At 44.3% G+C, this 288358-nt stretch overlaps 1 protein-coding gene across 1 annotated transcript; it reads left to right on the top strand.

Moving 5' to 3' along the window:
* Nucleotides 1-136635: 136635 nt before the first annotated feature.
* Nucleotides 136636-273903, top strand: pipox (pipecolic acid oxidase; the record flags this gene model as incomplete). The annotated part of the gene is made up of 8 exons (XM_084315137.1): nt 136636-136746; nt 140546-140694; nt 158302-158515; nt 203760-203942; nt 238446-238598; nt 242031-242180; nt 255539-255614; nt 273773-273903. The coding sequence occupies 8 exons, from the start codon at nt 136636-136638 to the stop codon at nt 273901-273903; spliced, it is 1167 nt and encodes a 388-aa protein (XP_084171263.1).
* Nucleotides 273904-288358: the final 14455 nt, after the last annotated feature.

Here is a 288358-nt window from a genome sequence, read left to right as displayed (position 1 = left end):
GAGTAATCAGTATTCAGATTATTTTTACAATTAATCTGTGGCATCACTGACTATACTCTACTCTTTGGTCTATTGATGTTTATTACTGTTTATCACTCTTACAATACAAATAAAACAGGGGGAGAAGCAACACATTTTGACTCTGAAGCTGGAGGTTCTCCCTTCTCTTACTGCATTTAAAGGTATGATCCCCCGACCACCGTGTGTCGACTCTGCCTTAGCTGATTCTTTCTTTTTGTTTATTGTTATTTATTGTGTCTACAGTATATGCAAAATTTTGCTGATGAAGCGTGTCTTGTTTTGTAAGCCCTGTAAACGAGGATATAACCTCAGTGTCTCACGAGTTGAAAAAGGTCTGAAATGGGGGTGACAGTGGTTCAGAAGGTATACAGTTGTCTGGTAACCGGGAGGTTCCGGTTCGATTCCCGCTCCACCCGAGCAACGCGTCAAAGTGTCCTTGAGCGAGACACTTAACCCCTAACTGCTCCCGATGAGCAGGTTGGCACCTTGCATGGTCGCCTCTGCCGTCGGTGTGTGAACATGTGTGAGTGAACGGGTACAAATGTGAGGAACAAATTGTAAAAACGCTTTGGATAAAAGCTGTTATATAATTGCTCTATATAAATGCACTATTTACCATTATTTATTTATTTTAATTAAATTAATGAGACAGGAGCCAAAACTGTACATCTGTATAATAAACCTGTTGAGTCTGACTGAGCCTGACTGCTGAGTGGCACAGCCTGTACAGCTGCAACGTGCTTTTTAACCATAAAAAACATGCAGATATTTGTAAATAGAGCACGAACATGTAAATATTAAACTGGGAATTGGCCATAATATGGGCTCTTTAATGTTCACCATTGTCCATTGAAATACATATTCAGGAAAGGTTACCTCTTTTGATCCACATGTTCCCTGAGAGGAGCCTCCGGGAATCAGCTCTCTGGCCCCAGTTTACAACATGGAAAAGCCATAGTAGCTAAACCTATTGTCGGTGATATATACCTATGCATTAAAACATTAATTCATTCATTCATTAATCATTGTCCATTGAAATAAGTCCCGCCTCCTTTCATATCTCAGGAACCATTTGTCGTAGAGACTTATGGGAGATGCACTTCAAGTTTTAAAGGTTTATTCCACACAAATAGTTTTAAAGGTTTATTCCACCCAAATAGTTGTAAAGGTTTATTCCACCCAAATAGTTGTAAAGGTTTATTTCACCCAAATAGTTCTAAAGGTTTATTTCACCCAAATAGCTTTAAAGGTGTATTCCACCCAATAGTGTACTAGTGTGTACTAGTCTAATAGTGTGAAATACTATCATAGTGTGTAATAGTGTAATAGCGTGTAATAGTGCCATAGTGTGTCATAGTGCAACAATAGTGTCATAAGCCCCTTTCGCACATGCACTGGACTCCTGACCTTAACTGCACATTAACCAGAGAGGCTATATGGGTGAATGCAAATGTTCAAATTATTCCACACACAGTTTCCCCTTCCAGCATCCAAGTCTGCATAATGTCAAACTGAGCCCATGTCAGAACACAAGCAGATCCTTGTTCGCAGAATTCACACTAACCATGTTCCATACACAATGATGTTGCGTACAGATGGCCTTTTCTTCTATTTCATTCCGGACCAAGGACAAGACACACAAGGTGTTTGTCTCGTCAAGATTTCAGCTAGTTTGTGAGGTGTGCCCAATATGTTCCAAAGGTGACAGTGTGGAGGCGCACACCTTGGAGACTGAAGCAATGTCATATATTTATATGAAACGTGTGCTTCTCACAGTGCTTTAGCCTGTATGAAAGGTCATAGTTTGTTATACAGTTTTCAGCTATTGCTCAATAATGCTTTGAAACAGGATGTTTTTGAAATATCAAGTCAAGATGATGCTGGCCAGTTTGCTCCGCTGTCTGACTGAGGATGAGATATATGAAATGCTGTTTGCTCATCATCCAAAGATGTTTACACAGATGAACAGTTTACGAGTAATACAAACATTTTGGATTGATTGGAAACTATTTATATACAGTTTCACGGCGTAAACTCCTGTTTCGTTTGTTTACACTGTACGGAACACCATTGGTCACTTATTTAATTAATTTCAAACCTTCATCGAAGATGTTGAGTTGAAATGATGACCTTCTGTACACGGTTGGAGGAGGTAGGCTACTTTTCCCCTTCTGCGTCATTCCCGCGTTCTACCTAGATGCCAAGGGCAGTGTTTCCATGTGCAAACACGTGTAGGACTGCACCCGATTCCCTGCGCACTGATTCCCTGCGCACTGATTCCCTGTGCACTGATTCCCTGCACACTGATTCCCTGTGCACTGATTCCCTGCGCACTGATTCCCTGCACACTGATTCTCTGCGCACTGATTCCCTGCACACTGATTCTCTGGGCACTGATTCCCTGTGCACTGATTCCCTGCACACTGATTCTCTGGGCACTGATTCCCTGCACACTGATTCTCTGTGCACTGATTCCCTGCACAGTGATTCCCTGCACACTGATTCCCTGCACACTGATTCTCTGGGCACTGATTCTTTGGGCATTGATTCTCTGGGCACTGTACTAATGTGCTAGTGTAATAGTGTGCAATAGTATAATAGTGTAATATTGTCATAGTGTAATAGTTGCAATAGTATAATAGTGTAATAGTGTGCAATAGTATACTAGTGTAATAGTGTACAATAGTATTATAGTGTACTACTGTAATAATATACTAGTGTAATAGTGTAGTAATGTACTAGTGTGATATTGTCAAAGTGTAATAGTGTAATAGTGAAATAGTGAAATAGTGTCAGTGTCATAGTGAAATAGTGTAATAATGTAATAGTGAAATAGTGTAATAGTGAAATAGTGTAATAGTGTAATAGTGAGATAGTGTAATAGTGTCATAGTGTAATAGTGAAATAGTGTAATAGTGTCATAGTGTACTAGTGTCATAGTGTAATAGTGTCATAGTGTAATAGTGGCGTAGTGTAATAGTGTACTAGTGTCATAGTGGCATTAGTGTAATAGTGTCATAGTGCCCTAGTGTGTCATAGTGTCATAGTGTAATAGTGAAATAGTGTAATAGTGAAATAGTGTCATAGTGTAACTAGTGTCATAGTGTAATAGTGTCATAGTGTAATAGTGAAATAGTGTAATAGTGTACTAGTGTCATAGTGTAATAGTGTCATAGTGTACTAGTGTCATAGTGTCATAGTGTCATAGTGTACTAGTGTCATAGTGTCATAGTGTAATAGTGTCATAGTGCCCTAGTGTCATAGTGAAATAGTGTAATAGTGTCATAGTGTAATAATGTGTACTAGTAATAGTGTAATAGTTCAGCTACATGAGGCTATGGAGATGCTGTAGCTTTCTTGTAAAGTCATGGTCTTATCAAGATCCAAAAACATAGCCTACGATAACTACACATCACTATAATAACAAACACATGTCTAGGACTAGGATGTGTATCTGGACATGCCAAACAAGCACGGGGTAAGATGAGGGCCCCATACTGGATGCTGAAACGGGCCTTAGGGTCAGCCTATACGTCCACGGGACGTCCGTCAACATAGTGTGACTTGACTGTAAAATCTTGCACCAGATTAACTTCAAATTCAGCATGAGAGTCAGAACCATTATTGTAAGGATATGGACCACACATGGAATAGAAAACATGGCACTAATTGCCCTATAGGGGGCACTATAATAATAAAAAAAAAGTGCAGAACTTGGTCCAGGTATGTCTCTTATCAAAGCAAACACATCTTTTACAGCCACAGAATGCAGCAAGTAGAATGAAAAACTCATAGTCATCGTATCGAGAGCTCATATAGAAGGTGAAAACACCTCTCAGTTCCTGTTTCTTAGTGTTAATACTCTTGTATTTGGATAACAGATTGGGACTCATTCCTGCTTCACATTGAATTTGTTGAAGACTTTTGTTGAAGACTGCATTTGTGTGCGTGCATGCGTGTGTGTGTATACGTGTGTGTGTGTGTGCGTGTGTGTGCGCACATGTGTGTGCATGTCTGTGTGCGTGCGTGTGTGTGTGCATGTGTATGTGTGTGTGCGTGCGTGTGTGTGTGTGTGTGCGTGTGTGTGTGTGCGTGTGTGCATGTGTGTGTGTGCGTGCATGCGTGTGTGCGTGTGCGTATGTGTGTGTGTGCGTGTGTGTGTGCATGTGTGCGTGCATGCATGCGTGTGTGTGCGTGTGCGTATGTGTGTGTGTGTGTGCGTATGTGTGTGTGTGCGTGTGCGTGTGTGTGTAGGTGTGTGTGTGTGTGTGCATGTGTGTGTGTGTGCATGTGTGTGTGTGTGTGCGTGTGTATGTGTGTGTGTGTGTGTGTGTGTGTGTGCGTGTGCATGTGTGTGTGTGTGCGTGTGTGTGTGTGTGCGTGTGCATGTGTATGTGTGTGTGTGTGTGTGTGTGTGTGTGTGTGTGTGTGTGTGTGTGTGTGCGTGTGCATGTGTATGTGTGTGTGTGTGTGTGCGTGTGCATGTGTATGTGCGTGTGTGTGTGTGCGTGTGCATGTGTATGTGTGTGCATGTGTATGTGTGTGTGTGTGTGTGTGTGCGTGTGCATGTGTATGTGTGTGTGTGTGTGTGTGTGTGCGTGTGCATGTGTATGTGCGTGTGTGTGTGCGTGTGCATGTGTGTGCGTGTGTATGTGTGTGTGTGTGTGTGTGTGTGTGTGTGTGTGTGTGTGTGTGTGTGCGTGTGCATGTGTGTGTGTGTGTGTGTGTGTGCGTGTGCATGTGTATGTGTGTGTGTGTGAGCTCGCTGCTCTCTCCTCACTGAGCACTGAGGCCGGTGAGGTAGAGGCGTCTCCCTGGGTGACTGATCTCACTTGGTCTTAATTTGCAGCCAAGATGCCCCTCATCCCTCCAGCATGTGTCCAACCTTACAGCCATCGATTGTCTTCTGTCACTGAAAGATGACACCCAGCATCGGTGAGGGGCGGGGGGTCTTTCCAAGGCAGTGTGCAATCCATCTCTGAATCCCCCTCTAAACACATGGTGCTCCTCCATTTATGTACCTTTGCCTCAGGCAGTAAGACATATATATATATAGTGTGCGTGTGTGTGCATGCGTGTGTGTGTGTGTGTGTGTGTGTGTGTGTGTGTGTGTGTGTGTGTGTGTGTGTGTGTGTGTGTGTGTGTGTGTGTGTGTGTGCGTGCGTGCGTGCATGCGTGCGTGCGTGCGTGTGTGTGTGTGTGTGTGTGTGTGTAGAGGGAGGGCCCATACATTACTAAGTCATGACGTTCCTCGTCAGATTTGGATTATGAAGCTGCCAGGCTACGATGTGGGTCCAGGATCCATTGTCAACTACAGTAATTCCTGATGCCGAAAGATCAAATGACTGTTGTTTGTATTTCATGATCGAACGTCTTATAATTCAAAGAAATTATGCAGTGTGTTCAGAGACAGACGCGTTTTGGGGGCTTCATTTGGTAAGACTGTACTCAGTGTATCGCGTATGTGCCTTGGTCTCCCTCTATCTCTCTCTCCCTCTCTCTCCCTCTCTCTGCCTCCCTCTCTCTCTCTCTCCCTATCCCTCTTTCTCGCTCCCTCCCCCTCCCTCCCACTCTCTCTCCCTCTCTCTCCCTCTCTCTGCCTCCCTCCCCCTCTATCCCCCTCTCTCTCCCTCTCTCTCTCTCTCTCCCTCTCTCTGCCTCCTCTCTCTCTCTCTCCCTCTCTCTCGCTCCCTCCCCCTCTATCCCCCTCTCTCTCCCTCTCTCCCCATCTCTATCTCCCTCTCTCTCTCTCCCTCTCTCTCTCTCTCTCTCTCTCCCTCTCTATCTCTCTCCCTATCCCTCTCTATCTCCCTCCGCCGCTCTCTCTCTCTCTCTCTCTCTCTCTCTCTCTCTCTCTCTCTCTCTCTCTCCTCCTAGAAAAACAGCTCTGCATTAAGGCGCTCTGCATTAAGGCATCTCTGCACCTCCGCTCAGCCATTGGGGCTTTATTTGTCTTAATAAGCAGAAGTGTCCTTTGCCGGCTCTATTAGACATCTGGACCGCCTGAATACATTTCCCCTCAGAACCAAGGATAGATCACCCCCCCGCCGGTCCCTCATGTAGGTATTCCGGCTGCACCGCCCGGCTGCCAGGACCAGGGAATAAGGAAGGGGGGCAGGAAGGGGGGGAGAGGGTGGTAAAAACAACAGCATCTAATCAAGGTCTTATTTTGCACAGTGCACAGTATAAATAACCACAGCGACGGTAGTTTGCTTTTCTTTCAGCCCCAGTAGACCTGGCCATTTTGTTAAATGGAAAACAAGGGTTTGTGTGCATGTGAGACAACAGACGGCGGTATGACAGAGGGAATCGTAATGCGTCTGGAGATAATCGATGTTGCCGCTCGCGGCTTGTGACACCTAGCGTTTCCTCGCGGTTGTGAACTTACCGCTTCCCAGCCGCATTCCTCATCCGTCTAACGGTAAAACCCGGGAACGGCACATGGAATTATTTCCTCCTTATATGTGTGAGTGGTTTTAAATGTACTTTAATAACTTATTAGAAACACGTCCGCTCAAGGGCGAAACTTTAGTTTTAGAAGTGGGGGGGGGGGGGGGGGACACAGTTATTATGGATGGGAAATATTATGTGCGTGCGATTGATTTTTCATGCATGTGAGGAACGCACACGCGTGAAGCTCAAATCATACCCACGGCGATACCATTTAACCATACTATTGTCCATTAGCCATACATGTCATTGCACAAACACACACATCACAGAAAAAGTCTTGCATGTTAATTACTTACTTACTTACACCTTTACCCCGTTTGGGGCATAGGCGGTCAACAAGGTTCTCCAAGCATCCCAATCCTGAGCCAACCTCTCCAGCTGACCCAGGTGTGTCCCATCTTCTTGGCATCATCTTCCAAGTCTCGGCGCCAGGTGTTTCTTGGTCGGCCTCTCTTTCTTTTCCCCTTGGGGGTTCCACCTGAGAGATTGTCTTGTGATGCTCAGGATGGTTTACGGAGTGTATGGCCAATCCATCTCCAACGCAGTTGGAGAATCTCTTTCTCTGCTGGCTGTTGTTGTGTTGCCACAGGTCTTTGTTGCTGATGGTGTTAGGCCAGCGGATCCTGAGGATTCGGCGCAGACAGGTGTTTAGGAAAACTTGTAGTTTATTGGTTGTGGTGACAGTGGTCCTCCAGATCTCAGCGCATAGAGTAGGACTGACTTCACGTTGGTGTTAAAGATCCTGATCTTGGTTGTGATGGAAAGGTCTCTGAGCTCCAGATGTGTTTTAGTTGGAGAAAGGGCTCCTCTGGCCTTGCCAATCCTGGCTCTTACATCAGCATCTGTTCACCTTGCTTGTTAACCATGCTGCCCAGGTAGATGAAGTTGTCTACCTCTTCCAACGCTTCTCCTTCCAGAATGCATGTTAATTTATATATAATGTTATTTCACGGACTGTAAAAAATGAGAGGGACAAAAACACGACTTTGGGAAAGTGAGGGGGACATGTCCCCCCCCCCCCACCCTTGTCCCTGGTGGAAATTTCACCCCAGCGTCCGCTGCACAGTGACGTCCGCTCCCACCGTAACCGCGCCCGCTGTCGCTGCTACTGAACACGTGCTTTTTACTCAGCGAAGAGTGCTCTAATAATGTCTCCCCCTCTCTCAGCGCGAGGCAGACAGCACCTTGACCAGGTGTGACCTGATACTCAAGGCTCTCCACACGCCACGCCATTAGTCAAGAGAACGGCCTTGCAAGAGAGAGAAAGAGAGAGAGGAGTGGACCTATTCGGAGATGGCAAGGCCAGAGCGAGCTATAAGGCTTCAAATGCAGATCCCCCTCCTCATCTGATCCCCCTACCTCCAGGGACACATTTGTCACCCGCGACCGGATATTTGTTCTGCCGACATGTGCGCGCTCGGCCCCCAGATAGACGCGAGGGGGAGCAGGAAACGTTTAGCTGGAGGCGGGATGGAGAGCTGTGCACCGTGGCGACACCTGTCCCAGAGAATAATCATTTCACACGACCCCCTTGTGTTTCTGGACGGTCCGGCCGGGATAGAAACCACTGAAGCTACAACCTCTCATTTGTTTCACCCAAATACAGTTTTGTAGTGTTTATTTATTCATGTTGCAGGGCCAGCGGCTTGCCAAAGTCTACTCAGCTGCTTCGTGAGTCAAACTGTTAAACTGACCATACTTTCCTTTTCCTCTGTTGACGCTTCTCTGTTCTATTCTGTGATTCAGATTCAGTAGTAGTTGGTTATCTAAATTAATCTGTGCCGAGTATCATGCTTAGGCCTGGTCCAGTATGGGCAGGGTATGATGGGAGTGAGATTTCCTTCATATAGTAGAAGAAAACCATATCTATTAGCTCCAGACTAATGCACAGCTTGGAGTGTAATGACATAGAGCTATTTTTATCTGACATCTGTCACACTAGCTACGCTTCGCACATTCATCAAGGAGCGGTCCGAGGACGACGACGTCATCACTGTGTCACACTGAGAGCCGGTGTGGACGACGGACGATCTCACAAGGTGCGCTTCGAGATATATCTCAAATATAGATGGTTTACTTGTACACCGAGAAACCTGGAGGCAGAATAAACACAGCGTGAAGGACCATGGTCTTCCTCACAAACACAACATCAAACAAAAAGGCCCAAAAGCTGCATGAGGCTGAGCAAATAAACACAGTGGGTCTGTTATTGTTGCCGCTATGTCAGAACAGGGGAAAAGGAAGTGACATCGAAGTGAATCTTAAACACAAATGCATCACTGTCCCAACATCCAAACTCTCGCACTGCACCCCGACTCTGGAACTCCCTCCCTCAGTCCATCAGAGACTCCCCGACACTCTCCACCTTCAAAGCTCGCCTCAAAACCCACCTGTTCTCCCTTGCCTTCAACCCCCCCCCACCCATAACCCCCCCCCTCCAACCTGATTGATGTCTGTCTCCTGCCGCTCTATCTTTTTGTGCTATCTCATGCTGTCTTCCCTGTTCCCCCCATGGTCTCATGTTCCTTTTGTTTTTGTTTCTTTGATGTTTCTTTGTTTTTGTTTCTTTGTTTTTACTTTGCTCCCGACTACTGTCAGCGACTTCGGGTCATTGAGAAGCGCTATATAAATTAAATGAATTATTATTATTATTATTATTATTATTAAGACTACGAGGGGGGGAGGGGGGGGGGTCCTTATTTCTTTTGACAATCAGATTAAGGAGTATCATTAAATGTGTTAAAGGAACACGCCAACATTTTGGGAAATTAGCTTACCGTCTTCTCCAGAGAGAGACAAGAAGATAGATACCAGTTTCCTCTCTGTGCGTTCAGTAGAAAGCTATCTGGCTGCACGTTAGCCTAGCTTAGCAAAATGAATGGAAGCGGACAGCGCCGGTATCTATCTTCTTGTCGCTCTCTGGAGAAGACGGTAAGCTAATTTCCCAAAATGTTGGCGTATTCCTTTAAATGTGTTAAGAATTGCTTTAATGCACAGCATTATGTACAATACTGGCTGTGGCGAAGATGTAGGGAGACTGGTGGTACCAGCCAAGGGGCGGAACAGGTTTATAAAGAGTCCAAGGTCTCTAATTCATTATCAGTGGAACAGCTCCAAGTTGTCTCGACGTGACCGTGAATACCGACTGATCAGTTCAAACCCACAGGAACAATACCATGCAGGTCAATTCTGGGTAAGGGCTCGCGTCCACCTGCCTCATATTTATGACCGCACGCGTCTTTTTTCAATGTATTCCAATGGGGAGGGGGCCGTATGCGGCCGCCTATAGGAAGTGCGCTGCAGTCGGCTTCTTTTTTCAGCGCCTTTCAGCTTTATTGTGCGGCTGCACCAGCGTTTAAAGTTTAAACTTGCTGAACTTTTTTTCTCACCGCATGCGCCCGCCCCAGTACTACCGGGCGCACTGCCAGCGTTTTTCAGGTGAAAATGTGAGATAGGTGGACCCGGGCCCTAACACTTACTTTAGGGGTCCTCGAAGGGATGATCAAGTACCCATGAACTAATGAGGAACTATGTAGCCTACGTATATTACGGTGTAGGAAGAAATATTATTTCATCAATGGCTTACTTTTAGAATTAGAGGTAAGCAGGTAAACAGGGATTTGAGAATCAAATGGAGAAGTTTTTTACTGACTGTGTCTTTTGGGAAGCGTGGTGGTGTTGTTGTGTAGTAGGGAGCACTCCTCTCTCTGGACTTGGCAGGGCTGTGTGCTGAGCCCCTTACTGTAGTCATGATGCACCTATGACTGTACTGCTCTCTACGTCTGTAACCAGGGCCGCCTCAGGGGGTGTGCGAGCAGTGCGGTCGCACAGGGCCTCGCGGAAAGGGGGGCCTCGCAAAAAAAAAAAAAAAAAAAAAAAAAATTGCGAGGCCCCCCTTCCCGCGAGGCCCTTTTTCATCACAGACCGAAAATCTAGTTTTGCTTATATGCTTATATATTTCACATTAGACACGTTTGTAGAATGTGTCTGACTTGTTCCTGCCTCTGCGGCTCTGCAGACTGCAGTTTTCCGGTTTCTGCGGCTTTGCTGCTCTACAGATTTTAGGATAGTGTTTCCGGTCTCTTATCCCGTCCGCCGTAATAGAAGAAGAAGAAGAAGAAGACACACGACACGAGGTAGAGGGATGATCTAATTCAGCGCGGAGGAGCCAGACAGTGGATGTCTTTTCAAAAGCAGCATGGATCAGAAGAAATTACACCGTGGGCCAAGAAAGTCTCCTTCCAACTTTACCATTGGCGCCGCATTGATACTGCGTTATGGTGAGTCAACCTATGATTATATTCCCGCCGTGGACCTATCTCTCTTTCTCTCTCTCTGGAGCCAAACTGGTCGACTAGCTAGTAGCTAACGGTGTGTCACGTGTGCCTGGTCAGAGCACCTGGCTGTATGTAGCCGCATAGCTTGCTTCTGCGTTAGCTAATGGTTAGCACAAGCATCAAACGAACGTTCCCAGCTGAAGCTAAACAGCTAACTGGCTAACAGTTAGCTCAATCAAGTTCAAGTTCAAGTTCAAGTTCTTTAATAGTTGTCATACAGAAGTACAGAATACTATTACTAATAATACTATTATTAGCTGTTAGCTAATTAGCTGTTAGCTTGTGCTAACCATTAGCTAACGCAGAAGCAAGCTATGCGGCTACATACAGCCAGGTGCCTGATTGAGCTAACTGTTAGCCAGTTAGCTGTTTAGCGTCAGCTGGGAACGTTCGTTTGATGCTATCAGTTAGCCTTGAGAATAGCAGGGGGTTCTGGCACTCTGACTACGACATCATCTTTGACAGAAGATGTAGTCGGGCCTGCACCATGACAAGGCTCTGGCCATAGCTTATTTGTCCCGACAGCGAGAGGCCTTTCGTCAACGTGGAGACCTGTGTTTCGCCCTGCGTTCCTTTTGTGCAGGTAAGATTAATGAAAATGTCATGACATTACCCCACTCTTCCTTCCTTCCCCTCCCGAATGTTTTGTTAATAACGATGTTTTTTTCCAGGCAAAACATATGCTACTTCACAACATTTGGAGATACGACATGTGCTGTGTGTGAATGTCTTGGTCGTTTGTGTAGCTTGGGTAGCGTTGGGCCGTTGGCCAAAGCTGTGTGTGGCCTGGTGTCACAGTACCTGGCTAGCCTATTTAGCTGATGTCGGCCATTGGCTCCTTGCTGCTTTGGTTTCTCTGGTATAGACCCTCTTCTTGTTGGATTTAAGTGTTGATCTTTGTCCTTTTGGATCTCTCATACATGCTCTAGTCTCTCTCTAACACACACACACATGACAAACACACATGTTCTCTCTCTCTCTCTCTCTCTTTCTAACACACACAGTCTGCCTATGGCGGCCTTTCTCGATGGCTAGGCTGTGCTCAAGGATCTTCAGTCAGAGTGCTCAGGTATTCTGCCACTGTGTACTCTCTGTTTAGGGCCAAATAGCATTTCAATTTCTTTCCAATGTGTCTCTCTCTCTCTCTCTCTCTCTCTCTCTCTCTCTCTTGGATTTAAGTGTTGATCTTTGTCCTTTTGAATCTCTCATACATGCTCTAGTCTCTCTCTAACACACACACACATGACAAACACACATGTTCTCTCTCTCTCTCTCTCTCTTTCTAACACACACAGTCTGCCTATGGCGGCCTTTCTCGATGGCTAGGCTGTGCTCAAGGATCTTCAGTCACAGTGCTCAGGTATTCTGCCACTGTGTACTCTCTGTTTAGGGCCAAATAGCATTTCAATTTCTTTCCAATGTGTCTCTCTCTCTCTCTCTCTGTACACTGTATATTGACTGTAGAACGGGAGCTCTCTCTCGCTCTCTCTTTTGCTATATGTTGACTGTATCATGCCCCACCTCGGGCAGCGCTATTATTTAAGAATATGTTGACTGTATAAAAAAAAAAAAAAAAAAAATATATATATATATTTTTTTTTAACCTTTTGGGGGGGGGGGGGGGGGGGCTCGCGTTAAATCTCGCACAGGGCCTCGCATTTCTCCCAGGCGGCCCTGTCTGTAACCATATTGTTATTAGTCTAATAACAGGAAATTATGAGACGTGTTACAGACTGCAAATTAATCATTTAGTGCAAAACAACTTAGAGCTGAACCTAAGCAAAACAGAATTGCTCCACCTGCCGGCCAAATCCTCCCCCCTGACCGACCTTTCCATCACAGTCGAGAATGCAGCTGTGACCGCGTCCCCGACCGCCAAGAACCTTGGTGTTGTCCTCGACGACCAGTTGAACTTCTCCGCTCACATCGCAGCGACAACCAGAACCTGCAGATTCCTCCTGAGCAACGTCAGAAGGATCCACCCCTTGCTGACAAAAGAAGCCACCCAACTCCTCGTCCAATCAACAGTCATCTCCCGCCTCGACTACTGCAACACACTGCTTGCTGGCCTCCCGGCCACTTCCACGAAGCCTCTTCAACTCATTCAGAACGCAGCGGCCCGCCTGATCTCAAACCTACCAAAGTCGGCCCATGTCACCCCACTTCTTAGGGACTGCATTGCTGCATACCGTGCGGCAAAGGGAACCGCTCTGGTCAATGGGTCTCATTCCTGAAAATTTTCCAAAGATATATTCTGGAAGACTTATCTTGGAACCACTGAGACATAATCTATGACAAGTACACTCTGAGTCCTGAACGTGCTGGAGATATGTCCTAAGTGGCTGAAACGGTCGCAGAAATGATATGATCTGATATCTGCTTGGAGAATGGCATTCTGTCGTAAACTCCAAAGCGCGTTCCCGTTCAGCTCATTTGCATACAAAACACCGCCTCCATAGTTCCTTATAAGGCAACTAGTGACGCAGCTGTGTGAAATGGAATGGCGGAAGTGCTTTGCGAGCCGCGTGATTACGAAACCTAGCGTCAGTCAGTGCCAATCAGAGAGCGTCTCCGAGAAATGCGGCTAGGTTTCGTAATCACGCTTGCGCCCGTCAAAACTATATTAGATTAATGTATTGGCATCATATACAGCTCGCGGTACACACCTGCCGCAGCGCGCGCGCACACACAGACACACGCGCGCGCGCAGTACTGTATATGAATGAATGAATGAATGACATATAATATAGCCTACGGCGGGCGTAATGAATGCAGTATGGCTTATTATTCCATAAGCCTATAGGCTACTGTTCATTCGTAGGCGCACACAAGACTTGTTATGGAATATTAATGCAGTCTATTTCCACCGATTAGCTTTAGTTCTTATTTATTTATCCACTGTCATTTCAGTGTTGGTGTGTATAGGCTATATAGTGTATTTCAATATAAGTTTAATTGATTAATGATATATTCGAAGGAATGCAGGTTTATAGCTATATCAACCCCCTCCAATGTACAGTAAATGACCAAGTATGGTTTTGTCAATATTCCAATGTACAGTTTTGCTTGTACAGTGTAAGTCTATCCCCCACCCATCCCTACCCAACCTCCTCCAACAGTTTCTACGTCAAATGTACTCTCTTTTCTGGACTCTTTTTGTATCACAAACAGTACTGTATTTACAAATCTGGTATGTCATAAATGTATAGATGTAGCAGTACTGTCTATCTGTGTCATGTGTGTCATATATGTTACGATGAATTGAAAATGGGGGACCCTGATGTAAACAAGACGAAATTCTTTCTCTGGTCTGCATCCCCTTATGTAATTGAGCTGTACTGTACTGTACCCATTCTGCAATCTGTTAATAAAGTTTTCAATCAATCAATCAAACAAAGGTCTGTCCCATTGTATACCAATCAATGGGATACATTGCATGTTGACCTGCATTCTTTCAAATGTATATAATTAATCATTAAAACAGATGTGTAACAAATAAGAAATACAAATTCCACAGAAGGCATTAAATTATTATTATTTTCAATCATTTCACAATAATTGCATAATTGTGTTTGAATATCTGAGTAATTATTTGTCCAAAATAGCTGGTTCAGATATGGTTAATCCAGCTGCCCTGTGATCAGATGAATCCATATTATTTATTTTTCCGACATCAAATTAGTAATTTCTTATCGTACAAATATTGTCATATTTATTTTAATTATGATTAAGTAATTAATTCCAAGGAGGCCTGTAGCGTTGACATGAAGGAATCACTATGAGAACACAGTCTGTCAAGTTATAATAACATTTTAAATTAGTCAATCAATCATGAGATTTGATCGTGGGCTGAGAGCATATTTAAGTGTGCTCCTCAGCACTCTTAGATCTGCTCTCAAATAAGATCTCAGGAAAATTTGAAGACTCCCACTCCCAGCCCTAATATGTCTTAAATAGGCCGAAATCTGGCTAAGACAAAATATTTTGTCGTAACTTCGTTCAAGAATGAGACCCAATGGTCTCTAACTACACACCCTCAAGACCCCTACGCTCTGCATCTTCTGGCCGTCTCAGACCTACTCCTATCCGAGCTCCGGGAGGATCATCAAGGAGAACCTGCCTTTTCTCAGTCCTTGCCCCACAATGGTGGAATTAACTGCCCACCCCAGTTAGGACAGCCGAGACCCGTCCAATCTTTCGCCGTCGACTAAAGACGCACTTCTTCAACCATTATGTGAAAAAAAAAAAAAAATCTAACCCTAATTAACCTTACTGTCATGCACTTGTCCTAATAAACTAACCTAGACTGTAGCACGCAACACTTTGATGAACATTGTTACTCAGCTGATAGAGTTGTGCCCTTCCTGATGACTTGTCGTACAGAACTTGTAAGTCGCTTTGGATAAAAGCATCAGCTAAATGACTAAATGTAAATGTAAGAAAACGAAGGAAATTATTATTAATTTCAGAAAGCAGAACGACACCTTGCCCCGGTTTTTAGCCATGACAGGGGTGAGTTGGCACTTTTAGATTTCTTGGAGTCGAATGGATGAGTTCTTTACTGACTGTGTCTTTTGGGAAGCGCTGTGGTGTTGTTGTCTAGTGGGGAGCACTCCGCTCTCTTGGCAGTAGAAACTCGCAAGGTTATACTGTTATGGTGACAAGGACACAGTAAAATTGCGAGTCGATAAACAATCCAGCGCATCTGTCGTAAAGAGTAGGGGGGGGGGGGTTCCCCCGACGTTCCTGGCCAAATTCCTAATCAGGTCTCTGACATCCAGGCCACCTAATTATCCCTCTCCTTAGCCTTCCTTAGCCATTGTGTAGGAACCGTATGCGCCTGATGCCGGTGTGCGGCAGCCATTGATCCGGTGTGGCCCAAGGTTGGGTGCTCCATATCGATGGTGGAGGAGGCCATTTCCACTCTGTGTGGCAACTTTCAGTTCAGCTGACATTGAATTGAATGGGATCAGCTGTCTCCTCGTTTATGACCATTTAAACGGGTTATTACCTCAGATGTCAGAGTCATATGTAATTAACTAGCTAACGTTTGATATATTGGTTGATGTATATTTCCTCAAATAGCTTGTATATTTTGCTTCTCCATAGGCTTCGATACTAGAACTGGCACCAAATTCTGGCACCAAGCAGAGCATAGGTGTTCTGACATAATGACTCTTCCTTCTTTTATAGTTTCCTCGATTGATACCAGGAAATAAACCGGACATGATACATTGAATCCTTTTTTTCTCAGGCTAGCTACTCCATTACAAATGGTAAATGGCTGCATTCATATAGTGCTTTTTGTAACGTTCTGGGTTCCCTCTCCCGGGAACCCAGCTGTCAGTCTGGAATGTTTTCACCTGGTGGTTGGTATTTGCATTTTGGTTGTCACGCCCACATTCCTGTTGTGTCATTGATTGGTACTCTCCACTGGTTGCTGTCACTGTGCTGTCAATTTGCTGTCACTGCTAATTGATTGAAATGTTTGCTTGGTGACTACTTATTCATTCTCTGTTCCCTTGTCTTGTTGTCGAGGCTTCAGAAAACCGTTCGTGTGGGAAGGAGCTGGTCAGAGTTTGCTGAGCCACTCGAGATGCACTTATATTACGTTTGCCTGTTTTCTCTGTTGACGCCCGGCGTCTTTCCTGGATTATCGCTGCTCTGTGTGTTTTAATAAAGACACATCCTTAGAAATAGCTACCTATCTCCGTCTCTCCTTGTCTCCTCCACCATTGGACTCACTACTACTCACCCCCATACGTAACAGAAGCCTCGACCAACGATGAGTACCATGGAGGAGATACGAGAGGAGATGGTTGCGCAGCGGGACCAGCTAAGGATTCTTCTCGACCGCCAGTCGGCCGTCAGCGTCGAGCTGGGCAGGCTAGGAGACCTGTCGGTATCCTCCCGGGAGACGGCTAACTCGGCGCTGGCGGTGGTCAACACCGCCCGTTCCAACACTGCCGAGACGGAGGCAGCCAGGGGACTTGCAGCTGGAGCGCAGCAGGCCAGCAGGGGAGGAGAGCTGGGACTTCCTGACCAGAGAGCAGTGTTCATTTTGTTGACTAAATTGATGACGAAAGATGTTCGTCAACGAAGGTTTTTTTCATGACGACAACAAGACGTGACGTCATGTTATTGAAGACCATGTCACGCTAATGAGACTAAATAGTTTATTAAATATCGTTGACCACAACTGAGGACACAAAAATGTAATTTACGAAAACCAGGACGAAATTTCTCTTCATGTATGTTGATATTGTTGACTAAAACAAGACGAGACAAAATAATTATAACTTTTCTTAATGCCATCGTCCTGACAGAACAGTGTGACGGCTGACGGGGAGCTCTGTTATTAGCATTAGCTGGAGCTATTTGAAAAGTTTTAACTGAACGTTACCTTGGCTAAAGTTGGGACTATTCATAATCCAGCTGCAGACCTGCAAGCAAATAACATCAAGTTGGCAAAGGAGTATTCCAAGGTAAATCACTTATTCACCAGTAACGTTACATTGTTTGTATTTCCATCTAGCTCGCGTTAACTAGTGGCTAACTTAGCTCACGCTAATGTGGCTAACTGATCGACCTCTCACACACAATTAATGACATAATGCAGACAGCCATACCGGTGACAGTGTTTAGCTTTTAGTGCCAAATGATAAGAGTCTGAAGCGGAGTCTCAAAAGAGAATGTTGAATATTTATTTTGCATAAAAAATCACAACAGAGCCTCTGCTAGGAGCTAACCTAAACGGAGCCGACTGGATATAGGAAGTGCGCAACAACGTATAATGTCTGTGCGGAACCAATGTACCAACAACCATTCCGTGGGTGAACTCATTGAGCTTAGTTGGCAATTAATGATACTAATACTGTTATGGATTGTGTTGTCTGAGGACCCAATCGCGGAACAGAACGAGGAGAGAACAGGCAGACGAGCCAGAGGTGAATTATATCAAAACATTTCTTTACTTCAAAAGAGGGCAGCAACAAAGATATTCACAAAAAATACTTCCAAAGGCAGCAGCAAAATACAAAAACAAAGAATAGCACAGCTGAAGACTGGCAGAGGGCAAAATACAAAAACAAATAATAATCTCATAAAGAGAGTCCAAAAACACAAAACAATTGACTGCAGGGAAACTTACTATGAAACAAAGGTGAACAAGGACGTGGACATCAACATGGAACCGAAACATCAAACAAGGATCTCAAAACAAGGAACTCCAATAATGAACCGACACTGAAGGGTAGGGAAGATATAGGGAGACTAATTAAGACATGGGACGCTAATTACCAACGAGGCACACATGGGGAGAACACAAGACCAAACACTCTGGGGAAATAACAGGGAAACAAACAAACTAACCACACAAGAAAAGACTGAACACTAGACAGAGTAAACACCATACAAGGGACAAATAAAACAATTACAAAGGGAACAAGACTAGAGATAACACAAGGTCAAAACACATGGGAGACAATACAAAAACCAAAAGTAAAAGCTTGTCCAAAGGTGAGGAGGAGCAGAACACGGCGTATACCACGGCGTAGACCACGGCGTCGGACTGGACCAGAAGAGGAGTCGGGACCAGATGAAGAGCCGGGACCAGTTGAGGCGCCGGGACCAGACGAGGAGCCGGGACCAGACGAGGAGCCTGGACCAGATGAGGAGCCGGGACCAGACGACGAGCCGGGACCAGATGATGAGCCGGGACCAGATGACGAGCCGGGACCAGACGAGGAGCCGGGACCAGATGACGAGCCGGGACCAGATGACGAGCCGGGACCAGACGAGGAGCCGGGACCAGATGAGGAGCCGGGACCTGATGAGGGGACGGGACCAGATGAGGAGCCGGGACCAGATGAGCCGGGACCAGACGACGAGCCGGGACCAGACGTCAGGACCCCCCCGGGAGCTGGAGGAGGAACAGGGGCAGCAAGAGCCGCTCTAGCAGGGGCTAAACTGGCAGTAGAGACCGGGTTAGCTACCTGGCTAGTGCTAGCAGCAGGGGCTCTAGCAGACGAGACTGAGGTGCTAGTAGCAGGGGTTCTAACAGACAGGACTAAGAGGCTAGCAGCAGGGGCTCTAGCAGACGGGACTGAAACGCTATTAGCAAGAGCTCTAGTGGACAGGACTAAGAGGCTAGCAGCAGGGGGCTCTAGCGGACGAGACTGAGGTGCTAGCAGCAGGGGCTCTAGCAGACGAGACTGAGGTGCTAGCAGCAGGGGCTCTAGCAGACAAGACTAAGAGGCTAGCAGCAGGGGCTCTAGCGGATGAGACTGAGGTGCTAGCAGCAGGGGCTCTAGCAGACGAGACTGAGGTGTTAGTCGGAGTAACACGGAAATAACCCATCCTGATAACTGAAGGGGCAGTTCTAGCAGGATGGTTAACGCTGGCTGGAGGACCAAGGAACCGAGACCAGAGAAACTGGGGCCATAGGGAACGAGCTAGCTGACGGGGCAGTCCTAGCTGTTGAGGCCTGGTTTGCTGCAGAGGCTAAGCTATCAGACGGGGCTGTACTAGCTGTTGAGGCCTGGTTAGCAGCAGGGGCTAAGCTATCAGACGGGGCTGTACTAGCTGTTGATGCCTGGTTAGCTGCAGTAGCTACGCTAACGACTGGGGCCATGCTGGCAGTAGGAGCTAACGGGGTAGCTGTCGCAGCTACAAGGGCTAGGCTAACCACAGGGGCAGGGTTAGCTATAGGGCTAACAGGCAGGGCTGAGGTGCTAGCAGTAGGTACCCTAGCAGGTGAGGCTATGCTGGTGGTAGAGGCCTTACCCGCAGTAGGGGCTTGACTGGAGGCTGGAGGCTGGAATAGGCACTTGATCCAGTGTCTGCCATACTCCTCCAGCTGTGGGGCCAGCTCAGGGTGCCACTCCGTGCACCGGCGGGTCTTCTCTGGCCGCTTCCTATTCCCAAACGCCCCTGGTCGCACATATCCCTGGATTTTATTTCTGGCCTTCCTCTGTCGGATGGGTTCACTGCCATCTTGGTGGTAGTGGACCGATTCTCCAAGGCGGCTCATTTCATTCCCCTTCCCAAGCTCCCCTCGGCTCGGGAGACGGCTGACCTGGTGGTGCAGCACGTCTTTCGGGTCCACAGGCTTCCAGTGGATATTGTGTCCGACCGGGGCCCTCAGTTCACCTCCAGGTTTTGGAAGGCGTTCGCCGCCGGCCTCGGCACCTCCGTCAGCCTGTCATCTGGGTTCCATCCGCAGTTGAACGGGCAGACGGAGCGCGTCAACCAGGATCTGGAGGGTGTCCTGAGGTGCTACGTCGCCGGCGACGTGGAGTAGGAGGTTGGCCTGGGCTGAGTACGCACATAATACCCTTCTCTCCTCCTCTACTGGTATGTCTCCCTTTCAGTGTCAATATGGTTTTCAACCTCCTCTTTTCCCCGAACAGGAGCAGGAGGCTGAGGTGCCATGTGTGCTCAGTATATTGCGGTATGTGATGATGACACGAGGGTAATAATTATTTGTATTTTCAGGCTGTATAGGCGCCTACATCATGCACATGTATTTTATATGTTAATAAAATTGCATTTATTTATAGTCCTAATTCTGTCACTGTTTGATGTCACAAAGAGAAAGCTGTCTACAACATTTGTAACAGGTGATGAAAAAGTTAACAAATAATTAACTGTATTAGACATTTGTGATGAATAGGCTTCACTTCAGATTAGGGCACACAATAGCATCTGCAAATGATTTATAGATGTTTTATGAATATCTTAACAAATCATTTGTTGAACATGAACAAATAAATGGAGATACAGTATAGTAGTTTTTTCATATCCATTTTTCATCTACAAATGTGTTACTACACATTAAGTAAGGGATAATGTATAGCTACGAGGTCATTGCTCTGTCAGCCCAAATAAAGTGATTATTATTATCGCCGGCAGCCGGCAGGTGTGTCTGATTGCACTGATGCAGTGTGTGTCAGTGGGCTTGATTGCTCCAGCTGCGAAAAGCAATAATCACCGGTGATTATTGCGCGTTGCCCATGGCAGCGGTCAGTTATCGAAAAAAAATTCACCGCTGTCAGGGGCTATTGACCAATCACAATCAAGCATTTTGGCGAATGTTAAAACGCCATGTAATAAACAACATTATTTAATGATAAACAAATCAAGTACAAACAATGTTGATAAAGAGTTATAAATAATGTAGAACTAATTTGTATATGTTATGATTTAAATAAATGATTTAATAATAATTTACGAATGTATATAAATGATTTGTTCATGATTAGTTCATTATCTACAAATACCTTATAAAGGTCTTATAACTGAGTGTTATTATAAAGTGTTACCAATATTTCTTTGTCAACAGGCATAGTTCCTGAAAAACAGCTCATGTATCTCCAAACTGTCCCGTCTAGCAAAAGTCCTGGAATCATTTGGTAAATAACTAACTCAAAGCATTTCTCGCAAATCATCTCAACAACCTCACCCATCTGGTCTCAGAGCAAATCATAGCACAATCTCAGCCACTACTTTACTTGTGAATGATACAGTATCCACCCTACATAAAAGAAGACATTGTGCTGCACTATTTGTAGATATGTCAAAAGCATTCGATACAGTCGACCATTCTCTTCTTTTAAATAGACTACATAGCGTTAGTTTTGATGGAAATGCTTACAGTTGCTTTCAGAGCTTAATTACGGGTTGACCCCAGGGCTGTGTGCTGAGCCCTTACTGTACTCATGATGCACCTGTACTGCTCTCTACAACTGTAAACATATTGTTATTGGTCTAATAACAGGAAATGATGAGACATGTCACAGACTGCAAATGAATACTTTAGTGCAGTGGTGCGAACAAGTTATAAGAAAACTAAGATAATTATTGTTATTAATTCTAGAAAGCAGAGCAACAACTTTCCCCTGGTTTTTATCCATGACACAGGGGTGAGTTGGTACTTTTGGAGTCAAATTCTCATCAGACCTTTCCTGGTATAACAACAATAATAGTCTAGTTAAGAAGGCACAACAACGCCTATTCTTTCTAAGAAAGCTCAAGACATTTGGTATGGACAGTAACATCCTGCGCAATTTCTACAGATGCGCAATTGAGAGCGTTCTAACAAATGCCATCGCTGTCTGGTACGGGAATCGCTCTGTCCAGGAAAGCGAAAAAAGCATTAGAGAGGGTAGTGTGCAAAGGGACTGGTGCTGTCTTAAGACACAGGGAACTAAAATACAGGCTGCAATTTGAAACTGGCCCCGGTAAATGTCCAAACCCCCTAGAGCCCACCCACCCAACCCCCTCCTATGTACAGTTTCTTACCCCTCGAATGTATATATTTTCTTTTAGGATATCTGTCTCTTAAACAGTACTGTATATTTGTACAGTAACCGTCTGTAGTGTGATAGTAAAGGGTTAACCTTCTGTAGTGTGGTAGTGAAAGGGTTAAAAATGCTGCTGCCCTGGGGTGGACTGGCCTGGCCCACGCGTTAACAGTAGACTCCACTAGTTACTCCTGGTAGAAAGCAAAAACAACACGGGTGCATCGACGAAGAAATCTCCATCTGGTCGTCTCACAGACGCAATCCAGCTGCTGGAGGAAAACCCTTGATCGGTGGCTCACTGTTCACAGTTCAATATCCAACCATATACATCGAGTTAAGAAGAAGGCAATTAACTGGGGAGTGATGATGGGTTGTCGGCCCCAGTTAGTGGATCTCTGAACCCGCAGCAGTGTAGAGGGTTTGAAGATGGAAGATGGAGGTAGAGGGTGGATACTGGTAGAACAAGCTGTATGTCGTCGTGAGACCTCAGTCTCTGTGTGTCGGGGGCTTCCACCCAGGAGTCGTCTCCCGTCTTAGCACTGGGCTGTCATTATAAATCTCAGGTCTCTCTCCATTTCCTTCTTGCGCGTCTATGACAGACTTAGATAAAGACATAGGGCGGGTCCTTCCACAATCACTCCAAAAATACTCACAGCTGTACGCATTCATTCAGTTAAACCAGCCAATTATCACAGTCAGAGGATTCCACTGGGCAGGTAATCCATGGTGTCCCACTAACAAGGCACAAAATAAAACAACCCGCAGCATTGTCTCCTAATCTGAGTGGATGTCTGGTTCATCTGTATGCGGATGATGCTATTGTCTATTGTATTGCTGCCTTTGAAAAACTGCAGCTCTCATTTAATGCTCTCCAAGATGCGCATATTGGCCTTAAGTTTGTACTTAATGCAAGCAAAATGTTCATGTTAATTTGTGTTCTCTAGGGCTGGAGATATTGTTTACAATGATTTGCATAATATCGACTGTGAATGGATCTGACATCAAAAGAGTTGGGAAGAATACAAATATTGTGGCATCTGGCTCGATGAGAAATTTACATTTAAGTATCATAATAGACAATCCTGCCAGGAAAGAATTGTCTTGTACAGGAACAGAAGCAGCTTCCCAGTGATTACCAGGAAGAGGGTTGTTGAAGCAGTTTCTATCTGTCTTGGATTATGGAGATGTGATTTATAGAAATGCTGTGCCTTCCACTCTGAAACCTCTAGACACGGTCGATCATTCTGCTCTCGATAGATATTTACTGGCGATAGATACTCACCACTACATCCTGTATGATAAAGTGGGTTGGTCTTCTCTGGCAGAGAGGCGAAATAAACATTGTTATCTGTTTATCTTTAAGGCCATTGCTGGGAAATTACTATCTTATATCACGATGTTACTAGATTGGAACTATGGACCCAATCCAACACGCTCAAATGATCCTCAGCTCACACTAACAATCAATACCCCACTCTCCTAAGGACAATTTAAAAATGTCATTACAAATCTCCCTGCTTCAGGTTGTAACTGTTTTTAATTTCAATCTTTCTTTCTTTTCTCATCTGTGTTTTTGTCCTATTCATTCGATGTCTAATTATTTAAACTGATTACCCATTTTAATGTGCCTGAATCTCGACAACGCTGTCTTGTTTTTAGCAAGCTAACCCGAGAGCTAAATAAAGGTTTGAAAAAAGCGCTATATATACAAACGCAACGATTCATTCAATCACGTAGAAGCCACTACGGATGAATTCCCCTGCACCGAGCCACCAGGTCTTCAGACAACTATGTCTGTTGTTCCTCATTAGTTCCTGGACGCTTCATCACCGTCACCAAATAAAATATCACCCTCAACACTGGCAACAGAGATAACCTTTACTTTACGTACAGGTTGATGGGGTGGCAGCCATGTCTATTTCATCAGAGTGTCAGCGAGCTCCGCAGGGAGAAATATTGACAGATGTCTCTCCCTCCCCCTGTGGAGACTGAGCTACTGTATGTTCCTCACAAGGGAATGATTGAGTGTGTGCACTATTCAAACACAAACGCAATATAATATGCAGGTTTGCAGGCAGGTAAACCTTTCAGGTGTGTGTGCGCATCATAACATATACATTTACCAAACGTGTGTGAAAAATCAAGGTCATGATGTTTATGGGATAATGTTACTGCACACATGATATCCAGTTACCTACAAAATCAAAGGCCAAAGACATGTATCTTAATTGGATTGGATCAGTTGGATTCAGAGAGGGAAGAACAAAGAGAACGAGCGGGCAAAAGGGAGAGAGAATAGAGTAGTCTTTCTCATCCAACTGCTCCCTCCGAAAGCAAAAGGTAATCCCGTTCTCCCTCAGTGACTCCACATCTATCCGAGGAGCCAAAGAGCAGCCACTAAAATGCAACAGGAGGGCGTGGAGGGAGAATGAGCCACCATTAGGATCCTCCAGCAGCCCGTGCACAGGAGGACATGGAGGGAGAACGAGCCACCTTTAGGATCCTCCAGCAGCTCATGCACAGGAGGGAGAACGAGCCACCTTTAGGATCCTCCAGCAGCCCGTGCACAGGAGGGAGAACGAGCCACCTTTAGGATCCTCCAGCAGCTCGTGCACAGGAGGGAGAACGAGCCACTGTTAGGATCCTCCAGCAGCTCGTGCACAGGAGGGAGAACGAGCCACCTTTAGGATCCTCCAGCAGCTCATGCACAGGAGGGAGAACGAGCCACCTTTAGGATCCTCCAGCAGCCCGTGCACAGGAGGGAGAACGAGCCACCTTTAGGATCCTCCAGCAGCCCGTGCACAGGAGGGAGAACGAGCCACCTTTAGGATCCTCCAGCAGCTCGTGCACAGGAGGCCGCGGCGGTCCTGCACAGTCATTAACCCACAGCGGAGACAAAGCTGGTGATCCTATAGGTCAAGAGAGCAGCGTGGAGGCGATTCCTCCGCTCGACTCCACCGCCACCGCGCATCATCAAACCAAGCAAAGACAACAACGCTCGCCGGTTACTCCCGTCGGCGCACGGCAGGTCCTCCCGCCCGAACCCCCGAGCGAGGCGGGAGGGGGAGAGAAGCGCAAGCTGTTCATTATTCATGAGGCTTCAGTTATTCATTAGAATGGTCCCGAGCATGCTCTTGCTCTTGTACCGTCGGTAGGAGCAATCATCATGAATATTTACAAGAGGCGCTTGATATTTAAACATGACTCATGCAGGCAGTAAATGCCAGGTTACCTGGCCCAGGTAAATAGCGCTGGAGCGCTGCATGCTTGAGGGTTTTTGTGTGTCTGTGTGTTTGGAGGGTTTTCTCTTCAGAAAACCATAATGATTCAAAAAAGACAGCTGTCACTGAGCATACTTACAGTGACCCATGCACTTAACGTCTGAAAAACAAAGTTGGAGCTTTGTCGAGTTTACAAAGCATTTAAATAAACGGTTTCCTCCATTGTACCTCCGTCGATGAGTGACATTCAAAGCAACCCAACGCAAGGCGTCGAATGCGCTATTTATACATACAGAGTTGCGACACCTTTGAAGCGTCATTCGTTTCCAAAAGTCCCCAGCGTGCCGAGACAGCACCACTGCCCACTGGAAACGCCCTGACGATGCACTTTCATGTGCTGCGCTGCAGAGTAGAGTGGTCTCTCAGGAGGCCAGGAGGCACACCGTTCATCATATTACACAAGGGAGAGGGGGACGAGGATGGCGGCGGTCTCAGCGGTAATCCCTCGCCGTGCGCTCAAAGGGAATAAACTTTCATCGCCAGCGGACGGGGGATTTCAGGTTTCCCAGGAAGGCTCCAGAGTCATAAGCATCAGAGTGATGTCTCATTTTATCTCTGTGGAGTTGAGGCTGGTTGAGTAGCTCGACCTGGGGAGACCTGCACGCGTGCCTGCAATCCCGATCCAAACATGGGGAAAGCTCACTCGCACGCTGCCGATTTGACTATGTCTCGCTCCGCAGACATAACAATGCACAGCGATGTAGCCGATGCTGAATGTGTATTGTCAGTCAAAACAGACAGGTGTGTTGTTGGCACAATTTGGAAATGCACAAACACAAACCGCTGTTTTTATCTTTTAGATAGTGATAAACTTTGCTCCACAGCTTCCAGTTGTTGTCTTCCTGCAACAACTCATGCCTTGCGGGATTTCAGAACGAGATTTCAGAGCGAGATTTCAGAGCGAGATTTCAGAGCGAGATTTCAGAGCGAGATTTCTGTTGGCGAAATGTGACTATAATTTAATCACAAGCTCTAAAAGGTCAAATTAATCACAAGCTCTAAAAGGTCAAATGTATCAAAAGATCTAAAAGGTCAAATTAATCACAAGATCTAAAAGGTTAAATGAATCACAATATCTAAAAGGCTGAAGTGAGTTGGTTAAATAATATATTTAATAAGAACTCTGTGGCAGAATCCACTGGACGGCAAATGCGTAGAAGCTGGTACATGTGGGGAAAAAGGCCTTACATTTTAGACAGTATTTCAGTTCAGGTGAATGGTTAAATAGATGGTCTAATGGTCCTGAATTCATCAGGCCTGCTAGCACTAAATTAGGTGCTTATAGGGAGGTGTAGTGGTTACGTCATTGTAACCATTGTTGTTTCCGGCCGGTCCACCTCGCTTGAAATTGCAATGTATTTCCAATGGACACATTTCTAAATTGTCTCGTTTAAAACAAATAAAGCATGAACATTGGCATGGTGTACCTTTCTGTGTGTATTCATCCACAATCATGAAACATGAAACAATTCACAATTAATCTTAAAATAATTACGTATAATTTTATTTCAACCAAAATGCTTAATGTTAGTGATACAAGGGAACTAATTTTGTGCAAAAATGGAAAGCTTGCCAATGTTCATGAGGCAGAATTATTACAATAGCCGATAATACATTTTCCCAATGATGAATCCCTATACGGGTGGACCGCGCGGGAAACTAAAGTGACATCAGACTACACCTCCCTATTCAGCGCAATTTAATGTGGCATTCCACATGACTGGAATCAACCCAAATTGATAGAACATTCGTTCCCATTAAAATCAACATTCATGAATGGTCATTTGGCCAGTACACCATAAAATGGCTTCCACTTAATGGCACAGTAAATATATTTCTATGACAATATTAAAAAAGTATTGGCAGCCATCTAACTATGTACCAAAGTAAACAGACAAGTATCACAGTACTACAGGAAAAGCTCCTTTCTATCTCAGACCTACTCCTATCCGGGCTCCCGGAGGGTCATCAAAGAGAAGTCGCCTATTCTAGGTTCTTGCCCCACAATGGTGGAACGAACTTCCCACCACAGTTAGAACAGCCGAAACCCATCCAATCTTTCGCCGTCGACTAAAGACGCATTTCTTCAATCATTATCTGAAATGAAAAAAAATTCAAATAAAAAAACCTCTAACCCTAACTAACCTTACTGTCATGCACTTGTCCTAATATACTAACCTACACTATAACACTCAACACTTTGATGAACATTGTTACTCAGCTGATAGAGTTGTACCCTTCCTGATGACTTGTTGTACAAAACGAAGGTTATCTTATAACCCTAGTTATATGAGTAATAGCGAGTGCTTTGCTCTATTGGAACTGTCCCTTTAATCATAACCTAAAATGAAAGCTTTCACCTCGTGTACCCGCCCACCTGCCTGGCCACTCCCACATCCGCACCCATAAAGCGGGGTCATGGCCATACAACAGCTCCTTCCCCAGTCTTTCACCGCCGAAACGGAAGACAGTGGGGTCCTCAGTGAGTCAGAGCAAAGCGCTTGCTATTACTCATATAACTAGGGTTATAAGATAACCTTCATTATATTTCGTTATAGCTTACGCTTTGCTCTATTGGAACACAAGAGCAGAGCGTAAGCCTGACAGATGCACCCGCTGAGGTCCCCTACAACCATCAGAACCGGGGAGGATCCGGGCCCCCCCTAGCGAGGGACGGGAGGGAGATCAGACCCTGACTGTGCGAAGAGGGTTTAGCGCCTCAACTCACAGGGTGAGCAGACCGTGGGACTTACCTTTGTTTAGAAGGGCCCGCGACTACTCAGACGCACATCTCACACGCCACCAGGGAACGGACGTGAGCAAAACCCCCGTCACAGCCCCTAATATCGCGGGGTCGGAGTAAAAAAAAAAAAAAAAAAAAACCTGTGGCAAGGCCGTAGCAGCGGAGCGCAGAGGAGGTCCCAGCCTCAGGCCACCCCGGGGCTAGGACCCCCTGAAAAAAGGGGCCTGGTGAGGTCTATGAGGCCGTGGCATCGAGACCCCACCAGACTGTCACTGGTGACACCACCCCCCACATCGCCAGCGTATCGGACAGGGCCTAAACCAGGTGAAGGCCCTTCCCCCCTTGGCACGCCGCTCCGAAGCGCTCCCAAGGAGGCTCCCCCCCACAATAACATGGGGCCAGCCGGCGCGCTGGGGAGACAACCCTCCAAGGAGGTTGATCCCTCAATCCAGGCCGACAGGTCCTAAGAGTAGAACTCGACCTACGCCCGGAGCACTGCGGACTAGACAGGCGCCTAAGGGGCTTACTGTAAGAACAGTATCCCGGTGGAAAGGGTGTTCCGGTATGCTGTGCACCATGTCACAATCTCCACAAACCCTGACCCCGCCAATTTATTAATCCTGCGGGGTCGAGGTTCAGAGAAAGAGTTTGACACAATTGGCAGACGTCATGAAAGATGCGGGGGCATACTCTTGGGCAGCCGGGGTCAGACCCGGGCTCAACCTGAGAGTCGACTCTGCTACCAACACACCGGGGAGACAACCACCCCCCTATGTTTATTATAACAGGAGGTGGGAGCTCCCTTAACGCACTAAGAAACCCCAGAAACACAACTGCGTGTATATACAGGCTATACAATGCAGTTCAAACGTTTCAGGTTTAAAAAGGGTTAAACCAGGCCAACAGGTTATTGAGGGCAAGGCCCGACCTGGGCCTGGTGGACCGGGACCTACACAGGGATGCATAGAGGAGTTGACAGAAGCAGCCTCCCCGACAGCCCCCTCCCATCCCTGGTTTAACAGGGAGGGAGGGGTGAAACAAATGGAGAAGGACCAACCCCCTAACATCGTGCAAAAAGGTACAACACAGTATGGACCAATGCATGCCTGTGCTGCTATGCGCCCGCAGCTGGGGTGAAGGTAAGGACAGGATGCCACCCTTAAGCAAATGTAGCAGGGTGGATTATCCCTGCTTTATGGGAGTGGTTGTACACGGCCACCTGGTAGCGAGAATGCAGCAGAGCTGGGTCCAGCTGGGTCCCCGACTGTAGGCCAGGAATGTTGAAGTGGAGGTCGAGCAGCAGGAGTGGATGGGGCCTAGGATTCACTGACCTAGGAATGGTATGCTGGTCCTTCTTGCCCTCCATGGCTATCAGCAGTAGCTCCCCACACACCCACACTTACCGCAATACTTCCTGGGCCCTCCCACACCTGATGGCAGTAAAGATGGATGATATATTCGCTCCCCAAGGCAGTACCCTTCCTCAATGATGAGTGGAGACCTTTCACAATGACTATAGGCAGGGGGTGGGAAAAGGGTTAAACTATAATGAGCATTACCCGGAAAGAAAAGGGTTAGACAGAATGCACATTAAAGACACACACAGTGCTCCCATTAACGTGTCCTTTACTGAAATCTGTTTCACGTTACAAATTACCACACACCTATAAAGGCTATTTCCACACTGGGCACCTAGTGCTCTCGCTCTGTACTACAGACTCAAGTTATCCCCACACTGGGCTAGACACAGTAATAACCTCTTCCCTTTAAGGGTTATCTACTGCTCCTGTAACTGAGGGGTACAATTCCCTGACTGTATTATATAAGTATGGTATCATTAAACCACTACTGTCTTATGTACATTACTACTGGCCATACAGTACACAGGTATCTTATGATGAACACTTCCCACAATGACTCGGTTCCACACAAAACTGGGTTTAAGTATTTATTAGCAGCAATGATAGTACATAATATACTTTACGTAAGGTGCGCTTATAAGGCAAAGGAATGTGCGTAGGCAAATCAATAACGTATGTCTATTCTCATATTACGCAGGAGATAATAATACAACCTGAATCTTAGGAATTATATCTATGGTACTCTAGTAAGGTAGCGGGAGATACTGGTAGGGTCCCTCCGGTTGTAAGCCAGCAAGGGGAGAGGATTTGTCGGTAGTAGAGTCTGGGTCAACGATGAATAGAGAGACTCCAAGTACAGGAGACAGTGCAATAATCTCTTGATCCGCAGACGAATACAGCTGTTCTCCGTGGCATGCAGCTCCGCATGGAAGAAAGCTAGCCGGCCTCAGGCTTCTGAGAGGCGGGCTCGACGTTGCTCCTCACAGGGTAAATCCCACACAATTGTGGGTGTAGACGATTCTCCGCTCCATCAATTACAGGACCAAAGCAAAATATAATCCAGCCGAAAAGGGCTATGCAGTCGTCGGTAGGTTATCCAGTGTACATGATCCACACGGTCCTCGTCTAGGGCTCCTCGGGTGAAAGCGCCAGGGTAAGCAGCCCAGCCTGGATAAGCACACTAGCTGGTACGAGGAAACGTTGGTGATGCTGGTCACTGTAGAACGGTAGCCGCACGATACACTATACATAAATAGACTATTACTGACTTAATAGAATAGGTCGAACTCGACGGTACAGCGTTAAACTCTGATACTTCAGTTATTAATTTGCATGCGGTCTCAATGCTCTATTTGGGGCCAAACAGGCCATACTTCACCGCACGTTGTATCGTGGGTGAGGCTTCAACTTATTGGGTAACTCTACTTCTGTATTCACCTGCGCCGTATTTATACGTTAGGTGAACAAACTAGTACCAGCTTTATTCCTGTCTCATATCCTTGCGCAGAGCCGTTCATGTCCAGGCAAGTCTTTGGCGGTGACTTTGAACCAGACCTTGGGGGCATGGCAATGGCGCCTAGGGGACCGCTGTCCAATAGGAGAACGAAATATTATGGTCTGTACTAGGTTAAAGGGATATTCCGTGTATATGTACAAGGAATACACAAGGGATATCAAACGATATACAAATATTATGCAATATATATCAATCAATAAATATATATATTCGGTTTAATCTGATCCTTCGTAACAGCTCCGCTTCTCCGTAGGTGGGGAAGAGGGAAAGGAGTAAAGGAGTTCAATGGGATTTTTTTATAAGAAAACACACATTATTATTACACTCAAACCAGATTGACAGTGGGCCCACGTTATCAAATAAAAGATCCTATCTATAGCCGGCTTTTCCCCAAAATAATAAATGGTCGGGGCGCCCCTAGACACTGCTGCCAGCGTCAGTTCAAAGCACCGCTTATCCTCGCCCTTAGAGAGCCTGCGCCACACAGAGAAAATGTCTACCGATAAAGTTTCAGCACTCGGAGCGCCGCTGTATTTATCCAAATGCTCTCACCACCAACCGTCCGTGTGGTAAGATGGCCGTCGGGAGATCCCGCGATAACAGGCAGCGGGGCTGGGTAGACGCTGGGCAGGTGACTGCTGGGGTAACGGCTCGGAGGGGCTGGAGGAGCGTGCAGTGTAGTGACGTCCGCTGCTGGGCTGAAGGGGTGGGCCGACACGCGGGCTAAACTGTGGTGCTAGCCTAACTGAAGCTAAACTGTGGGTCGTGGTGAACCCCGTGTCATAACGCCTATACACAGCTAACTCAAGGTGGACAATATCTACCACCTGGTCTTCGGCAGTCGCTCGTCTGCTGGTTTATTCACAATGTCTCTTCCGCATTAACCAAACGCTAACCTATCGCATACTCATTCACACACAAGGCTCATTCATCCACAAGGCTCATTCATCCACGATGTCTCTTTTATAACCCGCTTCGTAACAGGGTTTATCGCTCGCGTGGTGAATCTCCGGAGCTCCAGCTCCGAGCGTCCTCCTCTCTCTGTGGAAAACGATGAAGAGGAAGCCCCTCCCTCGGCACCGCGATCTGAGCCCATCCTTCTTCACCTGTGTCTCCCTGCCCAATGTAACCACCAGCTCCCTCTGGCAGCACCTGTATCCTGTCCCACTATGAAGTGTCAATGTTAGGATAGGGACCCGTCAAGAGAGGTAGCAAGTTAAGGTCAAGGTTAGGGTAGGGAGGATCAAGAGCGGTCAGCTGGTAACACAACGTCCTCGCGGACACAGGGAATGCAAAGAATTAGCGTTAGACACATTGAATCATTGTCAGAAATATCCAGGTGTCTACATTTCCCCCTACTTTAAACTTGCAAAGTCCTCATGCAAGTTACACAACCCCCAGTTCAGTGGGGTGACACCAGTTTAATACACACATGTATACGGTCCTTAGACCAACAGTTTCACACAACTATTCAAGATTTGCAAACACTGTTCGACAAACACACTCTTTAGCACGTAGTCATGGCGATACCGGGCGGGTAGCCGACCTCTGGTGCTCCTCTGTGGCCGGATTGGTCCGACTCCTCCCATTTCTGACTCCGTGTCGTACTCGTCTGTTCCCACCGACAGGTCGTCGGCCGCGGCCTCGTCTTCCTGAGCCACAGGGTGGTCGCCCGCATCGGCCTCCTCGCCCCCGTCTTCACCGTCCTCTCCTGATGGGTCCGACTCCACCTCTCCTCCCGCGTCGGGCACGACCTCAGCGACAACCCGAGGGGACCTGGGTGAGTTACACGCCCTGGGACACGGTTCCCGGGGACGATAGACGGCGGGCTCCACGTCTGTCTCGGACGAGCTCCGCGAGCGCGTAGGAGTCCTCCGGGGGACTCGCGCACGCCCTTCCCGGTCGGAATTTGGAAAGGTACAGGGCTTGAGCTGGTCCCGATGGACAGTCCTCTCCGGGCCCCCTTCTTCAGGCCGGACAGTGAAGACAGGCGCCCCTTCGTGGCTCTGTGCAACCACCAGATAGGGCGTAGGTTCCCATTTGTCCTGGATCTTATTACGACTCCTGGGTCGGTGGTTCCTCAACAGAACCCGGTCTCCGGCCCTTACGAGCGCGCCTCTGGATTTGCGGTCGTAGATCCGTTTGTGTCTTACGCCTGGAATTGCCGTAGTTCGTCCCAGCAGTATCCGCTGTTCCCCTTCTGTGCCACTATTTGTCTTGCAACGACTGCCGGGACCCCCGGCAGTCCTCGGGGCCTAGGCAAGCCCGGACTTCTTCCGCCGGGATCATGACGAAGCCTTCGCCGGCCGGCCTTGCGGCTAGAGCGGGGGCCCACGACGAGCACGGACTCCTTCCGCCGGGGCCACCTGGCCCGGTTGTCTCCGGTCGATTGCTGAGACTTCCGGCGGCTCAGTCCGTTCCTCGGGGCCCAGCCGAGTATGAACACCTTCCGCAGTGATCGCTAGAAAGTCTTTTTCGGTGTCCGCTACTTCTGGTTCTTGCCTCATCGGGATGCGTGACAAGGCTTTGGAATTTTGGTTGAGTCGGCCGGGCTTGTAATGCACCACAAAGTCGTATTCTGCCAGCTGGGCGACCCAGCGCTGCTCCACCGGCCCCAAATTGGCCGTGTCCAGGTACCGCAGAGGGTTGTGGTCGGTGACCACAGTGAATTGGGAGTAGAGCCGGAGGTCTCGAAACTTCTCGGTGATCGCCCACTTCAGGGCGAGGAGCTCCAGCTTGAACGCGCTGTAGTTCCGGTCGTTTCTTTCGGACCCTTGTAGGACCCTGCTCGCGAAGGCGATGACGCACTCTACGCCCTCTTGCTTCTGACTCAGCACGGCTCCCAGCCCCAAGTAGCTTCCGTCCGTGGTCACTCCGAAGGGGAGTTGGCGGTCCGGATATGCCAACACCGGTGCCGTAATTAGGCACCCTCGCAGGTGGTCGAAGGCCTCCTGGCACTTTGGAGTCCATTGGAAGGCCTCGGTCCGTCCTTTAGCGAACCCTTTCTTTTCCTTTCCCATGAGGGCATGCAGAGGTTGCGCCACTTGGGCGAAGTGGGGCACGAATCGCCGGTAGTACAACATGAATCCGATCACTTGTCGCACTTCTTTCGCAGAGCGTGGCGCCGGCCAGTCCTCTAGGGCCTTTACTTTGTCGGTGTCGACTTGGACCCCGGCCGCAGATACAATGTGTCCCAGGAATTTTACATCCGCCTTGAGGAGGAAACACTTCCGGGGCTTGAGTTTGAGGCCGTGTTCGCGGAGGCGTCCGAACACCAGGTCCAGCTTCTGGCAGTGGCTCTCGAAGTCCCGTGAGAACACCAACACGTCATCCAGGTAGACCAACAGGACATCGAACGCCAGGTCCCCCAACACCGCGGTCATCAACCGCTGGAACGTCGCCGGCGCATTGCACAGCCCGAAGGGCATACAGGTCCACTGGTAGAGGCCGAAGGGCGTTGTGACGGCCGTCTTTTCTTGATCCTCCTCCTTCACCGCCACCTGAAAGTAGCCAGCCGTGAGGTCGAGGGATGAGAAGATTTTGGCCTGCCTGAGGGCATCTAGGGACTCCTCTATGCGGGGTAGAGGGTACGCATCTCGGTGGGTCACATTGTTTAGTCGACGGTAGTCGCAACAGAATCGTACGGAGCCGTCTTTCTTGATCACTATCACGGCTGGCGACACCCATGGGCTACAGCTCTCCACTAGGACACCCTGAGCGACCAGGTCTTGCACATGTTGTTTCACCTCCTGAAAGATGTGAGGCGGTATCCGGCGGTGCCGTTGTTTGATGGGGTGTGCGCCCCCGGTGGGGATGTAGTGAGTGATCGTGGTGGTGTATCCGTAGTCTCCATCGTCGATGGAGAACACCTTCTTGTGTTTCTCCAATACCTGGTTCAGTCGGTCCACTTGTGCCTGAGTGAGGTCTTGGTGGTTCGCTTGCACGGCCACGGCTAGTTGTCGGGTCCCCCCGTCGGCGGCCGCCGGTGTCGGGTTGTCTCTGGCTTCAATCGCCGTCACCCTCAATCCTCCGGCGACTTCTTCCATGGTCACCCTTTCTTTGAGCAGTATTTGACGGGGGCGGTGGAGTTCTGCCAGTCGGGACCGGGGCCGGGGCACGATGGCTGCGTCGGTCGGGTTTAACAGACCATTTAGGGAAAGTGCCACCACGTTGGCCACCATTAGGCCGGACGGTAGGTTGGCACTCGGAGTGCTCTCGAGCATTACGGGGCGTTGTATCTTCACCGACGTCTCGCAGCGGCCCTGGACGACTACTTCGCTGCGGGGGGGAATGACCACCGGGTCTTGGCCGGCCACTTTCACGTACCCCCTTCTCCCCGGGGCGGTGCACCCCTGTTCCTCGTGAGCAACGGCAGCGACGATGCGGCGCAAGGCGGCGCTCCCGGCGTTGGAGCGATGGCGACCAGTTGGGCGTATCCCCTCCATTCCGGCGAAGAGGTCATACACCCCGCTGAGTATGTTCATCCCCAGGAGGCCCGGGAAGGCATTTCCCGCGGAACTGCAGTGGGGGTCGTCTTTTACTACGAACACACATTTTCCAGGGAACTTCATGCCTAGACACTCTACTTCAGCGAAGAGGCACCCCACCACAGGGATTTCTAAGCCGTTGGCGGCCGTGAGGGTGACCCAGGTGGCGGAGGACAGTCTCTTCATCTTGAATTGCCGTTTGAAATGGGTTTCGGTCATGGTGGTAACCTCGGATCCGGTGTCTAAGAGGCAGCAGGTCTTGACGCCGTCTATCTGTACGTCTAGGGCAGTGATTCCCAACCTGGGGTCCGCGGACCCCCTGGGGGTCTGCCAGGGGGCGCAGGGGGTCCGCCAGACCACAGATGATTTAAGGTCTTTTTTTTTTTTTTTTTTTTTGGGAAATATTTAATTAGCATATTTTTATCATCAGAAGCATGAATAGTCTCTCCACTACAATAAAAAATAAAGATAAATAAATAAACATCTAGACATGATTTTTGAACGTTAACAGTAGGCTACCGGGTAGCCGCTAAAACGCGAATCAGTTGACTGTATCACTTTCTGTAGCTAGCCTAGCACGCTAGTTAACTTTCTCGGCTCGTCTGCAGTCAGCCGCCAGAGGCGAAAATGTGTGACAAACGAAAAGGAGATGACGGCAGCTCATCTGCAAAAAAAGTTAGGACCTACAGCAATCGGGAAAATTACATCACCATGGGCTTCACTGAGGGACCAGACAAACGACCTGAGTGTGTGATTTGTGGAGAAAAGTTGGCAAACTCGAGCCTGAAGCCCAGCAAGCTGAAGAGACATCAGGCGTCTAAGCACCCAGAAACCGTTGGGAAGGATCCGGACTTTTTTCGGAGGAAAGAACAGTCTCTCAAGGCGAACAAGCCTGTTGATGTTAGAGTAGCGTGGAGCAGGGGTGGCAGTGATTTACAGAAGGCTACCGAAGCCTCCTTTGAGTGTTCGCTTTTAATTGCAAAAGCAAAGAAACCGCACAATATTGGCGAGCAGCTCATCAAACCAGCCTGCATCAAAATGGTTTAGAAACTGTGCGGCCCACAGGTGGCGGATAAACTAAAATCAGTACCACTCTCGAACAATGTAGTGAAAGACCGAATTGATAAGATGTCAAGTGATTGCGAGCAGCAGCTGTCAGAAAAGCTTAGAAAGGGTCCATTTGCCATACAACTTGATGAAACTACAACTGTCGCAGACGAGGCTGTGCTCATCGTTTATGTGCAATATATCGAAAATGAGGATCTGAAGCAGGACATTCTCATGTCAGTCAACCTTACTACCACCACTCGAGGTGAGGATATTTTTACTGCAGTGGATTCTTACTTTGTTGTGAAGGATCAGATTAAACCGAATATATATATTTATTTATATATATATATTTAATTGTATTTGTATATCGTTTGATATCCCCTGTATATTCCTTGTACAATATGCACTGAATATCCCTTTAGTCTACTAAACAGCCCATAATAGTTTCATTCTACCATTGGACGAGAACCTGGCGCCAGGTTGCCATACCCCTAGGTCCAAGTTCAATCGTGCCGCCCAACATGTCGTGGCAAGCCCCGGTTCCGCGCAGGAATATGTCGGGCGAAATACGAATGGTACTATTTGTTCATAGCGCATATATATATGGCGCAAGTAAAGTAGAACTTCCTTTTTAGTCCAGTTCTTTACCCTCCAACAGAGTGACAGACGCGAAGCCTCCCCACGACGCACGTGTGGTGTAGTAAGGCCTACTTGGCCCCAGAATAGGCATTGAGATATCGTGTAGATTAATAGTTGAATAGTCATAGTTTGGCACTATACCGTCGAGTTGGACGTATTCTATTAAGCTAATAATAGTCTATTTATGTATGGTGCATCGTTTGGTTAGAGTTATAAAGTTATCAGTACCCCCATCGTTCCTGACGTTATCTGGACGCTTAACCAGGCTGGGCAGACCCCTAGTGGTGCTTGCATCCGAGGAGCTCCGGGCCAGGGCGACTGGACCTGTATATTGGATTACTCTACCCGGACGACGGCGAGCCTTCCACGGCTTGGATTATGCTTTGGGTGCTTTGATTATTCCATGGATAAAGGCCAACACTGCGGAGTGTTGGAACTACCCCCCGGAGAGGACTCCAGGTGAGACGGCGCTCTACACCAGTGAGGTCGCCTCACGTCTCTCCGTTGTGGACCGGCAGCTACCGTCCACAGAGGGTCCAGCTGTATTTGTCTGCGGACCGAGGTTCTGTGGGCACCGTGTTCAAGACTTTGAATTCTCCCAAGAAACCGTCGGCCAGATGGGATACCGCCAGCGGCTTCTCTAACCCCCCCCTCCTACTGTCTTACAACCAGCGGGACCCCCCCCCCCCCTTAGTGTATCCAGCTATAATCATTTAAGTACCATCGCTATCGTTTCCTAAATATTCCAGGTTGTATACTTACTCCCTGCATAACCAGAGATTGGACATTCAATGTTGATTTACCTACGAATACTCATTTGCCATAAAAGTGCATATTTCAAATCATAAGTGTAAACAAGTGAACGTTGTATATACCTTTTGCTATATTAAACCTTCGATTTGTACATTTGTGTGGATTCGTTTCATCAGGTGGGAAAGTGTTCATCATACTTATATCATGTACTGGATGGCCAGAAGTTAAAGTACAAGAGGTAGTGGTATTAAATATCATATCTAACAATACAGTCAGGGAATTGTACCCCTCAGTTACAATTGGTCCTTCGAGCCGGAGGGTAACTAGTGTAATATTAATATAGTGTTATTAATATTGAAATGGCCTATGATGAACACTCCACGAAACGATCCTCCTAACCTAGAACGCCCGCGGCGCAGACGACAGACACCTCAGTACTTAGAGGCTTACACTGTCAGTCAACTACCTAGCCTTCGACAAACGGTAAACGCGGTAAAAGTAGAAAGTAAAATTATGTCTGACCTTAACGACCAGGTTTCCCCGACCACAGAGGCCCTAGTAGGTCCTAATGTAACTGACCAAGCTCACGGTGGGGACCAGGAGGGAGCGGACATGCCTTTACCCCCCGCCACTACCCAAGAAGTAGTCCCCGACCAGCCCCGGGAGGAAGACGACCCTACAGAGAGAGAACTCTGCACGGAAGAAGAGGAGGAGAGCGCCGAGGAAATAGAGCTCCAGGACTCCCCAACGAGTACCCCCAGGAGCGGCTCACGCAGGAGCGGCTCACCTCCACAACCGCCTTCCCCCAGCGAAGCGGAGAGGATGCTACAACAGGCGTTCCTCGTCAGCCTGACAGCCTCTACCGAACGCGATCGACTCCAAGCGCAGACGCTTAGCGAGCGCGAACATTTTACTATTGAAAGAGAACGCCTCCAAGCGCAGCGACGGAGCGAAGAAGAGCGCATACGCCGGGAGATGAGACGCCTTCAGACGGAAATTAATATGGTAAGAGACCGGGCCGCAGCAGAGCGCGCCGCCACCGAAGCCCAGCGCGCCGCTGACGGTGCCCAAAGACAAGCAGAGCGCGCCGCCGCCGAAGCCCAGCGCGTCGCTGACTATGCCCAAAGAGAGGCAGAGCGCGCCGCCGCCGAATCCCAGCGCGCCGCTGACTATGCCCAAAGAGAAGCAGAGCGCAACATCGATCTCATCCAGCGCCAAACCGAGCGCGACAGACTACAAGCCGAGCGCGACAAGTTACATGCACGGCTAATGAAGCGGCTGATCCCCAGGGCAACACCCTCTCCCTCCACCAGGGGTTCAAGGAACTCGTCGAGACAACAGTCCAGGGCAGCGCCTCCTAACCGAGCAAGCGACCCTGAACTTGACCAACAGACCAAGCCTATACCCCCCGCAGACCCCCTTCCCCGACCGGTCCAAGCGAGACCCAGCTACAAGGAAGGAGCGGCATACACTGCGGAGAAGCTAAATAAACGATTACAGGATCTGGAAGATCTGATAGAGGAAGAAGAGGGAGAGGAGGAGAACCAAGCCCGACGACAGCACAGTACTCCACCGGACCAGGAGGTCCAGTGCAGCCCAGGCTATACCCCCGCGGCGCTGCGCTACAGACCCCCGACTCTACTCACGGGTGAGCACGACGCACGACCAGCCCCGAGGAATAGCACCTGGACCAGCGGGCCATGGTACCCTGCCGGTACCAGCCCACAGAGAGGCGTAAGAGGAGACTCGCCTAGGAGGCCTCTCCCCCAACGCTCGCCGATGTATCCGCCATCCACGGCGTCATACATTGCGATACCGAGCACCAGACGGAGTGTGTACAGAACACTCGCCAGACAATATGACCCGTTGGGATGTATTCTACCTTACACCACCAGGGCAAAGATGATTGTACGAGCACTATGGGACAAGGACCAGGGCTGGGACGACCCAATACCCGCACACCTTGCCTCAACATGGAGAGAGTGGGAGACGGAACTCCGCTCACTCCCAGGCGTCAATATACGCCGCAGCTACTTCCCATCCACAGTGAGGCCAGAGACATGCGAGATTGATCTACACGTCTTCAGCGACGCCTCCGAAGTAGCCTACGGATCGGTGGCCTACTTGCGTGCCCAAGAGAAGGGAGGAAAGATACACACTGCTTTCATCCTGGCCCGCTCAAGAATAGCCCCCCGAAAGCAACAATCTATCCCACGTCTAGAGCTCTGCGCAGCCCTCGCAGGAGCGCATCTAGCCACGTTAATCCAACGTGAACTCACCATTCCGGTGCACAGAACAATCTTGTGGTCAGACTCCACGACAGTACTCACATGGATCAAGTCTGATTCATGCAGATACAAAGTCTTCGTGGGAGTCAGAGTCACCGAGATTCAAGAGTTAACAGAAGCAGCGAGCTGGCGGTATGTGGACACCAAACACAACCCAGCTGACGTCATCACCCGGGGAATGTCTCTGGATGACCTAACCCGTCGCAACATCTACAGTGACGGACCAGAATTCCTCAAGCTCCCGGAAGGAGAGTGGCCTACGCCCATCCCGCGGGAAGCAAGTAACGAGGAGGCTGAGAACAAGAAACCTATGTTCTGTGGACTGAGCACTGTCGCCTCCACAGACCCCAACATAGATGACTGCATTACCCTAGAGAGTGCGCAGCAAAGAACATTCCTGCGGCACCACCCAGAGATTCAGTCCACCACTGACATGTCAGCAGCTGACTACGAAGAAGCAGAACTTCTTCTACTACAACGAGCCCAGAGAGACTCGTTCCCCGATGAGCTAGACCGTCTACAGGGAGGAAACCCCGTCCCATCAGACAGCAGACTGATTCACCTGGCACCAGAGAGTGACGCCCATAATCTCATCAGAGTGGGTGGTCGCCTGCGGAGAGCCCCCGATCTACCAGATGACATTAAGTACCCGATCGTCTTGAACAGCCGACACAAGGTCACAGAGCTGATCATAAAGAAATACGACGAGGATGTACACCACGCAGGAGCAGAGAGAGTCTTCGCGGAGATCAGACGTCGTTATTGGATATTGCAAGGGAGAGAAGCAGTACGGCGCTTCCAGCGAACCTGTCTAGACTGCCGTAAGTGGCGCGCACAGCCCAGCATACCACGGATGGCTGACTTACCCCCCTGTCGCCTCCGAATCGGCGACAAGCCATTCCACTCCACAGGCATGGACTGCTTTGGCCCGTTGTATATAAAGAGAGGAAGAGGCACCGAGAAGCGGTGGGGTATTGTATTCAAATGCATGACCACCAGAGCGATACATATCGAGCTCCTTCCGACCATGAGCACAGACTCATTCCTTATGGCCTTCCGAAGATTCACATCACGGAAAGGAAAACCGTCTACATTGTTGTCTGATCACGGGACCAACTTCAAAGGCGGAGAAAGAGAGCTGAGAGAGAGCTTCCAAGCTATGGGCCCAGAACTTAAGACCCACCTCGCTCCATCCCAGATTGACTTCCAGTTTAATCCCCCGAACGCACCCCACTTCGGTGGAACCTGGGAACGAGAAGTACGTTCTATAAAGACAGCCCTGTACGCCGTACTTGGGGCCCAGACTGTGGCGGAGGAAGTCCTAATGACAGTCCTCACGGAGATCGAGGGAGTATTGAACTCAAAGCCCCTCGGTTACGTCTCCAGTGATGTAGCAGATGTCGACCCAGTCACCCCCAACACACTCCTAATGGGGCGGCTGGACCCCGCGCTACCCCAGACAATGTACAGGCCTGAAGAAGCGAACGGCCGAAGAATGTGGAGGTACAGCCAAGTACTAGCTGACAAGTTTTGGAGCAGCTTCCTACTTCACTACCTACCGTCTCTACAGACCCGCCAGAAGTGGGTAAAAGAGAGAGACAATTTGACAGAAGGAACAGTCGTCATGATTATTGACCAGTCACTACCCAGAGCTATGTGGCCGGCTGGCCGCGTAAGCAAAGTGATCACCGGTGCCGATGGCAAGGTCCGAGCAGCTGAAGTACTCGTCCAAGGGCGCACTTACACACGTCCCGTGGCGAGGCTCATAGAACTGCCCCGACTCCCAGATACTATCGATGATGACCATGACCCCATGACTTTGTGAGTTGACTGACCCTTACAGCAGACCTTGAGTGGTGGACAGTGCGGTTAATCTGTCTCTGCTTAGCTAATTAGGTGGGACTAATTAGGGGGCGGCTGTTGTGAAGGATCAGATTAAACCGAATATATATATTTATTTATATATATATATTTAATTGTATTTGTATATCGTTTGATATCCCCTGTATATTCCTTGTACAATATGCACTGAATATCCCTTTAGTCTACTAAACAGCCCATAATAGTTTCATTCTACCATTGGACGAGAACCTGGCGCCAGGTTGCCATACCCCTAGGTCCAAGTTCAATCGTGCCGCCCAACATGTCGTGGCAAGCCCCGGTTCCGCGCAGGAATATGTCGGGCGAAATACGAATGGTACTATTTGTTCATAGCGCATATATATATGGCGCAAGTAAAGTAGAACTTCCTTTTTAGTCCAGTTCTTTACCCTCCAACAGAGTGACAGACGCGAAGCCTCCCCACGACGCACGTGTGGTGTAGTAAGGCCTACTTGGCCCCAGAATAGGCATTGAGATATCGTGTAGATTAATAGTTGAATAGTCATAGTTTGGCACTATACCGTCGAGTTGGACGTATTCGATTAAGCTAATAATAGTCTATTTATGTATGGTGCATCGTTCGGTTAGAGTTATAAAGTTATCAGTACCCCCATCGTTCCTGACGTTATCTGGACGCTTAACCAGGCTGGGCAGACCCCTAGTGGTGCTTGCATCCGAGGAGCTCCGGGCCAGGGCGACTGGACCTGTATATTGGATTACTCTACCCGGACGACGGCGAGCCTTCCACGGCTTGGATTATGCTTTGGGTGCTTTGATTATTCCATGGATAAAGGCCAACACTGCGGAGTGTTGGAACTACCCCCCGGAGAGGACTCCAGGTGAGACGGCGCTCTACACCAGTGAGGTCGCCTCACGTCTCTCCGTTGTGGACCGGCAGCTACCGTCCACAGAGGGTCCAGCTGTATTCGTCTGCGGACCGAGGTTCTGTGGGCACCGTGTTCAAGACTTTGAATTCTCCCAAGAAACCGTCGGCCAGATGGGATACCGCCAGCGGCTTCTCTAACCCCCCCCTCCTACTGTCTTACAACCAGCGGGACCCCCCCCCCTTAGTGTATCCAGCTATAATCATTTAAGTACCATCGCTATCGTTTCCTAAATATTCCAGGTTGTATACTTACTCCCTGCGTAACCAGAGATTGGACATTCAATGTTGATTTACCTACGAATACTCATTTGCCATAAAAGTGCATATTTCAAATCATAAGTGTAAACAAGTGAACGTTGTATATACCTTTTGCTATATTAAACCTTCGATTTGTACATTTGTGTGGATTCGTTTCATCAGGTGGGAAAGTGTTCATCATACTTATATCATGTACTGGATGGCCAGAAGTTAAAGTACAAGAGGTAGTGGTATTAAATATCATATCTAACAATACAGTCAGGGAATTGTACCCCTCAGTTACATACTTCATTCAACATAAATGCAAACCGTTCACCATTAGGGCCTGATTTGAGAGGATGAATACAGGATTTGAATATTGGCCAACATTTTTAAATACATATGGTGCAAGATGAGATTTGTTGATTGAAGGCACAAGTTAAAGAAGCATAGTGGGTCTAATTGTGATGCATATGCCTGTGTATAAGCAGTTTGTTATTAAAATGACAAAAAAAGGTATTAAACCCAGCTAGGACAGATTCTCTCTGCTACTGATTGGAATTTCCTGTCTCATATTTAGTTTAATTTGTTGCATTGATTTGTTCCATAAATGCAAACCATTCACCATTAGGGCCTGATTTGAGAGGATGAATACAGCATTTGAATATTGGCCAAACATTTTGAAATGCATATGGTGCAAGATGCGATTTGTTGATTGAAGGCACAAGTCAAAGAAGCATAGTGGGTCTAATTGTGATGCATATGCCTGTGTATAAGCAGTTTGTTATTAAAAAAAAAAAAAAAACGTATTTTATGGTATCTTATTAGGAGGGGGTCCGCGAATTTCATCAGAGATGTTTGGGGGTCCCTGGGGGGAAAAAGGTTGGGAACCACTGGTCTAGGGCATAGGTGTCAAACTCATGGCCCGCGGGCCAAATGTGGCCCGCCACGTCATTTGATGTGGCCCCCAAGAGCTCTGGTAAAAAAATATATATCTTTTTTTTAAACATTAATCTTGGGTTAAAAAATAGCGGCGTTAAAATAATTGTGGGTTAATGCAGTAATAAAGCTTTAACTTTGACAGCCTTAGTTATTACACATTCTTACACATACATGTATGTTGAACATCTGAGGTATTGATGAAGTAACAAAGGAAAAAAGCCAAAAGTACTTACTCCTCAGACATTCTTTGACAATTTTACAGCCCAAAATACAAAAAAGATCCAGGCGGAATAGGTAACAAAGGGTTGAAGAAATATTGTCTGAACTGTCAGATGCAAACTGGCTGTGTGACATAACCGAGCATCTCGCTCAATTGAATAAGAAGCTGTAGGGACGCAAACAAGTCCCACCCAAAACTTGACCAATATAGTTGTGAACTGAGACAACCCTTATTTTGTTATTTTTTAGTACAGTTACAGTTGTGTGTTCATGCAGACACATAATAGCTATTTCATTACGAATTGAAAATGGTGGACCCTGATGTAAACAAGTCGAAAGTCTTTCTCTGGTCTGCATCCCCTTAACAATTGTGTCTATTGAGCTGTACTGTACTGTACCCATTCTGCAATCTGTTAATTAAAGTTAATTAAACTATCTTCCATTAGTTGGATGTATGGCCTCTGCAAGGTTGTGTGCAGCCATTTGTTTTGTAACATCTGCTACATCTGTCCCACGTGTTCTTTGCAGCTCAGTTGTTAGTTCTGCCGCTCTTGACTGTGACAAAAAGGTTTTGAACAAACTTAATGTCATAGCTTGTATTTGATGATCTTCTTCTTTGTTATTTACTTGAATGGTTTGATCATTGATTAATGGAGTAATATGGGGTTCTGATAAACTAAAATTATTTGTTAAAATAACATAAGCTAACATATATTTTTACATCTATGCAAATGCATATGCAATATGTATAACTTGAATAAGTAATAAATACAGAAACAACATGTTTAACAATATGTAAATGAGTAGCTACATTTATTTTACATTACATTAACATTTATACGGTCTTTGGCCCTTTGAGGGCAACCATAATGCTGATGGTCTAGGGTGTAACAGCCCCTGTACACATCTTGGGTCTCTGGGCCCGTGGCTATCGAGTCGACGGCTCCTGCCGCAACGGCGGCGATTGCCCCTCGTTTTATAGATAGGCGCCCCTGCGAGCCCGAAGCTTCGGGTGCGGGGGAAGGTGCTTGGCGCGGTGCGCCGGCCTGGAGTGGACATTCCCTACTGATATGTCCTGGCTGCTGACAGGCGTAACAGATCAGTCTTCCATCCTCGCTCCGGCGGGGTAGTCTACACGGGGTAGCGGGCACGTCTCCCCGGGGACGGCGTCCAGAGAAGTCTCTTAGGGGCCCGTCTCGCTCGGACTGCAGGGCCCGGAGGAGCAGCTCCTGGCCCGCGACCAGCTGGCGGATGGACTCCTGTAGTGCAGACACGTCAACAGGGGTTTCGTGTCCTTCCGCGGCAGCAGCGTGTATCGTGCCCCGGGCGGGGCTCTTAGCGGTGGACTCCTCCTCTTCGGACCAGTCAATCGCGGCCAGCATTAATTCGAGGAACGTCAGCATCCCTTTCTCTCTTTGATATCGTCTCATCTCCAGTCGCAGTGCGTGGTCTCTTAGGCCTAGAACGAATTGTTCCTGGAGCAGGGTGGCGGTGTTTGGGACCCGCGTGGGTGCCCGCCGCTGTAGACGCCGAAGCATTTCTTGCAAGTCGTACGCAAATTGTCGTACGGTCTCGCCGGCTGTCTGCTTGCGATCGTAGAACTCCCCCAGGCAGACGCTGACAGGGGCTTTGTCCCCGTAAGTCGCTTCTAGTACCTTGAACAGGGCTTCTGGGTCCGGGGAGGGCTCTTCCATCATGAACCGCACGGTTTGTTTAGCCTCGCCTTTCAGGTGGAGTTGTAATACCTCCGCCTGGTCTTCGGCCGGCACCTTGCCCGCTCGGAAGTGCGCCTTCATGGCCCGGATCCAGTCCTCTTGTTATGGTTTGACACCGACCCCAAACGCACGACACAAGAGAGTAGGAATTCAGTGTTGCCAAAAACAAGGGCTTGTTTATTGAGACTAATTAATGAGCACAGAATAGGCAAGTCAAACAAGACAGGTACACAAGCTAGGGGGAAAATGTTCTGCTGCTCTGCAGCTTCTCCCGTGGTGGTAGTAGGGGGTAGCAGATGCTGACGTCTGAGCCGCTCTGCAGACTTCTCTCGGCAGAATCTCCGAAGTGTTGCGGGACCGAGAGAGAGAGAGAGGGAGCGAGTCAACAAGGGTGCAGGTGGAACGAGCAGGAGAACAGGAGAGGTGACTTGTACCCAAATACAAAAGTTATCCAAGTGAACAATCTTCGTGTAAATACACACAGTGAGCAAAGTTCCACAACACAATCCCAAGTGAATATCTTCGTGTAAATACACACAGTGAGCACTGTTCCAAAACACAATCCCAAGTGAATATCTTCGGTGCAAAAATAGACACTGAGAGTGAAGTCCAAAAAACAATCCAATGAGAATAATATCTTCGGTGTGAACAACACACAGTGGGAGATGTAAAGTCCCAAAAATATTATCCCAGTGAGAACAACAAAAAGGCGATCGCTGGGTGAGTGACTGTCTGATAAAAAAGGTGGTAATCTTCAGTGTTATAGAAACACACGAAAACGGAATTTGATCAAGACAGTCAGTAAAAAACTCACCCAGACGAAGTGCGTAATGAGTGCTGGAACAGCAGCGGAGCGAGCGCGTCGCCACGGGGAAAAGGTGTCCAAGAGGAAGGCTTCTTGGAATATCCTGGAGGTAAAGCACAGAGAGCAAACAGCAGCAGCAGCAGGAACGGAGAATGCAAACAGAGAAATATCAAAACGATCCAACAAAACTAGAGTGGGGAAACGGGGTATAAATAATACGGGATTGATTGATTGACAAGCAGTGACAGCTGGGGAATGTGATTGAAAAGCGTGTGGACGGGAGAGAACCAATCAACGACGTCTCTGACGACGTCACTGGGAAGAAGCGTGTGAATAGGGGAATGAAATGATTAACAGAAAACTCAAAGGGACAGAGCGAGTGGGAGAGCAGCGGACCAATCATCACAGTACTTCAAGAAGCCCGTGGTGGGGAAAGAGCCAAACCTTACACCTCTATTGACAGCTCTCCCCCCCCCCCCCCCCGAACTCGCTGCATTTTCGCTCCCGTTGGACGTACACCATCGGGGGGGTCGCTTGGGGTTCACGAGCGTGTCTCTTGAGAACGGCCTTGGCTAAAGCGAGGGTTTCTCGCTGGTCAATCTGGGCCTGCTCCAGGTACTACGCCTGACGGTCCAGGAGGCCTGCCTGGTCGTGGAACCGACCTCTCAGGGCCTCCACTTGTGCGGTCAAGTCTTGCATTGTCTCTGTTTCTTCTTCTTTTACCTCGGGGGAGGCGTGCTGGGCGCCTCGTCGCTCCTTTGGGAGCGCCTCTTCCTTCGCCGCCGTTTTCGGCATGGCGCGGGTCTGTTCTTCGGACATCGTGGGTCTCTCTCTCTCGGTCAATCAAGGAAGTGAGTTAGGATGTTGATCCTGTTCGTGACGCCAAATGTAGCAGGGTGGATTATCCCTGCTTTATGGGAGTGGTTGTACACGGCCACCTGGTAGCGAGAACGCAGCAGAGCTGGGTCCAGCTGGGTCCCCGACTGTAGGCCAGGAATGTTGAAGTGGAGGTCGAGAAGCAGGAGTGGATGGGGCCTAGGATTCACTGACCTAGGAATGGTACGCTGGTCCTTCTTGCCCTCCAGGGCTATCAGCAGTAGCTCCCCACACACCCACACTTCCCCCAATACTTCCTGGGCCCCCCTATATATATCTATGCCTTAACGTAGTAGCAAGCTAACGGTTTAGCCTAACAGCTAACTGGCTAACAGCCAGCTCTTACCGGCTATCGATAGCCACCAGCTAACGCAGTAGCAAGCTAAAGCGGCTACTACTGAAGCTGTATAACGTGAGGAATAGCGATACAGGCCAACACTTCAAACAGCCGACTGTCTCTCCTTCTTTTTATCCAAAAGAAAAAAGGGAAGGCAACACACGTCCCTCTCACAGAACGGTGTTACCAGATACAGTGGCATCGGCAGTAAGCCCCCTTGTACGCGGGCTGCAGCTGTCTTGAGCACGGAGATATTCTCATAATGAAACACCAAGCTCACATCCTCCGTGCTGGGTGCTTTCGTCTTGAAAAGCGGGGCCAGCGCGGTGGCAGAGGGTATCCATTTTCAGAGACCCGGGGACTTGAACCCCAGACTCAGAATCACAGCCCCAGGAAAACAAAGCTACGACCTCTCTGAGGAGGAGCACTGTTTTATTATGGGGCATCAAACTAGAACCCCCTCCACCGCTATGAAGAGGCAACAAAGGGGTTCTCGCTTGGAGCCGACCTTACGCAAGCTGCGCAGTTGCCCCCTCACAACTGACACACCTGAGGCTTGCGTCGCAAAACATCACCCGCCCAGAGAGACCGCCAGCTCTCACACAGCCGACCGCCTCTTGAGGCATAGTATCCAAGAAGCGTCGGTGGAGGTCAGAATGATCATCATCTTCTAGACTCTCTGGTGGTGACGACATTATCCTTTCTTTCTCCCATAAATTAGTGAGAGAGGGAGAAACAAAAGAAAATGCCAACACAGCTCCTATAACTAAACTAACTACTTTAACACTAAACTTAAAGCAGTGCTATGACACAGGCTTTGGCGGTGAAAGTAGGGAAGGAGCTGTTGTATGGCCTTGACCCCGCTTTATAGGAGCGGATGTGGGAGTGGTCAGGCAGGTGGGCGGGTACACGAGGTGAAAGCTTTCATTTTAGGTTATGATTAAAGGGACAGTTCCAATAGAGGAAAGCGTAAGCTATAACGAAATATAACTTGTAAGTCGCTTTGGATAAAAGCGTCAGCTAAATGAGTAAATGTAAAATGTAAATGTAATTAAGTTCTATGAATAAACACATCTCCTCTTTCCTGGCGGTCATTTTAAAATATCACACGGTTTACCAAAAAGGTTGCGTAATTGACCTTTGATTGTCCGAGGGAAGCAACAGTTGTGATTGGAGGATCAAGAAAAGAGGGCGGGTTTGAGATAGGTAAATTCTGCTCACTACTGGTCTACTGCCATAGTAGATATCTTTCAAACAGTATACAGTACAGTTCTGAGGTACTTGTACAGGAGCGGGAGAAGTCCTGGTGGGCCGGTCACTCTGTGCAGAACATTATACAAAAATAAGAGTGAAGAGATTGAGAGTGACCCGTCAGTGCCAGCCCACTTTGATTCTGTGCCAGCCCATAATAGTAGTGATAATCCATTAAAACATAAAGGTTTAACTTCTAATATATAATAGTATAACTTCTTTATCTTTAAACCTGGACCCTACCTTGCACCTGGACTATTTCTCCATTGTGTGGGGTCTAAATTAATAATAGAGACAAAAAAATATTATATTGGTTGAGTATTGAGGGAGAGTATTGATGGTGATCAGCCAGCAGCTACAAAACGGGCTGCAATGTAATCACAATGTAATCACAATATAATCACAATGTAGTCACAATAAAGTCACAATGTAGTCACAATGTAATCACAATGTAAGCAAACGTGCACGTCAAAGTAAGTCCAGCAAAAAAGCAATTATTTTGCCACTTACTGTTATTTTATGATGATGATGATGATGATGATGATGACGATGATGATGATGATGATGATGATGATGATGATGATGATGATGATGATGATGATGATGATGATGATGATGATGATGATGATGATGATTGTTATGCACCCCAGTAAGGGGACGCAACACAAGGCCACAGACAGGGTAGGTGAGGGTGCAGTGACACAAAACCAAGGAAACAATTAGCAAAATAATAGTATTTATTTATAAAACACAGCAACACAGAGATCAAGGAGGACTACCAGTGGCACCAAATGAAATATAAAAGGAAAGGAAATCCCACCATCCCCTTTACAGGCGCGGACGCCCAAAAGTACAGGTGGCGGTGCTCACTCTAAGGCTGGTGTCTTTAACATCAGGTCACCTACGTGATGCAAAAATGTAGACCCCAGGGTATCTTCTTGTCCTCAATGTCCCTGTGTGCGAAACAAAATATTAATACAAAGAAAAGCAATCACCATAGGCTGGGTGACAAGGGAACAAATATAAAGGGATTAATACAGAAATGTACTACAAACACCAAAAGACACAAGGATTCCAATAAAGAACTATTCACCAAAGGTCCTACTGAAAAGCACACAGCTCTACAATTACAATAATGCTCCAAAAGCCACAGTTCTACAATAAGGCTGAACACAAAAGATATCTCCTAAACTAACTAACAGCCCAAAGTGCCAGATCCTTCACCAGCTCTATTACCACACACACAGAGAGAGCTCTACCAAAAAAAGCACAGAGACATAGTTACCACCAACACACAGACAGAGCTCTCTGGCTAACTCTGCACACAATGGGACATACAGATGAAGCCTTTAGTTTTCATGGACACTTTGCCGCGACGCGCGCACGGTTATATCACGTCGTTTTAATTAATTAGGAACCCAGGCTGCTGTTCTGTTTTATGCCGCCAGGAGGCGCAAAGTCGACCGGCGGCGGTCTATTGAGTATTGACTTCCTCATTCATCACTGTGCCTTTGTGTCGATAACACGAGCCACTGTCAACGTTGGGACGGCGCGAGACTGAGAGAGACTTTATTGTGAATTTAAAATACGCTGGTAAAGTGGGGAGGAAGATTGTTCATTCAAGTAAGCTATAATACAGTATTATATGGCCACCAGACATATTCTCTCCATGAAATTGCATTTATCCGTCGCGCAAAAAGCTGTTTTCTTTTACTTTGAAAGATTGTCACTTCCGCCTCAGTACTCAGCTACAGGGAATGAAATACGTTGGTAAGCTAGCGAACATTGCATTCCTTATTAATTTCAGTAACGTTATGTTTTTCATCTGGAATGCAACTGTCTGGATTATGCATTGAAACTCGAAAGACAGTAAATAAACTAATAAAACGTTCAAACTGTTCCAACTTGTGTATTGTTTTCATAAAAGTTGACTAAGATTGTACTCTTGTATTTTGCACTGTACAGTATGTCACAGGTGAGCTTGCTAGCCATTTGATTGTTAACGTGATACTCTGCAGTGCAGGTGAATAAAGTAGAAGCACTTCTTATAGTGTACAATGGGGGAAATAAGTATTGTTCAGTAAATGTATTTCCAATTAGCGTATTCAAGCGAAATTTGCACCAGACGTTTGTATTAACTCAAGAAATCTAAACATTAAAGTCCATATGTAAATAAAGTTATGTGTAATCAAGTGGAATGAAACAGGAAAAAAGTATTGGACACACTAAGAAAAAGCAGTACACCACAGCAAGGAAAGGCAAGGAACTAGCTGAAAACCAAAACGAATTAGGAGGCAACTCTACCTCCTATCTGTGCTAATAATGTCAACTGGGTTAGAATATATTAATGGGCTATAAAATGTTTTTTTGTTTGTTACCAAGGTGCCACACAAGAAACATCAACTGATGGGTAAAAGCAAAGGGCTCGCCTCTCAAGACCTTCACAAACAGATTGTTGCAAATCATGAAAATAGAATTGGCTAAAGACGTATTTCACAACTTCAGAATCTTCCAGTAAGCACCATTGGGGGCATTATCCATAAGTGGAAGCAACATCACTCCATCATCAACCGGCCATGCACTGCTCCTCGCAACATTTCTGATCAGGGAGTCAGAAGGATACTGATGGGCCAAAATCACACCTGAATACTGCGGGTGATCATACAGAAAGCATCCTTGAAGCTGTCATTACAAACAAAGTTTTAGTTTTGAATCACTTCTCTTGTAACTAGGGCTGTCAGTTTATTGCGTTAATTAGATTAATTAATTACACAGCAAATAATCGCGTTATGAAAATTAACTCAAAATTAATTAAATTTTTTTTTTTTTTTTATAATAATCTTTTTTTTGTATCTCATTCATTCCATAAGCATGTAGAATACACATTTACAGATATTTTTTTTAATATGGTCCATTTGCATGTTCTTGGTATCTGATTCTAGGGACATCTATGAATCTCAGGGAATGTATTCCCAATTTCCCAGTGTCAGAAATACTGTGGGCTAGATCCACAAAGAATGGATTGCACGGTGCAAGTTGCACCCTTACTTACAATTCATTATGAATTGAAAATGGGGGACCCTGATGTAAACAAGACGAAAGTCTTACTCTGGTCTGCATTCCCTTAACAATTGTGTGTATTGAGCCGTACTGTATTGTACCCATTCTGCAATCTGTTAATAACATTTTCATTCAATCAATCAATCTGCGCTGTGATTGATTGAATGAACATTTTATTTTGAGTAAATTGTAATGAACCAAATGAGAATATCAATACATTTTTTTTTTTATCTTTGACTGTGAATAACACCATGCTCAAATTGACCAGACCTGAAAAATCTAAGCAAATTAATAGATGGAAGATGATTAAACAGAAGGTTTTGTAGATACAGTACTGAATTCTGCCATCCGGACACATGCAATTTGAAATACGATTATAGAATATAGAATATGAGGCATAAAATGGTAATGCGATTAAAATGCGATTAATTAGATTAATTAATTACAAATCCTGTAATTAATTAGATTAATTTTTTTAATCGCCTGACAGCACTACTTGTAACACAACTCCTGGTCTACAGTTCTCCTGGTACAGTGTGTAAACCCATCTTAGGTCCCGTCATCTATTAACAGTCTATACTGTAGTTGAGGGGAACCTGTGTCAGAATAGTCATTCTTATGGTGAAGGTCAACTATTCCTGATTTTGCTATAGGGACTGTAATGGGAATTATTAAAGGACAAACGATGAGCCGTTTACATTAATCATTCTGAGTCATTATTAATAATAATAAGAAGGTTTATTTAATAAAGAAAGTTCATGACAGCGTGGCCACGCTGCCAGGCCAGTCACCCGCCAGAGACAGACATGTTTACCCCCTAGCGTCTGACAGGGACTGACCCAGAGGCCTGGTCAGACATACAATTGAATACATGAAATGACGTAGAAGAAAACAAAATGGCTGGTTAGAGAAATTAATAATACGACTATGTTATGGCTAAGCCTGGAAGGAAAAACAGCTCCATCTTACAGTTCCCATGACCTTGGGTTATGGCTCTATGGCTGGTAGAAACAGCAACTTCGTTACGACTGAGAGAGAATGATAGAGTAATCTTAAAGAGACATACACACATTAACCAGTAAATCTGGTCAGACTGAAACTCAAGCTGTATGACATGATAAAACAACACAGATCCATAATGACATGATAATATTTCCACGACAGTTCCCTCCTCTTGATAATTATTAATCACAATCATTATCACTTCATAAAGACAACAAAAAATATTATCATCATTAAACTCAGCAAAAAACTATTTTTATTATCTAAAAAACAAAAGGTCCTCTGCATAGACCCTGTGTCACGTGCAAAAGAGAAGTTGTCATAACAGCAACCATCATTTAGCATCTCTTTGCAAATGCCCAGGCGGTGGTTGGAGGACTCAAGGGTACAGTCCAGCCTCTGGTTTTGTCAAGGCCATACTTCTCCCACCACCAAGCTGAAAAATTGAAATCACAAAAGAAAACACAGGGCAGTACCTTGCAAGATAGACTGCGCTCACGAAATATAACATAGCGAAAACAGAATACACGTGACTGCATTCTCCGGGAGATAGCCAAAACAAAACAAAAACAATTAGCAGACTCCTCACAAAGAATGAAAAAAATAACTGGTTACTATTGCAAAGAAAGTTCATTACATCATTACCTAACATCTTTTAGGACAATACTGTAATATCTGCATGTATTGTGGTTCAAACCTAAGCATTGTGGGTAAAACTTGCCTCATCCCGGAAACGGTCTCTTCTCCCTCCCCCGGTCGCTGGTCCAAGCACCCCCCTCTGCAGTCCATGTATGCCGTGGCTCGGTCCTGATGATCCTCCCCTCCGATGCAAGGAGCCTGTCCGGTGAATGGCTTAGACCTGCTGGAAACTGTCTCTAAGATCTTTATCTCAGGACCACTGATCCTATCAGACTGGAGTCAGCTGTCGGTTGATGGTCTTAGCGCCCCATCGTTCACTAGCCGATAGGCCCTCTGCCTCCTAGTTCTGGAGCAGATTGGGACAGCTTACTTTCACAGAAACCAGCTGTAGTCGGTCCCCCCACTCAGGCCCTTGGTTGTGGCCCTGATGGAATAGGCCTGCTAGAAACTGTCTCAGTGTCCATGCTCGGCTGATGGTCACGGAGTACTGTCCATGTGTCACCGCTGTAACTGCAGAAGCCTGGTACAGACAGTGGTCCTCTGCGCGTCCTCCTCTTGGTCAGAGACGGGTGCCGGACCGCAAGGAGAGTGAAGAGACTGTTCAGCAAGACCCCACCACAGAAAAAAGAAAGAAGAAAAAAAAACCATCAGTACATAGCTAAATCTTTTAATAACGAATCATTCTTAGATGATCTTGTTCTGATACTTATTGTTATGGGAGATTTATAATATAATATGAGCAATAACTTGTAATGTTATCAGTACATGGCTCAAACACAACTGAACACAATCACGTGCACTCCTGTGACATACGAATAAGATTAAAGAGAGAGAAAGAAAATAAAGAATTAATAATAAAAAAACTGTATTCTGAAGCTGGACGAAGGTCATTCAATCACACTGTCACTCAGGGGTGACATGTTGTAGTTCTCACCTCCTTACCAGAGGACAGGTCTAAGACTGAACTGAACTTAAAGGGGAGACACTGCAGGTGAACTAATATATATCACAATGAAACTTCCCCAGTTGACTACTTACATTAAGACACTACTTTTTTTTTTTTATCACAATTGTATGTTCAAACATGCAAATGAGGCCTGATCTACTTAAATATGCACTAATTTGCATATAATTCCAGGACAGAAATCTGAACATTGGATAAAGCCATTTTCAAAATTATAGCTCCATTTTTGTCGACATATTAGAGCCAAAGGGGATTTTGGATATCTCTTTTTATCACTCCATAAATCAGAATACACTCCATCCAGTCATTGTTATGGCAAAATTCCATACTATGCCAAATCAGATATGAATAGAACTGGACAAACCAAATAAACAAAAAATAAAAACCCACTCTCGCTGGCAGTGTGCTAAACATCCTGCCTCTGAACCACTCCTTCTATCGCCCTTTGCTACTGTACTTGTCCTGGCTGAAGAAATCTGATTCTGACTCCCCAATAAATCTACTTTAATATTGACTGGTTGAGTGGTGCTGCTTTCCCAGTTCATTACTGAGCCCACCAGACCAAACCTTAAAAATTACTCTAGGTCTAGCCTTATTGATTTGATAGTTTTTTCCCTTTTCAATAAATATGACAGGATCTCAGCTTGTGGGGTTCTCTACCTAGGCATAAGTGACCATTGCCCCACAGTTTTAAGGAGGCATTTTAAATCTTTTATCAACGAATCATTTTTTAGATGACCTTGTTCGTTCTGGAGACCCTCAACATTGGCTTTCTTTCAGGCAAATTATAGGAACAAATGTACTGTTCTGCGGGCAAGGCTGACTACTATGGCTGCTTTACAAGGAAAACAAAACGGATCTATGAGCAATAACTTGTTCTGGGGTCAAAGTTTGAAATAAGGAATAGAAGATCGTTTTAATTCCTCACATTGATCAATTGATAAGGAATGCGCAGTTGGTAATCAGACCATGTAAACAAATGTCCGATCACCAAGTGAGAGCGATCTTTCGTTCGGCAAGACAGTTAATACACACATATGACGTGGAAGGAGCTGGAACATCACCCTGAGGATTGGCTGAAATGACTATTATGGCTGCTTTACAAGGAAAACAGAACGGATCCCATAACAATGTCACTTATGGCCTTATAGCAAGGATCAACATAGATCATAACCAAATTGTTTTGACTGGCTAATGTGTGCCTCTCTTAAAGAGAAACGCACATACTACGCTGATACCTGATGACAGCGCCCTCTCATACAATACCAAAATCTTTAAAGAGGACTGTTGTTCATCGTGCCATCAATCATTGGAATAACTGCCCACTGAACATAAGTAAATTGAATAGTAAAGTGTCTTTCAAATACCACCTAAGAATGCACTACTTAAATATGTGAGCTGATGTTGATAATGATGTCTACATTGTTAATTGTGATTGTCATATGTTGTTATGTTTTGTGTCTTCCAAGCACATTTCCATAGTGAAGCCCCTTCCTTCTGCCCCCCCATTATACCTGTCTCTCCCCCCAATATATATATATATATATACACACATAACATATATATATATATATATATATATATATATATAAATATATATATATATATATATATATATATATATATATATATATATATATATATATATATATATATATATATATATATATATATATATATATATATATATATATATATATATATATATATATATATACAGTGGCTTCCCCTCGCCACTTAGGCGACAGCTAATGGGGATCCTTTTCAACAATAAACAATATGACTTGCTGCAAAATAAAGACCAAAATATACACTATCTCTATTGGAATGGAGACTTCAGCACAGGATAAACTAGGGATGGGCAAAAATAATCCAGATCGATTGATCACATGATGTACTCGAGTACTCGTGGAGGAAAACGCTGTACAAAATAAACGTATTTTCCGGTGTTTTAGACTTTTATTTTGAAGCCCACCGCTCCGTCTTTTCCGGTGTTTCTAGACTTTTATTATGAAGCCCACCGACCGGACCGGAAGTATTGTTGTGTGATTATCACGACAGCCGCTTTGTATTCCCTTGTAAACGATAACGAACCAGAGCCGCGTTGGGAACCCTGTTGGTAAAAGCAATGACGCCTGCCGCGGACGTCAAGTTGATAAAGTTCCTATAATAACTTTACGAAACGTGTGAAGACATTTTGATCGACTTCTTTTTTTTAGTTCATGTTATTAGATTAAGCCCTTATTGTATACACATGAAGCACTAGATAGACTATTTGTTTAGTTCAATAGTTGTTCTTAAAGAAACATTCCCATCAGGCACCTCGCGGAACCCCTGTGTGCCCCGTGGTGTGCAGGCAATCTACCCGTTATGTCAGTCCTTTGACCACCCGCTTATTGTAAACAATCATGCATGCACTTGTTTTAACGTTATTCTGTGTCGTTAGCCACGCTATATGTTGTATTCATTTTGTTAGCTATTTAGCCAATGTTGTTATCACTGAACGAACACCACCAAAACGTTACTGATCTCTAATCCTCATTTAGCAGCCCAATTTCTCACTATAGACCGCTCTCCATAGACTCACTATGTTTGCCACATGTATTGATTACAGACACAAGTGTCAATCTATGTAAATATTGATGAGTATTTTGGTGGCTGATACAATGTGATGATGAACAAAAACAGTCCAGCTCTACTGTCAATAACAAGATACTAACTGACGTAAATTCACCCATGGCAATGTCAACACACACAAACGATGCAGATAAACACAAACGATGCAGATAAAATAGCGAATTGTTTATCCCCTATCACAGCGTGCGTGCATGTAAACGTGTGTGTGTGTGTGCCTACACAGACAGAGGAAAATATTTCTATGTAATATAACAGCGTGCACAGCCTGTGCTACAGTATGCACTTGTTTCTATTCTATCCTGCATTTAATAAAAATAATTACCCATATTTGTGCCTTTATGGCTGCTCTCTTTTTTTTTTTTTTTTATATGTTGATTCAAAACAGGGTATATATTGAAATGTATTTAAATCCCAGTCTCAAAGGTATACCTAAACCCTATACACTTTATGATCACTTTGGAGCTACTAATACAAATTTCAGAAGGCCCATTGTCAGTGACTTGTTCACATGGCCTTAATATATTGCTGTACCCGTATCTCTATCGATCTGTGTGCGTGCATGTGAGTGTGCGCTATACTTTGCCTGAGCTCAGGTCGATGTCTCCCCGCCGTGCGTCCAGCCAATGCGCTGTGGGCCCGTCCCGTCCTGCCCCTCCGCACGCCATTGTGCTTTTTTCCTTATAGGCACAGTCCTTATACCAATGCCCGGCGCACCGGAGTTGATGGTCGCCGGCGAGACCAGCGGATAGGAGACGGGACGGCCGGTGACGGTGACGCACACGGAAAGACACCGAGCCCAAAATCCAGCCCCGGGCACACCGTGGGAGAAAAGACAGAAAAACAGATTCTTAGCTTCTCCCGTCATGACCCCACAGGCCCCCCTTTCTGGCCCCTCTAAACTGTCCACATTTTCCATTTTCTAGGTAAACACAAACCAAACAGAAAATAAAAGACAACAAATAAAAACCCACAATAAAATATGTGGCCGACAAATCGTTTCCTCTGAACACTTTCGAGAAAAAAGCTCTGTGGAGTAGCGTATCACGCCTGTTATTTCGGATACGTATCACGCCTGTTATTTCGGATACAATGCCCCTATCCTATTTCTTTTCAGAAAAAACTGCAGTTTGACCAGATAAGGTAGTGGAAAACTAATCACACGACATAAGCCCTGTCCCCCTATCTTTTGGCATCCCACGCACTTGGTATCCTCACGCACGGACCCTCTTCCCGCCTCTTTGTGATAACCCAAAAACAGTGCAACAACCAAAAAAACCCAGAATCAGTGCCTAAAACCCTTTCCACTATACCCACAGTACTTTGCACACGCCTGTTATTTCGGATACAAATGTAATTCACGCCTAATTATCGGAACATACCTCTTAATTTAAAGTGTCCAGAGGAAAACCATAAAAAGGTACCCAAAAAAAAACAATACTATGTACAAATTATGTGGCCCCCAAAAATTGGTTCCTCCTGAGCACTCGGAGACAAAAAGCTCTGTAAACAGCGTACAGCCCGAACATACCCCTTAAATCCCAGTACTCAAGGAAACACAGGGGGGTTACACACATTATCCTATATTCAATACCCCACTCGCATAATTACTTTATAGATAGAAACAAAAACCGCTTTTAAACAGAATGGCTACTTTATACATAACCGCTTTTAAACAGAATGGCCACTTTATAAATAACCGCTTTTAAACAGAATGGCTACTTTATAAATAACCGCTTCTAAACAGAATCCTCACCGAATATCTCCCCCACGCTCCCATGGATTCTAGCCGTAGTTGGCAGCCAAACGGACGCTAGCAGGCGGTTCCTCACTCCCTTCCCATAATTTATGCGGGGGAGTATTGAGGAGAAGAAAGCGCTTTCCCTGAAACCCAAGATTTCAACCTGCCCGCATAGCGCCTCGGCTCGCGGCCAACTCGACCCCCATCGCTCTAAAATATATATTAACCTAATTAAAGAAAATACCCCATAATTCTTCTCGTCGTCAACATATTTTATTATACTCGTGGTAGGCCCCCGCACCCCGTCTATAAGGCACGAGCCTAATCCCTGCCTAATACATTCGGGACGTACCAAGATTGAGAAACTATAGAAAAACCATCGCCAGTCTACCAAGCACAGTAATACACCAATACAATGAAAAAAAAAAACCACTGCAGAGCACATAGTAATATACATTTAAAAAATAGCTCTGACCGGCACCATGTTCTAGTTTAGACCTCTAATTATAAATTTAAAAACAAAAAATGTTTTAAACAGAAATCAGAATGTCAACAGCTCACCGAGTGTTCCTTATCACGCGTCCCCAAGGTTCATGCCGGAGGTGACAGCCAAGCGGACGGCGCAGCTGGTTCTCTCCCCTCGGTGTCTCGCACGGAGGAGCCTCGAGACAGCGCTCCCCCGGAATTCCAGGATTCACCCTTTCTGCAGAGTCCGTTTGGCGGCCGACCTCGACACCCATCGGTTAAAAAAAAAAACATCTCGTCGCCATCTGTAATGGGAATTATTAAAGGACAAACGATGAGCCGTTTACATTAATCATTCTGAGTCATTATTAATAATAATAAGAAGGTTTATTTAATAAAGAAAGTTCATGACAGCGTGGCCACGCTGCCAGGCCAGTCACCCGCCAGAGACAGACATGTTTACCCCCTAGCATCTGACAGGGACTGACCCAGAGGCCTGGTCAGACATACAATTGAATACATGAAATGACGTAGAAGAAAACAAAATGGCTGGTTAGAGAAATTAATAATACGACTATGTTATGGCTAAGCCTGGAAGGAAAAACAGCTCCATCTTACAGTTCCCATGACCTTGGGTTATGGCTCTATGGCTGGTAGAAACAGCAACTTCGTTACGACTGAGAGAGAATGATAGAGTAATCTTAAAGAGACATACACACATTAACCAGTAAATCTGGTCAGACTGAAACTCAAGCTGTATGACATGATAAAACAACACAGATCCATAATGACATGATAATATTTCCACGACAGGACCCACCGGAACCCTTGCAAGGACCGGCTTTTTATTTAATATTTATTTCAGATATTGATTGAAGTGTGTTTTTAGTCGACGGCGAAAGATTGATCGGGTTTCGACTGTCCTAACTGTGATGAGAAGTACGAATGACCTTGACTGAAACTGACTAAACTCCTGCCTTGATCAAATCCATTAATAGCTAAATAGAACTGTGTTGATTAAAAATTGCACAGTGGTGTTTCTACGGTGCCAGGTGAAATAGGCATGTTGGAATACCACCCACATATTGGCATGAGGACAGTACTTATCGTTTATTAGCACATCTTTTGATGAGTTGGTCCCTCACACTTTAGAAGAACAAGTTACAGATTGAAAAAACCCTCAGCTCAGAACTAGGCAAAATCTGCATATGGCTCGCTGATAACAAACTATCATTACACATGGGCAAAACAGAGTCCATTCTCGTCATCACTGTAAATGAGGGAAACCTCAGTGCTTTCACGAGTATAAATAAAGGTTTGAAATGAAATTCTCTTCGGTTCAAATAACAAACTCAGCAAGACCGACGGCTTCTCAGTTACAGTGGGTGACAATATGGTCACAAGGAAAGAAGATATTACCTACCTGGGTTCCATCCTAGAGGCAAATATTTCCTGTGACAAAATGGCATCCAATGTAATAAAAAAAAGTCAACCAACGAACTAGATTCTTGTACCGGATCTCGTCTCTGGTAAACAAGAATACCCTGAAGACTCTGGCAGGAGCACTCATTCAAGGGTACTACGACTATGCATGCACCTCATGGTACCACAGCACCTCAAAGGCGCTAAAAACAAAATTCCAAACATCTCAAAACAATCTGGTCAGACTACTGCTTGACCTTACTCCTAGAACCCACCTCACCCCTGCCCACTTTGACAACCTAGGATGGCTTAGAGTAGACACAACTTGCAATGGGCCTGGTCTACAAGATACACTACACGACCAAGGTACCCATGTACATGTCAAAATACTTCCCACTTTCAAAAACACTCTCAAAAAACACCTACGGGAGACTGCAATTCTAAACTGGCCCCTGTAAATGTCCTAACACAACCCCCCCCCAATGTACAGTAAATTACCAAGTATAATAATAATAATAATAATAATAACTTCGTTTTATATAGCGCCTTTCAGAGGACCCAAGGTCGCTTTACATAGGGGGGGGGGGAGATGACAAATTAACAAACATAGTGGACAGACACAACATATACATATAAAGTGAGAAAGTTAGGGGTTGAAGGCCAAGTTGAAGAGGTGGGTTTTGAGCAGTTTTTTAAATTAGTCCAGAGTTGGGGCAGTGCGGAGTTCTGCGGGGAGGGAGTCAATATTCCAATGTACAGTTTTGCTTGTTCAGTTGTACAGTGTCCCCCACCCACTCCTCCTACCCAACCTCCCCCCAACCTCCTCCAATGTACAGTTTCTATGTCAAATGTATATACTCTCTTTTCTGGACTCTTTTCGTATCACAAACAGTACTGTATTTGCAAATCAGGTATGTCATAGATGTAGCAGTACTGTCTATCTGTATGTCATGTATGTCATATATGTTATGATGAATTGAAAATGGGGGACCCTGATGTAAACAAGACGAAAGTATTTCTCTGGTCTGCATCCCCTTAACAATTGTATGTATTGAGCTGTACTGTACTGTACCCATTCTGCAATCTGTTAATAAAATGTTCAATCAATCAATCAATCTCCCCGTACTGTGGTTTCTTCTCAACCTTGGGGGGAATGGAATTGAGGTACATGAGTGTAGCAGATAAACATGCTCCTTTAAAAAAGTTCACAGTCAAATCAGCCCCATGGATAGCTTAAGGATTTTAATGAATGAGAGAGACATAGCCAAAAAAGCATCAGTGTGTTCCAGTTCTGCTGCCCCAACCATTAGCATTTCAATGGTGTGTTTGTGTGTGTGGGGGTTTCGCCGCATTCCATGTCACACCTACAGTACATACACAGTATAGTCACTCTACTACCCCCCTGTTGGGATGGAGGGAGAGACGAGACAGACTGAATGAAAACTTGTTTTCAAGTTTAATGTACATTAAGTTGTAAAGCACTTTGGATAAAAGCTCTATATAAATGCTGTACTCTGTCGTCTACTCTAAGCCATCCTAGGTTGTCAAAGTGGACAGGGGTGAGGTGGGTTCTAGAGGTAAGGTCAAGTAGAAGTTTGACCAGTTTGTTTTGTGATGTTTGTAATCTTGTTTTTAGCGCCTTTGAGGTGCTTTGGTACCATGAGGTGCAAGCATAGTCGTAGTACCCTTGAATGAGTGCTCCTGCCAGAGTCTTCAGGGTATTCTTGTTTACCAGAGAGGAGATCCGGTACAAGAATCTAGTTCATTGGTTGACTTTTTTTATTACCTTGGATGCCATTTTGTCACAGGAAAGACGACAAGCACAACACCAGCCTCTGCCACAGCGATGCATGTCAAGCTCTCTCTCGTCTGTTGTGCATTAACGTATTGTGTGTTTATAAGCAAGTATTACACCATATTCAAAACTCTGTGTAAAATATATAAATTAGTACTACTGAGTAATAGTGCTAATTACTACTCAGATGTATGTATAGAGTTGTAGTATAATACAGTGATAAATGCTTATGTCATAAAGGACAGTTATTAATGTGATACTGCATTTGCACACATTTGTTACACCTGATTTTTTAAGTAAGAGGTCTGGACATGGACATGGTTGCAGCCATTTGTTTTATTATTCATTTCAATTTGGAACGTCACACAACTCAAGCAAAGTAATAACATGGGAGCATGTTCTAGTGTGAGGAAGTGTGCTCTTCTGTCCAGCACCTAGTATTTATCGTTTGGATGCGCATGCTTCTGTAAACCTTGTGCGAGACATGGTTTTGGATCCATCAACTTTAGTACTACTGAGTGTAGTGCTAATCAGATGGCACAGTCTCTTACATTTCAAATGCATGGGGAGGAAGAGTTTATACCCGACATTTCATTAATAAAACCTTCTACATTAAAGCTCTTATATAACCGTCAGACAATAATTTTTGCTTTGGCTTTTGGGACCTTCGTCATTCTGGAGACTGCTATGATGTTGTGGTCACTGAAACCTACAGGAACAGAGACTGCCTTTGAGCATTGGCCTGGCACGTTTGTATAAATATGATCAATACATGTAGATGAAATGCCAAATGCAAAACCTGTTTCTATCTTTTCTAAAAAATATTAAAACCTTCTATAGTTACAGCAGAATCAGAGAAGGAATCATCAAGGTGCGTTTCAGAGATGGCAAGGATATTAATCCAGTTAGCTTTGACCATACATTCAATTTCATAGCACTTATTTCTCAGACTACACACATTGATATGAGCTATAACCAAAACCCTTATGCAAGCCTAGCTTAATACAGGAAGTGTCAGTAGGCCTACCCATATATATATATAGAACACTAGATAGCTTGCCCGCGCTGCCGGCCAATGGAGAGCGACGTCACTGAACCGCCGCCATCTTGCTCCAGTTAGCCTTGAGTGAGAGTGAGTGAGCTGCACAGACAAAAATACTCATAACTCGCTGAAATATTGACGGATTTACAAACGGTTTGGTTTATTACAAGCATTATTAACGTGGCTATGATTCAAGCGGTTTGTAAAAAAAAAACATCTTTAAAAAAAAATTTTTTTATAAGTATGCAGTATCATAACTACATCTTTAATGTTTATAGCAAACCAACCCGTTTGTAAATCCGTCAATATTTCAGCGAGTTATGAGTATTTTTGTCTGTGCAGCTCACTCACTCTCACTCAAGGCTAACTGGAGCAAGATGGCGGCGGTTCAGTGACGCTGGTGACTCCGCCTTAAGCTATCTAGTGTTCTATAGATATCTATGGGCCTACCGACCATAAAGCAACCATTGTACACTATAAGAAGTGCTTCTACTTTATTCACCTGCACTGCAGAGTATCACGTTAACAATCAAATGGCTAGCAAGCTCACCTGTGACATACTGTACAGTGCAAAATACAAGAGTACAATCTTAGTCGACTTTTATGAAAACAATACACAAGTTGGAAGTTTGAACGTTTTATTTTTACTTTCGTCTTGTTTACATCAGGGTCCCCCATTTTCAATTCATAATGACATACATGACATACAGGTAGACAGTACTGCTACATCTATACATTTATGACATATCAGTTTTGCAAATACAGTACTGTTTGTGATACAAAGTAGTAGTAGATAGTAGTATAGACATAGCACCATAGTAGGTAGTAGTAAATAAAACGATATGCAAATATACAGTAAGGAACCTGACTAACTCCGCCATCACAACCATTGAACTATTATAACTCTGTTACACCTATACACGGCTGGCCCATAGTAAGTAGTAATAGATAGTAATACATACTGTACTGTAGTCAGAAATAAAACGTTACCAAAAGAATAATATTCTAATGATATTATCTGTCTAACTCGGCCCACTACGGCTGCTGCAGACTCAGCCGAACGTTTAGGCAAATCACAGACGCCGATACTACAACGTCTCTCTGTGGTGCCACGCAATAGGTTGAATCGTAGTGAGCTAAGTTGAAGACAATGGTCGAGGTGTTTCCTGTTTCATAGTACGAATTTCATAATAAAAGCGGCCCGCTTAAAAAATAAATAAGAGCTTGTGCCGTTTCAACGTTGACAGTTATCAATCGCTTGCGCTCAAAGGATATTTTATAAAACGAGGCATACAATATAATACTATGTATTTGAGCCAAAACATGTGGTCAGAACACAGTGCATTTTGGCCATTCGCTCTCATTCTCTCTCAGCCTCTCTCTCCCTTTGTCGATACAATATATCTTCTTCCAGGGAGTCCTGACCAACACGGCACACAACAAGTTTCAACATAAAAAGTTTATTCCCCCTCAAATGTATATACTCTATTATTACTATATGCGCGAGAGCCCCCCCCCCAACAGTGCTGTATATTTGTAGACCTCTTCCAATGTACAGTTTATATGTCCTTGATGCTGCTCTCCAGGGCCCTCATTCATCAACGTGGCGTAGAAAATGTTCTATTTCCATACGTAAGCAAAGAATTTAGAATCAGTGCACGCACAAAAAAAACTGGATTTACCACACGTGCGTACGCAGGTTCTACGCACACCTGTCATGATAAATATCACCTTGGCCCTGCGCCGAGGCTCGTGCACACTTTCACGTATTTGCATACCAAAACCGCCCCGATTAACCATATACGGTAATGGACACCCCCATGAAATGTGGAAGAATGGACTAAACCGAGGGAAGCGTGTTATGAGACAGGCTGACAGACGTGTACACGTACGGTGATGTCGGATATGATATCTATTAACCATTGCTGCATGGGCAGCGCAAACAATAATAAAGACCGTGCTGGAATATGACTGCCTTTTTCCGTTTTGTTTGATTAATACCCAGGGATTAAAGTTCTCCTCAATTTTATTCCAAATCGCGACGGATTTTCCGTCAATTTTCTACCTGCTGCTGATGATTTCTAGAGGCATACAATCTATTTTGATGTCAGTATTGGGTAGCCTATATAAACAATAATACGAGAGCATATACAAGAACAATGAATCTTACTGCCATGTATGATGTAGCAGATACGCCATGTGTAGCCTGCCTATATGTGATCAATACAAACATGAACTTGAATTCCATCATGTCTGTGTGCGGGTCACTGCGGGAACTCACAAGGCTGTTGTCACAATGTAAATAAGAACGTGCACTGAAAAGTTACAGTATGTAGTTGGTTGATTATTTGTATGACAGTCAGTAAACCCTTGCAAAAAGTATCCGTTTTATTTAATGAATTGAAAACATGCAGCATGCCTTTCCTCCCGGCATGCAGCAACAACATGTATCAGGCAAATGCGCATCGCAACATTGACTGAGTGGAATCCCTTTCTATTCACATAACTGCATTTGTGATGGAGCTTTGACAGCTACAGTAACAGTCTATTGCTTGATCCATCTCCAATATCACGATGGACCGTGCCGGTGGCAAAGACCCGAGGGAGGAGAGGACTTGAATGAATTCCATCATCATATTTATATGTTGTGAACTTGTGTCTGTCCACTATGTTTGTTATTGCAAGGGTTTTGTAATACACATACACCCTGGTGTCATTGCAATGCGTTTTTTATTCTTTCTTATACAGTAAAAAGGGGGAAGAACACTATATCGTGGGTGTTCATATGACTTGTATTCTGCTTACAGCTTCGAAATTCCACTTGTTTCGTTTAACGTAAAGCCTTTTAAATATAATCAAAACGTTCCCGTGTTTCTGCGGTCTGCGCATAATAATAACGAGTTGAGCTACGCGGAGCGCAGTCAGTCAGTACACCCCGTATATTCCGATAACGCTATATAAACCATGCTGCATTCATTCTGAGAGAAAGATCTATTATTCAAAATGCTATTTATAGGGTTTTGACCATAATTACACTACTGTTGCTATTTTACAATGAACTATAATGAATTACGGTTCATACAGAACATGCCAGTGTTGAAACTAATGCACAGAAGCTCATTTCCTTGTTGTAATAACATATTCTACCAACGGGCGCCAGGTACGCATGGTCCGAGCTGTGCGTAAATATAAGCACGAAGTCAAGTTCAAGTTGAAATTGATGAATCCCACACTCTGCTTAGAAATGGTCGTACGCACAGCTTAAGCACATATCTGTGCGTAAATCACGTTGATGAATGAGGGCCCAGAACTGAGATCATGGCGTTCTTCTGCTCCAGGTCCAGCAGCAGCTCCGTGTTCTCCAGCACCTCTTGGCAGCCAGATATGGACACATGGAACGTAAACACTATTATTAGTACAATACATATGATAGGAGCTGGCGCATTTCAATAGTAATGTATGAATTAAGAGCTTACCGATTGAGAGCTAAATCCACTGCCAACAGACGAGATGCGATATTTACTTCCTAGTCCACTCTCTCTCTGCCTCTCTCTCACTTTGCCGAGGGCGGAGCTCGTCCAGCACGTTGTCACCAGCTGTATGAGAGCGCCCCCGCTGGTCATTGTTAACATTAACCAAGCAAAACGGCATCAAAACGGCCCCAAAACAGTTGTTCCATGACTATTTATGGCTGTATCTGTATGAAGGGGTGTGGAGCTTGATTGCTGACGAGCCTCAGCTGCTGCTGCTGTTGCTGTTGCTGGAGTGAAATGGTGATTAACCAGCTGCTGCTGGAACTGAGACACCTGAGAATGGGGATATGTAGACACAAGAGGGAGACAAGACAACAACAAACAAAACATGCCTATATATACAACAGATAACATACATAACTCCCTCTATATACATCGTGTGTGTCATATATGTTATGATGAATTGAAAATGGGGGACCCTGATGTACACAAGACGAAAGTCTTTCTCTGGTCTGCATCCCCTTAACAATTGTATGTAATTGAGCTGTACTGTACTGTACCCATTCTGCAATCTGTAAATAAAGTTTTCAATCAATCAATCAAACAAAGGTCTGTCCCATTGTATACCAATCAATGGGATACATTGCATGTTGACCTGCATTCTTTCAAATGTATATAATTAATCATTAAAACAGATGTGTAACAAATAAGAAATACAAATTCCACAGAAGGCATTAAATAATTATTATTTTCAATCATTTCACAATAATTGCATAATTGTGTTTGAATATCTGAGTAATTAAAGTAATTATGCATTTGTCCAAAATAGATGGTTCAGATATGGTTAAGCAGCTGCCCTGTGATCAGATGTATCCATATAATTTATTTTTCCGACATCAAATGCGTAATTTCTTATCGTACAAATATTGTCATATTTATTTTAATCATGATTAAGTAATTAATTCCAAGGAGGCCTGTGGCGTTAACATGAAGGAATCACTATGAGAACACAGTCTATCAAGTTAATAAAATTTTCAATTAGTCAATCAATCATAAGAGTGCTCCTCAGCACTCTTAAATCTGCTCTCAGCCACGACCAAATCTGATCTCAGGAAAATTTGGGGACTTGCGCTACTAATACACAGCCCTAATATGTCTTAAATGGGCAGAAATCTGCCTAAGAGGAAATCTTTGGTCGTAAATTCGTTCGGGAATGAGACCCACGGTCCGTAACAATGATGATGATGATGAAGCGTCCAGGAACTAATGAGGAACAACAGACATAGTCGAAGTCTCAAGACCTGATGACTCATCTACGTGTTTGAATGAATCATTGCATTTGTATATAGCGCTTTTTTCAAACCTTTATTTAGCTCTCGGGTTAGCTTGCCAAAAACAGACAGTGTTGTCAAGATTCAGGCATATTAAAACAGATAATCATCCCATCCCCAACCCCCGGTGACATAACTCCCACTTCTACTGTACATTACAACAATAACTGTGAACCGGACTTGCATTGCTGCACTATAGACTATTCCATCCATTGCAAGCCAACACCCCCCCCCCCATTTGCCGAATTCATCCAACCCTATTGCTATACAATAAACACACATTAATTGAAGCATAATGGAGATTTATTCACAAAACCATCCGCAGAAAAAGTAAGTCCAAAACAAAAAAAAATAGAAGTTGCCTCCGTGTCTAGAAGCAGCTCGGAGGTGCAGTGTTTCAAAGCATGTCATCTAAGAGTGAAGTTAGCGCTTGTTATTGGATTGATTGATTGATTGATTGATTGATTGATTGACCATTTTATTACAGATAGACAGTGCTACATTTTTATTCAATTGCCGAATTCATCCAACCTTATTGCTATACAATAAACACACATTAATTAAAGAATAATGGAGATTTATTCACAAAACCATCCGCAGAAAAAGTAGGTTTGAAAAAAATATATAGAAGTTGCCTCCGTGTCTAGAAGCAGCTCGGAGGTGCGGTGTTTCAAAGCATGCCATCTAAGAGTGAAGTTAGCGGTTGTTATTGGATTGATTGATTGAAAATTGTATTAACAGTGAAATGTACATATATATTCTCTGCTTCGAAGTGGTTATGCTTTGGCCCTCTTTCGAAGTGGGTTATGCTTAGAGTTTGGAATCAGGGCTGGTGGTCCATCGCCCTGCTCTAAAGATAAACTCTAAGCATAACCCACTTCGAAAGAGGGCCAAAGCATAACCACTTCGAAGCAGAGAATATGTAAGGGATAATGTATAGCTACGAGGTCATTGTCGCAAAATAATTGACCGACACAGAGTTTAAAATACCGAGCCGCCTCGGCGAGGTGTTTTAAACGTCAGTGAAGGTCAATTATTTTGCGACAATGATCGAGTATAGCTATACATTATCCCGCTTATTACATGGCTAACTTACTAACAATATACCTAATTCATTTTACATCGACTCGCAACACTGGTTCTGGCTCCGCTCGTTGCTCCGCCCTGTCATCGCTGGCAGCTTCCCCGGCAGCCGGCAGTGTCTGATTGCACTGATGTCAGTTGGCTTGATTGCGAACAGCTGCGCACAGCGGTCATTATTGTTCCACAGCGGTCATTATTGTTCCACAGCGGTCATTATTGTCTGATAACGGACCTCTGATGCGCGCTATTGACCAATCACAAGCAAGCATTTCGGCGAATGTGAAAACGCCATGTAATAATGCATCATAACATATGACATACAGATAGACAGTGCGACATCTATACATAGGTTGCTGTTACAGGATATCACTGCCACCTAGTGGTAGCCTATGTTAATGTATGTACTACGCAGTGGAGGCTGGTGACCAAACTTTTAGGTGAAGCACAAATTATTATATTATATTATATATTAAATTATATTTTTAAAACATCCCCCACTGTGTGTCAGTGGTCAGTGGACACAGATGAAAACATAATATTAATATACACTATATATTAATATTAATACCAACACCAATCAATTAATTAATATTAATATTAATATCAATATACATACTAATATACTATCAATACTACTATTGAATATACATAAACTATTCATTTCATTTACACTATACATTTCATCAAACCAGCATGTCATGTCTCCTTTAACTGTGGGTGAAAGCGGTCCGAGAACTACAATGCCTGGCAATGTTTACTTCTGCATCTCACGCAACACACACAAGCCACCGGTCGTTTCAGACGCAAACCCACACACAACGGACAAGATAGCAGTTCTCATTCATAAGAGCACACCAAAGTTCCACCACATGAATCTCACCATGACAAATCAGCAGAGCCACAGAGGCACTAGATCAGCCGTGCATCAGCAAAGTACGCTAGCCTAGCCACAAGCTAACGGCAACATTCATTTACATTTTTACATTTAGTCATTTAGCTGACGCTTTTATCCAAAGCGACTTACAAGTTCTGTACGACAAGCCATCAGGAAGGGCACAACTCTATCAGCTGAGCAACAATGTTCATCAAAGTGTTGAGTGCTACAGTGTAGGTTAGTTTGCCATCTAAGAGTGAAGTTAGCGGTTGTTATTGGATTGATTGATTGATTGATTGATTTATTGATTGATTGATTGATTGATTGATTGATTGATTGATTGATTGATTGATTGATTGAAAATTGTATTAACCCATTCTCTGCCGGAGCTTATATCCATCGCTGTTTGATCTCTGCCAGCTCTATTTGTCACCTTATTTGCAGGGCTATAACTTTATCAGCTGAGCAACAATGTTCATCAAAGTGTTGAGTGCTACAGTGTAGGTTAGTTTATTAGGACAAGTGCATGACAGTACGGTTAGTTAGGGTTAGATAATTTTTTTTAATAATTCATTCATTCATTCATGCATTCATTCATTCATTCACCACTAACACAGTGCACATGCAAATATTATCTGCAGGCTGCATTAGCAGCCAGCAGCCAACGTGATACATTACATTGTGTTTATATGTGACATAGATTGAAATTTATTTGAAGGATAAACCCCTTGAGATATGCTATCTCGTTTTCGAGGGGGTCCTTAATAGCCAAGTTAACAACATTTCAATCTTTTAATCAAGTCTCTAAACAATTCGGCTGGCTAACGTTAGCTATCCGCAAAGTACGCTAGCCTAGCCACAAGCTAGCGGCAACATTCATTCATTTACACTAACACAGTGCACATGCAAATATGATCTGCAGGCTGCATTAGCAGCCAGCAGCCAACGTGATGCATTACATTGTGTTTATATGTGACATAGCCAAGTTAACAACGTTTCAATCCCTTAATCAAGTCTCTAAACAATTCGGCTGGCTAACGTTAGCCATCCGCAAAGTACGCTAGCCTAGCCACAAGCTAGCTGCAACATTCATTCATTTACACTAACACAGTGCACATGCAAATATTATCTGCAGGCTGCATTAGCAGCCAGCAGCCAACGTGATACATTACATTGTGTTTATATGTGCCAAGTTAACAACGTTTCAATCCCTTAATCAAGTCTACTACAAGTATTGTTCTCTAAACAGTTAGCTAACGTTAGCATCAAGGCTAAGCAGGCTTTCGTTTTACAAACACTACAACTTACTTTTTTCTGATCCAGGTGCATAAGTCCACTTCTTCATGTTGCTCAGTTGCTGGTTTATACTTCGGTCCTAATGTTGGCGCAAAGTTTAATTTAGCCTACTGTGTGTACTGTAAACTACTAGCTTGCTAAGCTAGTAGCTAGCTACAAGTTAGCTTGCCTTCACAGTCCAAGATGGCACGTTCACGTCAACTCAGGGGCGTAGCTGGGGGGGGGGTAGCTTAGGATGATTCCAAGGGCCCAGCACTGGGGGGTGGCCCAAAAAAAAAAATTTTTTTTTTTTTTTTTTACTAGACATCACTCAGGTGTATTATTGATGCTCTCATTGATACTATGTTTGTTTCTGAAGTGTGTGTGTGTGTGTGTGTGTGTGTGTGTGTGTGTGTGTGTGTGTGTGTGTGTGTGTGTGTGTGTGTGTGTGTGTGTGTGTGTGTGTGTGTGTGTGTGTGTGTGTGTGTGTGTGTGTGTGTGTGTGTGTGTGTGTGTGTGTGTGTGTGTGTGTGTGTGTGTGTGTGTGTGTGTGTGTGTGTGAGATATATAGAGAGAGAGGGGGGGCTTTGGTAGACTATTGCATTGGTCCATTCATTGAAGATGAACGCAATGCGACATCCTTTACTAGGCTCACCCACCAAAAGTGCAGGTGCTGAACTGCTGATCCGAATGTAAAGGTAAAAACCATATTATGCGTTTTCATCAATAAAAAATTGCCAAAAAAAATTCAGCTTGCGCGCTTACGCGTGCTCGTATTCACTGGGGGCCTACAAATACATTCTTTCATGGGGCCCAGAATCTGGAGCTACACCCCTGCGTCAACTACAACTACACTAGTCTTCAACTGAGATAAAAAAAAAGATATATCATCCAAGTAAACGATGCAGTGCACAACAATAAGTGGACAAGTGAATAAAGATCTTAAAATATGAATGATTATATTAGGCAAATTAATGTTCTTCAGGCAAATTGCATTCATCCTCCGTGTATTATTGGATTGTCAAGGGCGGCTGTCAATCATTCAATCCTCCATTCAATGGCAAGAGTTTAACTGCACAGACCGTGCTTAGATGAAGTTAATAGCCTATTTTGATTGGCTATTATTTATTATTTATTTAACATTGGGTCAACCTGTGAAGTTATTCTGCACGAATATTACTGCAGTCATTACTGCAGTGCAGGCCTGCTCAGAGCTGGCAATTTTGGCAATTTTTGAAGATTTTTTCTTTACAGAGGAAAACTTTTCTAATAAAAAAATATAATAATAATAATAAAAAAAAAAAAAAAATATATATATATATATATATATATATATATATATATATATATATATATATATATATATATATATTAGCGCTGTCAGGCGATTAAAAAAATTAATCTAATTAATTACAGGATTTGTAATTAATTAATCGCATTTTAATCGCATAACCATTTTATGCCTGATATTCTATAATCATATTTCAAATTCCATGTGTCCGGATGGCAGAATTCAGTACTGTATCTACAAAACCTTCTGTTTAATCATCTTCCATCTATTAATTTGCTTAGATTTTTCAGGTCTGGTCAATTTGAGCATGGTGTTATTCACAGTCAAAGATACAAAAACATTTATTGATATTCTCATTTGGTTCATTACAATTTACTCAAAATACAATTTTCATTCAATCAATCACTGTGCAGATTGCAGAATGGGTACAATACAGTACGGCTCAATACACACAATTGTTAAGGGAATGCAGACCAGAGAAAGACTTTCGTCTTGTTTACACCATTTTCAATTCATAATGAATTGTAAGTAACGGTGCAACTTGCACCGTGCAATCCATTCTTTGTGGATCTAGCCCACAGTATTTCTGACACTGGGAATACATTCCCTGAGATTCATAGATGTCCATAGAATCAGATACCAAGAACATGCAAAAGGACCATATTAAAAAAAAGTCTGTAAATGTGTATTCTACATTCTTATGGAATGAATGAGATACAAAAAAAAATTATAAAAAAAAAGAAAAAAAATTGTAATTAATTTTGAGTTAATTTTCATAATGCGATAATTTACTGTGTAATTAATTAATCTATTTAACGCGATAAACTGACAGCCCTAATATATATATATATATATATATATATATATATATATATATATATATATATATATATATATATATATATATATATATATATATATATATATATATATATATATATATATATATATATATATATGTAAATTAATAATAATTATGAATTATGAGTGAATTTGTGTTTCACATGTTGTCATAGAGAAACCTCCACTGGTACTACGTGGATGTTACGTGGCTGCTTGCTGTCAACATGAATAGTCAATTACACCCGACCAACGTCTTGAAGCAGCGTCTGAAACAGTTGCTTCAAAGCATGCCATCTAACAGTGAAGTGAGCGGTTGTTATTGGATTGTATTTGTATTTGTATTTATTGGTTTAAAATACAGAGACAGTGCATATTAAGGAACATTTGACTGTAAATATGCCAGTTTAGCCAAGTTGGCTAATTTTCAACTGTAGTCCTGGGGCAGGTGACATGAGCACAACAATAATTGATTGATTGATTGATTGAAAATGTTATTAACAGTGAAACGACAGTGTCCTTTTGAAGGAGAGGGAGGTTCTACAACGAATGGCATCTAACAACACACTTCCCGCGGTTTATATTTTCTTTCACAATGAGTCATGACCAACCAATTACATAATCCAACATTGTGTAAGCAACTAACACATTCCACGTGACAGAATCATTTTTGAATGAGTCGTTATGACGCTATCAATACATCCATTCATAAAGATTATTGTCCGCCATCTTGGTTTCATTCCTAAAAACACGAACGGCGGAGTGATTCGGAAAAAACGTAATCCGGTTGTGGGTGGGTTCTGGGATCACGTGGAGTGTGTTATAAGAAATAACAACATCTGAAAGAAGTGTTTCAGCCAATCAGAATCAAGAAATTTGCATGCCATTGTATAATATATTATTATTATTGATATTATTATTTTGCATATGCTATATTCAGTATGTTTGTATGCCAGTGGTGATGCTCTAAACTCAATTTCGTTGTACCAACAATGACAATAAATATTCTATTCTATTCTATTCTATTCTAAATAAGTATACATTGAATACATAGGAAAAGAACACAGATGAAAAAGCAAGAGAAAGAAATATTGGCTCAGACTGTTATAATAAGTGTCTGAAGACTGAAATCCTGCAAGGCGTGAGTTGTTGTCAGGAAGTGTACAGCAGAGACTTGAGTTGGTGAGGAAGATTAATCTTCTTTGAATATAGAAAGTTTTGCGTTACCTAAAAAAATATATATATATATATATATATATATATATATATATATATATATATATATATATATATATATATATATATATATATATATATATATATATATACTCATTCGAATTGTCCTATACAGAAACAAAACCAGCTTTCCTTTGATTAGTAGGAAGAGGGTTGTCAAAGCAGTATTCTTATCAGTCCTCGACTATGGTGATGTAATTTATAGGCATGCTGCGGCCTCAACCGTTAAATCATTGAATTCTGTATATCACTCTGCCCTCAGATTCATCACTAATGATAGATACGACATGCACTCATCACTGTGTCCTTTATGAGACGGATGGTTGCTGATGGAGAGGCGCAACAATTATTCGTTAATTTTTTTGAAGGCCCCTCGTCACTAGAGGCCTTTTGGGGGCCCCTCGTCACAAGAGGCCCCAAATTAGTATTATTATTTTTTTTACTTTAATAAAAAAAATTTGGAGGCCCCTCATCACTAGAGGCCCCAACTATTTGTTTATTTTTTTTAAACTTTTATTTAAAAAAAGATTGGAGGCCCCTCGTCACTAGAGGCCCCACATTTTTTTTTTTTTTTTGTTTTCTTATTTTGGAGATCGATGTTATACTGTGACACTGAAATGAAAACATATTTCATCAACAAAAATATTTAGTCAACAAAAATATTTCATCAACTAAAATATACAGTACGTCACACCCTGCCGTCTGCAAGTGGCTAATCTTGAGTATTTTTTCTCCTCTTCATAAGAGTTTGAGGTTTTCCGTTTGAGGTAAAAACAGCAATAAAAAGTCAAAACTTGCACCTCCACATCCCAGCCCCGACGCCTGAATACTTTTACCAATGGATTTCCAGTTCCGCGTTCTGCGCTCTGATTGGCCACTGACGTTTCTGGTAGCGCCAATCGTGTGACGCCTCTTTCTTTCACCGGTTAAGCTTAGGCACTCTTTCGAAGTTGGTTAAGGTTAGAGTTTGTCTTAGAGCAGGGCGATAGAACACCAGCCCTGATTCCATACTCTTAACCAACTTCGAAAGAGTCGCCTAAGAAACGTCAGTCAATATTTCTATTGTATTTTTTTTTCTTTTATACATACATACATACATACATACATACATACATACATACATACATACATACATACATACATACATACATACATACATACATACATACATACATACATACATACATACATACATACATACATACATACATACATACATACATACATACATACATACATACAGGGCCGCCTGGGAGAAATGCGAGGCCCTGTGCGAGATTTAAACTCATACAGTCAACATATTCTTAAATAATAGCGCTGCCCGAGGCTGGGCATGATACAGTCAACATATAGCAAGAGAGAGAGCGAGAGAGAGCTCCCGTTCTACAGTCAATATACAGTGTACAGAGAGAGAGAGAGAGAGAGAGAGAGAGAGAGAGAGAGAGAGAGAGAGAGAGAGACACATTGGAAAGAAATTGAAATGCTATTTGGCCCTAAACAGAGAGTACACAGTGGCAGAATACCTGAGCACTGTGACTGAAGATCCTTGACTAGGTACAGACTCAGCGAGCACAGCCTAGCCATCGAGAAAGGCCGCCATAGGCAGACTGTGTGTGTTAGAAAGAGAGAGAGAGAGAGAGAGAGAGAGAGAGAGAGAGAGAGAGAGAGCATGTGTGTTTGTGTGTTAGAGAGAGAGAGCATGTCTGTGTGTCGTGTGTGTGTGTGTTAGAGAGAGAGCATGTATGAGAGAGAGATAAGCAAAGATGAGCCCCTAAAGGATATTCAACTTTTAATGGAAGAACAAAACAGAAGGAAAAGATAACTGCACAAAGGCAACATGAATATACATAGATCCAAAAGGACAAAGATCAACACTTAAATCCAAAGAGAAGAGGGTCTATACCAGAGAAAACAAAGTAGCAAGGAGCCAAGGGCCGACATCAGCTAAATAGGCTAACTGCAAATAGAGTAGCCAGGTACTGACACCAGGCCACACACAGCTTTGGCCAACGCTAACCAAGCTACACAAACGACCAAGACAATTCACACACAGCACACGTCGTATCTCCAAATGTTGTGAAGTAACATATGTTTTGCCTGGAAAAAAACATTGTTATTAACAAAACATTCGGGAGGGGAAGGAAGGAAGAGTGGGGTAATGTCCAATGGACATCTTACCTGCACCAAGGAATGCAGGGCGAAAGGCTGCAACACAGGTCTCCACGTTGACGAAAGGCCTCTCGCTGGCGGGACAAAAAGAAGCTATGGCCGGAGCCTTGTCATGGTGCAGGTCCGACTACATCTTCTGTCAAAGATGATGTCGTAGTCAGAGTGCCAGGGCCCCCTGCTATTCTCACGGCTAATGTCAATGGTCGTAGCACAAGCTAACAGCTAACTCTAGGCTAACTGATAGCATCAAACTAACGTTCCCAGCCGAGCGCAGCCGGCAGCTAACGTCGTAGCTAAACAGCTAACTGGCTAACAGTTAGCTCAACCCGGCTATCGCTAACCATTCGCTAACGCAGAAGCAAGCTATGCGGCTACCACTGAAAAACTGTACAACGTGAGAAAAGCAATACAGGCCAACACTTCAGACAGCCGCTGTGTTAATAGCATCCTGGAGAAAAATAGAAGAAAACATAGTAGCCCCACATAGACTGAAGGACATAGCATACACTAAACTACCAATCAAGCACTGTGAACGGAAATTTGGCCCCATAATTACTCATGCGATCCGGATATGGCGTGAATCACAAAAAAAAATCCTAACCCACAAAAATGGCACAATCATACTCCCTTATTCAATAACAATGCTCTCTTAATTGGAAAACGACCTATAAGATTCCCTATATGGGAAGAGCAAGGCATACACTCATTAGGGGATGTTTTTAACAAACAGGGTTTTTGTAGTGATAAAGAAATACGCAAAAAATTTAATCTCACCAAGTCCACATGGCTTTTTCACAAACAGTTAGAGCTATGTTTGAAGTCTCACGGTGTTCCATTAGACAGACCAATTGAACACCACAGATACCACAAATTCTTCTACGCAAGAGAGACATCGAGAGGTTTTGTTTCAGAATTTTATCATCAATTACTAACGTCCTCGTATGAAACCCTCCAACTTGACTCTGTCTGGAGAAGGGATATACCAGACCTGGAAAATGACTTTGATTGGCAAGGAGCCTGGGCAAATGTCCGACTTACATCAAGGAACCCGGATCATCAACAAATCAATCTTAACTATATTCACAGGACATACTTGACTCCTATAAGACTGTGCCGAATGGGGCTTAAACAAGATTCCAAATGCACCCAATGTACAAATGGGGACGAAGGGACATTTATGCACATGTATTGGGACTGCTCACCAGTTAAGGCATTCTGGAAAGATGTGACCCAACAAATATCAAAACTCGTATCTTGGAATATACCTGTACACCCCTCGGTATTATTATTGAATGATGTTTTTGAGTTTGCAGTGAATCCACAGCTAAAGAGATTGGTTTTATCGGGTATCACAGTAGCCAAAAAGCTGATCGCATCACGCTGGTTTCAACCGGAAAAAATGTGCCGTAAAGTTTGGTTTCTTACATATCTCGATGTAATTTACCATGAAATATCTACAGCAAGAATTCTGGGTCTCAATGAATCCAAAATGTCAATGTGGTTAGAAGTGGTGGAGAGAATAAAAGCTAGCTTATAATGGTAGTGTCTGGTTAGGTGCGAGGGATAGTGGAGGTACTTCTCAAGGTGGGGTCCGGGAGGGGGGGGGTTCGAGCTGAGCATATGTGTGTAGGTTTTTTTTTTTAGATAACAGGTATTATGGGTATATCTTATATAAGACAACTAACTAAAAGGTGATCTCATTGGATGTGCCCTGACAATTAATGCTTGTATATCTTATCGTGTGTTGTCATGTTTGTTTATATGTTTGTTTAAAAAATAATAAAAAAATAAAATACAAAAAAAGACAGCCGCTGTGTTTTCCTCTTCTCATACGAAGAGAGAAGGGAAAAAGAAGGCAATACACGTCCCACTACAGAGTGGTGTTTACCATAGCGGTGCCGGCAACAAGTCCAGGCCACACACCGTTAGCTACTAGTACTACAACAGCTAGTCGGCCCGTTTGGCTCCCGAGAGAGAGAGAGAGAGAGAGAGAGAGAGAGAGAGAGAGAGAGAGAGAGAGAGAGAGAGATATCCACGGCGGGAATAGAATAGAGTGCATTAAAAACTCACCAAACGTCCAAGAGGATGGAGACAACCGCGTGGAGTTGACGAAGTTCATCTGCCGAACGACCATCCTCTTCATCTTGGCATAACAATGCTGCACGCGCTGTCTCTAGGTTAGCTAACGCTAGTTAGCCTTTAGCTAAGCTAGCTACTAGCCGACATCATCATGGCTATATCCCGACTGAACCACACGTTAGCACTCAATATTATAACGTAGCTAAAGCTAAGTAGCTGTCCCTGTCTTTAGCCGGGATGGCTAGCCTGACTGAACTGTCTAACATGCAACAACTTTCATCTTCAGTCCATCTGCCGAACGATGTCCTCTTCATCTTGGCTGGCATAACCTCCAATGCTGCACGCGCGAAATAGTCAGACGCACACAGACACACACAATAAACTCAACAGACGCTACCTTACCTGTAACCCCTCCCCTCATTGAAACCAATTCTGCTGCCTGCAGAGCCTCAGAGCTGCCTGCAGAGCCTCAGAGCCAGGAACAAGTCAGACACATTCTACAAACGTGTCTAATGTGAAATATATAAGCATATAAGCAAAACTAGATTTTAAGTCTGTGATGAAAAAGGGCCTCGCGGGAAGGGGGGCCTCGCAAAAAAAAAAAAAAAAAAAACATTTATTTTTATTTAATTTTTTTTTGTGCGAGGCCCCCCTTCCCGCGAGGCCCTGTGCGACCGCACTGCTCGCACACCCCCTGAGGCGGCCCTGCATACATACATACATACATACATACATACATACATACATACATATATACATATATACATATATACATACATACATACATACATACATACATACATACATACATACATACATACATACATACATACATACATACATACATACATACATACATACATACATACATACATACATACATACATACATACATACATACATACATACACATACATACATACATACATACATACATACATACATACATACATACATACATACATACATACATACATACATACATACATACATACATACATACATACATACATACATACATACATACATACATACATACATACATACATACAGCCCCACCCCCACCTAATAGACAGTCCCCTCCCCACCATATGTAATGTATATATTCTCTCCCCACCGTATGTATATTTCTCTCCCACCCACCCACCCCATCCTAATGTACAGTCCCCTCCCCATCATATGTATATACTCTCTGTCAGGATCTATGGGTAACAGTACTGTATATTTGCATATCATATATGTCACAAATGTAACAGTACTATATACCTGTATGTCATGTATGTCCCTATGCCATAAATGTCATGATGTCATATATGTTGTCATACATGTCACTATGAATTGAAAATGGGGGACCCTGATGTAAACAAGACAAACGTCTTTCTCTGGTCTGCATCCCCTTAACAATTGTGTGTATTGAGCCGTACTGTATTATTTGTACCCATTCTGCAATCTGTTAAATACAATTTTCATTAATTCATTAATTCACAGACAGTAACACAGGACAAAAACACATTTCAACCCCCTCCCTTCCCTAATTATAATTTAAATTGACATTCACGTAAAAGTAAGCTTACTATTCTAATATTATATTCTTGTCTCCAAAGTGTGTGCATGTTTTTTTTCTTCCTGAGGATGGCACCATCCCCCCATCTAAACATGATGTGTTTCTTTTCTCTTCTTGATTGATTGATTGAAAACTGTATTAACAGATTGTAGAATGGGTACAGTACAGTACAGTACAGTACAGCTCAATAATTGTTAAGGGGATGCAGACCAGAGAAAGACTTTTGTCTTGTTTACATTAGGGTCCCCCATTTTCAATTCATCATAACATTATATGACATACTGTACATGACTACATCTATACATTTATGACATACCAGATTTGCAAATACAGTACTGTTTGTGATACGAAAAGAGTCCAGAAAAGAGAGTATATACATTTGACGTAGAAACTGTACATTGGAGGAGGTTGGGTAGATGGGGTGGGGTTGGGGGGGTGGGGGGGACTGTACATTGGAGGTGGTTCGGTGGGTGGGAGGGGTGGGTGGGTGGGGAACACTGTACAACTGTACAAGCAAAACTGTACATTGGAATATTGACAAAACCATACTTGGTCATTTACTGTACATTGGAGGGGGTTGTGTTAGGACATTTACAGGGGCCAGTTTCGAATTGCAGTCTCCCGTAGGTGTTCTTTGAGAGTGTTTTTGAAAGTGGGTAGTGATTCACATTCCTTTACAGCTTTTGGTAGGGCGTTCCACATTGATGTGGCATAATTGCGAAATGTGTTTAGTCCCTTATTTGAGCCGAATCTGGGTTTAACATGATTTGTGGAGCTCCCTCTGGTGTTGTGATCGTGGTATTCACTGACCTTTGGGAAGTATTTTGACATGTACATGGGTACCTTGGTCGTGTAGTGTATCTTGTAGACCAGGCCCATTGCAAGTTGCTGTACTCTGTCGTCTACTCTAAGCCATCCTAGGTTGTCAAAGTGGGCAGGGGTGATCAAAGTCCTTTTAGCTTGGCCCTCAGAGCCCACCACTTCTAAATATTCTATATATTTTTTAAAGTGACATATAAAAACGCCACTGTGCGTGCGTGCACGTGTATGTGTGTGTGGGGGGGGCCTCCACAAGAATCTGGCCCAGGGGCCTCTGAAGTCTTAATCTGGCCTTGATGATGCCCCTCTAGCTCATGGAATGAACTCCAACAGTCCTTACAGCTTGAGATTCTCCCCTCTGTTGCAGAGTTTAAAACCTTGATCTTCAACCTTTGTTAATCAAGTTGTACATGTTTTAATTGATTTGTTATCCTTACGTATTTCTCACCTTGTTGTCTTATTGTTATTGTGATTTTATATGCCTTTTTTTTGCTTAACTCTGTATGTTTTGCTTAACTCTGTATGCACACTCGACGTGACTGTACATGAGGGAAACCTCAGTTGCCTTTCCGAAGGGAAATTTGTTTAAATATGTGGGGCAGCGGTGGCCTAAAGGTTAGAGAAGCGGGTTTGTCGCCGGTTCGATCCCCCGGCCAGCAGGAAAAATCTGGACTGGGGAAGTGAATGAATAACTCTCTCCCATACCCTTAACACCAACCGCTGAAGTGCCCTTGAGCAAGGCACTAAACCCCCAACTGCTCCAGTGGAGTTGCTCAGTGGTCAACGGTGTCAGACTGTGGTTGTACTGAGCAGCTCCCAGCTGTGAATGGAACTGTGTGAATGTGAAGCAGGGCGTAGCTGAAAAAAAGCATTCATGCTCAGCGAACCTACCCTGGGTAAATAAAGGTTAAACAAAAAAAACAAAAACAAAAATTATAAATAAAGGTTTGAAATGAAATGTAAGAAGATGTTGAGCCACACTTTGCACAGTTTTCATAGACTTTTCTGGATAGGGACACAGATTTTCTGTGGCTAGTGATGATACAAATGGATGAAAACACTTGTGTTACAAAGGGTCAGATTAAACCGAATATATATATTTATTACTTGAGATATATTGTATAGTATTTGTATATCGTCTGATATCCCTTGTATATTCTTTGTACATATACACGGAATATCCCTTTACCTGGTACAGGCCAGACCATAATATTCGTTCTCCTATTGGACAGCGACCCCCTAGGCGCCACGGCCATACCCCCAATGTCAAGTTCAAAGTCACCGCTAAAACATGTCTCAACATGCCCAGGTTTGCGCAGTAATACGAGACAGAAATAAGGCTGGCACTAGATTATTCACCTTACGTATAAATACGTTGCAGGTGGATACAGCAGTTGTGTTACCCCAACAAGTTGAAGCCTTCACCACGATACAACGTGCTGTGAAGTGGGCCCGTTTTGCCCCGAAATAGAGCCTTGAGACCGCGTGCGAATTGATAGCTAAAGTGTCAGAGTTTAACGCTGTATCGTCGAGTTCGACTTATTCTATTATCAAGTAATAGTCTATTATGTATAGTGTATCGTGCGGCTACCGTTCTACAGTGACCAGCATTACCAGCGTTTCATCGTACCGAGCTAGTGTGCTTATCCAGGCTGGGCGGCCTAACCTTGTGCCGCCATCCGAGGAGCCCTAGACGAGAACCGTGTGGATATGTACACTGGATAACCTACACCGACGAATGCAGAGCCCTTTTCGGCTGGATTATATTGCTTTGGTCCTGTGGCTGCTGGAGCAGAGAACCGTCTACCCCCACTACCGTGTGGGATTTACCCTGTGAGGAGCCCCGTCGAGCCCGCCTCTAGGACTCAGAGGCTGGCTAGCTTTCATCCATGCTGCAGTGCATACCGGAGTATAGCTGTTGCTTTGTCTAAGGATCAAGGGATTATTGCACCGTCTCCTGTACCTGGAGTCTCTTTATTCCTCGTTGATCCAGACTTTTGCTCCCGACAATTCCTCTCCCCTGCTGGCTTACAACCGGAGGGAACCCCCCTAGTATCTCCAGCTGACCTACGAGTGTACCTTATATAATTCTTATGCTACAGGTGGTATTAATTATCCCCATCGTAATATGCTCATGGACTTACGCTCTTGACCTATTCATGCACATTCTTCGCCTTACAAGCGCAACTCTAATTCTCAATACTGTAAGATAATATTGATGCTCTTCTAATAAATATTCCAAACAGGACTTTCTTTGTTAAGCCGTGTTATTGTGTGGGTGTTCATCACATATACCTGTGTACTGTATGGCCAGTAGTAAAGTACATAACTCAGTAGTGGTTTAATGATACCATACTTATTCAATACAGTCAGGGAATTGTACCCCTCAGTTACAACTTGCATGTACACTGCGCCTTCCATACCATCAGGTCTCTAGCAATAATTTTGACCCTGAGGACTACTGCCAGTTATAGAGAAAAATACTTTACCAAAGCACCTTTTCCTAAAGAACAATGTTGTTCCAAGAGCAGAGAGACATGCTGCAGACAGAGTGGAGGTAATGTTATTAGCTAAAGTTATTGTGTTGACCTGGCATCAGTACACACCAAAGCTTGGCAGGATAACGGCAAAAACAATCACTCAAAAAGCCAGTAGTATGTACAAAATATCAACTGAGTCATGATTGATTATAAAATATCTATAAAGATTTATTTCCCCTTTGTGACTTCTTTTGTAAACATCAGAGAAAATGCCCCTGTGCACAAATAGTGAAATGGATAAACACAGTGGAAGGAAAACACAATGGTCTGTCTCTGTAGGGATCATTTTAAAGCATGTTGCCAGACACATAACAGGCTGTCGGTGGCAAAATAACGTTTTTTTAGTGGACATACTTTGACGTACTTTGTGCACATTTGCCCATTGTGATTAAATTGTGACTACATTGTGATTTCATTGTGATTAAATTGTGATTACATTGTGACTACATTGTGATTTCTTTGTGAATACATTGTGATTACATTGTGATTAAATTGTGACTACATTGAGTAAACATGTGGCACAATTTAAAAAGCAGCAAAAAAAATACACACTGGAAAAATACAGAAATGAGTATTGAGGATAAACAAAGTTATGTTATATTGTGTATGTAGTGCTGTACTATATTCACTGCTGTCAAGTGAATCAAATTTCTTTTCTTGTAATCTTTTAATATAAGTAAAAGTATATTCTATATTGTAATACACTAAATTATGTTATATCTAGTAAAATTTATGGAAGAACAAATATAAATGTAAGGGGGTAGGGATCAATAAGCTTAGCTTCCCTCTACTCCTTTTTTGGACATGTCTGCTAACCAAACACATTGCTCTTGACCTTTTGTTTATAATTCCTTATTTTTTTCTTTTTTTAATGTTTTTCTTTTAATGTTTTTTTAATTTGTTGCTATGATTGTTTGGTTCGACGGAACAAGATATCGTGAGTTGTTTGGAGAAATATGGAGAATAACATGTCCAAAAATAAACTTTTTCATTCATTCATTCATTCATTCATTCATTCATTCATTCATTCATTCATTCATTCATTTCATTGTGATTGCATTGTGACTACATTGTGATAACATTTGTATTACATTGTGATTACATTGTGATTACATTGCAGCCCATTTTGCGGCTGCTGGCTGAAACAATCTCCCTCAATACTGGATCAATTACACAAATATTTGTCTCTACAGGCTACTACGGTTGTTTTGGACTTTACTAAGTGGACTTTGTGCTGATGGGCTGTCTACAGGCAACTACAGGGACATTTGAGGCATTTTAATTGCCGGGGAAAGCATTAATGACAATAATTATACTTGTGATATTCCCATGTGTATTAATAGTTAAGGTTGCCATGGTAATGTTGGTAGTACATTTCAGTAGATGTCCAGTATGCATATAGTGGTGGCATTAAAGGCTGGTGAGTTTGTACTAGGGCTGTCAGTTTATCGCATTAATTAGATTAATTAATTACACAGCAAATTATCGCGTTATGAAAATTAACTCAAAATTCATTACAAAAAAAAATATATATATATATATATATATTTTTTTTCTACAACCTTTTTTTTTTATCTCATTCATTCCATAAGAAAGTAGAATACACATTTACAGACTTTTTTTTATATGGTCCATTTGCATGTTCTTGGTATCTGATTCTAGGGACATCTATGGATCTCAGGGAATGTATTCCCAGTGTCAGAAATACTGTGTCTGTTACTAGGCTTGAGTAAATTGTAATGAACCAAATGAGAATATCAATAAAAAAAATTTGACCAGACCTGAAAAATCTAAGCAAATTAATAGATGGAAGATGATTAAACAGAAGGTTTTGTAGATACAGTACTGAATTCTGCCATCCGGACACATGCAATTTGAAATATGATTATAGAATATAGAATAGCAGGCATAAAATGGTTATGCGATTAAAATGTGATTAATTAGATTAATTAAGTACAAATCCTGTAATTAATTAGATTAAAAAAATGTATCGCCTGACAGCACTAGTTTGTACAGTATATGCTTCGATGGGGCGGAGGTGGAGGGATATTAGTTGTGGTGAGCAGATCTGGGGCAAAAAGTCCAGGGGTCTTTTTTTGTCTCAGTCCGTCCCTGTACTTGTACATTACTTGAGTACATTATATAAATGATATACATTACTTGAGTACAGTATATACATTATATGCATTACTTGAGTACAGTATACATTACTTGAGTACAGTAGAGTGACCAAACGTCCTCTTTTGGCCGGACATGTCCTCTTTTCACGCCCTGTCCGGGCCGTCCGGGGGGGGGTTTATAAATGCATGAAAATGTCCGGCTTTCACGGACCGTTTGCATATACTTAAATTGACTGGCGCATTGCACAGAATACTACGGTAATCTGTTGCGTGTGTGACGTAATCCCTGAGAAGCTTTGTGGGCGGCTCTACAACTACACTCACACACAAACTGAGGAAGAGAAAGGATACACGCAGAGGGGACAGAGTGGAGCGCAGCTCACATTCACAATGCCAAAGAATGTACTTTTACAGATGAACTGCAGAAGAAATTCCAAATGTACCGACCCGTCGGAACAAATGGGAGGCGAAGTTCACTAGTGCGCGCACTAAATCCGAAGCCAATGTGTTATAGCGCCCCACTCGACTCGATTGATGTCGCACATGAAGCACTCAAATCAAATCCAGTACTGTGGTGTTTCTACAGACAGGAGTAACCACGGAGCAGTGACAATATCCCCAATCATAATAGTACTTTGACTGGAAGATGGGTGGCATGCAAACAAAATGAATCGAGGTTAAATACACCAAATGAGACAGCAGAAACCATTGCATAATATCTCATTGAAACATGGCAAAAAAAAACGATTTGTCTGAAAAAGATATTTGTTAACAGGATTTTCTATTTTCTATTATTTCATATATTTTGTTATTTATTTTTGTCCAGTAAGACTTGAAAAGAGAGCTATTATTTTGTTACAGGTTGATTTTTAAGTAATTATTGTGCCATTGAGATTTGTCAGATAATTCTAGGCATAATCATCAAGCATGCTGATTGTTAACTTTGGTTTGGTGTGTCTTTGGTTATAGAGAGATAGAGTTGTGTTATATACAGTAAAATAATATAAATAATAATTGTATATCCATAGAGAGGAGGCATACTTTAAATATATTAAAACAATACTGCATCCATGAGTAAACGTTGAGTATCGGCATGCGTTGCTCATGGGACGGGGTTGCACGCCGTGCAAACAGTCTGTGAGCAGAAGCACGCACATGCACGGATGTGCACACGCGTGCACACAGGAATGCGCTGCACCCGACTGATGCGCCAACTCGCTAAGTACTACTTTGCATAACAATATGGCCGGTTGTCAGGTGTGTTCAAATACGTTCTCAGATACATTCACACAAAACTTGTGAATGAAATGTGTTACATTCCATTTGTAGAGGCAATTAGGCACTGTCTTTAGTCTGTGCTATGCGAGGGAACATCTATGTGCATGCGCGGGAGCGCGCACGGCGTCATTAAAACATAGTGCAACCAGTCGTCCCATGAGCAACGCATGCCTGAGTATCATTAAGTATCTCGAGGCTGGGGGGGCATGTCCTCTTTTTTGGAAATCAAAATATGGTCACCCTAGAGTACAGTATATACATTATATGAGTACATTATATACATTACTTGAGTACAGTATACTTGATTACAGTATGTACATTATATGAGTACATTATATACATTACTTGAGTACAGCAGGCACGTGCACACATAGAGGCCAAGGGGTGCTTGAGCACCTGCCTTTTTGAGCCTCATCAAAAAAGTGCCATTTAATTTGTATTTTTTTTCTTTTTTACCGTTACGCATATAGACTGCCCTTCCAACTGAAAAATGTCAGGATAGAATCAAAATATTAGGTAAAGAGAGAGAGATGCCCCATATTCCATTGCAGTTTGCACGGCCTCCTCAGCGTGCCTCTCCGCGGACCTATATATTTTATGCATAGCGTGGGTGGTGATGATGATGATGATAGAAACCGCTGTGGCGCATACAGTTGAATGCTGGTATTACACTCACTGAGGGACACGAAGAAGTCAAGTCCGATGGGATTTGGGAATCTCAAATACAAATCGGGATATATTAAACAATACAGAATATACAGCACTTCTTGGGGTCTGTAGGGTAAGCACTTATTCCCTCCCCCCTGAACATTTATGGAGATGTATGGGCCTTTTAAGTCAGTGATAAAAGTGTCTTTCAAGGATAAGTGAGCTCCTGCACTGCTTATTATAGTTCAATATTTGATCACCAAAACCCCCCAAAAAGCATAAAAAGGGGGCCCCCCGCCCTTTTGAGTGGAAATAATTAGAGGATGTGCCCTATTGGTGCCCCTCTAATGGTTAAACATGACCATGTGCCCCCACCCACAGTTGAAAACATTGCGCTAAAGTGCCCTTTTGAGTGGCAGAAGCGAGAGGACGTGCCCTATTGGTGCCCCTTCAATGGTTAAACTTGACCATGTGCCCCCACACAGTTGAAAATATTGGGCTAAAATGCCCTTTTGAGTGTCGAAAATGAGAGGACATGCCCATTGGTGCCTTTCCAATGGTCTAAACTTGACCATGTGCCCCCACAGTTGAAAAACATCACGCAAAAGTGGCATTTTGAGTGAAAAAACTAGAGGATGTGCCCCTCCAATGGTCTAAACTTGACCATGTGCCCCCACAGTTGAAAACATTGCGCTAAACCTAAAGTGCCCTTTTGAGTAGCAAAAGCGAGAGGACGTGCCCATTGGTGCCCTTCCAATGGTTAAACTTGACTATGTGCCCCCACAGCTGAAAACATCACGCTAAAATGGCATTTTAAGTGGCGAAAATGAGAGGACGTGCCCATTGGTGCCCTTCCAATGGTCTAAACTTGACCCAGACGGTTAAATAATGTCACACAAAAGTGTTAGCTACAACTCTGAGCACCCCTGTCACTACAATATTCCATCCATTTAAATGTTCAGTTTTAGACACATCCCCTCTTGAATGTTCAGATGCCAGAGGGCTTAATGCAGTCTGAGCTGTAACCCATAGGAGGACAGAAGGAGAGGGCAGGAGGGGAGAAGGAGAGTTAGGAGAGAGAAAGTGTTGAAGTCAGAGGTTCTATGTAGGATTGTTAGTAACTGTATAACTGCATATATAACTGTTTCCACTAGAGGGCGCTCTAGGCGGAGCCACTCAAGAACACCACCAGGTGGTGAGTATAAATAGAGATGTCTCCTCCTACTCTACCTCTTTCCCCCCAGCCTCTCAGTGAGAGGAGAACTCTAGAACTGCTGCTCATACCATGTGAATAAATAAACCACGCCAGTTAAAGGCTAAAGATAGAAACCATGCCTCTTGACCACATTATTGTCACCCTATAGCCGGATTCTGTCAACAGGTTATGGGCCCAGATAACGCCGGGGCAAAATAATAAGGGTAGCAAGCTTAGCTAAAGTATAGGCTAGGTTAGCGCCGGGAGCACCGCTTGGCTAGACGCTAGGCCAACAAGAGCTAAAGCTACAACTACCATCAACGAAGAGGATGGAAACCAAGGAAAGGAGCAAATGGCCCTCATTCAATGGAAAAGCAGAGGACTACGAGCTCTGGGAAGAGCGCATGCTATGCTGCATGCACGGTGCGGGACTGAAGGAGACGATCCTGGCAGCCCCCACAGGAGACCTGACGGCGGAAGAGCAAGCCCTGGACGACCAGCGTAACGCAGACGCGTACTGTGAGTTAGCGCCACTGCTCAACGACACCAGCTTGGGGCTGATATTCCACGACACTAAAGACAAAGGCAGAGAAAGCCTGGAGGTGTTGAGAGAGCATTACATCGGGCGAGGAAGACCCCAAGTCGTGGCCCTCTACATAGCACTAACGGCCCTGAAGAAGGGGCACACCGAGACTGTGACCGAATACGTCAACAGAGTGGAGCAGATCACGACGCCATTGAGGAGTGCAAGAGAAGCACCCAGCGATGGGCTAATGATGGTGATGATGATGAGAGGACTACCGGAGCTGTACAAACCATTCACACTCCTGGTAACACACGGTTCAGCGGACATGACGCTGGGACAGTTCAAGGCCAAGTTAAGAAACTTTGAGACCTCAGAGGATACCCACCCAGCCGCCGCGGAGGCGAGAGAGAGGGTGCTAAAGGCCCGAGCGACGCCAAGGGAGAGGACCAGGACCACGGCGGAACTGGCGTGTTGGCGATGCAGAGAGAAAGGCCATCAGAGAAGCAACTGCACAAAGACTGTCTGGTGTAGCTTCTGCAAATCCACGGGGCACACAGACAGAGCATGCATGAAGAACGACCAGAGCGCGCGCTACGCGCATGGACAACGTGAGACGGATCGAGACGGCGCCCGGAGAATAACGGGACAGGAAGACTACGCTTTCGGGGTGCGGACGGCGTGCATCGCCGGGCCGGCACAGCTGCAGCGGGCCCAGAGGAGGGGACTGATCGTGGACACAGGTGCGTCGTCCCATGTCATCAACGACAGGAGTCGGTTCAAGAACACTTTCCACCCGGAGAGGCACAGCATGGAGCTGGCAGACGGGAGGCGCACCTACGGGTTGGCGCAAGAGAGAGGAGACGCACAGGTATGCCTCACGGACAGTAGGGGGCGCCGGCGTACGGTGACGTTAAAGAACGCTCTCTACGTACCATCGTTCCCACAAGGACTATTCTCTGTAATAGCTGCTACAGCAAGCGGTGCCAAGGTATTCTTCGATAAAGGTAAACATTTTCTTGTAGAACCTGACGGTACACGGTTTGACATAGAGATGTACCAGAGAATATATTATCTGCAAACGGAGTGTAGTGACAACGACAAGTGTAATGATAATAATGATATGTGTAGCGTGACGGCCAGTCACGATATTCAGACATGGCACGAGATTATGGTTCATTGTAATTATGAGGATTTACTGAAACTGCAAGCAGTGACAGAAGGCATGCACATTGAAGGTGAAAAGCGTAGACCTGACAAAAATTGTGCAGTGCGCAAAACGGGGACGTTTACTCAACCGAGAAACAGAAATCCCACAGAAAAAGTAATGGTACCACTTGCATTAGTTGACACGGACCTAGCCTGTCCAGTAAGCAACGAGTCCATAGGAGGCTTTAGATATGTACAGTCTTTTACAGATGTGTGCACAGGGGCAGTGTTTGTTTACTTTCTCAAAGCAAAGAGTGACACACTCCAGGCCACGGAGAAATTCCTGGCAGACGTAGCCCCTTATGGTAATGTAGGATGCTTGAGGTCCGACAACGAAACCGAGTTCACAAACAGAGAGTTCCAATCACTGTTGAGAAGGTACAAGATAAGACACAAGACGTCACGTCCATATCCCCCACACCAGAACGGAGTGGCAGAGAGGGAATGGCGCACCCTTTTCAAAATGGCTAGGTGTAAGCTAGTAGATAGTAACTTACCTAAGAGCCTATGGCATTATGTGGTGCAAGAAGCCGCTTACACCAGAAACAGGTGCTTTAATAAGCACTCGGGCACCACCCCGTATACAGCACTGACAGGAAAGAAGTGTAATCTAGCCAGAATGCACCGATTTGGATCAGTGTGTTATGCGTACCTGCAGGACAGGGGAAAGCCCGAGTCCAGATGTGTAAAAGGACTTTTTGTAGGACACAACAAGGGAAGCCCCGCTTTCCTAATTTATCATCCCGGTAAAGGGAGAGTGCAGAAACACATGCTAGTCGAGTTTGTCACAAAGGCAACATGTGAGAGCGAGACACAGACAGAGGAGCCAGAGCTGGACTCCAGAGTAAGGTGTGTAGAAACAGAGACACATCAGCTCAGTGTACTTAGTACAGTCGTGCAGGCAGACAGTCAGCCACCCCCAGAGGGCGGTGACGAGGAGCACCCGAGGGTGACGTCAAGTGCCCCAAGCAGTGGGAGGTATCCCTCAAGGGAACACAAACCCCCAAAGTATCTGACAGACTATGCCCGGAAAGGGAGTGACGAGGAGGACAGTACACCTACCCCCGTTGATTACTGCTACAGGGGTGGGGTAACCCCGACGTTTAAAGAGGTCACATTGTCCCCCAAATCAAGTAAATGGGGGAGAGCAAGGGATGAGGAGATGAGGTCCCTAGAGGACAACCACACCTTTGCTCTGGCCAAGTTACCAGAGGGCAGACAGACAGTGGGAGGGAAATGGGTGTATTCAACCAAGTTACCAGAGGGCAGACAGACAGTGGGAGGGAAATGGGTGTATTCAATCCAGGAGGGTATTGAAGGCCACGACAAATACAAAGTATGGTTCGTAGCAAAATTGCTTAAATACTGAAGGAGGGTACTCCATGTTTAAATACTGAATAAGGGTGACTAATTGCTTAAATGCTGAAGGAGGGTACTCCATGTTTAAATACTGAAGGAGGGTGACTAATTGCTTAAATGCTGAAGGAGGGTACTCCATGTTCAAATACTGAAGGAGGGTGGCTACACTGCTTAAAGGCAGGAGGATGATACTCTAGGTTTAAATATGGGAGGAGTAGGCAGGAGGATGATACTCTATGTTTAAATACGGGAGGAGTAGAATCCAGGGCCCTCACTTATCAACAGTGTTCTATTTTCGTTCTTAAGCACAGAATTTAGAATGTCTCTATGCACAGAAAAATCTGGATGTATCAACCGTGCGTGCACAGGTTGTACGCACACTCTGTGTTGATAAATACCATTTGTTCTTACCGTCAATGCTCGTGCATGATTATCCATATAGGTCATGAAACACCCCCATGGAATGTAGAATAATGGACTAAGCAGACTTGAAACTTCACTGAGAGCAAGTCCTCCGTGATCAATCTCGCTGTCAGTGAAGTTTCAACTGAGGTCATCTATTCTAACCAACACATTGAAGCTAGAAAGCATTTCATTGTGACCAATTTTATTTGGAAACATGACACACAGAATAATAGTATTTAGCGTTTTATATTAAACAATATTTAATCGTATGATTATAGATATTTTTAGAGAATAAATAAATCCAATGAAGGTGTCAAGTTCACAGACAACTCCGCAGAGGAGGAGGGAGCGTGTAGACTATCTTCGGTGCGCTGGGAGCCAAGGATGTTGACTGACCCAGTCCTGCTACAGAACCAGCACATTGACAGAAATAAATGACAAGCAGACCCGACATTAAGCACTGTAATGACTGAAATTAAATCAATTTCAGCACACCAACTCTGCGCTCTACAATGCCTATTGTGCGCTCGTGAGCCGGTGGTTTTGGTCAGAGTCATTATGGCTTCAGTGGATAACCCTGATCTGCATTTAAGTGATGTTTTAGATACCCCAGTAATAACATTACAATTGAATTAAATACAATTAGGCCTGAATGAGTCGTGTTCCTCCCAGCCACCGGCAACGGCATTATCAGCCAAAATGTGCATCGCAGATTATCTGTACATTGACCGAGTGGAATCCCGTTCACATTACTGGATTTGTTTATTGATGGAGCTTTGAAAGCTACATGGGTACAGTCTATTGCTCCGATGATGATGGGTAACCTGGCGTAAAATCCTCTCTTGGCCTGATGTTATTGATATATGGATATTGTACATATTTGGGGGGGTTGGGGAAATTACGACATCGACATCCAACACTGCCTTTTGCGGTACAAACCAAAAGTGAAAGACGGCTGGCTTCACCGCAGTTCCAATTTGGGTCTCAAATTGCGGTACAAATCAAGGAGAATGTGTCTCGGGTAGCGGACTATACTTAATATTATTATGTTCTCTCTCTGCAAATAGACTGCCCTATATCTCTGAAAACATCTGAGCGCACACCGCGATAAGTATTCTTATAATAACGCTATGAACCAGGCTGAATTCATTCTGAAATACCTATTCCAAATGCTATTTAGGGTTTGACAATGATTACACTAATGTCGCTATTTTACAATGAACTATAGTGAATTACGGGTCATACAGAACACGTCATTGTTGAAACTAATGCATGAAACTAATGAAAGCATAATGCCGTCCGTCTGCAGTCTTCATATTCTACCGCTGGGCGCCAGGTACGCATGGTCAGAGATGTGCGTATATATACGCACAAAGTCAAGCACACGTTCAAATAGATAAATCCCACACTTTGCTTAGAAATGATCGTATGCACGGGTTACGCACATATCTGTGCGTACGCACCATTGATAAATGAGGGCCCAGGTTTAAATACCTGATTAGAGTCCATGTCGTTTTGACATGCAAGAATGTAAATCAAGGGAAACACCATGTGATCAAAAACTAGACTATCAGGAGGATGCTCAGAAACTGACAGATGTAAAAATGTACAGAGAAGCTGTGGGTAGCCTCATTTATTTAACAACAAGTACCCGCCCTGACCTATGTTTTGTAGTGAGTAAACTGTCACAGCATTTTGCTGACCCCACAGAGGAGCATTGGATTACAGCAAAACATGTCTTTTGTTATCTTAAAGGTACAGCAGATAAACAATTGTGTTTCAGAAAGAGCAGTGAGGGTCTAGGACTTAAAGCCCACAGTGATGCAGACTGGGCAGCTGACACCACAGATAGAAGGAGTACCACAGGATATTGTGTGAGTTTGAACACAGACAGCTCACTGGTTTCATGGAAAACAAAGAAGCAGCCCACAGTGGCACTATCAACTTGTGAAGCCGAATATATGGCTCTAGCTATGACCATACAGGAATGTATTTATCCAGAACAACTGCTCGAAGTGATGGAGATAAGATTATGAGTATATTGCTTAATATGTAATAGGAAATTGGAATGTATCCTCTATACCGAATATGGTGGTTTTGAAGATGACGGGCGTTTTGTCAACATCATTTAAAATGATGGACACTGTGTATATATGAAGACTGTTGTTTATGAGGGCAACCAGGGAACCATTGTGAGTGCTAGGAACCCAGTGTGTTGACATAGATGTAAACATGTCGATATAGAAAATATCATCTCATCAGATCTGTCATCAGAGAAGAAAGAATGACACTGGTTTACTGTCCAACGGAAAACAGGGTAGCAGACACTATGAGGAAACCTGTTCCAAATAAAAAATTGAAGGGATTTGCTAAGGTCATGTTTAATGTGCAAATATTGACTGCCATACTCTGTTGATGTTTTGGATTATATTATTTCCTTTGTGAAATGTTTTTCGGAGAAGTTATCCAGTATGTTAATACAACCCTAAGTGGGAGTGTTGAAGTCAGAGGTTCTATGTAGGATTGTTAGTAACTGTATAACTGCATATATAACTGTTTCCACTAGAGGGCGCTCTAGGCAGAGCCACTCAAGAACACCACCAGGTGGCGAGTATAAATAGAGATGTCTCCTCCTACTCTACCTCTTTCCCCCCAGCCTCTCAGTGAGAGGAGAACTCAGAACTGCTGCTCATACCATGTGAATAAATAAACCACGCCAGTTAAAGGCTAAAGATAGAAACCATGCCTCTTGACCACATTATTGTCGCCCTATAGCCGGATTTTGTCAACAGAAAGGAAGTAGCTCAACGGCACTCAAATTTACTTTAACTGTTAAACTGTTTTATATCCTGTAAAATATATGTTGTAAATAGCTTTTAAAGAATAGGTTCACTATTTTTCAACCCAGACTATATTAAAATGCTGTTTCCCAAATATTTATATTCCTCACTGATATCTTTAGCATTGAGAAATGTACCACTGCAGCAATGGTTTAGGCCTTCAAACACCATGATAATCTACTTTTCAAACACCATGATAAATCTAAGTTTCAAACACTATGATAAATCCACTTTTCAAACACCATGATAATTTACTTTTCAAACACCATGATACATCTACTTTTCAAACACCATGACAATGAGGTGAAATAAACATTTGAAAGGTGTATTGTTCCCTGTGTGTTTTTAATCATAGAGGTGTGGTTATACTATTAATCTGGATTGTCTATGTTATTCTAATGTTAATCTTAATCAAGGATGAAGACTATTTCACCATACATGACACACCATGTTGTGCAGTAGGTGCCCTTTTTTTCTTTTCGCCCCTGCCCTTCAAACAGCCTGAGTCCGCCACTTCTCCACAGCATTAGTCAGGGAAGCCTTTCATGTACGGCTTACATGATTCATTATATGAATCTAATGATAATCAGTCATACCTGGATGATGTATACATAGGCGATATGTATTCATGTACATTTAGTCATAATAATATGTTAGCTTATGTATTTATAACTCTTGGAATGCAGAGTAGCAGACCTCCCGCATAAACAACGTCATTGTCAGTGGGTTGGAGACCGGCCCTGTTCCCCGTACCTGGCTAACTGAGTTAGCCGGATAATGTTCAGCATAGCTTGACTTAAGCCAGACATTTCCGTTCCCCGACGTCGGATTTTCTAAGTCACTATGGCAACAGATCGAAAAGTTTGAACCTGCTCCAGAGCAGGTTTAGTTGAGTTAGCTGGATATAAGCTGGCCACTCCCTCGGAACAAAATGGCAGCTCCCTTCCTCAGAGATTGATTGATTGATTGGAAACTGTATTAACAGATTGCAGAATGGGGTACAATACAGTACGGCTCAATACACACAATTATTAAGGGGATGCAGACCCAGAGAAAGACTTTCGTCTTGTTTACATCAGGGTCCCCCATTTTCAATTCATAATGACATTTATGACATACATGACATACAGATAATACAGATATATCATGACATTTATGACATACATGACATACAGATATATACAGTACTGTTACATTTGTGACATACAAGATATGCAAATATACAGTACTGTTAAACAGAGATCCTAACAGAAAATATATATACGAGGGGGAGGAAACTGTACATTGGGAGGGGGTGGGTGGGTGGGAGGGGGTGTTTGGACATTTAAGGGGGCCAGTTTCGAATTGCAGCCTCCTGTAGGTGCTATTTGATCCCATTATACCATTCTGAATAATGTTTTTGCGAGATGATTTCCAGAATGTATTGATTTCATAGAATGTGTGAAATAGGCCTATAATTAAAAACAATTAAAATACATTAAACTGGTCAAATAAATTCTGATAATAAATCATATTCAGCCTATGGATTTCCTACATACTGCATGACACCTGTTTGAGCTGCGGGATGAGGCGCGCTTGTTTCTGATGGAGAATGTGTCCCAGCTCACTGCCCACCTCCGATGCCGACTAGATATCAATTGAGGGGGAATACGCGGCACAGCTATACCTACCTATTCGAAAAAAACATTATCTGCACTGACTTATATAAAAAATAAGTACAGATCACGTCTGAATGAATGTGGAGGTTGATCTCAGAGTCGCTGTCTCCAAAATTAAACCCAGACTATGCGCATCCATCTCATTAGGTGAGTTGAAAATTATAGCCTTCTAAATGAAACACGCTATATGTATTCATTTTATGGTTGTTTGATTATTGTGTTATTTTGTGTAGTTATTGTGCATGTTAAAAGCCTCCAATGCATATGTGTGCGTGTGAACGTTTGCATGTTCCAACCACCTCTATATAATAGTGCGGGTCGCGGCTCTCTGACACCGTTATTTCGGGGGTCGCGGCCTGAAAACTTTAGGAACGATGTATTTATTATATTACATGATACCTAAGCGCATACAGTAGAGATATCCTCATAAGTATCTATTCATTCGTATCAATTAGATATACTCTTTATCTTTGGGCTTGTATACTTATTCTGAAAGAGTTGAAATAATTATTTTCGCTAGCAAGATCTCATTTGATTATTCATCCATTAAGCCTATTGCCAGCAGTTACATTTAAATAAATATAATCTGATTGATTGTGGTAATAAGGGACTTAAAATGTGCCTATAGATTATGCATTTAACTTGTCGGCGAGGCTATTGAGCCGTACTGTATTGTACCCATTCTGCAATCTTGTTAATAAAGTTTTAAATCAATCAATCAATCAATGCTGTTAGAAAATCAGGATTTCTGCGATCGACACCTGCTGTCTTTTCAACTGAAGCGGCCGCGCGCACTGATCCTGAGTATCAAGTCTGGTTCGAATGAACAAGACTGAATCCACCTTCGAGGAACAGGGAAATCCCGGATTCAAACATCTGGTTAATTGAATCCGGATAATGGGACTTTTGATCGACTTAGTTGAACCAGGTACGGGGAATAGGGCCCTGGTCCCAGTCATATGGACAGCGGGGAATCCATCCAGCCCAACCCATCAAGCAACAGGTGACTGCTTTCTTCAACAACAAAGGCATTCCCGTCAACAACAACGACATCGAAGCCTGCCATCCTCTCCCTCTGAGAAACAAGGCAGATAAACCAGCCATAATAATCCATTTCACTAATAGGAAGCATACAATTGCGCTGCTCAGACTAGGAAGAAAGCTGAAGGGAACCGACATGTATGTGAACGAGCACTTAACAAAGAAAAATGCAGACATTGCCAGAAAAGCAAGCTTTTTTAAAAAGCAGGGGGAAATTCAATCAACATGGACTGCAAACTGTAAGGTGTGTATTACGTTGAACGGGCCACCAGAGCAGGCCAAAGTTCTGATCATCAGAGACATTGATGAGCTGAACAAGTTCCAATGTAATTAAAACCTATAAACTTTGGACAATTTGACTTTCATAAACATGCACGGATTGAACATTCAGCATGCATGAACATGAACAAGACATTGATCCAGACAGCAATTTCTTTAACCATTTAAATAATACATGTTGTTACTACACCGATCAGGGACGTGCACAGGACTTTAGAGGGGCAGGTGCTCAAAGGCTGAAAAGGGCACTATACCTGTGTGTGTTATAACCGAGTGCGCATAGCGCACAAGCCCGATTTTTGGGGGGCCTTTTTGGGCGGGGGGCCCCCTTTTTATGCTTTTTGGGGGGTTTTGGTGATCAAATATTGAATATTGAACTATAATAATCAGTGCAGGAGCTCACTTATCCTTGAAAGACACTTTTATCACTGACTTAAAAGGCCCATACATCTCCATAAATGTTCAGGGGGGAGGGAATAAGTGCTTACTGTACAGACCCCAAGAAGTGCTGTATATTCTGTATTGTTTAATATAAATGCATTTTTTATTCCAATCCTGATTTGTATTTGAGATTCCCAAATCCCATCGGACTTGACTTCTTCGTGTCCCTCAGTGAGTGTAATACCAGCATTCAACTGTATGCGCCACAGCAGTTCCTATCACCATGATCACGCTATGCATAAAATATATAGGTCCGCGGAGAGGCACGCTGAGGAGGCCGTGCAAACTGCAATGGAATATGGGTCATCTCTCTCTCTTTACCTAATATTTTGATTCTATCCTGAAATGTTTCTGTTGGAAGGGCAGTCTATATGCGCAACGGTAAACTTTTTTTTTTTTTAAAGGGCACTTTTTTATGAGGCTCAAAAGGGCAGGTGCTCGAGCACCCCTTGGGCTCTATGTGTGCACGTGCCTGACACTGATGATCAGTATAACTTGAAAATTAAGCCAGATCAGGCCATGTCTATTATGCACTCCAACAGCCAGAAGCTTATATGCTAACCATCAAAACATTAAAGAATATTTAGAGCAATTCCATAAACCTTTCAATATCATAGCAATATCCGAAACTTGGCTTAGCTCTGAGAAAGGAGTTGACTTTATATGAACTCAATTATATTAACAGGATTGGAAAAAGAGGTGGGTGTGTAGCCCTATATATTAAAAATAGCCTCAAATATAAGGTTGTAGAATGCATGTAGAGATCTGCATGGAAAAGCAAAAAAAACGTGATTGTCAGTTGTGTATACAGAGCTCCAGATTCCAGCATTGAAGCATTCAAGGACTGCATGGAGGTGTTATTTGCAGAGACTCAGAAGGTTACATTCATCTGCAGGGATTTTAACATTGACTTATTAAATCCTAACAAACACAGAATGACAGATGAATTTATCAACACAATGTATGGTCTGTGTTTATATCCATTGATCACAAAACCAAGCAGGATAACGGCACATTGTGCCACTTTAATTGATAATATATTCACAAATTACATCTGTGTGGTGAGCGGACTGCTCTTGAATGACATCCGTGACCACCTGCCAGTTTTTGTGATCTATGACTGTAACTGTGGGAAGGAGAAAGAGGACCATATAATCACTTGCAGGATAATAAGAACAGATGAATCCATAAATGCATTCAGAATTTATTTGACAGCACAAAACTGGAACAACCTTGATGAAGAATGGGATATTGATAAAGCGTATGAAACATTTCTTAACACATTAAATCATTATATATATATCACACACTCCATACTACACATATCATTCACTCCATACTACACATATCACCCACTCAATACTACACACATCACTCACACAGTAGACAGTACCCATTAGTTCCTCACAATACACATGCCATTGCTAAAAGTAATTAAAAGTGCAGGTCAGTATAGAACAGTGCATATAGACAGATATAAAAAGTGCAAAAGATATCAATATGAAAATGTCAACATAATATAACTTGATGGATACAACATATCAATGTGAATATAGAGAGATGATTGTTGCACAGATATGGTGTGTTTGAGTAATGAGACATGATGTGTTTGAGTAGTGAGATGATTACTGTTTGCTGCTCTCACTGCCCACTCCAACATAACCGAGAGTCAATGCTCCCGACAAAACATTGAAATAAAATCACATATTGTAGAAAGTGTACCTTCACTCTTGACACGTTCGATATCAAACTCCTTTGTGCTTTTCACTGGAGGAGAATCGTACACGATATCATGAGGGTGTGTGTCTATTTTCAAGGGGATCGTCCACCCATTTTAACAATGAAGTGCTCTTGCTCTCAGTTCAGTCAATATTTATGAACATGCAGCACTCTCTTGGAAAGCTGGAAATCAGCTCCCTGGCAGGTCTGGACTTGGCAGCCTTGAACTTTGAAAGTGCATCATTTACATCAACACTAGTGACCACAGGGTACAGATGCTGTAGGCGTTGTGGGGGTGGATGTAGCGGGGGGGGGTAAAGGTCTGACGTTCCCTGATGAGGCGGTGGAGTGTAGGGCTTCCCCCTAATACTTACTATAGGAAAGGAAGATTATTAAGTGGCAAAGTGCATGATAGTAAAAGACAGTAAGAAGGTTAGTTTTTGTTTTCCTTTCTTTCTTTTTAATTTCAGATGTTGATTGAAGACGTCGGGTTTCGGCCACCAAACTGTGGTGGGAAGTTCGTTCCACCATTGTGGAGCGAGGACAGAGAATAGCCGGTTTCTCTTTGATGACCCCCCTGGCACTCTATGATTTATTAAGAAATTAAATAAAGGTTGAATGAATTTCAAAATAACATAATTCCTAGAGTGGAGATGGTAATGCCAAATGTGAATGCATGTACGTTGTTGTGCAACATTATGGGTTCTGAACAGAAAAGCCAGGTAAGGTCAGCAGGAAGGGTACAACTCTTTCAGCTGTGTAACAATGTTCGTCAAGCAGTGTTGAACGTGGGCACTACAGTGTTGAGTGCATAGTAGTAGAGACATATTAGCATAGTAGGTAGTAATATAGGCAAGGAAGATTATTTAGTAGCAAATCTTTTTTTAAATTTGGGCGATTCATCTTTCAGCTTTGTCTCAGTTGACCAAGACTTTGTTAATTGATTAGTCAATATGTATGCTTTTTACACACTGAATGCAGAATTGTATTAAAAATTATATCTCAGGCTACAGTGCAATGAACAGGCAGTGTGGCATTTAGATGTGAAAGGAGTCATCCTTTATTGATTCTGACTGTCTTTGTGCAATTCATTATTTATTTTACAAAAATGCCACATTATTGATCCATGTTGAATTGTATTGCTGTATTGTATTTGCTGCACAAATCCGCTTCAAGGGCCTTGACCGGCCATACCGTGCAGCGAGGGGAACGGCTCCCTCCTACCTCTGGTCAATGGTCCCTAACTACACAGCCTCAAGACGCCTACGCTCTGCAGCTTATGGCCGGCTGAGACCCACTCCTATCCGAGCTCCGGGGGGAGTCATCAAAACGAAGCAGGCTATTTTCAGTCCTCGCTCCACAATGGCAGTCAGGACGACAGCTGAAACCCGCCCAATTTCCCACTGTCAACTAAAAGGATACCTCTTCAATCACCTCTTTAATAAAAAATTTAAAACGTATTACTATCTTACAATTTACAGCACAATGGAATGATGTACGGTAGATTAAACATAGCAACACCTGGTCTTACAGGGACTGCTACCTTATCATTTCACTGAGCTGTAATTAACACAAATAAGGATTCAATGTCCCTGATGGCATCACTGGTGGCCGTATTCAAACTAATTTACTCTCAATAACTGTCAAACTAAATGAACGTGTGCAAAATAGTTTTGGGACGTGTTTGAGATTATGTGCAAAATAAATCAGCATTGGGTTTTTTTTGTACTTTTTCCACCATTGGTTTGGTTTGATTTGGTCTTTCCGGTCATAATGAATTCAGCAGTTCTGTGTGCCCGGTGGGTGATCTTGAGATCATCAAGGACACACAGCCTTTGGTTCACACACCGCATTAAACAGCACGAAATAGAGATCGTGGAACACACGAAGTGCCGAGGTAGAACACCCTCGTAATAATAACAACATACAAAGAGATCAAAGATACGACGGACGCCCCGCAAACAAAGAGGCTAATTAGAATGGAGAGGCACGCTTGACTCCCTGCTGTTCTGAAAGCTGTTTGATGTGACTGACGGCCCACAGGAGCGATGGCGCTGTGGACCGGGTGATGCTGAACCCTCACACACGCCTAAAGGAAACAGGAAGCGCAGGATGAGCCATGCATGCTCTCTCACTGTGGGCATCTGTGAAATTAAATTACATTTCTGTGTGCCTGCCTTTGGATTATGGTGATGTAATTTAGGCTCGCTGCCCGTAAGGTGGGAGGCGGCGGAAGGTACAACTCTGGCAGCTGAAGGGTAAGTAAGAATATTCATCAAACAGTGTCGAACTTGAGTGCATCGTAGTAGAGAGACGTATTAGCATAGTGGGTAGTAGTAATATAGGCAAGGTAGATTCCTTAGTAGCAAAGTGCATAATAGTAGAAGACAGCACATTTAAATTTTTACATTACATTTAGTCATTTAGCTGAAGGCCAAAGCGACTTACAAGTTCTGTACGACAGGTCAGCAGGAAGGGTACAACTCTTTCAGATGAGTAACAATGTTCATCAAACTGTGCTGAAACGTGGTTGCATGAAGGTTAGTAGATGTTTTTATTTTCACATGGAGTAAAAAATAGCGACCTCTAGGAGCCCCGCTTGGTATTACACTTTGTTTACATGTTTTGTTTTGGTCTGACGAGTGGGTTGGATTTGAACGGGTAGGGAGGACGGGTTGCTATTGCTGGCTACACCTCAATCTCTGCCGAGAGAGAAATTCACATTATAATAAGTTACTAAACTCCAACCCGAGAATAGGGAGCGAGAATAGGGAGCAAGAATAGGGACAGAGAATAGCCGGCTTCTCTTTGATGACCAACCCCGGTGCTCTGCGATTTTTTAAGAAATTAAATAAAGGTTGAATGAATGAATTTCAAAACAACATAATTCCTAGAAGTGGAGATTGGTAATGTCAAATGTGAATGCATGTACGTCGCCGTGCGACATATGGGTCTCTGAACAGAGAAGCCATATGTTGGTAAAAGTTTGAAGTGTGTGTGTGTGTGTGTGTGTGTGTGTGTGTGTGTGTGTGTGTGTGTGTGTGTGTGTGTGTGTGTGTGTGTGGCCTTCACAAAGTACGATGGATGTGGTTTCCGTGGTTAATGTGGTGTGTGAGGCGGCAGGACGCAGGCAGCGGGGAGGCTCACACTTGGTCTGTGCGTGACCGTGCCGAACAGCGGGGCGTGTGACCAGCTGACCCTCTCAGGTCTGCCGTGCCACCGGATCCATCTGCTGCGCCTTCTGTCCACGGGCCCCCGAGTGACTTCAAGCCACGCCGCCCAGCCCAGCCCACGCTTTATTATACCATTCGTCTCCTACACCATCCCCCCGGAGCTGGGGGCCCGTTTGGCCGAAGGCTGCCGCAAGTGTGCAGGCGACCGCACACGGTAGCAACAGGGTCCTGCGTGGAATGGATCTGTCCAAGAACCGTATAAGAACATTTTTGGTACAAATTATTATAAAAAAAAATTATCAGCCAATGTACTTGCATTTCTATACTCAATCCAAAGGACGTTGTTATGCCCTGGTGAAGACCAGATGGTCGAAACATGTTAGGTTTTTAATGATGTAGCCGTGCCATAATAAAGGCTTTTTAACTTATCTTTCTTCCTGCAATACTTTTTTGGGGTTTTCCAATATATGTTTCTGGACACTGGGTATTAGGCACATGACATTCATGTTGGTAATCACATTGGTCAGTCAGAAGATCCTTAAGAACTTCTACTCATGTACAATAGAGAGCATCTTGACTGGCAACATCACCTCCTGGTTTGGGAATAGCACTGCACAAGACCGAAGCAGACTACAAAGAGTGACACGTTCAGCCGAACGCACAATTGGAGGGGGGCTCCCCACCCTCCAGAACATTTACAACAAGCGTTGCAAGGGCAAGGCTAAGAGAATCATTAAAGACTCCAGTCACCCGAACAACTGCCTCTTTGAACTGCTGCGGTCAGGCAAGCGATACCGGAGTCTCAAGGCGAGCACAGAAAGACTCAGAAGAAGCTTCTATCCCCAGGCCATCAGACTGCTAAACGAACAATGAACACTACACAACAACAACCACCAAACGCACATAGCACACACATCCACACGCACACACTCACTTTAAACAGACACACTGTAGCACCCACTCCACACACTTTATAGCACACACCCACTTTAAACAAACACACTGTAGCACCCACTCCCCACACTTTATATTTATTGATGAAGGATTGCACTACAACTCGTACACCTTACTGTAAATTGTACCTAAATTGTACCTCATCCCATTTCTGCTTTGCACTATATAGTACTGTACATTAGTACACTGCATAGTATTGTATATTATATGGTAACTCAGAACATTGTACATATGTCTATACCGAACACTGTGACCTCATTTTCTTCTTCTAAATTACATGCTATACTATGTTATTTGATACTATCTTGTCTAGCACAGTCTCTGGAGCGTAACAGTAAGAAGCATTTTGTATGAAAGTATTCTGTACTTCTGTATGACAACTATTAAAGAAACTTGAAACTTGGTAATGTCCTCTAGTGGGGCCTCAGACCCTGTAGTGGGGCCTCACACCCTGTAGTGGGGCCGCAGACCCTGTAGTGGGGCATCAGACCCTGTAGTGGGGCCTCAGACCCTGTAGTGGGGCCTCACACCCTGCAGTGGGGCCTCACACCCAGCAGTGGGGCCTCAGACCCTGTAGTGGGGCCTCAGACCCTGTAGTGGGGCCTCATACCCTGCAGTGGGGCCTCACACCCTGCAGTGGGGCCTCAGACCCTGTAGTGGGGCCTCAGACCCTGTAGTGGGGCCTCACGCCCTGTAGTGGGGCCTCACGCCCTGTAGTGGGGCCTCACGCCCTGTAGTGGGGCCTCAGACCCTGTAGTGGGGCATCAGACCCTGTAGTGGGGCCTCAGACCCTGTAGTGGGGCCTCACACCCTGCAGTGGGGCCTCAGACCCTGTAGTGGGGCATCAGACCCTGTAGTGGGGCCTCGCAGACCCTGTAGTGGGGCCTCACACCCTGCAGTGGGGCCTCACACCCTGCAGTGGGGCCTCAGACCCTGTAGTGGGGCCTCACACCCTGCAGTGGGGCCGCAGACCCTGTAGTGGGGCCTCAGACCCTGTAGTGGGGCCTCAGACCCTGTAGTGGGGCCTCACGCCCTGTAGTGGGGCCTCAGACCCTGTAGTGGGGCCTCACGCCCTGCAGTGGGGCCTCAGACCCTGTAGTGGGGCCTCATACCCTGCAGTGGGGCCTCACACCCTGCAGTGGGGCCTCAGACCCTGTAGTGGGGCCTCATACCCTGTAGTGGGGCCTCACACCCTGCAGTGGGGCCGCACACCCTGCAGTGGGGCCTCACACCCTGCAGTGGGGCCTCACACCCTGCAGTGGGGCCTCAGACCCTGTAGTGGGGCCTCAGACCCTGTAGTGGGGCCTCACGCCCTGTAGTGGGGCCTCAGACCCTGTAGTGGGGCCTCAGACCCTGTAGTGGGGCCTCATACCCTGTAGTGGGGCCTCATACCCTGCAGTGGGGCCTCACACCCTGCAGTGGGGCCTCAGCCCCTGTAGTGGGGCCTCAGCCCCTGTAGTGGGGCCTCAGATCCTGTAGTGGGGCCTCAGACCCTGTAGTGGGGCCTCAGACCCTGTAGTGGGGCCTCAGACCCTGTAGTGGGTGGGACCTGTGCAGGCATTTTAAGACAGAAATCTATCACAATCCTTTTTATAGATTTTAATGACACATTTTCAGGGAGGTTTTAATATAAATGCTCGGCTCATTTAGTACCTGTATATATGTGCCAACTTGTTATGCCTTTTATGCCTGTGTGTATTTAGTGTCTACATCACAGCTGTGAAGCACTTTGGCCTGCAGTTCTTGTACGAAAGGTGCTATATAATTAAAGTGTATTATTATCATTATTATTATTACTTTTTTGAGTGCCTGGGATGCTGGCGTCCCACGTCTAGTTCCAGTTGTCCTTTCACAAAGACCCAAGTGCTCCTGATGATTCCTTTGGTGTAAAACATTGTACTCACTAGAGCGCCTAGTTGAACTCTGCTGCTCCAAATTGTGAATGTTGCAAATAACCTCAAGGTAGACGACCCCTAATGTCTTTCACTATTGGTGTATATACCATACTGTTTTTAGATGATCAGATTTCATTTTCATTCAGCAGTGAAATAAGTACCTAAATCTAGTATGAAAGTAAAAGCTGAAATTTGTACACTGTACACTGATAGAATGGTACTACCCCGATAAAAGTAAAAGTCCTCAAGTACTCAAGTAGAATTGAGGTGTCATTGAAGGATTACAAGTGCTTGCCCTTCCCCGACCGACGGAGATAGCCAGCTTCTTGATTAGGGAGAGAAGGGTGCGTTCCACCAGGTTGATTTCCTGTGCATCAGCTTCACCGCCGTCCTTGGTTAGCTTGTGCAGATACTGACAACAGCTCTAGTGCTCAGTGCCGCCTGCATGATGAGACAACCCCTTGTAGTTTAGTTCACACTTTGTCTGCTGGAGCGTTAGGGAATGGTTTCCCTATCTATCATTGAGGCACATTGCATGTACATCATGTGACTTTTGTGAATAGCGCCACCAAATCAGACAAAGCGTTCATGTGTAACACTTCCTCTTCACAATGTGTTTTTCCAGAATCCGATTTTAGGTGGCGGTCATATGGTTTGGCCTAGCAACTTTCAGAATTATTACACACACACACACACACACACACACACACACACACACACACACACACACACACACACACACACACACACACACACACAAAGACATGAGCACACAAGCACACAAGCACACAGACATAAGCACACAAGCACACACAATCAAACACATGCACATGTGCACATCTACTGCAACCCACACTGCACTGTACACACACTGTATCCAAACCAGCATCGTTGCACTACATGTTTGTATATTCATGCATTCATTATATACTGCACCATATCTTTAATGCTACTTTTAACATTATGTTATGCTGCTACTCTGTGCTTCTGCCTTATTTCTTACTTTATTAAATTTTATGTTTGATTGATTGATTGAAAACTTTATTAACAGATTGCAGAATGGGTACAGTACAGTACAGCTCAATACATACAATTGTTAAGGGGATGCAGACCAGAGAAAGACTTTCGTCTTGTTTACATCAGGGTCCCCCATTTTCAATTCATCGTAACATATATGACATACATGACATACAGATAGACAGTACTGCTACATCTATACATTTATGACATACCAGATTTGCAATTACAGTACTGTTTGTGATACAAAAGAGTCCAGAAAAAAGAGTATATACATTTGACGTAGAAACTGTACATTGGATTGGGTAGGTGGGGGTGGGGGGGGACTGTACATTGGAGGTGGTTGGGTGGGTAGGGTGGGGGGGGGGGGGTTGGGTAGGAGTGGGGGGGGGGGAGGTTGGGTAGGAGGGGTGGGGGGGGGACACTGTATAACTGTACAAACAAAACTGTACATTGGATTATTGACAAGACCATACTTGGTAATTTACTGTACATTGGAGGGGGTTGTGTTCGGACATGTACAGGGGCCAGTTTCGAGTTGCAGTCTCCCTTAGGTGTTTTTTGAGAGTGTTTTTGAAAGTGGGTAGTGATTCACATTCCTTTACAGCTTTGGGTAGGGCGTTCCACAATGATGTGGCATAATTGCGAAACGTGTTTAGTCCCTTGTTTGAGCCGAATCTGGGTTTAACATGATTTGTGGAGCTCCCTCTGGTGTTGTGATCGTGGTATTCACTGACCTTTGGGAAGTATTTTGACATGTACATGGGTACCTTGGTCGTGTAGTGTATCTTGTAGACCAGGCCCATTGCATGTAGGAAGAAATGACTGAAAGAAAATCTGAATGTGAATCTGAAAGACTTCTAAAACATAGAGTAGAAAGAGGACGACTTGAACAGATGGTCAAAATGACTTTACTCTTTGTCAGCTCCTCTTCACCAATATGATGCCCCTTCCTCCTCCAAATGGCTGTTGAGACAAATTACAGTAATGTCTAAGTGTGTGTGGGGTGGGAAACGACCATGTGTTAAGTTGTCCACATTGCAAAGAAGGAAAAAGCGATGGTGGCTTAGCTGCCCCGAAATGTTTAATTGCATTTAATATTTCTGGTCACATGTGTTGCGTCCTGTCTCAACATGGCTTTTGACCCCAATGCTCACGTCTCATGGGGACCGAGAGAAGAGAACCTCGCATTCATCAGTAACATGACCTTGTTTGTTCTGCTTTGCCTCCTAAACTTGCTAAGTATCGGCTTGGTCCAATGATGTCCCTTTATACTGTCAACTTGGAGGTTAGTAGAAAATCCCACTCTGACCACTTACTATACTGGCGCATTCATAGCTCATATTAAATATGATTATTATTTTAATAACTAATCTCTCATTACAGGAGGGGCCTCCTTTCAGTTTTCACAATGGTCTGCAGAAATACACTCTGTCAGATGTATGGGATGATAGAGATGATTTAACGATTTGTGTTATGTCTATAATGTCCCTAGAAGCTTGTGTTTCTTTTACCCTGGACTCAGGTTAGTGATGTGAGCGTATGCTTTAACAACTCATTCACTCCATTCTCTGCCGGACGTGGGAGGTCCAACTAGGCTTAGTATCTAGGAGATATTTACTCCGAAAATCTGATTAAAAAAAATAGACTTCAGATTTTTTGCATAGGATGTCCACATCTGTCTGAATATACCTGCTTACAATCCTTCTATACACCTGCATATAACCCATATAACTCTGTATGGTAGCATGTACAATAATACTGTATACACCGTGTATACTATATAAATATATTTATTCTTACACATCTGTATGTACATTCCTGCATATAATCCTTTTTACATATCTGTAAATACTATATCTATATCTGTACATATCCCTTACCTACTCTTACTAGTTATGCTGCTGGCCAGTATGACTTAGTTACTACCATAGTGTATTTATACCTGTATCACTGTACATATGAATACTACAACTCTGGACATACATCTGATTAGCACTATTATTCAGTAGTACTCATTTATATTTTTTATACACAGTTTAATCACCTGTACATTGTATATTGCTGTTGCACTTTACTGTTACATTTACACTCTGGCTGGATGCCAAACTTATTTTCATTGTACTGTACTTGTGCTGGATGACAATACATTTGAATCTAATCTAATCAAATCAAAGTCCCACTCCCAGGAAACTGCACTTGATGAAGCCCTCGTCCTCTCCTGCCTGTGAGATCTGCCTTAATGGCAACACAGGTCCCTCTCTGCACATGTATTGGATTGTCCAGGAGAAATAAGTCTCTAGAAAATGGTGGCTTCAACCTCATCTGACCTACCTGATATTAAGTGCCATATTGTCCAAAGCCACTGCTATTGAATGATGCCTCCTCTTCAGACATCTCATTTCACCAGACGCTCACACTTCTTTTTGTCAGCCTGACAGCAGGCGGAAAATAAACGTCAGACCGTCGCTGGCAGCCTCCTCATTCTCTCTCCCGGAATCATTGGCTACAATCTTTATTGGATATAGCATCCTGGATGTATGGAGATGTCAGCACCAACAATCAACCGTCAGTGCCTGTGCTTCTCCTTTACTGGCGAGGTGAAAGAGCTTCTGTGCACACGCAGTAGATCATGTAGCCTGCATGATTATTCTTATAATAATACCACACGGCTATCTTTGTATTTTAATGTTTGTCATGTAATCGTTTATATATATTAGCTTTTTTAGTTTTTTTAATCGTTTCTTTCTATTCTTCTTCATTTTGATCTGCTACGGCCAATTGTAATGTGAACTGGGTTGCCGCCAGGAGTGTGGAGTGGGAGTGTTGTGTATGTTTGTGTATGTTTGTGTATGTTTGTTTGGAGTACGATGGAGAAAATAATCTTTAAAAAAAAAAACGCTGAATATCCAATATGGCGGACATGGGTGGTCAATTAGCAAAGTGTAGACCAAGCTGTATAGCTGTATATGTGTACAACATTTTGTGTAAAAGTTATGGCTTTTCAAAGTTTTACATTTTGACCTTTGATTAAAGCGCCGCCATCAGGCCGATTAGTGTGATATTTGTTTCAATGCATTGGCACACCGTTATCTATTATTGTGGCAAATTCCATGTCTCTATAATAGAGATTGGCAAAACTCACCAAATTACTCATTAATAGTCAATGGGAAACTATTCTAATACTAATCTAAATGTTAGACAATCTAAGACAAAACGATATTCGCATGAACAATAAATTTTTTTAACGACTTTCTGAATATTTGAAAACCAATGCCCATCCCGATTCTATAATGTGCTATGTGGTAGCACATGGGGATGGATCATTCTGAATTAAGGAGGGAATGAGGAATTGGATCATACAGTACGTGCGTCACTGTGTTAGGGGCCTGTGGTCCTTTAGTTTAAGGGGAGGTTGTGACTCACCTCAGTCTGTATTCTTCTACGCTGGAGGTCGATGGGGATGAGCTATCGATGCGTTGATCGATTGCAAATGAGAGCCATTCAAAGAGAAGCTCTGGCTGTCCACAGAAAGAGAGAGGAGAGCGGAGGGGGAGAAAATCAATGGGCGGATGCTGGAGTCCCACGGCACACAGAGATAAAGGCTGCTTTTCACAAGAACAAAGTTATTGCATAAAAAATCTCTACCATCCCTGCCATGATAACTAGAAACCCACCAGAGCATCGCGACAGTGGGAGTCATGTGAAGTATTCAGATTCAAACACAGACTCGTATGGAACTAAGTTGATGCCGTTATTATTAATTTATAAAATTATTAAAGATTAGATCAGATTAGATTCAAATGTATTGTCATCATACAGCACAAGTACAGTACAACGAAAAGAAGTTTGGCATCCAACCAGAGTGCAAATGTAACAGTAAATTACAATAGTAATATACAATGTACAGGTGATTAAACTTGGTATACAATATATAAATGAGTACTACTGAGTGTGGTGCTAATCAGATGCATGTACAGAGTTGTAGCATTAATAAATAAAAAATATAAAATGGAACTGAACTGAACTGAAATAATATGTACAGTGATATAGGTATAAAGACACTATGGTAGTAGTCATACTGGCCAACAGTGTAACTAGCAAGGGTAAGGTATATGTACAGATATACGTATAGTATCTATAGATATGTAAAAGGATTATGTGCAGGTAAGTACAGACAGTTGTGGATATATATATATATATATATATATATATATATATATATATATATATATATATATAGTATATAGAGCATTATTGTACATTTTACCATACAGAGTTATGTACAGAGTTGAACACATTTAAGCTGCATTTTCTTATATGAAGAAAGGCACAGAGAGTCTGACTCTTTCAAGGTGAGGCGTACTTCAACATGTGTGCTGAGGCTCAGTGCTCAGGTGTATTTTTAGATTGGTTTGTTTGTTTGTTTGTTTGTTTGTTTGTTTTATTTAGATCCACATTAGCTTTTGCACAGCAGCAGCTATTCTTCCTGGAGTCCAATAACTTAACATGGTGACAACACAGAAATATACATTCACACTCATCACCATACATTGAGAAAACACGTTAAAAAACATGTAATAAAGAATAACACACCTAAACTAAACAAATGCACTGCAATTAGATAAAGCAAAGAGACAGGCTCCGACTGAATCCATCATGATCTAATTAACAGATGTATATCATTTAACATAGATAGCCCGTGCAACCTTACTTAAATTATGCAATATGTGTAATATTGAACATAAAGTTAGACTTTCTGTAAGCTAATTTTAGCACTGACATCCAATTAAAATTATATTCATTCACACACTAGGTTTCATGTCACATTGGTGTCATGAAACCTAAGAGTGTTGGGCTCATTTCAATCTAAACAGACAAAATGTTAAAAATAGTACTTGACCCATGAACGCAAACTGCTTCACCAGTCCTGCTGAGATGAAGATATTTACAGATTTATTTTTTCCTGCATATTTTTAGCAGTAACAACTTTACTTGGTTATTTCCTGGTTGTAAGCAAGGAAACTATAAAAGAAGGAAGGGTCATTTTTTAAATACATTACAAAAATTTAATTGAACCTTTATTTAACCAGGAAGTCCCATTGAGATACGAGATCTCTTTTGCAGTATGACAGAGTCATCACGTCAGAATACAAGTGTTGTATGCTCTGCTTGGTGCCAGACTTTTGTGCCAGTTCTGTTGAAGCCCATGAGAGATGTAAATAATGAAAAAGACATACAAGCTGAGGAATTATACATCATCCAATATGTGAAATGTTAGCTAGTTAACAATGCAACAGATTGCTAATGATTCTGATATTCGAGGTAATAACCTGTTTAAATGATGGCTGAGATGGCTGATCCCTTTCAACTCGATGTCTGTTGAAAGTTTTCACACTTGGTACCAATGTACGTTCCTGTGCTACACAGTGACGTGGTGCCCCTTCCTTCACCCTAATGGGATAAATGACTAGTTCAATGTGAATACATGTTTATAAACTTTATAGTTTGTGCTTTTAGAGTTTTGTTTTTGTGTTTTTTTATAAATGTTGATGCCTCTGTCATGGACGTATACTGTACTGTATGTAGACATTTCATTTGGTGAGTCTAGGTATGTAACCTGTTTTCTGATTGGTCTGTTGTCAATTGGAGGGTAATCTTCCCTATGGAGGCCATTTTACATGAGTATTTAAGCTCCATTGATGTTTCTTTGTCATGTGACCATGATGAAGACATGTTGCCCAAACGCCTTTGTTTCAATTGTATGAATGAAGAACATTCTATTTTTTAGAACATCCATCGGCCTCCAAAGAGTTGCTGAATTTCTGTGACATGGAACTACTTTATGAAGCAACAGTGATGGCCTTGAGTCTGGATGAACCAGAACGATAGGTTATGTAGATAACCTAGTTATATTAGTATTGGCTGAGCGTCCCGCTCTGAGCCTTATGAGATATCCCTATCTCCTATGATACCTATTGTATATCCCACGAACAAAAAACTACATGCACCCCACCTGTATGGGGCTCCGCCCCCATGGTGGCACCGCCCATATAGCAGTGACTCTGGTCACCACACATCCTTCCTCGCCAAAAAACCTGTCCCAGGAAAAGATTCCTCAAGAGGGAACTCAGGGCCGCGCAGAGCGGGACGCTCAGCCAATACTAATATAACTAGGTTATCTACATAACCTATCGTTATATGCCGTATTTGCTATCGCGTCCCGCTCTGAGCCTTATGAGATATGGGGAAGAGCGGACGCGAAGCCCGACAAATGTACCCCCTGAGGACCCGTAAGCCCACATCAAGGGGTGCGGGGAGCCCTGTCACCCCATCCTCCCTAACGAAGGGGGGGCGCAGTCAACTCCACCTGAAATGCGAACAAGAGGGAAACTAGAACCCCTTGAACACACCGTACAGGCGGAACCACGTGTGACCCAACACACTGTGGCCCATACCCATACACTCCTGCTACCCGACCAAAGGACGGGAAGCAGGAAAGGCCACAGACCCCAGAACCGCCTGGGAGACAGAACCCCCGGTCATGTCCATGAGGTAAAACCTTACAAAGGGGCCCGGGGAGGACCATGAAGCTGCAGCACAGATGTCCTCCACCGAGGCCCCACCCAGGAGAGCGGCAGAAGCAGCCACACCACGAGTGGAGTGCGCCCTGACGCCCCCAGGGGGATCCTGCCCAGCCAACGTGTAGCAGAGGGTAATGCCCTCGCACAACCAATGGGACAGGCGCTGCTCCGACAGTGCCTTACCAGCACGAGCCCCACCGTAACAGACAAAGCTGGTCGGTAACCCTGAAGTCCTGAGTACGGCTGAGGTAAATCCCCAAGCACGGACTGGACATGACAGGTGAAGGCCCGCATCTAACTCACTAGTGTGAGGAGGAGGACGAAACGCCTGTACCACAATATCCCGGGAGCGGAAGGAACTCCGGATATTCTTAGGCACGAAAGCAGGATTAGGTCGCAGAGTGACACCGCAATCGGTCCGAAGAGACAGGCACTCTGGACGTACCGAGAGAGCACAGAGCTCACCTACGCGTTTAGCGGAAGTGACAGCCAGTAGGAACGCGGTCTTGAAGGACAGCTGTTCGAGCGGCTCAAACGGGGCCAAGGACAACCGACCGAGGACCAATTGAAGATCCCAAGTCGGAGCCAAGGAGCGTTGCACCGGCTTAACGCGTCGAGCGCCAAGCAGGAAACGCTTCACAAGAGGGTGGCTGAACAAGACATCCCCTCAAACCCCTCATGATAGGAGGATATAGCCGCCGCATATACCCTCACCGTCGAAGCCGACAGTCTATCAAGGAGAGACTGGAGGTAACTAAGGACAGCATCCAGGGGGCAGGAGACTGAGTCCCGGCCCCCCGCCTTACACCACACTTGGAACATACGTCATCTGCCCGCGACAGTGGAGGGAGCATGCGCATTCCAGATGGTAACACCATCAGGATCAAGAACCTGCGCCCCTCAATGTACCCGTCCCAACAACTGACCCAACAGATGTATGGGGAAGAATCCCTGGCGGCACGGCATCGGTCCCAGACCTGCCTGGCCATGTCCAGACGTAATCCTCACCCGTCAGGATGAGGACCGCCCCGCGACAGTACCTCTGCACCCACATTCTCCCTGCCGAGGATGTGGGGAGCCCTCAGGCCGCGCAGATGGAGGATGCCCATAGCCAGCCGCCCGCCGCCTGGTGCAGACAGGGGGAGCGTACTCCTCCCTGTCTGTCGATACACGACACTGACGTCGTATCGTCCGTCCTGATCAACACCATTTGTGGACCAGAAGGACCGCTTTCAACACCAACACATTGAACGTAGCGCAGACCGGGCAGCATGGTTTGCCAGCTGCCCCCTACTGCGTTGGCCCGACGTGTCACCAGCGAGGGAGGCGTCGGTGAAAACGCGATGTGAGACAGCGCCGTAACCGTCCTAGGACGGAACCTCCCGAGCGTGTTGACAACACGCTCTGAGATGGATGCCCATAGCCCTCCAACCGTTGACTGGGAAGAGGAATACTCTACACCCAGTCTACAGCAACCCCAGGCTGGTAGAGACCTGCCTGGTACGAGACCTGACGATCCACCTTGACCGCGAAGGACCAGAACGTCATCAGGGCAGAACACTCCGTAACCCCGGACGACGCAGAGGCCCCAGTGCGGCCTCCACGCACTTGGTGAAAATGCCGGGAGCCAGAGAAAACCGAACGGCAGCCTCTGGTACTCATACGCTAACCCTGCAAAGGAAGCGTAGGTAAGCCCTAGGATGGAAGATCGGGGATGCGCATACGCATCCTACAGGCCTATGGAGGAGAACCAGACCCCCACCTGACAGTGTTCAACAGGTAGGAGACGATCCAAAAAATGCTGAACCTTCCCATGGGACAGGTCCAGCCTGGGTCTTACACCCCTCCCTCCCGACTTCCCGGGCAGAGAACACCGGGAGGAGAACACCACGACGATGGCTTGCTTCGTCCACAGAGATTGGATCTCGTTGACCAGAGCTGTCACAGCTGGAGACACCGACAATAGGGTCTGTACCAAACCTGAAAACGGGTGGGGTTGTGTAAACACAAGTCCCCGCCTCAGCGTTCTCTCCATCCACCTCGACATATGGTACTGCCGTAGTCATATGTGACGACACCCCCAACGCACCCGCCGTCACGTGGCGCAGGTCCGCCAGGAACTGTAGATAGTTGGCCCGGTCCCCCCGCTGTGCGTAGCCAAACCTGGAACCGTGCGAGGAGCGCGTTCCGTGTCGGAACACCTGACCCTGACACCACCCACGAGGCAATCGCACCCAAGGGGGAACCCCGACAGAAAGGGCCGGTCTGATACGGGGGGCTTCCGATGAAAAAAGCCCCCCCACTGAACACCCCTCCAGAACATGCTGAAGGAGTTGTTCTGCAGCCGGACATGCAAGGTGTAAGGCCCCCATGGGTTCCTACACACCGTAGCCCTGCAGTGATATTACTACCACCCCAAATCATGTGAGCTGCGACCACTTGCCAATATTTCAGGAGTGGGAGGCACCAACATGATACCTGGCCTGGCGAAGGCGAGGCCGGGGAAGCCCGCACTGTGTGCCTCAAAAGGTTTCGAGCCCCCCTGCTGACAACACTTAAGTTGACAGACGCAACACCAGGCTCAACCAACACAGATCAAGGTCTGGGAGCCGCTTGACAGCACAACATTCTCACGGACAGACCCAGGCTCAGCCATAAACTGGGTGTCAGCCCCTGTCCCCATGAGAAGCGAAAAGGGGGGCCGCACGCGCATCAACGAAGGCACGCGGCCCGCAGCCAAAGGAAACAATCAGAGCCCACTTCTTCCGCTGGTGTTGGGGAAGGGAGCGATCGGAGAGCGGGCTGCGCGCGGCAGGACGGTGACGGCTTGTTTGTTCAAGCCGAACCCATCCTACATGGCCGATCCCTCGGCCGCCAAGGCTGTCGGCCTTGTGGACACCTGTCGAATCAACGCCCAGGATACCTCTGGCGGGGGAAAAACACGGCCGCCTGTCGAGGGCCCCGTCATCGCCGCTGACGAGGCCGTGCTCTCTCCTCTTCTGGCTGCGCGGTGTGAGGCGGTGTAGGGCCTAGAACAATACCGCCCGCGCTCCAGCAGAAGACCAAAAATCCCCTGCGGAGAGGGGAACCCTGAGCGGTTATAGCTTGCGGCTGGGTCAAAGCTAATAACGTCAACAACCTCGCGCGATGTGTCGACGTCGGCTGGCCCTCAAGGCCCCTCCACCAGACACCATTTTTTTAATAGAAAAAAACAGCAATCCGAACACAGTTCTAATCGTTGCCAATTCCATACCGTGGCGGTACAAGCCTTAACAGCCCACCAGCCACTCGCCAGGCCGACCCACCCATGGCGTCGGCCGGGCGGGGCATTGTTTCAATATGTCAAAAACAAAGGACTGATGTTAACACGGAGCACCAGTGGTGATTGCAAACAGCAACCTCCACTGTGGTGTGCACCATGAAAAGGTTAAATGAATAAAAGAACTAAACCACAAAATACTGTAGAATGAGCAAACCCATACACACAAAGTTAAGGGGAGACGGACCAGAGCGAACTAGTCCCGCCTTCATTCCAAATATTCACAACAGGACACCAGCCCTAGTTTAGCCCATTCACCAAAAAAGGTAAACAAAGCCCCCCCCTGCACTACTCCCCCAGTATACCGATTGACCGTCAGTATGAATGGTTGAGAGGAGAGAAAACTGTAGCAAGACAGACCTTCTCATAGCAGAGTGACAAAACGAAACAACAGCCCACTACACAGGGCCGCCTCAGGGGGTGGGGGGCCTCGCGGCCCTGCCCTTATACTACTGCAGCCTGGCGCGAGGCGATGTGGGACCCAAAACAACAATTGCCTGCGCACAGACACGCAACATGTTTACCATGTTGGCTGGACCCATAGCCCCACTACCCGATGCCAACCCAGATGGGAACACCGTTCAACAAACCCTGCCGGAACACAAGGTAACATACCTGGCTAGGAAACCTAGCCACGGCCTACCCTGTTGTCAACCCATTTACCCGAAAAAAGGTAAATAGGACTCAGCAAAAAAACCCACAACAGCTACCGACTGACCTTCATTGATGAACCGGGCAAGAGGAGGGAGAGTGACAACATCTCACGGCGGAGACATTAGAACAGCGTAGCAATTAGCAGTAGTAATAGCATGCGGCATTAGCGATAGCATGTAGCATAGCATTAGATGTTTTAGCAGCACGCCCAAGACAGCTTGGAAACCGTTCCCTGCAGTGAACGTTCACCAAACCATCCTGCCCCCGGCGCCAACACACAACACGGTTGTGTAACAAAACAAACCAGCATTACTAACACTAATACCCATGCCTGAAAGACACAGGGCCTACCTGAGTACAAGCTGGCCCGACAGCCAGTCTTGTACAGCTGAACCTCGATGTGCTGTCATCAACGAGGAACATCAACATAGGCCCGTCGTGTCGCCGAAAACATGCGTCGAAGATGCCAGGGGCCAGCAACCTCCGGTAAGCCCTCAACATTACGAACCTTCCTTAATCTTTTCATCCTACTAGTTATCGTATGGTGCACGCATCCAAGTACGCTGGGACGAAAATAGAGGAAGGATGTGTGGTGACCAGAGTCACTGCTATATGGGCGGTGCCACCATGGGGGCGGAGCCCCATACAGGTGGGGTGCATGTAGTTTTTTGTTCGTGGGAGATACAATAGGTATCATAGGAGATAGGGATATCTCATAAGGCTCAGAGCGGGACGCGATAGCAAATACGGCATATAACGATAGGTTATGTAGATAACCTAGTTATATTAGTATTGGCTGAGCGTCCCGCTCTGAGCCTTACGAGATACTCCTATCTCCTGTGATACCTAATGTATCTCCCACGAATAAAAACACATGCACCCCCAGGGCGGTTAGGTGGCCGAGCGGAGATTGCGTTCGTCACCAGCCCCGGAGCTGAGCTGGATTTGCCTGTTCGAATCCAGCTCACAGCTCCGGGGTTGTCACCAGCTTGGCTGGCCGTCTGCACTGATACAATTGGCTGTATCAGAGGGTGGGAGAAGCTGGCGGGGTGGGTCCGGGTCGTTGTAAACAGCGACTCCTACAGTTCGGTCGGGGCGCCTGCTAAGCGCGGATTGGACGTGAGGGGGATAGTGTGGTCCTCCCACACGCTACGCCCTCTCAATGAGAATCCGCGCTGCCAGGTGAAAAGAAGCGGTGATTGGCTGGACGTGTGTCGGAGGAAGCACGTGGTAGCCTCCACTCTCCCAGATGATCTGACTGTGGGGGGTAAGTGCGCAGCGACCAGGAAGGGACTGGGAATTGGCATACGACTAACATTGGGATGGGAGAAAATCGGAGGAAAATGGAGGGGGAAAAAGACAAAAAAAAAAAAAAAAAAAAACACATGCACCCCACCTGTATGGGGCCCCGCCCCTTATGGTGGCACCGCCCATATAACCATGACTCTGGTCATGAAACACCCTTCCTCGCCAAAACCCGTCCCAGGAAAAGATCCCTCAAGAGGGAACTCAGGGCCGCGCAGAGCGGGACGCTCAGCCAATACTAATATAACTAGGTTATCTACATAACCTATCGTTATATATCGTATTTGCATCGCGTCCCGATCTGAGCCTTACGAGATAATGGGGAAGAGCGGGCGCGAGACCCGACAGATGTACCCCCTGAGGACCCGTAAGCCCACATCAAGGGGTGCGGGGAGCCCTGTCACCCCATCCTTCCTAACGAAGGGGGGGCGCAGTCAACTCCACCTGAATGCGAACAAGAGGGAACTAGAACCCCTTGAACACACCGTACAGGCGGAACCACGTGTGACTCAACACACTGTGGCCCATACCCATACACTCCTGCTACCCGACCAAAGGACGGGAAGCAGGAAAGGCCACAGACCCCAGAACCGCCTGGGAGACAGAACCCCCGGTCATGTCCATGAGGTAAAACCTTACAAAGGGGCCCGGTGAGGACCATGAAGCTGCAGCACAGATGTCCTCCACCGAGGCCCCACCCAGGAGAGCGGCAGAGGCAGCCACCCCACGAGTGGAGTGCGCCCTGACGCCCCCAGGGGGATCCTGCCCAGCCAACGTGTAGCAGAGGGCAATACCCTCGCACAACCAATGGGACAGGCGCTGCTTCGACAGTGCCTTACCAGCACGAGCCCCACCGTAACAGACAAAAAGCTGGTCGGTAACCCTGAAGTCCTGAGTACGGCTGAGGTAAATCCCCAAAGCACGGACTGGACATGACAGGTGAAGGCCCGCATCTAACTCACTAGTGTGAGGAGGAGGACGAAAAGCCTGAACCACAATATCCCGGGAGCGGAAGGAACTCCGGATATTCTTAGGCACGAAAGCAGGATTAGGTCGCAGAGTGGCACCGCAATCGGTCCGAAAAGACAGGCACTCTGGACGTACCGAGAGAGCACAGAGCTCACCCACGCGTTTAGCGGAAGTGACAGCCAGTAGGAACGCGGTCTTGAAAGACAGCCGTCCCAACGGCGCCTGCTCGAGCGGCTCAAACGGGGCCAAGGATAACCGACCGAGGACCAATTGAAGATCCCAAGTCGGAGCCAAGGAGCGTTGCACCGGCTTAACGCGTCGAGCGCCAAGCAGGAAACGCTTCACAAGAGGGTGGCTGTTACATTCAAGCCTAACATATGGCTCGTCAAGGCCTTGAATGCGACGTGGTGGACACAGGACACTGGACAAAAGTGTATCAAAAATAACTATTTATTCACAACTAACTAAATGGACAGAAATAGTGGGAGCTGGGTGTTCCAGACTCCAAAGTTAAATAACAAAACTAATAGCAAAAGGAAGAACAAGCCGAATGTACAACAAAACAAAGAGAGAGCAGGTGAGACGCTGGAGAGCTGTGACATCTCCTGTGAAGTGGGGGAGACTTGACTGCTGCCTGCACTCTGCATTTGTAGGGCGTGGTGCCTCATCACCACACCTGTGATCAATTAAAAAACGGCCATTTTAAACACAAGCAAAACAGGAAGAAACAGTGTGTCAATTAAACCACCAATTAGTGACAGCACACTTAACCACAATGTGAATATGCACCACAGACAGTAAGTATCCCTCCACCATGTGAAAGTAATACGTAACACCCCCACACCGAAGATTTATGTTCTTCTCCCAACTATAGCCCAAAGAAACCATCACCAAGAGAATGAACATAAATAAATAAAGGGGATACTTACCAACCTTACCAAAAAAAAATTGCAACCACACACTCTAACATGTGCAGCGCCTGTACTGTGTTGAGTGTGAGCCCCGGTCAAGAGTCACACTCAACTGCACACAAAAAATTACTGTGACCCACAAAGTGAGCCACTACCACAGAGTGACAATGGGTCGGCCCCTGTCGAACACAACCCTTAACCCCGTCGAATGCGCTCTACTGAGGAACATACAACACTGTCATTTAGCAACCCCGTCCTGATACCCGCCCAAGCGAGACCCCACCAAAATGTATCCAGCCGGGCCCGGATGGAGCGGAGCGAGTGGAAACAGCTGGGCAACTAAACCCCACACAGCCCCTACTGAGGCGCAAGGCCTAGAAGCCAATCCACCCACCAACAGATCAACACAAAACAAAAACTTTACCTTAACAGGCCGCTCCACCGATACCGACCGGTCAAAAATAGGCATTAAACCGGAATCAATATGAGAGACAGGCCCATTGCACACAGGATAGCCAAGATAGCCAACAGGAACACAAGACACTCCACACGTCCCTGGCACCACCACAGGGCCCATCTCCTCCCTACCTGGCACTGTCAGTACATGAGACTGCACTGAGGGCTGTACCCCCGATAGCTGTACAGGAGACTGTGAGTCACGAACATCCAGAGCAGGATGTACCGCCTCAGGCACGTCCTCACCATCCCTGGAACAGAGCAACATCACTTCAGGCACAAAAATATCTGGAGTACCACCCAAAATGGCGTCACAAAAATTAGCACTGTCATTCGCAACAAGGACAGAAGAAACTGCACCGTCATGAGTCAAAACAGTGTCACAAAAAATAGGACTGCCATGAGCAACAATGGCGTCACAGACAGCAACAGCGTCACGATCAAAATGGTTGCCACTTATTAGACAAGGTTGTGAAGACTGCTCCTGCCATACAGGACACAGGTAAATAGGTTGACAAGCATACCTAGCATACCCAGTGCCTGGCAGAGAGTCAGTGTGGTCACGTGAAACAATATCAGAACCAATAACTGACATACTGGGATCATCACTCCTGACAAGTGAGACATCATGAACGTACATACTGTAGGATGGCTGGCAGCCCAATTCTGGCCTTGTAGCCTCTTTAACCAGAGCGGTGCCACATGAAACATCAGAAACACCAACAGAAATGGCGCCACTTGAATTAGCAACATCCCACACAGCATCATCCCCACTCTCATCCTCCTCATTCTCCCCCTCCAATTCGTCTGTGGCCTCAGCCACTGTAAAGGCTGGGAAGCCCACGAGATACTGCTCCGCCACTTGAGTATCTGGCACGCATGTCACCTCCGGTTTCACCAGTACCTTACCCCCAGCCAAGTCATTGCCCAAGAGCAACGTTACCCCCTGCATAGGGAGTCTGCCAGCCGTCACTCCGATCACCACTGGTCCTGACACTAGGGCACAATCAAGAAAGACATTATGCAGCGGCACATTCATTGTGTGCATTCCAAAAGCCTCAATAACAACCCCTGCACCCAACTCCGAGTGGTGCGTAAAGGGCAGGACACTACTTTGCACAAAAGACTGGGATGCGCCAGTATCACGGAGAATTGTCACCGGTACCTTAGGACCTCCCTCTGTCAATGAAACAAACCCTTTACTCCTGAAAGGTGTGTAAAGGTCATCCACTCCTTTGCCATCCAGTGGAGACAGAACAACAGGGTTACGTACAGGCGTATTTATCAACATCACTGGTCTGGGTGGGTTAGACGGGCGCTTCTCTGGGTGCAAACGATAACAATTACCCATCACATGTCCTGCACTCCCACAATCTGGCACCTCCGGGCAGCATCGCTTCCCCATGCCCCATTAAACTTACCACTACCCCCAGCACCGGACCCTGTAGGCCTATTAGGAGTCCATTTTGGCCTCCCCTCATCATGCACAGGATAATGCTGTCTCTCAAAAGACGTCCTGTGGGTCAAAACATACTCATCAGCCAGGACCGCTGCTGCTGAACAGGTCCTGACTTTCCTCTCATTTAAGTACATAGCAATATCCTCAGATACGCCATACACCTTGAATTCCTCCAATAAGATTAGGTCCCTAATCTCCTCCACTGTGGTGACCTTTTCTGCTGCACACCACCGGTCAAAAAGCAACCGCTTTTCCCTCACAAACTCCACAAAAGACTGAGAGTTCTGTTTCCTTAAATTGCGAAATTTCGGGCGGTAAGCCTCAGGGACCAATTCATAGGCTTTAAGGATAGCCTGTTTCACCAAAGCATAATCCTTATTATCAGGATACATCGACGCATACACGATCTGTGCCTTACCGCGCAAAGCACTCTGCATGAGGATAGTCCATTTATCCGCTGGCCAGCCGCAACTGCCAGCTATGTCCTCAAATAACAAAAAAAAACTATCGACGTCCCTTTCCAAAAAAAACGGAACCATGCTTTTCTGCCTAGCCATATCAAAACCCGGCTCCCGATGCACATGTATAGCACCAGCACCACCCGCATTACGCAACGCCATCTCCCGGTCATATGCTGCCTGGGCGCGTACCTCCCGTGCCACCTCAATAGCTTCCTGGGCCTCACGTTCTGCTCTGGCTGCAGCTGCTGCTGTAGCTGCCGTAGCTGCCGCTGCAGCTGCTGCTGTAGCTGCTGCAGCTGCTCTCCTTACCTCACTAGCTTCAAGGTCCTCACGGTCTGCCTTGTTAACAGCTGCAAGCTCACGCGCTGCTCTAAGCTCCATATCTCGCCCACGCGGTAGCTCAAAGCCTTCTCCCTCCTCCTCCAGAGTTCTACCTGCAGCCACACCAAAAACCTTTAGTGTACTCAGTTCCTCACTTAATTGACCTACCAAGTTCTCCTTTTTCTGGCCTGCATCGAGGTCTATCGAAAACCTTGCTGCCACCTGTAGTAACTCATCCTTTGAATTTTTTTTTACCTTAGCCAGTGTTGGCTCTGCAATAAAGTCATCAATGTCCAACGTCATTGTCTATTATCCACAGTAAACGACAACAAATGAATACAACAATATTAATCACTAATTAATTAATTAATCAACCAATTAATTAATGACTAATACAAGGCAATACTACAATTAATCCACAACAAGGGATATAGTTCAGTACTCAAAACACAAGCAACTCACCCACCGTTCCTACGACCTGGGGTTCAAACTCCAATTTCCCTGTATCCACAAAAAGGTGTAGCACGTAATTAAATGACAGTGATTGAAGATACACGGCATAACACAGCACGCAATGAAACTCACAAGCAGTAGTTCAAAACACGGCATTAAATGTTAGCACGCAAAACAAATCACACTGTAAGACACACGGCATAACACATACTGGATCAAAAAGGTCAAGCTCAATAATGCACACAGATCCTATACTAGAGAATCACAGCAGACACTGCTACTGGACACTAGCTACAGGCCTCTGCTGAGACGAACCACCCACAAGACTAACCCTGTGGTAGGCATTTATCCCACAAAACTGGAACAAACGCTCAAGCTTTTGTAACAACCAAGTGAGGCAAAACCCCTTGTGTTACTCAACAAACAATATCAACAAACAAATCCTAATACAAACAGGTGCTCCATACAATATGATTTGACTCACAAATAGCTTCTAACCTAAACTGCAGTCAAAAGAAGGACTGCTAGGCCCACCACATGTCTAATCTAACAAAAGAAATACTTACATCAGGTCCTAACACACTAACTATATTCTCCGGCCCCCTAACCTACCTATACTGAAAGCTAATGCACTGTAGACCTAGCTTTCTTCAACCACACCTGCTACCAGCCAAAGATCATATCGACCATATACCCGTCAAGTATATAGTATAGTACAAGACAAATATATGGTACTAATCCCTTCAATGACTGCCCCAGGATTACGTGGTCCACAGGAAGCTAAACACAGCCAGAAAACAATGAAAGTACCTACTTGTGGTGTCCACTAAACTAAATATTTAAACAGCATATAAGTGGTCAAATCAAATTATAAATTAAGAGCATACTTACCTGTTTGTAGACCGGCTAGAGCCCCCATGTTACATTCAAGCCTAACATATGGCTCGTCAAGGCCTTGAATGCGACGTGGTGGACACAGGACACTGGACAAAAGTGTATCAAAAATAACTATTTATTCACAACTAACTAAATGGACAGAAATAGTGGGAGCTGGGTGTTCCAGACTCCAAAGTTAAATAACAAAACTAATAGCAAAAGGAAGAACAAGCCGAATGTACAACAAAACAAAGAGAGAGCAGGTGAGACGCTGGAGAGCTGTGACATCTCCTGTGAAGTGGGGGAGACTTGACTGCTGCCTGCACTCTGCATTTGTAGGGCGTGGTGCCTCATCACCACACCTGTGATCAATAAAAAAATTGCCATTTTAAACACAAGCAAAACAGGAAGAAACAGTGTGTCAATTAAACCACCAATTAGTGACAGCACACTTAACCACAATGTGAATATGCACCACAGACAGTAAGTATCCCTCCACCATGTGAAAGTAATACGTAACAGTGGCTGAACAAAACAGTCCCCTCAAAACCCTCATGACAGGAGGATATAGCTGCCGCATATACCCTCACTGTCGAAGCCGACAGCCTACCAAGAAGAGACTGGAGATAACCCAGAACAGCATCCAGGGGGCAGGAGACTGGGTCCCAGCCCCCCCCCCTTACACCACTCTTGGAACGCACGCCACCTGCCCGCGTAAACCGCGACAGTGGAGGGAGCATGCGCACACCGGATGGTATCAACCACCGCGGGATCCATCCTCTCCAGACTCACCCTCCCACCAGCCACACCACCAGGCGTTGACCCAACACCGGAGGCTGGAAAAGCACTCCGTTGTGCTGCGAGAGAGCCGTCGCTGACCACGGAATGACCCAAGGAGGAGCGACCAGAAGCTGGATTAAGACCGGGAACCACACTGACGTGCCCCGGTCCGGCGCGACCAGGATCACCGTCCTGCGCTCCCTCCATATCCGCTCCAACAGCTGACTCAACAGCTGTACAGGAGGGAAGGCGTACAGAAGACCGGGCGGCCACGGAAAGGTCGAGAAGGCATCCACCCCCAAGGGGGGACGATCCGCTCGACTGAGCGAGAACCACAAGGGGCACTTGTGAGAACGTCGGCACGCAAACAGATCTACCGAGGCCTCCCCGAACCGATCCCAGATCTGTCTGACTATGTCGGGGCAGAGTTCCCACTCGTCGCGACGAGGACCGCCCGAGACATTATATCCGCCACCACATTTTCCGTACCAGGAACGTGGAGCGCCCGCAGACTGCACAGCCTGCGGGATGCCCATAGCAACAGTTCGCGCGCCACCCGGAGCAGGCGGGCGGAACGAGTCCCACCCTGCCTGTTGATATACGCCGCCGCCATCACATTGTCCGTCCTGACCAAAACGTGTTTGCCTACCACCAGGTGGCCGAGCCGTTTGAGGACCAGGAGGACCGCCTTCAACTCCAACACATTGATATGCAGGACAGCTGGGTCGGCATGACCCGTCCAGCCGCCCCCCACTGTATGGGTCCGAAACGCCCCTCCCCAACCCGTGAGAGAGGCGTCGGTGAAAACCGTGACGTGGGAGCCCCTGCTGCCCATGGGGACCCCAGCGGAGAGGATACCCAGCCTCCCCCAGTGGGCGAGATCCCCCCATATCGACAAAGGAACCGTCAACCGTCTCCCTTTGCCCCACACCGGATCTATTCTCAAAGAGAGAAACCACCTCTGTATCCGCCTCATAAAGAGGAGGCCAAGAGGGACCACCGCGTGGGCCGCCGACATAAGGCCCAGCAGACGCATCACCTGCAGCGCCGTAACCGTCCCTCCCAGACGGAAACCCCCGAGCGCGTGACGGAGATCCCCCCGACGCTGCTCCGAGAGGGTCGCAAGCATGGGCTTCGACCTCAATGTCAAGCCCAAGTACTCCACCTGTTGACTGGGAAGAGGGGTACTCTTCTTCCAATTCACAGCAAAACCCAGGCTGGTGAGGAATTCCACCACCAGTCGAGTATGAGACCTGGCAACCTCCTCTGAACGGCTGAGGAGCAGAATGTCGTCGAGATAGAACAGGACTCGTATCCCCCGACGACGTAAAGGCCCCAGAGCAGCCGCCACGCACTTGGTGAATGTGCGGGGAGCCAGAGAATAACCGAACGGCATTCTGTGGTACTCGTACGCTACGCCCTGAAACAGGAACCGTAGGAACTTCCTGTGAGGAGGGAAAATGGGTATGTGAAAATACGCATCCTTCAGGTCTATGGAGGTGAACCAGTCCCCCCTCCTGACAGCAAGCAGAAGGAGTCGGACGGTCAACATCCTGAACGGTCTCACTACAATCAACCGATTGAACATGGACAGATTCAGTATAGGTCTGACCCCCCCAGTTTTCTTGGGCACCAGAAAATAACGGGAGTAGACGCCTGACATTGCGTCCTCTCTCGGGACCACAACGACGGCCTGCTTCGCCAACAGAGATTGGATCTCGTCGGCCAGGGCTGTCACCGCGCCCGACCCTAACAATAGGGTCGGCACCAAACCTGAGAACGGAGGATGGGGCCGCGCAAACTGCAAAACCAGCCCCGCCTCTAACGTTCTCCTCATCCACCGATTCAAAGGACATTCCCGTCGCCATATGTGAATATAATCCCACAGCGCCCCCGCCGTCAACTGACGCTGGGCCGCAAGGAACAGCAGATAATTGGCCCGGTCCCCCCCGTCGTGCAAAGCACCCAAGGGGGGACCCCGACAGAAAGGGCCGGTTTGATACGGGAGGAGCGGTCATCAAACTTGTGGACACACACTCACCCCCTGAACACCCCTCCAGCACACGCTGAGGAGTCGTTCCGCAGCCAGACACGCAAGGCCTGAGGACCCCATGGGCTCCTACACGCCGAAGCCCTGCAGTGATATTGCTACCACTCAAATCACGCCTGCCTCTCCTTTGCAGACCACTGCCGGTTTGACGGGAGTGGGAGGCAACAGCGCGATAACCGCCTGCGCCTCCACAGAACGCCCAAAAAGACTATCTGTGGAAAAAGGAGTCGTGAGGAGAGAAAACCTATCCTCTTCCCCAAGAGGAGACTGCTCCAACCAAACATGCCTAACAACCAAAGTCGATAGCATCCGAATCCTCCCCGCAGTTATAGCTTGCGACTGAGTCAAGATCTCTATAACACCACAAACATGAATCACGTTCATAGTGTCGGTTGGACCCAAAGACCTACAACCCGACGCCATCTTGGATAGGAAAGTAGCCAGCTGAGCCACAACACTGGCCGCCGCTAAATGCCATCCTGCAGCAGTATACCACTCATTCGTCCATACTGCCACCCTCAGAGCCGACATGCTATCAAGCAACGGCCGGGCGGAACGTCGTTCATCCCCGCCTGGGCACAAAAAAGAAGCTACCTGGCTACTTAGCCAAGGTACCCCCGGGCTGCACCCCGTCGTCAGCCCCTTCACCCGCAAAAAAGGTAAATAGAGCTCAGCGAACCCCCCCACACCCACCACCGACAGACCTTCATCAATGAAGCTGGCAAGAGGAGGGAAAAGCGGAATCCCGCGGCGGGGATTATTAGACATTCCAGCGTCAACATCAGCGTTAGCAGAAGAAGCAGTAGTAGCATTAGCATTAGCATTAGCATTAGCATTAGCATTAGCGTTAACAGCATGTTCCAGGATCGCCAAGACATCGCCCACTACAGTGGAACGATCGCCAAGCCGCCCCGGCCCTGGTGCCGAAACATACTCCACAGCACGACCAACACCGACATTGATGCCTACTGACACAGACCTCACCTTTGTACAAGCCGACCCGTTAGCCAAACCTTGTACGCTGCCCCTCGGTCCGTCGCCGTCAGCCGAGGAACCACCAGCACAGGTCTCATGTGTCGCCGAAACAAGCTCCGGAGAATCCAGGGAAAAACAACTCTCCGGTAAGCCCTCAACATTATTAATCTTCCTTAATCTTTTCATTCCGCTAGTCTCGTATGGTGCACGCATCCAATACGCTGGGACGAAAATAGAGGAAGGGTGTTTCATGACCAGAGTCATGGTTATATGGGCGGTGCCACCATAAGGGGCGGGGCCCCATACAGGTGGGGTGCATGTGTTTATTCGTGGGAGATACATTAGGTATCACAGGAGATAGGAGTATCTCGTAAGGCTCAGAGCGGGACGCGATGCAAATACGATATATAACTGCTTCCAAGGCGATCTCTGTCACTTCATGAAGTAGTTAGGAGGAAAACTATGCTGCTGCCCGTGTTCAACGCAATGATTATACTGATCAAAACAAACAGTATGACTCTGTGTTTTTTGAGCAATGGCGTTCTAATGACTTGTGGATATTAGTTATAACCTGGTGTTGGCTGGATGGACCAGACCAGAAGAAATGCATTGTAGGCTTTGGTCTTTTCGTAGGAGTTCTCCACAGGCCTGGAATTCAAACCTGAGTTCCTACCTGACTAGAGTTAGCTGAAAGCGGAGCCCGGCTCACCCCTGACATCATCATCAGAAATGTCATTTAATTTGATACATTTGTTTGATTGCTAATTTTGGAGTCAATCAATTGTCAAGACTTTCTCTAATGTAGCTTTTTATTCTCAAAAGACTGGCTGCAGCAGACACATAGACTGCAGCTCAAATCACAGAGCAAAAGAGAGAGAGAGAGAGAGAGAGAGAGAGAGAGAGAGAGAGAGAGAGAGAGAGAGAGAGAGAGAGAGAGAGAGAGAGAGAGAGAGAGAGAGAGAGAGAGAGAGAGAGAGAGATAAGAGCAATCAGCACCATGGACAGTGCCGCTGAGAGGGACAGGGAGAGAACAAGAGAGAGGTGCTGACCATGGTGCTGATTGCTCTTCTTTTTACATATTGATAATTAAAGGGTGTTAACCCTTTCACAACCACACTACATAAATTTAACCCTTTCACTATTAACCATCTGTAGTGTGGTTGTGAAAGGTTAACCATCTGTAGTGTGGTAGTGAAAGGTTAACCTTCTTTATTACATGGCGTTTTCACATTCCCCGAAATGCTTGCTTGTGATTGGTCAACAGCCCCCCGACAGCGGTCATTATTTTTCAATAATGACCGCTGTTTTTTCAATAATGACCGCTGTGCGCAGCTGTTCGCAATCAAGCCCACTGACACACACTGTTTCAGTGCAATTAGACACTGCCGGTGTTCTGCTGCCGGCGATGACAGGGGGCGGAGCGACGAGCGGAGCCAGAACGCAGCCAGAACCAGTGTTGCGAGTCGATGTAAAATGAATTAGGTATATTGTTAGTAAGTTAGCCATGTAATAAGCGGGATAATGTATAGCTATACTCGGTCATTGTCGCAAAATAATTGACCTTCACTGACGTTTAAAACACCTCGCCGAAGCGGCTCGGTATTTTAAACTCCGTGTCGGTCAATTATTTTGCGACAATGACCTCGTAGCTATACATTATCCCTTACGTAGTGTGGTAGTGAAAGCGTTAACCCTTTGTAGTGTGGTAGTGAAAGGTTAACCCTCTGTAGTGTGGTAGTGAAAGGTTAACCTTCTGTAGTGTGGTAGTGAAAGGTTAACCCTTTGTAGTGTGGTAGTGAAAGCGTTAACCCTTTGTAGTGTGGTAGTGAAAGGTTAACCCTCTGTAGTGTGGTAGTGAAAGGTTAACCTTCTGTAGTGTGGTAGTGAAAGCGTTAACCCTTTGTAGTGTGGTAGTGAAAGGTTAACCATTGTAGTGTGGTAGTGAAAGGTTAACGCTCTGTAGTGTGCTAGTGAAAGTGTTAACCCTTTGTAGTGTGCTAGTGAAAGGGTTAATCTTCTGTAGTGTGGTAGTGAAAGCGTTAACCTTCTGTAGTGCGGTGTTGAAAGGGTTAACCTTCTGTAGGTGTGGTAGTGAAAGGGTTAACCTTCTGTAGTGTGGTAGTGAAAGTGTTAACCCTTTGTAGTGTGGTGGTGAAAGGTTAACCTTCTGTAGTGTGGTAGTGAAAGGGCTAACCCTTTGTAGTGTGGTGGTGAAAGGTTAACCTTCTGTAGTGTGGTAGTGAAAGCGTTAACCCTTTGTAGAGTGGTAGTGAAAGGGTTAAAGTCATATTTTCACTACGACGCTCTAGTCAGCTATATGTGTGAATGAATAATGAAACAAGTCAAATAAATAGCAAGACCACTTACATTCTGTCCATTACATTATTCTAGAAGGGAAATGACTCAATTACTCACCCTCCAGAACAGAGCCTCCCAGGCCTGCACACAGTCCCCCAAACGGGCGCCACAGGCTGGGTACGTCCCTCAAATCGCTCCCTACAGACCGTTTCAGTGGCGTTTTCAGTTGCTAAGAAGACATAATAATGGTTCCAGTTGAACATCTGGTCCACAACATTTAAGCGCAAGAACAGCTGACAGTTGAGTTGATATACAATCATGCTAAACCTAAGTGCTGAATTCCATTAGATCGGCAACTGTCTACATTTAGTTATGGGGCTTTATTGTACAAGAGTGGGTTGTTCCATCCGACAGCAGCAAACTTGTTGTCCCAAATCAGTCCCCTGTGCTCACTGTCCCCCCACTACTGCCTTTGTTTGCAGAGTCGAATGAAAGAAATTTTTCTCTCTATCGGTACAGACAGACACTAAGTAAGTACGTTTTTATCTCTAAAGCACATTTAAAACAACTGTCGTTGCACCAAGGTGCTGTACATATAAATGGCACTATAATAAAACACAGTAAAACATGGTAAAGAAAGCAATACAAATATGACAAATATAACAAGTAAGATAAAAAAAAAAATAATAATAATTTAAATACACAACATAAAAAGCTCAGTTTAAACAGGGTAAACAGGTAGGTTTTTAACCTGGATTTAAAGGCAGACAGGGAGGGAGCGCACCTTATGTTGGGAGGGGGGCATTCCACAGCTTTGGGGCAGCAACTGCAATGGAGGGACCACCAGGAGAGAGTGACTGGAGGACCTAAGATGTCTAGGAGCAACATGGGGGGAGAGGAGATCCATTAATAAGAGGGAGCCAGGCCACTGAGTAAAAAATTGTAAAAATCATGCATTTATATAGCGCTTTTATCCTTTTATTTATTCCTCACACTCACCCATTCACTCACACATTCACACACCGATGGCCGAGGCAACCAGTTAGGGGTAAAGTGTCTTGCTCGGGGACACTTCGACACGCTGTCAAGAGGAGCGGGAATCTAACCGGGAACCTTCCGGTTACCAGAGTCATCAGATTGAGGCTGGCTGCCTGAAGCAGGGGTACCCTCTCTGTACCCCACTCACATCTCTGTCCCATGCATGCCACTGCTGCTTAGGACAACATGTGATCTCATGACCTCATGGCCAGCTGTTTACTGGTGAATTAGGCCTATTGTATGGAAAGAATCAAAATCAACATAAAGTTGTGGACTATGCCCATAGGCTACAATTCCTAAACATAAAGCTACATATGGGATATATATCTATCCACACCTGTCTGTAAATACCTGCATATAATCCTTTTTACATATCTGTAGATACTATATTTATATATATATATCTATACATATCCCTTACCTACTCTTACTAGTGACGCTGCTGGCCAGTATGACTTACTACCATAGTGTCTTTATACCTGTATCACTGTACATATTAATACTACAACTCTGTACAAACATCTGATTAGCACTATTACTCAGTAGTACTTTATATTTATATATTTTATACCCTGTTTTATCACCTGTAGCTACATTGTATATATTACTATTGTACTTTACTGTTACATTTGCACTCTGGTTGGATGCCAAAACTCTCTTCGTTGTACTGTACGTGTGCTGTATGATAATACATTTTAATCTAATTTAATCTAATCTAATCTAACCTACATAACTTTAATTAAGTGTCTTCCCACAGTTATCCTTGCTTTGCCCTTGAGTGGCCATGTTCTGTCAGATGTGCAATAGTTCAGTTCAGAGTTGTTGCATTGTTGTTATTACAGTACATGTCAGTTCAACAAGATGGTAAAGGGTAAGTTAAAAATGTTGGAACCCTAACCCTAATTTCCTACCTACAGCGATGCTGTCTTTTCTCAGGACACTCATGCTGTTCTTCACACTGGACACCAGCAGCTGGGCTTGGTTAGCAACCAAACTAGTTCAAAGTCAATGGGGCCAGGCTCCAGTCTCTACAAGCCCTGAAATAAACACTGACAATTATTTACTTGTACAGAGTAGTGTGGTCCCGTTGACTTTGCAGTGTTTCCCCTTTGGGTGGAGGCCTGCCTCACAGAAGTGACCTACTGCCCCTTTAACAGGTGCAAGACTGTATGGTAATTAAACCAACCACTGCCATGTCATAAATCAAAAGGTATCTTGCCTACGTCAACAAACTGTATTCCTGCAAGCCATGGAAGAGGGAGTGAGTGAGTGGTGGTGAGGTGGGGGCTATGTCGGTCTTTGTAGGGGAGAGCGGGGAACCACCTAACACGTTTTAGTTTTTGCTAAATAATTTAAAGAATATTAGAGTTACATTAATCATGTTTTATACAAGTAAGATACACAAATGGACACTTTGTTTCTAGCGCCTATACCGTTCTTGTGCAATTCCACCAAACGTGGCAGAAGTTAAATGTTACAACTTACCCCATGGACAGGGTTGATTGTAGTGGATAGAGGATTACAGTAGTTGTAACACTTGCTACACATCTGATAAATAAATAAATTGGTGCAAAACTGCAAACACAATTGATTCAATACAATGTTGTATGAAACAAATACACTTTTCAATCTAACTTGCATTGTGTATGGATTATACAGTATTGTATGTATCTATCTTTCGATATGTCGGAATAAAAAAACAGCATGGGTCAGCAGAGGATGAAGGAGCATATCAATATTATTTTTCATTATCATATCTGTTTCGGTTTGGATGTCTCATTCTGTGAATAAAAAACCCAGAGAAATGATTATTTAAATTTTTTATATTACATTGTATACTATTAGTTGGCTTTGTTTTAACACCATGTTACAACTAACCCTGCCTCATGGAGGTTGTACACTTGCTGTAAGTTGGCTCATGTGTTTCAAAACTGTGCTATGTTATAGTCAACTATATGGTTTTATTATTAGAATAATAAAAGGTTTGATTCTGTGACTTAAGGCCTCTACATGCTACAGAAACTTCAAAGCAACTTCAACACAACATCGACAAAGCAACGGTGTTGCAGACACATTACCTTTATGCTTCTGCAAAATCAGCGCGCAGCCTATGATGCAACAAAATGTACCCCGGATGTGCGGCTCGAGCGCGCCCAGCCCGCCTGAATACTTTGGGCAGCCGAAGGTGCGCACTCTAGCAATTACAAACGGATTTCCCTTCTCAACCACATCGTTAGTATAATAATAGCCCTGTTTATGTTTGTTTTCGCTTGTGTTCTTGTACTGCACTGTACCCATTCTGCAATCTGTTAATAAAGTTTTCATTCATTCATTCATTCATTCATAGTGTAATATAGTTATATCGCCACATCAACCCAGTCCATCCCCATTGTTTCCCCAATCTCCTTCCACGGATTCATCGTCATAATGCTATCCTTGTAGTCTTTAGACCCGCTATTATATAAATGTTGGTACTTTCGGACCTCCTCTGCAATACGTTCCTGCATTTGATTCATTTTAAACAAACAATTAAACAAGTGTAATGAAACAATACACTAGCTATCGAGCTCCTGTCAGAAAGTTTTCTTTTGGTCTCGAGCTCCTGTCAGAAAGTTTTCTTTTGGTCTCGAGCCAGGAAAACACTAGAAGTGACAGACAGCCCCGCCCCCATTCACTACCAACCAATCACTGCTACGCAATACCAACGCAACGGGTCTTTAGATTAGATTTTGGAGACAGGTACGCAACGTCCTCGCAACACAGTCTACAAGACTGTCTGCAACAAGCGCGCTGAAATCGCGCCGATGTTGTGTTGAAGTTGCTTTGAATTTGCTGTAGCATGTAGAGGCCTTTACACACACAGCTCAGAAACTGAAAAACATGTATTATAGAAAACACTTATACACCTCCAAGAAAATCTGTCCGACACCCTGATCCCCTTTGAATTGCCCATCTGAGGTTCTTCCCTTTTTCCTATTGCGGCAACTTGTTGTGATATTGGGCTACTATACAAATACACTTGACTTGACTTGACTTTACGTAATCTCACAAGTACACACAATAATTATATAAAAAATATATATGATGTAAAAGCGTAAAGACGGAACGCGCGTCCCCGTCGACGCGCATTGGCTGCAAGAACTTGTTATTACATAACTGCAACGCGAGCACTTTGACCTACTTATGTGGTGGGCGCGGGGGGTCAAACGAGGTGGCAAAAGCTCTGCGTACCAAGGATAGAAGACTTCAAAACATGTCGACCGCGGAATATTACGATTGCATTGTGATTGGCGCCGGTGTGCAGGGTTCCTTCACGGCGTATCAACTTGCGAAAAAGAACAAGAAGACTCTCTTACTCGAGCAGGTGTGTGAAGCAGGGCTACTGGGTCTGATCTAGAGAGTGCGGTGCGTCGTGCAAATACTCACAGCTGGAAGCCGCAGCCTGCTGCAGCGCGTCGCAGGCTGGAGAGAGGCTGGAGTGGGCAGGAGAGCGTTCCTATTTAATTACATTTCAAACCTTTATTTAAACCCGAAAGGCAACTGAGGTGTCCCTCGTTTACAGACAGTCACGTCGAGTGTACAGTATACAGAAATGAAAGAGCATATCACGATGAATTGAAAATGGGGGACCCTGATGTAAACAAGACGAAAGTATTTCTCTGGTCTGCATCCCCTTAACAATTGTATGTATTGAGCTGTACTGTACTGTACCCATTCTGCAATCTGTTAATAAAGTTTTCAATCAATCAAATCACACAGCACGTACAATCATAACAACAGATCTTGTGCAGTGTTGGGCAATCTCACAAATATTTGACTCCCTTTTTAACTGTGAAATGTGCCTATACCTCATTCATGTTCAAATGCATAACCTACTACATACACCCAGTGGTGGAAAGTAATTATGTATTTTTACAGTAAGTACAATTTTGAGGTATTTGCGCTTTATTTTCATTTTAGGGAACTTTGTACTTTTACTCCACTACATTTCAAAGGAGATCTTATACTTGTTACTCCATTACATTTATCTGAACCCATCAGTTACTGCTTACTTTGAAGAAAAAGATGTTTGCGTATAGAAAACATGGAAAAGATTTATGAAGAGTATGTATTAATTAAGCCCGCCAATTTCAAGAGGACGTTCATATTACATGTTTCAGGTTAATTGGGGTTACAGGTAGAAAGACACTATGGTAGTAAGTCATACTGGCCAGCAGCATAACTAGTAAGAGTAGGTAATGGATATGTACAGATATAGATATAGTATCTACAGATATGTAAAGATGATTATATGCAGCCCAGGCATACAGACAGATATATATACGGTAAGAATATATATACGGTATATATATATATAATACAGATACCGCACTATTGTACATGCTATCATACAGAGTTATATGGGTAGACTATGAATGAATGGATGAATAGTTTTATTTTGAACAATAAATCTATAGAAATAACAATGTAAAAAAAACTGTATATATATATAATTTGTTGTGAATAGAAATAATTATAATAAAGTAAGATAAAATAATAAACAAAATTAACTATAGTATGAGGTAGGTAGTTGTGAATATTATAATTACTATGATTACAGTGTAGGGCAGTTGTAGACAGTAGGTAGTATAGATGGGTATAAATTGAGTATAGGCAACAGAGTTCAAAGTTCGTACAGTATGGGCCTCCTAGGGTATAGGCAATGGAGGTAAGAAGCCCCCCCCCCTGTCATTCACCCTATGACCACTAAATGGACTCAAATCTGATTTCAGATCATGTCTTGGACAGTAATGGTCTTGCTTGTGTTTGAATAGCATCCATCTCATTTTAGTAGTGCGGGAGGTACCGTAGACCAAAGCCACAGCGTAGAGGCAACTTGATGTAATACATTTACAACAGACCTCGGCTCTCACACTGTCACGTCTTTATGACAAGCCCCTTTCCCGTTCACCAGTACGTTTGTCCTTGATACTACATGTGGGGTCGATGGGAAATTGCGTTTCACCAGAGAACCCCTTAATTGGCTGATATCAATCCCTGTCTCCTGAGCCGTTCAGCCATTGTGTAGTGTGATGTGTGCCTGGTGCCAGTGTATGGCAGCCATTGAGCCTGCGTAGCCCAAGGTTGGGTGCTACACAGTGGTGGTGAAGGAGGCAGTTTCCACCCTACAGCACTTTGAGTGTCTAGAAAAGCGCTATATAAATGTAATGAATGAATGAAAGCACTGATGCTGGCGACGTCAGGTGACCTGATCTGCAAAGCTAAGCTAGTTCTGGGTAGGGAGAGAGAAATGTCAGAGAGAGAAATGTATATCAGAAGGCTTTGTTCACGCAATCTATTCATAGTCCGTTCATTTTCCTATAGCTGCAGCAAAGACCGAGGACTCGGGAGAAGCTTTCTTTAGAAGGATGCACATAGGAGGCGGTTAGGTGGTCGAGCGGAGATTGCGTTCGTCACCAGCCCCGGAGCTGAGTTGGATTTGCCTGTTCGAATCCAGCTCACAGCTCCGGGGTTGTCACCAGCTTGGCTGGCCGTCTGCACTGATACGATTGGCTGTATCAGAGGGTGGGAGAAGCTGGCGGGGTGGGTCCGGGTCGTTGTAAACAGCGACTCCTACAGTTCGGTCGGGGCGCCTGCTAAGCGCGGATTGGACGTGAGGGGGATAGTGTGGTCCTCCCACACGCTACGCCCTCTCAGTGAGAATCCGCGCTGCCAGGTGAAAAGAAGCGGTCATTGGCTGGACGTGTGTCGGAGGAAGCACGTGGTAGCCTCCACTCTCCCATATGATCTGACTGTAGGGGGTAAAGCGCAGCGACCAGGAAGGGACTGGGAATTGGCATACGACTAACATTGGGATGGGGAGAAAATCGGAGGAAAAAATGGAGGGGGAAAAAGACCAATATAAAAAAAAAAAAAAAAAAGAAGGATGCACATAGATAAGCTTTTTATAGTTAATGTGGGAATGAAAGGAAGAGTCTTTATTAGTTTGAATAGAAAATAAATACTTGGACCCATGAAAGTGTAAGAGTAGGATTTTTTAAGGAATACACCCCCCCCCCTGTTTTGGGGTAGGAAGCCCCCCATGGACATCAATGAATAGCTATGCTAAGACATTATATGGGTTTAAAAAGTGTTATGCTGAGAATATAGTTACTAGCACTATTACATTTCTGTAGCATCGCTATAGCTTGACTTTCTTCACCTTCTGACATAAAATAAATAGTGAGAAGGTTTTGGATAAAACTGAACTCTTTTTACATGATGCATTTGGCTAATGAGACAGTATTGGTTATTTAGTTCATCTTGTTGATACATTACATTCTAGGGGGACTACCCAGGGAAGCTGCCCCCTTTAAAACATGTTACTTTTAGTTTTATAATAACAAAGTTGTAGTCTGCATATAACTCTGTATGATAGCATGTACAATAATGCTGTATATACCGTATATATCTATCTATCCACATCTGTCTGTACAAACCTGCATACAATTCATTTGACATATCTGTAGATATTATATCTATATCTGTACATATCCCTTATACTCTTACTAGTTACGCTGCTGACCAGTATGACTTACTACCATAGTGTCTTTATACCTGTATCACTGTACATATTAATACTACAACTCTCTACATACATCTGATTAGCACTATTACTCAGTAGTACACATTTATATATTTTATACCCAGTTTAATCACCTCTACATTGTATATTACTGTTACATTTGCACTCTTCTTTTCGTTGTACTGAACTTGTGCTGTATAATGACAATACATTTTAATCTAATCTAATCTAATTTAATAGACACTATATATATCTATATTATTATCTATAATAAGGGGGTGTCTTACCCAGGTTTACCCTGCCCATAAGTTATCTACTAGCCTGGCCTGTAATCTTCATTGCGGATGCAAAGCAAGAATGCAAGATATTTCAAAGCTCTTAAGCCTTATGAAACATTTAAAGCCTACCGTTGAGTGCACACAGTCCTGTGCTTCAGAAAATATTGCATTCATATAGCGAGGCCGCAGCCACTGAGAGATAAAGATTCACAAGAGGTCCTGAAAACGTATTCATGAGACCTTGTCAACACAACACAGTGTGAACTATGAGAGTGGTTACAGGAGGCGCTGTGCGATGATCTCTTGTTTGCCACCTTCAGTTTGTCCTGCCTCACTCCCGTGGGAGCTCCCATGGCCAGACGCGCATCATCCGCAAGGCCTACGAGCAGGATTACTACACCCAGATGATGGAGGAGTGTTACCAACTCTGGGCCCAGCTGGAGAAGGAGGCCAGTGTCAAGCTGTACAGGTAAGTCGTCTTGGGGCGGAGGGGAGAGGGAGAGAGAGAGGGAGAGAGATAGAGAGAGGGAGAGATAGAGAGAGGGAGAGATAGAGGGAGAGGGAGAGATATAGATATAGGGAGAGAGGGAGAGATAGAGAGAGATAATGAGATAGAGGGAGAGAGAGAGAGAGAGAGAGAGAGAGAGAGAGAGAGAGAGAGAGAGAGAGAGAGAGAGAGAAAGATAGGGAGAGACAGAGAAAGGGAGAGAGAGAGGGAGAAAGAGAGACACGGCCATTAATGGAACATTACGAAACCTTCCCCAGAACACTGAGGTTTGTCACATTCAATGTGCTACGTAGGAATACTGTACAAGCGGCGACTCAATCTACGGGAGCCACGAATGCATGACTTTCTCATTACCGCCAGCGTCAGCGGATCGCCCCCCAGACAGCTCCCCGTGCCTTTCAATGTGAAAACAAGGCCCCCTTTTTTTTCCTCCCCTTTTTTTCATCTCAACAAACCTCTGATTCCCACTCGCCGCGCGGAGAGGTGTTTTGTATGTTTATAAATATGACGGCGGGGCACCAGAGTGCGCGTGAACCTCCCGAGTGTCGCTTTTAAGCTTCCTGTGAAAAATATTGCATTTGAGCGGCACCCGTTTCGCTGTCAGCATCAGTGAGCTGAATAACAGATTGATTCATTATGCATGTCACCCGCTAATAGGTCACGGTGCTCGGCCCCGCCCACGTCATGTTCCCAGAGCACACTCCCTCCCTCCCTCCCTCCCTCCCTCCCTCCCTCCCTCCCTCCCTTCCCTCCCTTCCCGCCTGCCTGCCTGCCTGCCGCACTCTCATCCGCGGTTCGTGAGTGATGGGAGCTCATTTGAAGGCCACCTGTGCCCTTGGGCTGGCAGGAAAAAACATCTGCGACGGCGCAGTGAGGAATATGGAAGCTCGGGGGTGGCGTGAATCTCTTTGAGCAATGCCCTGGCGCACCTTTGTCTTCCCGCTACGCCAGGATAGATGAACCCCCACGCCGGGTGGAACCGAAATCCATCTGCCCCCTCCCCCCAATCTACCGTCGACCCCTTTGTTTTCGCCACACACACACACACACACGACCTTACGTGCGTAGCCGCACACACACACAACCTACCGCGTGTATCAGCATACACACACACAGCCACACACACACACACAGTACAGAGAGCCAATGTCACCCATCACACAGTTCGACGTCGCACTACATCGTGAATCACATTTACGATCCTACATACACTTACCATGCCTTCTCTCTCTCACCCCTCCTATCATACACGTCCCCTCACTGCACACACGTACACACACACACTCACACACACACACACACACACACATACACACTCACACACAGACACACACACACACACACTCACACACAGACACACACACACACACGCACACACACACACACACACACTCTGGGAGACACGGTCATAAAATTCTCTGATGAATGGCTGAACCCCTTAGCGAGCGTTGCCTATGGCTCACGGCTGTTGACAGATGTGGGAGCTGCCTTTAGAAAACACTGTTGGCAAAGGGCAGGCCAGCCATCCATCAGGCAGATTACTGAATTAGAACCCTGTGTTCACAACCTCTCACTCCGGGCGGCTCCATAACTTACCGCCGGCCGCGCCGGCGACTCCCGAACGCCGACCGCGTCGCCGCTGTAGCGCCGTTTCGGGTGCCACTAAATGTCATCAGATGGGTTTCTCATTACATGCTAGGAGACCGCTTACACGGTGACTGAAAGGCCCCCTCGATTGATTGACAGCCTGCAATCCCCTCCCCCATCCCCCTCCGTCCTCCCATCCCCCACCCATCACAGGTTGTTATGTCAGTTAGACACATTCCTACAAGAGGACTAATCCACGGGGTGCTGATTATTAGAGGTGGGCTTTTTACTTAGCGTGTCATGTCACACTTGAAAGGTGAAAACAGTTTATTAACAGGCTGTTGATAGCTGCAGGGGGAGCTTTTAACTGGGAAGGTAGCAGCAGTTGAGGAAGTGGTGGATACTGTACGCCGTATTATATATAGAGGCGACGGTGGCTCAGGAGGTAGAGCGGTCGTGCCGGTAATCGGAAGATACGCGGTTCGATTCCGGCTCCTCCCCGGCAGAGCGTCGGAGTGTCCTTTAAGTGAGACGCCGCTCCCGGTGAGCAGGTCGGCGTCAACCTTGCAACCTTGCTGCCTCCACCGTGAATGGGTGAGTGAATGGGTGAGTGAATGGGTGAGTGAATGGGTGAGTGAATGGGTGAGTGAATGGGAGATTGAATGGGTGAGTGAATGGGTGAGTGAATGGGTGAGTGAATGGGTGAGAGAATGGGTGAGTGAATGGGTGAGTGAATGGGAGAGTGAATGGGTGAGCGAATGGGTGAGCGAATGGGTGAGCGAATGGGTGAGCGAATGGGAGAGCGAATGGGTGATTGAATGGGTGATTGAATGGGTGAGTGTGAGGTGTACGTTGTAAAGTGCTTTGGCTAAGATATGAATATGAACGCAGTCCATTTATGAATGCAGTCCATTTATAATATTCTTATGTACCCCAGTTGCTTACCAACACTGTTTTGCCTGTTATAGCAACACTACTATCACCGACATCTAAGAAGGGAGATCCCCCCTTGAACAGCCCTTCTAAGGTTTCTCTCCTCCACATTGCCTGTGGTGCTTTTCTCCTATTGCTAGGTTTTTAGTGAGTTTTTTCCTTACCTTCGCGTGGGGTATGTCTGGGAGTGTTGCATTCATTCATTTATTCATTTATTTATTTTACATACAATTTTTGTATTTCATGGTGTTTTTGTTTTGTTCTTGATTTATTGTGATGTTTCTTCTTGACTTGTTTAAAGAAGACGTGTCCGGCCCATGGGGACATTAACGTGTGTTGTCGGGCCTTACAAATTCATTTTATTTTATGTGATTTATATACTGCTGATGGAAGCTGCGTTCATTGTGATCTTATACCACAAAGTGTATTTCAATGGTATCTAAAGCCGGGTATACTCGAACAACTTTAAATTCTGTATTCTTGCTAATACTTGAGATTCATAGAGTGTCCATTTGCTGTCATACTGCATTAGTGAAACCCTTCAACCAACCACAGTGCCTCATCCATCCTCTCATCCTCCAATCCACGACACATACCATGCCACTCTGGGCAGAAGGTTCCCACCACCATCCTTCAACTCTTCCATAGTGAAATGATTTATTAACGGCTGCGACAAATCTCATGTCACACACCCTTGGGGTTGGTGACGGCCGTGGGCTGGCTTTGTCCAGCCGTGTACAAGCCAAACAAACTGTTACTAGCCCATGAGGTAAAGGTGCAATACCACTACATGTCTACATTAAAATGTTATTTCTTTCAGTATGCCCTAGGAGAGTTTGAATTGTATATAATCCACCCTCCTTCATTCTGAGTTTGAGTCTCCCCCTCAGGCGGGAGTAGAGTACCCTGGTCCGAGCGCAATAGGAGTAAAAAACTCCCTTCATTCCCTATGCAGTAAACCTGCTTAAAGGAGCTATAGGTGGCTGGTGATTTTGGACGGAGCTTATTTTCAACACCCTTCCCCACCAGAACGTGTCAGGATGCCTCCAAAGTCACACCTCGCTAGGTAGCTAGCAGGCAGCTATGTATTAGCTAGCAGGCAGTTATGTGTTAGCAGCAGACCTATGTGTATGCGCCACCGTTATACTGTCACTAGATGGTAGAGCCATATGAAATCCGCGATCACGGAATCGCGGACAGAATCGCGGAATTGAGCAATAAAAATGGAATCAACTGTATAAAAAAATAAATAAAAAATTTAAATATAATGTTGTGGGACTTGTACAGCACTTTGTTCAACTTTGTCAGTGCTGTAAAGTTTAAACCTTTTTAAATCTTAGACAAACAAACCACTTTGCTTTCATGAAATATTGTAAGCCGTCATTTGAGGCTTTATAAAAGCAGCACAATGAACACAAATCTGTCAGTGCCGAGTCCGACCTCATCTTAAATAACAAACAGCATTGCTTGTTGTAGTTAACAAAGAGAGGCAGAGTTGATTTTGCAAAAATATATATATATATCATTTATATTTTTATATTTAATAATCAAATTTTATTTTCATACTCGAATCCCATGCCCATTGAACGAAGCTTCGAAGTATTTAAGACAGCCCTATTAAATGGACTGTTATATCTTATTAAATTGTGGAAATGTATTCATTCCCACTTATTAGACACTATTTCTGATGGTAAAATGAGCGTACAAAGCAAAATACAGAATTCTGAAATATTAAAACGGAAAAAACGGAATTTGGAAAAAAATTAAATGGAATTTGGAAAAAAATAAAACGTATTTTATATGGCTCTACTAGATGGTTTGATAGACAGCTCGCTCTTCCAATCATTTCACTTGGTCGTTCGTTTGATTGGATGTTGTTGTTTTAGTTCCTGCTCCTTACCAGAACGACAGATGTTTTTCATTTTCATTGGTGTCAAACGTCAAACTTTTTTTAGCACTATAGATTACTGTCGAGATATAATAAGAAATCTCAAATCTGCGGCCGCCTATTGATCCTTTAATTTGAACATGTAACCTAGAACTTTGGTGATGACTTTGTATGCCTATGGTATTCTTATCTGTGTATTACTGTATGTTATTACTTGAACTTCTGACTGCAAGCCAGATGTCCTATCTAGGATAATACACAGTAGTAAACTGAACTGGACTGGTATTTGTGAAGATTCTCTACTGTTCTATTCACTTCTTTGTTTCTTGATTTGCTGTAGATCTGCATGATGGAGATGCTAGCTAGTGTAAATACTGTATGCCCAAACAAAATAAATAATGCATCTACAGTATAAGCACAAAACTGTTTAGTTACAGCTCATTATCCTTTATAACAAAGATATCTGTAAAGAAATAGAACAAGGGGTGTTTTTCATTAAACATTTATGGAATATTTCCCTTCATAGATCACAGTGTCACGAGCCCATAGGAAGTTGAAAGACAAAATCAGCAAGCTAGCAGCATCCTTGCTGCCTAGAAACATAAGTTGAATGAATAGCAGGAAATAATGTAAGCGTCATTATCCAGAACACTTTGTACTCAAGGATGGTGATTATACAGTGGTGATGGTGGTGGTGGTGGGGGAGATGATGATGATGATGATGATGATGATGATGATGATGATGATGATGATGACAGTGATGATGTACTGTAAATGTCATATAATAACCATTTTCTCAATTAAAAGAGATCTAACCTATTTATATTTTCCAAAAAAGCTGAAAATCAAGTGATAAGATATGATAAGATAAGACAAACAATTACCTATTGTTACATAAAGAGATTTGCACTACATTCATACCTCATTTGCATTTGCACCTTACCTCAAGGTTTTGTACCTCATTTTCTGCATTGTACCTCACTGTTTACTCATTTTTACTCACTGTACTTATACTGTACCTAGGTTGTACTTTAGATTGTATATTGTACTGTATATTGTATAATATGTATATTGTATATTCCTCTTTACTTACTTTCTTACTTACTTTCTTACTTACTTTTTTTTACTGTATGAAGCACACTCTCTGGGGCTCATACAGAACCAAGCATTTCACTGTAAAGTATGTGTATTTTATTGTGATAATTAATAACCAAACTTGAAACTTGAAACTTGACAATACACGATAAGATAAGATATTCCTTTATTGATCCCCTTGGGGAAAGTTGAGGAATTATTTCACATATGTTATACATAGGGGTAGAAGAATAAAGCCGAAGGCCGGACCAGCACTCTCAGATTTAAAAAAATTGTTTTTAATGGCAGCCTATAGTACAGACATGTTTCGGAACAGGTGTTCCATCTTCAGTGTAATAGGCTAGCAGTGATAGCTTGTAAAAATGGGAGCTATATACCATGTGGGCAGGAAGTGACATCATAGAGGTGAGCTTGGGAATGCTAGTGAACTTTGACCTCCAGAGTAAGGACTTGTTAATGTAGTATGTTGAAAACAAATTTTTACCAGAAACTTAAATAAGCCAAAAGCAAACACAAAATTCTAAGAAGCAAAGAACCACTACAACAGAAGGAAAACTTTTCTCAATTCATAAAATAATAATAATATACTCATGAAAATAAAAGTAATAAAAAGTCACTTGTAGGAAGCAGGATAACATATTTTTTTCATTCATTCCCTTTGGTACAGAGCCATTAATCAAATGAATATAGTAACCTGTCTCCCCTCTGAGGGCATTGTAGACTAACAAGTCCTTTAAACAATAAGATTGCATTAGGAGAAAATAGAGAGATACGGTACACTCTTAAGCAAGGACATAGTGGTGCTAATCACTCAAATAAACACTTGAAATGTCAGTAGATGTGTATATCTCCGGGACCGATGATCCTGTCTTGCTTACTCCTCCATGGTGGCCGTCCGGAAACATCATCTATGGAGGGAGCACAGCGGATACATCTCCTTCTTAGGTCGGTCTCTGGGCTGCCTGGTAGGCCTGCAGAAGTGCAGGAGGCACCAAGTGTGTAGATAGTCCCGTTCGTCTCCTCGTCTCCCGCATCTCTTATGCCGCTCGATGTCATGCCTTGGCAAAAAGCAGGCCCCTCAGGATGATGGCATCCTGCCAATCGTTAATAAGGGTCACGCCATGGAGTAGGATGTCTCTTGACTCCATCGTTGTAGCTACGAAAGCTGATGTAAATCCACTAGGGACAGGGTGGACTGTAAACTCTGGAGCTGCAGGTCTCTAAACTACCAAAGTAGCTATGTATCAAGAGTCAAGTTAGACCGCGCTCTCAGTATCTGACACTGGGTGCTGAAATCCCAAACATTTAAGAAGAATAAAGCCGAAGGCCGGACCAGCACTCTCAGATTTAAAAAAAAATTGTTTTTAATGGCAGCCTATAGTACAGACATGTTTCGGAACAGGTGTTCCATCTTCAGTGTAATAGGCTAGCAGTGATAGCTTGTAAAAATGGGAGCTATATACCATGTGGGCAGGAAGTGACATCATAGAGGTGAGCTTGGGAATGCTAGTGAACTTTGACCTCCAGAGTAAGGACTTGTTAATGTAGTATGTTGAAAACAAATTTTTACCAGAAACTTAAATAAGCCAAAAGCAAACACAAAATTCTAAGAAGCAAAGAACCACTACAACAGAAGGAAAACTTTTCTCAATTCATAAAATAATAATAATATACTCATGAAAATAAAAGTAATAAAAAGTCACTTGTAGGAAGCTCTGTACCAAAGGGAATGAATGAAAAAATGTTGTTATCCTGCTTCCTACAAGTGACTTTTTATTACTTTTATTTTCATGAGTATATTATTATTATTTTATGAATTGAGAAAAGTTTTCCTTCTGTTGTAGTGGTTCTTTGCTTCTTAGAATTTTGTGTTTGCTTTTGGCTTATTTAAGTTTCTGGTAAAAATTTGTTTTCAACATACTACATTAACAAGTCCTTACTCTGGAGGTCAAAGTTCACTAGCATTCCCAAGCTCACCTCTATGATGTCACTTCCTGCCCACATGGTATATAGCTCCCATTTTTACAAGCTATCACTGCTAGCCTATTACACTGAAGATGGAACACCTGTTCCGAAACATGTCTGTACTATAGGCTGCCATTAAAAACAATTTTTTTAAATCTGAGAGTGCTGGTCCGGCCTTCGGCTTTATTCTTCTTAAATGTTTGGGATTTCAGCACCCAGTGTCAGATACTGAGAGCGCGGTCTAACTTGACTCTTGATACATAGGGGTAGGCAATGTGGCCAAAATATCACATCACGATATCTCTACACATTTTAATGTAATCACAATATTTTCCCCTTTTGCTTTTCCATGTGAAGCCGACAGTGGCTGAGAATGTATAGCCAGAAGCACTGGTGGTTGATTACCTGGTTTCGGATTGGTGGGGTGTAGGGGTGCACCGATATATCGGTCGGGTATCGGTATCGGCCGATAAGTGCCTTGTTGACTGCTATCGGCCTATCGGCCGATAAGCTCAAATGTGCCGATAGCAGTCGCCGATAAATACCCATCAATTTGTGTAGCGTCAAAAGGCAAAAAAAAAAAAGTTCACTCGCGACCTACCTGCACAACGCCCGCCGTCCCCCACACACACACACAATCTACTGCATCAAAGTAACCACTTATGATTAACAAGGCATTCGTTTTGTGGCATTAGCGTTATATACTGTAGTTAGTGTTACACGGACAATAACATCAGCATATTATTATTACCCATAGCAGCAAGGCATTACTCCGAGTCCGTTCATTAGCTACCGGGAGATGCAAGACTAACGTTACTGGTGAAAATGTGATTTGCGTTGGAATACTCCTTTGTCAACTTGCTGTACTTTGCTTGCAGGTCTGCAGCCATTATTGCTGCATTATGAATAGCCCCAACTTTAGCCAAGGTAACGTTATGGCTAAACCTTTAACAATAGTTAACGCTAGCTTTCGGTTAGCTGTTCAATGCTATTAATAACACAACTCCCCGTCAACACCCTCTCTCGGGAAGATGGCATTTAAGAAAGTATCTGCTGTTAAAATGAAGTGTTACACGTTCAATAACAAGCATATTATTTACCCGAAGATAGCAGTAAACAAGGCATTACTCCGTTAGTCCGTTCATAGCTCGGTTCCATTCCGTTGCTCATTCCGTACCCAACTACACATTCTGCAATCTGTTAATAAAGTTTTCAACCAGACAAATGTATAGAAAGGCTTTGTTTTATTATAACATTTGTTGCAGTAAAATCATTATGTCTCATTTGGTCATGCGTGGAGCGCCGGTCGGCGGGGCCGGGCAGCTAACGTAGCTACGTTAAGTGTGTTCTGCTCTCGCAAACAGAACAATGGCGGCATGCCCGGAAGTAGAAAAATTAATAAACGCTTGCCGATTGGTGGTAAGGACAGCAGGAGGTGGGTGCTAGCGGTGTGGCGTAATTGGCCGAATCGACTGTCAATCAAAATGGTTCCATTGCATTGGTTGAAAGCTCTGGTTGAGAGAATAGTATCCCGCTGCAGGCCGCAAGAATGGTTCCATTGCATTGGTTGAAAGCTCTGGTTGAGAAAATAGTATCCCTCTGCAGGCCGCAAGACGATACTGGGAGAGAGATAGTGATACCATAAACATATTTCTTGATGTTTCCTTTTTTTAAGTAAGTAAAGAGGCCTACAAATACAAACATACACATACAAATATACAGTAGTTTCATTAAAAAAAAAATTAAAAATTTAAAAGAAATTAAAAAAATATATATATTTTTTTTACAAATACTTATATACAAATATACAAATATCGGTATCGGTATCGGCCGATAGTGTTAGTTGAACAATCGGTATCGGTATCGGCGGCCAATTTTCATATCGGTGCATCCCTAGTGGGGTGAGTTGATTAAAGCAGCTTGGGTGGTGAGTACAGTTGCGTTTTGCTCACTGAGGGGGGCAGAGGAGACGCCAGTCTCATCCCGGTGGATGTGTTTTGAGTATTGGAGTGTTTGGTGAGAGAGTTTGAGCATCTTTTAACTCAAGTGTCATTAAATCCTGTAATGTTTTTAAATGACAAGTGCGTTTGGTTCTTCTCATTTATATTCACAGTTGCCTACCACTGCTCTTACTATATACCAAAGAAAGAAATATATAGAATATACAGTATATATATAAATAAATATGCTACCTTTATGTATTGACCTTATTAAATTCAATCTTGGCACCAAATGGAAAAACGAGGATCCTAACGACTACGCAAAAACTGCAGAGTTTTATGACAACCCCTGGGATGACCAGTATATTATGAAATGTGTAAGATATTAATAAATGAAAACCCATTTACAAAATGAGTGCCAAGGTTTTATTATACCGGATATAAAAGGTACAATTCCAAGCCCCCATTCAACTCGCTATATCCCTGTCTGTATTCTGAGTCCTGTAAATGTACTGGGAAGATTAACCTGTCAGCCGTGACAACACTGTACTCTCTGATATCAGCACTGCACACATGCACACACACACACACACACACACACACACACACACACACACACACACACTGATATTAACACTGCACACACACACACACACACACACACACACACACACACACACACACACACACACACACACACACACACACACACACACACACACACACACACACACACACACACACACACACACACACACACACACACACACTGATATTAACACTGCACTCAGTAATGAGGTTTACCCTCCAAACCATGAATATGTCTACATTCTATCTGACACGTGAGAAAAATAAGGCATCACATTTAAGTTCTTTGCCTATTTTTTTTTTGCCTTTCTGTCATTTTCTCCCATCCCCCAATTTAGTTGCTATGCCAATTCCCTCCCTGATCGTTGCATGCATGGCCCTGCTGTCGGTCTGGGGTGGATGTAGATGTCACATGCCTCCTCCGATACATGTGGAGTCAGCAGCCGCTTCTTTTCACCTGACAGTGAGGGAGAACGTAATGCGTGCGGAGGTTCGCGCTATTTCCCCCAGATCCCCTCCCTGCTTAACAGGCGCCCCGACCAGTAGGACCCACGAACACTGACTTATTGTATTCATAGGGACGACTGACATACAGTGTTAATTTAGTCAACGATAATTATGACAAAATATGGTCGTCAACGAAGCTTTTTCCCCTGACGACAACGAGACGAGACGTTACGTTAATGGAGATGTGACACTAACGTGACTAAATGATTCATGAAATGTCGTTGACTAAAAACAACGACACAAAATGTCGTTTACTAAATAAAATCATGCCGAAATCTCTCTTCATTTTAAGACGAGACAAAATATTTATAACTTTTACATTTACATTTAGATTTAGTCATTTAGCTGACGCTTTTATCCAAAGCGACTTACAAGTTCTGTACGACAAGACAGCAAGAAGGGTACAACTCTATCAGCTGAGTAACAATGTTCATCAAGTGTTGCGTGTTACAGTGTAGGTTAGTTTATTAGGACAAGTGCATGACAGTAAGGTTAGTCAGGGTTAGATTTTTTTTTTTATATAAATCATTTCAGATAATGGTTGAAGAAGTGAGTCTTTAGTCGACGGCGAAAGATTGGACGGGATTCGGCTGTCCTAACTGGGATGGGTAGTTCATTCCACCATTGTGGGGCAAGGACTGAGAATAGGCGGCTTCTCTTTGATGACCCTCCGGGAGCTTGGATAGGAGTAGGTCTGAGGCGGCCAGAAGATGCAGAGCGTAGGGGTCTTGAGGGTGTGTAGTTAGAGACCATTGACCGGAGGTAGGCGGGAGCGGTTCCCTTTGCCGCACGGTATGCTAGGTCGAGGGCCTTGAAGCGGATACGTGCAGCAATGGGGAGCCAGTGCAGGTTCCTAAGAAGTGGGGTGACATGGGCCGACTTCGGTAGGTTTGAGATCAGGCGGGCCGCTGCGTTTTGAATGAGTTGAAGAGGCTTGGTGGCAGTGGCCGGGAGGCCAGCTAGCAGTGCGTTGCAGTAGTCGAGGCGGGAGATGACTGTTGATTGGACGAGGAGTTGAGTGGCTTATTTTGTCAGGAAGGGGCGTATCCTTCTGACGTTGCTCAGGAGGAATCTGCAGGTTCTGGTTGTCGCTGCGATGTGAGCAGAGAAGTTCAACTGGTCGTCGAGGACAACACCAAGGTTTTTGGCGGTCGGGGACGCGGTCACAGCTGCATTCTCGACTGTGATGGAGAGGTCGGTCAGGGGGGACGATTTGGCCGGCAGGTGGAGCAATTCTGTTTTGCTTAGGTTCAGTTTGAGGTGGTTGGTCGTCATCCAGGCGGAGATGTCGGACAGACAGGCCGAGATCCGCTCAGAGACGTGGATATCTGAGGGAGGGAAGGAGAGGAAGAGTTGAGTATCATCGGCATAACAATGATATGAGAAGGCATGAGACGTGATAATGTTACCCAGTGATTTAGTGTAGAGGGAGAAGAGAAGGGGTCCTAGGACCGAGCCCTGGGGGACACCCGTCCGGAGGGGGCGGGTGGCCGACAGAGTCCCTCTCCATGACACTTGGTAGGAGCGGTGGTTGAGGTATGATGTCAGCCATGTCAGCGCAGATCCAGCCACTCCCATTCCTGCGAGGGCCGCGAGGAGGATCTGATGGTTGACTGTGTCGAAGGCTGCAGATAGATCTAGGAGAATCAGGACAGAGGAGAGGCCTTTCGCTTTTGCTAAGTGAAGTGCCTCTGTGACCGCAATGAGGGCCGTTTCTGTGGAGTGGCCAGTCCGGAAGCCAGACTGATTGGGGTCTAGGAGGTCATTCTGTAAGAGATAAGCAGTAAGTTGGTTGGATACAGCATGTTCAAGTGTTTTAGAAAGAAAGGAGAGAAGAGAGACAGGACGATAGTTGGCTATGACGGTGGGGTTCAGGGTTGGTTTTTTTATGAGGGGCGTGACTCTGGCTTGTTTTAGGGAGGTGGGGACCACCCCCGAGTTGAGTCAGGAGTTGATGGTTGCAGTTAGGAATGGGAGGATGTCCGGTGCTATGGTCTGGAGGAGTGGGGAGGGTAGCTGGTCCAGCTGGCATGTAGTCGGACGGTTCGACGTTACCAGTGTCAGGGTCTCGGCTTCTGTAATGGGAGAGAAAGATGACAGAGTGAAGGATGAGGTTCTCGATTCAGCGTTTGGAATGGGTGGGGGTTGGGAGAAGGAGCTGCGGATGTTCTCCACTTTTTCCTCAAAGAAGATCGCAAAGTCTTCGGCAGAAAAAGATGAGGGGGTGGGGGGGGGGGGAGTGAGGAGGGAGGACATGGTAGCATGCAGTTTGCGAAGATTCTTGGCAGAGGCCTCGATCCTATGGTGAAAGAAAGAAGCTTTGGCATTAGTAATGGTTTTGGAGAATGTTAACAAGAGGTTGTGATATGTGTCGATGTCAGCAGTGAGGCGTGACTTTCTATACTTCCTCTCAGCCGCTCTCAGGACCTGTCTTTGTTCTCTCACTGCATCCGTCAGCCATGGACTGGGTGGGGAACGGCGGGCAGGTTTCTCAACGAGGGGACAGAGCTTGTCAAAGGAGGTTGCAAGGGCTGAGAGGAGGGTGGAGGTTGCCATCTCTGTGGGGAGAGCAGAGAAGGTGTCACTCAAAGGTAGAGCGGATATTATGTCAGAGGAGAGGGTGGAGGGGGATAGGGAGGCCAGGTTACGTCTGAGTGAGACGGTTTGAGTTGGGGTGAAGACCTTTCGGTTAAGCATGAGAGTTAGTGAGAAGGATATGAAGGAATGGTCAGATACATGTAGGGGAGTTACCGTGGTGTTAATGATGCTGGAGTTACGGGAAAATATGAGATCCAAGGAGTTGCCTGCTTTGTGGGTGGGAGGCATGGCAGTTTTAGAATAATTCATGTTATTATTAGTGCAGCTTTTCTATTTCCTATGTCTGCAGCGCAAGCACTTTGATTAATTTCCTCACCCGCGTTATTTGTTCTTAGCCAGCATTCTAGATAGCAGTAACTGCACACGGCATGGGTTTAATGGAACAATGGCGGGGCAACTGGGTCTCGGTGTAACCAATGTAACCGAGGAATAGTCCGCCTATACTTTCAAACTATAGTCAAATTAAATCACGGGAGAATTTATATCTGATCATCAACCTTATATCTTTTATTCACCTTCTTCCTCTTTCCACTCCACAACAACGGACCTGTCACAGGTGCGCGCCCCACTCTTCCCCAAAACAAAACCACAAGAGGCAACTCCACCTAATAACGTCAGCATCAATAACATAGTGTCGCGCCGAAGAATGGGAGTCGGACGCGGGGTGTTGAAAAACAACGCTAACCGTTTATTCAACATCAACTTCAACGTCAACACTCTGTTTACTTGCTAGCTAACAGGAACTTGTTTGCAGACAGGAAAGTAACAAACAATATTGTCCGTGCGGAACCCTTATCCCCAACACATAGTTCCGTGGGTGAATTATGTTGATCCACCACAATAGAACACATTAAATAGCTTACATAAGTCTAACCAACGTAACCACTGTAACCACCGTAACCATAGTAACCACTGTAACCACAGTAACCACTGTAACCACCACAACCACTGTAACCACCGTAACCACAGTAACCATAGTAACTAGGGATGTCCCGATCACGTTTTCTTGCTCCCGATCCAATCCCGATCATGTGATTTTGAGTATCTACCGATACCGATCTTTCCCGATCCGATCAACAATTTCTTTTTATTTCTTTTAACTTTTATTTTTTTATTCAACTGAGGCCTTAGTTTTGGTTTTAAATTGCATATCATCATTCATTTATTGTCACACAGAGCAGAAGAATTTTGCCAAAACAAACCAATAGTATCCAGCTGCAGAACGGCAGACCAGCCACACTTCAGACCCAAACGCATTTCCTTTGATTTAATTATACATCAAATGATTTATGTCAAGGATTGCAATGCCTCGCTTGAATGAAGTTAACTTTTCACCTGGATAACGTCAACATTCAGGGCGAATGTAATGTGAGAGATTGGGATTAAAAAATAAATAAAAAATACAAATTCAATTTGGGTCTGAGAGTGTGGCTAATCCCTAATAGTAACCACTGTAACCACAGTAACCACTGTAACCACCACAACCACTGTAACCACTGTAACCACAGTAACCACTGTAACCACAGTAACCACCGTAACCACAGTAACCACTGTAACCATAGTAACCACAGTAACCACAGTAACCACTGTAACCACACTGGAAACACGGAGAGGAAACAAACTCATGCATTGTGTAAAACATTACGGGATCTAATCATAAGCAAACAATGACACTTGAGTTAATGCAAATCCAATACTCATCACACATAAACACATCCACCGGATGAGACTAGCATCTCCTCCACGCCCTCAGTGCAAACAGTAAGTCACCATCCAAGCTGCTGTAATCAACTGCTGCTGGCTACATTCTCAGACAGCGCTGGCTACACACGGCTAGTTAGCCTTTTAAGTATAGAAGGCCTAAAAGAAAAAGAGATGTGTTCAAATGTTTGAGCTCATTAAAGACAAATATTGTGAAAGTTATGAATATAAATTAAGTGTGGATTGTGCAACAATTATGTCACAATCTACACTGTCTCTGAGGAGTTGTTAAACATGTGTGACAATCTTTGATCGTCACCCTTAGTTACACATGATCTAATATTGTCATATAACTCATATAACAGTTACGCATAGCTTTTGGTATCAGATTTAATGTTGGGTAAATTCTCTGATCTCATTTAATTAATTTAAGATATGCATCCCTAAGTAATTCATATATAATTGAACTTGTTAAATTGTAAAGTAGCTCGTAGTGTGTTATGAGCTATCATTTCTTCCAACATTGTTCCCCCATAACTGGAGACAGTCAGGCTGGGCAATACAGTATGTATTGTATTTTTATATCGCAAATTATGATACACTAGTTTACAGTTTAAATCAATGCTAAAATTCACAAATTATAGGCCTGTTTCTCTACTTCCTCAGTTTTCAAAAATATTAGAAAAACTCTTCAACAACAGATTAGATAAATTCATTGATAAACATAATTTACTCACCGATAGCCAGTATGGATTCAGAACACACCGGTCAACATCACTAGCGTTAATAGAACTCATTGAAAAAATCACAAATTCCATAGATCAAAAAAAAACATGTAGCTGGAGTATTCATTGACCTAAAAAAAGCATTTGATACTATTAATCATGATATATTAATCAGGAAATTGGAGAGATATGGGATCAGGGGGGTAGTATTGGACTGGGTAAGAAGCTATCTAAATAAAAGACAACAATTTGTGACAATGAGAGATTATAAATCTGAATGTTTGGACATTGCTTGTGGTGTCCCCCAGGGGTCAGTGTTGGGTCCAAAACTGTTCATCTTGTACATTAACGAGATATGTAAAGTATCCAATATATTTAAATGTATTTTATTTGCGGATGACACTAATCTTTTTTTTTCTGGTGAGAATGTCCAGCAGCTTTTAGAGGTCATCACATCTGAAATGAAGAAATTGAAGGAATGGTTTGATAGAAACAAATTATCATTGAACTTGAGCAAAACTAAAATTATGTTGTTTGGAAACTGTAGATTGGATACTCAGGTACAAGTTAAAATAAATGATGTGATTATTGAAAGAGTTTATGAAAATAAATTCCTAGGTGTAATAATAGACCATAAAATCTGTTGGAAACCTCACATAAAACATGTCCAATCTAAACTCTCACGAAGCATTTCAGTCATGAGTAAAGTAAAGCACTTCCTGGATAGAAAATCACTCTACATTCTCTACTGTTCACTAGTTTTACCATATTTAAATTACTGTGCTGAAGTCTGGGGAAACAATTATAAGTCTACACTACAACCACTTTTTATACTCCAAAAAAGGGCCATAAGGATAGTTCACATTGCAGGTTATCGTGATCACACTAACATATTGTTTCTGGAGTCAAAGACATTGAAGTTAAATGATCTTGTGGAATTTAAAACGGCACAATTAATGTATAAAGCAAAAAGTCATGCACTTCCAAGAAACATTCAAGAATTGTTCTTTGATAGGGAGGGGGGTTATAATCTGAGGGGAGAACACAATTTAAAGGTGCTAAACGTACGCACTAACATGAGAAAACACTGCATCTCAATATGTGGAGTGAAACTGTGGAACAGTCTTAATGTGGTGTTAAAGCAATGTCCAAACATGAGACAATTCAAACTGATGTATAAGGAAATTATGTTCACAAGGTACAGGGATGAAGAAGGGACTTGATATTCACAGGTGTTTACATTTTTATTTTGTTTCTATTTTATTTTATTTTATACATATATAGTTTTTGTTTTTGTTTTGCATATATATATATATATATTTTTTTTTTCTTTTCTTTTCTTTTCTTTTTTATGTTTAAAATAGTACACTCATTTGAGTAGTGGAAAAGGGGTAGGATTAAATAAGTGTATACTTCTTCCTACTCCTTTTCGAACATGCAGATTGAGTTGTTTTTCTTTTTTTGTTATTGTTTGTTGTATTCATTGCATGTTCGAAATAAAGACTTCAAATCGAAAAAAATCAAATCAAATCGAATAAAACGTAAAAAGAATGGTAAGTGGTGCATTTATATAGCGCTTTTATCCAAAGCGCTTTACAATTTGTTCCTCACATTTGACCTGGTCACCGGGACTGGGAACCGGGAACCTCTGGATTACCAGATGACTGCTCTACCTCCCGAGCCAACAGGAAGTCAGATTTATCACAAAATGTGAAAATTACACTTTCAGTTCACACTTCCTGTTACCATGCAGGACCAGTATGATGAACATGGATTGGATGATCTAACAACACATTATTTTCCTAGGTAACGTGATACATTGAAAAAAGGGCTTTTGAAAATGATGATTTAAACTCCCCCCCCCCCCCCGCCCCATATCGCCCATCCCTGTAGTTACGTTTATCACATCAACAAAGTTTATCAAATGAAAGATGACAGTTAAGACGAGGCCAGGGTCCAGTCACCATGACCTCCTGACCTCGTGCCCCTCCCCTCCCCTCCCCTCCCCTCCCCTCCCCTCCCCTCCCCTCCCCTCCTATAGACGGACCGGGCTCCTGGTGATGGGCCCGGAGAACGGGCAGGACTACCAGATGGTGAAGAGCACCCTGGAGAGGAACCACGTGCCCATGGTGATCCTGCCGCGCCACGAGTTCAGCCGCCACATCCCCCACGTCGTCCTGTCGGAGGGGGACGGGGCCCTGGTGGACACCACCGCCGGGGTGCTGTACGCCGACCGGGCACTCCGAGCCGTGCAGGTACAGAGAGCGACCCCCGTGGTGATGACACCAATATGCATCAGTATCATGGTCATTGCACACACGTCCACATGCACTCACTCACTTTAAACAAACACTCACCTTAAAAGAACATGCCAACATTTTGGGAAATGAGCTTATCGTCTTCTCCAGAGAGAGACAAGAAGATAGATACCAGTTTTCCGCTCGTGAAAACACATGGTCTCATGGTGATGATGAGGCCAACACGCATCAGTATCATGGTCATTGCCAGGGGTGTAAAGTACTTGAGTAATTGTACTTTGTTACAATACTTACTGTAAGTACTGTTTTTTGGGGATTTGTACTTTACTCAAGTATTATTAGTTTTGTATACTTGTACTTGTTTGAGTACAAAAAAACAGTACAAAAAGTTTTTACTTTTACTTTTTAGTACTTAAGTACAGTTAAAAGTAGAAACTTTTTTACTTCAAGTGTGTTTTTAGCCAGATACTCTGACTTTTACTTGAGTACGATTTTTAGAAAGCTACTGTATCTGGCTGCACGTTAGCCTAGCTTAGCACAATGAATGGAAGCGGACAGTGACAGGTAGCCTTCGGTAGAGGTGTTAGTTGGACAATGCCTAGGCTACCCGTCACTGTCCGCTTCCATTCATTCTGCTAAGCTAGGCTAACGTGCAGCCAGATAGCTTTCTACTGAACGCAAAGAGAGGAAACTGGTATATATCTTCTTGTGTCTCTCTGGAGAAGACGATAAGCTAATTTCCCAAAATGTTGGCGTGTTCTTTTAACAGTTTAACATTAACAGTTTATCAAATCAAACTTGAAGGTAAGATAAGATAAGATATTCCTTTATTGATTCCCTTGGGGAAATTCGGGCATCATAGTAGCATGGGGGAGGGGAGAGGGGAAGTACAGGTATGGGCAGGGTAATAGTAGAAAGACATAAATATAGGCAATAAAATTTTATCTGAATATAAAATATGTATAAACAGTGTAAACAATATAATTAACTGAATATAAAAATGACGTTAGATTATAACATGATGATGTGGAATAATTTGATCAGATATTATTCATGGAGGCAGACAACAGAATCTTTGGTTAAAGATGGAGCATTGACGTACATAATATGAATTATATATATGATGTACAGAGATATCTGGGTAATGATGTAGACAGTTGTGTGTGCATTATGTGTAAAGACAGAGGGGGTAGTGTGTGTAGATAGATATATCTGGGAGTGAAGGCCATGTGGTTGCGATTGCGTGTGTGTGTGTGTGTGTGTGTGTGTGTGTGTGTGTGTGTGTGTGTGTGTGTGTGTGTGTGTGTGTGTGTGTGTGTGTGTGTGTGTGTGTGTGTGTGTGTGTGTGTGTGTGTGTGTGTGTGTGTGTGTGACAGAGGGAGAGATAGTGTGTTTGTGCAAACACATATTTCCGTTTTAAATACTATAGATAGAGTACGATCATGAAGAGCAGGTATTGTAGTTATTACTAAATTTACTTCAAAAGGCAAAATTAATTGACACTGGCCTTATCCTTTAATATGAGCATCAAGTTTAAAGTTTTCAAGTTTTGTTTTATTTTTCACATATAAGGTACATTACAGTGAAATGCTTGGTTCTGTATGAGCCCCCTGATATTGTGCTTCATACAGTAAAAAAAGGAAAATAATAAAGACCAAACACTATACAAAACTAAGAAAGAAAGACAATGCATGTGTGTGTGTGTGTGTGTGTGTGTGTGTGTGTGTGTGTGTGTGTGTGTGTGTGTGTGTGTGTGTGTGTGTGTGTGTGTGTGTGTGTGTGTGTGTGTGTGTGTGTGTGTGTGTGTATGTGTGTGTGTGTGTGTGTATGTGTGTGTGTGTATTCCTGTGTGTGTGTGCCGCCCATTGCATGTCCCATGTTGTTGCATGCCGAATAAAGACGTCTCTAAAGAGGTCCTGCATTATATTATATTATATTATTATTATATTATATTATTATATTATATTATTATTGATCAGAATAGAATAGAATAGAAATAGTTTTAAATGTTTAAATGTTTTTAGTCTCATTTCCTGTGTGAATGTAGCTACATCGCATTGTCTGTTTGCACTATTTGTGAGACCTGTATGTTTTACCATGTCAGTGGACCTGCGTCATTTAGCTCAGTGTTGGCATACTGTACATCACAGCACTATGCAGCAAATAAGAGGCTTCAGATCCTGATTCCCCAGCCATCCTGCAGTAGGTGGGTGTGTGTGAGAGGTGGACAGACTGAATGGCATCGGCCCAACTCTTCTGCCCCCTTAGCGACTATTTTGTGTTTTTTGCCTATATTTTTTTGTGTTTCTGTGTACAACGATGGCTGTGTTGATTATTATGTCATGAAATTGTGTCCGTTTGCTTATTTTCCATATATTCACAGAATTAGAAAAGATTAGATTTTGAAACCCTCTAACACAAAAGTTAACAATATTAGCTTTCAAACCGTCCATAGTGGTTTATTTCTTGCCATTAGGGGGTTACCCTAACCCTAACCCCAACCCTAACCCTAACCCTAACCCCAACCCTAACCCTAACCCTAACCCTAACCATAACCCTACAAACGGAAATATTTGGAATCTTTGATAGATATGTTGAGTTAGGTTCATAGTGGTATTCATGAAAAAAGAATTGGAACGAAATATTACAAATTAAGTTTTTTATGACCTTGAACGTGATGCAATCTTTTCATGCACTAACATGACAACTCTGTCAGTTACTTAACAAGGCACAAGGGTTAAGCTTGCATGCATTATGGTCTGACATTGTAATTGAAGAAGAATAAAACAATGGAATAGTATTTGATTCTTGTCGATTCTAAGTTGACCAGAAATAGTTTTCCATTTAACCGTTACTATTATAATAACCAGAAAACTACCCGAGATCCTGAGGGGGGTCATCAAAGAGAAGCCGGCTACTCTCTGTCCTTCCCACCACAGTCAGAACAGCCGAAACTCTACCAATTTCCCCACTGTCGACTAAAAACACACTTCTCCAATCAATATCTGAAATAAAGAAGGAAAATAACGATTGCTCAGTTCTGATTTATTGATCAGATCAGATTTGTATTGTTTGGTTGTTCACATTATAATTAAAAAAAAATGTGGCCAATATCAGATTCCAGTGTGAACTGGTCATGCTCCTGAACTGATCAGCATGCACAAATTAACAATAAAGAAGATAGATAGAAAATTGTGACAAATGTCAATCTAGAGTCACGACTCAGGTCGCATTGCAAAAAATCTGAACTTTATCTGATTTAGGACCACATAAGAAATTGGCCCAAATCAGAATAGAAAAGATCAGATTCCATGTGATTTGTGATGTTGACACTGATGTAGGCTGGTAAAGATATGCCTCCTATAATGTCTAAAGTAAACGGAAGTACAGGAAGTTCAGGCTACAGGCTTTCCGGTAGGGATGTTCGATGTTGGCTTTTGTACCGATATCCGATATACCGATATTGTCAAACTCTATATCTCGATATTGTATCAACCGATACCGATATATGCAGGTTCCCCCCCCCCCCCCCCCCCCCCCCCCAAATAATTATTTCAGGTAATTAACATTACATATCCTTTTTTTTCATTTTTGGATGAAAGGCACAGGTACAGGCATACAATGCACATAAAACATAATTTTAATTATTTGCCAACTACAAGCATTGGCTTGCCCCTTAATAATAATAATAATCCCACCCAACCCACCCCGTCATAGGCCTGAAAAGAAAAATAATTGAGCAAAGATTCCAACAAAGACCAAAAAAAAGGGGGATTATGTAAGGGATAATGTATAGCTACGAGGTCATTGTCGCAAAATAATTGACCGACACAGAGTTTAAAATACCGAGGCGCAGCGTCGAGGTGTTTTAAACGTCAGTGAAGGTCAATTATTTTGCGACAATGATTGAGTATAGCTATACATTATCCCGCTTATTACATGGCTAACTTACTAACAAATATACCTAATTCATTGTACACCATCGACAAGACGAGATCAAATGCAAACGCAGTTGTTCTGTGGCTCTGTCAGCCCAAATAAAGTGATTATTATTATCGGCAGTCGGCAGGTCTGTGGTCTGATTGCACTGATGACTGAGTGCAGCTGTGCATATGCTGAGCAGCACTGATACAGTGTTGTAGTGGGCTTGATTGCGAACAGCTGCGCACAGCGGTCATTATTGCTTGGCAGAGGTCCGTTATCGTGTGATAACGGACCTCTGACGCGCGCTATTGACCAATCACAAGCAAGCATTTCGGCGATTGTGAAAACGCCATGTAATAAACAGATATAATTAGTTATGTCATGCTAGTTATATAGTAGAGGCAGTGGCGAATCCTTATGGAAGCCAACGGAAGCCATGCCTCCCTAATATTAAAATATGAATTAATATCAAATATGAAATATGAAAAAAGAAAAAAAAAATATATAATTTTTTTTTAATATAGTTTACATTCTTTTTCATCTGTGCATCTGTGTTATATATTTTTTATTTTTTTTTAATGTCTCCCTCTTCTCCTTCTCACTCCCTCTAACACACTGTCAGCCTCACTATGCTCACTGCAGCAGGAGAGGAGGCAGATGGTAGGTCTCTTTCTCCAGAGTCCAAATCCGATCCTAGCCAATCAGATTCGAGCTGACTGCCACACCCTAAAAGTTTAAAACGGGGCTGAGAGGAAAACACTCAGCATATTTTCCCCTCTGCACTCTGAACATTGTATTAACCCGTAACTGTTCCCACGGGCCGAATATTGCCCCGATCCTCGCGAGATTAAATCCACGGGGACCTCTCGGCGTGCCGAAGCTTTTCCTAAATCACTTCCATCATCGAAAACGAGGGGAAAAGGTCGGCTCGCGACCCTGAAAATGTCGCGTGATTTTAAAAACGCTGTATTAAGTGAGCCTATTATGGGATCCACGCGAGCTTTCTATCGTGGAAACATCTGGGCGTCCCGCAACTTTTACTGATTCACATGTAGCCCCTAAAATGCTTAGAAAAGGAAAACAGAAACAGAAAAGTGTCCCACAGGCGCGCCGTGATTCCGATCCGCGTGAAAATATTCACGGCCATAGAGGAGACCATGGGACACCTTTTTGCAACCGAATATGTGTCTCGAATTTGCTCCCACGCGGCGCGCAAAATCGCGCAAGGAAAAATCGGACCAAAAATTAACCAATGCTCCAGCAGTATTAATGACCCTGATGTAAACAAGACAAACGTCTTTCTCTGGGCCCTGTTTCATGTACGTGGTTCAACTAAGTCGATCAACATGTCCATTATCCAGCTTCAGTTAACCCGATGTTCAAAGCCGGGATTTTCCTGTTTCACAAAGGAGGATTCAGTCTCGTTAACTCAAGCCAGACTTGAGAGTCAGGCTCAAGTCAGGCTAGATGCGCGCTCCCGTTTTAGGTGGAAAGCCAGCACGTATCGATGGCAGAGACCCTGATTCTCAACGGCATTGATTGATTAATTGATTTAAGACTTTATTGACAGATTGCAATAGGCTCAATCGCCTCGCCGACAAGTTAAATGCGTTATCTATAGGCTAATTCTAAGTCCCTCATTACCTCAATCAATCAGATTATATTTCTTTAAACTTGCCTGCTGGATTGAATAATCAAATGAGATCTTGCTAGCGAAAATTATTAGTTAACTGTTATACAGAATTACGATACGGCTCTCTTACCCATTGATTGATGTATAGTCAATCTTTTACTTATCTTCTCTGTGGTGTAACGGGTTCTTCTTTTGACTTTCACACGGACGACCGGGGTTCAAGGCCCTAGTCTTTTCCTTCTTTTTGCAATATAGGAATAATTCAATTTGGTGCACGTTGAGAGCTATATAAAGAATGACATCCTCAATGCATGTAGATTTATAATATTTTAACTTAAAACCAGGCTACTTTGGCGTATAATCATTCATATTATATTCAAAAAAATCATATTGGAAACACGGGGATTTGAACCCCGGTCGCTGAATTGGCAGGCATGAGCACTACCGCTGGGCCACTGGGCCAGATGGGTTAAATTCATTGTTTATACATTAATGAACGAGAGACCCGTGTTTAGAATATCCTTTGTTTTGAATGAAGTTTATCTCTTTATCCTCATTCATTAATGTGACGTCAACGGCTCATTCAATTTCTCAAATCCGTCAAACAGCGCATCTCATCAGACATCTTAATCCCAGTTACAATTAAAATAACCACATCATGTGTACATCGCACGAGCGAGCGCCACCGTCGCCACGGTATATATAACGTGCATTATTTAGGACAAAGTGAATTTAATATCAGCATTTTGGGTCTATTTTACATTTCAAAAGCCCCCTCTGGAAGAATGGAGCACAAAAACGTAATTCAGAATGGTATAATGCAGATCGTAGACTGTGGGAATAGTTTCAGGAAACGGGCTGTCACTTCTTTGCGGGGGCGTGGCGATAGTTCAGGCTAACTTGAACTTGAACTCTGCTTTCGACCAGGCTCAAACTTTTGGATATGTTGTCATGGTGATTTGGAAAATCCAGGTACATGAAATCGGAAAGTCAGGCTAACCCAGTTATCCAGCTAAAGTTATCCGGCTAACTCGGTTATCCCGGTACATGGAACGGGGCCCAGGTCTGCATCCCCTTATACAATTGTGTGTATTGAGCCGTACTGTATTGTACCCATTCTGCAATCTGTTAAATAAATAAAAAGAAAGTTTGACTGGCCGCCGAGCCATACTGTAGTGTACATGGTGACTGCTTGACTTTAAAAAAAAAAAAAAAAAAAAAAAAAATTATTAATAAAAATATTTAATACATTTTTTTTTTATAATTTTTTTTTGGCTTCCCCTGTTATTTTACCCACGCGACGCCACTGAGTAGAGGTCCTAACTTGATAGAGAATATGGTTCCAGCTATCTATTGTTTGATAGTTTGCACCATTTAATCTAGCTGTAGAAAGCTCCATTGTTACAACATCAGCTAATAACTGTTTCCAGTGATTAAAAGGGCAGAGAATGTGGAGCTTGCCATCGCAGTGCCAAATATTTTTTTGCAGCGGTACTTCCTAAAGAATCATCATCATTAAGGAGCAATCATTTGGGACAACAGGGAATATGTTTTTGTAATACTTTAGATAGATAATTAGTTATCTGTTCCCAGAAACTTTTGACTGTGGGGCATTCCCACATCATATGTGTAAAGTACCAGTAGTATTTAGAGAACAAAGTGTACAGTTTGGTGAAATAGCACGTCTCATTCTATAAGCTTTCTGGCGGGTTAAATATGTTTTATGGACAAAATTTAAATGAATCTGCTGATGATTTGGGTTTCGTGATGCCATAATAATATTTCCCCAAACTCTGGTCCAATTGATAGATTGATGGTGTTCTAATCCCAATTCTGTGCTCCATGATTGGATAACAGGTATTAACGAAGTACATCTTTGTGATAGATCTTTATAAATGATAGAAACTTGACCTTTGGACAGACCTGCAGTTTTTTTTAGAGAAAGTAACTAAGGGGTGAGTGAGTAGTTGGTTTGGTCCATGGAACTCCATAGGCTCGCATAGCCGAACGGAGCTGTAAATATAAAAAAAAAAAGGAGGTGCCAGGTAAGTTATATGACTCTTTCAGATCTGAGAATGATCTTAAACCATTGTCCTCCATAACATCGGCAAGTACATGAATGCCACAATTGGACCATGATTGAGCTACAAAACAGCGGCCTCCGCCAAGCAATAAAGAGTTATGGAATAAGGGAGTCTGTTCATGCCACTTAGTATCCCATTTAAGTAACTTTTCATATTTGCGCCATAAAGATATGGCATGCGCTATTATCGGACCATAACATAATCTACACTGCTTTAGTGAAATATATGTGAAGACAATGTCTTGTAAACGAATCGGTGCCACAATATGTTTTTCAATATTAAGCCAGGGGGCCTCAGAATTTAAATTAAACCAACTCAACAGAGGACGAAATGATAACGCTTGAAAATATAACTTAAAATTTGGTACAGCTAAACCGCCAAATTGCCGCTCATTTTGTAAGGTAGTAAGTTTAACCCGAGCTCGCTTGCCTCGCCATATACATTTTGAGACTTCTCTATGTAAATTTTCCCAATGAGCAACAGGTGGGGCAATAGGAATCATGGAACTACAGAAGATTACTCAAGGTAATATGTTCATTTTGATAATAGAGACTCTTCCGGAAAGGGAGACAGGTATATTACACCATCGATTGAGATCGTCTATGATTGACCTAATGGATCTATTGTAGTTTACAGACAAACATTTTTTAATTGAAGGAAATATATCAATACCAAGATATTTAAATTGGGTTACAACCGGGATCTCATGGTCAAGCACAGAGTTAGGAGTGGTTCTTAGGTACATTAGTGCTGATTTGGTCCACTTTATTTTATAACTTGAAATTGAACTGAATTTTTCAAAAATTTGCAGGAGGCTTGAGAGGGACTGAGATACATTCTCCATATATAACAAGATGTCATCCGCATAGAGCGAAATATGATGATCAGCAGAATTTACAGAGATTGGCTTAATGTTTTCTGATTGCCGGATAGCTTGGGCTAAAGGTTCAAGGGATAAAATAAACAAGCTTGCAGAAATAGGATCCCCTTGCCTACTTCCACAAGTGATTTTGAAAGGAGGAGAACTAATATTTCCGGTTATAACACTGGCTGATGGATAAAAAAATATTATTTTTACCATATTTATAAAATTTTGACCTAGTCCCATATGTTTCAGTACAGCCCAAAGATAGGTCCACTCCAGACGGTCAAATGCCTTTTCTGCGTCAACAGAGAGAACAGCTGACGACACTTTAGCATGAGAGGCGGAGTTGACAATGTGAAGGAGACGTCGCAAATTATCAGACAAAAGTATTTTCTTAACAAAACCACTTTGATCTGGGTGAATCAGTTTAGGTAAAAACTTTTCAAGACGGCAAGATAATACTTTAGAAAATAGTTTGGCAGTATTAATTAAAGAAATAGGGCGCCAATTAGAACACTGGTTTGGATCTTTACCTTTTTTTAATAAAAGAGAGATTATGGACATGTTCACATCTCTCCCTAATAGATATGGATATATTAATCATTTCAAGTAGTAGTGGGCCTATTCGTTTTAGCTGAGATTTATTAAGACTTGAAGAGAAAGTAATAGCATTATTTCTGACAAAGCCTTTAGTGGTGTCCCAAAGTATCCTGAAATCATCCACAGAGTTATTATTAATCAATCAAAATTGGGCTAGCTCAGACTGAAATTGCTCACAGAATGCTGGATTATCCAATAAAGAGCAGTTAAAGCGCCATCTGGTGGCCTTTTTCTTAGCCTGGTTGGATTGAAATTGACAGAAATAGGCATGGTGATCTGATAAACTCATAGGTCGGATTTAAATTTTTTTGACGTCTGAAAATAAGGATGCTGACATTAAAACTAAATCAATTCGGGAAAATGATAGATGTCTATTCGAGAAAAAGGTATACTCCCTGTTGCCTGGATTATGAACCCGCCAAATATCAATAAGATTAAAGTCAGATAGCAAGTGCTTTAAAGCGTTTGTCGAGCAAGCATTATGATTAACTGCTTTAGATTTATCCCAGGCATGATCCAAAACAGAATTCATATCTGACCCAATAATCAACTGGAAATCAGCTAGTTCCATTAGTACTTTATTCAATGATTGAAAAAAGTCTGGTTCATAACAGTTGGGTGCATAGACATTAATAAACGCTATTCTTTTACCATTATGAATACATTTTAGAAAAGCTATTCTTCCTTCTTGATCACTGCCTTTGCCTATGATGGTAATTTTGCATTTTTTATCAATGATTATAGCAACCCCTTTGGTTTTATTCAAAGCTGAAGCAGGAGAAGCCACTTTATAACGCTGATTTTCTAATTTGTGCATATCTCTTTCAAGCAAGTGCGTTTCTTGTAACATGGCAATTTCAACTCGATTTCTTGATATAGTATCAAGACAGCTAGCCCTTTTAATGGAATTGTTAAGACCTTTAACGTTCCATGAAAAAATAGCTAAAGACGACATTTATAATATGAAGTAAAATTATTCAAAAGTATATGAATCTGTACTAATAGATAACCTAAATTTGGTCTTTGTTGACGAGTTGCCCAAAGTACGAACATAAGAAGAAGAAAAAAGGCCCATATAACCCACCCCATCTTAAAAAAAAAAGTCTGTACGAATATTAAAAAACAGTACAAAAAAAACAAAACAAGAAAAAACAAAGGTGATTGGTGCCCCTCCCACGTAGATCCTCCCCACCCCGAATATCTAACACAGGGTTGTGACATATCTGCAAAAGGAAGCTCATCTCCTCATGTCCCAGTGGGTGGCTATGTGCTGGCTGGTTCTCTGTGCAATTGGAGTAAACAGTATTGATTAACAGGTGTCTGAGAAACTATTCAGTTGGAACATATCTTTATGACATTTGTCAAATTGATAAAAATAATGTTAAAAAACTTTGTGTTTAACCAATTAATAATTAGACTTAGATAGCTTAACTATGTCCCTCTGCACAGAGAAGCCCCGCAGAACAGCACCACCCAGATTAATCCTATGATGGACTATGCAGATGGATAGGTTAAATAAAAAAATGAAAAGAATAACCGAAGAAAAAATAAATATGAAGAGCAACAGGTAAAATAAAGGGGATATTGGCCAAAAGTATGAAAATTACTTTAAAGGAAAACTCCAACATTTTGGGAAATTAGCTTATTTGCCATCTTCCCTGGAGTTAGACAAGAAGATACATACCTTTGTTGTCTCTGTGCGTGCGTTAGGCTTAGGGAACGCCCGCTCCGTTAGCTTAGCTTAGCTTCATTACTGGAAGTAGTACTGATAATATCGCCTATAGTAGCATTTTATTTAACCATCAAAAGATGGTGAATATGAATGTGTGATATTATCTATATCATCTGTTAAGTATTATGCTAATGCAAGTGGTTATATACTAAAGCCAGTGGCGGCTGGTGAATTCTTCTCCAGGGGGGGGGCACTATACCAAACATTTTGCAAACATGTACCGAGGCACGCATTGGCGAATATTTAAGTAGGTAGAGTACAACTATCACCATTGCCATCAATCAATATATGATCACAGTCAGTCAATGCAGCCACGTTTCCAATAGCCCTACACAAACACGCACAGCTCTCTCTCTCTCTCTCTCTCTCTCTCCCTCTCTCTCTCTCTCTCTCTCTCTCTCTCTCTCTCTCTCTCTCTCTCTCTCTCTCTCTCTCTCTCTCTCTCTCTCTCTCTCTCTCTCAGATCCATCCAATAATAATCACAGATGTATATCTTGTCATTTTAAACAAGTTACCATTATATTGTCCGGGTGATTATGCCCCCCGCGGCGAAATTAATTAGTTAGTATCCCCCTCTATCTCTCTCTCTCACACAGACACACACATCCAAGGCTACAGTTCTAAACTACCTTATAGAACAACAGAGTAGTGCGTCGCTCACAACAACAGAGCATCGCTCTAACATGAAATGACCTTATAATTTAAGAGAGCAGTGCATCGCTCACAAGTCACAACAAACAGAGCAGTGCCTCGCTTCAACAAACAAGACAGTAGACGATACAGTATACTGCCTATCACAGGTATTTGCATACAACCGAACCATGAGAGAGAGAGAGAGAGAGAGAGAGAGAGAGAGAGAGAGAGAGAGAGAGAGAGAGAGAGAGAGAGAGAGAGAGAGAGAGAGAGATCGCGACTCACTTGTTGTTTAGTTGAAACGAGCGTCAGGTCCAGCAGGCAGATGAGGTCAAAACTCTTTTACTCCAGTGTTCATCTCTCAAAAGGTATTGTTTTGAGGGATTTACCTGCATTCGAAATGTCCTGCCTCCATGCTCCATGGTAGCAGCTACAAACTACAAACTGTCCGGGCTGGGTGCGTGACAACACAGCAGGAAGGACGGTCAAGGACCCTGCTTGCTTGGATCGCTAGAAAACGTGCCCGGCTTTCATCATATTACATTATATTTCAACGCACAGTGCGTTACGCACTGATAGGCGAAATGTATTTGCTTGACCTATTTCATTGGCTGCGAGGATACAGCGATGATACAGTGCACGCCCACTGTGTGCGCGATACGTCTCCGCCCAGCCTCAGAGGTAGTTACTCTCTATCAGACAGTGACTTCTTGTGAATCACAAAACAATTATTTATATTTGATATATTAACGTTATATTGTGCATTGGAAACACAAATGAGTAAATATTATTAATTTTAAACATGTTTATTTTATTTCTAGGGGTCTAAAATTTCAATTAAAATAAAACATTTTCTTCTTCTCCTGTTCTCTTTACCAGGGGGGGGGGGGGGCGGCGCTCCAGCGCCCCTAGTGGCCAGCCGCCAGTTTAGTCTGAGGAGAATTTTCGTAATGGAAAACAAATAATGAAACGAGAAAAACAAGAAGAAAACAAGTAATTAATAATAATAATACTAATAATAATAACAAAGAAGGTAGTAATATACACGATAGACTCATTCCCCTACCTATACTTAAAAAAAATAAAAATATTAAACTTTTTATTTTTTGTTGCTTTTTTGGGAAACTCAGATGACAAAACGATTAAATGTAAAAAAATATATATACTATGCAAAGGAAGTAAACAAAAGAAATGGGGAGAAAGTAGAACAACATAAATATTATTAAGTAACCAATATTTAACACTAAACGAAATTCATAAAATAATAATCATTCATTTCAAGGGAGTGCTCAAGGGTAGAAATAAGTAAAAAAAATTAAAATAAAAGAGAAAGCGTGGAAAGACTATAGAAAACCTTTTATGGAGTATATGCAAGTGTGCTACCAACCTAATTATTATAAAAAAAAAACATTGAAACAAAAAAAGCCTATTGTTGAAATAATGAGAATTTCAGATGCAAAAATATAAATAGTAAATATACCAAAACCCTCCCCAAAACACCAAAACAAAAGAAATATTAATGACCTATAGTTATAGCACTAACAAAATCCGGTAGGCCTAATAGTAATCATTAAAAAACTGAATAGCTAATAATAATTATGAAGGAAAAGAAAACCAAAGATAGTAAGCAGTAAGAATAGTTCACAATGTAGATTCAAGAGAACATACCAACGAATTATTTATTAAATACAGACTTTATTAGTTTTGTTTAGAGCAAAATGCAGAGTATTACCAGCAAATATACAGAGGTTGTTCGTTCCCTGTCCAGATGACAGCAGAAGGAAATTAAATTTTAAGCACCAATTTGCACGAACAACCTTAAAACAAAAGTGCACCTCAGTTATAGGTATCAAACTATGGAACTCTTTGCAGAATGATGAAAAGAGTTCCACTAATATATTTCACTTCAAAAGGTTGTGCAAAGAAAAGATACATAGACAGTATAGCACAGTTTAGTATAATATTGCAGTTTAGCGTGTCAGGATGACGTAGCAGTTGCAGTGTAGGCCAGTATGAGTATAGTAATATAGTATATAGCAGCGTAACATAGAATAATAATATATTAAAATATTGTATAATACTGTACCAATATGGTGTAGAATAAATAGTATGATTTAGTTATATTATAATAAAATAGAAATTAGATAGTATATAGAAGTATAATACAGAATAATACATTATATAAATGTATAACTACGTGTGTGTTAGGGATGTGCATCTCCTCACTGAGGCCGATGCGATGTGCATCTCGATACGGTGCCAACGATACGATACATTAGCGATACATTTGAAGCACCGGGCGATGCGATGCGATATGATTCACCCCCTGTTGAGATACGATACGATTTGATTCAACATAATGCGATTCGGGGCGATACGATGCGATTCAACACGATGCAAAATAATAATAATAATAAATAATACAATTTTATGGTATGACAGAGGATTTGGTTGTATTCCTTATGCAGCTTATATTATTATTAAAAATAAAATAATCTACTGTAAGACAATTTATATAATTAAAAACTCTTGGGTGCCTAAGAAGACTTTTGCATAAACTGTCTTTTGACAGTTTGAGAGAGAGAGAGAGAGAGAGAGAGAGCGAGAGAGAGAGAGCCCCTCCCCGTCTGAGCGGCCGTCGACAGTTGATGATGTCACACACTAGACTAGGTCACTAGGATGCGACCGTAGCATTATGTCAACAACACGGAGGCAGCCGGCTAGCCTGGATGGATTGCATGAAGCGATATAATTAAGAAATGAATAACCAATAAATGTGAAGTTATCTTTGAACCCCTGTTGTCAAGCGTCTTCAATATACCCCCCCCTCCTCACTAATGTTACTGTGTTGCAGAGTCACTTTAGTTAGACACTAGTTTAGCGTTAGCTGAACGGCTAACTGGCGTTAGCCAGAGGCTACTAGCGTTAGCATGTTGAGCAATTCTATTCATGTCTCCTCGACTTCCACTGTTTGTTGATAACTGTGACGCGGCTCTCGCCTTATGTAGTAGCAAAGCAATAGTATCTGCTGTGTGTGTGTGTGCAGTCACAGTGCACTGCTGATAAGTGGATGAGAGGAAATTATATCAATGCATCGGTTTTTGACCGATGCAAAGACGCTACAACAAGATGCATCGCGAGTTCAGCCTGACATTTTGCCGACACGGACTTATTCCACCGGTGCACTTGCATCGTGAAAGTGTATGCCGGCGCACCGATGCAAATCGATGAATCGTCACATCACTAGTGTGTGTGTGTGTGTGTGTGTGTGTGTGTGTGTGTGTGTGTGTGTGTGTGTGTGTGTGTGTGTGTGTGTGTGTGTGTGTGTGTGTGTGTGTGTGTGTTTGTGTGCGTGCGTGCGTGCGTTAGGGGTGGACGGTATGGTCTAAAATTTATATCACGGTATAATTTGAAGCATAGACGGTAACGGTATACATCACGGTATCAGTGTTTCCGTTAGAATAATTTTTTTTGCCTGATAGGCAGTGAGAGAAAACGGTGCTTTTTCAATGTATGTGATGTATAGATTGGGGAGAGATGACCACAGCTAAAACGGTGATTGAAATGTGCATGGAAGACGGTGACGGTGGTGGAACCAGTGATTTCACAGGCACAGGCCGCGTCAGCGAGGGTTTTGTTATGAATTCCTTAGAAGAACATCTGAGATTAGAGTGTAGGCCCAGAGCAGAAGGAGAGGGGTGACCTCTTTAATGCAACAGTGGATGAAACGTTTAATGGTGTGAAAGGTTAGCAGTCGTCATGACAGCACGTCGCATGACAACCAGGAGAGGGGCGGGGGGCCGTCGTTGCTACGACGAAGACCTATAAGTCGAACGGTGTTTCCGGGTAGAGCAGACTAAAATCTGACTGAGACTAAGAGGGAAGAAACCAGAAGAGACTCTCTCCTCTCGACGAGAGAGAGGGGGGGGGGGGGGGGGGAGAATGGCACATCACCAGTAGCTTCGGCTACCACGAGAATGGTTTTAGGCTAACGAACAGGCCTGAACACTATTGGACTGAACAGCAAAAGGACGATAATATGAACACACCGAAAGATCATTAGAAATATACTCTTCAAGGACAATACAATCTGTTAACATCTGAGCTGAGGTTTCTGTTTAGAGAAATAAAACCATGCTTTTCCTTGTAAGGTATTTCACGTTGTCGAAGTGTCGAATTCTTACGGAGGTGGGGAAGTATTATGGTTTACGGATTGCACTAACGGGGGGGAGATAAGGATCTTATCTACCAGTATCGGAGACGTCAGGACCATTAAAAGTACACAACGCAGAGGAATTGGATGGAGAGCCAAACAGACGAAGACGTGATACTGGCCAGTTTGATCAGAATCTTACAGTTGGTGCCGTTGGGACCCGGATTTGCAAGAGATTAAAACAACGGGAACAGTTGGTTGTTGATGACAGCCAGAAAGCAAGAGATAAGAACAACGGATAAAGACTTTTTCAATAATGGGGCGACAGTGGACAACAGTCATCAATGTGTGGGAGAATCATGATCGAAGCAAGGCCGGCCAGCCCTGGGAGAGAGCGGCGAGTCGAGCGGTCAGGAGGCGAACCAGCGCTGTAGGGGAAACAGCGCTCCGATCAAAAATGTGAGTTCACTGTGCACACGGTTGTTTTGATTTTAAGCCAAATAAAAACGAACAGATAGTGAATCCGTAAACGTAAACATTTCTAGTTCGACAGAGAGAATGCCAGCTGTAATAATATGAGCAGAGAACCATGGTGAAAATCGAGGGTGTTATCTACAGAGAATGAAAAGCAAACGAGGCAGGCTGCACAGTTTTGGTTTAAGGAGGGTAAATGCGAGATGAGGAAAGGGGGGGGGGGGGGCGCTTGAATCAGATCGAAAAATTGTTATGGCGGGACTGTTTTCATAACAGAAGGAAAGTCGAAAGGAGATTGTACCAGTGTGTATTATGTCCGATCAGGCAAGAGTATTAGTCTGAGAAAGCGTCCCCTGATAATGGATAGGAAAGAGAGGAAAAACAGCGGTGTTTTCAGGCCTTGGAAGGAAGGGCAGCGGCCGTTTGTTGAGAGAGTAGCCATTTGCACCGAGTCAAAATGGCCGCAGAGCCACGAGGGGTTTAGAATCAGGAAGTGACACGTCACCTACAATCCTCTAGACTGAGTTTTGGCCGCCATCTAGGGGGGCAGTGGGATAATACAGGCAAATGGAGGAGTAGGTCGCCACCTAGTGGCGGAGGGGGGGGGGGGGGGGTAGTGCTGGGGAGTTTCCATTACCCATAGGGGAATATTTAGAGTTTAATTCAATTAAGGAGTTTAATTGCGGAGGGGGGGGGGGGTAGTGCTGGGGAGTTTCCATTACCCATAGGGGAATATTTAGAGTTTAATTCAATTAAGGAGTTTAATTGCGGAGGGGGGGGGGGGTAGTGCTGGGGAGTTTCCATTACCCATAGGCGAATATGTAGAGTTTAAGTTAATTAAGGAGTTGAATTTTTTCAAAATTACCAACTGCTTGTGTGTATACACGGTGGTGTATGTGAGAACTTTGTAAAGGAACTCAAAGTGTGGTATATAGAGCGACGGGACAGCTCCAGGGCGATGGTAGACAGCCCCGTAGGGTATATAGAGCGACGTGACAGCTCCAGGGCGACGGTAGACAGCCCCGTAGGGTATAGAGCGACGGTGACAGCTCCAGGGCGACGGTAGACAGCCCCGTAGGGTATAGAGCGACGGTGACAGCTCCAGGGCGATGGTAGACAGCCCCGTAGGGTATAGAGCGACGGTGACAGCTCCAGGGCGACGGTAGACAGCCCCGTAGGGTATAGAGCAACGGTGACAGCTCCAGGGCGACGGTAGACAGCCCCGTAGGGTATAGGGCGACGGACAGCTCTGTTGTATGTTAGATGATAGTACGAGTACGTATGTGAGTTAGGAGCAGGGAACCAACCTGCTCTGTTGTATGTTAGAGCGATGCTCGGTTGTATGTTATTATCATAATAATAAGATCGATATACAGGTTAATTAAATAAGTTTAATTATGAAATAAGAGGGAGTTCGATCTCCAGTGGGGCCTTCTCACACCTAATAAATAGGCAGAGTCTTGAGGGGACACGTCACCAGAAAGAACTGGCGCGCGCTGGGGGTCAACCGTGGGACAAACGTAGAGCGCCGAGTGGGTATCGTTTAGCTGCTGGTGTCACGCCGGAAGACAACAAAACAGGGAACAGCCCTGTAGGATTAGATATGGGTGTTGAGAAGGTGGGGGACTAATAGAGAACAAATAGCGCCATGGGCTGTAGGACACTCACACCGTCCAACAGTCTGAAAGGGCGTGGCCATGGCAGGGGCTTGCAGAGGAAAAAAAATATATAGAGAACGAGCTGCAGGCCCAAAGCCACGGTAGACTAATAGAAAACACAGGGTCGAGTGTACAGAAAGACTGCCGGTGTTGTGTTTCTGCTTTCAAGGGGGGAATGACACAGACAGCGATGGAGATGGCCAGGAGACAGACTGGAGGAGGAGGAAGCCGCAGGGGCCAGGCACGGCAGCCTGGTACACAGATCGTCCACGACGAGAGAGAGGGCCGACGGCGGTGGAGATGAGCCTCAACCAAGATGACCGACAGGGCGGAGATGACCGACGGGGCGGAGATGACCGACGGGGCGGAGACGGCCGACGAGGCGGAGTCCAGCGGTCGCAGGCGGTGTTTGCCCAGGGGAGAACGAGGCAGACATCGGAGGGGGTTTCCCTGCGGAGACGCTGTTTAGAGAGCGTTTTGAAACAACAGAGCACGGGCGGTGAATCATGAACAAACAGGGACTTCCTTTCAGAGTCAATCAGGAGATCGAGAGACGAGACAACAGCGAGAAGTCCTGTGTTCATTGATTAGGAGTATGAGATATAAATGGAGGATTCATATATAAGATATATGTATAGAAGGATATATATATATATATAGAAGGTAGATAAGAGGGAGAACAGTAGAACAACAGGATATAATTATTGGGAGCAGACAGGGGGGCTCCAATGGTTATGAGTCGTTGGATGTTGTTGGTTTTGGTGGTCGGTTTCGGTTCCCTTTGTGCACGAAGGGGGGCGCAAACAGACATCAGGCAGCAGGATCACTGGGTTGACCGTGGGCCGTCTTCGTTTCTTGTGCACGAGAGACGAGGTTGGTTTGCTTCAACCACAGGCTATTTTTGGCATAATTAATTGAAAAACTAAATAATGATTTATGATTCTGAAGGGGTGATAAGAATCAAGGGGGGATTGAGAGAAAACGGTGCTTTTTCAATGTATGTGATGTATAGATTGGGGAGAGATGACCACAGCTAAAACGGTGATTGAAATGTGCATGGAAGACGGTGACGGTGGTGGAACCAGTGATTTCACAGGCACAGGCCGCGTCAGCGAGGGTTTTGTTATGAATTCCTTAGAAGAACATCTGAGATTAGAGTGTAGGCCCAGAGCAGAAGGAGAGGGGTGACCTCTTTAATGCAACAGTGGATGAAACGTTTAATGGTGTGAAAGGTTAGCAGTCGTCATGACAGCACGTCGCATGACAACCAGGAGAGGGGCGGGGGGCCGTCGTTGCTACGACGAAGACCTATAAGTCGAACGGTGTTTCCGGGTAGAGCAGACTAAAATCTGACTGAGACTAAGAGGGAAGAAACCAGAAGAGACTCTCTCCTCTCGACGAGAGAGAGGGGGGGGGGGGGGGGAGAATGGCACATCACCAGTAGCTTCGGCTACCACGAGGATGGTTTTAGGCTAACGAACAGGCCTGAACACTATTGGACTGAACAGCAAAAGGACGATAATATGAACACACCGAAAGATCATTAGAAATATACTCTTCAAGGACAATACAATCTGTTAACATCTGAGCTGAGGTTTCTGTTTAGAGAAATAAAACCATGCTTTTCCTTGTAAGGTATTTCACGTTGTCGAAGTGTCGAATTCTTACGGAGGTGGGGAAGTATTATGGTTTACGGATTGCACTAACGGGGGGGAGATAAGGATCTTATCTACCAGTATCGGAGACGTCAGGACCATTAAAAGTACACAACGCAGAGGAATTGGATGGAGAGCCAAACAGACGAAGACGTGATACTGGCCAGTTTGATCAGAATCTTACAGCAGGCTATATAAAGAATGACATCCTCAAGGCATGTAGATTTATAATATTTTAACTTAAAACTAGGCTACTTTTGCGTATACAGTCATTATATTCCAAATAAAATAAGTCCAGAGTCGAGACTCCGTGCTGCTCCCAACGAATCCCAATAGTATGCAACTGCAGAGCCGCAGAGTAGGGGCGCTTTCAGGTCTGGTCACAGGCCCGCTCAACAGCGCCCCCCACCCAACGGCTGAATTGCCAATGACTGAATTGGAGTATTGCACTGTGCATATGTGTTTGAGGATGATATCCTTCAAACAGGCAATAGTGATGATATAATTTGGGCAGTGCTGAGCTGGGTTACTTTCCTCCAGTGTATTTGTCCCCCGGCCCCACCCAATGGCCCCATGCGCACACACACACACACACACACACACACACACACACACACACACACACACACACACACACACACACACACACACACACACACACACACACACACACACACACACACACACACACACACACACACACACACACACACACACACACACACACACACACACACACACACTGATAGATATACCAGGTCTGTAGTCAGAGGGGACTGTGTAGTCCCAAACAGGAGGTCTGCTTTTAGTCAGACAGCCTTTTCCGTGAGAGCAGCCCACACCTGGAACAGTCTGCCAACACGGCTCAGGGAGTATCAAAGTTAGATCTCATTTAAAACTAACTTAAAATCATGGTTGAGAGATGGTCAAGTGTGCGACCATTTTAACTGAGGGGTTGTATTTTAATGTATGTATTTTAGTGTATTGTAACCTATACTGATTCCTACTGTGTTTTAATTATTGTACTATGTTTTTTAACTGAGGGGTTGTATTTTAATGTATTTATTTATATGTATTTTAGTGTATTGTAACCTATATTGATTCCTACTGTGTTTTAATTATTGTACTATGTTTTAATTATTGTTGTGCTCATGTCACCTGCCCCAGAAACTACAGTTGAAAATTAGCCAACTTGGCTAAACTGGCATATTTACAGTCAAATGTTCCTTAATATGCACTGTCTCTGTATTTTAAACCAATAAATACAAATACAAATACACACACACACGCACACACACACACACACACACACAAAAATCAAAGTACATTTTTTTATTATTAATATATATATATATATATATATATTTTTTTTTTACTTCGATATTTTTTTTAATGTTCGAAGCGTGTGCCATCGAACGAAGCTTCGAAGCTTCGAAGTATTTAAGACAGCCCTAGAACGAGGTTAACACTGATGTGAATAAATCTGATCACATGAGCAAAGAAATCTGATCTGGGCCACTTTTAGCCTGCAGTCTGAATGAGTTGTAGCCATAATATACTGCTTTATGATTTACCTGAGAACGCAACTGTCTCGACTAAGTCCTTAGGTATGCATCAGTCTCCTTGGACTCTGTCTATCACTCTGCCCTCAGATTCATCACTAATGATAGATACAACACTCATTACTGTGTCCTTTATGAGAAAGTCAGTTGGTCCTCACTGATGGAGAGGCGGAACAAACACTGGTATTTGTTCATTTTTAAGGCCCTTATTGGTAAGCTACCTCCTTATACTACATTATTGGAATGTAATTTTCAATTTTGGAACCGTTCTAGTGACTGGCTGGTCCCCTGAGTTAGCTCAGATCAGGGTAAATCTGCATTTTGCTATGATGCCCCTCTAGCTCATGCAATTAACTCCAACAGTCCCTAAAGCTTGAGATTCTCCCCTCTGTTGCAGAGTTTAAAACCTTGATCTCCAACCTTTATCAATCAAGTTGTACATGATTTATTATCCTTACTTGTCTTATTGTTGTGATTTTATTTTCTGTGTGGTTTATATGCCTTTTTTTCTTTTTGTATGTACACTCAATGTGACAGTAAATGAGGGGAAACCTCAGTTGCCTTTCAAGTTTGAATAAAGGTTTGAAATAAAATAAAATTAACTGTTACGATGCTGATCAATCAATACAACACAGTTTGACGTTGATATCAATAAGGCAGCGTCATCTACGCTGTACTGTCTGACAAAACCGTCATAATTCATTCATCGTTCAGAAACCTGCAGACCATAAGAGCCAAGGTCTTTGGATATAATAATATTTAATAATAACTTTATTTGTATAGCACCTTTCATACAGGGGATTGCAGTTCAAAGTAATATACATCAGTGAGAAATGGGACATAAAATCTGTGTAAAACAAGCAGCAAGAGCAAAGCATAAAGTGGGATAAAACAATGCAGATATATTCATCAAAATCATATCAGAACCTCCCGTTCCAATAGGCTTCTTGAATTTCTGTAATCTGTTACAAAACATGATAAAGAGCATAGTATGCACCCAGCGGATAGTGGGGCATAGTGAAATAATAGTGAAATAATAGCAAGGGTAAAATGAGCACATAAAGTGCAGACATATAAAATCACAGTTTTTCACATTAGGATCTAACATCCCAACTGGCCACTTTGTTTATGGTTTGATTCAGTTTTAGTAGCATAGAATAGACATGAAATGAGCACATAAAGTGCAGACATATAAAATCACAGTTTTTTACAGTGCAATAAAATTGTTCTGGATATAATAAAATATTAATGTAGCAAAACAGTTTCTTGGGAGACTTCTCTTAGTCTCAGTGTGCAGAAGCTAGCGTGAGCTTAGCTGAACACATCACAGGCTCATCACTTTAACCTAATAATAGCCCACACAGGAATCTATTTCAGCAATGAGTTCACACAGTATTATCCAGCCTCTTGTCGCAGTGAGCACAACAGTGGAGGAGAAGTAAGTCTTCTGTAGCCGCCTGCTCAAGCGCAGAACACTAACGCTTTGTTATTTCAGTCTCAGACCATTTCTTTAATAAAAAAAAATTCAATTTACTGGACGAATTGCCAATCTGTTTTGTGTGAAATTCTGACCGAGTATAAATGACAACTTGTCGCTAGCCGCCATAATAGATGGTGGACCAAAACAGCTGTGTGCATTTGTTATAGGGTGGATCTCTACCTCCCACAGCATCCTCCATTAATTCTATCTCATTACCCGGCTTTGTTGAATACTCAACATGTATTTATGTTGCTACAGCAATCGGTGCAGTTCTGCTGGACTGTTTGACCAAGAATGTTTTAATAAAATCATTTAAAATCAATATTTGTATTATTAATAATATATTTTGGTAGGTATTGTAGGTAGGTAGGCTTGACGAGAAGGAAATAATCAATAGATGGGCAGAGTATGTGGAAACACTATATGAAGACCAGAACAGAACATCAGACACAGGAATTAGTCTAGAAGAGATAGAAAAAGTCCAGATCACAAAAAAAGAAGTTGAACAGGCTGTGAAGTCACTGGCCACGGACAGATCGCACCTGGCGAGGATGAGATCCCTGCTGAACTGATTAAGAACTCTGGTGACAGATGCATTGAGCTCCTTGTGAAACTGGTAAACAACATCTACAACTCAGGAAATATACCAAATGATTTCCTAAAATCAATGTTCATTCCGATCCCAAAGACCGGAAGAGCCACAGAATGCAACAATTACAGGACTATCAGTTTGATATCTCATGCATCAAAAGTAGGGATGCACGATAATTATCGGGCCGATAATTATCGGGCCGATATCAGCAATTATGACGTCATCCCGATAAACCCGATAACGTTATTAATAGCTCCGATAATATAATATATTTTTTGGTAAAAAAAAATGCGGTGTGGGTGAATTTGGATGAAGTGCGTTTGTTTTGACTGTCGGCTCCTCCCGTTTTGCCAGTACTGTGGTACGACTGGTAGCGTGTGGTTTAGGAACAGGGCGTTTTACACAAATCCAGTGCTCCCTTTCTTGGCTGTGACGTAGCCACGTACGTTTCTTGAAAGCAGCGCGGATGTAAACAAAGATGGCGACGCTAGTGGGGATTGTTTCAGAGGGGAAAAGTTTGCTTGCTATTTGTAATAAATGCAATGCAAAAGTTCCACGAGGAGGGAAAAGTGCAGCGGCTTGTGATACATCCAACCTAGCAGGTCACCTGCGGCATCACCACCGCTGCGATGGTGTGTTATTGTGTTAACTTAAAAGCCTGCGACGACGCAGGGAGCTAAGCAAAGCTAGCCCCTTTCATGGCTGATGCAACCCTTGGTTGAATACGCAGTCACTTATTGCTCCGTAGTAGCCAGGTTAATTTGCACCACCAAGGACTGCTTAAAAGCTAGCGGCTTGAGCCCTTGGGTCATTTCTGTCAAACTTCTTTAATTTAGCAAACGACTCGTCAATAGGTACAAGCGTGCTCGCGCCGTCGTCGTAGGCTTCTAACACCATCGCAGCGGTGGTGATGCCGCAGGCGACCTGCTAGGCTATGTGTCCACTCAAAGCCTTTCTTTCAAGGCGGACAGCTTTGAAAAAAGAAGAAAAAAAAGCTTCAAGCGTCTTAGGTTGGATGTATTATAAGTTGTTGACGGATTGTGAATTTTCATTTGGAAAAATAAATATGGTCACTTTATCAGTCAAAACTGTTGTCTTGGCTTTTGTTTCTGTTGTCTGGTTAGGTCAAAACTACAGGAATATACATTTAAGTTGGTGTTAAGTTATTGTCCTGGGAAGTCTTTTTATGTATTATTATTATTATTGTATTGTGATATGTTTTGTTTCATGTTGAAAAAAAAAGAAAAGAAAATTGATAAAAAAAATATATACATTAAAAAAAAATTAATACAATAAATATCGGTTATCGATATCGGTTATCGGCTTGAGGAGCATAAAGTTATCGGTATCGGTATCAAAAAATCAATATCGTGCATCCCTAATCAAAAGTACTCCTGAAAATCATCAAGAACAGAATAGAACCCATAAACATCAGCTCTCGGATAGCCAAATGGGTTTCCGCAAAGGAAAAGGAACAAGAGATGCAATCTGCAAAAATCGATAGACCAATAGAAGAAGCTGTATATTTGCTTCATCGATTTCACAAAGGCCTTCGACAGAGTTGAACATACAACATTGATGAGAACAGTGGAATAATTCGAAATACCAGTTTCTGACCGAAGAATAATTGCCAACTTATACTGGAGGCAGAAGGCTAATGGTAGAATAGGAAAGGAGAAATCAAGAGACTTCCCGGTGGAGAAGGGTGTAAGACAAGGATGCATCTTGTCCCCTGTACTCTTTAATATGTACAGTGAATCACTGATGAAAAAAGGCAGAGACAGGAAAATAGCAGGGGTAGTGTGAGCCTACCACACGTTACACCTCGCCAAATGAGAGTCCGCGCTGGCAGGTGAAAAGATGTGACAGGCTGCCTCCACATGTATCATAGGGGACATGTGATGCAAGGCTTCTATCCTCCCTACATCCGACCAGTGGGGGGCATATGCGAGCAACGTTCAAGACAGGGGAGGGGAGAATTGGCATGGCTAAATTGGGATGGGAGAACATATGTTATGTCAGTCTTTTCATACGGAGCAGAAGCATGGACGCTGAATGAAGAGGCAAAGAGGATGATAGACTCTTTTGAAATGTAGACGCTGAGGAAGATGCTGAAGATAACATGGAAGGATAAGATCAAGAATGAGGAGGTACTGAGAAGAGCGGGTATGCAAGGAGGACAGCTGCTGGAGAGGTTGAAAAAGAGAAAGATGGAGTTGTGCGGGCATTCTTTTGGAATTTATTTGGCAATAAACCCTGGTGCTCTGTCTGTATACGATCTACCTGGAGGTTCTATGTTCCATTTTCTATGTTTTTTCCCTCCCTTTTTAACACTAGCACAGCCAGTGGCGGACTGGGACACAAATTCAGCCCGGGACATTCAGACGCACCAGCCCACACACCGGCCCACGCACCGGCCCACGCACCGGCCCCGAAACCGGCCCACACAACGGCCGTTATGAAACACTTGTCCAGTATTAAACAACCCAAGGCTGTGGCTAAGGAGTCAACATCAGGGAGACCAAATCTACACACCGCCCCTAGATGTGCACTCATGCACAGTGCACACACACACACACACAGAGACACACACATACATATACCGTTACTTCCTGTCATTGGCATATGTTTTTTCTTTTTTTTACTAACATCTTAGTGCCTCATTAGCCTAGGGATTAAGGATACATGAAGTATTAACTACACCATAATAATATTGAGGTTTTGATCCATAGAAAAGGTCTGTGCTACACAATTTCAGTTAGATTGGATTTATTGTCCTTTAATTTGGCACTCATGACATTAGTTGCTTGCCGTTTAATCAACATCGAAAGACCCCCCACTTCCTCCCAGACACCCATTCCAAGAGCTTGTTTGCTCTCTCTCTCTCTCTCTCTCTCTCTCTCTCTCTCTCTCTCTCTCTCTCTCTCTCTCTCTCTCTCTCTCTCTCTCTCTCTCGCTCTCTCTCTCTCTCTCTCTCTCTCTCTCTGTATGTGTCTCTCTGTGTGTGTGTGTGTCTCTCTCTCTCTGTGTCTCTCCCTCTCTCTGTGTGTCTCTCTCTGTGTCTCTCTCTCTGTCTCTCTCTGTGTGTCTGTCTGTCTGTCTGGACTGGGCTCTCTCTCTCCCCTCAGGGTCAGCTGTGCTGGACTGGGCACTCTCTCTCCCCTCAGGGTCAGCTGTGCTGGACTGGGCGCTCTCTCTTTCCTCAGAGTCAACTGCATAAGAAGAACATCAGCAATCAATAATAATGGCTTGAATTCATACAGCGTTTTTCAGCCTTTTGAAAACACCCAAAGTAGTAGTAGTAGTAGTAGTAGTAGTAGTAGTAGTAGTAGTAGTAGTAGTAGTAGTAGTAGTAGTAGTAGTAGTAGTAGTAGTAGTAGTAGTAGTAGTAGTAGTTTATTCAGTCATCATCTCACACAATACAATATACACCATCATTTAACAATATTTGATTTTACAGTGACTGAGAAGGTACAGACTGAAGCAATGCTTATATAGCCTATGCCTGTCCTATATTCTTAACAAAAATTAAAAAAATTAAGACTCCAAAACAGTATTCTAAAAGAAAATAGCAAAAAAAAAAACAGTATTATTCACCCTTGTAGTTTTCAAAAATAGCTTTACAAACCATTTTCTTAAAAACCAAAAGCGAATTACTCATTCTTAACTGTATATCAGCATTGTTCCACAAAGCGCTTCACAGAACCCATCAAGCATTCACACTCACACAGTCATACGCTACTGGTGGTCGTGAGCAACATCAGCAAACACAGCTTCCCTGTGGCAGACTGACGGAATCATGTATGCTATTCAGCGCCAACCACCATCAACAACCTTCATAAATACATTCAACATTAATGGAATAGGCTAACTACCAACTTAGCTGTAGCAGTTAGCTGTTATATGCAATCACATTTGTTTAACTACTGGGTAGTAGTTGACCTAGTTGTTAGCTTAAGCTAGTTAGCTGTGGTTATCTCCAAACATGTAGATGAGACTAATCGAGAACATGGCTAACTGTTGGGAATTCTAAGGTACATCTTATTTAAGCATGTAAAATGGCAACTAATCAATTCAATCAATTAGATTACCAATATTATATCAACATGAAAATTTGAAAGGGAACATAATAGTATTTTATTTGAGTATTTACTATTATAATATTAGTAGCCAATTAATTTGCAGCCTGTCCTAGGTTCTGATTGGCTCTCTAGGTTAGCACTTTAGCTTCTGATGCTGTGGTGGGCACTAGTCCTAACATTGCTAACTAAACTTTTAGTCAGAGAAAAAACGTCACGAGTCACGACTATTTACGTCCACGTGCTGTAAGGAATCAGGAATACGGAAAGCACATTGTCTTGTAATAGAATGACTGAAATCACTGCAAGAACTAGTATAGGCTAGCTAGCCCTCATGAACCGGCACACACCAACAGTAGAATATGCACTAGGCTACTGCACGCACCTGTCATGTTACTGTTGGTTCCTTCCACTTGAACTTCATCATCATTAGCAGCAGCAGCTACTCTAACGCCAGCCCTTCCTCTACTAAACATGTCTGTAATTTTAGAACATTGTTCTGCGTCTTTTACTAGCAATTCTAGCTTTTTCAGCTCCACCCTTTCTTTTTTTGCATTCTCCATTTCTGCGCTTCTAGGCCTACTCGCGGTTGGGAGGAAACGTGAATCTCATTCACTGATGTCTCATGTCTCATTCAAGACTGGCTAACAAAAGCATGTCTTTCACTTAACACCAAGAAAACAGTGTGTATGATGTTCACAAAGTCACCAGTAGAGGTCACTCACTCTAATGTGTTTCTGGGAGAGGCGGAGCTGGACATTGTACATTAATTCAAGTATCTTGGGGTCACATTGGACTCTACATTGACCTTCAAAAAGTAATGTGAAGAAAGTGACAAACACAGTCAAGTTTAACATCGAAAACTTCAGGCAGATCAGGCCCTGCCTGCCAGTTAATGCTGCAAGGATGTTTCTGCATTCAATGATTTATCACACATCGAGTACTGTTTTATCAACTGGTCTCTTTCATATGTCACTACTCTTACACCAATAGAATTACTCTACAAAAAAGCCATAAAAGTATTTGATAGGAAACCAATTTCATTTCATCACTGTAATGTTTTAGAAAAACATAACATGCTAAGTTTCGAGAATTTCCAAGTTTTCAAATATACTTGCTTCATGTACAAGGTTCTGCATGGACTTGCCCCTCCCCATTGAATGAGTTCATCCAACAGAAAGCAGACACTGGCATTACCACCAGGGCCATCAGTAGAGGGGACTGTAAGGTGCCTTTTCGGTATACTACCATTGCAAAAACTGTGTTCTCTGTTAAAAGTGGTAACTACTGGAATAGCCTACCAGTTGTGATTAGAGAGTGCCCTACATACTCCATGTTCAAGACCCATCTTAAACTGCATCTTAAGGCAAACCAGAACTGTGATCATTTTTAATCTGATTTAGTTTATGCAACTTGTTTATTGTTTTATTGCCGGCCCACACACAGGCCCACACACCGGCCCACATAATGGCCCACACACCGGCCCACATACGGCCCACACACTGGCCCACACACTACACCGGCCCACACACTACACCGGCCCACATACGGCCCACACACTGGCCCACACACTACACCGGCCCACACACTACACCGGCCCACACACTACACCGGCCCACACACCGGCCCACACACTGGCCCACACACCGGCCCACATACTGGCCCACACACTGGCCCACACACCGGCACACACACTGGCCCACATTAGTGGCCCACACACCGACTCACACACCGGCCCACACACCGGCCCACAGACTGGCCCACATACTGGCCCACACATCGGCCCACACACCGGCCCACATACTGGCCCACACACCGGCACACACACTGGCCCACATTAGTGGCCCACACACCGACTCACACACTGGCCCACACACCGGCACACAGACTGGCCCACATACTGGCCCACACACCGGCCCACACACCGTCCCACATACTGGCCCACACACTGGCCCACATTAGTGGCCCACACACCGACTCACACACTGGCCCACACACTGGCCCACACACCGGCCCACATTAGTGGCCCACACACTGGCCCACACACTGGCCCAAAAAAAAAAGTAAAAAAAAAAAAAGTAAAAAAAAAGTATAATTTTTTTTTTTTTTTTTTTTTTTTTTTTTTGGACCAGCCCACTTTGGTTCCGGCCCATCGGGATTCGTCCCGAACGTCCCGATGGCCAGTCCGCCACTGAGCACAGCCATGGAGAAAATGCCACTAATTCCCGCCAGGAACGGGTCAGATGACCCGACAGCTTATATGAGAAATATGAGAAAAATAAACAGTGTAAACTATATGATTACCTCTGAATATAAAAATATGAGGTTTACCACAATGAAATGTAGGTTTGAGTGACATAAAAAAAAAAGTGTTTAAAATAAAATAAAAATATTATAATTTAAAGAAAATAAAAATGTTGATGGAAGAGCTACACATTGACGGGCAAAGAGCCACATGCGGCTCGCGAGCCACGGGTTGGCCACCCCTGCGCTAGACGATCGCAAAGTGCTGTGACTTTCGTCTGTTCCTGAAGTCATTTTGAAATTTCAGAAACCGTGCCAGATAAAATGGGTACTTTTAGGAAAAGTCATTGAGTGACAGAGCTGGAGCTCGACCGAATGACGAGGATACATTTATTGAAAATGCCTAGGGGTCATTTGACCCCTTGTCGGCTGTGCTAGTGTTAACTCTCTCTCTCTACCTCTCTCTCCCTACCTCTCTCTCTCTACCTCTCTCTCTCTACCTCTATATCTACATCTCTATCTCTCTACCTCTATCTACCTCTCTCTCTCTACCTCTCTCTCTACCTATATCTACCTCTCTCTCTACCTCTCTCCCTACCTCTCTCTCTACCTCTCTCTCTCTACCTCTATATCTACATCTCTATCTCTCTACCTCCCTATCTACCTCTCTATCTACCTCTCTCTCTACCTCTCTCTCTACCTCTCTATCTACCTCTCTCTCTCTACCTCTCTCTACCTCTCTCTCTCTCTCTCTCTCTCTCTCTCTCTCTACCTCTATATCTACATCTCTATCTCTCTACCTCTCGATCTACCTCTCTCTCTCTACCTCTCTCTCTACCTATATCTACCTATCTCTCTACCTCTCTCTCTACCTCTCTCTCTCTACCTCTCTCTCTCTCTCTCTCTCTCTCTCTCTCTCTCTCTCTCTCTCTCTCTCTCTCTCTCTACCTCTATATCTACATCTCTATCTCTCTACCTCCCTATCTAAGTAGTGGGCAGCTTGAATTGCCAGGTCCTAAAACCAACGCTTTAAGGAGATCTTTTATTTTTAGAGCATTAACTCTTTGGAATAACCTGCCTCAAAACCTCTGCTGCATTTACTGTAGATTCAATTTAAAAAATAATCTTAAATTGTTTTTAAATTGTTTTTAACACTGTAAAGTAATTATTTGTTTTTGTTTTACACTGTAATGTAATTTTAGCTATCTTAATTGTTACAGTAGTTTCATTATGCATTGTGTGTACTGAATCAAATCAAATCAAATAAAATGTATTTATAAGGCCCGACAACACACGTTAATGTCCCCATGGGCCGTACAGGTCTTCTTTAAACAAGTCAAGAAGAAAACATAACAATAAGTCAAGAACAGAACAAGAACACCATAAGGTCCAAACATTTTTAGATGAATGCAAATAAATGAAAGAATGCAAGCACTCCCAGACATACCCCACGTGAAGGTAAGGAAAAACTCACTAAAACCTAACAATAGGGAAAAAAGCTCCACAGGCAGTGTGGAGGAGAGAAACCTTAGAAGGGCCATTCAAGGGGGGATCTCCCTTCTTAGATGTTGGTGATAGTAGTGTTGCAGACGGACAGTTGGTAAGCATGCACTCATGTGTGTAGTGAAACACAGATGAGTGCATGCAATAGCAACTGAACATTTTGAAAGATTAAAGATAGAGCTAATAGCGATAGCAACTGAACATTTTGAAAGATTAAAGATAGAGCTGATAGCGGATCTATTTGAGGCACAGGGGCGGCGCAAAGAGGGTCACGTCCTCCCCGTCTTAGTCACGGGACATTCAACACTCCGGTCATTGCTCAGGGACAGCCGGAGACAGGGAGATAGGGGGCGGCGCAGAGAGGGTCGCGAACTCCCCGACATCATCGCGGGACATCCGGCACTCCGGTCACCACTACGAGACCTCCGGAGACAGGGGGGCACACAGAGGGGGTCGCAACCTCCCGGCCTTCATCACGGGACGTCCGACACTCCGGTCAGCACTCCAGGACAGCAAGTCATAGGGGGACAGGGAGACGGGACAGGCGTTAGACAGCTCATGAGATTGTAGTGGGCGGACATAGCAATAGATACAAGTGGTAAGCATATATGTGAATGGAGTAGATATATGAAGTAAGCGTATTATGTGAATAGAATAGAAGTACTTAACCCAGCAATGAAACCGCGTTGACTGTTAATCTGTTAACAGTCTGTTAATACTGTTAATCAGTTGACAGGACCACGGACAGACGACGGTGAATAACTGATCCAAGGCCTCGGAGGTGCATGTAGAGCAGTCACTACAATCTTGGCCAAGACCCGAGGCATCCATCACCTTAGTCAGCGCCAGGAGACGGGCACTCAGAGAGATAGGGGGAGGGAGGGGGGGGGGAGGGAAGGGGGGGGGGGAGGGAAGGGGGGGGGGGAAGAGTTAGAGAGTTCCCATGTTTGTGGTGCTGCAAAAGAGCAGACATGTAGTACCCTGTAGTGCCATGTAGTACCATGTAGTCCCTGTAGTGCCATGTAGTACCCTGTAGTACCCTGTAGTGCCCTGTCGTACCCTGTAGTACCCTGTAGTGCCATGTAGTACCCTGTAGTGCCCTGTAGTACCATGTAGTACCATGTAGTGCCATGTAGTGCCATGTAGTACCATGTAGAGCCATGTAGTACCCTGTAGTGCCATGTAGTACCATGGAGTACTCTGTGGTACCATGTAGTACCCTGACTTGTAGTACCCTTGTAGTACCCTGACTTTTAATAATTTTGTTTTTGCAATAATAATTGTTTTTGTATGTTTTTTTGTGTGTGGACCCCAGGAAGACTAGCTATGGCACCAGCTAATGGGGATCCCTAATAAAATAAAATATATCTACCTCTCTATCTACCTCTCTCTACCTCTCTCTCTTTACCTATCTCTCTCTACCTCTCTCTCTCGCTCTACCTCTCTATCTACATCTCTCTCTATCTCTCTACCTCCCTATCTACCTCTCTCTACCTCTCTCTACCTCTCTATCTACATATCTCTCTATCTCTATCTACCTCTTTATCTACATATCTATCTATCTATCCCTACCTATCTACCTATCTCTACCTCTCTCTCTACCTCTCTCTCTACCTCTCTCTCTACCCCTCTCTCTCTCTATCTCTATCTACATCTCTATCTCTCTCTACCTCTCTCTCTCTACCACTCTAAGGTCCAGGGTTCGATTCCCGCTTGGGGACCAGGTTTCCATGATGCCAGTTACCCAGGTGGGGTATCTCCCAGGCCTTTCTGTGTGGAGTTTGCATGTTCTCCCCGTGCTCGCAAGGGTTTCCCCCCCCCGATAAGATAAACCCAATGGAAAAACATGCACAACAATAGATCGCTAACGCTGTGGCGTCCTTGACGAAGACGGACAGGAGCACTTGGATTGGTCCCCTGGCGCGGCTCACGTTGACGCCTGTCTGCTCCCGGCTGCCCTTGGGGGGGAAGGACGACAGGATGGGTTAATCGCAGATATGAATTGCATGCATGCATCGCATGTGTGCCGATTGATGACCTCGGAGCAGGTCCTAAATTATTATTATTATTATTATTACTCTCTCTACCTATCTCTCTACTTCTCTCTCTACCTCTCTCTCTCTCTCTACCTCTCTATCTACATCTCTATCTCTCTACCTCTCTCTACACCTATCTCTACCTCTCTACCTCTCTCTGCATCTCTCTCTACCTCTATCTGCCTCCCACTCTCTCTACCTCTCTCTCTCTACCTCTCTATCTACATCTATATCTCTCTACCTCCGTATCTACCTCTCTCTACATCTCTCTCTACCTCTCTCTACACCTATCTCTACCTCTCTATCTCTCTACCCCTCTCTCTCTCTCTCTCTCTCTCTTTCTCTCCCTCTCTCTCTACCTCTCTCCTGTGTGTGTAAGCATAATGTGTTTCAGTGGGTATGCAGTCTCAATTGAAACAAGGCAAACTCATTGGGGTGATTTTTTACCTCAGGTTTAAGTTTTACTTGGCACCTACCATACAAACGTACACGTACACTGCAATGAAATATTTCCGCTGTGTATGTACAGGTGTATTATTATTATTATTATTATTATTATTATTATTATTATTATTATTATTATTATTATTATTATTATTATTATTATCTTTAGCTTCTACCTCTCTCTCAAATAAATCAGATGACGTGGAGATAGCCGCTTGTCTGGAGCTCTGTGGGTTTGCCTGGACACGGCAGAGAGAGGAGACTGTTGTGCGGATGGCTGCAGTCTTTTATGATCCTTTCGGCCTTGACGCTGCACCGCCCACTATAGATGTAATGAAGAGGAAGATAAGATAAATCTGATCTTTATTTATGACCCGTGGGGAAATCCGGGTCTCAAAGCAGCAACAGGAGAGAGGGGGAGGACGGGCACAGGAAGGATCATGAATATGATATAATATTAAAAATGAATAAGGATAAAGGTCTGATCTGTACTTGATCACTGAACAGGTGACACATATGTACAGTATACTCTATCAATAATATCACTATGCACATAATACAGTACAGCCCAACCTGGTATAATATACAGACTTCATCCTCTAAGTTAACCCTCAGGTACAAATATATATAGCTAACCTAAGTCTACCCTGGTATAAATAAACAGATTATCAATAAATATAAATGCGCGTATACAAATACGATCGAAAATGTGAATAAATTGCTTACTTTTTAACTTTTTACCTTTATTTAACAAGGCAGGTCAATTAAGAACAAATTCTTATTATCAATGATGGCCTGGTGAGAGGACAGAAGGTCCCCTTGAAGGGTAACAGGGAAAAGGGGACAAAAATAATTAAATAAAATAGAAAAGAGACAGATGGTACATACATCACAGAGGTAAGGGAAATCATTAAAACACACATCAAACAAACCACCAAATAAAATGACATGATACATGAAGCGGAACAGTCAAAATACAGTTTTAAAAGGCTGGGTGTGTAATATATAGAGAGGAGAAGGGGGATCAACATGTGCAACAGTCAGCTATAGGGACTTAAACACATGAAAATAAATAAATGAGTGAATGGTCGGTCCTTGTGCAAAGTGAGCCAGAGTGTGTGCAGGGTAACCTTAATAGATAGAATAGAATATAAATACTAAATCCAGAGGGAGATTCGGCACTACAGATCGCTCACATTGAACAACAATAAACATTGAACAACAATAAACATTTAGATAGTCAATAGGACTAAAATAGGAATATATATATATAATATTAATAACTAGACAATTCCGCGCGGGGGAAATTGTGAAAGTGTGGGTGACGCCTGTGCACCGCCGGCCAACAGGGGAGAGGGTCTCTCGCGAGTCTCTATGACAAACGGTACACTATTACACTATTACACACTAATACACTATTACACTATTACACACTATTACACTATTACACTATTACACTATTACACTATTACACACTATAACACTATTACACTATTACACTATTACACACTATTACACTATTACACACTATTACACTATTACACACTATTACACACTATTACACTATTACACACTATTACACTATTACACACTATTACACTATTACACTATTACACACTATTACACTATTACACACTATTACACTATTACACACTATTACACTATTACACACTATTACACACTATTACACTATTAGACTATTACACACTATTACACTATTACACACTATTACACTATTACACACTATTACACACTATTACACTATTACACACTATTACACTATTACACACTATTACACTATTACACACTATTACACTATTACACACTATTACACTATTACACTATTACACTATTACACACTATTACACACTATTACACACTATTACACTATTACACACTATTACACTATTACACACTATTACACACTATTACACTATTACACTATTACACACTATTACACTATTACACACTATTACACTATTACACACTATTACACTATTACACACTATTACACACTATTACACGATTACACTATTACACACTATTACACTATTACACTATTACACACTATTACACTATTACACACTATTACACACTATTACACTATTACACACTATTACACTATTACACTATTACACACTATTACACACTATTACACTATTACACTATTACACACTATTACACTATTACACACTATTACACTATTACACACTATTACACACTATTACACTATTACACACTATTACACTATTACACTATTACACACTATTACACACTATTACACTATTACACACTATTACACTATTACACTATTACACTATTACACACTATTACACTATTACACACTATTACACTATTACACACTATTACACTATTACACTATTACACACTATTACACACTATTACACTATTACACTATTACACACTATTACACTATTACACTATTACACACTATTACACACTATTACACTATTACACTATTACACACTATTACACTATTACACACTATTACACTATTACACTATTACACACTATTACACTATTACACTATTACACACTATTACACTATTACACACTATTACACAATTACACTATTACACACTATTACACTATTACACACTATTACACAATTACACTATTACACACTTACACACTATTACACTATTACACACTATTACACTATTACACTATTACACACTATTACACTATTACACACTATTACACTATTACACACTATTACACTATTACACTATTACACTATTACACTATTACACACTATTACACTATTACACACTATTACACTATTACACTATTACACACTATTACACTATTACACTATTACACGCTATTACACTATTACACTATTACACTATTACACACTATTACACTATTACACACTATTACACTATTACACTATTACACTATTACACACTATTACACTATTACACTATTACACTATTACACACTATTACACTATTACACACTATTACACTATTACACTATTACACACTATTACACTATTACACTATTACACTATTACACACTATTACACTATTACACTATTACACACTATTACACTATTACACACTATTACACTATTACACACTATTACACTATTACACTATTACACTATTACACTATTACACACTATTACACTATTACACTATTACACTATTACACACTATTACACTATTACACTATTACACACTATTACACTATTACACACTATTACACTATTACACTATTACACACTATTACACTATTACACTATTACACACTATTACACTATTACACTATTACACTATTACACTATTACACACTATCACACTATTACACTATTACACTATTACACACTATTACACTATTACACTATTACACACTATTACACTATTACACAATATTACACTATTACACACTATTACACACTATTACACTATTACACTATTACACAATTACACTATTACACACTATTACACTATTACACTATTACACACTATTACACTATTACACCGAGTACAATGGCACAATCCGCAAGTCTCTACGACAAACGGTTCAAGAGATACACTGAGGGGGTGTGGTCTAAGGGGGCGTGGTCTAATGATCGGGGGAGTGGTCAACATCGACCAATGAAAGGTGGTCAACATCGACCAATGGCACAATCCGCAAGTCTCTACGACAAACGGTTCAAGAGATACACTGAGGGGGTGTGGCCTAAGGGGGCGTGGTCTAAGGATCGGGGGAGTGGTCAACATCGACCAATGAAAGGTGGTCAACATGGACCAATGAAAAATGAAAGAGGATATCCCTACTGAGTACAATGACACCCGCAAGACAGAGGGCGCTGTCCAGCAATTCTCCACTTGCACAAATTGAAAGTAGGCACTTCCGGCTGACTTCCGGTTGCCAATAGTACTTCCTGTCCCATCCAAATACATTGGTTTTAGCTACTTTTCTCCCCTTATTTAAACAACTTTGTCGGCACAGAGAGGCAATGAAACGTTTGTATTATTATAGTATAGAATGTATTTAATAAGCAAACGTTTGTCAGCAGGGTTTTTGGGCTGTATTTCATGTAAAAACGTTTACTGTTAGTTTCCTTGCTCAGCCAGCATTAGCCTTCATTAGCTAACAGAAGCTAGTGGTTAAACAGGCCGGATTAGCTTTGAGCTAACTATCTTTCCCGACCCATGTATTCCCATTCTAAACATAACGTCAGTTTACAAAACATGACCTGTCTATATAACGTTGAGGAACAAATTATAAGTGTGTGGGTGTGTGTTTTGGTGAACATTGGACTGCAAACAGAAAATGCATCACAGTTAGACAGTAGCTACTGTTAGCTGCCCTCCGGATTAGCTTTGAGCTAACTATCTTTCCCGACCCATGTATTCCTATTCTAAACATAACGTCAGTTTACAAAACATGACCTGTCTATATAACGTTGAGGAACAAATTATAAGTGTGTGGGTGTGTGTTTTGGTGAACATTGGACTGCAAACAGAAAATGCATCACAGTTAGACAGTAGCTACTGTTAGCTGCCCTCCGGATTAGCTTTGAGCTAACTATCTTTCCCGACCCATGTATTCCCATTCTAAACATAACGTCAGTTTACAAAACATGACCTGTCTATATAACGTTGAGGAACGTTATCTCCCGGGACGAGTAGCCACGTTAGTTAGCCAGCAGGGATGAGAGCAGGGGACTGGGGAGGGAGACATGGTGAGAGCAGGGGCCGGGATGAGAGCAGGGGGCTGGGGAGGGAGACATGGTGAGAGCAGGGGACTGGATGAGAGCAGGGGGCTGGGGAGGGAGACATGGTGAGAGCAGGTTGCTGGCTAACTAACGTGGCTACTCGTCCCGGGAGATAACGGCGCTGCCTGGCTGGTTGTTGGCTAACTAACGTGGCTACTCGTCCCGGGAGATAACGTTCCTCAACGTTATATAGACAGGTCATGTTTTGTAAACTGACGTTATGTTTAGAATGGGAATACATGGGTCGGGAAAGATAGTTAGCTCAAAGCTAATCCGGAGGGCAGCTAACAGTAGCTACTGTCTAACTGTGATGCATTTTCTGTTTGCAGTCCAATGTTCACCAAAACACACACCCACACACTTATAATTTGTTCCTCAACGTTATATAGACAGGTCATGTTTTGTAAACTGACATTATGTTTAGAATGGGAATACATGGGTCGGGAAAGATAGTTAGCTCAAAGCTAATCCGGCCTGTTTAACCACTAGCTTCTGTTAGCTAATGAAGGCTAATGCTGGCTGAGCAAGGAAACTAACAGTAAACGTTTTTACATGAAATACAGCCCAAAAACCCTGCTGACAAACGTTTGCTTATTAAATACATTCTATACTATAATAATACAAACGTTTCATTGCCTCTCTGTGCCGACAAAGTTGTTTAAATAAGGGGAGAAAAGTAGCTAAAACCAATGTATTTGGATGGGACAGGAAGTACTATTGGTAACCGGAAGTCAGCCGGAAGTGCCTACTTTCAATTTGTGCAAGTGGATAATTCAGTACTGCAACACAGTGATGGGCAATGATGGGTTAAAGTGGATGAGGTCATTGGCAGCTCAGCCACGAGCCACACAGCTGAACCAATCATGAGTGAGCCATGAGCCACACAGGTGAAGCAATCACTATGACTTGCATATTTTCTATCCAATGCATTTCTATGGAGGCAGATGCATGACTGCATTGTCACATTGATTAAAAGAAAACTATAAGAGATGAAGCGTTGTGACGCGCACATGAGCACTACAACGAGTAGGCGAAGGGTTGTGCGCGATATTGTGACATTCGTGCGATATTGTGGCACTCCTTCGGCGATCGGAACAGAAGGCTAAAAAATAGTGTGAAAAAAGTGATTTCTAGAGTGCGATTGCATGGCGGTCAATGGGGAGGAGAACCTTCAAACAAATGGTCGTCAGTTGAGATAGAAATGTCCAATTCCATTTATTTTTCTTTTGTGAGCGGGCTGACAGCCGTGTCATCGTTTTGATGTGTTTGTTTTATTTCTACGTCCAAAATTGAGATCACACTCGCAATTCACCCAAGGTAGGGGAAAAAAGATTATTTCAGCTGCTACACTCTAAATTGCAATGCATTTCCAATGGGGCCGAAATTTTACCGTTTAAAGTCGATTCGTAGCCAGACGGTGCGGTGAAACTTTACGAGTTCGAATACCGGAGTTGACATAGGCAAGCCGCTCGTTTTGATACCTTTCATGTGTATGGGGCGCGAACGCTCTGGCACGAGTGGTGTTTGCAAAATCGGTGGAATAAAGAAAGAAAGAAAGAAATAAAAAGAGTATAGATATCTATAGTGTGGGTGGCAACCTGGCTTCGCCAGGTCACCCACACTAGGGCTGACAGCCGTGTCATCGTTTTGATGTGTTTGTTTTATTTCTACGTCCAAAATTGAGATCACACTCGCAATTCACCCAAGGTAGGGGAAAAAAGATTATTTCAGCTGCTACACTCTAAATTGCAATGCATTTCCAATGGGGCCGAAATTTTACCGTTTAAAGTCGATTCGTAGCCAGACGGTGTGGTGAAACTTTACGAGTTCGAATACCGGAGTTGACATAGGCAAGCCGCTCGTTTTGATACCTTTCATGTGTATGGGGCCGAACGCTCTGGCACGAGTGGTGTTTGCAAAATCGGTGGAATAAAGAAAGAAAGAAAGAAATAAAAAGAGTATAGATATCTATAGTGTGGGTGGCAACCTGGCTTCGCCAGGTCACCCACACTAATAATATTAAAAATAAGAATAAAATAGAATAAAGAATAAAATATGGCCCGGGATATACATTCTGGTATGTCTATATACATAAAGATCTTAAATATACAACTATCCAGCCAAAGATATACAGAAATATACAGTAAAATGTACAGTAATGTAATGTAGAAGTAATGTTCAGTTCTAACAGTTCCAACAGTTCCAACCGTTGTCCAGCGGTTAACCAAGTCAGTCCTTGTCCTTGGGTTGTAGAGCTTGACGGCTACTGGCTCAAAGGACTGACCGAGGGAGTTGGTCTCGGACGGTGCACCTGACTGAGCTAACCCCTCCCTGCGGTCCTGAGAGGTGCTCTTCCGGTACCCGCCTCTAGTCTCCCCTGACAGGATGCTCTCTATGACGCAGATGTAAAAGAAAAAACGTATTTGGTCTCTTGTCCTTTAGTTCTTGCCCTGGGTTTTCAATTCTGGGCCTTTCCTGAAATGTCCAACAGTCGAAATGGGATCATATCTACAACATGTCCTTGGACTGGCTTATCAGCTTTTCGTAATTATGAACTTTGCATATCTGTAGTCTGTACAGATGTCAAGCTAATCCAGACCTTCCTCATTATCGGCTAAAAGGCTGACTTCTGTGCCTATCCAGTATCCAGACATGGCTTAGCGGTCAAACTATGGCCCAATGCCTTTTGAAAGGTATTGCCTGTTAGAGTGTATTAGCACTTTGCCCATTTCAGCCATACAACTCAGCATTTTTCTGTGCATATTTGAAACAAAGACCCCTGTGAAACAAACTGAACTTGTATAATGGCAAAGAGTGTGAGCTCAGTTCACCTTCTAGTCTTCTTGGTGGGGTGATTCATGTTGATTCACTTCAGAGTGTTCACATTTTGTGCAAAACATGCTGACTATATCTGTCTGAGTTCACTCCAGTGGCTGGATCAGACCAAATGTCACCCAAAACACCTTTAAAGTGGACTGAGTATAGTTCATTTATTTAATGAATGTATTTAATTTATTCATGTATGTACTGTAATTGTGACTCAACAGTTAGGCAAGCAGATTTTTTATTCATTTCAGATGGTCTCAGTGCTGACTAGTCACTCTGCGTTCACTTCAGTGGCTTGTTACAGACCTTGGAACATGGTGTGTTTGGATTAGTACTGGGAATATGACACTTAAAGCTGCAGTAGGCAACTTCTGAGAAATGAGAGTGAGTTGACCTGCCCAGCAGAAATAGAGCGAGCTCTGCATCACTTTTCAAGCCCATGCAGCGTAACAAAGCTTTCCCACAGACTCACAGAGGCACCAGCAGCTTTAAGCTGAATTAAAAAAAAATAAGAAATATTTCCCAGCCTCTTATTTGCAGCTACACCGTGTGTACCTTTTGACGAGGAACACGACGGTGGTCTTAGTTTTACAACGTGACCCCAGGAACACCACTTAGCCCAAAACCGCTGTGTGGCCAAAGGCATCAGCTCCCTGCATTCAATCAGAAGTACACACAATGTGCAAATCCACCTGCCGAACAGAGGCTGGGATTTATTTTTCCACTGAGCGTGAAGCTTCTGGTTCCTCTGGGAGTCAGTGGAGGGGATAAAAGTGATGTCGAGCTTTCTCTGTTTCTGCTGGGCTCTTGCTAATTTCTCCAAAGTTGCCTACTGCAGCTTTAATACTTATTTAATACTTCAAAAACACAAGGAATAAGCTGAGAACACACGCACCATAAAAGCAATGTCATTCAAAACCCTCTCAGGGGTCTGGCCCCTGGTTCAACTAATATGAATAACACTACATCACTCCAGTTCCAGCAGCCCGGCCCTCTCTGTTGCCTCCACGACTCTCCAGTTTCCCATTACATTGTGACTAACCCCAATCTAGGACCGGTTCAACACACGGTATACAGTGTAATGTCCTTGTGTGTGACTGCTGTAGTGTAATCCCATCGGCCTGCAGTTCTTCACATTAGCGTGCAATAATGGATCCCTTTAATCCCAGAATCTGCTCCCAGAAGTCAGTTGGAATAATGAGAAGCAGAATTAGGGCTGATTATGGTCAAAGTCAAAAATATTTGACAGTATTAGTTCTTTTTTTTCATGCTAATTACATCTTTTGAATGTATTTAATGAAAATACAGTTGTCATGGCGCCTTGCTTTTTCATTCAAAAGGTATTTTAATCCAGTTTATATCCCAAAGTCTTAATATTTTTGCAAGGAATAACTTAAAGCAACATATATATAATCATTTGTAGCCTATTAGTATTATATTCATCATGATGGTATAGTCAAAATCCATACCTTTGCATGAATTCATGAAGGTTATCTTAAAGGGATAGTTCTGACTTTTGGAACTCTAGCCCCTGTTTCCTACTAACCAGTGATGATGTTGATCCATAGATCAACAATAGATAGTGGGGCGGCGTGGCTCAGGGGTACAGCAGGTTGTCCAATGCTCAAAGGGTTGGTGGTTCGAATCCCGCTCACGCCCATGTCCATCCCACTGCCGTTGTGTCCTTGGGCAAGACACTTAACCTACTTGCCTCGTATGAATGTGTATGCATGTGAATGAATGTTGGTGGTGGTCGGAGGGGCCGTAGGCGATGATTATTCGCCACGCTTCCGTGAGTCTGCCTCAGGGCAGCTCTGGCTGCAATTGTAGCTTACCACCACCGGTATGACTGTGTATGAATGAATAATGGACTCTGTACGCGCTCTGGGGTCCTCGTGAACATGAAGAGCGCTATATAAATCCAATCCATTATTATTATTTTATTATAGAGTCCTTTCTCAGCACAATCCATGCTGTTCCTCACACTAGCTCCAGCTAGTTACAGTGTAGCCACAAACTAGTGCAAAGTCAATGGGGTCAAGCTTGTTGTCTGTACACGCCAGCGTTGTAGTACTCGAGTCCAGGACTCGGACTCGAGGGATTTTCAGGCCTCGTGACTCGACTTGGACTTGACCACTGATGACTCTGACTTGGACTTGGACACAAGCACCACTTACCAACCCCAGGCATCAGCTTTTGTTCCCTGCTCCCTCTCTGGTCTTTTCCACGAGTGGGAACACCTTGCGCTGTTCGTTAGTGTTCAGGTGAACATGGTATTATTACAGTGTCCCTAGTGGTGCGGTCAGTGATTAACTACAGAGAAGTCACATGGCACGCCGCTGAGGGGTTCGGCATGGGGCCGCACATCATGAGGGCCTTCTACAGAGGCAACCGCATGGTTTGGAAACGCCAGCCAGAAGGACCGCCGAGCACTGGAGAGAGTGGTGCGAACGGCCGAAAAGACCTGCAGATGTAAGCTACCCCCCATAGACAGTCTATTCACAGAGCGGTGCGTCAGCAAGGCACACAGGATCCTGAAGGACCCCAGACAGTTTGAGTTCATGCTGTGACGGAGAGAAGATAATCTCCCAATTCAGATACAATTGAACACAAACGGTTCCAAAGATATTAATATTTCTCTGCATATTTTCACACCACCAACAAAGTACTGGGCCCGTTGTTTCGGAATGGATGTTGGTGCGTCTCCTCTCCTCTCATGTCTGTGCTTCTCCTCTCCGATACCCGAGACAGAAAGTACTTAGCCAGTGGCCACTCCCCTCAGACGCAACTGTCGTTTTTTCACACAGCGAGGAAAATAATACTGTAGGACAATCTAACAATAATTAACACATTTACAAGTTGTATTACGTTTAGCAAATAAGGAGACATATAGAGAACATTTCAAAGCACTCAAAATTGCCAATATCTCCATGTCAACCTATTTCTGAATTGCGTGACATTTTGGGGTTTTCTGAGGAATCGCGAGCTCCTTAACAAGACGGGTTAGACTGTGCCGGGTCACATAGCATACACATAAAAGCACCTTAAGTGAGTTACGCACCACACAAGCACACTTTTTACTTATCCACTGTCTTTTACCTTGTATTGTATAGAACCTAAAAAAAGGCGTAAAAAGGCAGCAACGTTAGCCGTGCCGCTTGGTCTCCCTTTAACACTTTCAGTGCTGGCCGTGTTTTCCTTTTTACCCTGTTGAATGCCACCGATCCACGGCCAATGTTAACGTTAATATCGCCTAATCTATGTTTTAAATTATGGATATGTGTCTAATCTGCCCGTTGCTTATCAAAGACTCATTTGCCAGTCAACATTGGCAAGGCAGATTGTATTTTTATCGCTTCATTTCCGTTTGATAGCATTTTGAAAATCACCCGTTTTCTGGGGAAAAACAACCCATGCCTATGATAATCGCCTTTTACTGGAATATTCCAGAACGTTGTCATTTGTCGGCCTATTTATGAATCGTTTTCAAATAAACGCTAGATGATCGATAGTATAATTATGTGTGCGGACTCACGCTTGTGCCGTGCGCTGATAATCGCTGCTCTTATTTCCTCATGGCTTTTAGAGTCAAAACAGCCATATCACATATCACATAAACGCTTATATATCCGTGAAAACGAGTCTGATTATCCTAACACTGATAACATAGATTCCTTACCTGAGGTCAGATGGTATCCAAATGGTTTATTCCAATTTCCGATCGCCATTCGAAAAAATCGATAAATGTATTGATCCATCGTGTGTACAGTATAACACATGATCCGCGCGGCTCAGAGGCTCCAGAATGAACTCTGGTAGACCCCGGCTGCATCAGTGAGAAGTAAAATGTGGAGTCAGAAATCCGTTCTCCCATTCACTTTCATTGAGTCCATTCCAAAAGGGTGATTTACCATCTGGAAGACGATAGGGGGCGCTTTTTTCACATCTGAGCGCCGGCGGTCCCTGGATCTCCAACGGTAGGCTCGCGTGATGCAATATGATTTCAGATCGCTAATAAAAAAATAAAAAATAAATACCCGAGAATACTCGTGACCGTGGCATTCAACGGTCGGGGCGTAAACAAGAGAAAAGCCGTGAGTGGCACTCAAAGTGTTAAGGTCTGATATTGTGTGTAGTCCCTGCCGCACACTATGTATAGACACACTTAGCTGTGTCTCTATTTTCTCTTTGTATTCCCATTTAGATAAGATATACAGAGAATTATTAATAATAGGCAAACGTGAGGAGAGGTATGCAACAATATGCAACATTTAAAACGTCTTTTAAATCCCTTGTTCCTTCTGTTATCAGGGGCAATTCCAAAAATTGGGCGGAGTGATACGAGATGGCCAGAAGGTCACAGGGGTCACGCCCGGCGCTGTGGTGACTGTGTCGACCTCCGGTGGAGACTTCCGCGCCGAGAGCCTGGTGGTCACCGCTGGAGCCTGGGCCAACTCTGTGTTGGCCCCCACCGGACTGCACCTCCCTCTGCAGGTACTATGGAGCCCTCTTCCTGTCAACATCGTCTTCCCGGCGAACCCCTGGTTTCCCTCCCTCACGCCCCACCGCAAGCTAGAAAAGAGACGGTCAAAAATACAACTAGGGACGGAAAAAAGCTATGATGCACAGGCGGTTTGGTCGTCGGAAGCAGAGTTTTGCCTACAAACATCATTATTCCACAGTTTCAGTGGAATTGCATTGATAGGGAACAGCTTGGGCTGCTGTTGATCTCCAGTGTTTGCTACACAGGAAAGTCGATGATTAATCCATTAACCGATAGGAATCCAGTTAAACAGGTATTTGCCCAATTTCACAATGTGGTGACTGTGTAAGCAGAGCTCTGTCTGTTGCGTGAGAGATGGGAGAACGGCACTCGCAGCGAGCCGCATCCAAATCACTGCTGCGCTTTGTGCCAAATTATAACAAATCATCTTCATTTCGGTTGTAATGATTGTAGAAATCAATTGATATACATATCAAAGCCTTTGTCTTTGGTTTTACCCACACGTGCACGCACGCGCGCACACACACACACACCAGTCCCGGCGCCATGGGCGGGCATTAGGGGGCCGGGCCCGCCCACTGAGTCAGCTGTGCCCACCCTGGCAAAAAAAAAAAAAAAAACGTTTTTTTTTTTTTAATCAAAGTAAACTATCCAAATCCTTAGTCGGGGACAGCCCTAGTGGGCACTGATGTCAACAACAACACTACTGAAGCTAGCACGGCACTCTGTGAGAATTCGTTTTCTACCCTCAAGAACGTCTTTACAGAACATCGCCTTAGTATGCTTCATCGACGCAACTAAGGCCAATTTAATTCAGTTGGCATTTGAGAAGGACTTAACAAAAAAGTTCAGGAATGAGTGGAGGAGCAGTGTTTTAAGAAGATTTCACTCTGTCCCCAAACGCCGCTTGCCGCTCTACTTATGATGGTGAGTAGCCTGTGGAGGAATTTTGTCAGTTATTTTTGTCAGTTCAGTTCAGTTTGTCAGTGAATTCAGAAGTGTTGAATAAATGGAGACTTTTCAAATATATAGAATAGAATAGAATAGAAATGTATTATCCTGAGGGAAATTTGACACTGCAAATCACTCAACATTAAACATTTAGACAGAACAAGTCACAAATAAGAATAACAAAACAAATGGCCTAAGAATAGAATAAAATGAAATAGAATAAAAATAGAATAAAAGATACAGTAAATAAATACAGTAAAAATATACTGAAGTCTACAGTAGGTGTAATATTGCACAGTGCTGTTGAAAAAGTAAGAGTCCAGGAAGATGGTAATTGTCACTCTGTGCTCAGTGATGCAGTGAGGCACAGTGATGCATTGTATAGTTTGATGGCTGTCGGAATGAAGGACTTCCTGTGCGATTCAGTGCTGCATTTAGGTAGTGTGAGCCTATAACATGCTCCTCCTGTCAGCCAAGTCTGTGTATAGTGGGTGGGAGGGGTTTTCCCTGATGGCCTGGAGCTTAGCAAGGCTCCTCCTCTCCGCCACCCTCGCTAGAGTCCAGCTCCAGCCCAACCACGCTACTGGCCTTCTTGACCATCTTATCCAGCCTGTTTGTGTCCCCTGCTCTCAGTCCGCTGCCCCAGCAGGTCTGTTATATATATCCCTTCAGTCTGTTTTTGTATAAGTGAAAGTTCTTAAGATAGAGAGAAATTTGATTTTTCAATTGCCTCTGCTGTTTAGTTCAGCACCGTGGGCAGCGCCAAGCTGAAACGTATAAAAGGGAACCTGTGTTGAAAAACCATTGTGCCCCCCCGAGAAAATGTTATGCCCCCCCACTAATTTGTTTCTGCAGCCTGGTCTGACACACACACACACACACGTGCACGCACACACTCACACACACTTGGATCTGGCAGCCTCCAGGCTCACCCACTGCCTCGTACACACACACCACTCTCTCCCCCATGGGCACGACAGGGGGGAGGCAATGAACAACAACAAAGCTTCTCCGTCGCCCACACGCACTAGCGTAACTACAACTCCAAAGCAACGAATCGCTCAAAAGCTTAAATATTTTCTACCCTCACAAAACCTGCGTGTGCATAATGGTACACTCGCAGTATCATCTACCGTCCGTTGAGTCCATCGACCATCTCCAGCCATAGCTGTGGGGTAATTGGTCATAGCAGGGCCCCCGGATTGACAAAGCAAATGTGCACAATGTGTCAATGTGGATAAATTATAGAAACGCTTGAAGAGGCACATCACCAACACAGAAAGATGTTCACTGACTTAAGTCAGAGCAACCTTGTTCCTGACATAAATCAAGTCATGGGAATCTCCACGGTCTAATTGAACTGCGGCACAGAGGCTAGCTGCCTCCCGCCTGATGCACAAATTTGCCTAAAACATTATATTTCCATTGGCATTCCTATTGTGATTCTGGGTGAGGTAGAATACAGTGCATGCACCTTGTAATTTACTGTTTCATTTGATATTATGGCATGTCACTGTAGCATTATGCATGTTTTTATAGACACCTGTTTTATACACCTGTTTTATTTTATCAATTTTTTTTATTATTATTACTGGTAAATATGATGTACTTTTTTATCATGTGCTTACTTTTTTATTCATGATGCGGACATAACTGGTGAACGACTGTTATTGTCTGTATTTGTCTATTGTGTGAGCTACAGTATGAGATACCCTGAATTTCCCCTAGGGGATGAATAAAGTATCTATCTATCTACAGTATCTATCTATCTATCTATCTATCTATCTATCTATCTATCTATCTATCTATCTATCTATCTATCTATCTATCTATCTATCTATCTATCTATCTATCTATCTATCTATCTATCTATCTATCTATCTATCTATCTATCTATCTATCTATCTATCTATCTATCTATCTATCTATCTATCTATCTATCTATCTATCTATCTATCTATCTATCTATCTATCTATCTATCTATCTATCTATCTAACTATCTATCTATCTATCTATCTATCTATCTATCTATCTATCTATCTATCTATCTATCTATCTATCTATCTATCTATCTATCTATCTATCTATCTATCTATCTATCTATCTATCTATCTATCTATCTATCTATCTATCTATCTATCTATCTATCTACAGTATCTATCTATCTATCTATCTATCTATCTATCTATCTATCTATCTATCTATCTATCTATCTATCTATCTATCTATCTATCTATCTATCTATCTATCTATCTATCTATCTATCTATCTATCTATTTTAGGGCTGAAAAGTAAGCAGTAAATGTATCTTGTGTGCACACAGGCTCTCTCTCTCATTTGCTTGCACCCCACAATTTGATAATCACCACCTAGTACCCAGGAATGAATGTATACAGCCCGCTACATTCTCATGTAAATGTACATGCTGGTTGGGGGGGGGGCGGGGGGGTTGTTAGAATACTGTAAGATGAGGGCCCCATAATTTGATGTTCAAACCCCTGAACTTTACACTTTACAGTTTTCTCAGTCGCTTTGGTGCATTTCTCACATCACTATTTACATTTGCACAACAGTTAGTGCATTTCTCAAAATAATTAGTACAAACTGCAAAACCTAGTTGATAACCTGCAAAAGCGTGTCACTTGCTCAAAATGGATAGTTCCTTCTTCAAAAGCAAGTATTCATGTCAATGAAAGTGTCAGTGTCATCAAAATGAAAAGTCCTGACACCATTGTTTATGAACAAGATAGTCAAATGGCTTTGTCATGTTTTCATTATGACAGATCACTCTGTAAGTGTTTTCCAATGCAAAAAAGTCAGATATTGGTGACACTACCTGAAAATACTCAAGACAGCACTAAACACTATTTGCACAGCCATTTGAAATCTACAGTTACACATTACTGTACACACTGTACACATTGTAATATTCCCTCCTTGTTGGTCTGGGACATCAATAGTTGCTCTCTGTCCAATGTGATTTCTTCCACGCCTTCTACCTTTTGCCAGATTGAAACCCGCATCATCAACGTATAATGTGTGCAGCGGTTCCCTGGTACACGCTTTATCCCAGAAGAGAGAGAGAGAAAAACTATAAACTTTTCCTGTGTAACATAATGCATTTTGGACAACATATTGTACAGTATGAACTGTCATGTAAGTGTACTGCATGGCACTACACAAAGTAACCAGTTTACATCACTGAACATTAGAGTATGCATATAACACATAAATGTTTTACTTGTACATACTGGTGGCGGATCTCCTTCACTCTGTCGCTGTTCCGGTCAAACAATTGTTTCATACGCATTTAATTTCCCCTGAGCACTCTGTCAATTGTAGCGATTGAAACAGATTCAATATTCTTAAAGATATTGTCATCCTCTATAACAGTGCTTTGTATCTCTCTCAACCTTATTGCATTGTTTGCAATCACCATTGCACAAATGGCTTCCTCTTGTTGCGGAGTAAAAAGGGGCCCTCTTCCACCCCTGCGAGGTTGTCTTGCAATCCTATGTGGTGCAGAGTAAAATTACAGTAATGTACAGCAAACATGAGATACAGTATACTGCTTTACAGTAACCCATATTACTGTAGTGTACAATAACAGTGCTTCCCACTTTTAAAATGCTGCAGTACAGTACCATACTGTCTTCTTTCTTCTTTTTCTTTCGGCTTTTCCCGTCAGGGGTCGCCACAGCGGATCATCCGTTTCCATCTGTTTCTGTCATCTGCGCCGTCCTCCGTCACTCCCGCTGCCCGCATGTCCTCCTTCACTGTGTCCATAAACCTCCTCTTGGGCCTTCCCCTCCTGCTCTTTCCTGGCAGCTCCATCTCCAGCATCCTCCTCCCGATGTACCCCACCTCCCTCCTCCGCACATGTCCAAACCATCTCAGTCTTGCTTCTCTCACTTTCTGCCCAAACTGCTCAACATGGGCCGTTCCTCTGATGTAGACATTTTCGATTTTGTCCAACCTTGTTACTCCCAGAGAGAACCTTAGCATCTTCATCTCTTCCACCTCCAGCTCCGCCACCTGCTTGTTGGTCAGTGCCACTGTTTCTAGACCATACAGCATAGCTGGTCTCACTACCGTGCTGTAGACCTTTCCCTTTACTCTTGCTGGTACCCTTCTATCGCAGATCACCCCTGTCGTTCTTCTCCACCCGCACCACCCGGCCTGCACTCTCTTCTTCACCTCCCTACCACAGTCCCCATTACTTTGGACTGTTGACTCCAAGTACTTAAACTCGTCCACTTTTGGTACCTCTACTCCTTGCATCATCACCACCCCTCCGTCTTCCTTCCCGTTCACACACATATACTCGGTCTTGCTTTTGCTCACCCTCATCCCCCTTCTCTCCAGTGCATGCCTCCACTTCTCCAGGTTCTCTTCCACCTGCTCCCTGCTCTCACTACAGATTGCGATGTCATCTCCGAACATCATGGTCCACGGGGACTCCTGCCTGACCTCGTCTGTCAGCCTGTCCATCACTACTGCAAATAAGAAAGGACTGAGGGCCGACCCTTGGTGCAATCCTACCCCGACCTTGAACCCTTCAGTCACTCCCACTGCACACCTCACCACAGTCACACTGCCCTCATACATGTCCTGTACTACCCTCACAAACTTTTCCGCTACTCCTGACTTTCTCATACAGTACCACACCTCCTCTCTTGGTACCCTGTCATACGCCTTCTCTAGGTCTACAAAGACGCAATGCAGCTCCTTCTGGCCTTCTCTATACGTCTCCATTAACATTCTAAGGGCGAACAATGCGTCTGTTGTGCTTTTCCCTGGCATGAACCGATACTGCTGCTCACTAATCCTCACCTCTCCTCTTAACCTAGCCTCCACTATCCTTTCCCATAGCTTCATGCTGTGGCTAATCAGCTTTATTCCCCTGTAGTTGCTGCAACTCTGTGCGTCTCCCTTATTCTTAAAAATCGGCACTAGCACACTTTGCCTCCACTCCTCTGACATTTTCTCGTTTTCCAAGATGTTGTTGAACACTCTTGTTAGAAAAACCACTGCCATCTCGCCTAGGCATCAACCAGGCTGGGCCGACCGCCTTCCCACTCTTCATCCTCTTCAAAGCTGCCCTCACTTCCTCCTTACTGATCTGTTGCACTTCATGGTTCACTGCCTCCACACTGTCCGTCCTCCTCTCTCTCTCATTTTCCTCATTCATCAGCTCTTCAAAGTACTCCTTCCACCTTCTCACCACACTGTCCTTGCTGGTCAGCACCTTGCCCTCCTTATCCTTTATCACTCTGACCTGCTGTATACCCTTCCCTGCCTGGTTCTCCCTGCCCCGCCGTCTCTCCATGTATGCCTGTCTACTCTCTTCATCCCTCAGTCTGTCCCACTGCTTCTTCGCCAACCTCTTCCTCTGTATACTTTCCTGCACTTCCTCAGTCCACCACGAGGTCTCCTTATCTTCCTTCCTTCGTCCTGAAGACACGGCAAATACCATTTTAGCGGTCTCCCTCACCACATCTGCTGTGGCTGCCCAACCAACCGGCAGCTCCTCCCTACCACCCAGCGCCTGCCTTATCTTCTCCCTGAACTTCACACAACGTTCCTCTCTCTTTAACTGCCACCATTTAATCTTTGGCTCTACCTTCTCTCCCTTGGCTTTCTTCCTCTTGGCCTCCACAGTCATCCTACAGGCCACCATGCGGTGCTGCCTAGTTACACTCTCACCTGCGATCACCTTGCAGTCCCTGACCTCTTTCAGATTACCCATTCTGCATAGGACATAGTCCACCTGTGTGCACCTTCCCCCGTTTTTATATGTAATCCTGTGCTCCTCTCTCTTCCTGAAGTAAGTGTTCACTACCGCCATACCCATCCTTTTTGCAAAGTCTACCACCATCTGACCTTCCGCATTTCTCTCTTTGGCGCCATACCTGCCCATCACCTCCTCATCCGCTTTGTTTCCCTCCTCTACATGCCTGTTGAAGTCCGCTCCAATCACCACTCTCTCCCCCACAGTCACACTCTCCACCACTTCATCTAACATGCTCCAGAATTCTTCCTTCTCTTCCATCTCGCACCCCACCTGGGGGGCATACGCGCTGATCACATTCAGCATTAGCCCTTCCCTCACTAGCTTCAGAGCCATCACTCTGTCCGATACTCTCCTCACCTCTACCACGCTACCGGCATACTCCTCATTTAGGATAACCCCTACCCCATTTCTTCTCCCATCCACCCCATAGTAGAGCAGTTTGTACCCTCTCCCCATGCATCTGGCCTTACTCCCCTTCCACCTGGTCTCCTGCACACACAGTATATCTTTTTTTCTTCTCTCCATCATATCAACTATCTCTCCCCCTTTGCCAGACATGGTGCCAACGTTCAACGTTCCAACCCTCACCTCCACACTCCTCCCCATCCTCTTCTGCCTCCTCCTCCGGACATGTTTCCCCCCTCTTCTCTTTCTACCACCAGTAGCCCAATTTCCCCCGGCACCCTGCTGGTCAGCAGTGCCAGGGGCGGTCGTTGGTGACCCGGGCCTCGACCGATCCGGTATGGAAATCTGGTTTTTCTATCCGCATAATCATTTTGGCAGTTTGGTTTTACGCCGGATGCCCTTCCTGACGCAACCCTCCCCATTTTTTTTATTTTTTGAATTTCTTTTGGCTTGGGACCGGCACTCGGAAGTGGCTGGGTTACCATACTGTACCATACTGTAAATATGGCAAATCTTTACTGTAACACTACTTTACACTACAATACAGTAAATCTGTGCTGCAGTAAAGCTGTCTCAATGTAAAATGTATTTCTTGTCCCACTGCAAGCTTCATGTATGACACAATGGCAGTAGTGCAGTGCAGATTGTTTAGTGCTGAATTACTGTCCAGTATACACACCTGCTCTCTCAACATTTGGCTGCACCCTTCGACCAGCCTCAGCCATTGTGAGGCTGTGATTGACAGATTTTGACAACTAGTTCAACATTTTTGTATGTAATGACTCAATGCAATGAAATGAGGACTATTAGTTTTATAGGGAATGACTATTCAGCAGTCATAAGTATAGTTAATTTTGACTGACATGACATAAGCAAATGATAATGTTATAAAACAACAGAGAATTGTATGAAAGCAATTGATGCATGTCCAAAAGCATTTGCAATTTGTTCGGAGGAATGAGAAACTGCTACTATGATCAGGGTGCGAACCATGGGGGAGCTAGGGGAGCGATGAGACATCAGCTCCCCTGAAAACATGATTTGTGAATTTTTGGGGGGTCTCTAAAATACTGACAATAAATGCTATTTTTGCCATGCATTTCTAATTTTTCTGTAATTTTCTGTATCGTCATCATCGTGTATAATGCGTAAAATTAGGCAATTTTGATGTATGATTCATGATTTGCGCACTATTTCACCGTTGGTTCAATAGATGGTGACATGCATGCTATTCTTGCAATTACCATTTGGAGCGTGGCGGCACTGCAGCCTGAAAGCACAAATCAAACTTCACCCGCCGTTTTAAAAGAAAGAAAATACAGGTATTCAGGATAATGTCGAAAGTTAAATGAAAAATCAAAGAAGTAAGCCTTCTAACCAATTTTGGTTTTACAAAGAAGGCGAAGCAGCCAATCGACTCGACTGAGCAGGAGCCGGTAGGAGCATCTACTTCTTCAATCGCAGAATTTTTTTTATTGACTGCTGGCGATGCTAACAACCTGCTGCGGGAACTACTTCAGTGACAGATTTTGAGAATTGGGCAGATCTTCACCATCAGGTGAGTGGCGAGTAATTTTAATACTGTAAAAGCAGTCTGGAATAACTACCCTGCTTTAGCGCGCCACTTTAAAACAGCAAGTGAGGACGCATCTCGCAGGCAGCTGATCCCAGGGCCCTCATTTATCAATATGTGCGTAACCCGTGCGTACGATAATTTCTAAGCAAAGTGTGGAACTTATCCATTTGAACGTGTGCTTGACTTTGTGCGTATATCTACGCTCAGCTCAGACCATGCGTACCTGGCGGCCAGCGGTAGAATATGGAGACTGCAGACGGACGGCATTATGCTTTCATCAGTTTCATGCATTAGTTTCAACGCGGAAATAAGCGTCCGTTTCAACACTGGCGCGTGTTCTGTATGAACCGTAATTCATTATAGTTCATTGTAAAATAGCGACAGTACAAGAGGTTGGCCTGCTTGTTTGGCACGGGGGGGGGGGCAGACGCAGAACACCCACCTCCAAACGCGATTAAATATTGTTTCAAATAAAAAGCTAAATACTATTATTTTGTGTGTCATGTTGGTCACAACGAAATGCTTTCTACTTCAATTTGTTGGTTAGAATAGATGACCTCCGTTGAAACTTCACTGAGACTAAGACAGTCTATTTGTGAGCTCCCGCACAGACGTGATAATAATAATAATAATAATAATAATAATAATAATAATAATAATAATAATAATAATAATAATAATAATAATAATAATAATAATAATAATAATAATAATAATAATAATAATAATAATAATAATAATAATAATAATAATAATAATAATAATAATAATAATAATAATAATAATAATAATAATAATAATAATAATAATAATAATAATAATGATAATAATAATAATAATAATAATAATAATAATAATAATAATAATAATAATAATAATAATAATAATAATAATAATAATAATAATAATAATAATAGCTTCATTTTATATACTGTAGCGCCTTTCAAGAGACCCAAGGTCGCTTTACATAGATAGGGGGGCGGAATAACAAAGTAACAAACATAGTGGACAGACACAACATAAATATGATGATGGAATTCAAGTTCGCGTTTTTATTGATCACATAGGCATGCTATACATAATAGGCTACATGGCAGTGAGATTCATTGTTCTTGTACTCTCGTATTATTGTTATAGTATATGCTATTGTCAAGAAGGAAGTACATTATTTTCAATCGTGGCTTTCCTTTAATTCGTATAGCCGAGAAGCAGTCTCCTATCAGTTTCATTAATCCCGACCCATCTCAACCACAGCATAACTGAGACCGGCTATGGAAACAAATCATAAATAAACTACTGTAAATAAAATAGCATAACATTATAAAGGATAGGCTATAGCAGGGGTTCCCTTTCTTCCCCGAGCCCCACGATTCCCTGGAGACATATAGGAATATGATATGATATAGGCCAGGGCCCTCATTTATCAATTTTTCTTAGAAAGTATTCTATTTTCATACGTAAGCACAGAATTTAGAATGTGTGCACGCACAAAAAAAACGGGATTTATCAACCGTGCGTACACAGGTCCTACGCTCCTCTGTGTTGATAAATCCTCTTTGTTCTACCGTCAATGCTCGTGCATGATTATCCATATATGGTCATGAAAGTGATGAAACACCCCCCATGGGATGTGAAATAATGGACTGACCCGAGCGGAACTCTGAGAAACTTCACGGGAGATTGTTCACTGAGGCGCTGCCGAACCAAGAAGACACAACGCGTGTTATGGGATAAATCAGGGGTCTCAAACTCGCGGACCGCGGGCCATTTGCGGCCCGCGGGATGATATTTTGCGGCCCCCTACCTGACATCAAAGTGTAGTGTTAATGCGGCCCGCGCGCAACTGTTTGCCGAGTCGTTGCGCGAGAGTTGGACGATTATGGGGCTGCGGCACTGCAGATCCAATGATCCGCACGGACGTTATACGGTGTTGCACTCGCTACACCCAAGTCGCAGAGGCTCTGGCTAGTAGTAACGTTATCATGTTGTGATTTTCGAAGCAAAATAAATATTCAACATTCTCTTTTGAGACTCCGCCTCAGACTCTTATCCTTTGGCACTTGGAACTTACTGTACTTTGCTTGCAGGTCTGCAGCCATTATTGCTGGATCATGAATAGCACCAACTTTAGCCAAGGTACCGTTAGCAAGCTAAGCTAGCTGACCTAGCTCGTCTTCCCCGCATTGCCATTTGATAACGTTAGTCAGCTAACGCTAGGCAGTAGCTACTTGACTTAAATACGATTCACCGTGGGTGCATTATTTTTGATAGACGGACAGTGTCAGGTCCTGGAGAAAGGACAGGCCATCATCTGATTTGATGTAACGTTAAAGCGGATGTTGTTCCAACTAGCTAGCTTTTCAGCTGTTAATGCTACAGTATAATAACACGTCACCAGCAAGCAAAACACATCCCGTCTGAGCTCCCCGTCACACGCTCTGTCGGGGACAATGGAATTTAAGAAAGTGTATCTGCTGCTAAAATGACAAACAGCATCACACTTTAAAACACGTTGATTTTATAATCATCACTCTCCGCAGGAGATAAATGACGTCATGCGATCGGAGGCTAGAATTTCCGATACTGGTGAATGAATGAAAACTTTATTTAACAGATTGCAGAATGTGTACAATTAGAGCTGCTGCGGTATTGATGTTTTCCTTACCGCACAAATTTGCGAAATATTTCCTACCGCTGCGGTTATTACCGCACGCACACAAAAAAATTAAAAAAAAAAGTTTGAATGCATTTTTTTTTAGTAGTCTACTCTTTATAGCATATAGCCTGCCTCTAGTCTAAATGTCTATCTTTAGAGGATGACTTTGCAGCATGAATATTGTTTGGGATTCGGCAAGCACGCATTCGTTATTGAAAGTGAAACACGGATTCGAAGTTTCCCCTCTGGTCGTGCGCCGTTCACTCGGTGTCGCGGGCAGGGGTGGTTACCCCCCCGACCCTTTCTTATTATTATTATTATAAAGTTACTACTTTATAATAAAGGCATTCGTTTTGTGGCATTAACGTTATATAGTTACACGTTCAATAACATCAGCGTATTTACCGGACCATAGCAAGGCAAGAAATACTCAATTCATATCTCAGTTCCTTTCTTTGCTCAGAGCGTGCTGAGTTGTCCCATTCTGCGGTCTGTTAATAAAGTTTTCAATCAGACAAGTGTATAGAACGAAGGGCTTTTATTATAACATTCGTTGCAGACAGTAAAATCATTATGTTTCGTTTAGTACTCCTGAGGAGCGATGGTAGTCCACTCCGGCGGGGAGCTAAAGCTAACGTTATTAGCCGTGTTGTGATGAGCTCTGATCCAACGTGTGACGTGTCTCTCTTCTGACCAATCAGTGGTCTGCAATGTTTCACGTGACTTTTCTGGTACCCAATAGGGTCGCTTGGAACCTCGATAGAGGAGTAGGGTATATCTGCAGAGCCGCAAGCCCAACGAGAGGAGGGTACTTTATTATTATTATAAAAAAACAGCGGTGACGCGGTATTCAGCCTACTCTTGCGGTGGGCGTGATGTAACCGCGATACCGCGGTAATGCGGTAATCGCGGCAGCTCTAGGTACAATACAGTACGGCTCAATACACACAATTGTTAAGGGGATGCAGACCAGAGAAAGACTTTCGTCTTGTTTACATCAGGGTCCCCCATTTTCAATTCATAGTGTGGTCTTCAATTCATATGCCTTTTCATACTGTAGATAGATATATATTTATAGACATTTTACAGCAGCAAGCATGCAAACTAAACGGATGTCCTGATGAATTGAAAATGGGGGACCCTGATGTAAACAAGACGAAAGTACTTCTCTGGTCTGCATCCCCCCAACAATTGTGTGTATTGAGCCGCACTGCACTGGTATCGGAACAACTCTAATTTTAATGCAACCTTTCCTCAAAATTCAGTGCTAAGAACCACAAAAATAAATGGAATGAAATCATATCAAGCTGCAAGCAGAATTATTGTTAAATCTATGTCACAATGAGAAAAAGCAACCAAGTCCTCACTCAGTGGCAAGAAGCCATTCTCTCTCTCTCTGATGCATACATAATAAAATAATGTATGACTGAAGTGATGGAGACCATGTTTGAAGGCAAACAAAAGCAAATCCCCCTCAGATCGCACAGCAACCAGAATAACTGAAATACTGGCTGGTGATTTGATTAAACAGCTTTTTGATAGAATAAATGTCATTGCTAAAGATTGAGAAGATTGGATCAGTTGTACTTTTTTTTTGAATACTTTAAACCCTTTTTTTGTGGAATATTTGATGCGGCCCAGCCTCACCCAGACTCTACCTCCAGCGGCCCCCAGGTAAATTGAGTTTGAGACCCCTGGGATAAATAAAAGGCTGACTTGTAAACGGTGATGTCAGATATCAACGGCTCCCTAAGACCATTGCTGCAATTCTGCCTGGACAGCTCAAAATACTAATAAAGAGTTCGTTGACCACTGTTTGGCGTTGGTGGTTTGATTGATTGATTGATTGAAAAGTGTATTAACAGATTGCAGAATGGGTACAGTACAGTACGGCTCAATACACACAATTGTTAAGGGGATGCAGACCAGAGAAAGACGTTTGTCTTGTTTACATCAGGGTCCCCCCCATGTTGTTGTCGGTATTAGCCTAATACCGACAACAAAATAGATGCCTCTAAAAATCATATACTATTAGGTAGCCTATATGAATTACACATAATAGCAGCCATAGCCTACATTATGCAACAGTAACTTGCGCATACCAGTGTATGCGACGGACCAGTGTATACCTTATATCATATCATATTCATATTCATATAATAGTTTACTCTATCAGCATACCAGCATGTAATACGTTCTGAGTGTGTATCTACCTCAACTCCTTATTATTTTGTGCATAGATTGCAGAAATACGGGAACGTTTTGATTTATATTAAAAGGCTTTGACATTGTAAAACTAAATACGTGGAATTTTGTAAGTATAATACAAGTCATATCACCCACACGATATATGCTCTGTGTCCAGAGCATGTATGCTTTTCATTCATTTAAGACACATTATTGCAAGGGTTTTGTAATACACATACACCCTGGTCTCATTGCAATGCGTTTTTTATTCTTTCTTATACAGTAGGAAGGGGGAAGAACACTATATCGTGCGTGTTCATATGACTTGTATTCTGCTTACAGCTTCGAAATTCCACTTGTTTCGTTTAACGTAAAGCCTTTTAAATATAATCAAAACGTTCCCGTGTTTCTGCGGTCTGTGCGCAAAATAATAACGAGCGCAGTCAGTCAGTACACCCCGTATATTCCGATAACGCTATATAAACCATGCTGCATTCATTCTGAGAGAAAATACCTATTATTCCAAATGCTATTTATAGGGTTTTGACCATAATTACACTACTGTTGCTATTTTACAATGAACTATAATGAATTACGGTTCATACAGAACATGCCAGTGTTGAAACTAATGCACAGAAGCTTATTTCCTTGTTGTAATAATATATTCTACCAACGGGCGCCAGCTACGCATGGTCCGACCTGTGCTTAAATATACGCACAAAGTCAAGCACAAGTTCAAATTGATAAATCCCACACTTTGCTTAGAAATGATCGTACTCACGGGTTACGCACATATCTGTGCGTACGCCACGTTGATAAATGAGGGCCCAGGGCCCTCATTCATCAACGTGTTCTACGCACATATTTGTGCTTACCCTGTGCGTACGATCATTTCTAAGCAAAGAGTGGGATTCATCAATTTCAACTTGAACTTGACTCCGTGCTTACGTCTACGCACAGGTCAGACCATGCGTACCTGGCGCCCAGTGGTAGAATATATTATTACAACAAGGAAATGAGCTTCTGTGCATAATAACACTGGCATGTTCTGTACGAACCGTAGTTCATTATAGTTCATTGTAAAATAGCAACAGTAGTGTAATTATGGTCAAAACCCTATAAATAGCATTTGGAATAATAGATCTTTCTCTCAGAATGAATGCAGCATGGTTTATATAGCGTTATCGGAATATACGGGGTGTAGGCTACTGACTGACTGCGCTCCGCGTAGCTTGATTGATTGATTGATTGAAAAGTTTATTAACAGATTGCAGAATGGGTACAGTACAGTACAGCTCAGTACATACAATTGTTAATTGGGGATGCAGACCAGAGAAAGACTTTCGTCTTGTTTACATCAGGGTCCCCCATTTTCAATTCATCATAAATCATAAAGCTCAACTCGTTATTATTTTGCGCAGACCGCAGAAACACGGGAACGTTTTGATTATATTTAAAAGGCTTTACGTTAAACGAAACAAGTGGAATTTCGAAGCTGTAAGCAGAATACAAGTCATATGAATATAGTGTTCTTCCCCCTTTTTACTGTATAAGAAAGAATAGAAAACGCATTGCAATGACACCAGATAGTGGACAGACTATGTATATGATGGGATTCAAGTTCGCGTTTTTGTTGATCATAGGCATGCTGTCAGAGTATGATATCTTAATCAAACATTCTAGAACATTTGTCGTCACAGATCATGTCCTAATAGAACATAGGCTATGGCATGGATCGTGATATTGTGTGGACTGTTATTACTGTACCGGTACCACGGTCCATTGTGACAACAGCCTTGTGAGTCCCGCACACAAACATGATGGAATTCAAGTTCATGTATTGAAAGGCAGGCTACATCATACATGCAGTGAGATTCATTGTTCTTGTATATGCTCTCGTATTATTGTTTATATAGGCTACCCAATACTGACATCAAAATAGATTGTAGTATGCCTCTAGAAATCATATGCAGCAGGTAGAAAATTGACGGGAGATCCATCGCGATTTGGAATAAAATTGAGGAGAACTTTAATCCCTGGGTATTAATCAAACAACACGGGAAAAGGCAGTCATATTCCAGCGCGGTATTTATTAGTGTTTGCGCTGCCCAGGCAGCAATGGTTAATAGATATCATATCCGACATCACCGTAAGTGTACACGTCTGTCAGCCTGTCTCATGACACGCTTCCCTCGGCTTAGTCCATTTTTCCACATTTCATGGGTGTATTCCATTACCGTATAATGGTTAATCGGGGCGTTTCTGGTATGCAAATACGTGAAAGTGTGCACGAGCCTCGGCGCAGAGCCAAGGTGGGATTCATGATGACAGGTGTGCGTAGAGCCTGCGTACGCACGTGTGATGAATCCCGACTTCCCTGTGCGTACACTGGTTCTACATTCCGTGCTTACGTGTGGAAATAGAACATGTTCTACGCACACATTGATGAATGAGGGCCCAGGGCTATTCAACTGGCGGCCCGCCAGTTTCATGTCAACGTTCACACGCACAATTGAGCCAAAAGTCACTCAATTAATGACAGATTTCATTGATAAATTGAGGGAAAACTTTGCAAGTCGATTTGATGAATTTGACATGCCCAGAGAATTGATGCATTTTGTGAGCAACCCATTTGCCAATGTAGCTGCTATTTCCACAAAAGGACAAGAGTTCCTTGCATCACTTCACATTGATGAAGGTCTCCTGCAACTTGAAATAATTGACATGCAAGCATCATCTGCTCTGAAGCAGGCACTTGAGAATGAATCCACCACAACATTTTGGATAAAGTGTATTCATGTCAACACATTCCCCAAAATAAAAACGCTGGCAATATCTGTGCTAACAATGTTTGGCTCAACATACACCTGTGAATCCAGTTTCTCTCACATGAATGCCATTAAAACAAGCAACCGTGCCTCCTTGACAAATGAGCATTTGCATCACTGTTTGCGGGTAGCCCTCACTTCCTATGAACCCTCTTTCTCTGCCATTGCCCAGTCAAAGAAGTGCAATCTCTCTCATTAGATGTGTGTATGTAGGCTAGGCCTGTCTGCCCCCCACCCCCCCTGATGTTTGAGAGTTAAGAGTGGACAATAAGTGCTAATAAGATGCTGTGATTTGCTGTTGTTGCACAGACATGAAGCACTTTTTCATAAACTCAGCTGCACAATAAATGTGTTTTTTTTGTTCAAGTGTTGATGTTAGAATGTTCAGATGCACATCATGCACTTGTTTGTTTTTTATTTTATTTTTATATTGAAATGTTGAAGAGGAGATGTTGCAGTTGTTGCACAGTCATAAATGAAGCACTTTTTGCAGGAGATGTTGCAGATGTGGCACATAAATGAAGCACTTTTTTTGAAAAGTATACTACTTTTGCAATGTAGTTAAATAAAAGTTGTGAAAATGTGGTTGCGTGTTGTGTCAAGTGTACATATATTCATAGCACGGGGAGGCGCCGTGGCAGTCCGGCCCCTGGCCCCTTGGGTTTCTGACAATGTGGCCCCCTGAACAATTTAGTTGAATGGCCCTGATATAGGCTATACATGGGTCCATCAGCGAGGAGATTTAGCCATTTGAGAATAGGCTATTATGGCCAAACGAGGGCCTATAGCCTATAAATATTATTAAATGTTTTCATAAGCGTGAAGATACAAGGACAACTGTTATATTAACGATCAAGTTAGTTTACTGTATGCAGGCTTCGCGGGGCTCCGTGTGACATGTCTGTGCCATGCTGCGTTATGTGCAAATTACTGTTGCATAATGTAGGCTATGCATATATAATATTAGGCTATACCTAATACCAACAACAAAATAGATTGTATGCCTCTACAAATCATATTATAACTGGTAGCCAATCGAACAAAACGAATAAAGGCATTCATATTCCAGCATGGTTATAATGACATTGACAGTTTGACACCAACGCCAAACAGTGGTTAACGGTCTTTATTAGTATTTTGAGCTGTCCAGGTAGAATTGCAGCAATGGTCTTAGGGAGCCGTTGATATCTGACATCACCGTGTACAAGTCCGACAGCCTGTCGCGTATTTCTCCCATAACACGCGTTGTGTCTTCTTGGTTCGACAGCGCGTTCAATTATTTGCTTAGACCTCCGTGAACAATCTCCCTCTCAGTGAAGTTTCTCAGAGTTCGCTCGGGTTAGACCATTATTTCACATCCCATGGGGGTGTTTCATTACCAAATATGGATAATCATGCACGAGCATTGACGGTAAGAACAAATGGTATTTATCAACACGGAGGAGCGTAGGACCCGTGTACGCACGGTTGATAAATCCCGATTTTTCTGTGCATACACACATTCTAAATTCCGTGCGTAGGAACGGAAATAGAACACTTTCTACGCATTGTTGATAAATGAGGGCCCAGGCCTTTGTGGTTGCTTCTGTGTTAAGGTAAGACCTGCTTTTCCTAATTACAGTAACTGTATTATTATCATTATTGCTCATTTATAAAAATGTCTATGGTATGATTATTGTGCGTTGGTGGTTACATGCGCAGCTGCGCTTGTCTTGTGTGTGGGTGCGTGCGGCTCTCAACCTGTCTTTTAGTACTGACCAGGGTGCTGACTGGTGTGATAATGTTGCATTTGCCTATAATAATGTTAGACTCGATGTGTTTGGTCGTTGACTTGTTGTTCGGTATTGGTCCATCCGTGTGTTTATGTGTAAATAGTGTTGTGTGTGAATTTTTGTGTTGGATCAGAGGGGTTAATCTGAGTATGTGTATTTCAATCATGCATGCAGACCTGTGTGGTGTGGACTATGTGTGGTTCTGTAACGTTACTCATACCTATAGCCTATGTCAGCAGTGCAAGCGTCACAGTAAAGTCCTCCCTGTGAGGCACGCGCAGCGCTGCTGACCCCCCCCCCCCCCCCCCCCCCCCCCAAATATAATTTGCTCCCCCGAAGACCATGGTATGGTTCACACACTGACTATGATGTGCACAAATGACAAAATGTTGTTGAGGTTGAACTAACAGTTATGAGAACTTTCATTCTGATCAGAGAAATGCACCAAAGCAATTGAGAAAAACTGTAAGACAGTGTCTCATGACAACGTGTCCTTTTCTTCATCTCCTAGTGTCCTCAGGGAAAGGTTGGTCAGGTTACTTTAGACAGTTGATGTATGTCACTGTATGTCAAGTGCAAACAGTGATCTATCTCCAAAACACGGCAAGAATTAAACTAATCCGTGGTAAACTGCTGCACAGTGGATCTCATGGCAGTGATTTGGTTTGAAAACGGATTCAACACATTCATTCATGCGAAGCCAAGCAGGTGATACATTAGCGACGCTCTTAGATTATGGATAAAAAAACAACAATTTAAATCTTTAATTTGACACACAGATTATTGGCTCATAGACGACTTTAAACTCATCAGTTAACGATTAATAACGTGTTGATGAGGGTCGTGACCAGCAAAAATAGTCAGAATTTGCATAAACAATAATATCGACAACTGACAGGAAATGAAATGTAGTCCATTTAGAATGTTTATGTTGTCCAGTTGAAAGCGTCCACACTGAAGATAGTGTTGTCCCACACGTGCAGACATGCATGAAACATGGTGAAATTGCCCATGTGAGCTTGTCTGGTGGGGGACGACCGCTGCTGAGAAATCCGTGAAAGGCTACTGTAGCATAAAATGTGAACAACATGGTGCCAAACATTATCTTGCTTGAAGAAATGTATTTGTATTGTGGTTTTCTCTCATCTGCCATGTTGTTTAAAACGAGGTGCAGTTACCTCTAACACCCACAGGGTGCTAATTTAACATAGTGAAGCGGTCGGCCAAAATGTTTGACCAAATTAGGATCACGGTCAATGCTTGGATTGTACAAAAAAAATATTTAAAGGGCCATAACTCTGTATATCAGTCATCAGCCAATGTGTGTCCATGTCATGTGCAAAAATAAGATTATAATATCTGGAAGTCTGAAGTCATAATTATGTTGTTTTGCACTACTATTTATGAAGTGAACACCACCATGCACTATAAATTATAGTCCAAAATGATTTACAACAAAAGCTGGATCTTCCCCAACCTGGGTTGCTAGATATGTCCGCTCTAACAAGCAAGGGACATAATTCAGAAATCTGCACTGGCTTCCCATTGCTGCAGGAATCTGCTTCAAGGTCCTTGACCTGCCATATCGTGCAGCGAGGGGGAACGGCTGCCTCCTACCTCTGGTCAATGGTCTCTAACTACACGCCCTCGAGACCCCTACGCATCTTCTGGCTGCCTGAGGGCTCTTGGGGGGTCATCAAAGCGAAGCAGGCTATTCTCTGTCCTCGCTCCACAATGGTGGAACGAACTTCCCACCACAGTCAGGACAGATGAATCCCACCGAAATGTCCGCTGTCGACGAAAAACACACCTCGTCAATCAATATCTCAAATAAAAAATGTAAGAACATTTAAAAAAAAAAAGTTATATATTGACGTACTTACATATTTACAAATAAGTACATATATTATTTAACAATTTTAAACAATTTTTACTTTTCAGAAAATGTTTGAGTTCCCCTAAACCTGGGATGCTCACATGGGAGGCAAGTGCCTTTACCTCAAGACTACCAAGACTACCAATAGCCTAGCCCCAAACCCAAACCCTAACCTTAACCCTAACCTTAACCCTAACTTTCTATTGTAACCATAACCCTTAAACATTGAAACAAATCATCATCATCATCATCATCATCATCATCATCATCATCATCATCATCATCATCATCATCATAGTATTGCTGTGTTTGAATCAAGGTGGATGGGTGTCTTAGTCTAGTGGTGAGAGCACTTGCCTGTGACCACAAGGCATCATTGTTGGTTCGATTCCCAGTCGCGCTGTTTGTTTTGGTCTTTCAAAACATAATATAATATATATATAATTTTTTATATTCTTTACAAAATGTAAATATATTACTTATACAATAAGTAAATATATGACTTATGGCTATAACATAACGTACAGTATGTACCTTTTCTCCTGTGGTCGATTAGTACTTTATTTACTGATGAGACCGTGTCTTGGGCAGGAGGACCAACCTATCAAGTAGGCCAGGGAGCGAGAGGAAAGGAGAGGGGAGGGGAGGAGAGGAGAGGAGAGGAGAGGAGAGGAGAGGAGAGGAGAGGAGAGGAGAGGAGAGGAGAGGAGAGGAGAGGAGAGGAGAGGAGAGGGGAGGAGAGGAGAGGAAAGGAGAGGGGATGGTGAGCTGAGAGGAGAGGAGAAGAGAGGGTGAGAGGAGAGGAGAGGACAGGAGAGGGTGAGAGGAGAGGGGAGGAGAGGGTGAGAGGAGGAGGAGAGGAGAGGAGGCGAGAGGAGAGGGGCGCCGTCCGGCGGTAGAGAGAGTGAGTCAGGTGTTGTGGTGCACTCTGGGTAAAGACGCTTTCCATAGACATGATGACATGTGAAAGCTTGCAATTAAATTTGTAATGAACCGACAACAGCATTGTGTCGTCTAATGTAGTCTGGTGTGTTGTACTCTGGCTGCCGTAGGCAAACATTGTATTTACCATAACAAGAAGTACAACACGTGTACCGGGTTGCACCGAGAGTTGGTACACAATGGTAGAGAAATCTGAAGTGCCAAAACTCCTGAGCCTGTGGGACTTCTGCTCATTTACAGTTTTCATTTGATTCCAAACCTTGATTTATACTGGAAAGGCAACCGAGGTTTCCCTCATTTACAGTTACGTCGCGTTTACACACAGAGATAAGCGATCATAAATACAGCATAGAAATCACAGCTTATAAAATCACAACAATAAGATAACAAGGGTAGACAAAAAAAAGGATAACAAATCAATTAAAACATGTACAACTTGATCGATGATGATTAGTGATCAAGGTCTTGCATTCTGCAACCGAGGGGAGAATCTACATGTGTAGGGACGGTTGGAGCTGGGGGCATCATAATAAAATGTAGATTTACCCTGTTCTGAGCAGACTCCATAGGTTCCAACAATCCATTCCAATACGTATCTGATATAAGGAGGTAGCTTATCAGTAAGGGCCTTCAAAATCTTCTTCTTGTCTGGTCCACAAGACAGTCAATTACAAGGCTTGGCTAGATGTGGTTCAACCACAGCTGAACACATTGCTGTCCCTTCTCATTGAACTCTGCCAAGTCCGATGCTGTGCAGGGCTGTTCTAGCAGGGGGCATATCAGGAGGTGCTGTATGGTCTGTGGTTCAGTGCCACAATTACACACAACGTCCCCATCATTTAAGTATCCCCATTTGGCGAGAGTGGCTTATGAACGTCCAACACCAGATCTTATTCTGTTTAGGCATTTCCACACTGCATAGTTGGTGTCTGCTCCAGGGGGCAATGCCTCGCTCGCCTTTAGCTCCATTTTTGTGCTTGGTATTCCGAGGGGCGGGACGCTCTTCAGGAAACGTTTCCTGGATTTAAGGCGGCTTTTGGCTGGCACATGGCAGAAGAGAGGATGTCTTTGGTCAATAGACTGCTGTTGGTGCTCTTTCTTGCTTGCTGCATTTCGTCGTATCTCTGGTGGGGCTATGTATAGACAGTCTGTAGGTGTTGATTTCTGGCAGCCTGTGATAAGGCGGCAGGCAGCTAGTATTGAGGGCTGGATCCAATTTCTTGGCATGGGCAGCTTGCTCCCATACTGGGCAGGCATACTCGGCAACTGAGTAGCAGAGAGCTAGTGTGGCCTTCAAAATGAACAAATACCAGTGTTTGTTGCACCTCTCCATCAGAGAGGACCAACCAACCTTCTCATAAAGGACACAATGATGAGTGTCAAATCCATAGATATATATAAAGACTAGATGACTCACCCTCGCTGCTGGCCAACGGAGACCGACATTGCCACATGGCGGCCATCTTGCTACAGGGCAGTATGCCCACTCATAACATGAATGTCTATAATGTACTATTGAAATAACCATAGCTTGCTCAATTTTCAACCATTTGGTTTGTTAAAAACGTCAGAGATGTAGTTATCATACTGCATACTTATAATTATAAAAAAAATTCCAAGCAAGAATCATAGCCACGTTAATAACGTTTGTAATGAACCAAACCGTTTGTAAATCCGTCAGGATTTTAGCGGGTTAATAGTATTTTTGTTTGTGCAGATCACTCACCTTAAAGCAGTAGTTAACTGTAGCAAGATGGCCGCCGGTGAACTACGCGGGAGACTCCGCCTTGCGCCATCTAGTCTTTATATATATATATGGTCGGGCGGCTAAGTGGCGCAGTGGGCAAGGCGCTCGCCACTAATGCAGGAGATGCTGGGTTCGAACCCAGCTCTCGGCATTGCTACCAGCTTGGCTGGTCGTTCATACTAACGCAATTGGCAGTGTTAGGGGTGGGAAGCTGGTGGGTGGGGATCGGACGTTGTGGACAGCGACTCCTACAGGTCGGTTGGTGCGCCTGCGCCGTAGAATCAGGAAGCAACGAGGGTGGCGTGTCCCTCCCACGCAGACCCTCGCCGCTGAGAGATCGCGCTATGCAGGTGAAAAGATGCGACGGCTGCCTCCTTGTGTACCGGAGGGGACACGTGATGCAAGGCTTCGTCCACATTGCAGCCGGCCTGTGGGAGGCATGGTCTAACAACGTTCGAGACAGGGGAGGGTAGAATTGGACAATACGAAATTGGGATGGGAGAAAAATAGAAAATGGGAGAAAAGGTAGATAAAAAAAAATATATATATATGGTCGTATCTATCACCAGTGATGAATCTGAGGGCAGAGTGATAGACAGAGTCCAAGGACTTAAGAGTTGAGCGACGTCACCAAAACATCCCCTACGTCGCCATAGAGTTTCATAAATCCCCTACGTCACCGTCCTGTGGACCGCAGCAAGGAGTAACAGTGGCTCACAAGGTTGAGTGGTAGTCTGGTCATCAGAAGGTTCCCGGTTTGATTCGGACTCCTGCTAGCAGCTTGTCGATGTGTCCTTGAGCAAGACACTTAACCCCTAACTGCTCCCGATGAACAGGTTGACACCTTGCATGGTTGCCTTCTCCATCGGTGTGAACGTGAATGGGTGAATGTGAGGTATAAGTTGGTCATGGTCAAAAGGAGTCATCAAGGATTGGCAGCACAAATCAGTAAGTCCAGTTTAAACTTGTACTGAGCCTTGAGATCAGAAGGAGTGTCTCTAAATCTCTGCCTCCTTTGGGTTGGTTGATTGGTTGATTGGTTGATTGGTTGACTGGTTAATTGGTTGATTGGTTCCTGCACGGTTCCATGTGTTTGATAGCTTCCTCACGTGTCACACAGTTGGCCAAGCTATAACGCTGGCTTCGCCATCCACACCTTCGACCACTGTCTCCTTAAAAACAACAAGTGAAGTCATGTGTCAACGGGGAGAGAGAATCTCACTTATTTCACTAGACCTGAACTTGCTTCAAGAGGTTTCCAGAAACAAGTGTCAACGTGAAGAGATTATGTCTGTTCGCCCGATTTGTGTCAAGATAATGCCGCTTGTTTTGAGGAAATCCTTGAAATCCAAGCTGAATTGTAAGACACAATTTAAATGATCTCACCCCATTGGTAGATTTTGTATATAAAAGAAAAAAGCTAAATGTTTATGTAGCCCCTTTTACCCCGGTTGAATTAGAGGGCAGGGCTAATACAATATCCCAGATAGCAAAAAATTTGTGAATCAACGTTGAAATAGGGTTAGGCAGAAATATTGAATCTATGTTGAAGCCTGACATCGAAATTATACAGATCGTTGTCTATGACTTACATGTTGAATCAACGTTAGGTGTCAACCATAACTGATACTATATCAATGTTGATTCAACCATCATCTAAATGGTAATCTACATGCACATTTTAGTTGATTTTATATTGAATCAATGTTAGACATCAATGTTTATTCAACCATAATCTAAATGGTAATCTACATGCACATTTTAGTTGATTTTATATTGAATCAATGTTAGACATCAATGTTTATTCAACCATAATCTAAATGGTACTCTACTTGTACATTTGTAACTTGTACATCTACTTGTAACTTGTAAAGTTAAGGAATCAATACTGATTAATGTACATTTTACATTAAAATATTGCTGCTGATATGTATACATCATAACATTACATGTTTTTTCCCTGCTGTTAAACACACTATTGTTAAATAAATAATACAATTCTTATATGACCATATTTCCAAAAATGTGTGAACAAAAATGACAACATGGCTTTAATATGAAAATTTATTTTTTTCTAGGGTCTCATATCATACTTCCAGTGACCATACCTTTTACACACAAAAAAATAACAGACCTTATAACAGGCTTTCATTAACAATACTATATAGCCACTGCCTCTAAACACAGTGATAGACCCTCTAAACACTTTGATAGACCCTCTAAACACTGTGATAGATCTATCACAGTGTTTAGAGGGTCTATCACAGTGTTTAGAGGGTCTGTCAGTGTTTAGAGGGTCTGTCACAGTGTTTAGAGGGTCTATCAGTGTTTAGAGGGTGTGATAGACCCTCTAAACACTGTGATAGACCCTCCAAACTTAGAGGGTCCATCACAGTGTTTGTCGGGTCTATCACAGTGTTTAGAGGGTCTATCACAGTGTTTGTCGGGTCTATCACAGTGTTTAGAGGGTCTGTCACAGTGTTTAGAGGGTCTGTCACAGTGTTTAGAGGGTCTGTCAGTGTTTAGAGGGTCTGTCAGTGTTTAGAGGGTCTGTCACAGTGTTTAGAGGGTCTATAACAGTGTTTAGAGGGTCTGTCACAGTGTTTAGAGGGTCTGTCACAGTGTTTAGAGGGTCTGTCACAGTGTATAGAGGGTCTATCAGTGTTTAGAGGGTGTGATAGACCCTCTAAACACTGTAATAGACCCTCTAAACACTGTGATAGACCCTCTAAACACTGTTATAGACACTCTAAACACTGCGATAGACCCTCTAAACACTGATAGACCCTCTAAACACTGTGATAGACCCTCTAAACACTGTGATAGATCTATCACAGTGTTTAGAGGGTCCATCACAGTGTTTGTCGGGTCTATCACAGTGTTTAGAGGGTCTATCACAGTGTTTGTCGGGTCTATCACAGTGTTTAGAGGGTCTGTCAGTGTTTAGAGGGTCTGTCACAGTGTTTAGAGGGTCTATCAGTGTTTAGAGGGTCTATCACAGTGTTTAGAGGGTCTATCACAGTGTTTAGAGGGTTTATCACAGTGTTTAGAGGGTCTGTCACAGTGTTTAGAGGGTCTATAACAGTGTTTAGAGGGTCTGTCACAGTGTTTATAGGGTCTGTCACAGTGTTTAGAGGGTCTGTCACAGTGTATAGAGGGTCTATCAGTGTTTAGAGGGTGTGATAGACCCTCTAAACACTGTGACCCTCTAAACACTGTGATAGACCCTCTAAACACTGTGATAGACCCTCTAAACACTGTGACAGACCCTCTAAACACTGATATACCCGACAAACACTGTGATAGACCCGACAAACACTGTGATAGACCCGACAAACACTGTGATAGATCTATCAGTGTTTAGAGGGTCTATCACAGTGTTTGTCGGGTCTATCACAGTGTTTAGAGGGTCTATCAGTGTTTAGAGGGTGTGATAGACCCTCTAAACACTGTAATACACTCTAAACACTGTGATAGACCCTACAAACACTGTGATAGACCCTACAACCACTGTGATAGACCCTACAACCACTGTGATAGACCCTCTAAACACTGATAGACCCTCTAAACACTGTGATATACCCTCTAAACCAGGGGTGGGCAATTATTTTTCCCGGGGGGCCGAATGAGCAACTGAAAATATGTTGGGGGGCCGGGCCAAAATTCCAAACTCAATTATGCATAATATACATTTTATTTCTATATAAAAAGCAGTAAATGGCATTGTTTTGACCCCTGGTAAGAGTGTATGTTATTATTTGGCAATTAAAAGGTGAGGTTAGCTTTCAAAAATATCATTTATTCAAATAGAATTTATTTCCAAAATGATAAACAAAATGTGAAACATTAATAACAAAGGGCATTTTGAGTTTCATATACTATTGAAACAAGGATTTTCTTAGCTTTCTAAAGACATCACATCATCTTATAGCAAAAATAAACAAGACATGTCACTGAACTGTGTAAAGAAAAGTGTCCCAGTTTTGTAGCCTTTTTTACTTTACATGCCTATATTAAACATTTAATGTTTTCAGAACTGTGCAAAAAAAAGAAAAAAAAATATCAAGTGTCCCATTTCACTTGTTATATTTCCACATTTTAGTGTTCTTCAGTTCTTTTTTTTTCATTCAGTGTGAGAAATCCAGTCTCTGTTGAGCTTTAACAAGTCCATCAAAGTCAGGTTGCATGTCTGAGGTGGAGATGCGAAGCACAGCTGCCAGATGTTCATCAGTGAGAGAGAATCTGTACCTGGACTTGGTAAACGTCATGACTGAGAATGTCTGTTCACATATGTAGGTGGATCCAAAGAGAACCAACATCTTCTGAGCATGTCTCCTAAGCGTATACTGTGCGTGTGAACGTTGACATGAAAAAAGAATAAGTAAAAAAAAAAAAAAAAAAAATATAAAAAAAAACATTTTTTTTTATTTTTTTTTATTTTTTTTTATTATCATGTAATCTTTCGCGGGCCGGTCAAAATCATCCCGCGGGCCGGATCCGGCCCGCGGGCCGTACAATGCCCAGGTCTGCTCTAAACACTGTGATAGACCCTCTAAACACTGTGATAGACACTCTAAACACTGTGATAGACCCTCTAAACACTGTGATAGATCTATCACAGTGTTTAGAGGGTCTATCACAGTGTTTGTCGGGTCTATCACAGTGTTTAGAGGGTCTGTCAGTGTTTAGAGCAGGGGTGCCCAACCATTTTTGAACCAAGATCTACTTTTTAATTTACCACCTAGCCGAGAGCTACCAGCCAAAATTGTATATTGTAAGCCGTCATTTAAGGCTTTATAAAAGCAGCATAATGAATACAAATCTGTCAGTGCCGAGTCCGACCTCATCTTAAATAACAAACAGCATTGCTTGTTGTAGTTAACAAGAAGAGGCAGAGTTGATTTTGCAAAAAAAAAGAAATAAAAAAAAAGAAATTATAATCTAATTTTATTAATCAAGATCTACTTGAAATCAGCCCGCGATCTACCCATCGATCGCGATCGACTGGTTGGGCACCACTGGTTTAGAGGGTCTATCACAGTGTTTGTAGGGTTTGTAATCACTCGTTTAGCATTTCAAATATTTTAATATTTAAATAAATAAAACTTACATCAGCAGTTTCTCCGTAGGCTCCTTGAAGTACACCATAAGGAGTCTTCTCCGAAGCCTCTGGATCATATCTGGCCAGAACTTCCCTGATCTCCGGGTTGTCCAGTTTCTGGCAGAACTGCAGGATGGTCCGTCCTCTCTGACCCAGGGCATCTTGGATCTTTTGAAGGGCATCGGTGTCTGTCAGGAGGCCAAAGTGGGAGAAAAGCCCCGTCTGAGCGAAGAGAAAAGGCCATTCCTCTTTGAGCTCCACCATCGTTGGTGCAGGCATTTTGTTCAAGTACCGCTGCAGGATGACGTAGGTCCTCTCCATCAGAAGTTCTGCTCTCTGCCCCACCCATCCCTTCCTCTGTGTACAGACATACAAATACACTGTGTACTTTTTGCTTAATGTGGGATGTTTATTCATGTGTCAATTCACCAAAAGTAAAGTAGATTGCATGCCTGAGTAGATGTTCCGCAGATCCCTTTTCAAAGCCCCCAAGGCTTCCTGTCTCCCCGTCCGGTATGTCTGCTGGGCCCCACCTCACACACCTAGGGATAGGAAGGAATCATAGGTTAACTCAATACTATTGGGGGAAATCATATTTTACAAATCGGATACATAATTTAAACATTCAATCCAAATAACCTAAGTTAGTCTAGCATGGCAGTGCCCCTGTAACCCCTAATTGCTCCCAATGGAGTGTGAATGGAGAGGACACTGGCGCTGTTTTGCCACCCGTACACATACCCGTATTGGTTGACAGGATTTCTCATCAGCCTGGACTCTCCTGCCACTCCAGTGTGTCGTCTTCCCTCTCTGCGGCGTCTAGCCTTCTTTAAATACAAGGAGACTAACACTAAACAGCAAAAAAAATGTATGATGCTGTTAAATGATAAGTTCACAATTTGACTGTAGACCCCTCTACCATGAACCTGAAACACAGAACCAATAATTTCACTCATCACTGCAGTGTTGAGCTTACTTCTGTTCATCACATATGGGACATAAGATCTCTCCCTGTGCAAGCTGTGTAAGGATGATGAACCTTCAACCTATTAAAGAAAAGAAAAGAAAATTAGAATCAGTGAAGCAAATGTGACCACTGTGTTTCTGTCCTGTGTGAATAACGGACACGGGAGTTGAGATGGATGGAGCACTTCTCTTTTACTGAGCTGTGAATGGGACACACAACCAGCAGGTTAACCTGTTCCACCCGAGTGTTGCATAAAATTTGCGTTTTTAATATCAAACGTATTCAAGTATTAACATCACTAACATGTCACAAAAGCATGTAGAATGTATATTATCATCAATACGTTAGTTTAGCAATAGGTTAAAAGTGCCATTAGATAGATTTAACTTTTCGATTGGCTGAAGTATATTCCGAGAGGGCGACCATTTTGGAACTTTTGAACCGTGGGAATTTTTCTGAACTACACTTCCTGGAAGATTATAATGGGATTCAAGGTTCAGAGTTCTGTATGAATTATTTCAATAACTGTTATTATTCGGGATAATAAGCCACAAAAGGTAACGTTTGACAAATTGTAAAACGCAGTATAGTTTCTCTTCCCTATACTATTGTTAACATGTAGGAACAATTAGATCTGAAATTAGTTTCAAAACGGTTGCACTGTGGGGAAAATTTAAAAGTACAGTAGATTACAGTAGATATAATAATAATTATTATTATCTGTTATTATGCATGCCTGGTGATACTAAATCCAAATTGAACTCAGGCATTTGAAAGATTTTGAAAGATTTGAAATATGAAATATGAAATATTTGAAATATTATTATAGAATATGATGCTTATAAATTTGCTATAATAAGGTAATTTATAAGCATCATATTCTATAATAATATTTCAAATTGCATTGGTACGGATGGGAGAATTCAGTACTGTATCTACAGAACCTTCGGTTTAATCATCTTCCCTTTATTAATTTCCTTCTATTTTTTTTACACATGATCTCAAGAGGGGACTGAACGAGATCAGTGGCAGTTTTTAATGTTTGGTCATTATTAGCATGGTGTTATTCACTGTCAAAGATGCAAAGAAAAATCATAATTCATATTCTCCTTTGTTTCATCACAATTTAAGCAAGCCTAGTAATAGACACAATATTTCTGACACTGTGAATACATTCCCTGAGGTCCATAGATGTCCCTAGATACCAATAATATGCAAATTAACCTTTTGATTTTGATTACAGTATTTTATTGTGAAATAATAATTAAATTATGTGAAATATTGCTATGTTATTGTGAGATTACAAAATCTGATGTGATATTACAGGGGATTTTGATTGCAGTATTTTATTGTGAAATAATAATTAAATTATGTGAAATCAAAGGATACTGTATGAATGTCACTGTATAACAGAATTAGTTATCAATAACCTACCTGTATAAAGGTTGTTGCAAATATTTTTTCCCCTCATAAATATACCACTATATACATTCATTTCTTATATTAGTTTTAAAATGACCATTTAACAGTGCTCTGAAAATGCTCTGACAAGATCATTCACTGTTTTAAGCACGAACACATAAGGAAGGGAGGGAGAGAGACAGGCCCTGCATTAGGGCTGGGCGATATGACCAAAAACGTTATCGCGATAAAATTATACAATTATTTTCATATAATTCGATATCGATAATTATCGTCGATATAATGTATGTCAAGTTTAATTAACTTATTATGCTGCTGCGAATGTCTCGAGTCGAGTTGATGTCGTCATCAGTCCGCGCACGTTAGAAGTTAGCCGACAAGCGGAATATCTCATGGCAATGTAATAAATATGACACTAAAATACTCTCTTCCGCCACAATATATTGAAACGACGTCCACTGTATACCACACACTACTATGAACGTGGCCTCAGAATTCACCCCGCACACATACTCTGCACGTAAATATATAAAACATCGCCGTGCAAGCTAGTTAGCCTAGCCAGCCTGTTGTCTTATTATGCTGCTGCGAATGTCTCGAGTCGAGTTGATGTCGTCATCAGTCCGCGCACGTTAGAAGTTAGCCGACAAGCGGAATATCTCATGACAATGTAATAAATATGACACTAAAATACTCTCTTCCGCCACAATATATTGAAACGACGTCCACTGTATACCACACACTACTATGAACGTGGCCTCAGAATTCACCCCGCACACATACTCTGCACGTAAATATATAAAACATCGCCGTGCAAGCTAGTTAGCCTAGCCAGCCTGTTGTTCCTAAGCGGTGTATTCCATGACAATGTGCTCAATATGATACTAAAATACTCTCTTCCGCCACAATATATTGAAACGACGTCCACTGTATACCACACACTACTATGAACGTGGCCTCAGAATTCACGCCGGACACATACTCGGCACGTAAATATATAAAACATCAGTAGGGAGCAGCTAGCTTAGCACAAGGACTGGAAGCAGTAGGAAGCAGCTAGCCTAGCTTAGCACAAGGGCTGGAAGCAGTAGGGACCAGCTAGCCTACCTAGCTTAGCACAAGGACTGGAAGCAGTACATTTACATTTAGTCATTTAGCTGACACTTTTATCCAAAGCGACTTACAAGTTCTGTACAACAAGTCATCAGGAAGCGTCATGCATTAAAGCAAGCAAGCATGGTAGCAGCCATGCAGCAATGCTATGCTAACTGAATGTGCCAGTGTATCCTGTTAAAAGTATAAATTTTTCGCTCTCATTCGAATACAGCATATAAGCCTTCTGACAACATTTTGAAACGTTACTGACGTTAGCCTACATAAAATGTATATATGTCATAGGTGGATATCACTAAACAGTAACACCAAGATCAAGACATATTCATTATAGCTAACAGCTATAGCTATTAGCTATTAGCTATTAGCTTCAGCTAGGAGGCACGCATAGCGGTTAATATAACATTCTCTACCATGAAAAAACAAACACACCACTACTCCGCTGGCGTTTGCAATCGAAAGCATACATACAACATACAACATAATCGACATTATTGCCATGCAGTACTCACCAGTCTTAACGATGCAGAGAGAGACATGAGGTACGTAGCTGCCAGGAAGCTGCCGCACAGGTGCATTCTGGGAGGCGGGGCACAAGCGCAGTGCAGTCTGGGTGATGAGACAATGACGACAAACAGCATACGTTGAACAGCATACGTTGATTCAACATTTATTAGATATTGGCATTTCAATCATTAAAATGCAACCACAAAACAATATTGATTCAATGACATGTTTTCAACATTAGTCAATTGCTTCATCGGTTAATGGGTGATTCACCATCAATCGTCGACCTTAACCAAAAATCAAGCATTTTGACCATAAATCAACATTGAATTAACACCTTTTGCTATCTGGGATACCTAGCTCTTACTAATCTAACAATACGAATATCTGTTTGGGTGAAATCTCTTCGTACATGGCATCAGAGAAAATAATGTTCAATCTTAAGAAAAAACCACATCTCTTTGATAAATGCTGGGCTGGGTTTAGGCAATACTTAGAACAGATTACATAGTAGGTTGACAATGTAGGCTATTATTGAAGCTCCCTTTTGTCTTTCTGATGGGTATATATTGCAATGAATGATACTGTAAATGTTATTAGTTGCTCTTTGAAGAGAAAAGATGTAACGTTAGATATTTATTTGTTTGGTGTAGAAGTATGGGCACCTGTTAGACGGGTGTAACTGGGTTTACTAAATTCTCAAAATGTGTAAAAAAAAAAAAAAAATGAATTTGTTGAGGTCCTAGTCTGGGGGAGGGGAGGGGGGGTCTGGCCTAGAGTTTTTTTTTTCTTTTTTATATTGATTTATTATTTTTCTTTCAGGGGGGGGGGGTGTTATTTTGTATCTATTTTTCTGTAACTCGGGGAGGGGGGGCAGTTGGCAGCATTTTCTTTTGTATGGTTGTTGAACTGTTGAACTGATGCTGTAAAAAAAAAAAAAAAAAAAAAAAAAATTGTTTAAAAAAAATATATCTGTTTGGGTTATAATTAACTCAATACATTTCAAATAGAAATTATCAAGCCAGACACTTAACTTTAAATATAAAAATTATCTGTATTGAAAATATACTGTTATATATTACATACACTGTATGTATATATATACTGTATACACATTACAGAATAAAGAAAATGTTAGTTAATAAATAAAGTATTGTCTCAAAGGCAATAGGATATGTGCTCAATATCAAAAAAGGAAACAAACAAAATAACAGCTATTACTCTGCACTCAAGTTCAAACTTAACAAAAAAATCCAAGCACTCTTGTGCGAAATGTAAACAACCATAAGTAACGAACTTTAGTCTCCACCTACTGGCAGTGAGGGTAATTACACAAATACTCCTCGCTGTCTATTGCTTTCTTTTTTTACTTTATTCCTTCCTCTGAACGCCGAGTTTCTTTTTATCTGGAGTATCCTCTCCAGAATCTTTGACACATTTCACTCCGTCACTAGTAGGCCTACTGTTGTTCCCCTCTCCTCCTCCGCTCTCATGCTCTCATTTACCTTTACATTTACATTTAGTCAATTAGCTGACGCTTTTATCCAAAGCGACTTACAAGATCTGCTGGTTGACATAAAACACATCACTACTGGTACACACTACTCCTGTATACTGGGAAATACTTAGTATATCGCCTAATCAGTGATGGGCTTAATCAGCATTGTGTTAAAATCGTTTGGCAAGAGCTTACAGTGCAACTTTAAGAACGTTAACCTACTATGGCCTTGAGCATTTAGCCCAAGCCAAGTTGAGAGGCAAAAAGAACCGCCCTAAATATAGCCTTCAGGCTATGAACGGTGAGTGCTGACCACCGTGTCCCCCTGGCCGGAGAAGCGAACCTCTGGACAGACGACCTCCACTGGTGTGTCATTTCGTACAAATGGAAACAATAACAATTCTAAGGCTATACAAGAAAAACCCAAGGATAGTGAGCGTCGTTGGTGGCTAGCTGCCCTCTCTCTCTCCCCCGACTCGCAGTACGCCACGCCGGCAGAAAAAGAAAAGGGGATGGAAAGACAACCTGGCAGTTGTTTAAGTGGAGAATTGGAGTTGGTATTGGAATTGCATTATTCAGGCTAGCAGGCCAGGGGGCCTGGGGAATGCCATGCCTGAGTGAGCTGGTAGGGAAAGCGCGGGGTATGAGCTCATTGGCTTGCTGGAACTGCGCCTCCCTGAATTTTTATGGCCCCTTGGAATGAGAACACAGACTGTTAGTTCATTAAACTGAAAGCTCCTGAACATTGTGTCCTTATTATTACTACCCTTGGTTGGATGTGATTTGTACGGCATGTATGCATTTCATTAAATCCTCATTCGCACCTCCCCGCCGCAGCTCTACTTTTGTAATTGCGCTTGTATTAGAGACAGAAATGGTAATGGAGTGGTTAGGGAATAGTGGTGTGTGTGTGTGCGTGTGTGTGCGTACAGTATGTGTGTGTGTGTGTGTGTGTGTGTGTGTGTGTGTGTGTGTGTGTGTGTGTGTGTGTGTGTGTGTGTGTGTGTGTGTGCGTGTGTGTGTGTGTGCGTGTGCGTGGGCAGACTTCCCTCAGAAGTACAGGGATTGTCGTCATCACACTTTTAATCAAAGCCGAGGTCTGAGGCGTCTTCCTCGCCGCTGATTGGTTGGTTCCCGCTCTTCCCGTCAGGTGGTGAAGATCAACGTGTGCTACTGGAGGGAGAAGGTTCCGGGCTCCTACAGCGCCGACCGCCGCTTCCCCACCTTCATCCAGATGTCGTGTCAGGAGGCCGAGCACCACATCTACGGCCTCCCCTCCAACGAGTACCCGGGCCTGATGAAGGTGAGTGGTGTGATGAAGGTGAGTGGTGTGATGAAGGTGAGTGGTGTGATGAAGGTGAGTGGTGTGATGAAGGTGAGTGGTGTGATGAAGGTGAAGGTGAGTGGTGTGATGAAGGTGTGATGAAGGTGAAGGTGTGATGAAGGTGAGTGGTGTGATGAAGGTGAGTGGTGTGATGAAGGTGAGTGGTGTGATGAAGGTGAGTGATGTGATGAAGGTGAGTGGTGTGATGAAGGTGAGTGGTGTGATGAAGGTGAGTGATGTGATGAAGGTGAGTGATGTGATGAAGGTGAGTGATGTGATGAAGGTGAGTGGTGTGATGAAGGTGAGTGGTGTGATGAAGGTGAAGGTGAGTGGTGTGATGAAGGTGAGTGGTGTGATGACGGTGAGTGATGTGATGAAGGTGAGTGATGTGATGAAGGTGAGTGGTGTGATGAAGGTGAGTGGTGTGATGAAGGTGAAGGTGAGTGGTGTGATGAAGGTGAGTGGTGTGATGAAGGTGAGTGATGTGATGAAGGTGAGTGGTGTGATGAAGGTGAAGGTGAGTGGTCTGATGAAGGTGAAGGTGAGTGGTGTGATGAAGGTGAGTGGTGTGATGAAGGTGTGATGAAGGTGAGTCGTGTGATGAAGGTGAGTCGTGTGATGAAGGTGAAGGTGTGATGAAGGTGTGATGAAGGTGAAGGTGTGATGAGGGTGAGTGGTGTGATGAAGGTGAAGGTGTGATGAAGGTGAGTGATGTGATGAAGGTGAGTGATGTGATGAAGGTGAAGGTGTGATGAAGGTGAAGGTGAGTGGTGTGATGAAGGTGAAGGTGTGATGAAGGTGAAGGTGTGATGAAGGTGAAGGTGTGATGAAGGTGAAGGTGTGATGAGGGTGAGTGGTGTGATGAAGGTGAGTGATGTGATGAAGGTGAAGGTGTGATGAAGGTGAAGGTGAGTGGTGTGATGAAGGTGAAGGTGTGATGAAGGTGAAGGTGTGATGAAGGTGAAGGTGTGATGAAGGTGAAGGTGTGATGAAGGTGAGTGATGTGATGAAGGTGAAGGTGTGATGAAGGTGTGATGAAGGTGTGATGAAGGTGAGTGGTCTGATGAAGGTGAAGGTGTGATGAAGGTGAAGGTGTGATGAAGGTGAGTGGTGTGATGAAGGTGAAGTTGTGATGAAGGTGAAGGTGTGATGAAGGTGAAGGTGTGATGAAGGTGAGTGGTGTGATGAAGGTGAAGGTGTGATGAGGGTGAGTGGTGTGATGAAGGTGAAGGTGTGATGAAGGTGAAGGTGTGATGAAGGTGAAGGTGTGATGAAGGTGTGATGAAGGTGAAGGTGTGATGAAGGTGTGATGAAGGTGAGTGGTGTGATGAAGGTGAAGGTGTGATGAAGGTGAGTGGTGTGATGAAGGTGAAGGTGTGATGAAGGTGTGATGAAGGTGAAGGTGTGATGAAGGTGAAGGTGTGATGAAGGTGTGATGAAGGTGAAGGTGTGATGAAGGTGAGTGATGTGATGAAGGTGAAGGTGTGATGAAGGTGAAGGTGTGATGAAGGTGTGATGAAGGTGAGTGATGTGATGAAGGTGAAGGTGTGATGAAGGTGAGTGGTGTGATGAAGGTGAAGGTGTGATGAAGGTGAGTGGTGTGATGAAGGTGAGTGGTGTGATGAAGGTGAAGGTGTGATGAGGGTGAGTGGTCTGATGAAGGTGAAGGTGTGATGAAGGTGAGTGGTGTGATGAAGGTGAAGGTGTGATGAGGGTGAGTGGTGTGATGAGGGTGAGTGGTGTGATGAAGGTGAAGGTGTGATGAAGGTGAAGGTGTGATGAAGGTGAAGGTGTGATGAAGGTGAGTGGTGTGATGAAGGTGAGTGGTGTGATGAAGGTGAGTGGTGTGATGAAGGTGTGATGAAGGTGAGTGGTGTGATGAAGGTGAGTGGTGTGATGAAGGTGTGATGAAGGTGAGTGGTCTGATGAAGGTGTGATGAAGTTGAGTGGTGTGATGAAGGTGAGTGGGACCGGCCCGATCCCGCTGGAAATATGTACATTTTCCATTTTATTTCATTTCAAACCAGAAATAGATACAGAAATAAGCATAAGAAAAAAGCATATAAAATCACACAGCATATAAAATCATAACAATAAGACAAGTAAGGATAACAATCAATTAAAGCGTGTAAAACTTGATTAACTTGAGAATTTCCTGTGGTCGATTAGTACTTTATTTACACTTTCTGATGAGACCGTGTTGGTAGGACTTGCACACCCGGAGCTCAGAGTACCAGCCGTGGTGCAGCCTCTGGATCATACACCCCCCCTCTGGCTCCCAACTGTCTCAATAAAGACAGATCACTGAGTAAGAAACGATTCAGAAAAGGTATGAAATAAAAATATATCCAACTCCCTTTAGTCTGGTACAGTATAGTAAGGCAAGGAACTGAATTTAGACTATTGGATTGTCCTTTTAAGATATTCCTTTATTGATCCCCTTTATTGATGAAATTCGGGCGTCATAGCAGCATGGGGGAGAGGGGAGGGGAGGTACAGGTATGGGCAGGCTAATAGTGGAAAAACATAAATATAGGCAATACAATTAGATCTGAATATAAAAATATGAGAAAAAAAATAAACAGTGTAAACAATATAATGAATTAAGCTGAGAGTGAGTGTGGGAGAGAGAGAGAGAGAGAGAGAGAGAGAGAGAGAGAGAGAGAGAGAGAGAGAGAGAGAGAGAGAGAGAGAGAGAGAGAGAAATACCAATGCCTTCTGTATTGTGGTTTTCCTACAGTATATGGCAAAAGAGTACGCAGGGGGAACACTGATCTATTAATTTAAGATAAGATACTGTAAGATAAGATAATATATTCCTTTATTGATCCCTTTGGGGACCCCCTTGGGATCAACTGACCACTTAACCCTGATCTAGATGCTTGACCTTTTCTTTAAGGTAAGCTTAAAAACATTTCCAATTTACATTTGAGTTGCTAAAAGTGCTTTTCTCGCTGACCAAAGTTATAATATTATTATTATCAAGCCCTGCTTCCTTCCATTCGATATCACGACTCTATTTGGGCGGCATGACGGCGAAGCCAGCAGGAGTTTGGAGACTAATAGCAGACAACACGCGTGCGGGGGAGGGGGGACGGGGACAGATGGCGACGCCACATCACATTACTCACTCCGTGACGCACTCACCAGAGCCGCGCCCTGCATCAGGCTAATGTTAGGCCATTTTAATTTGCTTTAAAGGAAAACTCAATTACGTTACGTAAAATAACCGGGTGAAATGAGCCAGGCGGGGCTGATGATTAGCCTGTGATTGTATCGGCACACCGTATCACTGCTCACTGCTCTCTCTCTCTTTTTTTTTTTATTATATCTACCGCTTGTGTAACCGGTGGAAATAATAGCAGGCTATTGCCAACTGTGCCGAATGATGACATCAGTCCGTCCTCCCAGGTGTGCTACCACATGGGCAGCGAGACGGACCCGGACGAGAGGGACAGGCAGAGGGACACGGGGGACATCGAGCTCCTTCAGCGCTACATCACCCGCTGCTTCCCTGGCCTGGTGCCGGTGCCAGCCGTGGTGGAGAGCTGCATGTATACGGTGGGTTGGCATCACCTCCCCCCCCCCCCTCATGTATATGGTGGGTTGGCATCACCCCCCCCCCCCTCATGTATATGGCGGGTTGGCATCACCCCCCCCCCCCCCCCCCCTCATGTATATGGTGGGTTGGCATCACCCCCCCCCCCCTCATGTATATGGTGGGTTGGCATCACCCCCCCCCCCCCTTTGATTTCCTCTGCCCGGATCCTCTCCCGCGTTGCCAGGACGCGTACGGCACAGTGCCTCACAGCGCCTTACAGCTCAGATAGCACAGGCGTCCCATTTATTACCGTGAACTCGTCACCATTACGTCTGATTGTTGAACCAATTGTAAGATAAGATGTTTATGTTTATGTTTATTTAGGATCCCCATTAGCTTTTGCACTTGACAAAAGCTATTCTTCCTGGGGTCCGGCACACACAACGATACAACAATATTCAATACCTTACATCATTATCAACATCAACATCAATTACATCATCAATTACATCATTATCAATATCAGTTAGGATGATATTGTACAAGATATTTATTAGTAAAAAGTATTCAAATAAAATAATTAAAATCAAATAAATAGTGCTTCCTGAGCAGCACTCACTGCCATCAACATAAATACAACTAACAGTCAATTGGTTTTCACCGCTATGCCATAAGGGCTCAGTGCATGCTCGTTAGTAGATGGCACTTTAACTTCCTCTTGAAGGTGGCCTTGGATTCTATTTCAGCTAAGTAGCGTGGCAATGAGTTCCATTCCATGATAGCTCTGTAAGTCACAGAAGATTTTAGTAGATTTGTTCTCGGTTTAGGTGCCATTAGATGGCCTGACGTAGCTTGTCTGGTCATATGGTCATGTTCTTCTCTTATGTAAACTATATGATGATACTGTGGTTTTTTGACAATTTGAAAATTTCTGAGAAAAGTAATGAGACAGGATTGCAGACGTTTCTCAACCGGAAGCCATGATAATTGTCTGTGCATAACTCCAATGTTAGTGCGCTTTGAACAGTGGAGAGCTAGCCTGGCAGCCTTATTTTGAGCTATTTGTAGTTTCTGTATATGTGTTTTTGCTGCTGATGACCATATGACGGGACAGTACTCAAGATGTGACAAAACCAGAGCCTGGATGACTTCTTTCAAAGTGGTTGGTGTTAAATACTTTGTGCATTTTCTTGTCACAGCTATGCTCCTTCCTATTTTTTTTTTATGATACTGTCAATTTGCTTTGTCCACTTTAAACCAGAATCAATAACCATGCCAAGCAACTTAGCCTCTTTTACCTGTTCCACTGGCTGACCAGCCAGAGTCAGGCTTAATTGTGGATCGCTGCTTAATATGTGCCTGGATCCGAACACCATTGCTTTTGTTTTTGCAATGTTGAGTACCAGTTTGTTATTGTTGACCCAGTCTGTTAGGGCGTTAAGCTCTATTCCAAGTATATTGTTTAACTCACTACATGTTGATGCTGTACTGTACATTGTCGAATCGTCAGCATACATGATTACACTAGATTTATTTAATACATAAGGGAGGTCGTTTGTGAATATTGAGTATAGCAAAGGCCCAAGCGAACTTCCCTGTGGGACCCCACACTGCAACACCTTACTTTCAGAAAAGCTCCCATTGAAAAATACTCGCTGGCTTCTCCTAGTCAGGTAGGTCTCCATCCAACACATAGCAACAGAGCCAAAGCCATAGCATTTGAGTTTGTTCAGCAGCAGACTATGATCGATCACATCGAAAGCTGCGCTAAAGTCTAACACCACAGCTCCAACAAGCCTCCTATCATCCATGCTCTTAAACCATTCCCTTCGGGAAATTCAGGTATCCAGTATCCAGAGATGAGATGAGAAGAGAAGAGAAGAGAAGAGATCATGTAAGATGAGGTAATGTAAGATAAGATAAGATGAGATGAGGTAATGTAAGATAAGGTAAGATGAGATAAGATGAGGTAATGTAAGATAAGATAAGATGAGATGAGGTCATGTAAGATAAGGTAAGATGAGATAAGATGAGATGAGGTAATGTAAGATAAGATAAGGTAAGATGAGATGAGGTAATGTAAGATAAGATAAGATGAGATGAGGTAATGTAAGATAAGGTAAGTAAGTAAGTAAGTAAGTAAGTATTTATAAAGCACCTTTCATACATGTCATGTAGCTCAAAGTGCTGTACACAATTATAGGCATATATAACGATAAAAGCAATAAAGTCACAGTGATCAGTTAAGATCAATGTTTAAAAAAAAAAGGTAAGATGAGATGAGGTAATGTAAGGTAAGATGAGATAAGATGAGATGAGGTAATGTAAGATAAGGTAAGATGAGATGAGGTAATGTAAGATAAGGTAAGATGAGATAAGATGAGATGAGGTAATGTAAGGTAAGATGAGATAAGATGAGATGAGGTAATGTAAGATAAGGTAAGATGAGATGAGATGAGGTAATGTAAGATAAGGTAAGATGAGATGAGATGAGGTAATGTAAGATAAGATGAGATGAGATGAGGTAATGTAAGATAAGGTAAGATGAGATAAGATGAGATGAGGTTTAAGTTTAAGTTTATTTGGATCCCCATTAGCCACAGCAGTGCTGGGGCTATTCTTCCTGGGGTCCATAACACATAAAATACAGTTACAGACTTATACACTCACAACATTTACATGTCATACAGACAATTAAAACAACAATAAAAACCCTAATCAAATTCATAATACAATATAACAATATATACGCCTTATGAATTCATAATACAATACAATAATACCTACTCATAATTAATTCATAATACAATACAGCATAATATACTATTTAGCTTTTACATACATTATCTATGTTCATATCAGCCAATTACACAATATTTTAATAATATATCCCTAACAGACACATGCCTTTTCATCCATATATACCTATCCCTTTATCAGACACATACATTTTCATTTACGTACACACAATCTATTAGGGAATGTCAATTTCTTTGGTTGAAAATGTTATTTTACCACGATTTTGAAACTACATTTACTATTCTCCTGCTTAACATGTCTGGGAAGAGAGTTCCATTCCTGCATACCACGGAACATGACAGTTCGCTTCATTGCATTCGACCTCACTTTTGGAAGTGTAAAACCTCGTGCAGAAGCATGTCTGGTGGAATGGTTGTGTCTGTCAAGACTTATAGATAAATTGTTATATAAAATTGAGGGGATCTTTGTAACAAGAATATTCCTAGTGAATACAAGGAGTGAGCAGAGTAATTTATGTTTGACAAGTAACCAAGTTAAACAACTGTGCATCGCTGCAACATTAGTTCTGTACTCACAGCGAAGCGCTATACGTGCTTCGTGAGGTAATGTAAGATAAGGTAAGATGAGATGAGGTAATGTAAGATAAGGTAAGATGAGATGAGGTAAGATAAGATAAGGTAAGATGAGATGAGGTAATGCAAGGTAAGGTAAAATAAGGTAAGATGAGATGAGGTAATGTAAGATAAGGTAATGTAAGATAAGGTAAGATGAGATGATGTAAGATAAGATAAGGTAAGATGAGATGAGGTAATGTAAGATAAGGTAAGATGAGATAAGATGATGTAATGTAAGATAAGGTAAGATGAGATGAGGTAAGATAAGATAAGGTAAGATGAGATGAGGTAATGCAAGATAAGGTAAGATGAAATAAGATGAGATAAGATGAGGTAATGTAAGATAAGGTAAGATGAGATGAGGTAATGTAAGATAAGGTAAGATGAGATGAGATAATGTAAGATAAGGTAAGATGAGATGAGGTAATGTAAGATAAGGTAAGATGAGATAAGATGATATAAGATGAGGTAATGTAAGATACGGTAACATGAGATGAGATAAGATGAGATGAGGTAATGTAAGATAAGATAAGATGAGATGAGATTAGATGAGATGAGGTAATGTAAGATAAAATAAGATGAGATGAGATTAGATGAGATGAGGTAAAATGAGATGAGATGAGGTAATGTAAGATAAGATAAGATGAGATGAGATGAGATGAGGTAATGTAAGATAAGGTAAGATGAGATGAGGTAATGTAAGATAAGGTAAGATGAGATGAGGTAAGATAAGATAAGGTAAGATGAGATGAGGTAATGTAAGATAAGGTAAGATAAGGTAAGATGAGATGAGGTAATGTAAGATAAGGTAAGATGAGATGAGGTAAGATAAGATAAGGTAAGATGAGATGAGGTAATGTAAGATAAGGCAAGTTGAGATGAGGTAATGTAAGATAAGGTAAGATGAGATAATATGAGGTAATGTAAGATAAGGTAAGATGAGATGAGGTAAGATAAGATAAGGTAAGATGAGATGAGGTAATATAAGATAAGGTAAGTTGAGATGAGGTAATGTAAGATAAGGTAAGATGAGATAAGATGAGATAAGATGAGGTAATGTAAGATAAGGTAAGATAAGATGAGATGAGATGAAGTAATGTAAGATAAGGTAAGATGAGATGAGATGAGGTAATGTAAGATACGGTAAGATGAGATAAGGTAAGATGAGGCTGGACTATTGCAATGCACTCCTCATCGGGATCCCTAGTAAAAGCATTAAAAAACTGCAAACCATCCAGAATGTCGCTGCTAGGATCCTGATGAGGGTGCGCAAATATGATCACATCACCCCCACCCTCAGATCCCTTCACTGGCTCCCCGTGGAACACAGGATTGAGTACAAGGTCTCCCTCCTCACTCACCAGTGCGTACACTGTGGTGCCCCTGCCTATCTCAAGGAACTCCTCACCCCCCAGTCCTCCTCACGCTCCCTCCGCTCCGGCACAGCCTACCTCCTCAAAGCCCCCAGGACTAAGCTGCACACCATGGGCGATCGAGCCTTCTGCTCTGCTGCACCCAGACTATGGAATGCTCTCCCCATCCACCTGAGAGCACCACAATCCGTTGTGATCCGTCTAAAAACATTTCTTTTTAACAAGGCTTTTGCCTGAATTTTTCTTTTACTTTTATTTGTTACTTCTATTCATTTTATTATTATTTTATTTTATTTTACTTTTATGTTCTTCCATTTCATTGGTTGTTTTATTCATTTTAATTGTTTTTATTCATTTTAATTGTTTTATTCATTTAACCTTTTGTCTATAACTCCTGTAGCACTCTGAGATTCTCGCGAATATAAAGTGCGGTACAAATTGAATCTATTATTATTATTATTATTATGAGATGAGGTAATGTAAGATAAGGTAAGATGAGATGAGATAGATACTTTATTATTCCCCTTGGGAAAATTCAGGTATCCAGTATCCAGAGATGAGATGAGGTAATGTAATGTAAGATAAGGTAAGATGAGATGAGATGAGATCAAATGAGATAAGATGAGATACGATAAGATATTCCTTTATTGGTCCCCTTGGGGGAAATTCGGCATCATAGCAGCATGGGGGATGGTAGGTACAGGTATGAGCAGGGTAATAGTGGAAAGACATAAATATAGGCAATACAAGTTGATTTGAATATAAAAATATGAGAAAAAATAAACAGTGTAAACAATATAATTAACTCTGAATATAAAAATATGAGAAAAGTGTGTGTGTGTGTGTGTGTGTGTGTGTGTGTGTGTGTGTGTGTGTGTGTGTGTGTGTGTGTGTGTGTGTGTGTGTGTGTGTGTGTGTGTGTGCGTGCGTGCGTGCATGTGTGTCTGTGTGTGTGTCTGTTTCAAGCTTCATTGTGAAAATAATATTATGATATTCAGGTTATTAGTACAGTACACCCATTGAGCCAGTTGTAAACATCAATTGTGTTTGACATTGGTTGTCTGTATTATTTGCATTGCCATATCACACAATTCCCCAAAGCTATACACAGGTGCAAGGTTGTGTATCATCTCTGGGGAGGTGTGTGTGTGTGTGTGTGTGTGTGTGTGTGTGTGTGTGTGTGTGTGTGTGTGTGTGTGTGTGTGTGTGTGTGTGTGTGTGTGTGTGTGTGTGTGTGTGTGTGTGTGTGTGTGTGTGTGTGTGTGTGTGTGTGTGTGTGTGTGTGTGTGTGTGTGTGTGTGTGTGTGTGTGTGTGTGTGTGTGTGTGTGTGTGTGTGTCTCTCTCTCTGTGTGTGGCTGAGCAGTGCAGCAGATCTCTCCTCCAGCGATACAGCACACTGCTTTTATAAAGATCACATAGCTCCAGGTGAGCTTGCTTGCTGTGACCTTGGCTAATGCTTCTGAGAAGCACAATATCTGTGTGGCCCTTTTTTCCCCACATTCATCCTCTCTCACCGTGCTTTTACACGTGTCTGTAATCCGTCGAGGGGTAATTGGTCATACGGTACGGCGCTAGAACATTCTATTATATGAATTATTAGGTAACACTTCATAATAACACTCAGTTATAAGACCTTTATAATGTATTTGTAGATAATGAACTAATCATGAACAAACCATTTATATACATTCGTAAATTATTATTAAATCATTTATAACTATATTTGTATAACATTTACAAATTAGTTCTACATTATTTATAACTCATTATCAACATTGTTTGTACTTGATTTGTTCATCATTAAATAATGTTGTTTAATGTGTAGTAACACATTTGTAGATGCTTTGAAAAATGGATGAAAAAACAACTATACTGTACCTCCATTTATTTGTTCATGTTCAACAAATGATTTGTTAAGACATTCATAAAACATCTATAAATCATTTGCAAATATATTGTGTGCCCTAATCTGAAGTGAAGCCTATTCATCATTAACAAATGTCTAATACAGTTAATTATTTGTTTACTTTTTCATCACCTGTTACAAATGTTGCAGACAGCTTTTGGATACACCCTTCTTTGTGACATCAAACAGTGACAGAATTAGGAGGACTATAGATAAATGCAATTTTATTAACATATAAAATACATGACATATAGTGTAACTGGGGGGCACTAGGACCCAGGAGTACCCTGGCCAGGGATTGACAGAGGAAGTATCACACGAGTGAGACTTGACTTCACGTGTGTTGCCGTCTGTTGAATGGAAGCACATCAAGTACGTCTACACAACAAGAGTTGTAGGTCCAAAATTATGGAATAGATTTATCAACAAAAAATGTGTTTAGCCTGCTCATACCTTAAAAGTTTGGGGCAGCACGAATAACTTGGCTTTGCTAATGTATCGTGCTTCCATTCAACAGACGGCAACACGCGTGAAGTCAAGTCTCACTCCCGTGATACTTCCTCTGTCAATCCCTGGCCAGGGTGCGTCTATTCGAAACCCAAACGGTTCGTGCTTCCGCGTTCGCGTTTTCCGCTCTGATTGGCCACTGACCTACGCTAGTTTTGCCCCCCCCCCCCTGGTATGAGCGTAGAAATAATGCGTGGAGAGCGGAGAGCGAGCCTCGCACACACCACTTTGAAATGGGTATTGTCAGAGTATTAGAGTCATTACGGTAACCGGCCGTACGTCACCATGGTAACACGGGGGTTTTACGACACTAGACCGACTTACGTACTGACTGCTTTTGGCTCGCTTGTGTATATGCTCGACAACGTTATTATAAAGTATTACCTCCACAAAGATACCTGACTGGACATTCCGTGTTTATTACATGGTGTCAGAAGCGGGGTATTTTCGTCTACTAAGTGAGTGAATCATGGCGAAGTTTAACCCACCAGAAAGTTTTTCTTTTGATAAACCAACGGAGTGGACAGACTGGAGGAGGCGTTTTGAAAGATATCGAACAGCTACGGAGCTCACCAAGAAGCCTGGTGATGTACAGGTTTCTGCGTTGATATACGCAATGGGGAGTGAAGCTGAAAATATTTTCAAATCGTTCACGTTTGATGATGATGCCGACGAGAACGACTACAGGATAGTGTTGGGGAAGTTTGATGGCTATTTCTTCCCTAGACGGAACGTGATTCATGAGGGTGCCGTGTTTCATCAGAGAGTGCAGCGGGCGGGAGAGCTGGCAGAGACATTTATCAGAGCTCTCTACGACCTATCAGAACACTGTGATTTCGGTCGGTGTAGGGATGAAAACATCCGAGACCGGATCGTAGTGGGGATTCAGGATAAAGAACAGTCTCGTAAACTGCAAATGATGTCAGACCTCACCTTAGCGCAAACTATACAGTCTGTACGCCAGTCAGAGACGGTTAACATGCAAGTCAGTGCACAGGGGGAGACTACGGGAGCCGCCGCGGCCATACAAGAGGTACGGGGAGCGCGGAGAGAAAACCCCAGATGGCAAGGGAGGAGCTATGCCAAGGGAGGAGGAAAAGGCGCGGAACACGGAGGGAAGTGCGGCCGTTGTGGGAAAATGGCGCACAAGGATCCAGAGTGGTGCCCCGCACAAAATTCAAATTGCAATAAATGCAACAGGACTGGGCACTGGCATAGTCAGTGCAAATCCAAAGCGGTGAGTGAAGTAACAGAGACAGATGAACAGAGTGAATACTTCTTGGGATCAGTGAATGCAAACACTGGTAATGAGCAGTGGACAGTGCAGCTCCTCATTGGTGCAACACCAGTGCAGTTCAAGATTGATACTGGAGCAGATGCTAGTGTTATGTGCGAGGAGACTTTTAATGTGCTTATCCCAGAGAGGGAACTAAGCCAGACCAGCGTATCACTGAGCAGCCCAGGGGGTAAATTAGATTGTCAAGGACAATTTCAAGTCAACACTGCATACAAGGACAAATCATACTCATTCCCAGTGTTTGTCATCAGAGGGAAGTCTGTCAACAACTTACTCAGCCGGTCCACAGCAGCAGAGATGGGCCTCGTGAAACGGATCGAGGAGGTCCATGGTGCCTTTGGTGACCATGGCACACTAAAGACAGAGCCGGTAAGGATTAGGCTCAAGGATGACGCCATTCCATACGCGGTGCACACAGCACGCAGAGTCCCAATACCACTCATGCCCAAGGTCAGGGAGGAGCTTCGCCGCATCGAGGAGAACGGCATCATAGAGGTGGTAACCGAGCCAACGGACTGGTGTGCCCCCATGGTGCCGGTGCTAAAAAAGACTGGGAAGGCGCGTGTATGTGTTGATCTTAAGAAGCTAAATGTACAGGTCAAGAGAGAGAGAGATTCATCCTACCTACATCGGAAGAGATCACAGCCAAGCTGAGTGGAGCAACAATGTTCTCCAGCCTCGATGCAGCCTCAGGGTTCTTCCAGATACCTCTGCACAGCGAGAGCGCCCGGCTGACCACCTTCATCACTCCATTCGGCAGGTACTGTTTCCGGCGCCTACCGTTTGGAATAACAAGCGCGCCGGAGATATTCCAAAGGAAGATGACAGAGACACTCGAGGGCCTGCAAGGCGTCGCCGTCTATATGGACGACATCATAGTGTACGGGAAAGATGCAGAAGAACATGACCTCTGCCTCCAGAAGGTCCTGGAGAGAGTCGAGTCTGCTGGGCTCAAGCTCAACAAGGACAAGTGCGTGCTCAGGCAGAAGCAGATCCATTTCCTGGGGCAGGTGGTCGATGCCTCGGGCGTGCGGCCAGATCCAGCAAAAGTGCTGGCCATCCGGGAGCTCGCCGCGCCCGAGAACGTGCACAAGCTCAAACGAGTCCTCGGCATGGTGAACTATCTGGGGAAATATGTGCCAAACCTGTCCACAGTGGGCCAGCCACTGTACGAGTTGCTCCGGTCCAAAACAGTCTGGACCTGGGGCCCAGCACAACAAACAGCTTTTGAGAAGTTGAAAGAGCTCCTGATGACATCGCCGGTGTTAACCTTCTACGATGTCAACAGACCCACTGCAGTCTCGGCTGACGCAAGCAGCTACGGGGTCGGTGCGGTGCTGCTGCAGCTCCATGGAGAAGACTGGAAGCCAGTCGCGTACTGCTCCAGGAGGCTGACTGACGCGGAAACTAGGTACGCGCAAATTGAAAAAGAGTGTTTGGCGAGTGTCTGGGCCTGTGAGAGGTTCGAGAAATACCTCTACGGCCTTGAGAGTTTCAAGCTAGTGACAGACCACAAGCCCCTGGTCCCACTAATGAACAGCAAGGATTTGGACAACGTCCCACTAAGGTGCCAGAGACTTCTCATGCGGCTCATGCGCTTCAAGCCAGTGGCAGAGTATGCGCCTGGGAAGACCCTTATTACAGGTATCACAGTAGTACGCCCTACTGTAGAACATGACATATTAGCATGACATCTGATTCATTAATGCCAATACTAGGGACAAACGCAATTGGCACAAGTGTAAATCATGGATTAGTCACTCAGTTTTAACATCAGCTGACTTAGCTCACCTCGTTCATCTGCTGGCTGTGGAGCTTATGGTCACAAGTTCAAATCACTCTTGGGTCAAGTTTTTTATTTTTTACGTTTAATTAATTTATCCACTCTGGTTGGATGGTGTGTATGTATATGTATGTATTGTGCTGTATAATGACAATACATTCGAAGCTGTCTGACGTGCCACTGTCGTGTCCATAGGCAGCGTAGCGATTTCAAAATGAGATTCAATTCAAATGTATTGTCATTATACAGCACAATACACACATATACATACACACCATCCAACCAGAGTGGATAAATTAATTAAACGTAAAAAAAATTATAATAATGAACCAAGAGTGATTTGACCTTGTGACCATAGGCTCCACAGCCAGCAGACAAACGAGGTGAGCTAAGTCGGCAGATGTTAAAACTGAGTGACTAATCCATGATTTACACATGTGCCAATTGCGTTTGTCCCTAGTATTGGCATTAATAAATCAGATGTCATGCTAATATGTCATGTTCTACAGTAGGGCGTACTACTCTGATACCCATTTCAAAGTGCGTGTGTGCGAGGCTCGCTCTCCGCTCTCCACGCATTATTTCTACGCTCATACGGCATCGGCAAAACTAGCGTAGGTCAGTGGCCAATCAGAGCGGAAAACGCGAATGCGGAAGCACGAACCGTTTGGGTTTCGAATAGACGCGGCCAGCGTACTCCTGGGTCCTAGTGCCCCCCATGTTACACTATAATGTTATGCACATGTATTTTATATGTTAATAAAATTGCATTTATCTATAATCCTAATTCTGTCACTGTTTGATGTCACAAAGAAGGGTGTATCCGAAAGCTGTCTACAACATTTGTAACAGGTGATGAAAAAGTAAACAAATAATTAACTGTATTAGACATTTGTTAATGATGAATAAGCTTCACTTCAGATTAGGGCAGACAATAGCATCTGCAAATGATTTATAGATGTTTTATGAATGTCTTAACAAATCATTTGTTGAACATGAACAAATAAATGGAGGTACAGTATAGTAGTTTTTTCATCCATTTTTCAAAGTATCTACAAATGTGTTACTTACTACACATTAAACAACATTATTTAATGATGAACAAATCAAGTACAAACAATGTTGATAATGAGTTATAAATAATGTAGAACTAATTTGTAAATGTTATACAAATATAGTTATAAATGATTTAATAATAATTTACGAATGTATATAAATGATTTGTTCATGATTAGTTCATTATCTACAAATACCTTATAAAGGTCTTATAACTGAGTGTTATTATAAAGTGTTACCAATTATTATATTATCGATTTTTTCTTTTCAACCAGTGGAATGAAGTTTAGCGACCTAATGTTTAGTTTAGATTAGATTCAAATGTATTGTCATCAACATCATACAGCAAAAGTACAGTAGAAGGAAAAGAAGAGTGCAAATGTAACAGTAAAGTGCAATAGTAATACACAATGTACAGGTGATTAAACTGGATATCAAATATATAATAAATTGGTACTACTAATTTATAATTTAGTAATAGTGAAAAAGATAAAGACAAATCTTTGACTTTGCATGTTATGCTGTTGAAAGTTCTTCCATGAAGATGTGTAAGATTTGTGCAAAAATATTAATAAATCAATAATTTAGTAATAGTGCCAATCAGATGTACAGAGTTGCAGTATTAATATGTACAATGATACACGTATAAAGACACTATGGTAGTAAGTCATACTGGACAGCAGCGTAACTAGTACGAGTAGGTAAGGGATATGTACAGATATAGATATAGTATTAATATGTACAGTGATACAGGTATAAAGACACTATGTAGTAAGTCATACTGGCCAGCAGCGTAACTAGTAAGAGTAGGTAAGGGATATGTACAGATATAGTATCTACAGATAATGTACATAGTTGTAGTATTAATATGTACAGTGATACAGATATAAAGACACTATGGTAGTAAGTCATACTGGCCAGCAGTGTAACTAGTAAGAGTAGGTAAGGGATATGTACAGATATAGATATAGTATTAATATGTACAGTGATACAGATATAAAGACACTATGGTAGTAAGTCATACTGGCCAGCAGCGTAACTAGTAAGAGTAGGTAAGGGATATGTACAGATATAGATATAGTATTAATACGTACAGTGATACAGGTATAAAGACACTATGCAAGTCATACTGGCCGGCAGCCAGTAATGTTTTGACTTGTTTTTCACAGATGGACAGATCTTTTCACAGCGGGGCGCGTGGCCTTCACCACCCTGCACACTGCGCCCTAAAAAGAGCAATAGAAGGAGGATGCTTTTTTTCAAAACAACAGGGAAACCCCACAATGCTACTAATGAAGTGTCTATACTACCTTTTCTTAACGGACGGGACTGTGCAGGGAGGCAAACGAGCTGGGATCCTAACGACAAAAAAATTCAAATGCATTATGATTCAAACTCAGATCTCAAATTGTAATTCCGAACGGCGTTTTTGCAAATGAGTTGAAGCTCAGTGGGGATTTTCAAAACGGATGGATTTGGTAGCAGAGCAGGGCCTTGCAGAGACCTTTAGAGGGGCAGGTGCTCAAAAAACTACAGCGTAACGTAACCGGCCAAACTATAGCATTAGCAACCAATATTCAGAGAATGTAACACGGAATCTTACAAACTGCATCATACTATAGGATTATGCCTTAGAATAGTTTGGAATTTATCTAAATGTATTATAGATTTCTATTGGCTAATGGGCCCGTCATTCCAAGAGAGAGGGCGACACGCCACGCAACATAACAGAAAACCATGCACCTCAGACAGACAGGCATTCAAATATTTATTTTTATTTATAATATTATTAAAATTATTCTTGATGAGGACCATGGGTATTGCGCTTTACAAAAAAATAAATAAATTAAAATAAGCCTCACCAAAAAAGGGCACTTCGGTCATCAAGGGGCACAAGTGCTTGGGCACCCTCTGCACCCCCCCCCCCCCCCCCCCCCCCTCTGCACGTGCCTGTAGCAGAGGTGCAGAATGAACAGGCGAGGGCACAGGGACCAGCGACGCTGCTTCTCCAAGCTGCCACCCCCGGCGCCACTTAGCGCCTCTCCGTCTTCACAGCTCTTCACCTTGTCTCCTTTTCGCAGCTTACACCGGACCACCATTTTGTGCTGGACCTCCACCCTGCTTACAACAACATTGTGATCGGAGCAGGATTCTCAGGTTGGTACACGTGATATGTACAGTACATTGAGACTGAACAGCTGTCGTATCAAGTCGGGACTAACTAACGTCGTCTTGTTGCCGCCGCTGCCTTAGTTGTGTTGACGTGTTGACTTCCAGGTCACGGCAGAAACAAGGGGATCAATCGGAGGTAAGATTTCGAGCTCCGCTGAAGCTGAGCCGTTGGCAGGAGAAGAGAGTTGTACATATGGGGTTAGAGACTCAGTGCCAGAGCCGTCTGGCGAGGAGAGGGGGGCCGTGCTCCGGAGATCTGGCTTTGATGGAAGAAATGCTCACAGTGCGTGGATAGCAGGCATGCAGTGCTCATGGGATGGGGGTTGCACGGCGTACCAAACTTCTTTGAGCAGGAGCACGCACATGCACAGATGCACACGCACATGCACGGATGTGCACGCATGTGCACACAAGAATGCGTTCCACTCGACTCTGCGCCATGTACCCACCTGGCTACTTTGCATAACAATAGCTCAGGTTGTCAGGTGTGTTCAAATACTACAGTTGAACCATTCAACACAAAACCGGTGAATGAAATGTGTTACATTCCATTCCTAGAGGCAATTAGGCATAGTCTTTATTCGCGAGGGAACATGTATGCACGTGCCGTCATTAGAACACAGTGCAACCACCTATGAAATCACCACTGCACCACCTCTGATTTTGGCGCGACCCCGAGTCAGTCGCCATGGGTTTTGCTCAGCAACGAATCTGCACATTTATAGTTATTATGTTTGTTTTTACTACTTTTTTTATCGAAGCATCACTGGCGGGGACGTCATACGACCGCCAGTCACTTATTGACCTAAACTCCGGACTCAAAGAGGAGTTTAGAGACACTTTATCATGCCAAGAATGGCCAACGGAGATCAGGCGGGACAAAGACAACGCGGGAGACAAAGACGGCCGCAAGACAAAGAAGAAACACAGGGGGAAGAGGAGCGGGATCAGATTAAGATTAAGGAAATCTGCTTACCGTCCGGCTATTCCATCTATCTTCCTGGCGAATGCTCGTTCGCTAGAGAGTAAGATGGATGATTTACGTGCGCGGGTCCGATTCCAGCGAGAGATGAAGGAATGCAATATCCTGTGCTTCACGGAGACCTGGCTGAAATCAGTGACTCCCGATCACAGCATCTCTCCCTCCAACTCCTTCACCATCTTCAGAGCGGACCGTACAGAAGCCTCCGGGAAGAGCATCGGCGGGGGGCTATGCCTTATGACCAACAACGGCTGGACTAGCCCCGGGGAAGTGAAGATACTCTCCCGTTCATGCTCTCCCGACATGGAACACCTCACGATCCAATGTCGCCCGTTCCATCTTCCGCGCGAATTCACTGCAGTGATCATGACTGCAGTGTACATCCACCCCCAGGCGAACGTCGCCAGGGCGCTAGGGGAACTACACGACCATCTGAACGCGCACCAGATCAAGCATCCGGACGCAGCCATGATCGTAGCCGGGGACTTCAATCAGGCGAATCTGAAGAAAGTCATGCCGTCTTTCTTCCAGCACATCGTCTGCTCCACAAGGGGAGGAAATACACTCGACCACTGCTACACCCCGTTCAGAGCCGGATACAAGGCTGTACCGGCTCCACCATTAGCGGGAGCAACAAACACGTCGGATCATGCCGCCATCTTTTTGGTCCCAGCATATAAACAGAGATCACGTGACGCCGTCGTGTCACGTGAGGTAAAAAAATGGGACGACCAATCAGAGGCCACGTTTCAGGATGCACTAGATGACGCCGACTGGGGAATGTTCAGGAGGAGTAACAGTGACGTCAGCGATTTCACAGACGCTGTGGTGTCATTCATAACAACACTGGCTGATAGTATTGTCCCCACAAAGAAGGCGAGGGTGTTCCCAAATCAGAAACCATGGGTGGACAGTACCATCAGAGCAGCCCTGAACTCTCGCACAACTGCTTATAACCGGGGCAGAGAGTCAGGAAACATGGAAGAGTACAAGACAACAGTCTACACTCTGCGCAAGGCTGTCAAACTTGCTAAGAGGACGTATGCCGACAAGATGGAGGCACAAATGGCACAGAATGACACAAGAGGCTTATGGCAGGGACTGAGGGCTATAACTGACTACAAAGTCAGCACCCCCTCAATGGGGAGCGACGACGCCTCCCTTGCGGACCAGCTCAACACCTTCTACGCGCGGTTTGGTGCAAACAGTGGCACTGCTAGCCCAACGGCTAGTGACGTCACTGGTGCGCCGGCTGTTGTGGAGGGGGGGGGGGGCATCCGCGGGGGGGCGGGGACGCTCTCTCATTGACGGTACACAGTGTGAGAAGAGCATTTATGCAGGTGAACACCAGGAAGGCTGCTGGCCCAGATGGTATAACAGGACGCATACTTAAGTCCTGTGCCAACCAGCTTGCCCCGGTGTTCACCGCCATATTTAATCAATCCCTGGCGGAGTCGGTGGTCCCTGCCTGCTTCAAGATGTCTACCATCATCCCTGTACCGAAGAAACCCTCCCCAACATGTCCAAATGACTACAGACCGGTGGCACTCACCTCTGTGGTCATGAAATGTTTTGAGAGGCTGGTCAAGGACCACATTTGTGCCTCCCTCCCCAGTGATATGGAACCTATGCAATTTGCATACAGGACAAACAGGTCCACTGACGACGCGGTCTCCCAGGTACTGCACAGCACCCTCTCCCACCTTGACCGTCAGAAGGGGGGCTATGTGAGACTGTTGTTCATTGACTACAGCTCAGCGTTCAACACCATAGTCCCCACCAGACTGGTGGACAAGCTGATCGAGCTGGGTCTGAGCTCCGCCCTGAGCGCCTGGGTACTGGACTTTCTGAGTGAAAGACCCCAGGCGGTCAGGGTGGGGGGTCAGACCTCCAACACCATCACCCTGAGCATCGGGTCCCCCCAGGGCTGTGTTCTAAGCCCCCTGCTGTACTCACTCTACACACACGACTGTGTGGCCAAGTTCAGCTCCAACTCCATAGTGAAGTTCGCAGACGACACTGTGGTGGTGGGGCTGATCTCGGACAACGACGAGAAGGCCTACCGGGAGGAGGTTGAGGTACTGGAACGCTGGTGCCAGGACAACAGCCTGCTCCTGAACATTGGTAAAACCAAGGAGCTGATCGTGGATTATAGGAGAGGACAGCAGGAGACACACACACCACTGATGATTAACGGGGCTACCGTGGACAGGGTGAGCAGCTTTAAGTACCTGGGGGTCCACATCTCAGAGGATCTGACATGGTCAACACACATAGACACAGTAGTAAAGAAGGCGAAACAGCGCCTCTACCACCTGAGACAGTTAAGGAAGTTCAGAGTATCGGGGAAGATACTCCAGTCCTTCTACTCAGGAGCTGTAGAGAGCATCTTGACCGGAAACATCACTGCCTGGTATGGAAACAGCACGGCACAAGACAAGAAGGCCCTACAGAGAGTGGTGCGCTCAGCCGAGCGTACCACGGGTATTGCACTACCTCCCCTGCAGGTTCTATACAACAAGAGGTGCAAATCCAGAGCCTGCAGGATAATGAAAGACCCTCACCACCCCAATAACAGCCTGTTCCAGCTGCTGAGGTCAGGCAGACGCCTGCGAACCCCAGCTACTAGGACAGAGCGGCTTAGGCTCAGCTTCTTCCCCCAGGCCATCAGAGCCCTGAACAATGAACATTGAGTGCCACAGAACACTGAACTATCCACACACAAGCACACATGAACACACACACGGCACGCACGCTGTGCACGCTCACACACTAGCAGCCACTTAACACTTTAACATGAGCGGGCACACACTCATGCCGCACACTTATGGCCAAAAGGAAAGGCCACTTTAAATTAGAATAACAGGAACAGTGTATTGCACTACCAAAGCTACCTAGCATGTCCTATATGCTCTGTAAATAACTATGTACAGATACCGAGATGTCACACCATGTTACCTGTTTATTGCACAATGTTGTTTTTTTATTGGATTCTATTATATGTTGTAACACTGTATTGCACATCGTTGCGGGCAAGACCACCCGCATTTCATTGTATACTTGTATGCCGTGACAATTAAAATTCTTGACTTGACTTGGTAGATATAGGCACGCGCAGATAGGTACGCTACGGAACCCTCCGCCATGAGCCCCTCCCCTTACCAGAAGGCTCCGGTACTGAGGCATAAATGGTGCATTTTATATAGCAGCTTTTATCCAAAGCGCTTTACACTTTGTTCCTCACATTCACTCACACGTTCACACACCGACGGCGGAGCCAACCGTGCAAGGTGCCGCCCTGCTCATTGGAAGCAATTAGGGGTTAAGTGTCTTTCTCAAGGACACTTTGACACGCTGCCCGGGAGGAGCGGGAATCTAACTGCGAACCTTCTGATTACCAGACGACCGCTCTACCTCCTGAGCCACTGTCGCCCCTGAGCCACACGGTTGTGAAGTAAAAGATTCCAGTAATCTGGTTTTAATTTACACATTCATTACCATTACTGTAGTAAAAAAAGACATTATCAGATTAGTGAATCCATTAATGTTTGGATTATTTAAACCTGTAGGGAGGGAGAAACAGACACTTAGATTGTGAGGCTATATAGACACTGACATTGTTTTACACATCTTGAAATATTGTAGATGATGATGATAATAATGGCACTACTTAAATCTGTAAATTGGAATCAATTGGAATACAAATTATTAAAATGTATGAGGCAAAGTGAAACAAAGGTAATTGGAAGTAATCAGATTACTTTACCACGTTTGAATATTCCAGTGGATCGTGTTACTGATTAAAATGTTAAGCAGGGTATTCTGTAATGGATTCCATGTGATAAATAACCCCAACCCTGTTTACATCATTTATATATGAACTGCATTTATATAGCCGCTTTCATCCAAAGCGCTTTACAACTTGTGCCTCACATTCACCCATTCACTCCTCACACATTCACACACCGATGGCGGAGGCGACCGTGCGACTGGTGCCGACCTGCTCATCAGGAGCGCTTTGGTGTTAAGTGTCTTGCTCAAGGACACTTCCACACGCTGCCCGGGAGGAGCGGTAATTGAACCGGGAACCTTCTGATTACCAGACTCTACCTCCTGAGCCACTGTCGCCCCACTATATATGCTATTTTATTATTACTTTTATAAGTAATAATTTTTTTTTTATCCACTTTTTCTCCTTATTTTTCTATTTTTCTCCCATCCCAATTTCGTGATTCCAATTCTTCCCTCCCCTGTCTTGAACTTTGCTAGACTATGCCTCCCACTGGTCGGCTGTAGTGAGGATAGAAGCCTTGCATCAGGTGTCCCCTCCGGTACGCGAGGAGGCAGCCTGCCGCATCTTTTCACCAGACAGCTCGAACTCTCAGTGGCGAGGAGTAACGCGTGGGAGGCTCACGCTGCCCCCGATACTTCCTGTTTCTGCTGTACAGGCGCACCAACCGACCTGCAGGAGTCACTGTCCACAACGTCCGATCCCCACCCACCGGCTTTCCCACCCTCTAACACTGCCAATTGTGTTAGTATGACAACCGGCCAAGCCGGTAGCAACGCCGAGAGCTGGGCTCGATACCAGCATATCCTGCGTTAGTGGCGAGCGCATTGCCCACTGCGCCACTCAGCCGCCTCAAGTAATAATTTATTTTATAATAATAATAATTTATTTTAATACATTTTTAACATATTTTCTTTGATTTTAAAGGGGCACTTCACCAAAATAAATGCTGATTTATTTAGCATATAATCTCACACACATCCATCCAATAAAACCTTTTATTTTGAAGACATTGAATCCTTGCGTTGTGTTCATTACAGCTCAGTGAAATGATAAGGCAGCAGTCCCTATAAGACAAGGTGTTGTCATTTTTTCATCAACATCATTCCATGCAGCTGTAATTAACAAGGATTCAACGTCCCCGATGACATCACTGGTGGCCATATTCAAACTCCTTTACTCCCAATAACCGTCAAACTGTGTGTGCAAAATGTGTGCAAAACTGTATAGGGTTTTTGGATGTGTGATATGTGCAAAATAAATCAGCATTGTTTTTTGGTGAAGTGTCCCTTTAATGTTGTATACAGTATCGTATAGGAGGGTAACACAGAAATACAAACCATTAGAAGAGAGACTAAGAGAAGAACGGGTTTAAACTACTTAACAGCAAGGTGATGTTCAGTAGAGCAGTAAGAACATCACCAGCACCACAGGTGAGACTAACAGGTGTGCTGAATAATATCAAACCCCTGGACACCAGACCATCCTCCCAGCGACGCCAGCCTAACTTTTAACGAACCCTCTTAGAGACGGATCTTTATTGATCCCCCTGGGGAGATTCCGGGGTCACATCTGGGAGGTGCAGGCGGGGTAATAGAACTAAACAGCCACCGTGAGAGGACATGATGAGGGGCCTCGCTCCGGGTCCAGCCTCGTGTTATTCTCCTACCCTGTCTTTACAGCACCATGGGGGGGGGGGGCTATGTCCTCTCCCGGGGGTGGCATCCGGGTCTCCTGGCATCGGTCCATCTGCTCTCTCAGAGCCACCTCCATAAGCTAATTATATGTGTAATTAATTTCCTGCTCGTTAATTGCTTGGAGAGGACTTGGCAGTGGCTGGGATGCAGGCGGCTCGTGCCACTGGCTCACGGGGCATTTACCAGTTATTTTATCCATCATTACTTGCCAACCTCAACACTGCATGTCTGACCATCCTCGTTGGGAGGTGATCTCTAATTGGGATTATTGTCATTATTGATTTATGAGGTTATTTCCCTTCATCTTTTTCCTATTAACTCATTGGACGCCACAGACTTGAGCATCGTTTGTTCCTACCACGCCAACGCTCTAAAATATAGGAATAAGTGGCAGTGTTTGCAGGGCTATGTATATATTCTATATTATAGCTATGGATACAATACTATGGCCCATTTGACATCAACTATCTATCGTTCAATATGTGAAAAAGAATAATTTTTTTCATCAATACGTTCGCGTGTTATACCGTGGTGAATATAAGTATAGTTTTAGAGTGATCCTGTCTAATCCCAGAAAACGACAATATGCAGCAAAACGTGAATTTCACTAAAAGCGTTGGCGTTTCTCGCCTGGACACGCTACTATTTCCAAATAAAATTTATATAATAGGTATTATGTTTCATTATGAATGCATGAAAGGGGGGGGGGGGGAGTTTTTTGATGCTTTGATTGTCACCAACGGCATACGTTGTGGAGTAACGTTACACACACAGTGGTGCGTTATTGAAATCATCGGGGGTTGCACGCACCACGTGCACGCGCGCTCCCGCGAATGCGCATTTAATGTCCCCTCGCTTGAGCACAGACTAAAGCCTCTACGAATGGAATGTAACACATGTCTTCACAACAAGTTAGGTGTGAATGTATCTGAGAACGTATTTAACACACCTGACGACCGGCGCTATTGATATGCAAATAGCGAGTACTTATCATGGGGTGGCACGGAGTGCAACCCCGTCCCATGAAGAACGCATGCCTGCACACACACACACGTTGCGATCAAGGTGAAATCATGGTTGGATCAAAGCAGGATTGATATAATTTAGTCCTTACCTTCACTAGGAGGTACCCCAAAAAGAATATTCCAATTGTCTGATCGCAAGTCCCAGTATTCAATGCAATCGGGATACCCGCTCGACTCGCCTGACAAAGAAAACTGCGCCCGGAGACATTTGAACGTTGCACAGGCCAAGATATAAGGTTTCAAAGGGTGCTCGATACTGCCACCTGGGAGGATGTAGCCGGTATTGCACTTTAGCATTCTCAGGATGATTCCCCATGTTAACCCTGAGTCCGTGTGCCTGTAATGAATAGAAATATTGAATAAAAGAAATAATGCTGAAAACCCGACTATACTCGGGTCTGGCGCTGAACGGGTGGCAAGATAACCCGACTATCCTCGGTGTAACTGAGGGGTACAATTCCCTGACTGTATTACTAGATATGATACTTACTACCACTACCTTTGTACTTTATATTCGGCCACCCAGTACTCGGCATAAATATATTATGATAAACACTCTCACGTAGATGAAACGGATCCAACACAAATGTACGAAGTCGAAGTATGTATTTATTCCTACACAGCAATGGTGTGTAGAGCAAGCACTTAATCACTTAATTACATTTATGAATTGAAATAGTATGCACTTTTATGGCAAAGAGTATTCGTCGGTATATCAATAGAGAATGTCCAATCTCTGATGGCGCAGGTGGTACATATACGACCTGGAATAGTTAAGGAATAATAGCAATGATACTTTAATGATTATAAGACTGGATACACTAGGGGGGTTAATCCGGTCGCTTGTAAGACAACAGGAGTAGGAGGGGGGGGGGGGGTAGAGTCTGGCTGCCTCGTCCGGCCAAGGGTATCCTGGGTGAACCCACAGTAGTGCAGTTCAATGCGCCAGCGATCCTTGGACCACAGATGAAAGCAGTTGGACTCTCTGTGAGCCGGCTCTCTCCGGTCCACGGGGGAGAGACGTGAAGCGACCTCGTCTTGCAGAGCGTCTCCTCACCTTGCGTCCTCTCCAGGGGGGGGGGTTCCAACACACGGCAGTGTCGGGGGTCTTTATCCATGGAATAATCACTGTACACAAAGCATAATCCGTGCCTGGGAAGGCGGGCTGTCGTCGGTAGAATAATCCGGTATACAGGTCCACTCGCTCGTCGGCTCTGGGGCTCCTCGGATGCAGTCTCACATGGGGTCGACCATCCTGGATAAGCAGCCAGTTCTCTGCCCGAAACGATGGGGTACTGACTACGGTAGTATTCTCCCCGTACGAAGCACTATATATTAACAGACTATTATTAGCTTAATAGACTACGTCCAACTCGACGATATAGTGCCAAATATGACTATTCAAATATTAATATACACGATGTCTCAATACCGATGGTAGGCCGAACTTGGCCTTACTCCCACACGTGGCGTCGCGGGGAGGCTTTACGTCTGTCACTCTATTGGAGGGTAAGAAACTGGACTGAAAAAGGAAGTCCTACTTTAGTAGCGCAGTATATATACGCACTATGAACAAATAGTACCGTTAGTGGTGCGGTAGCCAGATTCCTACGCGGAACTAGGACTTGTTCGTACATGTTGAGCGGTACGTTTGAACTGGGTCTGGGGGGTATGGCAGCCTGGCACCAAGGTCTCGACCAATAGTAGAATGGAGACTATTATGGGATGTTCAGTAGGCTAGAATGGATATTCAATGCATATTGTACAAGGAATATACAAGGGATATCAGGGAATATTAGAGAATATACAAATACAATTAAATATATATATATAAATAAATATATATATTCGGTTTAATCTGGCCCTTCACAACAGCCACCCCCTGATTGGTCCCAGACCTAATCAGTTAAGCAGAGACAGATTAATCGCGTTGTCTATTTACACATAAGGGTTTGCTGTAGGGGTCAGTCAACTTCACAAAGTCATAGGGTTATAGGGTCATGGTCATCATCGATTGTGTCTGGGAGTCGGGGCAGTTCTATGAGCCTCGCCACGGGACGGGTGTAAGTGCGACCCTGGACAAGCACTTCAGCTGCTCGGACCTTGCCGTCGGCACCGGTGATCACTTTGCTTACGCGGCCGGCCGGCCACATAGCTCTGGGCAGTGATTGATCAATAATCATGACGACTGTTCCTTCTGTCAAATTGTCTCTCTCCTTTACCCACTTCTGGCGGGTCTGTAGAGACGGTAGGTAGTGCAGTAGGAATGTCCTTTGTTGTGCACTCTCTATGGTAGTGCAATCATCTATGTTGGGGTCTGCGGAGATAACAGTGCTCAATCCACAGAACACAGGCTTCTTATTCTCAGCCTCCTCCTGACTGGCTTCCCTCGGGATAGGCGTGGGCCACTCTCCTTCCGGGAGCTTTAGGAATGCTGGGCCGTCACTGTAGACATTGCGACGGGTGAGGTCATCTAGGGGCATTCCCCGGGTGATGACGTCAGCTGGGTTCTGTTTTGTATCAACGTAGCGCCACTCTGTTTCTCCGGTTAACTCTTCGGTTAAGTCTTGAATCTCGGTGACTCTGACTCCCACGAAGACTTTGTACTTGCATGAGTCCGATTTGATCCAGGCGAGTACGGTCGTGGAATCTGACCACAGGATTGTTCTAGACACCGGTATGGTGAGCTCACGTTGGATGAGCGTGGCTAGGTGCGCTCCGGCTAGGGCTGCGCAGAGCTCTAGGCGTGGGATAGATTGTTGCTTGCGTGGGGCTATTCTCGAGCGGGCGAGGACAAATGCTGTGTAGATCTCTCCCCCCTCTTCTTGGGCCCGCAAGTAGGCTACTGATCCGTATGCGACCTCTGAGGCGTCACTGAAGACGTGTAAGTCCATTTTACATGTCTCTGGCCTCACCGTGGGTGGGAAGTAGCTTCGGCGCATATTAACGCCTGGGAGTGAGTGGAGCTCCATCTCCCACTCTCTCCAGGTGGATGCAAGGTGTGCGGGAATGGGGTCGTCCCAGCCCTGGTCCTTGTCCCACAATGCTCGTACAATCATTTTTGCCCTGGTGGTGTACGGTAGAATACATCCTAGCGGGTCATATTGTCGGGCGAGTGTTGTGTACACACTCCGTCTGGTGGTCGGCGCCGCCGCCGGCCTTCCCTGCTCCGTAGTCAGGGGCTTGTGTCTGTAGTGAAGCGAATCTGTTTTGAATCGCCACACCAATCCCAGGGTCATCTCCTGGGCTTCTCCCGGGATTGTAGCCATCCAGGTCTCGCTGCTGGCTGCCTTGTCCTCGGAGGAGAGGCTGCGCAGTACTTGCGGATCGCTGCTGGCCCACTGCCTGAGATCAAAGCCGCCTTTGATCAATGAGGCGCGGAGTTTAATCAGGAGAGCCTCGGCTTCTTCCTGGGTTGAAAGGCTTTGTAGACAGTTGTCTACGTAGAAGCTGTTCTTTACGCTGTGTCGGACCTCTTCGTCCGCTGCTGGGTCCTCTGCTACATGTTTCTGTAGTGCAAATGTAGCACAGCAGGGGCTGCACGTCGTTCCGAAGGGGAGGACTTCCCATTGGTAGATGGCTGGGTGCTCATCTCCTGGCTTCTCTCTCCATAGGAACCGTAACAGGGGCTTGTCCTCCTCTACTAATCTCACCTGCAGGAACATTCCTTTAATGTCCCCGCTGATGGCCACCTTTTCCTGGCGGAAGCGGAGTAGAACGCCGAGTAGGGAGGGGCCGAGTGTGGGACCGGGCAGTAACTCTTTATTCAGATTTTGGGATCCGATCTGGTAGCTGCAGTTAAATACTATGCGGTCTTTACCGTTGTGATGGACCTTGTGGTGAGGCACGTACCACGATTCCGTGGTCTGGTCAGCCTCTTTAATGTCCATCTTTGTGACGTGTCCCGCTTTGATGAGCTTCTCAATCTCAGCGCGGTATACACTCTCTTGGGCGGGGTTCTTGGCTAAGCGCCGCTCCGTGTTCAGCAGGTACCGTTCTGTGGCGTCTGTCTTGGCGTGGAAAGTAGGCATTCCTTCTCGCCGCAGGAGTGGCGTGGCGTATCTCAACACGCCGTTGACCGGGACTCTCTTGGTCCCTGTCTCGAGGAGGTGAATGGCGTAAATGTCATCTTTAGAGCGAATGTCTTTCTTTCCGTTCTTAAAGGGCATTTGTTCCAAGGTCCATAACCGCTCTACGTGTTGCAGGAGTGCGGTTTCTCCCTCTGTGACTCGGGAGTGGAGACATCTAGTGGCTGTACTTCGGTTGAGAGATTTGGCGAGCGGGCCTTGGAGAGTCCATCCCAAACGGGTCTCGACTGCTGCAGGACAGCCTCGGGGTCCGGTATGAACCCGGTCTATCGGGACAATGAGGTCTGCATGGTCGGAGCCTATCAACAGGGTCGGCATAGCATTGTCTATGAGCGGGATCGGTAACTTGCGCAGATGTGCATATTTCTCCATCAGCTTGGCGACGGGGTATGTGTACCGCGACAGTCCTATTTCTTGGCTGGTGAAAGCGTCTGTAATCTGGTACCGTCGCTCAGGCTGGCCGCTTGCTGCGATAGAGAATGAGACATTCTCGCCCTTTATCGTCTTCAAATCTCGTCTTATTGTCCGAATTGTCATTTGGGTTTCGCTTCCCCGCAGCCCTAGCTGGGCCGCAGCGGAGGCGAGCAGAAGGGTCTTCTCTGACCCGTCATCGAGGACGGCGTAAGTGTCCAGGACTTTATTCTGGTAGCTTAGTGTCACACGCACTACTTTTAGGAGTACTCGGGCTCCACTGCTGCTGGCGGGATCGATGTACATGACGCTCGCTTTGCTGCTGGATGGTGCGGGTGAAGGGCGCCGTCTGTTACTGTCGTGAAGTATGTCCAGATGGGCTCCATCGCACTTGGTGCACCCTTTCTTTAAGCGGCATTCGGCTGCCATGTGTGAGCGCGCACAGCGAAAACAGCGCTTGTTGGACTTTATCCATTGACTTGCTTCCTCCGCGTTCAGCTTGGGGAAGGAGTCACATTGCGCTAGCCAGTGTTCTTTCTCACAGTAGGGGCACACTATCTTCCACTTCTCCGTTCTGGAGGGGGTACTGTGGCTCCTGCTGCTCGGTACTGACTCCGATTGGTGCATCACAGTCACCGATCTTCTTCCATCATTTAGTCGTCTGGTTCCTTCTCTGGAGCCAGGGGTGCTCCGTCCGAATGTATCTAGCCGTAGGCTGCTGACTTCTCTCGCCAGGAAGTCTGCTAGATCGAGGAGGTTCGGTTCGGGGCCATTCGGGTCTCGGTGGTCTCTCTGCCGCCTAAAACGCTCCTGTCGAGCGGGCGGCAGCTTCTCCAAGATCCTTTCCACATTTGAGTTGGCGTAAAGTTCATGCCTCCCCTTCTCTCTCTGCGCTCCCAACATCCCTACCAGGGACTGCACTCTGATGGACAGGTCGTCCAGTGCTCGATTGTCTATTGCTGGGGGTAAGCGGTCGATGTGTCGGATCTCCTGGATCACGTAATCCCATATGCGCCCATACCTCTGGTCCAATGCTACCAGCGCTGCTGTGTATGGGGTGGTGGAAGTCGCGTAGGCGAGCGCTATATTATGTGCGCGGGGTACCTTTAAGTGCTTCAGTAGGATGGCGTATTTATGGCGTTCATCCAATACATCCACCAACATGGTCTCCAGACACATGCGGAGTTCTGTATACTGGGCCCGGTTCTCTTGGGTGAAGTCGGGTACCATAGGCGTGCCAATGTATGACGCTGACTGTGGATACATCGGCGAGCGTTGGGGGAGAGGCCTCCTAGGCGAGTCTCCTCCCGCTCCTTGGTATGGGCTGGTACCGGCAGTGTACCATGGCCCGCTTGTCCAGGTGCTGTTCCTCGGTGCGGGTCGTGCGTCGTGCTCACCCGTGTATAGAGTCGGGGGTCTGTAGCGCAGCTCCGCGGGAGTATAGCCTGGGCTGTACCGGACCTCCTGGTCCGGTAGAGTACTGTGCTGTCGTCGGGCGTGGTTCTCCTCCTCTTCCTCTTCGTCTTCAGTTAGGTCATCCAGTGCTTGTAGTCTCTGGTTTAGCCTCTCCACAGGATATGCTGCTCCTTCCCGGTTGCTAGGTCTCGCTTGGACCGGTGGGGGGAGGTGGTCTGTGGGGGGTATAGACCTCGTCTGTTGGTCAAGTTCAGGGTTGTTTACTCGGCTAGGGGATGCCGCCCTGGAGGTGTGTCTAGACGAGTTCCTGGAGCCTCTGGCGGAGGGAGAGGGTGTTGTCCGTCTGATCAGCTGTTCTATTAGTTGCGCTTGCTGTCTGTCGCGCTCTGCGTCCCGTAGAGCACCAGCAGCTGCTCGCTGGCTGTCTGCTCGGTCTCGGGCCACATTCTCTTCCCTCTGAATGCGTCTTATTTCTAGACGTATATGCTCTTCTTCGCTCCGCTGCTGGATCTGCAGTCGGTCGCGTTCAGCAGCGGCGTTCAGGCTGATGAGGAAGGCCTGCTGTAGGGTCCTCTCTGCCTCGCTGGGAGAAGGCGGTTGTATAGGGGAGCCTTCCCTCGGGGTACTCCTTGCGGAGCCTTGGAGCTCTATCTCCACGGTGCTCTCCCCGTCTTCTTCCGTGCCGAGTTCTCTCTCGGTAGCATTGTATTCCTCCCGGGACTCATCGGGGACTACTTCTTCAGTACTGGCGGGGTGTGAAGTCATGTCTGGTTCCCACTGGTCCCCACCGTGAACTTGGTCAGTTACATTAGAACCCGTAGGGGCCTCTATGGTTGGGGTAGTCTGGGCGTTGGGGTTAGACATACTTTTACTTTCTAGTTTTACCGCGTTTACTGTTAGTAGAAGACTAGGTTGTTGACTGACAGCGTAAGCCTCTAAGTACTGAGGGAGCCGTCGTTCGCGCTGCGGGCGTTGGTTAGGAGGATCGTTTCGTGGAGTGTTCATCATAGGCCATTTCAATATTAATAACACTATATTAATATTACACTAATTACCCTCCGGCTCGAAGGACCAATTGTAACTGAGGGGTACAATTCCCTGACTGTATTACTAGATATGATACTTACTACCACTACCTTTGTACTTTATATTCGGCCACCCAGTACTCGGCATAAATATATTATGATAAACACTCTCACGTAGATGAAACGGATCCAACACAAATGTACAAAGTCGAAGTATGTATTTATTCCTACACAGCAATGGTGTGTAGAGCAAGCACTTAATCACTTAATTACATTTATGAATTGAAATAGTATGCACTTTTATGGCAAAGAGTATTCGTCGGTATATCAATAGAGAATGTCCAATCTCTGATGGCGCAGGTGGTACATATACGACCTGGAATAGTTAAGGAATAATAGCAATGATACTTTAATGATTATAAGACTGGATACACTAGGGGGGTTAATCCGGTCGCTTGTAAGACAACAGGAGTAGGAGGGGGGGGGGGGGTAGAGTCTGGCTGCCTCGTCCGGCCAAGGGTATCCTGGGTGAACCCACAGTAGTGCAGTTCAATGCGCCAGCGATCCTTGGACCACAGATGAAAGCAGTTGGACTCTCTGTGAGCCGGCTCTCTCCGGTCCACGGGGGAGAGACGTGAAGCGACCTCGTCTTGCAGAGCGTCTCCTCACCTTGCGTCCTCTCCAGGGGGGGGGGTTCCAACACACGGCAGTGTCGGGGGTCTTTATCCATGGAATAATCACTGTACACAAAGCATAATCCGTGCCTGGGAAGGCGGGCTGTCGTCGGTAGAATAATCCGGTATACAGGTCCACTCGCTCGTCGGCTCTGGGGCTCCTCGGATGCAGTCTCACATGGGGTCGACCATCCTGGATAAGCAGCCAGTTCTCTGCCCGAAACGATGGGGTACTGACTACGGTAGTATTCTCCCCGTACGAAGCACTATATATTAACAGACTATTATTAGCTTAATAGACTACGTCCAACTCGACGATATAGTGCCAAATATGACTATTCAAATATTAATATACACGATGTCTCAATACCGATGGTAGGCCGAACTTGGCCTTACTCCCACACGTGGCGTCGCGGGGAGGCTTTACGTCTGTCACTCTATTGGAGGGTAAGAAACTGGACTGAAAAAGGAAGTCCTACTTTAGTAGTGCAGTATATATACGCACTATGAACAAATAGTACCGTTAGTGGTGCGGTAGCCAGATTCCTACGCGGAACTAGGACTTGTTCGTACATGTTGAGCGGTACGTTTGAACTGGGTCTGGGGGGTATGGTAGCCTGGCACCAAGGTCTCGACCAATAGTAGAATGGAGACTATTATGGGATGTTCAGTAGGCTAGAATGGATATTCAATGCATATTGTACAAGGAATATACAAGGGATATCAGGGAATATTAGAGAATATACAAATACAATTCAATATATATATATAAATAAATATATATATTCGGTTTAATCTGGCCCTTCACAACACTCGGTCTGGCGCTGATTGAGTTAAGGTTCTTCTGTGGGAGTTTTCTTTTCAAGCCTGTTGAGACCAGTTTAGTTATATTATACACATACATTTGACCTGGCGTGGCTTTTATCAGGAAATCTGCAGAGTAAAATAAAGTAATTTTAAGATCCAATCCAATCCAACTTTATTTATAAAGCGCTTTAACAGCCACAGGGGCACAAAGTGCTGTACAGGGGGAGCATATTAAAAACTATTAGCAGCACTAAAAATAGATAAAAAAAACAAGAGTACCAAAACAGAGATAAAAAAACATTAGGTAAACTAGGCAGCAATACAAATTTAAATAGATCAGAGTACTTAAAAAAAAATATTTAAAAGCAAAGGACACAGTAACAAAACGATACAACAACAACACAGTAAGACAATAAGATCATAAAATCAACAAGCTACATGGTGTCGAAAGCCAGAGAGAAAAGGTGGGTCTTAAGGAGGCCTTTGAAACGGGGCAGTGATGAGGCCTGCCTAATCTGCAGTGGCAGCTCGTTCCACATTTTGGGGGCGACAACGGAGAAAGCACGGTCCCCCCCTGAGCTTACGCCTAGTTGTAGGCACTATTGGAGCAGCTGGTCAGCTGACCTGAGAGAGCGAGAAGGTGTATAGACCTGCAACAGCTCAGAGAGGTACAGAGGTCAGTACAATGTTCAATGATCGAACGGAGTATATTTAGATTAGATTAGATTAGATTCAAATGTATTGTCATCATACAGCACAAGTGCAGTACAACGAAAAGAAGAGTGCAAATGTAAGAGTAAAGTGCAATAGTAATATACAATGTACAGGAGATTAAACTGGATATAAAATATATAAATTAGTACTACTGAGTAATAGTGCTAATCAGGTGTATGTACAGAGTTGTACTATTAATGTAATGTACAGTGATGCCGGTATAAAGACACTATGGTAGTAAGTCATACTGGCCAGCAGCATAACTAGTAAGAGTAGGTAAGGGATATACAGATAGATATAGTATCTACAGATATGGAAAAAGATTATATGCAGGTATGTACAGACAGATGTGTATATATATATATATATATATATATATATATATATATATATATATATATATATATATATATATATATATATATATATATATATATAATATTACAGTAAGAATAAATATATGTATACTGTATATACAGCATTATTGTACATGCTATCATACAGAGTTATATGGGTTATATGCAGGTGTAAGTAGGTATATAGAATAATTATATGCAGGTATATTCAGACAGATATGTGTATATATATATGCAGTAATCTATAAATAGATATATACGGTATATACATGCTATTATACATCAGTCATCAGTCATCTATCTAGTTTAATGATTGGCCAGAATTGTCGTGCCACCAATCACACATGTTTTACTTGTGGAGCAGCGGGGGGATGTGGCAGCCCAGAAGCCCAGTGCCACGTTAGAGAACTTCAGAAGGCTTACCCGCAATACCCCCCAAAAAAAGGGTTGCCCTCCTCCCTCTCCTTCTCCGCTTGCATTTGTCATCAAAGCCAGGCACAAGTGCTTTAAAGCAAGTCCTGGGGGGTTGCCATGGTTACAAAGTCACCCAGTGGGTTTGGCCAGCCATTGAGGGGCTCCCATTCTCCCCTCTCTGGCACGATGAAAATGCACGTGGCCCGAACTGTCAGAGCCTGGCTTTTGCCACTTCAAAGCCCGGCAGAATCCGCAGGAGCTCAGAGACCTTTGTCAGACGGCAAATGTGCCGCATTCCTCGAGCCCCGTTGACATTCACAATTTGCCTTGCAGACCTTAGCAACAAGGAAAGGATGGGGCTGTGTCTGGAAAATACTCCCTTTCTCTCGTCTCACTCCCGGGCTGCGTATACGCTGGCGCTGAGAGGAGGGACAAATCTCCCCTCGTTTAATGTCAGCGGGCTGGCCGAGGTCCACTTAAGTGAATGGATGCCCAGCGACGGCCGGAGCAATAGCTCTGCTCTTCTTCTACATGTTCGCTCACGCGTGGCTCCGACCCCGCCGCCTGACTCAGACAACGGCCCGTGAGACACACTATTTATAGAGAGCCGTCGTCGTTAACCGCAAGGTGTACTACCCCCCCCCCCCCCCCCCCCCGCATTATGACTGTGATTTACCTAACGTAATTTGATGACCTACTGTGAGTGCACTGCGCTGACTGCTGATTGGTTCTCCTCCCCCCTAGGTCACGGCTTCAAATTCGGACCGGTCGTCGGCAAGCTGCTCTGTGAACTCAGCCAGGGAGAAGTGCCTTCCTACGACCTTTCACCTTTCCGAATCAGACGCTTCCAGGCACAGGCTAAATCGGCTTTGTAGAGCAACGGTTCTCCTCTACGGAATGGTTGTTTTGTATCCCGAGTGGAAGAAAAATGGGAGAATGGATAGTCTATGATTCAAACTAAAATATTAAAGGAAATGTTGCCATCTTTCCCAGAGTCAGACTAGAAGATGGATAGCAATTGAATCTGTGTCCAGTACAGAGAGAGAGATACGGTTGTGCAAGGACTAGAAGAAGGGGAAGACAGAGCTCCAAGTGAAGACATACCCTCCAGCAACTCCAAAACTGTTATGGTTTGTAACCGACCCCAATCGCACAACACAAGACAGGTATGAGAGTAAGCCAAGAACTGGGCATTTATTGTATACAACAGAAAACGGCACTGTCCCTTTAAGGGAGAAAACAAATTACAGGAAAACATGAACTTGGGAAAATAGGCACAGTGCCTTTAAGAGGCGAGCTGGCTAAGGGGAAGGCTAAGGGAAGGCTAACGGACAGGCCAGGGCAAGGGAAGCAGGGCAGGAACAGGGAGGACTAGGAGGACTGGACAGGGAGGACTAGGAGGACTAGAAGGACTGGACAGGGAGGACTAGGAGGACTAGAGAGGGGAAACAGGGACAGAGGCCCGCGGAGGCGGGCTGGGGACAGGGAGGACTAGGAGGACTAGAAGGACTGGACAGGGAGGACTAGGAGGACTAGAAGGACTGGACAGGGAGGACTAGGAGGACTAGAAGGACTGGACAGGGAGGACTAGGAGGACTAGAAGGACTGGACAGGGAGGACTAGGAGGACTAGAGAGGGGAAACAGGGACAGAGGCCCGCGGAGGCGGGCTGGGGACAGGGAGGACTAGGAGGACTAGAAGGACTGGACAGGGAGGACTAGGAGGACTAGAGAGGGGAAACAGGGACAAAGGCCCGCGGAGGCGGGCTGGGGACAGGGATAGAGAAAACAGGGTAAGGCCTTGGAACAGGGCGAGGGCTGGAGCTGCTTACAGGGAGGAGTAGGAAGGCGCAGGCTAGACGTCTGGAGGAGAGCGCATCTGGCGCGGAGGTCTGAGTGGTGCGCGTCTGCTTGGAGTACGCGCCGGTACGGAGGGCGCATCTGGCGCGGAGGTCTGAGTGGTGCGCGTCTGCTTGGAGTACGCGCCGGTACGGAGAGCGCATCTGGCGCGGAGGTCTGAGTGATGCACGTCTGCTTGGAGTACGCACCGGTACGGAGAGCGCATCTGGAGTGCGTCTGAATGCGCGTCTGGATGCGCGTCTGGAGTGAAGAGCGCGTCTGGCTCGGAGGTCTGGATGCGCGTCTGGAGTGCGTCTGAATGCGCGTCTGGATGCGCGTCTGGAGTGAAGAGCGCGTCTGGCTCGGAGGTCTGGATGCGCGTCTGGAGTGCGTCTGAATGCGCGTCTGGGGTGAAGAGCGCGTCTGGCTCGGAGGTCTGGATGCGCGTCTGGAGTGCGTCTGGATGCGCGTCTGGATGCGCGTCTGGAGTGAAGAGCGCGTCTGGCTCGGAGGTCTGGATGCGCGTCTGGAGTGAAGAGCGCGTCTGGCTCGGAGGTCTGGATGCGCGTCTGGATGCACGTCTGGAGTGAAGAGCGCGTCTGGCTCGGAGGTCTGGATGCGCGTCTGGATGCGCGTCTGGAGTGAAGAGCGCGTCTGGCTCGGAGGTCTGGGGTGGAACACTGGAATACCTCCCATAGAGGATTAGAGAGCGCAGTTCAGTGTCTCCCTCCAGGCAAACGGCGACAGGTGGCGAAGGCTTGAGCGCATCTCACGCCGGAGATGAAAGAGCATACAGACAGGAACAGAAACTCCCGTAGGAGCCTACAGACAGAGAACCTCCCGAAGGTGTCTTGGTGATAGAGATATGATACGGAACGACCCGACCAGGACTGAGGGGAAGAGCGAGGTACTTAAAGCCCACAGGGGCACTAATTAGAATACACATCAGGTGCGTGATGGTAATTGATACTCGAACTAGAAGTGTGTGTTCGGCACCAGACCAATCAAACACATAATGACAGGTAGTCCAAGGGTGTGGCTGCTGAAGAGCAAACGAGAGTAAACGAACGCGAGGGTGGGGGCTAGTGAGGTGAGGAGACAGGGAATTAAAGGTCAAGGGAAAGGCGAACCTCACAGTACTCCCCCCTCCACGGGAGCCACCGGGCGACCCAAAAATACAGACAGAGGGGCAGGGGACAAAAAACAAGGCAACAAACAAAAATTGGGCCATGCTAGCGGGGAAGCTACACCAAAATTGGGGCTAGCAAAGGGGCAGGGTAGCTGAGGGGTAACTAGGGTAGCTGAGGGGTAACCATGGAGCTGTGGGAAACTGACCTAGCTAGCTGAAGGGGCAGTCCTAGCAGTGGGAGAAAACTGACCTTGCTAGCTGAAGGGGCAGTCCTAGCAGTGGGGAAACTGACCTTGCTAGCTGAAGGGGCAGTCCTAGCAGTGGGAGCAAACTGACCTTGCTAGCTGAAGGGGCAGTCCTAGCAGTGGGAAAAAACTGACCTTGCTAGCTGAAGGGGCAGTCCTAGCAGTGGGGCAAACTGACCTTGCTAGCTGAAGGGGCAGTCCTAGCAGTGGGAGAAAACTGACCTTGCTAGCTGAAAGGGCAGTCCTAGCAGTGGGAAAACTGACCTTGCTAGCTGAAAGGGCAGTCCTAGCAGTGGGAAAACTGACCTTGCTAGCTGAAAGGGCAGTCCTAGCAGTGGGGCAAACTGACCTTGCTAGCTGAAGGGGCAGTCCTAGCAGTGGGGGAAAACTGGCCTTGCTAGCTGAAAGGGCAGTCCTAGCAGTGGGAAAAACTGACCTTGCTAGCTGAAAGGGCAGTCCTAGCAGTGGGAGAAAACTGACCTTGCTAGCTGAAAGGGCAGTCCTAGCAGTGGGAAAAAACTGACCTTGCTAGCTGAAAGGGCAGTCCTAGCAGTGGGAAAACTGACCTTGCTAGCTGAAAGGGCAGTCCTAGCAGTGGGGCAAACTGACCTTGCTAGCTGAAGGGGCAGTCCTAGCAGTGGGAAAACTGACCTTGCTAGCTGAAAGGGCAGTCCTAGCAGTGGGAAAACTGACCTTGCTAGCTGAAAGGGCAGTCCTAGCAGTGGGAGAAAACTGACCTTGCTAGCTGAAAGGGCAGTCCTAGCAGCGGGAAAAAACTGACCTTGCTAGCTGAAAGGGCAGTCCTAGCAGTGGGAAAACTACACAAAAAGTGGAGGCCATGCAGAGGGACCGGGTTAGCTGCCTGGGCATGGCTAGCTACAGGGCCTATGCTAGCTGCAAGGGCTGCATTAACATAGAGGCTGTGCTAACAGCCGGGGCTAAGCTAGCAGACTGGGGCCATGCAGAGGGACTGGGTTAGCTGCCTGGGCATGGCTAGCTACAGGGCATATGCCAGCAGCAAGGCTGCATTAACATAGAGGCTGTGCTAGCAGCCGGGGCTAAGCTAGCAGACTGGGGCCATGCAGGTAGTAGAGGCCTAAAAAGCTGCAGGGGAGCTAACGAGGCTAACAGGGAAGCAAACAGGGGAGCTAACAGGGGAGACTAACAAGCTAACAGGGGAGCTAACAGGGCTAACAGGGAAGCTAACAGGGCTAACAGGAAAGACTAACAGGCTAAACAGGGGAGCTAACAGGGGAGACTAACAAGCTAACAGGGGAGCTAACAGGGCTAACAGGGAAGCTAACAGGGCTAACAGGGGAGCTAACAGGGAAGCTAACAGGGAAGCTAACAGGGGAGACTAACAGGCTAAACAGGGGAGTCAAACAGGGGAACTAACAGGGGAACTAGAGGGAACAAAAAAAAAGGCAAACTCAACATACACCGTCTGTGCTGGCTGGGGTCGTCGACTGGTCGGGTCGTACTGTTATGGTTTGTAACCGACCCCAATCGCACAACACAAGACAGGTATGAGAGTAAGCCAAGAACTGGGCATTTATTGTATACAACAGAAAACGGCACTGTCCCTTTAAGGGAGAAAACAAATTACAGGAAAACATGAACTTGGGAAAATAGGCACAGTGCCTTTAAGAGGCGAGCTGGCTAAGGGGAAGGCTAAGGGAAGGCTAACGGACAGGCCAGGGCAAGGGAAGCAGGGCAGGAACAGGGAGGACTAGGAGGACTGGACAGGGAGGACTAGGAGGACTAGAAGGACTGGACAGGGAGGACTAGGAGGACTAGAGAGGGGAAACAGGGACAGAGGCCCGCGGAGGCGGGCTGGGGACAGGGAGGACTAGGAGGACTAGAAGGACTGGACAGGGAGGACTAGGAGGACTAGAAGGACTGGACAGGGAGGACTAGGAGGACTAGAAGGACTGGACAGGGAGGACTAGGAGGACTAGAAGGACTGGACAGGGAGGACTAGGAGGACTAGAGAGGGGAAACAGGGACAGAGGCCCGCGGAGGCGGGCTGGGGACAGGGAGGACTAGGAGGACTAGAAGGACTGGACAGGGAGGACTAGGAGGACTAGAGAGGGGAAACAGGGACAAAGGCCCGTGGAGGCGGGCTGGGGACAGGGATAGAGAAAAAACAGGGTAAGGCCTTGGAACAGGGCGAGGGCTGGAGCTGCTTACAGGGAGGAGTAGGAAGGCGCAGGCTAGACGTCTGGAGGAGAGCGCATCTGGCGCGGAGGTCTGAGTGGTGCGCGTCTGCTTGGAGTACGCGCCGGTACGGAGGGCGCATCTGGCGCGGAGGTCTGAGTGGTGCGCGTCTGCTTGGAGTACGCGCCGGTACGGAGAGCGCATCTGGCGCGGAGGTCTGAGTGGTGCGCGTCTGCTTGGAGTACGCGCCGGTACAGAGAGCGCATCTGGAGTGCGTCTGAATGCGCGTCTGGATGCGCGTCTGGAGTGAAGAGCGCGTCTGGCTCGGAGGTCTGGATGCGCGTCTGGAGTGCGTCTGAATGCGCGTCTGGATGCGCGTCTGGAGTGAAGAGCGCGTCTGGCTCGGAGGTCTGGATGCGCGTCGGGAGTGCGTCTGAATGCGCGTCTGGGGTGAAGAGCGCGTCTGGCTCGGAGGTCTGGATGCGCGTCTGGAGTGCGTCTGGATGCGCGTCTGGATGCGCGTCTGGAGTGAAGAGCGCGTCTGGCTCGGAGGTCTGGATGCGCGTCTGGATGCGCGTCTGGAGTGAAGAGCGCGTCTGGCTCGGAGGTCTGGATGCGCGTCTGGATGCGCGTCTGGAGTGAAGAGCGTGTCTGGCTCGGAGGTCTGCATGCGCGTCTGGATGCGCGTCTGGAGTGAAGAGCGCGTCTGGCTCGGAGGTCTGGGGTGGAACACTGGAATACCTCCCGTAGAGGATTAGAGAGCGCAGTTCAGTGTCTCCCTCCAGGCAAACGGCGACAGGTGGCGAAGGCTTGAGCGCATCTCACACCGGAGATGAAAGAGCATACAGACAGGAACAGAAACTCCCGTAGGAGCCTACAGACAGAGAACCTCCCGAAGGTGTCTTGGTGATAGAGATATGATACGGAACGACCCGACCAGGACTGAGGGGAAGAGCGAGGTACTTAAAGCCCACAGGGGCACTAATTAGAATACACATCAGGTGCGTGATGGTAATTGATACTCGAACTAGAAGTGTGTGTTCGGCACCAGACCAATCAAACACATAATGACAGGTAGTCCAAGGGTGTGGCTGCTGAAGAGCAAACGAGAGTAAACGAACGCGAGGGTGGGGGCTAGTGAGGTGAGGAGACAGGGAATTAAAGGTCAAGGGAAAGGCGAACCTCACAAAAACTGTCTTATTTACACATTGAATCTTGTGTATTTACCATGTGTCGAAATAACAATGTTAACATGACTAGTTTTCAAGGCAGATACACAGTTGGAGCTATTTCTTGTGACTAACAACCATTGGATGCAGGGATTGTGTGCAGCATCTCAAAAGCCCCGTCGTAACTTCCGTCGATAAAACCAATGTGACTAGCTAACCTACAGAAGAACGACTGCTAATCGTTGGCGACTTTGTAAGAGAGAGAGAGCGAGGATCAATACCTTTGTACAAACGAGGAGGATTCAGAACCATATCTATTTGAACCACATGCAATTTAAAGAGGAGGAACTGCTTATTTTGGAAGATGAGCAGACAATAAGGGAGGCTGAGCCGGGGTCAAACAGCCTGGGGCCAAGGGGAGAATGAGAACACAAGAAGGTGTAAAATAAAAATAAATGGAGTTGTTGGAAGGTGTATTTCTTCACTTTTGACTGAGCTAGCTGTCTCCCCCTGCTTCCAGTTCTCTTAAACTAGGCTAGTGTGCAACCGCCTCTCTCTCGTTGTATTGACTCTGGGGAAGATGGCAAATAAGTGAATTTCCCAAGATGTTGGGAGTGTTCCTTTAATGTATCAGTGAGTCCTTAATCTGTATAATTAATATCTTCTTGTGAAGAATTGTGACCTAAATTGTGGGACGGTCACGGCAGTGTATGCATTAATCTGTAGCATGGTATCACAGTGGACCAAGCGCTTATCACCGTCTGGCTTAGAACTAGCTTTAAGATGCTCTGCAGTGGGAAGCTAGCTACCTCAGGAATAGTGACGCTCCTCTATCATCCGGTTACCTGTGACCCTTGATTCTCAGAAGGAAAAGAAAGTGAGAGACAACTCCCGGTGCCCCTCGAAGTAGGCTCCTCTTGAAGAGCAGTGTCATATAGTCAGGGCCGGCCCGTCATACAGGCCTAGGGCCCCGAAAGGGGGGAGGGGGGCCCAATAAATAAATAAAAACGAATATTATAATACATTTATTTTTGTATATATTTTTTTTTATATAATACTACGAGTGTGCCCTCCCCCCTTTGCTCAACGTCAGAGCGAAACACTGACTGGTGAAATGAGGCATCTGAAAAGATGATTGAATGTAGTTTGGTGAATACATTTCACCAGTTAGTGTTTCTCTCGGACATCGAGCAATGTGGCGATTATACATTTTTCCTACGATGGGGGGGGGGGGGCATTTTCAGGATCTCACCTAGGGCCCAACAGACCCCCGGGCCGGCCCTGCATATAGTGAGGGAGATGTCGCCAGCGCACAGGATCTTATATCCCTAAGGAACGGCTGTCCTCCCCGGGGTGCCGTCCAATCCTTTACTGTATAGGAGCTTCACAAGCCAATCACATGCAAGGACGCTGTTCCCATAGAGTGAGTCGTGTCAAGCAAACGTGACTGAAGGAGAACTCACTCGCCAGGTAAATTTCTCCTCCACTTGGAGCAAATGCGTTATGTCACACCGGATGGTTGTACTCTTACCATCCATCTACAACAACAACAACAACAAAAACAGTATGTTTCCTCCTGTGGAGTGAAGTGACTAAGAGACAAGAACTCCGCCAATGGGAACAGAATAATGGCTGAATGGGAGCAGAATAATGGCTGAATGGGAGCAGACTAATGGCTGAATGGGAGCAGACTAGTGGCTGAATGGGAGCAGACTAGTGGCTGAATGGGAGCAGACTAATGGCTGAATGGGAGCAGAATAATGGCTGAATGGGAGCAGACTAATGGATGAATGGGAGCAGATTAATGGCTGAATGGGAGCAGATTAATGGCTGAATGGGAGCAGACTAATGGCTGAATGGGAGCAGACTAATGGCTGAATGGGAGCAGACTAATGGCTGAATGGGAGCAGAATAATGGCTGAATCACAGAGGCCAACAAGGCCTCCATGAGCACAGAGAACCACTGCGGCTCTATTATTACCCTGTGAATCATCGCCATGCGCTCCCCGCCTCCACCGTGACCGGGGGAGCCATCCAACATCTCCAACGAGATCCTAACATTGTTGTGCAATTGTAAACGCAGCCATCTGTGACAAATGGTATTAAAGTTAAAAACTGTACCCTCGTTGGCTTGTAAGATTTCACGCATCGGCAGGCCGCCGCGGTTCCCGGAGCCGGGCCGTCCTGCAGACTAAGCGCACCGCGGTTAAAAAGGCATCAGCCGTGGAGCTATTTGTCTATGCGTAGCCAGCTGCACGCTCGGTCTTCAGCGGTGGGCCATTGCCTGGATCTATTTCCCTGTGTACCGGTAAACATTTTAATCACTAATCAGCCGTCCCGTTACAATGGATGCCAACCACGGGCCATCAGCGGGAATGGGAAAATTATGCAGTGAGACGGCGGAGATCAGCCCCGCTATTTGCTCCCTTGCCTCTAAGTGACTTCAGATGGATCGGAAAGGGCCATTATGCAAATCGAAGGAATTAGAAGTACATTAAACATGCAAATGAAAATATTCAACCACCAATAATCATCACCCGGGGCTGATTGAAACACCCCTCTGGAAAGATGCGTAATCCAACGGAGCATTAAAGAGAAAATAAAATGTTAAAAAAGACAAAAGATTCATCTTTTTTTCCCGTTTGTTTGTTTGTTTGTTTCCCCGCTAAGACTTGTGCTGCAACAGCGCTCCGGGGCGCAAGTATCACACACCTGATTAATTATAATCAATCAGAGGCATCTTAATTAGTTCCAGGTGTAGAAGGGTTCCTAACCTCGCAAGCTCGTCTGGCTTTGGGTTCTAATGCCGTGTGGGTGACGACGATGTTCTACTTTAATGGCATCAGGGTTCCATATCCAGATGTATGTCATCGGTACAGAGTGTTTGTGGTGATTAGTGGAATGTCACATGTGCGCGCATGCGGCAGACACACTTCACAACATACAGTAATGCGGCACAATTCACCTCTTAAACAGGTTCTGATTCGCCATATCAACACCGTCAAAATCACAGATGGTTAAAGTGGACCAGACAGGAGGGGAGGGGGGGGGGGGGACCATCATCTTGCTGCTCATTTGACAGTGGAAAGATGGTGGGGGGGGGGGGGGGACCATAGAGAATGAGAGTGACAGCAAAGCTTTTTCCGCATGGCCAAGCTGCCATCAGAGCATCATGGCCTGCCTCTCTCCTCACCGCCCCTCTGAAGTCAGCCATCACAGCTCCATGAAGGGAGGCAGACAAAGGGCTCCTTCAGACCACAGAGAGGACATTTCCTCCCAAGAATGTGAGTAAAAACAGATCTACATGGGCTGCTGCCTGAGGAAGAGCTTTAGCCTGAAGGGACCTGATAAGTGAGCCACTTATCCACCATATTTGCACGGTGGCTATTTTGCTCTCATGCCGTGCTCAGGTTGGGTTCCTTTCGTCCCTGTACATAATTATTGACCATATTCACATAGCAGCCATTTTGCTCTTATGTCATGCTCAGGTTATGTTCCTTTCCTGTAGTAGTATGCACTATTTCAACAAATAAAACATTGTACTTTTGCATTCAAGTGTCTTCCCACCATACATTTGGATATATTTTATAATATATATTATATATTTTCTTTATATTATCAATTTATTTATAAAATATATGATATATTTTTGCCCTCTTCTCTCTCTGTTTAGTGGACACTAGTAATGCGGTATAATTGTATTCTCTTCCCCGGATCGATGACGAGTCCATCTTCCAAAAAAAAAAGCAGCCTCCCTCCTTTGTTCCTTCATACAAGTCAAAACCGGCCAATCCCCACGGGTGGCGCTGGAACAGCCAGCGAAACGTCGCTTTCATTCACCATCCTCCACGCGCCTCCTGAATATTCACTGTCATGTGGTCAGTCGCCAGCTTGAAAACAAATTCACGAGAAGGACATGGGCTGACTGTCAACGTGGAGAGGGGGCGCTTGTCGGTGATCATGACGGTGGTAGTTTGCAGCGATTTAGGGAGGGAAAACTAAGGCTCTGGTCTGGACGAGCTACATCCTATTATGGGATAGTTTGGCTGAAAGGGCATCGTACTGTGTCTCAGCACCTGTCGGCTGCATCTGCTGTCATCGCTCCCTGCGACCCTCCTCATGAATCATCCCAGTGCCGTATGCAGCCGGAATAACAAGACTTGATTTCCATCTGGAATAAGACTGAACGTTTCGGTCTTATCTGAAAAGTTAAAGGTGCTGTAAGTGGTATTTCTTTTGTTAAAATATGTGTTGAATAGCTCTCTACATTCTGACAGCCATCACTGATATAGATTGTCTGGTCAGTAACTTGGGTCTCCCAGGCCCTCTGCTCTGCAGTAAACAGAAAATAGATGTTATCCCTAGCCACTTTATCCAATCAGGAGAGTTAACCTTCGATTTGTACTAAAACTTATTTCAAGAAATCTTGCCAAGCCAGATTTGCTTAAGGCACTGGCAGATTGTTTTACTTGTTCCAAGATCATTTGCTTACATTTTTTTTATACCATTTTTGCACTGTGGAGTTCTCTCTCCTGATTGGATAAAGTGGGAACGGGATACCAGAACATTTATTTTCTGTTTACTGTAGAGTGCAGGGAACATTTTATTTTCATTGTGTTTTAGATGTCAAGACTAAAAAAAATCAGATTCCTCATCTGCACCTTCCGAGTGTGAATGCAGTCAATGCTCCACTCCAAGTCCGAGTCATCAGTGCTCAAGTCCAAGACGAGTACTACAACACTGCATAGTACGGTACAGTACATACTAGATAGTAGTATAGACATATTAGCATAGTAGTACATAAAAGTAAAAGAGAAGCCACCTATTCTCGGTCCCTTTGTACCCTTCCTGCTGACTTGTCGTACAGAACTTGTAAGTCGCTTTGGATAAAAGTGTCAGCTAAATGACCAAATGTAAAAGACAGTAAGATGTTTTTTTCATATTTTTTTCAGATATTGATTGAAAATAATAATGAACTGGGAGTGTTTCAGCTGTCCTGACTGTGATGGTCTCAGCTGTCCTGACTGTGATGGTCTCAGCTGTGCTGACTGTGATGGTCTCAGCTGTCCTGACTGTGATGGTTTCAGCTGTCCTGACTGTGATGGTTTCAGCTGTGCTGACTGTGATGGTTTCAGCTGTCCTGACTGTGATGGTTTCAGCTGTCCTGACTGTGATGGTCTCAGCTGTCCTGACTGTGATGGTTTCAGCTGTCCTGACTGTGGTGGTTTCAGCTGTCCTGACTGTGGTGGTTTCAGCTGTCCTGACTGTGGTGGTTTCAGCTGTCCTGACTGTGATGGTTTCAGCTGTCCTGACTGTGGTGGTTTCAGCTGTCCTGACTGTGATGGTCTCAGCTGTCCTGGCTGTGATGGTTTCAGCTGTCCTGACTGTGATGGTCTCAGCTGTCCTGACTGTGATGGTCTCAGCTGTCCTGACTATGGTGGTTTCAGCTGTCCTGACTGTGATGGTCTCAGCTGTCCTGACTGTGATGGTCTCAGCTGTCCTGACTGTGATGGTTTCAGCTGTCCTGGCTGTGATGGTTTCAGCTGTCCTGACTGTGATGGTTTCAGCTGTCCTGACTGTGATGGTTTCAGCTGTCCTGGCTGTGATGGTTTCAGCTGTCCTGACTGTGATGGTCTCAGCTGTCCTGACTGTGATGGTCTCAGCTGTCCTGACTGTGATGGTCTCAGCTGTCCTGGCTGTGATGGTCTCAGCTGTCCTGACTGTGATGGTTTCAGCTGTCCTGACTGTGATGGTCTCAGCTGTCCTGGCTGTGATGGTTTCAGCTGTCCTGGCTGTGATGGTTTCAGCTGTCCTGACTGTGATGGTTTCAGCTGTCCTGGCTGTGATGGTTTCAGCTGTCCTGACTGTGATGGTTTCAGCTGTCCTGGCTGTGATGGTTTCAGCTGTCCTGACTGTGATGGTTTCAGCTGTCCTGACTGTGATGGTCTCAGCTGTCCTGACTGTGATGGTCTCAGCTGTCCTGACTGTGGTGGTTTCAGCTGTCCTGACTGTGATGGTTTCAGCTGTCTGTCCTGACTGTGATGGTTTCAGCTGTCCTGACTGTGATGGTCTCAGCTGTCCTGACTGTGATGGTCTCAGCTGTCCTGACTGTGGTGGTTTCAGCTGTCCTGACTGTGATGGTTTCAGCTGTCTGTCCTGACTGTGATGGTCTCAGCTGTCCTGACTGTGATGGTCTCAGCTGTCCTGACTGTGATGGTTTCAGCTGTCCTGACTGTGGTGGTTTCAGCTGTCCTGACTGTGATGGTTTCAGCTGTCCTGACTGTGATGGTCTCAGCTGTCCTGACTGTGATGGTCTCAGCTGTCCTGACTGTGATGGTTTCAGCTGTCCTGACTGTGATGGTCTCAGCTGTCCTGACTGTGATGGTCTCAGCTGTCCTGACTGTGATGGTCTCAGCTGTCCTGGCTGTGATGGTCTCAGCTGTCCTGACTGTGGTGGTTTCAGCTGTCCTGGCTGTGATGGTTTCAACTGTCCTGGCTGTGATGGTTTCAGCTGTCCTGGCTGTGATGGTTTCAGCTGTCCTGTCTGTGATGGTCTCAGCTGTCCTGACTGTGATGGTCTCAGCTGTCCTGACTGTGATGGTTTCAGCTGTCCTGGCTGTGATGGTTTCAGCTGTCTGTCCTGACTGTGATGGTCTCAACTGTCCTGGCTGTGATGGTTTCAGCTGTCCTGACTGTGGTGGTTTCAGCTGTCCTGGCTGTGATGGTTTCAGCTGTCCTGACTGTGATGGTTTCAGCTGTCCTGACTGTGATGGTTTCAGCTGTCCTGGCTGTGATGGTTTCAGCTGTCCTGACTGTGATGGTTTCAGCTGTCCTGGCTGTGATGGTTTCAGCTGTCCTGACTGTGATGGTTTCAGCTGTCCTGACTGTGATGGTTTCAGCTGTCCTGACTGTGATGGTTTCAGCTGTCCTGACTGTGATGGTTTCAGCTGTCCTGACTGTGATGGTTTCAGCTGTCCTGACTGTGATGGTCTCAGCTGTCCTGACTGTGGTGGGAAGTTGGTTCCACCACCGTGGAGCCAGGACAGAGAATAGCCTGCTTCATTTTGATGACCCCACCCAGGAGCCTGAAGAGGAGTGGGTCTCAGGAAGACACAGAGCATAGGGATATACAAATGGGGTCTATGTGTTTGCTTACAACTGTGACAATTGCCCCCTATGATATTATGTGATAAATCACGTTGATATATGGTCTGCAACATATACAGTATGGGTTTATTGCTATTAGCATTCTTATACAAGCTACAACAGTGCGAGCCAAATGTGTTTTTCTTTTTTGTAGCGTCAGAATACACTTGCTATTCTTTTTATTTAGTTTCCTCACCATGTCGTGGCAAATGCCAAAATCTAATTCTGTCCGGAACAGCAGCGCTAGGAGGGCGCCGCGATCCTTAACGACTACTTGGCGAAAAATGTACATTCATGAGTTGCGTGACCCCCCCGAGTGACCTCTCGCATGTGGCAAGGAAGAAACGCTCTGTGACCTCCTCGGGTCAGAACCCTGGCTTGCAGCCCTATTCCAATCACTCCTACACCAGCGCGCGCGCTGACACCAGGTCAGTGTTTCCACACGGAGGCTTCGGGCGCTCCGCTCACTGTTCACCTGTCTCTCTGATCGACTGTAGTTCAGACGCAGGCGTTGTTGGGCCTGAGCTGACCTGGAACTCCCCCGCCCACTGCCCCATGGCACAGGGCCCACACAGCCGTGCCAGCAGCGCTTAGGGGACAAGAGAGGTCAGTCGGTTTAGCAAACACTTTAAAAGTAAAGAGACAGCCTGATCGAACAGGGTCACCCGATGAGATTCCAAGCAAGAAGTCGATAACACAACTTGACGTACATGACTTCCGGGAGTACAGGGGAAGGGGAAGGAGTGAGAGGAGCTTCAAGGGCTTTTCTCTGGACTGATCTTTAGTTACTGTGCACGTCTCTTTACTCTCCTCCTTAAAACACATCCTCAGGCTGCCTACGTGAGGATCGGGCCTGCCCTGGTCCCTAAATCGAACACACCACCTACACATGTAACAATATGAGATTCCACACTCAGATTGTGATATTTTCCTGCAATGTGGTTTGGATGTTTAGTTTAACTACTTTTTTTTGTATTTAATTTTTTTATTATTTTTTAAACAAACACATAAACAAACATGACAACACACGATAAGATATACAAGCATTAATTGTCAGGGCACATCCAATGAGATCACATTTTAGTTAATTGTCTTATATAAGATATACCCCTAATACCTGTTATCTAAAAAACCTACACACATATGCTCCAGCTCGAACCCCCCCCTCCCGGACCCCACCTTGAGAAGTACCTCCACTATCCCTCGCACCTAACCAGACACTACCATTATAAGCTAGCTTTTATTCTCTCCACCACTTCTAACCACATTGACATTTTGGATTCATTGAGACCCAGAATTCTTGCTGTAGATATTTCTTGGTAAATTACATCGAGATATGTAAGAACCCAAACTTTACTTTAACTACTTTTTGAACAGTTTGACCAGCACAATTACGATGTTGTTTGATTACTTTTCATTGTGAAGTGGCTAGTAGTTAGCCTACAGTACGATGTAGTTGAACTACTTTTCATTGTGAAGTGGCTAGTAGTTAGCCTACAGTACGATGTAGTTGAACTACTTTTCATTGTGAAGTGGCTAGTAGTTAGCCTACAGTACGATGTAGTTGAACTACTTTTCATTGTGAAGTGGCTAGTAGTTAGCCTACAGTACGATGTAGTTTAACTACTTTTCATTGTGAAGTGGCTA

The sequence above is a fragment of the Notolepis coatsorum genome, assembly GCF_963971535.1.
Source record: "Notolepis coatsorum genome assembly, chromosome: 1".
Taxonomy (NCBI): Eukaryota; Metazoa; Chordata; class Actinopteri; order Aulopiformes; family Paralepididae; genus Notolepis; species Notolepis coatsorum.
This window is presented reverse-complemented; position numbering and strand designations above follow the sequence as displayed.